This window comes from Triplophysa rosa, linkage group LG5 (genome assembly GCF_024868665.1).
Source record: "Triplophysa rosa linkage group LG5, Trosa_1v2, whole genome shotgun sequence".
In the NCBI taxonomy this organism is placed as follows: Eukaryota; Metazoa; Chordata; class Actinopteri; order Cypriniformes; family Nemacheilidae; genus Triplophysa; species Triplophysa rosa.
The window spans coordinates 22,964,977-23,253,334 of NC_079894.1; the positions used below are offsets into that span (position 1 = coordinate 22,964,977).

The 288,358-nt window shown below is 38.7% G+C and overlaps 12 protein-coding genes, 1 long non-coding RNA gene and 1 other non-coding gene across 28 annotated transcripts in view; 5 read left to right on the top strand and 9 right to left on the bottom strand.

Moving 5' to 3' along the window:
* The window catches only part of pax3a (paired box 3a), a 22,609-nt gene extending 12,931 nt beyond the window's left edge, over window positions 1–9,678 (bottom strand). The window contains exons 1-4 of one of the 2 annotated variants that reach the window (XM_057334899.1): window positions 9,299–9,678; window positions 8,470–8,705; window positions 7,659–7,785; window positions 7,248–7,391 (exon numbers count right to left, since the gene is read on the bottom strand). In XM_057334899.1, the coding sequence (XP_057190882.1) occupies window positions 7,248–7,391; window positions 7,659–7,785; window positions 8,470–8,705; window positions 9,299–9,383 (592 nt within the window). In that variant the 5' untranslated portion in view covers window positions 9,384–9,678. Of the gene's footprint in view, window positions 1–7,247; window positions 7,392–7,658; window positions 7,789–8,469; window positions 8,706–9,298 lie in introns of both variants that reach the window. The other variant, XM_057334898.1, reaches the window with a different exon arrangement.
* A 29,316-nt stretch (window positions 9,679–38,994) lies between these two features.
* trnag-ccc (transfer RNA glycine (anticodon CCC)) lies at window positions 38,995–39,065 on the bottom strand. Its single transcript has one exon. It is a non-coding gene; the product is annotated as a tRNA-Gly (tRNA).
* Window positions 39,066–39,447: 382 nt separating this feature from the next.
* Window positions 39,448–56,191, top strand: acsl3b (acyl-CoA synthetase long chain family member 3b). Its single transcript, XM_057334289.1, has 17 exons — window positions 39,448–39,605; window positions 43,549–43,776; window positions 43,868–44,018; window positions 44,312–44,512; window positions 44,956–45,133; window positions 47,136–47,245; window positions 49,953–50,091; window positions 50,442–50,592; window positions 50,702–50,825; window positions 51,055–51,126; window positions 51,214–51,353; window positions 51,449–51,621; window positions 51,818–51,892; window positions 52,311–52,502; window positions 52,660–52,774; window positions 52,882–53,039; window positions 53,802–56,191. The coding sequence occupies exons 3-17, from the start codon at window positions 43,869–43,871 to the stop codon at window positions 53,957–53,959; spliced, it is 2,136 nt and encodes a 711-aa protein (XP_057190272.1). The 5' UTR covers window positions 39,448–39,605; window positions 43,549–43,776; window position 43,868; the 3' UTR covers window positions 53,960–56,191.
* Window positions 56,192–69,050: 12,859 nt separating this feature from the next.
* Window positions 69,051–72,355, top strand: scg2b (secretogranin II b). Of its 2 annotated transcripts, none has more exons than XM_057333296.1 (2): window positions 69,051–69,183; window positions 70,099–72,355. In XM_057333296.1, exon 2 carries the CDS (start codon window positions 70,104–70,106, stop codon window positions 71,826–71,828), a length of 1,725 nt encoding a protein of 574 aa, XP_057189279.1. In that variant the 5' UTR covers window positions 69,051–69,183; window positions 70,099–70,103; the 3' UTR covers window positions 71,829–72,355. The 2 variants fall into 2 exon arrangements, with proteins under 2 accessions (XP_057189279.1, XP_057189280.1); XM_057333297.1 differs by lacking the exon at window positions 69,051–69,183 and adding an exon at window positions 69,532–69,658.
* A 400-nt stretch (window positions 72,356–72,755) lies between these two features.
* ap1s3b (adaptor related protein complex 1 subunit sigma 3b) lies at window positions 72,756–82,676 on the bottom strand. Of its 2 annotated transcripts, XM_057333301.1 has the most exons (6): window positions 82,556–82,676; window positions 79,805–79,983; window positions 77,485–77,593; window positions 75,009–75,146; window positions 74,396–74,479; window positions 72,756–73,350 (listed from the first exon to the last, which is right to left on the bottom strand). In XM_057333301.1, exons 1-5 carry the CDS (start codon window positions 82,556–82,558, stop codon window positions 74,426–74,428), a joined length of 483 nt encoding a protein of 160 aa, XP_057189284.1. In that variant the 5' UTR covers window positions 82,559–82,676; the 3' UTR covers window positions 72,756–73,350; window positions 74,396–74,425. The 2 variants fall into 2 exon arrangements, with proteins under 2 accessions (XP_057189284.1, XP_057189285.1); XM_057333302.1 differs by lacking the exon at window positions 74,396–74,479.
* Window positions 82,677–83,678: 1,002 nt separating this feature from the next.
* On the top strand, window positions 83,679–89,122 carry dhrs12lb (dehydrogenase/reductase (SDR family) member 12-like b). The gene is made up of 10 exons (XM_057333300.1): window positions 83,679–83,790; window positions 84,307–84,440; window positions 85,458–85,540; window positions 85,708–85,803; window positions 85,887–85,968; window positions 86,221–86,282; window positions 86,557–86,661; window positions 87,539–87,629; window positions 88,409–88,546; window positions 88,815–89,122. The coding sequence occupies exons 1-10, from the start codon at window positions 83,735–83,737 to the stop codon at window positions 88,946–88,948; spliced, it is 981 nt and encodes a 326-aa protein (XP_057189283.1). The 5' UTR covers window positions 83,679–83,734; the 3' UTR covers window positions 88,949–89,122.
* A 1,080-nt stretch (window positions 89,123–90,202) lies between these two features.
* cul3a (cullin 3a) lies at window positions 90,203–105,019 on the bottom strand. The gene is made up of 16 exons (XM_057333295.1): window positions 104,829–105,019; window positions 96,378–96,575; window positions 95,912–96,025; window positions 95,471–95,631; window positions 95,215–95,329; window positions 94,785–95,013; window positions 93,895–94,040; window positions 93,468–93,644; window positions 93,027–93,197; window positions 92,826–92,933; window positions 92,613–92,737; window positions 92,370–92,466; window positions 91,758–91,892; window positions 91,412–91,598; window positions 90,900–91,045; window positions 90,203–90,777 (listed from the first exon to the last, which is right to left on the bottom strand). Exons 1-16 carry the CDS (start codon window positions 104,904–104,906, stop codon window positions 90,646–90,648), a joined length of 2,319 nt encoding a protein of 772 aa, XP_057189278.1. The 5' UTR covers window positions 104,907–105,019; the 3' UTR covers window positions 90,203–90,645.
* A 114-nt stretch (window positions 105,020–105,133) lies between these two features.
* Window positions 105,134–172,063, top strand: mbnl1 (muscleblind-like splicing regulator 1). Of its 11 annotated transcripts, XM_057334447.1 has the most exons (14): window positions 105,134–105,292; window positions 105,379–105,431; window positions 118,308–118,418; window positions 136,645–137,264; window positions 159,739–159,909; window positions 160,728–160,967; window positions 161,994–162,233; window positions 162,834–162,887; window positions 163,714–163,867; window positions 165,821–165,856; window positions 167,427–167,518; window positions 167,892–167,936; window positions 168,549–168,618; window positions 168,997–172,063. In XM_057334447.1, exons 4-13 carry the CDS (start codon window positions 137,094–137,096, stop codon window positions 168,603–168,605), a joined length of 1,260 nt encoding a protein of 419 aa, XP_057190430.1. In that variant the 5' UTR covers window positions 105,134–105,292; window positions 105,379–105,431; window positions 118,308–118,418; window positions 136,645–137,093; the 3' UTR covers window positions 168,606–168,618; window positions 168,997–172,063. The 11 variants fall into 11 exon arrangements, with proteins under 11 accessions (XP_057190430.1, XP_057190432.1, XP_057190429.1 ...); XM_057334449.1 differs by lacking the exons at window positions 105,134–105,292; window positions 105,379–105,431; window positions 118,308–118,418 and adding an exon at window positions 120,664–120,796; XM_057334446.1 differs by lacking the exons at window positions 105,134–105,292; window positions 105,379–105,431; window positions 118,308–118,418 and adding an exon at window positions 130,158–130,429.
* A 467-nt stretch (window positions 172,064–172,530) lies between these two features.
* On the bottom strand, window positions 172,531–176,342 carry LOC130554657 (tripartite motif-containing protein 16-like protein). Its single transcript, XM_057334444.1, has 6 exons — window positions 175,681–176,342; window positions 175,456–175,551; window positions 174,864–175,097; window positions 174,393–174,546; window positions 174,192–174,251; window positions 172,531–173,322 (listed from the first exon to the last, which is right to left on the bottom strand). The coding sequence occupies exons 1-6, from the start codon at window positions 176,269–176,271 to the stop codon at window positions 172,802–172,804; spliced, it is 1,656 nt and encodes a 551-aa protein (XP_057190427.1). The 5' UTR covers window positions 176,272–176,342; the 3' UTR covers window positions 172,531–172,801.
* Window positions 176,343–178,615: 2,273 nt separating this feature from the next.
* Window positions 178,616–183,160, bottom strand: LOC130554739 (tripartite motif-containing protein 16-like). Its single transcript, XM_057334579.1, has 8 exons — window positions 182,897–183,160; window positions 181,596–181,819; window positions 181,375–181,470; window positions 180,966–181,199; window positions 179,780–179,933; window positions 179,596–179,655; window positions 178,931–179,157; window positions 178,616–178,696 (listed from the first exon to the last, which is right to left on the bottom strand). Exons 1-8 carry the CDS (start codon window positions 183,156–183,158, stop codon window positions 178,616–178,618), a joined length of 1,338 nt encoding a protein of 445 aa, XP_057190562.1. The 5' UTR covers window positions 183,159–183,160.
* Window positions 183,161–201,178: 18,018 nt separating this feature from the next.
* LOC130554999 (uncharacterized) lies at window positions 201,179–202,089 on the top strand. Its single transcript, XR_008963049.1, has 3 exons — window positions 201,179–201,284; window positions 201,384–201,512; window positions 201,862–202,089. It is a non-coding gene; the product is annotated as an uncharacterized LOC130554999 (long non-coding RNA).
* Window positions 202,090–204,097: 2,008 nt separating this feature from the next.
* LOC130555096 (uncharacterized) lies at window positions 204,098–207,873 on the bottom strand. Its single transcript, XM_057335153.1, has 6 exons — window positions 207,308–207,873; window positions 206,175–206,308; window positions 205,817–205,964; window positions 204,829–205,077; window positions 204,479–204,741; window positions 204,098–204,396 (listed from the first exon to the last, which is right to left on the bottom strand). Exons 1-5 carry the CDS (start codon window positions 207,805–207,807, stop codon window positions 204,558–204,560), a joined length of 1,215 nt encoding a protein of 404 aa, XP_057191136.1. The 5' UTR covers window positions 207,808–207,873; the 3' UTR covers window positions 204,098–204,396; window positions 204,479–204,557.
* Window positions 207,874–209,953: 2,080 nt separating this feature from the next.
* Window positions 209,954–220,012, bottom strand: LOC130555094 (E3 ubiquitin/ISG15 ligase TRIM25-like). Of its 2 annotated transcripts, none has more exons than XM_057335150.1 (6): window positions 219,322–220,008; window positions 217,181–217,276; window positions 216,825–217,058; window positions 216,149–216,302; window positions 215,996–216,055; window positions 209,954–211,439 (listed from the first exon to the last, which is right to left on the bottom strand). In XM_057335150.1, exons 1-6 carry the CDS (start codon window positions 219,910–219,912, stop codon window positions 210,910–210,912), a joined length of 1,665 nt encoding a protein of 554 aa, XP_057191133.1. In that variant the 5' UTR covers window positions 219,913–220,008; the 3' UTR covers window positions 209,954–210,909. The 2 variants fall into 2 exon arrangements, with proteins under 2 accessions (XP_057191133.1, XP_057191134.1); XM_057335151.1 differs by lacking the exon at window positions 209,954–211,439 and adding an exon at window positions 212,617–212,968 and having other exon boundaries at window positions 219,322–220,012.
* Window positions 220,013–220,031: 19 nt separating this feature from the next.
* LOC130555095 (tripartite motif-containing protein 16-like protein) lies at window positions 220,032–227,043 on the bottom strand. Its single transcript, XM_057335152.1, has 6 exons — window positions 226,400–227,043; window positions 226,180–226,275; window positions 225,832–226,065; window positions 221,973–222,126; window positions 221,787–221,849; window positions 220,032–221,591 (listed from the first exon to the last, which is right to left on the bottom strand). Exons 1-6 carry the CDS (start codon window positions 226,985–226,987, stop codon window positions 221,062–221,064), a joined length of 1,665 nt encoding a protein of 554 aa, XP_057191135.1. The 5' UTR covers window positions 226,988–227,043; the 3' UTR covers window positions 220,032–221,061.
* Between the last annotated feature and the right edge of the window lie 61,315 nt (window positions 227,044–288,358).

Here is a 288,358-nt window from a genome sequence, read left to right on the forward strand (position 1 = left end):
ACAAACCTCCCAAATAGAGAGAGAGAGAGAGAGAGAGAGAGAGATGATCACTCTGCTATAGGAACTTAAAGGGAATGTGCTGAATTCTAACGTTAATCAAAAAGAAACATGAGAGGGTGGAAAAACAGAAGCCAAAATGACGCAAAACAAAAGTCTGCAGAGGAATCGATCCAAAGCAAGTTTGTTGACTTTAAGAATCTAAGAATTTGTTGAATTTGGAAATCAAGAAAGAAAACTACAGTCCAATCCAACCACAGTTATTTTTTTGAATCCTAAGGAAACGTGATATAACTTCCCTCTAAAACGTCTTTTAATCTAAATGCTCTCTAAGAGAAACAACTGAAACTTCTTATATTTTTCTTTTCTACACCAAAGTCAGAAAACACCTGGTAAGTTCAGGCGCTCGGTACTGACACACACGTTGGCACGCTTCGAGAAACACCGACGCAGCCAAACGCAACAAAACACAGAAAGATAAAGTGAAAGTAAACGCAGAGGGATGCTGGAGCGAGAGAGTCACGGTCCACACATGACCATCTGGGCAGTTTATAGCTCCTGGTAGGGAAGACTCTTCTCCTCCTCGGGGGCTGTTAAATGGTCGGGTAATTGAGCTCGTGACATGTGTTCCCCAAACAAAACAAAGGAGAGAAGAGACAAATGAAGCATTTATTTGCAGCGTGGAGGAGTGCTGGCCCTTTCAGTCTGCGCCCCGGCCAGCCACTGGTGAGTGAATTAAGGAGTATATAGAATCCCGGCAGATGCAGCGAGAAGAATGGTTAACGGAACGATGGCGACTCCATCTGGGGTTGGCATTTTGTTAAGAGGGAGGAGCGGGGAGTCACTCAACTCGCTAAAGAGCCACGACCCCAGCAGCTGCCCCGAGAGAACGAGAGGTACAAGGAAAAAGCGAGAGACAAATCATATTTGAGTTTTGTACCTTCTGACCAAAACATGATGTAGCTTAAATTGCTTTGTACAAAAGCGTCGGCCAAATGCGTAACATAAATGACTTCATAGCATCACACGACCAACGCATCTACTGTACAATTTTGGGCAAAAACAAATGCATTTCTACAAGTTGACCCAGAAAAGCATAACCTTAACCATCAATAAAATTACACATCATATATCATACATATCATACAGCATCAGGGTACCGTGGCATTACCATCTGATACGGTCACTTAAAGAAGACGCAATCTGTTGTTCTGTGCATTAGAAAGCTATGCATTAAGATCCGTGATTGGAAAGGGACACGGGGACCAGAAAGGAGGGATGCTGGGGCATTATGGGTTCCCAGCATGCATTGCTTATGATGTCGGAACGGTAAAGAGGTGCCTGTTGCAGCGTGGAATCACTCCCAACAACAGGACAAAGCCAAAACGCAGCACCCACGCAGCGATCGCACCACAGGAACACGCACCACATGCTCTTAAATAGAAGAGCGTGCATTATATTGACATTATATTATATTTATGATTTCCTACCAAAAGCTCTTAGAGGAACACGCAAACATTGAGTAAGTACAGGATGGGTAGATCACATACTACACTTCAACCAGTGACATATTAATTGATAGATTATCACCTTTGATCACATCAGAAGTTTTCTTTTTTATAACCACACGTGACCATTGATGATTGATACACTTTCTGTTAAACTTCACGAAATGGATGTAAGAAAATTACAAAGCGAAAAAAGAATTAGGATTGTTTTATACAGCTTTAAAATATATGTTTCATTTTCAATGTATGTTTTTTTAAAACTAGTCTTAAAATTTTTAAAACCTATTTTTTAATTTATCAAATAAAAATTAAGGGCAATAAAATTTTGCAACTCATTTCCTGTGGCAAAACAGATTGCAAGTTCCTGATTTTCATAAGTAAATGCATAATAACATAACCATTTACAAACATCTCCCCTTTGTCTCCTTCGTTTTACATTTATTGACCTTCATAGAGACCCTGTTACCTGTCACACTGAACAAACAAATTATTTTAACCCGCACTTCCAACAGAGCGAGAGTTTGCACAGCCAATGACCCAGGACTCCCCCTTGACCCTGCCCAGGACAGCTCGCCCTCTTTGGGGTACGAAAGAGGGCTGACAACCCTGACTCTCTTTCTAATAAAATAAGCAGAGACCAAATAACCAAACTGCGGCCAAACTTTAGAGCTTTGCAAAATAGTATAGCTTTGGTTCATTTGCACCACAAAGCCGCGATGAAACCTTAACATAATGTTACAGAACTAGGCATGTTGTGGTATTTCTAAACCTGTATGACTTTCTTTCTTCTGCAGAACACAAAAGAAGATATTTTGAAGAACGCTGAAAACAGACTTCCATTGTTGGACACAAAACCATTGAAACTTTTCTAAAAATATCTTCTTTTGTGATCTGCCAAAGAAAGACATTCTTAAAGGTTTTAAATGACACAAGGGTGAAAAAATGATGACAACATTTTAATTTATGGGTGAACTATCCCTTTAAATCTCGTCATCAAACCCTGTGCACAAGCAGCATACAGGCAACAGTTGGAAGATGTTAAAAAGTTCCAGTCGCTGATGCCAGCAGTCTTATGTAAACCCGCCAAAACTGAACCCAAATTATTTTTGTCTGAAACCAATCAGAAATTGCATATTCGAGCTGGAAAGGATGATTTCTGCCGTACGTGAAAGTTCCTCGTGTGTAGCTTGGATGAAGTCGAAAACGCGAGCTAACAAGGATCTACTGTAGAAGTTGGAGTCACCAAAACAACAGGACAACATTCACAGCACATTTCGACATTTTTCTGCTATAATTTCTTACAGATTCACATTACGTCCCTCTCTCTCTCTGGAATCATTTGGCAGTTGAGAAGTGAAGTTCTTCAAGTTAAGTGATTGACAACGCTGTCTAGCTTTTCTCAATTAACTGCCTCATTGTGCGGCTTTATGGCAAGGCCCCTGAAACCCTCGACCTTTCCTATCCCCTCCTTTTCATACCTCCTTTGCCAGTGTTTCACTCCCTCAAACACTTCCAAGAAAACAGAGCGCTCTATTCTGTGAGGAGCCCCTATTCTCATTGACCTTCTATTGCTCACTTTTCTTTGAGACACTTCAAACCGTCTTTGAGAAGAGAGGACTGGAAGAGGAGAGGACTGGAAGAGGAGTCCATCAGTTGGCAGGGGCCGGACCGGGTTCGACCCCGTACCCCCGACTTCAAAGATGGTTTGCATTCATTAATTGTTCTTTGAATTAATATTTGAGGATCACAATGCTGGTGCCAGCATGGAAAGCAGAGCTAATGAAGCATACAGGCGGCATTCATTTGGAGATAAGCTCGGTGTGACCGTGTGCGTGCGTGTTGTTCTTTTCCAAACAGAATGACGAATCACGCTAAAACGATTTCCTATTATACATTTCTTTATGTGCAAATGCAAAAACAAAAATGCTGCACATAGCCAAAAAAGCAAAATAGGACGTTTGGTTTAATAGTAAGTATAAATGTTTTATACAGTCTGAAGATGTCTAACACAGAAAAAAAGCGACGGAAGCACAATGATTTTTCGTTCTGCTGAACAGAGGGCGGATGACTGCTCATCTCAAATCCCGCAGGGCCCCGGAATGACGACTGAGAAAAATTCCAGCAGGGAGAGAAGCGCCCTTGTTTATTGATCAGAGAGACGTCATTCTCCAGCACACAAAAACATCAAATATGCATTTACACATCAAACTAAATATAGCCATAATCGCCTCTTTGTGGTCTAATTTTGGATGAATATTTTAGACTGTTCAGTGGTTATACAAAAAAAGTAAATAAAAGGCCCTAAAATATCTGTTTATGCTCATGTCACGCAAATGTCTTTTTCTGCTCATCCTCTCTTTTTTTCTCTTCGAACCCCCCTTTTCTATTGAGTATCCTTCCAGTCAGCAAAGCAGGCAAAAGCCCTATTTTATTTACACAAACAAAGTCCTCCTTGCTCTCTTGGACAAAGGCAGCTGATTCTTTCATGCGTTGTCATTGCTTGATTCTCTCTGTCCTCCTGGCTATTGGCCTGCTGGGATACAATGAGGCCAGGAGAAAAGCAGCAGATTGTTGGAATGCTGCTCAATGAAACTAATTATTACATGTTGACTGCGTTCACCATGGCACGTCTCAAAGCACTAAGCTTATTCAATTGGCCTCCACGGGACTCCCTTTCAAAAAAACTTGATCCCTTTGACTGTTTGTATTTCGGAGTTTTCTTTTTCGCCTGCCGTGAATGAGAGTCTGTGAGAGAGGGGCCGTGGCTCTTTGATGACTTTAGTTACTTTTAATTAGCTAAATGAGGCTCGAGGATTGTCAGTTTTCCCAAAGTTAATAGTATAGGGAAAAGGAGGGGAGCCTGGCCTTTAATCGATTCGCTCATCGTGGGCGGATAGAGCGAAAGGTACGCTGGTTGCTGGAACTTCTGAACTGAAGTCATTCTTTCAAAACGAGAGTTTAGGTTTCCAATGCATCAATTGGATTATCATGAATAGTGTGTTATCAATCATGTTAGCCAAAAATAAAAAATTGACACTGTTTTAAAAAACATGCTATTTTATAGTCAACCACTTCTGAAAAATATCTGTAATGAAAAACAAACAAAATAAATAACCAAAAACAAGTGTCCATAAAACATCTTTTTTGCCTCAAATTTTTAAAAGCAACTTTTAAGGTGTATTCCCAATGATCCAGCATTAGTAAGCAATAGTCCTCTACATTGCCTTTTCCCAGACAAATAAATCTCAAGGGGCCCTCGCTTTGATCTCAAGCCTTTAAGGGGCCCAACAATAGGTTTTGAGGGAGCAGGGGCCCGGAGCCAACACACCCCTCTTACCGGACAACTATAGACTCAGCAAACACGTACTTAATCAATATTTGGCTAGAGAACACCCTCTTAATTCTGAAAACACCCTTTTGAGATTTTAACGGAGCAACAAAAAGGAAAAACAACAACTCCCACAAGCAGGGAGGAGAGAGTGAAATACAGCCAGTGCGGAATCAACCCACAGCAAACAAACGGAAGAGAGCGAATGAATGGAGAGAGAAGTTTACAGTGTGTCAATGGAGATCAAGACTCATTGAGTTTTATGATGTAGACACATCTACATGTGAATAAAAGCCAGAGGTGATTGATCCTTTTAGGATAACAAAAACATTAACCCTGCTTTGAAAAGACTGTTTTCCTTTCTGCTTTCTCTCTGTCATTCACTGTTTTGTTCTTTTTCAATGCTGATATAGACACTAGAGTTACTTTGCTCTAGTTGATTTTCCTCAACCTGGACTTGTGACAAAGAAAGCATCTTGTTGTTAAAGTCTTATCTTAATCTGACTTTTTAGCCCCAGAAAGTGGCATGGAAAATATATTTCTGCTAAGTCCACGTGCCAGAGCAAGGCTGCGCGTTTCCAAAGTTCATATCAAACTATCTGCAAACAAAAACATATCGACAGTCGTTTGTTAAACTAATTACCAACTGATCTGTATTCGTGATGGCGGTGCAGGAAAAAGGGGAACGAAAAGGGCAGTGAGAAATGAATGCGCGCCCCGGGCAGAGAGGAAGGGGGCGGGTTTTTGTCCTGAGATGAAAGTGGGGACGAATAAAGGGCTCGATTTAATCTACTAGAAAAGGTTTTCATTGCATTGACTGAGTATAATGTGAGCCAATTGTAGCGCGGCCCATGGCGCGGGGCGATCCGAGCGCGCAGAGTGCAGCGCGTATCCAGAGCGCATTCTCTCCACTTGACATCTAGAACAAACTTTCAGGCTGTTGGGGGTTAGAAAAACGCGCTGCCTGTATCAATTTCCAATTTATTACATACAACTCCTTTTTCCAACATGCATGCCTGAAGGCTATCTGCTGCGTTGTTGTTAAAGATCGTAGTGATATTTTGACACCCTGTTGTAACATTTGAGTGTCTCCAATTAAATTTCGTTAGTGAAATTCGTTATTAAAAGCTTTATTTTCATGACGCTAATGTGTCAGTAAACAGTTTTGGACGCGTCACTAATTGTGGGCAATATACAGTTATAGAATACAAGTTTCGTAATTTGCGTTTGATTATTTTATGGAGGTTTAAAATTAGAAAGCGCTTATGGCATCACTTATAAACAGTAAATAAAAGGAAATCTGAATAACTAATTCATAAACACCCATTTACACAACAATCTACAAGTAGTTCATAACAGTTATTTTCTGCTTTCAACAAGTTGTTCATAACAGTTATTTTCTGCTTTCTACTTTAAGCACCCAATACTGAAATATTGTATCTGAACGTCTTTTTTTTTGTTGGCGAAAGGGAAAATTCCAAGAAATTATCTAGGTAAATGGCCACTTTATTCAGTTCTAGAAGTCTATAAAACACTTCTGAGCCGGGACTACGGTCATTCCTGAATAATTCATTTCTCATTGCCCGTCCATAATGTCCGCTCTGCGTCTTTTGTTGGAACGTTTTTTCTTCCTTTCTTCCCAAATTTTGAAAAGCTTGGAGTCTTTTGTCAGGACCAAGCCACTGCTACGCCGAGCTTTGTCCTGGGGAAACTGAAGCGTGAGTCTCATGGACTCTTTCGCTTTTGTTTCCCAAGTTCATCCTCAAGTGTCCGATTGTGCACCGCAGGAGCGTCTTTTAGCGAACGCTATTCTTGGACAAATGTTTGATTTACTGATTCGGCCAGTTACACTCCGGAACGTCTCGTTTTAAAAGGTTAATCTGTATTGGTCCTTACTTCAGTTCCAATAAGATAAAAAAAAAGATTAACGCAGAAATAATAATAATTATTATTATTATTATTATTAATAATAATAATAATAATACAATTACTGATAATAATAATAATAAAAATAGGCTACTAATAACAATACTACTACTACCACCACCACACCACTAATACTACTACCACTAATACTACTACTAATAATAATAATAATAACATTTTGTTTACGATTTGATTGTAATAAATTTATTCTAAAACTTTGGATGCCACTTTAAATCGGAGTAAACGTGATTATGCTATTGAAATGCGCAGCAATTTAAAATATATATGCCATATATTTAAGACGTATTTTGTCCTAACAATACACATTTTATTTAATTGAACTTTTTCACCTTATGTACTTGTTTGCATGTATTTTACGAAGATGAAAAAGAGAAATTGAATAAACCTGCTCACACAGGCCTGAAAAAAGCGCAAAGAATAACATGCACGTTTTGCTCATCAGGTGCAGAAATAAAGTTAGCACTCACATCTGTCGCCGAGAATGCCGTCGATGCTGTGTTTGGCTCTTCTTTCGTTTTCCTCGATCTCCCTTTTTTCAACTTCATCATCATCCTCATCTTCATCTCCGTTTCCACCAAATTTACAGCGCAGCATGCGGCTGATGGAACTTACTGCGAGGGAAATATTAAACCCTTAATAAAATTATACAAGCCACATCAAGCCATACATCAAGCCATCACAGCATTGCTTGAATATTATTTCAACGCTTGAAATAAGCCACGATGGGGCAAATATACATAAATGTACATCCACCAGCTTTGGAAAACACGTCATCTGTTTTCCCTAAGCACCAGGTGTGGGCAGTAATATTTTAGCACGCAACAGATTAAATTATAAAGCAGACAGATTCACAGATAAATCCATATTTTATTGAGTACCTGAAGGCACGTTGTTTCGGTCGCAGATTCCATCTTTCAGAAGTTTATCCCGAATCTCCCAGCTGAACATCCCTGGATTCTCTCTCTTGTATTCTTCGATTTTCTTGTCTACATCGGGAGTTGTGTTCTGCTATTAAAACCATTTTAACATATTATTTTTCTTCTCACAGATTATTTTCTACGTAGTAGGCTAATGAAGTTCATAGAATTTTCCTCACAAAATTATTTATTTGTTTCTATTTATTCCTTGAAATGCGTTGTACAATTAAATGTATGCTTTCGTTGGATATTGGAATAGAACATGATTATCATATACATAACATTGATCTGTTGTTGACGAATCTATAAAAAGTCCTAATAAAACAACAGTAAATATCCACTGCTATTAAAGTGTCCGAAATACAATCAAAAGTAGTTTTACACCTGATGATATTAAAGAAAGTTTTACAATTTCACAATAACTTTTCATTCTTTAATTCTTTAGGTCGAAATCTATGCACTGTTTTGAAGGCCCTTAAATGAATACGATGAACCTATAATGTAACAGCAATAATCTGACAATTTCGAGACAATTAAAAAATTCTGCTGTCCAAATAGTTGGCTGCTAAATACATATTTGCTGAATTCAAGGTGCTGCGCAGAACCTTCAAAATACTTTAAAATCGCGCACAATCCAGTTTTTCTTTTAATGGACACAATGATAAAATTGTGGTCGTAAATTTTGACTGTTTCTCATACGACTGGTATGAACTTTTCTAAATACAATTAATAATACAAAGAGTATTATAAAATGGGCTCCACGATGTCCTACCTTGGGTTTGCTGCCGCCAATAGCACCGGGCCGAATCGATCCGGTCTCCTGGTACCTGCATAAAATTTTGGACACGCATCCGTGGGAGACGCGCAGTTGTCGGGAGATGACGCACGGCCGTATTCCGTGATGGGCCATCTCTACTATCTTATGGCGGATGTGATTGGGCAGTGGGCGTCCGTTTATGAAGACTCCACCGAGCTGGTTCACGCGGCCCTGACCTAACGGCGTGGAGACTGCAGCAATGAGAGGCAAAAGGTTATGTCACTGAATGACATTTTGTCAGACCGTCTAAAACGATTTCATAATGCTAAAGGTGCATATAAAATGATAAACTTATGACAGCTATCAATACAACATAAACAACAATAAACCACTACAGCTATTATTCATGTAGCCTAATTATCTTGATGATAAATAATAATACATTCTATTAAGTAGGTTAATAATAATTTGTCAAACTGTGATTATAAATGATTAGTGATTATAGGCTAAATTGACAAAGTTACTTGAAGCTTACTTTAATAATAACGTGAACAAAATTAAAAAGAAACAAACGTATTTTATGTTTTAAAAAGTATTCATTATTATTAAATATATAAGAGCATGTCTTATACCCTAACATAAGCGTGTTTAATAAGTTAAACTATAGGCTATTTTGGGACTAAAATTATTTATTTAAATGTTTCAAATAACTTTACGTCTGAAAAGCCATGTATTTCCTTTAAAAAAAAAAGAAGAAACAAACCAATCTGTTTTAAAGGACAAATCGTGAAACTTTTGACACTGCAAGTTCAGGCTGTGTTAACCAGAGATGCTAACGTCTTACCCTCCAAGGAATAGCCTCCTCTCGGGTAGTTCTGGGGTGGCGTGGGGCGCATCATCCTGGAAATGCCACCCGCAAAGGCGGTCATATCTCCGTTATTTCTGCTAGAAAGGGTGCGACGGGTGAAAGGAGCACTTGATGGAAAAGTGGAGTTATCCAAAGTCGACGCGCTTGTGGTCAAGTGTCAGCGAGTTGTTGAAGTATCAACGCTGTAGCAGAGATGATGCGATACCGCGTAAAGTCAACTTCAAAAGTCAAAACGTCGCCGCCAGTATTCTGAAGTTAGTCACAGATATCCAGGTTTGAGGTCGCGGTGTGTTTCTCAAAGCAGTTTTGGAGCTAAATCTCTGAGGTGCGTTCAGCTTTTGTTAACACACTTGTTGTTGTGAATTGAAACGGCGATCAGTGGTGAAACATTTTATCAGTTGTAGAGTTGTTGGCTCCTTCTGCCCATCGAGGATTGTGATTGGTCCGGGAGGGAGGGACTTAAGTTCTGAGACCGCTTGCTGATTGGTCCAGATTCTGAAACTTTCTTCTGTCATGACCTCGGGAGTTCAAGGCGATGTCTGATAACACTCTCAAAAATAAACCGGCGCAAGGAGCAATAAATAATTAAAAAGACGCGTTATTTACAGAGAATATCTGATTTCAGCTAAATTAGAGTTTGCTTCAATGCAATGACTCAGACCTGGGCTTAGAGTTTCTCTAATTTACCTTTACCAAAGCTCTCTTTTCCTATGGGTCAATATATGTAAACCGTAGCTTTATTTAAACCCCAAAAACTGCAAAACGCAGAGGTATTTATTGTATGCATGCAGACAGTATAGTCACTACAGAATGAAAGCAGCAGCTCGCGGGGGTCTCAGCAGGGTATGACGCCGAGAGTGCCGTAAAAGCTGTCTGTAGTGAGGAATACAATTGCGAAGAACCGTTATTTATAACGCAGGGACATTCAATATAGCCATCCCACCCATTCTCTTGCATTACAGCGGATTTCTCTCCCTCTCTCTCTCACTCACTCACAGCATCTTACATTCACATGCCCCTCCTCTGTTCCCTGCAGTTACTGAAGTTCCTTTTCTTTACGGGAGCTCATTGAGAACCTCACGTCAGTCAAATGGCCCCGTTCATTCAGAGAGTGAGAGACCCCTGATCAATCAGACTGGAAAGCTATCACACTTTCAACTGAGCGATTCGCCTTTGCCATTTTTGTCCCTACACCCTGCACAGGAGTAAAAAGTTAATATTTGTTGTTTGCTTAATGGGAAATCGTTGTTCGGCTAGTGAGAATAAACATTTACGCATTCCCCAGACGTTTTTGCTTACAAAGCATTTAAGGCACACGTTTATTTCATTGTTTGTATGAGATCCTCAGGAGTCGAACCCACGACCTTTGCGTTGCTAACACATGCTTTACCAATTGAGCTACAAAAACACACATAAAGACACAAATGAATTTGGCACAGTTCAATCTGTCAAAGAGGCGCATTTAATCACATTCATGAAGATTTTTATTTTATTTCATGTCATTAACATATCATGACATATCACTGATACCGTCTAATTTCCATCAGACTAATGTGACAAACACGCTAGCTGTCATCCCAGAATTATCAGCTGCCCTATGAGACGTCGACAGTTCAATCCAGAAGTAAAGTGCCCCTCTGCTCCTCTGGGTTACGGGCATTATCGCATTGCTGTGTTCAGATGAGCATGTTTCGCGGCTCGCTGAGGGCGCCGCGGATAAGTGCATGTTATTGCCGTCCACGGTCCCAGGTGCTCCATAAACGGATTAACGCAGACTCGTGGTGCGAGGAGCCCGCTCGCCACAGGCCAGGCTGCCCTCAGAACAAGGGAAACAACACAGCCGCCTGTCCTGACTTTAATTGACATCTGAGAGTTTCTGCCGGATTGGCCGGAGGGACAAAACATCAAAAGTGATATTATTGCAATTAATATATATATTTTTCCACATGAGATCGATTTAATCTGTTGGTATGCATATCCACTCAACACCATAACCCATAACAATCTATACCGATTTCACAGATAATAGGCTAATTACTGATGACGTTAATATTGTTGGTCATATGATTATTATTGATAACGATAACTTTTTCATTTTGTTGTTGTAGCCTATATACCCGTAGACGAGTATAGCAACTTACAAAAGTTTAAAATGTAATGCCACAATGTTTTTCAATATTTATTTTAAAAAATCTGTTTTGAATTATTTTTTTACACTTGACCATTTTCTATGACAATTTAGTATGAAAAAACTACAAGATTTTTAAACCCTTCAAAATCTTTTTGAGCTCGACCAATAATTCGAAGAACCTGAAACAGCGGCTAATGCATACGTTTGATCTCGAGCTCTGAAAGAATTGTCTAAACGCAAAAGCTAACTCTTAAAGTCATGCAGATTTAATAATAGTGATTTTCACTATGTGTGTTCTGTCAGCTATATAAGTTAATTTAAATGTGGCCTATAGTTTTGTCTCAGAAAAAAATGCATTAACATTCACTTCAAATGTAGCAAAAAAAGTAGCTGCAGGTATATTTTTCACAATAGGCCTAAAAACCTGAAATATTATTACCCCAATAATAATTGCATAAGTGCGTGACGTAGTCAGGTTGATTAAATCATATTAAAGAGTTTGTGAACATTTTGGATTTATAATTAAGCTTTGCAAGGGTTGTGACCTCAGCATTCACCCATGTAGCCAATAGTATTATTTAAATAAGTCATTCTGATTATTATTTAATTTTCAGTGCCATTGGTAGGCAGGGCACTTTTGGCACAACGGACTGCTAACTAATTGCTTCTCATCTTAATCACTGGCGTTGTATTTTTGGCCTGCATGCTGTATAATGACATTTTACAGACTGCGTGCGTGTGTGAGCGAGAGAGAGAGAGAGAGAGAGAGAGAGAGAGTTATACCTCACACCCAAAGCAGACCTCGTTTTAATTAATTGCATTGCATATCTCAGAGCAGCCTGCTATGAACAAATGTTTGCGAACATGTCCCCCTTTGCCTCGTACGGTGTATTAAATACTGTTAGAATGTTTTCCGATTGAAGAATGTCTATTGCACACAACAGGCTCGTGGTAACTCGATATGGTCATAAAGTGAGTGTGGATATATGCGGAATGAGGAGAGACTCAGTTTGATTATCTTTAAAGGGATATTGGATATCCATGTCAAATCAATTTTAGAGTGAAAAATCCAAGGCAGAAATGTTCTACATCGGTGGAAAAAAAGACATCATAAATAAAGAGGCAAACGCCACACTGGAGAAATGTAAGCGCCCCTGGTTTAGTTTAGACTCTTAAACCAAATAACCCCGGGATGTGTTTCATAGAACTCTGGAAAAATGCCATTATGATTAAACTCAAGAACAATGTTTCAGCTCTGCGGAGTGCCTCAAAAACGCAGTGATAGACTGAAAAGCAGAAGCGATGTGACTGGGGATAAGGTTTGATCTTTACTCTCGGCAGTATGTCATTTCTGATCGTAATTTATCATTTTTAAACTCTCTTTTTCGATTAATCCAACTTTTAAACTTTGGATGATAGCTAGGACCTCTCTAGGGTGAATGCGCGATCAGGATTTAAATTCGAATTTCACAATACAAAAAATATATGCATTGTATTTATTTTATTTTTATGATTTATTTATTTAACATTTTTATTAGGCCTACTAATGTATTGTTATACGTATTACTACATGTAAGTATTTTATCATATGTACTTACATTTGTTTTCTATGATAACCTGCTCTTTATAGTAGCATTTTCCCTTGGAGACAAATATATTTCAGTTCAGTAACAAGCATCAAGTTACTACAACACAATCACACATTGAATGCACTCAGTCATATCACACACTGCTAATGGAACAACAAAGAGCAATGTTGGCAAAATAACTGTTGTGGAACATCCCTCCCTACTGCGGACTGCTTAAGTAAATATTTACCACTCGAGCTGCTGTGGGAAACACGTCGCTCTTACAGTAAAGTGACAAACCACTCGATAATAGTCGTCTTCACAATGGAAGCTCGCTGTTGTGATGACTTTATTTACCCAGGGTCATTAGAATAACTATGAAGGGATAGTTGTTAGCGGTTTCCTTCTCGTGCTAAATGCTTTGCTCTGACATGGCACAGCTCAGTAGCAGGAACTGGCAACAGTGAAAAAAATAACTTTCATTGTATCTTTCATCTTTAATTTACTTATTTTATGTATCACTAAAGTAAATTCACTAAACTAAAAAAACCTGTTTATTAAATAAATGTAGCCAATTAAAAGTTGGTTATTAAATCAAACGTATCCGATGACAATTAAATGCATCCATAAAAATCAAATAAAACATTTGTAAAAATGTTTTTTTTTTTGCTCGAAATGTTATAACGACTATTTCTTATGCTTGCATTGCATATTATGTGTTCTTACACACATTGATTGCATTTGCTTGCAAGTTATCATTGCTCATATTATTATTGATTATAGGCCTGTCGATGTCTTACATATGAAAATGCTGACACCTCACCTTCACCCTTATCAGTCTTTGCTAATGAGTTTAACAGTCTCCACTAATGTTACATTGAGCCGCTGCAAATGGTGAAGTGTTTGATGGTCCTAATTAAACGGTGGTAATGAATGTAAGTATCTCAAGGCAGTAGCCTGCAAAGGAAATTAAGACTTTTGCATGACACAGGGTAAATAAAGTCACCCAGTAAGGGCGAAATGGCCTTTGGAAATGAAGCGTTTGTTCTGAGGGCCTCGGGGCACAGTAATGTCTCTACATGATGGCAGCGGGACAGGGAGTTTATTGCCCCCGTGGTGAACCTTGGCCCCGGGGCCAGTGTTTCGGCATTATCGCTCTCAGGTGATCAGGGCAACCAGTAGCGCACCTCTCAACAGGTGGTAAGCCTCAGAGATACGAGGATTCCTCTTCTGGTTCATGGTTTGAAATACGTACTTACGCGATCTGCTTGGGAAAGCCATCACGTTTTTGCATCTGTCATCAAAATCCCATACGTTTAAAGGGATAGTTCACCCATAGTGAAGTAGTGAGTATAATGATGACAGAATTTTCATTTTGGGGTGAACTATCACTTTAACTTTCTCAAGCTGTGAGGTACCAACAGCTTTAAAGTTTGGTGAAGTATACTTCTGACCACAAGTCGGCGCTTGGAACAAGAAAAATAAATTATAGTGCCGTAATAAGGATTTGGACACGTCAGCCACTATTTGGTGTGATTGCAATAGTCTATAAATATTTTACGACAAAGACTACACAACTTAAGAACTTATAGGGGGAACATAATAGTTCGTCAAAAGAATAAAAAAATGAAACTAAGTATATTCTAAATATTGTAATATTTATTGTATGAAATTGTATTAATCGCTGACTGAAGCGGGCGTCCAGATTGTAAATTTCTCAATTCATCTAACATTTTTTCCTTCTCAACATCAGACCAAGGTGAGAGAAAATCAGTCAAAAGGTAAACACCACAACTCCAGTTTACCATCAGCGTTATGAGCTGTGTTGATGTTTGATGATGTCAATTCAGTCACGCCAATGTTACTGATTATCTCGATGCAGCCTTAGAGAATAACAGTGTCTCCATGTGAGCAAGTTATACCTGAATTATGGTGAAATATTAAAAGCAACTTCTTCGAGCTGATTATAACTAAAGAAAAGAAAACCATACACTTTAATATTCATTTCAATGTGATTGGTACTTACTAAGTAAGTTAGTGTGAAATAAACGCTGTAAATGTGCTCTGTTCAGCATTGTTGGAAAAAGGTAAAAACCTCTTGAGAAAATAAACCATGGTTTTACTACAGTAAACGTAGTTTAAATATCCTAAAGGGGGGTACTAAATCTTTTAGATATTTTTGTATGTATAATTATATTATTAAATTAAAGGACGTTTATATTTTCCATAAATTCAAGTTATTTCAGGACCACCGCGCGCGGACAGCTCCCGCGCTCTCCGTTGACACCTCTTGACTGAACGCCTTTGCATTTTCGGCGGAGTGTCTATTCGCGTTTTTCTGCTGTTTGTTCAGTTAAAAATCATGATATATTTAATACAAATGTATCAACACAACAACATTCTAGAGTCATTGCTTTACTTATTTGCTTTTTAAACGAAGCGACTCACAGCGGAGAGCCTCAAGTCAAACACTAGGTAAAATCTTAACATTTTAGTACGATTATAAGGCCTGCCATTTAATAATAAATACAATAGTTAAATTGGACTTTTGTAAAGCCAATTAAAGAAGTAACATAGTTTTTCAAGAACGTATAGTCTGTCGTATAAACCATGCGTCATTTCTCTGTGTGCAGGACTGAGCGATACAGAAACACTCTGTTTGTGAGCTAATATTTAAACACATATCTGTAGTTCAGCAAAACAGTCGACATAAATTAAATTTGGGTTAACAACGCTCAGCAATGCCATCTAGAGGTGTAATCAGGTAATAACATGTGACTATCTATTCTATGACTGCATATTTTATGGTTAAACTGGTCAATCTATATAAAACAGAATTCCGTACTATTTCCAAGTGAGTAAATATATGACATACATTTATTGGATTAGTTGACAGGAACATGCTGACTATTCTTCTATAGATTTCATTTATTTAAAAAAATAACCCTTCTTTTTCTCAACAGGTGTTGTTCTAGCATTGTGAAACCTGAAACTTGGTATAGCACTTCTCATATTATTGCCTCCCCATGACATATCGCTTCATTGATTCCTCATTCTTCTAAGTTGCTTTGAACAAAAGTGTCTGCGAATTGCCTATATGTAAATGCAGACAAAAATATTACAGTTTTTTATTAACATCCCTTTATCAAGCTTGTGCGCGTAAATGCACAGTTTGTTTTTTTCATATTAGATTCTCAGTCTCTCACTATAGTGAAGCCTGTGTCCTCTGCTTTACCCCTGACGTGCTCATTCTCAGAATGAGAGGCAGATGACGGCGTTGATCTGGAATGATCGGTGTTTTCCAGACAGCCTCGGGCTGAGATAATCTCTCTCTGCTAACATCTTCTAAACAATGCTGTCCTTTAAACATCTATTCCTGAAAAATATCTGTTAATCATGAGCTTTATTGCTGCAGCTGAGCTATAAATCTTAACATGCCATGAGTTAACAGATCATTTTTCAGGCATACAACTATAGCTACAACACAGCCGTAAAACACCAACTATTACACATGCCCTTATAGTATACACACAATGTCAGGCCACTGGTATCATCATATTTGACATGAATATGACAAATACAAAATTGCTTTTAACTTCGAAGACTTTGGTGTAAATTGTGTGAGCCACACCACACACACGCACCACTAAGCTACTGATCCTTCTAAGGTGGTCACGAGGTTAATGTTAAGAGGGCATTCCTGATCAATACCACAAGTCACGGTGTGTTTTTTAACTATGTGTAATGGATTTTATTGATTCTTGCATAACTTAAGCACGAGACGTAACAGCATTTAGACATGAAATCCGTGTCAGTAATAATGCATGTAAGCCATTCCTCATATTAGTCTATTAGTCCCACTCGATAGTGAACATATATATGAAATACTAAAAAAAGTGGTTGTGCTTGTTCTGCTCACCTTAAAAATAACAAACATTTTTTTATACATTTAAAAGACAGCTTTTTTCCCAAAACAATTTATATAGTATCGCTAAGTTAAAGAGTAACTACACAGCAAAATTGCCGGTGTGAAAGGAACACCCACAGTGTCACATTTAACACCGGAAAAGTGTCTATATGTGTCCACACTATGGGGTGTAAATGTTACACTTTTGATAGTGTTAACTTTTTTACACCCAATTAATGTAACTTTAACACCAAGTGTTGTTAAATGTAAAACCACATCAACACTACTCGATGTTATTTTTGCACTACACTGGTGCTAGCATACAAATACAGTGTTAAAAATGAACACTCCTCTTTTTACATCAACACCAGTGTAATGTAAATTCAACAATGGTGAGTGTTCAAAATACTAATTATTGGCAGTACTTTCGTTGTTTTGAATAGTATTTCTGTTAATACTCAAGTCATTGCAAAAAGGACAAATGTTAGCAAGTACTGCAAAACCTCGTTTTGTTGAAGTACACCAGATTTAACATTCACAATCAAATACATAATTTACTGCATATTAAAAAAAACTACAATATCTCAATCTCAATCACAATAATATAAACATTGTCCATCAGGTCTATTATCATACGCTCAAAAAAGAAAATGGTAAAAATAGTAACCACCTCAATACATACTTAAATACACTGCAGTTATGATACTGAATAAAAATGCTTTCTTATTCTTTACAAGAAAACCGATCATCTTACAGAAATCAGACATTTCATTTTCAACAGCAAAGCAAACATTATTCAGGTATTCAGTACCATAGTTTTCAACCCAAGATATAGTAGAAAAAGATGACACACACAAAGTTTTAGTTAAAACTACCTTCACGACTGCAATCTGAGATTTCATTAACAGGTCCAAACTAAAATCTTTTAAAATAAAACTCAAACAATAATCTATACCCTGTTAATACAGTAAAGAATACAATGTTCAGTGAGTATTAGACAAGGCTTAAATAGCATTTAGGCCAAGAATTAAGAACAGGGTCATTGCATCATCATGAGGATGACAAGTTCTTCAATTGCACTAAATATTCTGAAATAAGGTTGAACCTCACTTTTGCAATCTCACTTTAGTTTTCTTGACCCCTTGGACTTCAATTCCATGCAAGGTTGTTTGAATAAATGTGTAGAAACTGAACAAGGCCTCACCATAAGACACAGCAAAGACAAAGAGTGCCTTAAAGAGTTTGTCCAAGGCTGCAGCAGGGGCCTGGATCATGCAGGGGACTCTTTCTGGTCCAGGATGATGTAGAACTTCCGGGTGCTACATTTCCCCAACGTAGAGAAGGAAGGTCTGGGTCAATCCAACTCGCTCAATGAGCATATTACTGCTCATCCCCACCTGTGTGTACATAGCAAAACATTTTAAAGAATGTTTTTATTCAGATATTCTAGGTGTCATTTAACACAAAAGTTTCCCTTCCTTAAACGTAGGTGGGGCACATGTACAAGTCTTAAAGATTGGTAACATTTTACAATGAGCTTCAATATATATTTGAAAACAATTACATGTTTTTACAACATGTGTTAATCTTAAAACAAGTTTCTAAATTACAAAGTGCATTCTTCCTTCATTGTAAATTAACCAATGTTCATTTACACAATATTAGAATATATTACTATATTTCTGTTAAAATCAAGGTATCTAAATATTTATCAACCTGTACATAATGAAGAGAGAGACAATGCAAGAACATACAAACTAACTAACTGCGGACTAACACAAATCTAAAAACAAGTACCTTCATAAACTTCAAAGCATGATCTGGGCAGTTTCACCGTTTACAGTTTGAGGCAAGAGATGAAGGAGCAAGAGAGCTGCCACGTCACTGTTCCATCCTAGCAGAATAAACACATACACAGCCCATGGGTATACAGTTCAACTTCAAACCATTGAAAAATCTATGAATACTTATCATAATCAGACTGCTGCTGACCAAATAAAAGGTTGTTAACATGTGCAACATGTCATAGGTTTTGATGGTCAGCAATTATTTTGGATGTTCCTGTAAAACGTTTCCATTTTTCAAATAATTCTGTCTGAGATGAGATGTCATCTCCAAAGAGAGCCTTATATATTGCCAAAGATTGTCAATCTTTTAAAGAAAAAAATATGTTAACGTTAAATATACACACACTTAGAATATTAAAAACATTGTATTCAAATATTTTATATTCTCAATATTTTAACAGTTCTTACTGAGAAAGTGCATTGATGTACTGCATACTTGTATATCCAGACATGGTGGGATCCTCCTAACACAGCATAACAAAACGAAACGTTACATATAGAACTGAACTGTGATCAAATAACAGTAATGTGCTAGATGCTCTGTATATTTACATAAATAAAATGAACATGAGTATTCTGTCACTTATAACTCACCCTCAGATTGTTCCGAACCTGTATAATTATGTTGGCTTGACAGAGCCAACATACAGATCTTGTATCTAAACTTATTATTATTCTTACGATTCTTCTTCTTCTTCTGATCCCCCAAATTTCTGACTGCTACTCCTCCTAGAGCTTTTAAACTACATCCACCAAACTTTCCACAAACCTTCAGTCTAGTCTGACTTGAGTTGCTATATCTTTTCTAACTGATCCGGGTTCTGGTCTTCGAAAACCGGACTCTCAAAACCACCTAATTTCCCATAGACTTAACATTGCGACAAACTTTGAAGGCTCATAACTCAAAGTGAGGATGTCGTAGAAACTTGCGAGTTATCATGTTTGAAAAAGCTGGCAGGCTCTGTAAGAACTTACCTCACAATGGGGTGTAAGTTGTACCCCTGGGGCGTAAGAGCCCCCGAAAATTCCCCATTGACTTATAATGGGACAGGAAACATGCCCACATAAGGCGTCATAACTGTCCCATGTTGAATAACTTCGCAGTACAACCACTTAGAGGCAAGGGGGTGGGCTCATTTTACTCAGGCAACCAATCAGTGTCCCAGGAACTTCCTTAAGCTACGAAGCCACGCCCATAGCAACCATTTACAGCAACCTAGCAACCGCTCCCATTATAAAAAGTCTAGATGGATATCTTTGCAACACAGTGTGTAGAGACAAAAGGGTGGGCTCATTTGGCTCAGGCAACCAATCAGTATCCCTGAAACTTCAATAAGCTACGAAGCCACGCCCATAGCAACAAAACAGGTTAGCCTACCAACCGTTTATCAAAGCCTATATCTCTGCATAAGAACATCATTGAGACACGGGAGTTAATTCGTTTCACTCATAGCTTAGAGCATCATCAATGGCATATACCAAGCCATGCCCATAGCAACCAAACAAGTTAGCCTAGCAACCGTTTAGCAAAATCTATATCTCTGCATCAGAACATCGTAGAGACGGGAGTTGGTTTGTTTCACTCATAGGTTAGAGTATTATCAATTGCAGATGCCAAGCCACGCCCATAGCAACCAAACAGATTAGCCTAGCAACCATTTAGCTACACCTATATCTCTGCATCAGAACATCATAGAGACACGGGGTTGGTTGGTTTCACTCATAGCTTAGAGTATTATCAAGTGCAGATGCCAAGCCACTCCCATAGCAACCAAACATGTTAGCCTAGCAACCATTTAGCAACACCTATATCTCAGCATCAGAACATCATAGAGACACAGGGGTTGGTTTGTTTCACTCATAGCTTAGAGTATTATCAATTGCAGATGCCAAGCCACGTCCATAGCAACCAAACAGGTTAGCCTAGCAACCGATTAGCAATATGTATATCTCTGCATCAGAACATCATAGAGACACGGGGGTTGGTTCGTTTCACTCATAGCTTAGAGTATTATCAAGTGCAGATGCCAAGCCACGCCCATAGCAACCAAACATGTTAGCCTAGCATCCGTTTAGCAAAACCTATATCTGTGTATTAGGACATCGTAGAGACATGGGGGTTGGTTCGTTTTACTTGTGGCTTGGAGTATTATCAATTGGCAGATGCTAAGCCACGCCCATAGCAACCAAACAGGTTTGCCTAGCAACTATTTAGCAAAACCTATATCTATGCATTAGAACATCTTAGAGAAATGGGGTTTGGTTCATTTCACTTATGGCTTGGAGTATTATCAATTGCCAGCTACCAGGCCACATCCAATAGCAACCAAACACATGACCTTAGCAACCGTTTAGCCAGACCTACAGTATATCTCTGCATCAGAACAATGAGAACAAAGTTTTACAATAACTTTAATCGATAAAACCTTTCAAACTATTTCAAACTCTTCAGGACAGGCTTTGTCAAGCCAACATAAAGTTTGTACTCGAACTTTACTTTCTAGTTTAATTTGTTCTGCTAAACACACAGAAAGATATTTGGAAGAATGTCAGTAACCAAACAGATCTCATCCCCCATTTACTGCCATAGTAGGGAAAATAAATACTATGGGAGTCAATGGGGGATGAGACCTGTTTGGTTACTGACATTCTTCCGAATATCTTCTTTTGTGTTTAGCAGAACAAAGAAATGTATACAGGTTTGGAACAATCTGAGGGTGAGTAAACAATGACAAAAACCTAAAAATAAAATATTCCATCTTTTGACACATTACTGGTGATTATTCTAAAAGCAGTCTTTTGCAAGCATTTGAAGAGTGTACAATTACTGTGAGGTCTGAACTTTGATTCTACCGATGAAAATTATGACTCAGGGCATCCATCATGATCCAGAGAACTCTGCCTCAGCTTGGAGGACATCATCTTTAAATCAAAAACAGGTGGACTCTCAATAAGATAGCATAAGCATTCAACAATATTCAAAATAATAAAAAACTCCTATCCATGCTAACTTTAAGATGCTATTATCAAGTATTCAGCAATAAGACTCAGGGATGATTGGCAGCAAGTCATGTGAGTTTCCATACAAAATATGGAAAAAAATCCTAAATGTTCTCACAAACTCACCAAAAATATCAGCATCCACATCAACTCCTGCACAATCTTTTAGGAGCACATTGGTTTCAGGTGGCAAGTGGAGCTTGTATGAAGCTTAGAAATGAAAGAAACAGAGTTCAATGTCATGTCAACAAATTGAAACAATACATTTTTGTTTACCATTTTCAAATGCTAGTGATACTGTCAAATTTGATTAAAACACACTAAAAAGAATAATGGCTTAACCATTCAGATAAGATAACATAAGAGTGAACTTAAATGGTAGTTAAATACAAAGTAAGAGACGCAAATAAGAAGTTTAATTTTAACATTACCACATAACACATACAGGTAACATACTTTAACATGAAACATGAATTGTAGACATAGGCTCATATAATTTGATAATCAAGTAATTATACCTGTTATAGTACAACGAAAGTAGTGTATGTAATCTTACCTCGAAGAATGAATTTATAGAATTTACAGTCGTTTTTCGTAGAGATTCGGATCCATTTCGGGTGTCCTCTGCACTCCGCCTAAACCAGCATTTTTTTCGGAATTAAACACTCGTTGTTAGGATTTGAATGTAGTAACGTTCATTTAATCTACTTGTAACTAAACTAGCACATGATACCGCCTAAATGCAGAACCATGCGTTTGTCATGCACGTGTTAGCTGTAGCCTATTTGCCATGCTCGTTAGCTAATGGCTACAGGAAGAGCTAAAATAATACATGGATTATACAGTTTATCAATTGACCAAGCCATCAAGTTTTGCTTACAAATATATATGATACTTATAAAGCGTTAGCTTGATATTATTTCTCCTGTCTGTGTTGCAGGTGCTGTAAATCAGCAGTTAGAAAGCCACTAACTTTACCTGCTGCCTCTACACCCATCCAGTGCGGTTGATCCACCAATTATGATTAACAAAACGACAACGTCAATGGTCAAACAAACACAATAAACTGGATGGAGGAGAGTAGATTGTGGCATTTAACGCATATTTTACGATGCATGTAGCACATTAGCCTACGTTACCTCGAACCAACAACATGATGTCTGAATGTGTTTTTCCATACTTTCATAACTGAACAGCTATCAGCTTGTTGTTGTGCATATATAAACGGGCTCATTACCTATTATGTGACAAACATAAAACAAACAAATTATGATAAATATGTCATTCATTTTACCGCCAATTTTAGGCCTATTTTTTAATCGTTCCTATCTCGTGTACATAACTTATAATTATGGCTTAAAACAGTTTTATACTAACAAACTAGTTCGTCCTCTCGTTTAATTAAGTCGTGGCCGTGTTAACGATGGTTTAAAATACGGCAATTAATCAGTTTAGCACAACGTGGCGATTTAACATTAACCAGACTTTAAAACAGTTGCAAAAGAAATTAAAGTGGTCACCATATCTAATTTTTCTGCATTTCGTGCATTCATTTGGTTTAATAATAATTATCATGCAATAACATCTGATTACCTGCTGTCTTCTCGTGCAAAATAAAATGGCGGCCTTCAGACAGGTGGCAGTCATTCAGTGGAGGCGTGGCCTGATTTGAGAATACACTCTTGTTTCACACACATACCGTCTTGCAGAAAACAATGGTAGTGTAGTTTTATTACTATATAGTGTTAAAATAATGTCAACACTGGGAATTCAACACCGTCCCTGAAAATTTGACACCAGCGATTTTGCTGTGTATTACACGGCCTTAAATGCTGTTCCAGAATCAGAATCAGAATCAGAATCAGAAGAGCTTTATTGCCAAGTGTGCTTGCACACACAAGGAATTTTCTTTGGTGTTGGAAGCTTCTAGTACAGACATTTAACACAATGACAATACAATATAATACGATTTACAGTCTAAAAGATTCTAAATTGTGCATATATAAAATAAAGACTATTTTACAGAAAATGGGGGATAATAACATATAAGAGACATTGTACCGGGTAGTATATAGTAGAATAAACATATTAACAGATTGTATGTACACTTGTGCAAATGGATAATTTAGTAAGTAGAGGTAGTGTTATATACATGTATACATAAGATGTAGATATAATAAGGCACAGTAGTGCACACTATAGGAGTAGTGGAAGTGGAATATTGCTCTTAAGGAGCAGTTATCTGTTTAGGAGGGAGATTGCCTGGGGGAAGAAGCTGCTTCTGTGTCTGGAAGTCCTGGTGTTTGGTGCTCTAAAGCGCCGGCCAGAGGGCAGCAGATCAAAGAGTTTGTGTGCTGGGTGTGTGGAGTCAATGATGATTTTTCTTGCCCTGTTTTTCACTCTGGAATCGTACAGGTCCTGAAGTGTGGGCAGAGGAGCACCAATAATTTTCTCAGCACTACGAACTGTCCGTTGTAGTCTTCGTAGGTCTGATTTGGTGGCCGAGCCATACCAAACAGTAATTGAAGTGCACAGAACAGATTCGATGCAGTGTGTAATGTTGCTGTGTGTGAATGTAAACAGTCTGCCAAGCTGTAAAGCCAAAGTGAACGAATAACAAAGTTATTGACTTGGGAAAAAAGGAGTCGACTCTGAAGCAAACGAGTCGTCTATCATACAAATTTCAGATCCGGGTCAGATTTGTGTCACTCCGTGTAATGCCCGCCTACGTTCCATTTGCGACACTGCACGCGGTAGACCAATCACAGCAGACTAGACCATCTGACCAATCAGATCCGAGTAGGCGGACAGAAAGGAGGATTCGCCGAACGAATCATTTGACAGTCAGTCAAGAAGTGAGGTAATAATAACTGCCTATTATTAGAATATACCGTGTATGTAAGTAAACTTGTTGTCGGACACTCCATAAACCAAAGTAGGACCTTAAAAATGACAAAATATTTACTCTTTAAGACCGTTAAGTGTCTTTCTCCAAAGCACAATGCTGATCGTTTGGCTTGAACCAGCAGTCATCCTGTTGCCAGCATTGAGCTTTGACCACAATGCTACACCACACATCATCTTATTGTTTTGCATTGTATTGTATGTACCACAAAATGAAGAGATTACAGGTGAGACCTGTAACGCAAAAAGACTGATGGTAAATCTAGAGCTTTTCTGCATATATATAATGTGATGTAATATCATATGATAATGCTTAAAGTTTGCTAAATCAATTTAACTTTTAAAAATATATATTTAAAAACCGACAAGTATGTAACCAATATACATTCTTTCTGGAAAGAGGGGATCACTACAGCTTCTAACCTTGTAATCATTATAACATTTGCGTGCCTCTGCAAACTAAAACTCTGACTAATTTTTTGAAGTGTTAAAATAATTCAGTTATTGCAAAACTGTACATTTTTTTATAATTCAGTCATTGCACAACTGTAAAATATCACGCCTTGGAATTATAAGGTTATCTGTATTCTGAGCAGTTTTGAGAGAACAACCTTCAAGTTTTTGTATTCTATTTGACTTTGTAGATGAAACCTTTTTATTTTAGAATTAAAAATGTCCCAAAATTTACACAACCTAAAGAACATATATAGTAAGTGTAAATAAGTTGTCACAGAATAAGAACATGTGAACTCAATTTTGACAAAAATGTCAGACAGAACCTTATAATTCCAAGTAGGGCTGTCAAACAATTAATCATGATTAAACGCATCCAGAATAAAAGTTTCTGTTTACATATAAAGAGTTTGTTTCCTAAATGAGTCTTTCAAAAATCATGTTTTTTATTATGTTATCATGTTTTTATTGTATTTTGTTGTATTAGTTAGCTGTATTTTTTTGTTATTATGGCTTAAATCAAAACAAACCAACTGCAGTTTGATTGACATCAATTGGAATGCACAATAAAAATACATGATTTTTGAAAATGTTATCTCATTTTGGAAATAAACTCTTCATATATATATATATATATATGTGTGTGTGTGATTGGTAAATATAAATAAATACATCTTAATATTTACTAAATATGTAAATGTATGTATGTTTTATTCTGGATGCGAGTGTTCCAGTGATTCCAAGGTGACAATATTTTGCAGCCCTACCATTAGCTATAATGTACACCCAGAAAGGTGTACATCTACGGTGGTAAACTTTGTTCTAGAAATAAAAACAAATCTACAATGTACACATAACGTCACTGAATCAAACAAACAGCCTACACATTGTGGATGAACTAAACTAAATAAAACCATAAAACCCTTAGTAATACCTCCAAATGGTTTAAAAAGGCTCAGATCAACAATGCAGGGTTCAAAAGACATTGTCCACTATTTTCTGAGGGGAGTTTAATCAAACAAAGTGGGCTTCTTATGCGTGCACCCTCACAGAAGGTCATCTACATACGCCAACACAAGCCATATCTGTTTTGAGATGGTGTCGCCTGACCACAGCGGCCGGTCTCTCCAGCACTGCCCCTTTTTTGTTAATGGGCTGCCCACTGCAGGCCTGACCAGCTTTTGAAAGAGACCCTGGAACAAAGCAGGTATTTGTTTCAAAAAAGTGTTATTTTAGGAAGAGACTCAGAGGTCTTGAGTTAAAGTCGCCCCCTTTCGAGGTCATTCAAAATCCTCCTCTCTCTCCTCGGCTCGGCCTGACCATGAATACAGCCACTTCAGTGCCCTCGGAACAAAAGGGCAGGAAGAATTCAGGCGACTGGGGGAGCGGCAGGCCCACTGGGAGGGCATGACAACATGCTGGCTCAGACTCGGAGGAGGGAGTCCGTTTCAACCAGTCTGCCAGGCTTAGAGTTAAAGATTACCTTTGAAATGTGCACCCCTCCTGTCTCTCTCTCTCGCCAGCTCTCAGACCTGCGGGCAGGCGTGGAGAGCAGTTAGATGAGTCTCGGGGAAGATCCTCTTTGATGACAGAGAAGGATCTTTTTGTTCTCTAATCCTTCTCTGGTCTTAAACATTTTAAGCCCAACTGGTCCTCAAAGAAAGGCTGTGCTGAATCTCGGGCCACAATGGACACATTCTTCCCCACCCGTGCTTACCCTGGACAGCGAAGAATCCGCCCTCATATCTCTCAAACCGCTCATTCGGTTACAAAGTTCAGAGTCCCTCACAAGCCGGTCTTCAGCACGTTTGACTTTCACAGCAGGTCGTGGCGAGCAATAAGGTGCATATTAAGAGCAAAGTTACAATCAATAATTCTCTATAATTCTGATTCAAATGTAAATGTATTCGAATGTTTCACATTTACATAAAACAACACTAATATGTATTTTCGTGCTGTGTTTGTTGTTCATTCATACTCAAACTGTACTTGTTTTCTAAGGTATTGGGTGGTAAAATTATTGAAAAACTAGGGGACTGTTGATATTAAATATACTAAAAAACATATGTTTTAGATATTATATCAAATATTATATTGTATTGATTGAATTATATTAGATTGTTTACCTAAAAATAAACATTCTGTCATCATTTACTCACCCTCTTGTCATTTCAAACCTTTATGACTGTATGGTCTTACAGTAAAGAGAACAGTAAAGAAGATATTTTGAAGTTGGTAACTGACTTCTATAGTATAGACACAAAACCCCTGCAAGTCAATGGGTACCACCGTTGTTACTTTACCAAAATTCTTCAAAACATCTTCTTTTGTGTTCTGCAGAAGAAATGCAGGTTTGACATGACAAGAGGGCGAGTAAATGATGACAGAACTTTCATTTTTGGGTGAACAATCACTTTAATATACGGTTCAATTCCGTTCCCACAGCCACTTAACTGTTTAGTTGTTAAGTTCTACATACTGTTTCTGCGATTCTTTTTCTTTTTGTCTGTTTTTGTTCTTAAACGTATTTTATGGATAAAAAAATATATATAATGAATGAATGAATAAAAGTGTACTAAAATAATCCTTGAGACACCTTTCCTATACTGACTATACAAGACAGACACTTGGGGTGTGCTCTTTTCACATGGTCAGTAAATAATAACCTAGAAACCACAAAAACATTCTAACATCATGACAGCGAGTTTGACAAGCACTACTCACATTATTTTCAGCAAGCAAACTAATCTAATTTAGTGCAAAAGTCTTAGGTATGATAGGGCTGTGCAATTAATTGAAAATGAATCGTATTCGTCAATTTTGGCCTTCAACAATTACAAAGACAAAATAATCGAGGTAAAACGATTATTGTGCCGCATTCCATTTGGCAAGGATCCTCTCTTTTCTTGTGGTATAAATCCACAGCACACACCCTTCCTTTACAGCGGTTCAGCTGTGCTATTTCTTTACATTTATTTTTCAGTTGAATTCACAGTTTAAAAGCCAAGGTTTTTTTAAGTTAATGAGTAATTGTGTTAAATAATCGGGATCTCAATATTGGCCAAAATAACCGCGATTACGAATTTTGTCATAACAAGGTGTGTTAGTATTTTCAGCCCCCAAAAATGATTTTAAACCAGTTAATTACATCATCTGCTGTTAGTCAGTAGGAAATATGAGTTAACATTTGAAGAGTTCATTTGCAAAAACAGATAACTGCGTTTTTTATTGTGCATTCCAATTAATATCAATAATTGCCTATATTTGTAATAATCCAGTGAGATGCACAGGGAGTCTGACAACAGCCGGTGGTCCACACAGAGATCTGGTCTCACCATCTACAAGTCTGTCTTGTTACATAAAGAATAGGATTTTTAGCGTGAAAATACTAACACGCCTAAGACTTGTGTACAGTATTACAAACACGTGTAGATTAAGTGTTATCAAATTGATGGTTGATTCTCAAAATCTCCAATGCATGACAACAGACACCAGGGACCAATCAGGACAGATTTCTTCTAGAACTGAAAAGAGATCTAAACGCTTCCTGTTAGACCAAATATCTCTCTATGTAGAACAACTACTGTGCACTATAGGCAACGTTTTGGACACATCTATTCAATAATTATTAATAATATTTTCTACATTTTAGAATAGCAGAACTTAATCAAACTTATGACAGACAAATGTAAGCGAGGGAATGACGTAGTGACTAAAACAATTCACAACTATCTTACACAGGAATCCTCTTCAAAATCACGATTCCCCAGACTACACTTCTGCTTATTCTGGACATTCTCTCCAACTTCCGATGATGACACAAGGGTTACTTTTAAAACAACAATGAAGAAAGCTGCTTTTCCTTATCTGCCCCGACAACAGGCTAAACAAACAGTAATAAACTACATTTTTTCATTATAAAGAAATGGGTAACACTTTACATTAAAGGCTGTTAACAGTAAATGTCTAACATGAAATAATAACGAACAATAGGCCTATCTTTTTTCAGAATGTATTAATCTTTGTTAATGTTAGTTAATGCCAATACAACTGTTAAATTTAGTTCATAGTGCATTAAATACTGTTAACAGTTAGAACGTTTGAATTTAAAAATATTTATGTAAATGCTGAAATTAACATGAACTAAGATAAATGCTGTAGAATTATTGTTCATTCATGTTAGCGAATGCTTCAAAGGTGTGTCATTTTTTGGAGGAGCTATTGAAAGAAAAGCAATATAATATACATAACTATGTGTTCATAGGTGTATAAAGAACTTATATAATGAAGCGTTATGTTTTTCTTATCTTAGAATGAGCTATTTTTTATCTACATACACCGCAGTTCCCCATGCATAGAATTCACCATGTTGTTTATACGGTAGCCCTAAACAGACAAACTGCTCTAGTGCATTTCGTAAATTAGTTATCTCTTTTGTTAAAGAAGCAAAAATGAGAGGACATCTTGGTCTTTCTCAGCCTCCGTAGTGCTTCGAAATGGAGGGGGGAGGGGGGGAGTGAGCCGTTAGTTGCAATTTGCAACCTAACCACTAGATGCCGCTAACAATCAGACGATGATCATTTAACTAATGTTAACAAATACAACCTTATTGTATAGGGTTGGCAAGAAATAAATATGTGGACTTTTTATATTTGATTTACAAATCGTGTCATTCAAATCAAGCATTTAACCCAAAGTCTTTAGATGATGAGAAAATAAATCAGTCAAGTGTCCAAGCTGTTGACTGGTATCTGACAATATGATTATGAACAACAATGGACATACCTAGCATGAACAGAACAAATTCACACAGACACAAATATACATATAGCTTCAGGCAACTAACAGAGAACAGAAGGCTTGTTTTCTTGTGTCACCTGGCCAGCAATCATCGCATTTGACACACACATGACAAAAAAAGATGAAGGAGTTTTTAAACCGATTTTATCAGCCCTCCAGCATCTCTCTCTCTGTTTCACACTGAGACCAGTGTTGCCTTGTCTGTTGTAATTGTAATCAAAATGAACCATAACTCAATGATCCGCTTAACTAACTACCAATATTATTCAAATAACAAAAAGTTATTATGAAAAGTAAAGTTAGTATAAGCTCTTTGTCTATCTGTTCTTTTGTGTGTTTTGTGTTTGAGAAAATTTCATTGAGCCATTGAAGGGCTCTATACTGCGACCATTTCATGGAAATTATTCTCTGCGACCGACTGACCCCATATAATCCCATAACCCATTTAAAAACAATCAAATTAAGAAACTACGAATCCCAAATGTGCCTCCTTTTATATTACGTGACATTATGCACTGCGATCGGCTGTATTAGTCAACTAAGCGCCGTTTACCGTTGTGAGAAAGGAAAATACTCTTACGCGCCACGTAGTGCTCCGCTTTTTACTTTCGGTTCTGAGGTGATGTCCTGTGGCTGCGAGTGTGCTTGAGTGTTTCATCAGGTGTCGTTTGGGTGTGTGTCTGGCATAACTGACCTTGCTGGACGCAGGATAAATGTTTCTGTGCGGCGTTTGAGCGATCGAATGCTGAGCCCAACACGCTTTCTCTATATGATGTTGCTTTTGGTGCTAATAAATAAATATTTGATTGCATAGGCGTAATTTGCAGGTGGAACATGCAGCGGCGTAACTACATGGTGACCATGGGTGGCCACGGCTACCTCTGAATGATGGATGGCCACCAATCTGGCCACCTCTGTTGTGCGAAGCAGTTTTAATATGTGTGTCGGAGTTTACGGAGTGCTGGCAGATCATTTAGCGTATGCACTGAAAGTAACGCGAGAACATTACTCTTGCGTTAATATGATGTCATATGCTGACGCACTGACGCAATCAGTCTGAGCGCTATAGCTGAACAGCTGCTAACCGCTTCGTGACAGTGTACTGTCTGTGTACCATGGAAGTTCATCGCGAGCAGAAGGATCAGGTCAGTAAAATCAGTCTTGTTTAACTGGATTTCATTCATTTATTACATTTTCGCAAAAGTTTAAGTTGGGGTACTGCAATGTTTATTTTCTATAAAAAATGCTAACTTACTGCAATTGATAGCTAGCAAATTATTTTAAAATAATGTTAGCACATGAAAGCATTGCAAATAAATTGTTTACTTTACCTTCTTTGTGTATGTTTTTGACCAGCAAATATGTGTAATGAAGAATAGGTGTAAATTACAGTAGAAGTTAAAGAATTTCTGTCTGTAAGGATTTTTTGGTCACCCTAATAAAATCACTGGGCCTTACCTGGCCACCTCTAAAAAAAAGTTCTGGCTACGCCCCTGCGGAACATGTCCCCGCCACTTTTTGGAAGAAATTAGCAAATGCTTGCGTGTGTGTGTATTGTAGGGGCCATTAACATCTAAAACTCGTGGAAAATGCAGGATGCGCCACTTTCTCACCATATCCCGTTGCTCACCCTCGAGGTATATTTGTGGAAGACAGAGAGCCGCGACTCCAGATGCGTGCATCATCCGCGCTCGCGGCGCTTGCTTGTGCGTCCGGTGTCCAAGCACAAAAACGCGTAAACCAATGAAGTGACATTTTTAGTCATAGGAATAAACTGTTTTTAAGTGTAATGCACCGTCCGCAACATCCAAGTAACCTTCCCCAAATTGCAGTTGGGAACCACATACTGTGAGAGCTGGAGTCGAAAAGTGGAGTAGCCAATGGACGGACCGCCCAAAATGACAAATATTCCCAACGAGTTATTACAGAATCAATTTATTAGCTGCGTCTGATCTCCCTCTTTTGTCGCAGTTTGAGAGCTGGCTGTAACCAAGGCAAGACACAAAGTTCACACACTGTAAAAAATGATTTGTTGTTTTTTGTCGTTTCAACTTAAAAAAATAAGTTACCTGGTTGCCTTAAAATTTTAAGTTAGTTCAACTTAAAAATATTAGTTCACTTAATGAATTTGTTGCAAACTCGTTGTGTTGACTAATATTTTTAAGTTGAACTAACTTAAAATTTTAAGGCAACCAGGTAACTTATTTTTTTAAGTTGAAACAACAAAAAACAACAAATCATTTTTTACAGTGCACGAGACTAATGTGCAATTTGATTTCATCATTTGTAAATCTCAAATCAAATGTTATTAATATGCATATTTAATATTTGAATAATTCCCTGCGTGTTTCTGTTTGTCTGTATACTGTGGTGGACAGTAGACTACAATATAATAACGTTATTTATTTAAACTTGGCTCACTGATATGAAACTGTAATGTGGACCACATTATGTGGTTGACAGATCTGGAACTATAGGTTGTGCGCTTCCTGGAAACAATGTTCGCCAGCTAATCACAATGAGTCATGAGTCAACAGCCCCCTTGGTATAATAAATAATAACCAATTAGCTTAGTTTATCATTTTTGTGCATGCTATCCCTAGTAAAAAAATAATTAATTTAAAATGCATTATTTCAAAGTAGCCTATAGTTTAAATGTATTAACAGATTTACTGACATGACTTACTGATATAAAATTATAATTAAACTTTATTTTTGGACTACTACTATTTATACACAATGCACATTAAATCATAATAAGCCTGTGTTTAAATAAAAATGTGTTCTAATGTCACTTTTGATAAGGATTTTATGATTTTTTAATAAAATCAATCTTTCAATGCAAGATATTTAAAGTGTACCTGAAGCATACTTGCAATAGTTCCACTTCAGAAAAATCAAGTACACTTAAATGTATCTTTAGTTGGTCTTCAGCACTATTTCTGTACAATTAAGTGCAAAATTAGTTGTTCCAATTTAGCAGACTTTAAGTATACCAATTTAGTATACCACAAATTCAATCGCAGTGTATTTTCATTAAAGGGGTAGTTCACTTTCAAAATAAACTTTCATGATAATTTACTCACCCCCATGTCATCCAAGATGTTTATGTATTTGTTTCTTTAGTCGAAAAGAAATTAAGGTTTTTGATGAAAATATTCCAGGATTTTTCTCCATATAGTGGACTTCAATGGACTCCAAACAGTTGAAGGTCAAAATTACAATTTCAGTGCAGCTTCAAAGGGCTTTAAACGATACCAGACGATGAATAAGGGTTTTATCTAGCGAAACGATCGATCATTTTCTAAAAAAAATAAAAACGTAGCCTATATGCTTTATAAACACAAATGCTCGCCTTGCTCTGTTCTGCGATGCGTGTTCATGACTTCACGTAATATGTAATTACGTTGAAAACTTGCAGGTTCAACTTGTAAACACTGACTCGGTACTTTCACCTACCTCAAGCGTGACCTTTTCAACTTAATTACGTATTAACTGAAGTCATGAGCGCACATCGCAGAACAGAGCAAGGCAAGCATTTGCGTTTATAAAGCATATACATCGTTTTTTTAAATGACCGATCGTTTCGCTAGATAAGACCCTTATTCATCGTCTGGTATCGTTTAAAGCAGGGGTCTTCAACGTTTTTCGGGGCAAGGACCCCTTAGTTGAGAGATGCGAGCAGGGACCCCCTTATACTAATGTGTAAACGGAGTTATTTAAATAGAAACAACCCTATTGTCACAGCAATATTATGTTAAGACATTAAATTAGCACTATTATGTTATTGTTGCACATAGGCTAAATACTTTTCTGTGTATTATTTTTGTTTTTAATATAGATTGCTTGATTATTTTAAGGGATTTTCAACATCAAACATTTTCATTTTACTGTGAGATGGAAAATTAAACATTTATTTGAACCTTAGTTTTTATTAAGGCTTCAATGAGATGACTGACCCTGGTTAATGGCACAAAGACTATTCTAGTGGAGGTAGGGGTTGTCTCTGTCTGGATGCGAAAGAAATTAGTGCATATTTTATGCATTCTGTTGTAAAATCAGGCCGTTTTATTAAGTGTCATTCTTTTTTTTATTCCGCTTCTCTGTGTGTCTCAGAACACACCGCTATTTATAATTCTGAGCTACGTTGTCTTTCTCGTGGATCAGCATTGTCGCGGCTGTTACACGAAAATTAACACACAGCAAAATCGCCAGTGTTAAAAAGGGTCAAATTAACTCTCACAGTGTTTATATAATCCACACTTTGAGAGTGTGGACACTGTGAGTGTTAATTAGACTTTTTTTAACACTGGCGATTTTACTGTGCACAAATTTTTTTCTGCAGAGCATCATATCAGACTCAGGAGAGCAACATGATGCAACGATATGAAGAGCAACACGTCATTTGCAAGGTACTTTGGCTCTTTATAATACCTTATTTAATGTTATAAATCCTCTAAATTCATAAATGTGGATAGCTCGTGTGTAACCATTCATGTTTTAATCTAATTATGTAACGTTGGCTACTGTACTAGTGATACCTCTGTATAGTTTTTATAGCTAGTAGCTTGATAGCTTAGCCTTAGATAGTAGCTTTAGCTTCTAGAGTCTGTTAAACTAACTTAAGTTGTTTTATGATCTCTGTCTCAGTGCGATAAAGTTAGTTTTGATTGAGATTAGCCTGCGCGCCCTGGTTTTATACAGGCAACAGTCTTACACCGATAGTATTACCATTCTTTCGTTTAATAATATTCACTCAGTGTGTACAGACATTAAACATTTTCTCAAAAATGCCACCTGAGAATGTTCTGACCTGATTTATACATTCTATGGTTCTGACACTTATCAGATTGCAAGGGACAATTTCATTCACTCAATTAAAACATTGACCATACCACTCATTACAATCACTTCAATCTACTACAATCGATTTATATTCTGCCAATACCTGTCATCATTTACCTTGATGTTTGTTTTATTTTTTATTTTTTTAAATAATTATTTTTCATTATTCGCAACTTTTCGACCCGCAAAAAAAAGACAGCAGAAAAGAGAGCAACATTTGTGGTTTCGTGATGAAAAGTTTTTGAAGTGTTCTTCAATACACATTTTATTAATTTTCGTTACATAAATGATTGAACATTACAATTTCCCCAAATTTCCCTAAATGCAGTTCTCCAAGCTGCATTAAATTACAGAATCTTCTCTTTCCCAAACAACTCTTAAATTGAATAACTCTGTGACTGAAAAGAAGTACAAATAATAAAATATAACTAAACATGTCACTTAATTTACCTTTTTCATTTTTGTACTCATCTCACAAAAGTCTAAGATAACAATAAAATACTTCAACTTTATTCTCGTCTGTTTCTGTTTATGAAACTAACATTGTTTTATTTCATTTTTTCTGAAATGTAAAATAAATTGTCTTTATCTTGTGTCTGTAGTATTAAAAGAGGTGGGTTGATTTTTGCTGCAAAAAAAGTTAAAAATCTTATGAGTGAATTCTACTCTAAAGATGTATATGTATTTGCAGTTTTTTGTGTAGTAAAGAACTCAATCAAATATATATCACATATATTGGTTGATTTATTCATGTTTTTGTATTTTGTATTTTTAAAAACAATTAGAAGTCGTGTTGAATGTCATTTTACCTAGGTGAAATGACTAACGTAAGACAAGGAATCAGGTTGAATGGAATTTTCGTTTGTTTAACACCGAGTGAACGACTTCAACATGAGTTTAGCATGTCAGAGTTTAGCATGATGCTAATAGCATCACTGTTAGCATACATACCCCATGTAGACGGAGCAGCGAGAGATGAACTACAGTGCACCCTTTTGTCTGTACAGTACATGATGCGTGTGCACGCGCGTGCAGTCAGCGGATATGAGAGATGCGCGTCAGTCAGCAGAGACTCGGGGTCCGGTGGACCCACATGCGAGTATAAACGAGCCGTGAAATACAGGCTGTGCGCAGACAGGTTTACATGTTTACTTGCGGCTTTGAGTGTACTGACGGCTGTGACGTTCTTGCCCGCATCACGGGCAACAGAAGATCGGATTTGAACCGACGAGACGTGGGACTGGATCATACGAAAACCGGCCGATTCCGATCTCTGTCCGGTCAATCGGTGCACCTCTACAATTTTGTTATCAATTTCGGAGTTTTTTTTTTTTTTTTTTTTTTTTAATTACAAAATAATTCGTTTTACTCTCAAACACAGAATTTTTGATTGAATAAAAAAGACACAAAAGTAATCCCATATAGTTCGGTCAGAGTTTACAATGCAGAAGCGGTGTGCTGTCATTTGGCTGTCAAATTAGCGCTTTATTTGAACAGAAGTTCAGAAACATATGAGAATGCACTTTATTTGCACGCAACTCATTTCATGCGTACTTTTATCGGAGACAGAGATGCGCTTATTCTAATCCTACCGGTTTTTATGATGCAGATGTAACGTTTCTTCCATTGCTTGCTTCCGCTGCCAGAATGGATGTTTTTGTATGCACGCACGCAGGTTAAAATTGCAATGCTTGGGAGATTAAATGCTGCCGGCCACGCACGTGCACATCTTAAAATGAACATTGGTTGTAATATTTCTGTACCCATGCTTTACATTTTTAACAAAAAGTTGCCTGTGAGTAAACAGTATTTAGTGGACCCCTTGCAGTTCCACCGCGGACCCCCAGTTGAAGACCCCTGGTTTAAAGCCCTTTGAAGCTGCAACTGAAACTGTAATTTTGACCTTCAACCGCTTGGAGTCCATTGAAGTCCACTATATGGAGAAAAATCCTGGAATGTTTTCATCAAAAACCTTAATTTCTTTTCGACTAAAGAAAAAAAATACATAAACATCTTGGATGACAACAGGGGTGAGTAAATTATCATGAAAATGTATGTTGAAAGTGGATGATTCCTAAGATGTAAATGGATTTGCAGTATACTTAGCATAAAATAAATGTATTTCAAATACATTTTAGTATATTCATTTTTCACTAGGGATATGGTGCCAAATTAATGTTTTTTTAAATTGACTGTGCTCCTACATTTTTTAATCCTAAAAAAATAAGTTACTGTAGAGCCCTGCATGGTCAGACATGGCTTGCCTTAAAAAGTGCACTTACATGTGCTGGTAATGAGACACCACATGACATGCCGTGAGTGCACTTAAGGTTAAGTGGAGACAAGAGGTGACCTGCAGCATAGAATACACACATGCCAAACACAAAACACACACAGTTAATGGGGCAGAATCTGTCTAGAAAGACACAAGTTAAAAAACTAAAGTAAAAATCTTCTTCTAGAAACTGAAGGACATTTGCTCCCTCTGTGTCCTCTACTAAGCAAGACTCAATGAAAAAAACTTGGCAGGATAAAAGGATAAAAGAACAACCTACTATAAAGACAATACATGATGTTTCATAACATAAGCAGAGTAGCCTGGTTACAAGTCTGACAGACACACCGGGGCTAGTCGTCACATTGAGAAGTTGTCACAATATTTCTCTAACTAAATTATTCCTTTCTGTAGCAATTGTTTTAAATTAGGACAATATCATCCTTTTAATAATACTTGTTGGGTAAATACAAAAACATTAATACAAAAAAGAAAACCCACACTTATTAAGGCAAGATTCAATTACATAGTGAAGGTAGAATTCAATTAAAATGTGTTTTGTAAAGGAGTATTGTCATGAGCAGATGTTTTTATTAAACACTGCTATTTTAAACATTTCATTATTAACATTAAAGGTTGAAACTATGATTTAATGTTTCTGTGTTACTGGTAATCTCTTTTGCTAATTTTGTGCTTTATAATTGTTTTACAAAAATGCCATTACGTAGCCTACAACCAATTTGTAATACTTTTATGGCTTTTAGGATTTTATTTCTCAAATCTGTCAAGAAACAACAGGTTCCCATTGTGACAACTTACCCCATATAGTGTCACAATATGCCTCATTGTTGTCTTCACAAAAGAACCTTGTGTGATTTGTGTTTGTTGCTGTGCAATAATGATAATGAAAATGTACAATAGCTTTTTGTAACCAAGAGTTTAAATTAAACCATGTCCTTACCTCTATAATAATTAACTTCAATCTCACTTAATATGACCATATGATTGTAATGAGCGACCTCTGCTGGCTCGTGCAGCAACTCTTTTTCTTAAGGTTTGTAGAAATGCTTTAGGGATGGTGAAACTTCTCTGAATGAAGAATACTTAGTTCATGGTGTTTTTATAGGGTGTATCTGTTCTAAATACAGTATATGAGTGTAGAGTTTTATTTTGCATCAACCCGAGTAATACACATCGTTGGCTGTTATCATCTTACATACAGTAGGCCTACACACTATACTCTCCAACATAGACATAAGAATTACTTACAAAGTCGATGAGATTCATTTCGCAGTCAATAGGTAGGCCATATACCTGTACCTGGTTGAGGATATCGCCTGTCAGGTACGAGATTATACTGACTTTGGAGAGTGACAAAATCACTACATGCCTTAGTTTTTGTGTAATTAATCTTTGTGTGAAATGCTTCTAAATGATTCTGCAAGAGGCAACAAACAAACGCGCACATTCAGCACCTCAATATTCGAAGAAAGAATGAAAACCACAACAGAGTGCGCTTCTACATTTTCAATGAATATTCGATAATGATATGATAAAATCAAACTTGTTCCTGTCGCAATGCATGTTGGGTAAACCCTGATGCCATAATTTATCTGCAAACTGCATTATTGTGTATGTAATTTACTACTTTACGTTCTGTAAGTTATCTGAGCCTAAAATATTTACTGAAATATTTAAAATATTAGAAACGTATAAAATAGTAGAATGAACGTTGTGAACAAGCACTGCATTTCCTCTGCTGTGGCACATTTGACAAATAAATCTCTCACCTTGTCTCTGCACTGGTGCATTAGCTCTGATTTTACTTGTATTGTCAGTTTTTGCCCTCTAGGTTGAAACGTTTTCTTCACATTTTGGACAAAAGTGTCAACTAATTACATTAACCTACAATAATTGCCATTATTCGGCATCAGAAAAGCAGTGCGCCGCCCGGGAATCGAACCCGGGTCGCAAGAATGGGAATCTTGCATGATACCACTACACCAGCGGCGCTGTATCCTCTTCGTTGTAAATATTGTTTACAAATATATATAATATTGTACAAATTATTTCCCAAAACGCCGAATGGGAATTTTCTGGAAAAATGTGAATCGGAACTGCCATCTGTTCGGGGGGGATGCAGCATCACCACGAGCCACCAAAAGCATTAATGACAGTATTGCCACGTTTACTCGTCTCTATTCTATCTGCAGCTAAAATTCAATGCACAATTTCGATAAATATCCACATTAATATACAAATAAATCAATGAAATCAATAATGACCGCTTGTAACCCCGGCCTGACGTCATAACAGCCTCTAACACGCGCCACCCGGAGCCAGCCAATCGAAGCGCGGAGGAGCCGGCCCCTGCCATGACAACGCTTCCATCACTTCCGGACTGAAGCGACGGCCGGTGCTAGCGAGAGACCGCAATATACAGCGACACAGAAAAGATAACAATCATCGTTTTTATTCATCAAGCTGTATTGGTTGCCTGTGCCGTTTTTAAATGGGATGTTGTGAGTCTGACTGAAGCGGCGGAAGAATAAGGTGAGCGTTTATTGTTTGTACGGAATGTATGGTGCAGATGCGCGCGGAAAGGGTTGGCTTATATATAAAAGCCTCGCATACGCGAAGAGAAAGCGAAGATGGGGGTTTGTATGATGAGAGTTTACATGATATGACAGATCTCAGCAGCTAGAGGAATGTGGGATACGGGTGGCACTGGCATCGCATTCCTGTCATCCTGATCATCACCCGGGCCTCTTCTGTTACCAGACAGCAACGACATGCTGCATGCATACATTAAACACTGGTCTTCATGATCACACCATCATTTCTGTCTTTTACCCACATCTAACACATTTCTCACCCCATCAGCTGGGATGCTTTTATGGCAAATTTAGGACGATGTGCTAAATGAATTAGGATAGAGATTAGTGGCATGGAACTGCAGTTTTTTGTGGTTGATTTATACAATAGTGGGTTGACATGGAAGTCCAGCATTATGTATTTGACAGTATATGTTAAAGATGTTTGAAAGAAGACAATGTACTGGCTATGTTAATTTACAGGATTTGACTTTATTATTCATACGTCTCAGAGATTCATTTTGACAGACTAAGTCCAGTGTTTATAGCATATGAATTTAAGCATTTTGTTGAGTAGGTGACATCATATTTGGTTGTGTTTATGACCATTTAAAGAGCTTTACACACTTCAATTTTGTATGCCTGATCCATTTATTGACATTTTAATTTATTTACACATGTATGTCACCAACCATGTTTTTTTTTAGTTTTTTTCTTAACATGATTCACCACCATCGTAGCTGGTTAAACACTATTCAAGTCTCACGTTTTCTGATAACATAATAATGCATTCCAAGATATTGCCACAGCTGAACTTAATAGTCACCCATATGATTACACAAAACAAAATAAGGTGATATTTTGCAAAATCCTCAATAAGCTTAACAATGACATGATTAAAGGATGAAAATGTGTTTTCGTCTGAACTGTTCCTTTAATACTGTAATTGTCCTATTTCAGTGATATTTTAATAGCTCATTTTCAGGGAGAGAAAATGCATCACGAAAGATTAGAAACTGAAAGCTGTCTGTGATCTTTCACAAATGTTGATTTAACAGTTTTCTAATTTTCTTTTAATTGTACAGCACTTTGGTGCAACACTTAAACTTGACTTTGACTATATAGACTATGCAGTAATCACTTGTGAATTACAATCACCTAGAAAATGATTTACACACACTAGCAGTGTAGTTTGTGACAGAATAATAACAGTTCTTGGTTGTAAATTGACTTGACTTTTCCTTTGACTTGCACCTTTAATTTTCACACCCTAATGAACCAGCCAAACAGGTCTGATCATACATAGGAAGCTTTGGTGGTGCCAGATGGGTGTTGTGGGTAATGAATGATGGGGCTTCGTTTAGTAATCCAGGTGTGTGTGTGTTTGAAAGACCGGCTTTAACTGACATGTATTCCTGTTCCTTTAGTTTGTTACAAGGTGAGCCAAACAACAGTGTGTGCACTCATGTGTTTTTGTGGTGGAGTTTGTTCACAAGAAAAAAGGCAACCAGTCACTTTTCAAACTTTATTTTAGTTTCATTCCCTGGTGTGGTAACATGATTGGTTCCTCCTATACCCACATTATTCAAACTACGGCTTGTTTCCCTTCTATGGTACTCATTCTCAGTAAATAAGTGCCAAAGTATGGGAAATACTGACATCATAAAGCATTAATATGAAAACGCACATGATTATGACAGAGTGGGGTTGTGTGTTGTAAAATGGTGTTAAGCAAAATCAAGTTCAAAACATTCACGAAACTTTCAGTATAGTGACCTTGAGCAAGACTCTTACCTGTTTTTTCCCAGGCAATTACTGTAGTGTACTTCAAATGACTTTTAATAAAAGCATTTTATGCTAAATGACTGTACTAAATGAAGGTATAATTAAAATAGAGTCATGAGACATCTCCCTCTCTCCCTGTCTGTGGTGGTGTGTTGTCGCAGTGCAGGTGAGTTTGTATCGGGTTACTGGGGGTGATAATATGTGATGGCTAAATTTGGTTAATTTGGCTAAAAAAGATATTCACTGCACTGTATCCTGTAAACTAGTGTACTTCCAGTGTACTAGTTCATCACATTCGTGCTTGTTATACCTTCAATGGGCATCAATTAATTAAGTACTGAGGACTGGAGTTGCAGAGAGGGTGTTATAAGTTGGTTGTTTTTCATTTACGAGAATGTGTAGTACATTTGCTTAAAAAATGTCAATGGTAAAGGTGGTTTGATTGCACCTGGTTATGCCCATAAAGCATTTGAATTGTAAATATGGAGTTATCACACTAAGGTAAAAGGAAGGTTTCACGTGATGTTCCACAACATGTTAGCTTTAACACCTCTAGTGTAGACATTTAAAAAAGAGTGAGTTATTGGAAAAGTTCACCCACAAATATTAATTTACTCACCCCCAAATTATTCCAAATCTGTATACATTTCTTTGTTCTGATGAACAAGATATTTGGAAGAACGCTTGTAACCAAACAGTTCTTGGCCACCATTGACTACCATAATAGGAAAAAAATACAATGGTAGTCAAAAACTGTTTGCCTTCCTACATTCTTCCAAATATCTTCTTTTGTGTTCAACAGAACAAAGAAATTTATGAAGCAATTTTTCTTACAATGGTAGTCAATGGTGGCCAGAACTGTTTGGTGACAAGCATTCTTCCAAATATCTTTCTCTGTGTTCATCTAAGAACAAAGAAATTCATACAGATTTGGAACAACTTGCGAGTGAGTAAATGATGACTGATTTTTCTATTTTGGGCTGAACTGTCTCTTTAAGTTGATAAATGCTGTTAATATTTTCATATGGGCTGTTTTTGCTGCTTAAATGTTCTAGGCGGACTGTAAACGGAGCTTGTTGTAAACACAGAATATGTCTACATAGTACACTTCTTTGTAGTCTGTGAAATTCCAGTTGTAGGTGGTCAGTCACATCTAAGTGCTACCTGTCTCTAGTCCAACGTGTCTGAGGATCGCAATGCTGTTTTTGAAATGAAAAAACGGTTGTAATGGAGCATCCAGTTTTCAAAATGCAAAAGCATGCCACAAATGAAGCGCTACCATTTTACATCTGTGAAGTCACGTCTGTGAGAAGTGATTTGTATAAATGTCAATATATGGGTCATTATATGGGTCACTCTGCTCTCTAGATGTAGTACCGGGCGGACACTCAAAAACCCACTCAGGTGGACAACTACCCCGATGCTTAAGCTCACAGAGAGCACACGTCTGCAGTACAGCTGATACTCCAGAACGTCTCTGGTTTGTCTTTTGACCTTCCTCTTGAGTTTTGAAATATGATACACATCAAGCATTGAACAAGTCTGTGGTCTGTGTTTTTCCTATGAGGAGACATTCGGAAAGAGGTTATTTCCTTCTTATTTGTTTCCTTAAATTGTGCAAGAATGTTTTGCGTCTGACAAGAATATTTCTAAAGGGCTTTTTGTCATTGAGAACCAGTCGTCCATTTTTAACATCATGTCGCAATTCTGCAGCGCGTGTGCCCACAATCCTTGTTTCAGTATTGCTCATGCATTGCTGCATTATTGCAGATTTTTATATACCTGTTTGGATTTCATGGATATGTTTATCCACCCCTATCTCTTTCTCCTCAGCACACATGCGTTCATGAACACATCTTTGTCTTAAACAGAAGAGTCTTCGTCCCTTAAGGGCAACAAAGCCTGTCTTGTTTATTTGCTGATTTCACAGTCGTCACTATCTACCAGCTGTCCCCAGTTAAATGGCAACACAATGCCCTATCAGAGCCGTGGCTTGGCAGTTAGCGCAAATGACATGTCAAGCGGTGGCTTTAATGTGGCTGATGCAAGTTTGAGTCTGCATATCTATTCTGGAAAGTGTCAAAATTTTCTGTGCTTCGCTTTTAATTTCCTTACAGGAGAGCTGATCCTGATTCCCGAGAGTCTTTTCACACTGTCAGAGCAGGAATCTGGGAGTGGGACAAAGAAATGGAACAGGAAGTTGCCCAATCAGCCAGCACGCTTGACTAAAAACATCAGAGAGGCGCATCATTTACACCACACAAAACATTAGCAAAGAGGCTAATAAGACCTTTAAAAGAGGAGAAACCCCATCACGTACGGAGAAGCGTAAAGAGCAATACAGAGTAAGTGTTGAAAAACGACTAAATAAAGAAGTTGTACAAAAAGAAACCATGTATAACTAACTCCTATCTCCTGATCTCTCGTTCCTCTCAGGATGAAGTTGAAGGAGGATATGTCTCCTCTGATTCTGCAGGTCTTTCGATCGGTGGTCTGGGTTTATTCAGTCATCACGTTCATACCTTGGTATCTGCTCTCGGGAGCCAGCGAGAGCCAGGCCCGAGCCAAACGGATCAAAGCGCGTTCAGTGAGTACATCTGTGGGATTAAGCAAACCCTGTAATACCTTAAAAGTACGGCGCATGAATAACCGGACGTGATCATAAACTAAAAATAAAACGATTGTCGAGCTTAGCTGAGGGATTTGAATCTCTCTCATTACTTTCTGATGTCACTCAATAAGTGAATTGCTGGTGATGATGATAATAATAAATATGAAAATAATTTATTCGATGCAAAAGGTGGATTTTGGATTTTTAGTTTGGTCCATTTAACTCCAGATCTTTTCCCATGACCTCATTCTGGTCTCTTGTGTTGTCAGGTTAGCGGGAAACCCGCAGGGCCGTACCGGGCGGTGAACAGCTCGCAGCGTCTGGTGTCCCTGCTGCACGAGGGTGTGGACACGTTGGATAAAGTGTTTGAATACGCCGTAGTACATTTCCCTAAAAGAGACTGTCTCGGCACCAGAGAGCTACTGAATGAGGAGGATGAAATTCAGCCTAATGGCAAAGTCTTCAAGAAGGTACAAAAGACCCTCCAAAGTGTTCATCTCGTCAGAATCCACTTTCCATTAAACATATTCTACTGGACTGCAGTGTGCATTTTAGATTTTAGGCTTCAGATTTTTTTAATAGATTTTAGTTGCAAGCTAAACGGATATTAGTTGAATACACTTTGTGAACAATGGCCATTTCATTATTTTGTGTTTCTCGTTCAACATTCAAGTATGGGTCCTTTCTGTCTAAGGTCATGTAGACAGATCCCGAGAGAACTCGCTCGCAAGCTCTCTTGAGTGTGACTGCACTCCAGAGGAAATGCATCAGTGGTCGTCTCTCTCTGTAAACAGTGTTTATCTGCAGCCTGCTATTGTCCAGAACTGTTTATGGTACTGGAGACAAGAAATCACATATTGCGTCTGAAAATGTATGCAACATGGATCCCTTTCTCCATCTTTTCTCTTGCCAGGTGATTTTGGGAGATTATAACTGGTTGTCGTACGAGGACACTTTCTATCAGTCTCAGAGGTTTGGCAGCGGCCTCGCCGCGCTGGGTCAGAAACCCCTGTGTAACATCGCCATTTTCTGCGAGACACGGGCGGAATGGATCATAGCCGCTCAGGCCTGCTTCATGTACAACTTCCCATGTGAGCACACAAGACACACACACACATGCAGATGTCCTTATCCTCACACTGAAATCCGAACTGTTATTCACTCTTGTAAACACACACACACAGACAAACACACATGCATTTGGCAGGCAAATTGATACAGAAAATCTCACTTTTGTTACATCCCAATTTGCATGCAATTCGTCCAAAACAGAATGCAAAATTTATATTCGCGTTAGGGGTCGACCGATTACCGACGTCGATATTAAGCATTTGTATGATTATCGACATCGGTCATTTTCAAAGCCGATTTTCCTATAAAGTCATTTAATTTTGAGATGCGCTATTTGGCTCTAATGCAGGGTTGTTGCTAGAAGGGATACACCACTGGAAGTGGTGCCAAATCTCGCCATATAATTACAATAAATGACATTAGCTAACGCCTTCACCTACCCCAACCCTAAACCTGTCGTTACAATAATAAAAAAAGTGTTTTCAGAGTAACAAAAATGATGTTGTATTGAAGTGCGCATGCCCAGTGGAGGTAGCTGTATCCCTTCCAGTCAAAACCCTAATTGCAGCCTCCAACTTGTATCACGTGGCACGCCACTCTCTGGACTTGAGCAATGCCCGCCCACAGCCCATCTGATTTGCTGGAAGTCATGAGTCCGGCCAATCAACACGGAAGGCTAAAGACACTGAAAGGATTGCACTCTCGCACTGAAAGCAATGGCATTTTCTAGCTCGAGCTGCTTCACGTAAGCACGGCTGGTTGTCTTGAGTAAATGTGAACAGCATCTGTAACAGTTTTTTTCCTTTATGCCTTTTATTTGTGTATTTTACTATTAATATTTTAAACAAATATTCTCTGATTATGTACTATGTATGAAAGTAATGACAGGTACAGTTTCTCCCGCGTCAGCTCATTATTTGATCACATCCTCGCACAGAGCGCTCTATTTCACACGATCTAATGTTACGCAAGCCCCCAAACAATGGCACAACAAAACAGCAAGACTCTGTCAAATATGTTGATTTTACTGCGCGTTTCAAGAGTGGCTGCATCAGGTGGAGCGCATTCTTTCCGACGAGTAGGCCTATTGTTTCTTTCCTTACTGTTTGCCACGGTGTTACTACAGTAAACGTGTAGTAACCATGGTTTTTGTGCAAAGTGTTTGTCAGAGCCCTTGTTATTCTTAATTTTGTACATATTTTTACACCAGATATATATATGTATATCGCTTCAAAATATCGGTAATCAGATCTGTAATAATCAGTATGGACATTGGTCCTGAAAAACACATATCGGTCGACCCCTAATTTGCGAGTCCCAAATCATATGGAATACCATTTTTGATAGATTTGGCATCTTGTAAATATTATTTGCTAATATTATTCACACCCCCTTGCATTGTGGAAAAGAAGGTCACTACTTCTTTTTCAATAGAGGGTATGGACGTGTCGTCACTTTACCATGTGAATACCACGTGAGCACGCCGGAGCGTGCCCTCCTGGATGGCAAAACACTCAGCAAAATGACTGCTTACAATATCAGGAAATGCAATTCTGCGCAACATTTCAGTGTCCAGGAACACCTGATTCCTATGTTAGTCATAGAGACGACGTAAGGATCACCGTCGAGTCCAGCTGCTTGTAATTTCAGCAAATAATTGCGTGTTTTAGTCCCAGTTTCTTTGTTTCTCCTATTCTCCTCAGCCATTTTGCTGGGTGTTTTGCCACGCAGGGGAAAATGTGGGAAAGTGACGTCAATGCATGCCCTCTATTGTAATGACAATTATGCAAAATGGGATTAGGCCTCTCACCTGATCTTTGTCTCATTGGAAGGGAGGTGTGAGTAAGTGTCTCTCTATTTAATTCAATACAAATTGCTTCATTGCCATGATTGTAATAATACAATATTGTCAAAGCATGGAGTATACAGTAGGTACAAACATAACATAGGTAAAACATATCGTAACTTCATAAACATTGTATCAAATGACAACATTTGTGAACATTTCTCTCTGTGTGTTAGTGGTGACTCTGTATTCTACACTGGGAGGAGCATCTATAGCTCATGGTCTGAATGAAACTGAGGTCACTCACATCATAACAAGCAAAGACCTGCTGCAGGGCCGCCTCAGGGTGAGAACATGCTACATGCATCAGAAACACAATACAGACTAAAATGATTTGGGTACACGCCATGGCCTCACAGCTGTCACAACATGATGGAAATTTTGCCCAAAATAGTCATGTCTTTACTTTAAAGTTTCCATGAAATTTCAGTTTTTGAAGGCTTTTATTTTTAATATATAGTCTTAGTGATATCTATAAACTAGTGCTTTACAAAACATGGACAAAATTGGCATTTAGGTGATAAGACATTAAAAACATATTATGTCTGACTTGTGCCAATATGGATAAATGATATTTATCATTCTGCACTTCAGCTTCTCATCAAATTCCAGACTGTGAGGAAAACTAAACGCTATTGGTTATTTTAAAAGGGGGAGGAATCACTTAACTCAGTCTCTCTCTCTTTCTGTATGTCTGGTTGGGTCTGTATTTGGTTAATCTACTGGATCTAAACCCAAAGATAAATAAATATTCATAACAAATGCAAATGAAAGCAAAAACAACCTAACAATGTAAACAGAGATATTTACTATTTATAGGTATCCTATGTGTTTAGGTAAAATTATCAATTTTGTTTTTATTCTGCGACCTACTAACAATATTTATCTTCTAAGGTTGTCTCTATTTCCATTTATTTGCAGAAACTGAAAACTGGGGAAACTGGTCAAAATAACCTATAATATGCTCTGTATTTTTTCAGACATCAAATTATGGAGCGAAATTTGTGCCAAAACTAAACAAACAAATCCAGCGTTTTACAAACAAACGCAACCTTTTTTGCAAAAGAAACTCCACTCTGAAACAAACAGAAAGCGTTTTACAAATGCACAATGCAATTCGAGAAAAAATGCAAAGGTGTGACATATAAATGTACTGTGAACCTGTGAACCTGTAGCCTTGAACATTCCCTTCCGTGCCACCATTGCGAGTGCCAGAAACTGAATTAAGACCAATTTCATTCATCAAGTTTCATTCAGTTAGTCTCATGAAATTTATTGAAACTGTTAATAATAATCAGTTGCTGTTCTTAATAAAAAAAAACAATAAATTATGCATTGGTTTTAATATACAAATTACGTACAACTAACCTGGATGCATTTGCTATGTTGTCACCCTTAGATCCGTCTCATTCTCTCGTTCTTGTTTCCCAACTGTTTACGTTCACAAAACACACTACTTTTACAAGGATATTTTCTAATATGAGAATTTTGACATAGTTTTGCTTTTATTAATTTTTGAGTAAGACGACGTGAAAGAGATTTCAGTTTAGTATTTCGCGCTCTTTCCGAGATGCAACTCTGGTTTTTAGTGATTTTTCTTCATGAAAGTTGCATTGATACATATGTTTGATTTTTATCCATAGCGACTCGCAGCTAAAAAATATTTAACATTATTTTTAACATTTTGTATGCTTTGTAGGATCGTTGAGGAGCTTTATACAGTACTGTAGTACAATGCTTAAAGTTTAAACACCCTGTTGTAAATGTTGTTTTCTTCACACTGCATACAATGGAACACATTTGGTTGTCATTGCTGTTTTTTACCACAGCCGGTGAAATTCTTGCATTCTGGAGTCAAAACATATTTATTTTAGTTGCAAGAGTGAGCGCTTTACTCGTCTGTTCAGTCGATCCTTTAGCAGAGATATTCTCTTCAGAAGTCGATGACCACTTCATCATTAGCATTGAATGCGCCTCTCGCACCCGGCTTTGGTGATGGATAAACGTATGGCAGAGGGAGGGGAGGTGAAAGGGAGTGGCTGGATGCACTGTTTGAACAATATAACATTAATGCACATCAAAGTTTAAATGTATATGAATCATTTTGGCAGATGCAGCAGTGCAACCATTAAGAAAAACTGGTCGCATTGATGGGAAAAATAGTGCAAAATGCAACCATTTGGTCACACTCTAGAGCTCTGGCATTAAAGTGGAGAGTTTTCTAGGCTATTAAAGATGAAAAAGCACATATATCGTCGTGGCAGTTGTATCAGTCAGTCATCTGTATTGTTCGGTTGCCATTAGTCTATTTAGGTTTAAAATGAATGATGCTATTTTTGGCTTTTTCAAGCTAATTGGGCATTTTTTTGCAATAAAATAAACTACATCAAAAACAGGAATGTAAATGTAAGTTAAACAATAGATCTGTCTGCTTTTTTGGGGAGAAGTTGCATAACTGTATTTGTGAGAAAATCGAACATTTGTGAGAAAATCTGCATCATCCCATTTGTGAGAAAATCTAGCGGAGAGAATCTCATAAAAAGGTGTGTCTTAATCACAGTACATTTATATGTTACACCTTTGCATTTTCTCTCAAATTGCATTATGTATTTGTAAAGTGGTTTCTGTTCGTGTCAGAGTTGAGTTTCTTTTGCAAAGAAGGTTGCATTTGTTTGCAAAATGCTGGATTGTTTGTTTAGTTTTGGCACAAATTTTGCTCCATATCAAATACCGTACTCAAGTTCATATTCACTTTTAAACAATACAACAGTTATATTTGTACATATAGTTTGGAAAATACCTCTATTTTTATCACAGTTTCCATGTGTCTTGTCGTGCTGTCAGTCTTTCTCTTTGCTGATGGATGACTTTGTCACTCCTGAGGTTTGATTTTGTTGAAATTTCAACAGACACTGGACTGGAATGGCCACACTACATCTAGAAATGCTGATTAAATGAAAATTGGGAATGGTCTCTCTCTCCCTCTCTGTCAGGCCATTCTGATGGACGTTCCCAGACTGAGGCACATTATAGTGGTTGATAAGAAGCCCAGCCGCTGGCCTGATATGCCCCGTGGCATCATGGTCCACAGCATGTCTGCCGTGCAGGAACTGGGATCCAAACCTGAGAACCGTAAGAGGCCCAACTATCTGTACATCTCTACTAGTGAACAAAAAACGCCATCATTTATCATGTTTTGTGGTTACCAGCACCATGAACAGACGAAAGACCAAATAAGCTGGAAAGCTAGATTTAGTTGGAAAAGAAGAATGAGCTTCATTGGCAGTGTATTCCTGTCAGATGAGGACAGCAGATCAGTGATAAGATCCCACACACTCAACCTTTGTGTCAGATGATAAAACCCTCTTGAGATGTTATCATTGTTAGAGCAGGTTTCTCTGAAGGATTTACATGAAAGGTTTAGACTTTTCACTGGATCATGAATGACTAAAGTGATGTGTGTTTTTTTTGTGTCCGTGCAGTTACGATCTCCCGCAGGCATCCTCAGCCGTCTGATAACGCAGTGATCATGTACACCAGCGGTTCTACAGGCATTCCTAAAGGAGTCATGATATCCCATAGCAACATCATCGCGGGCATCACCGGCATGGCTGAGCGCATCCCTAACCTGGAGTATGTTTCTCTCACCAAAACATGTGATTTGCCAGTTTTCAAATGCAGTTTATTTGTATTTTGTTAAGGATTTTTGTTTAAAAAAAAGCGTTTTATTTTATTCGGGCAGTGAGAATGACACTTATATTGGCTACCTGCCGCTCGCTCATGTCCTGGAGCTCAGCGCTGAGCTGGTGTGTGTGTCGCACGGCTGTCGCATTGGGTACTCATCACCTCAGACTCTTTCTGACCAGGTACAAACAGACGTTTTGATGTGTTATCATGGTATTACATCCTGTCTTGCAACATGTCCCAGACGTGACTTTTTTCCGGAGCCAAAGATCTGGCTGCATCAGAATGTTGTACACCTCTTTAGATTAAAAAAATATGTAGGATAGGAACTGTTGACTATGATAATACTGCAAAGTTAACAAAAAACGTTATAGTGGCATTCCTTATTTTTGCTCTTTCCCCCCCCCACAGTCATCCAAAATTAAAAAAGGCAGTAAAGGAGACACCAGCATACTCCGACCAACCCTGATGGCAGCCGTGCCGGTTAGAGAGTTCACGTGTACATGCGTATTATACCAGCGGTTGAGTCTGACACGTCTGTGAAAGATCTTTCTCTCTCTCTTCTTGTAGGAAATTATGGACCGCATCTACAAGAACGTCATGACTAAAGTTGAGGAGATGAGCAGCGTGCAAAAAACACTCTTCGTACTGGCGTACAACTACAAATTGGAACAGATCTCCAAAGGATACAGCACGCCGCTGTGTGACAGGTAGAACACAACGGCCGAATCCACAACGATTTTTTCCATAACACACAGTAATTCAGTGTGTCCAATCGCTTGTTTCTGTACTTGTGTGTCTGTAGGCTGGTGTTCAACAAAGTCCGCTCGTTGTTGGGCGGTCACATGCGTGTGTTGCTGTCTGGTGGAGCTCCTCTGTCCGCAGCCACTCAACGGTTCATGAACATCTGTTTCTGTTGTCCTGTGGGTCAGGGCTATGGCCTCACCGAGACCTGCGGAGCCGGGACTATCTGCGAGGGTAAGCATGAGAGCCACGAAGCCGGGGAACCAAAGCGACTTATTCCTTTAGCTCGGTGGTAAAGTGTGGTGCTAACAACGCCAAGGTCATCAAAAGTTTTATAACACTTGAGTGGTTCCTACTACTTTAAAAAGGCAGTGAATGTCTTGATTCATGTGTTAAACTGCAGAGGTATAATATGATTGTGTGTGTGTAGTGTGGGATTACAACACTGGACGGGTTGGAGCTCCACTGGTTTGCTCAGAGATCACTCTCAAAGACTGGGAGGAAGGTAAGTTCTGGTTTAATGAAGAACTATTGATTCTTACGTTTCTTAAATGTTTATCAGAGCAACTTAAAGGGACAGTTCACCCAAAAATGAAAATTCTGTCATCATATACTTACCCTCAGAATTTTCCAAACCTCTATAAATGTCTTAGTTGTGAAAAATGTCAGTAACCAAACAGATCTCATCCCCCATTGACTCCCATGGTATTTACTTTCCCTACTATGGCAGTAAATGGGGGATGCGATCTGTTTGGTTACTGACATTATTCCAAATACCTTTGTTTTCATCAGAACAAAGACATTTATACAGGTTTGGAACAACCTGCGGGTGAGTAAATGACAGATTTTTTGTGAGAACTGTCCCTTTAATTCGATTCAAATGATTAGGTACATTTGAGTTATTCCTCTTTCTTTCTGTATAGGCGGCTATTACAGCACAGACAAACCAAACCCACGAGGAGAGATTCTGATCGGCGGGCCCAATGTCACCATGGGTTACTATAAGAACGAGCAGAAGAACCGAGAGGATTTCTTCGTGGATGAGAATGGCCAGCGATGGTTCTGCACTGGAGACATTGGGGAGTTTCACCCAGACGGCTGCCTCAAGATTATCGGTACAGATACACACATGATTTGTAATATTAGAAGACAAATGGTTTATTCAAATGTATAATGCACGTCACTTTGGATTAAAGCATCTGCCAAATGTTTGACTATCCTAGGAGTTTCGTTTTTTTTTTTAGTTTTGGTGTGGTTGTATGTTGTCTATAGATCGTAAGAAGGACCTGGTGAAGTTGCAGGCTGGTGAATATGTGTCTCTCGGGAAAGTGGAGGCCATCCTGAAAAACTGCCCCCTCATCGACAATATCTGTGCTTACGCCAACAGGTCAGAGAAAACACACGTGTGGGATCATTCAGCACGTTTTATAAATGTTGTATATGTGTGTATAGTGTTGTAGCAGTAATGTAAAAATGTTCTCTCTCTTAACACAGTGAAGAATCTTATGTGATTGGCTTCGTGGTGCCCAATCAGAAGCAGTTAACCGCCCTTGCTGAGCAGAGAGGCATCCGAGGATCATGGGAAGAGATCTGTAACCATGAAGAGATGGAGAAAGAGGTTCTGGGTATTATCACTGAAGCGGCTATTACAGGTCAGTCAGCAGCAAACTTTGTTGAAATGTTTCAAAGCAACAACATAAACAAACGTAACTGTTTATGCATGCTTTTGTGGCCCAAACTTAACTTCCAGTACACATCTGCAAAAAATAAAGTACCTGTAGATTATTTCTGAAAACAAGCAAATGAAATAACAAGTAAATTACATTAGCTAGCCAGTTAAAAGTATGTCTAACCAGTATTATTTTGGGTTACCAGTAGTAGAACTGGTTCTTGGCTAAACTTAAATGCGACCCATTCAACAAATTATTTATTTGATAAAATTAAAATACAATCAAATTCAACAAATTGTTTATTTAATACAATGATTATACCATAAAATATGAATATAATTGAATAATAATCTAAATTAAATATAAATAGTTATATTATTAGCCACTAGCCAGACCGATCATCAAACACAGACAGGAAGTTAACTTGCATCCGTTAAAACCATCTTTAGCTATTGAAATGTTTTTTGGGGGGTGAATTGCTGTAATATCAGTGAGTATTGTGGTAGAGAAATTAACTAATAATAATGTTACTGATAATATATTAAGAAAATATGATTAATATTTACATGTTAAATAAAATTAAATAAAGCAATTTAATATCATTTAAAAATATATATATATTGAATCCACTTTATTTAAAAATACGTATGCTAGATATCTCCCACCTAGTTACAAGTTTAAAAGTTACAGTAGTTAAACTGGCCAAAACAACAAACCCTGTTAAATGTGTCTTTTGATTGACAGGTAAGCTGGAGCGCTTCGAAATACCAAAGAAAATCTGTCTGAGCGCCGAACCCTGGACTCCTGAAACAGGCCTGGTTACCGACGCTTTCAAACTCAAACGCAAGGAGCTGAAAACGCACTATCAGGACGATATCGAGAGAATGTACGGGGGAAAGTAAATGAGACGGGGGTCTGCCAGCGGGGTGATGGGGAAGAGATGAGGGGTTCACACCGAACCACAATTCCTATATATACGCAGAAAACACCCCCAATCCTCAGCCTTCCTGCTCGCTGTGATACTCTGCGATCAAAAACACACTTGAATTTTTGTTAAAATATGATTTGACCTAAACATAAACAGATTGACAACATACGTCACCTGCTGGAGCAGGTATTAAGAAATGGAAATCTGACTTTTATTCAATTCTATGGATCAGTTATTGTTACGAAGATGAGCTACAAGAATGACACAAGATTCAACCTACAGACTGTAAACTTTTGGACTGCTTTTCCTTCGTTCCGTCTGGTTCAGTTGGATAGACGTGCTCCGCCCTGCCCTTACATGAGCTCCATCCTTTAGCACAAGCGGTCACACTGAATATGTATTGTCAGTCTATGCAGGAAAACTTTTTGCATATTGGTCATCCGTGTTGTTTTTTTGTTTCTTTTATTTAGACGTTGCTTTATTCAAGGATTGCATTTGAAACATCGTTGTGTGGGCTTGGAAGATCTAAATGTGTATGAGATGCTTCTTATCGTATTTCAATGTTACATTTTCATGAAATGGTCATTTTGATTATTATTTTTTTATTACATGGAACCTCGGCATCTTTTGTTTACCAACATTCAAAACGCGGTTATAATAATAGTAATATAATAATAGTTGTGACGTATGATGTAATTCAGGTGCTGGTGCACATTTATCACTGTGTACAAATAGCTGCAGACCTTTTTCCAGTCCAGAACGGAAGTGAACGTTTTCTCATCCACATACTGTAGATTTCTGATCTTCCGTATAACTCCATACATGCAGCAGATATTCCTTTGAACTCCATTTGTTTGAATTTGTAATGCTTTTTAAAAACTGTCATGTGCTCTTATGATGTCAGCCATTGTGTTGCATGGAGGTTTTCCAAGGGACTCAAGTGTGCCGTAGTTTGGCTACCCTATTAGTTTCCTAACTAGTCATTTTATGGGTTGTTTACGCATTATATTGTGATATTGTCATTGTAGGAACCAGATCTATGAATTTGAATGTGCAATATAAATGTATTCTGAAACATGTCAAATGAAACTCACAGTAAGCACGAATGTCTCCGACCCTCTTTGCTGTAACGGAGGAGACGTGTTTATTCTGCTTCATGCTGTGCAGATCTCTTGTCTTACACGGTTATGATTTTGACAACTTCGTATTTGACTTTGCATGATTCAGGCGATATAAAACAAACAAACAAGCTTAAACTACAAACATTGTATTGCGGACATTGACGAATGTGGGATTTGCAAATACGAGCAAATGTTGTCTAAATCTGTACATTTATTTGTTATTATTTTTATGGAAATGTACTGTAACCGTCTGTATTCAGCTCTTAACATTGTTAAGGCTAGTAGGTCAACATGTTTGGATTTTGTTTCTTGTTTTCTTGATTCGTTTAGACTTCTTAAATTCCCGACATATGACACTCTTTACAGAAATCTTTTTGTTTCGTTTTTTTTCATAAAGGAACTGAGAGCAAATGATGTTTCAGAATTCATGGAGGATGTCGATTGCCTATTTTTACACAGTGGAAATTAAAAGTGGTGTATAGGAATTTGTACTTTTGATAATTTATTTCTGTGTTTTACATCGGGGAGTGTCTCATTCCGTCTGACCATGCTGCTGTACACTCCGCTTACCTTGATTATGCTTGAATAAGTCCTGCAATGTCATTGGTTCCTGCCACGAGCATCTGACCAATCAGACTGTTAGTCCAGAGAGATCTCCATCATCTACTTTGGTCTGATGCATTGGCCGGTCTGGCATTGCTGTATTAACAATGTAGCGTCAAACAGGCTTCAGCTTGTTAGATTTAGATTCCACCAAACTGTTTAAATGTATCTTAAAAATGAGACTTTAGGATTGTGTTGGAGAAACACAAAAACGATATTTCGTGGACGTAATCTTTCCGCTTTTATTATCCACTTTGTAAATATGTCTGAAACACGAACTTTGATGCATAAATCCATTTAGCAGATGTACAGATGTAACGCTTCTTCTGAATATGTTTAGTCTTTGTTATTGAGCAGGTTTGGGATGTGTTTATGGGTAAAGTTCTTCTCTTATGACACTGGGGTTAAGCAAGAAAGTCCTATTTATTTGCAATTTGGCCTTGAAATTATGTTACACAGATTAAATGTTTTGTGACTTCTGAGTGCTATTTCATTGACTGTTTTCTTTCTGTACTATCCTTTGGTTATTTGTAGTTCTTTGGTTATGGTAAATGATCCTTAATGTAAATGTGGATGTTATTATTAGAATGTTGTAATCAGGGACATTGAGATTTTTTGAGAGACTTTTATTTTAAACTGAAATGTGAAATAAAAAACCGGGATGGATTAATGAACTGTATTGCTATTTTAAAAAGCTTCATCCCTACAAGTTTGGAAGGATTTTAATGTAATTAATCTGCGTTGTTTATGAGTTTATGAAAACAGGCTGTCTATTTTAAGATCAATATCCCTCTTGAAACTGTTTTTTTTTCATATATAATCAATCATTTTAACTATACAGTAACCTGAATTAAGTATTAGTTCAAATGAACGACACAAGCGTTATTTGCCAGTAGGTGTCAGCATGAGATAATTTACCCAATAATGCACTAGGCTACATAGCCTATAGCCTGTTAAATAAAAAGCAGGTATTTTAGATAAAACAACTTCGATTAGATTAAAATAATTTATCAAATTATTTTAATTATATATTTCAAAGCCATCCTGAAATGTAGTAAATCTAAAAGCTACTGTAATTAGGCTATAGTAACATTTTTTACTATATTTCATTACAACACATTACATTTTTCCACCTTTACGACTAAACGTAGCCTATACGCTACATATTTAAGAAAGGTTTGCAAAAACAGATGGTTCAAAGCAATCATTTTTATTTTATACCTGATCTTAGCTTCCTGTAATAATTAAGAGGGGTGACGCATTTTGAAAACGTTTTCATACAAATGTAGTCTCTTCACGACCTTGCACGGTTGACGTCAAAGGTTTGAATCGTTTTTTTAATCGATGGGATGCGTTCTCTGATGTCTGCATTCTGTGCAGATGTTGCCTTAAAGCTTTGCCATACACAAGACAAGAAAGTCAGTCCTTAGCGCGAGCTTCGGTGTCCATGGAAACCAAGGCCGCAAGCTGATGTCTTAGAGATCATGAGATAGAAACGGAAAGATACGACAGAACGTTTTTTGGCCCAAACTATTTACTATAAACGAACTATTTACAAAAGCTTTTTGAATCCTTCGTCTCGTATTAATATTGTATAACATTTTTATTTTTACATTCTTTGCTTTTTTAACATTTACATTTATTTTACATTTTACAATTTGGTAATTTAAGATTTGATGACAACATAAAAAGAGCTATTCATATCACTATAATATTCACAGAATTAACTTTGTGCTCCTTTTAGAGAATTCTGTCACAAACTCATCCATGTCCAGTCCATGTAATTGCTTTTTCATGAGCAAAACGTACAAAAAAAGTTTTTTCCTCTCATGAAGCGTTATTCGGCTGAATGGTGTCAGAACCATCACCCGTCGGGTGAACCGCTAATATTTGATGTAACGGTGGAAAAATTAGGCTATTCATGTGTTATTTGCGGTTCATTGCGGATGCGAAGCTGCTTTTACACGTGCCTGCTTATTTGTGTTCAAGCTCTGTCTGAAGAGCTGATTTCCTATTGCAGCGTTGAGCATTGTAGCCAATCGCGTGCAACTGATGGACAGCTATGACTCATTATTATCACAATTTAAATAAACGTTTTAGCTCATCATGCTCCTGCTTTTCTGCATTAAGCTTTATTTAGCCTCGATGGCAGGCTCTAGCGGCTTTGGTATAATTTTACATGAAAAGGGTAAGGGAAACTTGTTAATATCACATGAACAATATTGGCTATTTTTAACAAATTTTGCATGAATCAAAACACATTTCATAAATCACTAATCAAATAGCCTATAGAATAGCTACTACTGTTAGCTAACAATAAAAAAAATGTGGATTCACCCTGGTTGTGTCTCCCGAAACTCTGCCATGTTTACTACATGTTTAAAAATGCATTACCCAGGAATTCCTAATATTTTGTTACTTGTTGCATAGAAAATAAATGGTTTTGTCTACATCGTGGTGATGTAATGCGGGTGCGGTTCGGGTCGCGGCATTTTTGTCAAACTTTTAGGGTCGGGAACAGGAATTGAATTAGTGCTGCTGTCCGATGTCGGGTCGGGTGTTCTGCGGGTGCGGGTTTATCAAACAGGACCCGTGCAGAACTCTGACGCAGAGACGCGCCAAGTCCGTTCACTGCGATGGAACAGTTTTATCACAGCAACGGCGATCCCTCTCTCTCAAGGGCTCCGGGTGGAGGCAGGGTGGGCAAAGCTTCTGATAAGGTGGGCATAGCCCACCCTGCCCCCCAGATGGTTTGTGTTACATTAAACACCACATTTCATGATGGTGCTAACAAAAAACATCTATAGAATAGAATAGAATAGAATAGAATGGCTGTCTGCAACAATCTTTATGTATATGTTTGCATCCAAATATAATTACGGTTCAATAAAACCCCATTAAAAGGGTTCTGTATCAAACACAAAGTGTCAATACCATAAATCATGTCCCGCTCCTCTCGTGTCCATACACACACATTGATCTGCCTAAATGTACACAGCCGCACATGCACATTACAATATCAATTCCCAGAACCAGATGGGCTCTGTACCACATACGCCATACTGGTGTGTGCATGTGGGTGTGCATGTGTGTATATGACAGACAGCCGGCTGACTGTGGGAATGTGTTTGTTTTGCTCCATCTGTGGTTCTGCTTGTGTGAGATGCAGAATGACACATACAAAAAAAGATCAACAAAATCATCATCAGGGAACGACGAGGGGAACCTTCATCCACACCTACACAAAGACAAAAACATACATATAGAAAACACACCTCGACAGAATGAAGTGGGCACATCTGAATATGAGTCAGTGTTGCTTTTCCTCCCTCTTTCTCTATATCAGCTTCAATTTGATGTGTTTTATAGGCATGGCAAACAAACTTTCATTTGGATTTCAAAAGTGTTTGCTGATCAGAGATGATCTGTAACTAGATCACTTGCCCATGCAGAACGCACTGCAATGATTTTAGGATTTCTGGGTATGTAACATGTTCCAAGTGTTTTTTTTTAGCATACTGGTGTTGTTTGGGGTGTTTTTGCCCAGAGTCAAAACAAAGTCTTTCTTAAATCACTTGTTTAATGTATCTATTTCTTTCACTTATTTTGCCATCCACAAGGGAAATAAACACAGTAAAAAGAAAAAGTGCCTCAAATATCCTGTTGTGTACTCAAAGAACCTTAAACTGTATTTTAAGTGCTCCAAAGCTCTTTTTCTCAATAAAAGGGTTATGGTGGAACCATCTATATTCTTTGTTGTTCTTCCAGGAACCTAGAAGTTTCTTGAATAACCCCACATTCAGTTGTGAAGTTCTGGAGTCACCTTTTCACTACACTGGGACCTCAAAGTGCTTTGCGGGTTATTGAAGGAACTCAAAGTCTAAAAAATGGTTCTTGTAAGATCTGTAAACTTGTAAGTGGTTCCTGGAGAATCTCTCTTGTACATGACAGTATCTAGAGGAACCCCAAAAAATTCTGATCTGATCAATTAGTGTCTGATCATTTTGATGTTTTATGAGAATAAGAATAGTCCAAAGTTTGGTTTTTGGCCCCTGCTAAGTGAACACACATTTTAAAATCATGCACATGATTAGAAAAGGCTAAATGTTATTTTGAAAAATTTCAGCAAGCTTTTTGATTATTTTATATTTCTTATTTGTATTATATCATTAATTATATTAATATATTATAAATAAAAAAATTATTCTATAAGTAGATCCTAAGTCACTGAAATCTTTTGAAAATGTAAACGTTGTTGTGCTTTCCATCCAAACGAACTGCAGCTGCTCTGTGTGTTTATTGTGCAGTCTCGCCCTCCCCAGTACTGTGGCGCTGTTGGCCCAATGTCGCAGCGTCAAGGCATGTGTCATGTGGCGCTTTCGTTAGTATGTGTGTTTAACTTTTTCCAGCTCTGCGCAGACCGATCACCTTATGACAAAACGCATTCGGACTTAGAATAACATCTCTAAAGCATACAGAGCAGTCAGTTCACAAATAGCTCTCACTGTGCTTTGATGTCGCCGATCCGTCTGCGATCAAACATCAGTGGCACGAGTGTTCACCGGTGTTGTTCCGCTCGCGCGACAGGCGGGAATTCAAATTAACGGATCGCAACAACCTCTCGCCTGTCCCATTGGATGTAAGTAAAGTCAAAATATATAAATAACTTAAATATACTAACTATATACTATTTATATAAATGTATACTCTGACACGTCTAATTGTATGGCCGCTTTTGGCTGTTTAAACCATTTATTTACACAGTGTAGGCAGCGCATGTTTTAGCCGAGATGCTAACGAATATAAGTTAAGATGAATTTTGTGGGGCTAACGTTAAATGGTTAGTGTTAAATGACAAACAATGACTTTTAGCCACTTTTAGCTATTATGTTCACTTTTAGTGAATGTCTTTTTTAACTTATTGATGTTTGTGTTGAATGGTTTCCCCACCCATGTTACATAAATTGTCTGTAATTAAATATTTTTACCATATTCAGTTGGTTTTTCTCCCTTTTTCTCAGAATTTTCACTATTTTCCAGTTGAGCAGCAAAAAAATTTAAGTATTATATTTATTATGATATTTTCATTATTATGTTATTTGTTATATTTGCACATGTAAAAATACTCATTGACAATGGAAAATCTGAATAAAGTCGATTATTACAGTTGTTGTTATAAATAGCCTATTGTACTCCTTAACCATAGACCAAAACAGTGACTTCCAGGCATTGTAATATTTTGTTTATTGTTACATTTGTAAACCAATTTGTGATGTGCTAAATGATTAAATGTAATGTTTTATGAGACGTTATCTAAATCCCTCTTTTTGGTCTCCATGTCTTATTCCCAGGGACACCCAAGGCCAACAGATCCAGCTCCAGCCCACCCTGATGCTCATCCTTGCACTGCCTGGGACACCTAAGGCCAACAGGCACAGCTCCTGTTTTCTTTTTTGCCATAAATACATATCTACTTTAGCAATGCAAAATTGTGAAATGTACTATAGAAATAATTTCTACTTTGACTACATGGATCCTCACACCACCTGGTAATGGCAGGAAACCCATTTGGAGAGAACAGCATTGTTTTCCTCTAGCTCGCAAGGATTTGCTATTTGGCAAATTACAACTTTACCATGGGTGTAGGCCTTGCTATGAGAGACTACTTTTTTGCTGGACTTTTTTACAATTGTACATTTGTACAAAGTACCTGAAATATTTCTGTATGTACAGTATATTTAAAATTAAGGCAAATTATTTGGTTAGTTTTGTTAAGATAAAGACTTTTCATTTATAACAACATCGCCAACACAATATTAATTATACATGTGATTTCATGAATTTAGAATGGTAATGTTCAATATTGACCATTCTTTAAATATTTATTCAATGTAAATTGTTGTTGTTTATCAATAAACTGTTGTATTTGATTTAGTATTTCTGCTTATTAAAATATTGTGAATAGCAAATATAAACTGAAATGGTGCCTTGAAGCACCCAAGATGGTTCCAGACCATTTTAATAAAAGGGATCCCCAAGAAACCTTGAGGGTTCCTCAGAGAACCGCTGCCCTTCATTAAGCGGTGCTTTGAGTTTCCCCTGAGGGTTCCGCCTGCGTGGCAATGTGAAGAACCCCAAATGGTTCCTCAAAGTACCTTTAATTTTTACAGTGAAAGCTCTGCCTGTTATTTCTTTAGAAAAGTACCAACACCTCAACAAGCCACATGAGATTAGGAATCATTCAGGTCCGCAGCTGAAATTACCGTAATGCAGGTTTGTTCAAATCTCAAATCCAATGTATGAGGAATAGAAATGAATTTTATAAGAATGTAATAAACCAAAATAATTCAGTTAAATGGAAGTAAAAAACTAACTTTATACATTTCTATTTTACATATTCAAACTGCAGTTGGTGTTTGGTGTAAAACAGTGTGTGTCCTGTTAGTATGAATAAGTGTGTGTGTGGTTGGAGATATTGATATGTCTGGTATATGAGTCATCACTGGGATATTTATAGCCCCTCCAACGAGAAAGGAGGAGAGAGGGAGAAGAGTAAGCTCTGTTATCTGTGGGAAAAACAACTTAATGAAAACATGCTGTGTGGTCAACTTATTACTGAATATCACATGTTTTCTCTCTCTCTCTCTCTCTCCTATCTTCTCTCATTCGGTCTCTATACACTCTCTCTCTCTCTCTCTCTCTCTCTCTCTCTCTCTCTCTCTCTCTCTCTCTCTCTCTCTCTCTCTCTCTCTCTCTCTCTCTCTGTTGTGTGTTGTGTGTTGGAGGACTGGTAAAATCAGTCCTCCAACCGCGTTCATCTATGCAAGCAAAGGTCATTTTCCGCTCTTCCGTTGCACTGTTGCCTCTAAAGCTCTCTGTTTTTCTCAGAACTGAGATTCATTAAAAGTGTGAAAACTGGCTGGGCTTCCGTCCACCAAAATAAAACCTCTAGTACACACACAAACACAAATGTATGTGTTTTGCATACATATAATATAATTATAACCATGATATTCTGTAAGGGGAAACAAATTCACACAATCTTCCACACTACCAACAGTGTGCCCATGCTGGTTTGCGTGGGCATGTAGATGTGTCAGTAAACACTTTTGCCAGAGATTCAGAAGCTTCTAGTCAAACTCAGATCAGCGCATTTAATATATCTGATTTATCGGATTCTTACCTGCAGAAAAGAACTGTAAAACTAGTGGATGTTAATGTTGATGCTGGAGACCCTGTATCTGACACCCTCTGTTCATGGATCTCTCTGATAATGAGCTGATGATGTGAATCAGGTGTGTTAAAGGGGTCATATGACACGGCTAAAACAAATATTATCATTTGGTTTAGATGTAATGCAATGTGTACACAGGATTTAAGGTTCAAAAACGCTGTATTTTCCACATACCGTGCATGTTTGTATCTCCTCTTTGCCCCGCCTCTCTGAAACACACAGATTTATAACAAAGCTCTTTGCTCTGAAAAGCGAGGTGTGCTATGATTGGCCAGTTAACCAGTGCGTAGTGATTGGTCGAATACTGAAGCGTGTGACGGAAATGTAACGCCTCTTACCATATTTGGAACATCACGTTCCAAAGCAATTGTACTGACAGGTACGCCCACCTTACTTGCGTATACATTTGGGCGGTCTTAGTCAAATCATACCACCAACTGACGTAGATTTGTGGGGGTGTGGTTACACGAGGCGTTTCAGGCAGGTCTGGGTGAGATAGAATGCATCTTTGGTTCTGATACTTTCATTTTTGCAATTTTACGTGTCTAATACATGCACTGGCAACTTATAACACACCAAAGACACAGAAAAACACGTATTCACGCCGTATGACCCCTTTAAATAAGAGAGACTCATTTGCGGTACTGTGGGTCTCCAAAATTAAGAACCTTAAAGGGGAATCCAAATGTTTTATTTAATATGGTCTATGGTGTAGAAACGTACCATCTGTTTGAAAGATTTAAGAGCTCTGTAATGCTTTAGATCGTCCAGATTGATCTTCCAGAAATGTGACAAAACAGAAGTAAACAGATGGTGTTGAGCTACTCACAGCTGGTGAACGGAGCGGCTACCTCACACGTCTGTCCACCAAACACGATGCTGGCCGTTCAACAAGAACACAAGGTTAAAGTCGCCAGAACATCTGTCTGTTTCAACATTTTAGGGTCAGAGGAACGCCTAAAAGAATTGTAAACTGTGCCGAAAAAGAAAAGAGAGAGACCCCAAGACAAGGAGAAACGGGTTGACGTCGATGTCCATTTCTTCTCATTAGAGATGTATTGTTAGATAGAAAAATGAAAAAGGCCTCCGTTCCACACACACACGCAAGCGAATACGTCATTCAGATCGTGAGTCAGAGAAAGGTGAAGGAGTGGGGGATGAATGAAAAAGTGAGAGAGAGCAAAGCAAACAAGGAAAATCAAACAAAAGAGAGAAAATGGGTAATAAAGAATATGTGTAGTTCAGGGTGACATACAGCTTAAGCTTTAATGACAGTTTTCGTGCCATGCTGTTTATAAACACAGAGAATATCTTTTATTTCATTTATAATTTTGTTTACGCATGCATGGACTCACAATGGAAGTCAACCAACTTTGCAGTGGCTTCAAAAATTCAAATGGCCAAATTTTCATTTCAACTATTCCGTTCTTTAAAGATCTGCCTTATCTTGAATGTGAAGACCCCTAGATCCACATCTCTATGTACTCCGCATGAGCTCATATTTAAAAGTTGTTAAAAGCAAACCCAACACAAAAATGACAGTGTGGGAGAGCAAGAGAGAGAGAGACATATAATGGGTAAATGATTGTCTTCTCATCCTTATTAGATCCCACCAGCCACACGCTGCCTCACTTCTGCACCCACAGAACAAGAGAGATGAGTGAAAGACGTAAAGCCGAGGGTCACCATGGAGACAAGGACTCGAGAGAGAAAGACAGGGAGGAGCAGAGATGAGAGAGCTGATGTGGTAGAACACCAGTTTGTGTTGAAGGCACAGAGATGGAATCGAGGCTTATCTGTCATGAATGAGAGATGTTTAAAGCCAACGTTAAATCAACACCGTTTCGTTTCTAAATACACATACATTTATTTATTGTGAATCATTCATTGGTGAATGTTAGAAAATTTTTTTATCTTTGCTTCTATGGTCCTCCTATTTCTTCTTTTCCTCCTATCTCTCAGTCCCTGCCTTCCAAAGTCATTGGAACAGACATCACTTTTAATGACCCTAAAGTTTCCCAATGAGTAAAATTAAGGATTATATCAACATTTTAAAGTGTGCTTTTGTTACCATTTTTACTTAGGGATGATGAAAACAGAGAAAAAAGTCAAAAGACTGAAGGAGGGAGCCAAGCAATATCTGGGGATTCAGAGTTCAGCATTGTTCACCCAAAAATGAAAATTTCATCATTTACACACCCTGATGCCATTCCAAACCTGTTTGACTTTCTTTTTTCTGCAGAACACAAAAGAAGATATTTTGAAGAACATTGGTCACCAAACAACATTGGCTCTCATTGACATCCCTTGTATGGACTCAAAACCACAGAAAGACATATACAGGTTTTAAACGACATGAGGGTGAATATATGTTTTTCAATTATTGGGTAAGTTTTCTCTTTGAGGTGGGTTTCTTTGACTTGGTTCAGTCAGCAACCATCTATGATACCCTTAGCAACTGCATAGCATCACCCTGGCAACCTTCCACAACAAGGACCAACCATATTTTCTTCAAACAATGAAAATGTTTGCTTATGCTTTTATTTCTCCTATGATTTTTTTCCTATAAAAACATTAGAGACAAAAGTGATACTTCAACAAAAACTGAGTAGGAGAGCTTTCCAAGTACCAACTTCTGATCAGAACAATTTAATGGACACTCCGGCCTATGTTAAAACAACATCTATGACTCATTTCCACACACTTTAGTACCTGTCGTATTGTTTATGACACACACAGGCTACCGTGTGTCGAGGGCCGCTGCACAGCCTAGAGGTTTCTGTTGACTCAGGAATGACAACCATTGATTGAGATTCTGAGAGGCACAAAACAACGCTGTCAATCTCCCTGGCAACCAGAGGGAGAGAGCGATAAGAGAGAAAGAGAGATAGACACATTAGGGAGGGAGCGCATGGCACACAGGAAGTGAATGATGAATTGACTGATAGATTTTATTGCTTGTATCTATGGGATTCGTGTCAGTTGGATGATTCACCACCACTCCCCTTTAATTCTCATTTACATTCCTGCTCTCTTTCTCCCTTCACTGTGACTGTCATCTTATCGCAGCATACTAAACACAAACACAAAAACAAAACAAAAGCTTTCAAAGATCTAGCTGAGATGTTAGTTTAGGATCATCTGTATTGGGGTTATCTTAGTTTAACTAGAGATTTAATGTTTTATTTCAGATAATATATTAGTAACGGTACCAAATAGCAGTGAGCCAATTTCAAAGCAAAAACTGAAGCATACCTGCTAATGCCTGTTATTATTATGATTAGAGATCAAAACACCCCTACAGTAATTATTACACAATTAGGTTGTGTCAAAAGTGCAATTAAAATTATACTTTTAATAACTAAAAAGTGGGCTAAATAGTCCCAAGTGGTGATGAAATATACTAGGCCTGTCATGATCATGTTTTCACTTCACGGTTAACGTGGCCAAAAGAATTTGCGGTATTATCACAATATCTATTTAATTGTTTACATGAACAAATAATGCTATCAGTCAAATTCATCTTTGATTTTGTTTACTTAGTGTTTTCTCCTTTTGTGGCCAACAAATCACAATTTAATCCAGCTTTAAATGGGCATTTAATTATTTACGATATTACTATATGTGTATGGAATTAACACGATATCGATAATCATGTTTTTTTTATATCACAGTTATTGTGCATACAGGTATATTGTTACACCCCTAGCTTGAACTTAACTTAAGCATACTGAATTAAATATCGTTGCATGTCCTTCTGAAACCTTGTATGTCCAAATTTGCTGTTTTTCAGGAAATGGAAAAAACACTGTACTTTGCATACTGTGTTGTCAAAATTGACAAGCACTTTTTAATACTTTTTCTTGGTTAGATATTTGCAAATCCCAGTGACACACATGAAGGGTGACTACTAATAATGATTAAAAATAAGAATCACGAAATATAGAGATACAAAGTTTTAGAAGGACAGCGGCGATTTCTGTTTTGAAAGGATTTAAAATAAGCAAAATATTAAAAATAGAAGAATAATTGAGTGGGGGTGTACCTTTAACTGTAAGCAACCATATTACAGCCATCCACAATACTTTAGCAACTGCATAGCAACACCCTGGCAACCCACTGTGGGGATGTGTGAAATCCAAAGAAATCCAATTTTTGTTTACCAGACTTTAATTTTACACCACATAGCTTGTAGGATCTAAACAGCTCCATTCCAGTCAGACTTTCTTACTTCTCACTTTCAGCTAAAAGCTTGAGGTCATTTGTTTTTTTCATTTCAGGCAATTAATGTACAGAATCTCAGTCATATCAAGAGATGCCGCTGTCAACCCGCCCACACTTTTCTCAGCCTATCCGATCGTCCATCACAGTCCACGCACACATGACTGTAACCTCCTGCTGACACCTCCACAGCGCCTATTTATAGCCAATTCCAGCAAGACATGTTTCAGTGTCATCCTTGTTTTCCGCAAGCAGAGGTTCTGCTAGAATAATCATGCCAACAGTAGGATGCTCTAACATCTTTAAGATGAGAAAACTGGGAAATTCAATGGATTGTAGATTGATATGCTTGTAACCTAAAGTCAGAGAAGTTTAGCAGTACAGCTGTGTTATCACTCCTGATTGCTAATGGAAGTCAGTAGATACAGTATGTATATTTTATGAATCAAGAAGCAGAAATAGAAAGGATTGTTTTGTATTACAGCCATGGACACGTCCCCCAAATGCACACACGCAGGCTCATGACTCATATACGACCATGTGACTGCGCAGCTAACGTCAAGAGGGCTCGTCTCACCCCTCTCCCCAGAGTGCAGTCAATTGCCTGGATAGGATCAGCTTGTGCTAAAAACAGTACAGCGTTGGGCTGCGGAGAACTTTACAAGACATGTGTGGCCAATAGGTTTGCATTTGTTGGGGAATTTACAGTCTGGCGCTTCAGCAAATATGTAAGAATACAACATAAAAATAAAGGCTTTCTTCAATCATGTATGGCCAAAACATAAAAAAGTGAATTCTTTATGAAACATAATATTTTTATATCACACCACTATCTACACATTGTGAAACAGTCTGCTAGAATGGTTCCCCAACTTCCTTACAAGGTAATTTTGCAATACAGAGACTAAAAGGATTCTGCAGCTAAAAATACTTCAAACAACGTGCCTGAAATAAATTCAGAACAAAGCTCTCTCTGCAGAGATTTCTCTGTTTTCCAGGAAAAGTGATCAGGGCACCTAATGCTGCTTCTGACAGTCCACAGCGCAGGGTCTAATGAATGCTCTGCTCAGTTGGAGAGAGCTACAACCAGCATCTGAACATCCATCACAGGCCTTCTTCCATCTCCTTATGAGCCCCGCAGTGTGTGTGTTTGTGTGACTCATCGCCTGCCGATTTAACTCTGTGGTGCCCAGATGTACTAAATGACAATGAACGTTACTACTGCTTCAACTGCGACCATTTTCATTTTGTTTTAATTGCAATCATGAAATGGGAATAAAAATACCCAGATTTTTATGTTCACAACTTGCATTACATAGATGGAGCAGAAATGTTCCATTTTGCAGTCTCTATTTGCAGAACTGTTGTGTTCAGAATGAGAAGTGAATTTACAACTTTGCTACAACCTATAAACTGTCTTCAAGCATACGTTTATGTATTAGTATGTCTCTTTTCTGGTTTCAGACCCTTTACGCTGCTAATGCAATGCTCTGCCCTTTAAGCGACAGGAACACTATAATCATAATAAATTATGATTATATGTCCAAGCATTGTCAAGATATTAGCTAATACCATGCTAAAACAGTAGTTTTATTCTATAAAATTATGATATTTTGGCAACATCAATCTATGCAAAAGTCAGCTATATAGCATATTCTGTCTATTGTCTACAAAATTAGAAAAAAAAACATGCGTAATTTACATTTACGCACATATACATTTTACCAACATGTGCGTTCCCTAGGGTACAGGCTATATTATTAATTAAGAATAAAACGAGGACAAAATCCAATTGGTTGCTATAAAAGGCTTGAGTTTCTCATCACAGATGAACGGCATGAATGGTTATCGAATGCATGCGCAGGTTCGGTGTTGCGTGCGCGCCGGTGACGCACGGGTCAGGTGGCGCCTCATATAGAGCGGGGAGCTGTCCGGTGCTGAAACACAACCCAAGCGCTTTTACATGCACGTCGGACATGCTGTCCAAGCTTTTTCACATCCTCTGAGATCTGCACACAGGTAGGGTGGCTCGATTTTATACATTTATTTACAAACACATTTGCTTTATGAGGGTTAAAAAGATGTGGAGATTTTCTTTTATGCTTTGCTTGGTGAGATACCGTCACACATCTGTGCTATATTTGTTCGATTTCCTTGCAAACTATGTTTGTAAAATTTATTTCACCTGGGTTTTGACCGAGATCTTTTTAAGCAAAATTCGCGTGGAAAATCTCTTCTTGGAGATCGGTAGCCACAAGTGAAAGGTTACCTTGACAACAGGCGGTGACTCATCCGGTGCTGTTGTCGTTTAAAAACATGTTGTGTTCCGACTCTGTTCATTGCTGCTCTGACGCTCGCTGCATCTCTTCTGCTCGATCCAGGAAACATTTTGGGTCAAAAACAATTCTGAAAGCGGCACACACAGGGTGTTTAAACTTAGTGCATTTTAATATTGCACACATTCTGCCTTGAAAAGCATAGCTTGATAAAAAAGGTTGGAATTTTAAATCTCTATAACGTTGCTACATTTCAGGCATTATCATAAACGCTTTAATGCTAATGTACCATTTCATAATTTAATGTCTTTTAATCTTTTTCTTTTGAAATAATTTACCTTATTTCTACACAGTTTTTCTGATGCCTGTATGTGCTAAAATGTATTTTCTGGAAAGTTGCACTACAACCATGCAAAATTGTGAGAGGCCATACAAATGTATTTGAATTTAACTTCAATTTTGTCTTAATTTTCATAACATTGCAATAATACTTGAAGTGAATTGTTTTATTGTTAATGCTGCATTGAATGCATTCTGCCTTGAAAAGCATTTGTTTTTGCCAAAAAAGCAATATCCAATCCACATTATTAATGAGTAAATTTAAGTAAATTGAACACAATAAACGAGTGAACTAATTTTCATATTTATTCATCTCTAGGTGGTATGATGTCATCACTACCGAAACTGTCCGCCAGAGGGGTGGTGGTGCTGCTCGCCTCCCTCCTCCAAACTCTCACCGTGCAAGGCGCCTCTGTGCGTCACCACCGCCTGCGAGGCGGTGACCAGGGTGGCTTCCTGGCTCCTAGCTCTGATATGATCAAAGCTCTGGAGTACATCGAAAGTTTAAAGCAAAGAGCTGACGGACCAGAGAATCCCACCGGAGACTACGACGAGGTGGACAAATTCCGCTTTCTGGTGCAGCTCGCTTCCCAACAGGACGAGAACGCACCCAATCGTGAGGACACCGCGCGCTGGCCTGACAACAAGGTACCCCAATGGGTTCAATCTTTGCTCAGGATGCTGGAAGAGGCTGGAGAGAGCACAGGCACCCAGCCTGCAACCGGTAATGAACGGCGCCCTCACAAAAGCAGGCGCCCGATGACGGAGGCGGAGAGCACTGACTACGGGGGCTTCGTGAAGCCACACAAGAAGTATCCGTTGATGTTTGAGGATGAGGAGAACACCAGAGACAACAAACGAGCGACCGAGGATCTGGACGAGCAGTACACCCCTCAGAGCCTCGCCAACATGAGGTCGATCTTCGAGGAGCTTGGTAAACTGTCAGCACAGAACCAGAAGAGAGAGAACCAGGACGATGACGATGGCGAGGACGACGATGAAAAGGTCAGAAACCTGGCTTACGAGGACGTGGCCGGAGGAGAGGAATGGGTGCCACTAGAGGAGCAGATGGAAACGGAAGAAATGGTTAAAGGTAGCCGCGAGGAATATGAAAGAGCGCTGGCAGATAATGGCGAGCAGAGCGATGCCATAGAAAGACGAGCCGACGAGGAGAATCCAGACGACGACACCAAACTTGTAGATTACTACCTACTGAAAGTCTTGGAGATGACGGACCAGGTTCAAAAACGAGATCTGATGGAGGCGAGGAGGAGGCTTCAATCACGACCCTCTCTAATCGACCCTAGGGCGATCAAACAGCTCATATCCGCTATTTCGACGAAGCTGCAGGTGCCTCCTGAAGATCTGGTTGGAATGCTGTTCATGGAGGAATCCAGAAAACAACAGCGACTTCCCGAGTCTCAGCTGGCTAGGAATCCCAGCCAGCCTCGCTATAAAAGTCGGGTGATCAAATACTACAACGGCCGACAGCCAGAAATTACGGTGAGCAACATCCCTCCTGATGTCAAGACGGAGGATATCCTAAAAATCCTCGGGTTGGGAAACCTGGCCAACAAAAACGCTAAGTTGTCTCTACTAAAGCAAAGACCGTACAAAACAGCCATGGCAAAATACTTCAACCCAAGCGGAAGGCGAGGAAGCTTGTTCGACTTAAACAAACCTCTAAGCAAAAGAAAACAAGATTTCGATGACGATGATGATGTAGACGAAGATGAAGAGTCGACCTTCCTCGCAGCCAAACTATTCGAGTACCCAGACACCGGCAATCGCAAAAGAGCCATCGACTCCGCTGCCAACGGACACCTGCCTTACGAGTTATACGAGGAGGCCATGAAAGATTTCTTTGATCAGGTTGACGCCGGGAAGAGCACGCTTGCCAAAAGAGACACCCAAGGGAAAGAGGAGGTTGAGACGCCCCAAAAGCCGCCCGCTCAAGATTCAGCTCTGGAGCATGGAGAGCAAACACCGGCGGCATCTGGAACAGAAGAGGGTAAAGAGCATCATGGGAAAATGGCCGCAGGAATGTGAGGAGCTACTGTATGTTCATTTTTCCACGCCCATTTTCTGATACGTCCAGCCCTTTTGATATGGTTGCCATGTGAACGACTTCTAAACTGTCCAATTACTGCCTGTAAGAATATCCTACTAGCCCATCTTGCTGCAGGAGGGACCTGTCAGATTATGGGTGGGGGAAAAATAACACGTACCCATGGGACATACCTATATCTCCTCAAAAGTAAACCAATGTTTAAAGTGCTTTAGTTTTCATGGAATTCTATATGATGTAAATATATATATCGTATATCAGTGTGTGGGAGTTCAAGTGCATTTTATCTGTTGTTTATGAATCGGTGGTCCTCGATTTGTTTTCTGGCTCCTTTTGTTGTTATCACGAGAATGATGCCGTATAGTCGTAGGACTCCTGCTGCAATCTTACAAGCTATTTCATGATGAAACCAATAAAGGTGGATGTAATCCTCATTTCTACATCATTTTGTACGTGTTCTGAAGTGTGAGAAGAGAAACATGAATAAAGCATTACCGTATTATTTTTCCTCTCGCTGTATTGTGTTGCCTTATTAAACAGAGCTTTGCATATTCCATTGAGCGTGCAGAAAGTGTGTGACAACTAAGAAACAAAAGCTTACTTGTCTTAGCCTCATTTTACAGTATATTACATATAGAAAGTACTATACCTAAAAAAAAAAAGTAGTTCTTGTCACTTTTATATTGTGTAAAAACATTTTTTAAAGAAGAAAAATACAATAACTGATATGTAAAATACATATTAATAATACACTTTGATATCAAAGAAAAGCCAAGGGTGTCCGATTCAAAATACACCAAAAGGAATGCAATGTACATTCATAATAAGAAATGTCAAAACATGAATTTCTGTGGGAGAGAGCAGCAGTCGCATTTCAATACAGCTACAAACACATGACAGAGACAAAATCATATCAAAAGACATTTTTAATAAGACAACATCAACAAAGTGAGCTTAAAAAAGCAGCGTTACACTTCCTTAAGACGCTTTTTTCTTCATCTCCTAAGACATGCAACATGTTAAATAACATGAAAAGGCACTTCAGATAAACCAAGCTTTAAAGTTATTGCAAATATATGATCATTATACATATTGATCTTGGTATAAAAGTAAAAATTTGTCCGTTTATATCTATGGTTGTGTCAGCGCAGGCACAGTTAAACTATTGAAATTCTGCATTGCAATTATTACATTAAATTACTACTACAAGCTGAAAAACATATTAATTCTATAATTTAATTATTCAAAAATTCAGCTCAAACCCTGATTCATTTTTATTAAAATTGAGTGAAACTGAGAAAGATGCTTCAGCTCTGAAATTTTTTTTATAAATGTGTATGCAGCCCTCATGTGTAAAGTTTGAACAGTAACATCATGCGATGATAAAATTGTGTCCTGGCTGAAGGACACAACCTACAGTGTGTAGTCAGAATGTTCCCTTGTCACCTTGCATCACATCTGCTGTCATCAGAAGGCCGGTTTGTTCATGTATTCTTCCATCGTCTGATAGGGAAAAACACATAAACGATTACTTTTTTACCTAATGTTTCATTAGGTAGTTCTGTACCTAATCCTTCAGCTATCAGCTTTAAAGATTCATTTTCTAAGAAATATACTTTAATAAATAACCCCTTTGCTTATTTAAATAAACTAAATAATTAAAACTACAGTGCTAGTTATTTATGTTTAGTTTTATTGTAGTTTATTGCAGTATTTTATTTTTGTCAATTTTAGTTTATATTTTAGCAATTTATGTGCTTTGGTCATGTTATATATTTTTTGCATTCATAAATGTATTGAATTTACATTAAGTTAATTAAAAATTAAAAAAATGTATTTGTGTATATTATTCATGTTTTTTTTTTCAGCTAAAATATTAGTCTCGACTTTATGTCAGCTTTTTGCTAAGGTAACATTTTCAATTATTTTTGTTTCAGTAAACAATAACAACCCTGGTGGTTGTGGTTTATTGTAGTATTTAATATTTTAAATAAATTCTTGTCAATTTTATTATTTATTTATTTTCATAATTGTATTTATTTTACTTAATTTAAAATTATTTTTATTTCATTTTTAAAAAAAATTGTGCATTTTAGATAAGTTTTTGTTTATTTTTTGTAAAAATTTTAGTGTCTCGAATTTTATTTCAGCTTTCAACATTTCCAATTATTTTTGTTTCTGTTAACAATAACAACCCTGGTATTAATGTTCTCCCCTTTATTTGAGGTATTCTGGAAAACGGGCGTTTATCACAGACCCTCTGTAAAACCCCACTCTCTTACTGTCCATCCCTTTATTTATTTCTCTCTGTATCTTTCTCATCTCTAAATCAATAATGTTTTATGAAGGTGATGGCCAGAGTGGAGCTCTGTAACTGAGAATCATTAAAACAGCTGTAGGTTCATTTCCAGGCAGGATGCTCAGAAATGAGTATTGACCGAAGCCTTGAGTTCTGAAGTCACACAAATGAATGAATGTTTTAAAACAAGATATTCAAGAAAAAAAGCTAATCTTTTAAGCATGGGCATATACTGTACATGTTTTGTACCGTTGAACAAAATGAATTCCATCCATTGATTCATAGAAATGACTTGAACACAGTTTGTCGTCCTCCTTCAAAGGCCATTGACATCTGATGTGATGAGATAAGATCAGATCAGATCAGATCAAATCACCCTCACTAATGCTGCTTGAAAATGAGTTCTGACTTCTTCCATCACACATATTTAGCCAAATCCTTATGAACCATAGAAGTTCCTAGATGGCATATATATTATATACGGTACACACATATGCGTCAATCTATTTACACATCCATTCACTTATGTCTCTCTCAAACCTTCAGAGTTCTTTAGCTATGCCAAGGTCATGATTTCGAATCCCAGCGAATGCATGTGCTCGTAAAAAATGTAAGTCACTTTGTATAACGCGTTAGCCAAATGCATTACTATAAATGTAAATATGAGCTCCAAATTATGGAGTAAATTAGGAGGTATTTAAGAGATTTGACAACAGTACAATTTGAGAACAGAAACCTAAAATGCAACGTAGGTAGCTCACTAGGTTCTGAGTCATCCATGACTTAATTCTATTTGAGATTTTGGCAGAAATCTGGAATGAGTTATTTAAAACATCCTGATAACAGCAGCAGCAAGTCTCACCTCCTGTAGCATATCTGATGCTTCTATAGACTTTACAATAGACTGTTTGGACGTCTCTTGGATCTCTCCACCCATCAGAAACTCATCGAGAATGAAATACGCCTTCTCAAAGTTAAAAATGATGTCAAGCTCACACACCTGTAATGCAGTTAAGACAAAACAATATTTAACAGGCAGAAAGTGAAGAGTGAAGAACAAAATCATTTAGCTTTCAAATGTTTACGGTTGATGGAATGAAATGTTTCTCGTGATCTTATATTGTATGCCTAAATGTTATACATTATTTTGCAGACAAAAATAGAATTAGGCAAACATAGAAGAATTAATATCACAATTTGAAATGCATAATTTGGACTGAATTTATGAAAAACACAACCAATAAAATCCCAGTAGAGATGGGAACTCCTTCAATACGTTTAAATGGATACGCCACCCAAGAATGAGAATTCTGTCATGAATTACTCACCTTCGAGTTGTTCCAAACCTGTATACATTTCTTTGTTCTGTTCAACACAAAGAAAGATATTTGGAAGGATGTTAGCAACTGAGATTTCTGGGGTAGTCAAAAAATGGTATAGTTGCCCCAGAAAAACAGAACGGTTTGTTTTCCTAAATCTTCAAAATATCTTCTTTTGTGTTTAACAGAACAAAAAAATATACATTAATTCTTTCTACTCTGGTAGTCAATGGTGCCCCAGAAATCCCAGTTGCTATCATCCAAATCCAAGCACCCGGCTACCAATCTGAATTGCTACACCAGTAAATCCCCTCAAGAAGTCTAAGATCTGGTGACCAGAACCTTCTCTTAATTCCACATTCCAGACTTAAGTGTAGAGGTGACCGTACCTTCTCGGTAATTGGTCCTCGTCTCTGGAATGACTTGCCAGTGGAAATCCGAATGGCCCCTAGTGTGACCATTTTTAAGTCTCTTTTAAAAAAACCTCTGTTTTCATTGGCCTATTAGATTTATTTTCCTGCCTAATATATTTTCTATTCGTGTTTTATACTGGTTCTTTGTTTTAGTCTGTTTTGTACTTTTATGAAGCTGTGTCTTTTGTGAAGCACTTTGGTCAGTCTTGTGGCTGTTTTAAATGTGCTATATAAATAAAGTAAACTTGAAACTCGAAATATCTTTCATTGTGTTCAACAGAAAAAAAGAAATGTATACAGATTTGGGACAATCGAGGATGATTAATTCATGACAGATTTTTCATTTTTGGGTGAACTTTAAGCATCTTAGGTTGAAACCTCAAGGAAATGGATGATACAATGGCAACATTTCTGCGTATTGTAGGCAATGTGTGACCACACTGAAGACGGTAAAGGCAACAAGACCATCTCCAAACAGCTCGATGTTCCTGTGACAACAGTTGCAAATATTATTAAGAAGCTTAAGGTCCATGGAAATGTAGCAAACCTCCCTGGGCGCGGCCGCAAGAGGAAAATCGACCCCAGATTGAACAGAAGGATAGTGCGAATGGTAGAAAAAGAACCAAGGATAACTGCCAAAGAGATACAAGCTGAACTCCAAGGTGAAGGTACGTCAGTTTCTGATCGCACCATCCGTCGCTTTTTGAGCAAAAGTGGGCTCCATGGAAGAACATAACATAAACATAAAAAAGCCAGACTGGAATTTGCTAAAATTCATATTGACAAGCCACAACCCTTCTGGGAGAATGTCCTTTGGACAGATGAGTCAAAACTGGAGCTTTTTGGCAAGTCACATCAGCTCTATGTTCACAGATGAAAAAATCAAGCTTTCAAAGAAGTGAACACCATACCTACAGTGATACATGGAGGAGGCTCGGTTATGTTTGGGGCTGCTTTGCTGCATCTGGCACAGGGTGCCTTGAATCTGTGCAGGGCACAATGATATCTCAAGACTATCAAGGCATTCTGGAGCAAAACATACTGCCCAGTGTCAGAAAGCTCTGTCTCAGTCACAGGTCATGGGTCCTCCAACAGGATAATGACCCAAAACACACAGCTAAAATCACCCAAGAATGGATAAGAACAAAACATTGGACTATTCTGAAGTGGCCTTCTATGAGTCCTGATCTGAATCCTATCGAACATCTATGGAAAGAGCTGAAACTTGCAGTCTGGAGAAGGCACCCATCAAACCTGAGACAGCTGGAGCAGTTTGCTCAGGAAGAGTGGGCCAAACTACCTGTTAACAGGTGCAGAAGTCTCATTGAGAGCTACAGAAAACGTTTGCTTGCAGTGATTGCATCTAAAGGTTGTGCAACAAAATATTAGGTTAGGGGTCCCATCATTTTTGTCCATGACATCGTTTGTTTAATTGTTTACAATATTATGTTGAATAAAAAAATCAAAAGCAAAGTCTGATTTCTATTAAATATGGAATAAACAATGGTGGATGCCAATTACTTTGGTCAAGTTATTTCAGAGAAAATTGTGCATTCTTCGTTTTTGTGGTACCAACAAATTTGAGCACGTCTGTATATGTACTTACATTGCCAAAGTATTTGTCAAGTAGCTCCACGTAGCGGTGCAGAATCTCTAAAGCCAGAAGTTCATTGTCCTGGTTCTCCAAACCACAGCAGAAATACAAACTGGCATATCTACAGAAACAAATACAACACCAGCATAAGATAATGTCTAAAGGTCACATACTACTATTGTCTCGGCTTACATCCAGCTTAAACTACTTGTATGCGGTCGTAATACAATGCACGCAATGTATTTTAGAATTGCTTAGTACTTGGCATATATACATCTTTCTTTAGTCTGTAAATAGTAGACAACATCCTCACAAATGTCATCTACACATCATTGCCCGGTTTCACAGACAGGCTTAGCCTAAGCCAGGACTATGCCTTAGTTGAATTAATATATTTATGTTGCGTTTATAAAAATGCCTTAGAAGAATACATTACTGGTGTGCATATTGAGACAAAACAATGGCACTGATATATTTTAAGATATTTCTGGGCAAGTTATATTCAGTTAAAACAGGTCAGACATTCATTTTAGTCTGGGACTAGCTTTAAGCCTGGTCTGTGAAACCGGGCCTATATTACGTAACTGCTGGAATAGTGAAATGCATGTGTGTAAAAGTCACGATGGAAAACAACAGGAGTGAGGAGAGCGACAGGTTAAGAGAGCTGTGAACCAGAACTGTGTGAGTAACACGCTCTCAGGAGCACAAGTGTGAAGATTCAAAGGTATGACAAGGTGTCAGGGCAATAAAGAAGAGTCTGCTGCAGCGAACAAATCTCCGCTGACACAGCAAAATAGCCAGTCTTTTAAATGTATAGTTTAAAACAACTTAAATAAAACATCTCTATTTACTTAATGATTCCTGAATGTTTCGAAGAATTCTCCAGAAAATCAAAGCACCCTCTTCTTATCAAAAGTTACAGATTGTGAGATGAATATTCAACATAATCTCACAGGAAAAAGTAACTGTTGCACAAGATGGTGATTTTGCATTAATTTCTGATTGTGAATCGTAAAAAACGTACAATTATTACAACAAGAAAAAAAAAGAATAATGCATCACCTCTAAACCTAGTTGTACTAAAACCTATAAATGAGATTGTATATATTCACAAATTTCGGCTACCTCATAAAAAAGCAAAAAATTGTCATGAGATTTTGTTGTAATATATGGTCTTTGAAAACTATAAAAAAGGTCTTGATAAGGTCTTCAGGTAAGTGTACTGACTTCTGGGTTCTTAAAGGGACAGTTCACCCAAAAATGAAAATTCTGTCATTATTTATTCACCCTCAGGTTGTTCCAAACCTGTTTAAATTTGTTTGTTCTGCTAAACACAAAGGAAGATATTTGGTAGAATGTATTTAGAATATAAAAAGGCATACATTTAGTGACTTTAAATACAATATACTGTATATTTAATTAAATGATTTGCCATTTAATTATTTTGTGAGAATTTAATTCAAATGTATTTTTCAGGCCTTTTCATAATTTTGCAACCTTGCAAAGCAATTTTTCACATTTTAGAGCAAACAGTGAGCAAATAACAACAGTTAGGAAATTATAATAGAAAAGGAAAACAGATGTCACAAATGACCTGAAATACATAGTATTATCAAATATTATAGGTGATGTAATCATCAAAAATGCCTAAAATCTGGAAGAAGATTGTGAAACATAAAAACACCTGACCGTCACACAAAGGAAGATATTTGGAAGAATGTACGTAACCAAACAGATCTCACCCCCCATTGACTCCCATAGTATTTATTTTCCCAACTATGGCTGTAAATGGGGGAGGAGATCTGTTTGGTTACTGACATTCTTCCAAATATCTTCCTCTGTGTTCAGCAGAACAAAGACATTTATACAGGTTTGAGGGTGAGTAAATGATGACAGAATTTTCATGTTTGGGTGAATATCTGAGAAGTTCCACATACATTTGACCAATTATTATCATGTTGCATTCAGGGTGCCTGTTCAGATCCTGTTCTGGGGTAAAAAGGGGGCCATTGTTTATAGAGCCGACACAAGTTTACACTGGAAAACAAGGACAACTCAGTGACAGCTATGACATCAGCTAATGACATCAGTAATGACAGGAAAACCCGACTGAACTGGTTTAGAAACTATGGCACAAGACTGGGCTTTTAAAGACAACGTTACTTTTTATTTAGCTCACACCTTTTGAAGATTAATGACAAAATCTGGGTCCCACCGGCTGTGCTTAAAATAAACACTGTCAAACACAGTTTTTCCAAAAACAGTGAAGAGCCCATATGTAGTCTCATTTCAATGATATAACGTTATCCATCAGTCTGGGTTTAACGCTCACCTCTTATAGACAATCTTTAGGTCCCTCCAGTGCAGGAAGTTACACGTACGCGGTTTCCGTGCCAACACCATAGTGGTCATGTCCTTTATTATCTTCTTCCTCTCTCTCTCCGGGAGGGGCAGGAACCATTTCTGCAGCCGTAACTTCCCCTGGCGACTGAACAGCAACAGGAAATGCATCTGTCCGATAAAAACAGATGACAATTCATGAGAACCGTTTTTCATACTTTTATGTTTTGGGAGGGGTGTGGTTTGACTCAAAACGAACCAGGCTGGTAAACAGAAGGTACTGGGTTCAAATTGTGAGTTATTGTGCCATGGGGCAATAAGCATGGCACCCAGGAGGACAATCCCAGTCACAAAAATGCAAAGCATAACAGAAAATGAGTCATTTTTATTAGCACGTTTTATTAAATACAATCCTCATTAGTGTTGCTTTCATGTGGCTGTTGGACTGTATCAAATGAATGTTTTTCAAAGTTTTACTTTAAGTTTGACATAAGCTCTTTAAGAGTGTGCTTAAGTGTCAAAGCGAGTTCAAATGTACTGTAAATGAATCCACCCAACCATATATTTGTTAAATGATCTCCTTTCGTATTTCAAAAGTCATACGGGTCTGAAACAATATGGGAATGAGTAAATGCAGTTAGCGCACATGTTCAAGACTTTTGCGATTTTACTGTGTACTCACAACTGCCTTGTAATTTCCAGTTTCCTCTCTAATGTGTCCATAATAAAAGAACAAGAACCACATGCACATATTAAATCAAAAATCTAAATTGTGAAATACAGACAAAAGCAGAGACAAAGATAAATCGTTTTCGACGGAGAACCACGAAGACATGAACTATAGCAATACGACTATGAGACTCAATATCGGAGACGAGGAGTCCCTGCCAACCCTCAGGATGAATCTGGATGTGAAAGCTTTTCCAAAGCTCATGGTATGACAGTGAGAACAGAATTTCTCAAAACTCATCCTCATTTTTGTACCTCTCCTCATTTTACAGAGAAAACAGGCAGCTCTTGAAAGAGCCTCGTTCTAATGCAGACACACATCATAGCTGGCGAGAGAAAACAGGATGACTTTTCTGTTGTTGTAAGTCACACAAACTTGCTACAAGAAGCCTCTTTCGCAGTTTTAACATGATATAACAACATGTGGATTAATGAGAATCAACAGCATCCCCTAGAAGCAAAGAGTTCATTTGTTTCCACGTTAAAACCCAAAAGATGAAAACACGAGGGAAAAACAAGGAAACAGAAGTCGTATCGTGTCAGCTCTGCTATTGTGCTCTGGAGGAAATCGCATTTCTGAAGCAGTTTTTCAGCAGAACACATCCCAACACATGACAACAGGAAAAGTGCGCTAGAACTATTCACTTGCACACACACTTTCGAGCTCCTGCTTTGATTTTGTGACTCTCTTTCCTTTTTCAGATTCTCTGATTTCATTTTCCTTCTATTGTTGGAGTCGAGACATGTGAGCGGACAGCCGAACATGCTTACAAAAACAAACACCTCCACGTCTTTAAATAAAACAACATTAATATTTCTGGAATATCCAGAAAATATCAGATAATGCGTTAGAAGTCACAGGAGCTGTATAACACTATGGTGAGATTTTCCAAACATTATCAAATTAAAAGCTATGACAAGCTACAATCATACAGACTATTATTTCTACAGCTACATCTTTTTGCAATACAAATAGCAATAATTACATGTATTTCACAAATTCTATCATTTTCTTAAATCTCTACTATATATTCTACAATGCGTTTTCTGTAAAACGTCTTCTCAACAATGCAAAATATGTTACTACTTTACCAGTAACTATTATTAATATTATACTTTTTTATTATTATTAAAAAAAACTAACCCTCTCTCTTTCTCTCAACAGGTATTGTTCTGGCTTTTGTTGAAACTAGTAACTTTGCATTAGCACCTATTGTATTATTGCTCCCTGAACTCTCTGTAAGTCGCTTTGGATAAAAGCGTCTGCTAAATGACTAAAAGTGAATATAAATGTATTATAATTATGTATTTGATTTGATATGTGAAGTAATGATTTATCAAAACCCTCCCGAATCTTTTAATACACTCATATAAAAGACATTTAAAAGATACATTTTGTAAATAAATATATCATTTGCATTATTTCACATTAATTGTTACAATTGAAACTAGAATACTGAAATATATATGTATATGTATATTTGTATTTGTTAAGTATTGATTGTGTCTTTCGGCATTCCACACTCTTACAAACATTAACCAGAGAAGTTTACAGAGGGACTGGCTTAACACCGTCGCCCACTTCTGGATAAACCAGTTCACCCGGTCTCCCAAACTCCAGACCTCCTTAACCTGGACCAGCTGTCTGATCACAAGAATTACTTTACATTGGCAAAAATGAATCGTCCGACAATCCAAAGTCAAGACAACCGGTTTATCCAGGTTGGCTAAGATGACTTCACGGAAACGAAACCTTAAAACTCCAGCTGCCTTTAATTTGCTTCTCAATACTTTACTTACACAGTGGGAAAAACACTAGTTTACGTGAAATACAGCACCTCTGTTCCCTCAGCTAACGAGAAACAACAGATCAAGGACGACAGTTTTATGAAGTCCGCATGTGCGCGCATGCGCCTCGACAGGTGCACGCACACCTGTTTGTGTTAAATAAACACTGTCATGCTACAAGTATGTGATTTAACTCTGTGACTGATCAATTTACTCTCTAACTTACCATTCTGAAACGGAGACGTGTAAACAGAGGGTTGAAATCCACAAAATTCCTACTTACTTCCCGGCTGGTCAGTAAGGCCAGCCGGAATCACCACTGTCCTTCCCGAACTGCGGGGGGAGGATGTGCGCACACAATGCGCATGCGCAGATGCCTCGCGCTCCCCGTGTCGCCTCTGATTGGTCCAAGAGCTTCACCTGCCCCGAGAAAGGGCGTAGCTAAAGACACCTCAAGTTTTGCCCTTTTCCCTTGTTATAAAAAATAATTCGTCAACACTGCTAACATGAACATCTATGGTGTTAATTAATGAACAAAAATTCTTTATTAAATATATAAAGCGAAAATAATAGTTCATAAATAGTTCATAGTTCAAAAAAAGTGTAATATTAAATAATAGTTTACTTAATTCATAATATTTTCAGTAAAAAATAAATCATTTAGAATATAAAAAGGCATACATTTATTGACTTTAAAGTCCCAGTGAAATTAAAAATGACAATTTTTTTTTTTCATGAAATATTGCAGCGTTTATAGTAAATAGCTTATCAATGTGGGTCATTTTCTTTTAAAATTCATGTGCCCTCATAATCTTTAGTTAAAATCTGAAAATGCACTTCCGCCCTGAAATGACTACCCATCTCAAATGATTTAAATTACAGGAAGGAAGTGCATTTTCAGATTTTAACTAAAGATTATGAGGGCACACGAATTTTTAAAAAGAGAATGACCCACATTGATAAACTATTTACAATAAATGCTGCAATATTTCATTAAAAAATAGGCATTGTAATTTTTAAGTTTTATCTTTAGTATAGTATAGTATTCTATCTCATAATTTTGCAACCTTGCAAAGCAATTTTTCACATTTTAGCGCAAACAGTGAGCAAATAAAAAAACAACAGTTAGGAAATTATAATAGAAAAGTAAAAAAGAAAAGTTACAAATGACCTGAAATACATAGTATTATCAAATATTAAAGGTGACGCAATCATTAAAAATGCCTCAAATGTGTAAGATTGGGAAAAATAAAAACACCTGACGTCACACTTGTTTTTATTACCCAGTTGGTGGTGATTTGTTATTTGTCACTAGGGGGCGCCATGTAGAGCTACAGTAGTCGCATAATGTAACACTCAGCTGTACATTACACTTCAGTCCAGTTGAGAGGAAACAACAGAACAAATGTCTCTCTACAGGAATATAGTGTGGTTTATCAATGGAATGCGGGAGTATACAAGGTAAAGGCCTCTAGCAATATGATGCATTATTAAAAATTAAAATAGTTTTTTATTTTCTGTCAACTTGTGTTTACAAATGACTGTGCAAACTATTATGGCACTGTTTCTAAACTCTGAGATGTTTTTGTTGCTTTGTTCATTTTATTTGTTGTTGTTTGAACAAACATTCGAACAGAATTATGAAAAATCACAGCCTTGAAATGTTCCGTGGCAACTTAAATGCTGATAGATTCAGTGGTCTCTTGAATAAATGTTGCTTTTGTAGTTCACCAAGTCATGTTCTGTGATACGCATTCATCTGAGCTCCGAGTTTAAGGTGAGTCATTAGGCCATTACAATGGGCCCTATTGAGACCCCTGCTGCTCACTCAAGTGCCTTGTCATCCCGCACAGAAGCTCCTTTGGCCCCTGATCAGGGCTCTTGTCTCAGATACATAGAGGTCACCCAACAATTCAGTGTCATTGTGTTAAAACATATCACTCTGAGATAAACGTTGTTGTTGGATGTTTTGAGCAGGTCTGGATTTGAGAATGCCTCCAAGAGCTTTGCAGCGAAGGACCTTGACTTGTCCATGGTGGGACGTTCCTTCATGATCACAGGAGCCAATAGCGGAATAGGGAAGGCGGCAGCCATGGCGATAGCCAAAAAAGGTTTATTCTCCAAAACACTCAGGTTGCCTGTTGCATATTTATAGAATATGCATATTAGAATTAAAGTAAGTTATAGTAATCATTCAGTCATAAAATGGCAATACTCCACTATGGTAAACTAAGATGCTGGGTCAAAGGTCAATATATCTGAATTATTGTGATTGGTAAAAATAATAATACAGTTCTTCTTGAGTTAGGCATATTTAGCCCAGTTTCCATCTTTGGAAACAGGACTGCGTAGAAGGGCATTGTTGAGTAAGCATAGCAGGGCCATTGTGAAGTAGAGCAGTCTGTGTGTCTGTTATTGGCATGTTGGAAAAAGACAGAAATTAATACTATTGAGTGTTGAGTAATAAACAGGGGAGACCGGGGCTAGTTGTCACACTTTTTACACTAATGATTATTTACTGACTTTATTTTCTGTATAGATTGTGGTGGGGTGAACAAAGATAGACGCAGTGGGTGTGGCATCCCATCTCTATGGCACATTTATTTAAAGGCCCAATGTGTCTTTTTTTTGGAGGATCTATTGACAGAAATGCAATATAATATACATAACTATGTGTTCAGAGGTGTATAAAGACCTTACATAATGAAGCGTTATGTTTTATTACCATAGAATGAGCTATTTCTTTCTACATACACCGCGGGTCCACCATGGAATTCACCATGTTGTTTCTACAGTAGCCCTAAATTGACAAACTGCTCTACAGAGCACGTTACGTAAATATGTTATCTCCTTCGGGAAAGAAGCAAAAATGTGACGACATCTAGTCTTCTGTCAGCCTCTGTAGTGCTTCGAAAGGGAGAGTGGAGGGGTGGAGTGAGCCATTGGTTGCAATTCACAACTTCACCACTAGATGTCGCTATATTTTACACACTGGACCTTAGAGCATAAAGTGCCCTTTAAGGAAAACGGAAATATTGTCTAACTATAGTAAACACTAGAAAGCCATAAAAAACAGCAGCCTTTAAACCTTCAAGTTACTGAGATTTGTCCCATTTCTTCTTTTACAGGTGGCACCGTTCACATCATCTGCCGAAACAAAGAGCGAGCCGACAGAGCCAGAGATGAAATCATCTCAGCCAGTGGAAATTCTGTGAGAATCCAGCCAAACTCTGAGCATTGTGTCATTAGTTCTTTGATTAATTTAAATTGGAAAGAAAAACAAAATCAGATCCAAAGTGCTTAATTTAGTGTAAAACAGCTGGAAAATGGTTTACCCTTCTCATATTGCCCTTAGCGTGTAATGTTTATTTGTTGTAGGAGGTTTACGTCCATGTGTTGGACCTCTCAGAGTCAAGAAAGGTTTGGGAGTTTGCAGAGGCCTTTAAGAGGGAACACACTTCTCTCAATGTTCTGGTATGAGCTTCATTCCTCACTATATAAAAAATAGTAATGTTGCAGGACAGATGAAGGAGTCCTCTGTCTCCCACACTACACAGATCAATAATGCCGGATGTATGGTGTATCAGAGGGAAATGAACTCTGACGGAATGGAGAAAAACTTTGCGACCAACACTCTTGGTGAGATGCTAATAGAGAAATATTGTACAAAACCATCATCTTCTAACCATAGAAAACTGTCAAACCGTCAGAAACGTATGAAAAAGCAACAAACATACACAACTTTATAATGTGTCACTATGGCATTAAGTAGACGCTTTTATGCAAACTGCAGTATTAGTTCTCTTGGGGTTCAGTTTCTCTCTCTCTCTCTCTCTCTCTCTCTCTCTCTCTCTCTCTCTGTCCATCTCTCCATCTCTCTCCCCTTTGCAGGTGTTTATATTCTCACTAAATGTCTGATGCCATTGTTGGAGAAAAGCAGGGACCCTCGAGTCGTGAGTGAACACCATTGATCTCAAAAGCCTTTCAATTTGAGGAGTGACTTTCATTCCCACAAACAATATGCCTGCGACTGCTGGAGGTTCTTTCACAGTAAATTTATTGTGTGACATGCAAACAGTTATAGAGATTTGCGACAACCCATGATTTGTTAATATTTTCCATGACAGTAATGTGTATAGTGGCCTCTGTTTCTGTTACTCTAGAATTTAGAGGGTATTTTGAATTGAATGTTTATTTTGGGGAGAGTAATGATTATTTCTCTGGTAGATCACAGTGTCGTCGGGGGGGATGCTGGTTCAACAACTCAACCCTGGCGATTTACAAACAGAGAGAGCTCCCTTTGACAGTACCATGGTATACGCGCAAAACAAGGTATTCGATCAAAAATCTAAATTTTTCAGGAAATCTTAAAGGGATAGTTCACCTTCAAAATGAAAATTCTGTCATTGCTCACATGCCCTCTTGTCATTTCAAACCTGTATGACTTGTTTCTTCTGCAGAGCACAAAAGAAGATATGTTGAAAAGGGAGAACCCTTAGTCCCCATTGACTTGCATTGTTTTTGTGTAAATAGAACCAGCAGTATTCTGTTACGTCATTTGGTTACCAACATTCTTAAAAATATCTTATTTTGTGCTTTGCAATAAAAAGAAAATCAGACAGGTTTAAAATGACAACAGGACGAGTAAATTTCAGAATTTTCATTTTGAAGGTGAACTACTCCTTTAAGGAGATTTTGTACTGTAAAAACCATGGTTTTTCGTGAATTGGTTACCTTTTTTTTACAGGTACCATAGTTTTACAGCAAATACCATGGTTAAACTTTGATTGCTGGTTAAGTTATGGTTACCATGATGTAACTAGCAACCATGTTTCTTTTTGTTTTATTTGTAAAACTATGGTTAATTTTATAAGGGGAAACATATCAGTCCCATCACTTCAAACAGCACCATGGTATTACCATCAGATTCCCTCACTGATGTTCGCAAAGACTTTCACATCAATTCATTTGCAAGTACGATTTACCGAAAGATTATAGAATAAAGATGTTTTATTCATGAAAAGGTACTAAAAGTCATCAGCAGTTTCTATTAAACTGAGATGAGCAGGGTTACCTTTTACTTAGCTGTTGCCAGGCAACAGGTGACACCGTACAGACACTCGCATTTCCATTAAACAATATCTGATGCAGTAATGACCGTGACCTTTTAATAAAGACCTTAATGTGTGTGGGTGTGTTCTCTTCACAGAGGCAGCAGGTAATAATGACAGAGTTTTGGGCAAAAGAAAATCCCAGAATTCATTTCTCTGTAATGCACCCTGGTTGGGCTGATACACCAGGTATGACTCATTTTATAGGAAACCATTCAAACTTTCTGACTCTTAATGTTTAATTGGATTTAGCACAGTGATTATGGCTTCATTTGGTTTAATGAATTTGTTGACAGCATTTCAAGATTAATTGTTTATATCCGTGGTTTCTAAAAGGCGAAGTGTGTCCTTTTTTCAGTGTCATTCGGCTCCGTGGGGCTGGACAGAGAATTGAAATGTTTTTTTAACACTTTTTAACAAAATAATGTAGGAAAGTTCTGGCATTATAAAAACACATCTTAAAGGGATATGTTGCCTAAAAATGAAAATTCTGTCATCATTTCCTCACCTTCCAGTTGTTCCACATCTGTATAAATTACTTTGTTCTAATGAACACAGAGAAAAATATTTGGAAGAACGCTTGTAACCAAACAGATCTTGCCCCCCTTTGACTCTCATAGTAGGAAAAATTACTTTACCATTTTTTTTGCTCTGTTGAAAACAAAAGAAGATATTTTGAAGAATGTAGTACAGCAAACATTTCTGGGGCTCTTTTGACTACCATTGAATGTTTTCCTACTATGGGAGTCAATGGGGGGCGAAATCTGTCTGGTTGTAAGCATTCTTCCAAATATCTTTCTCTGTGTTCATCAGAACAAAGACATTTATACAGATTTGGAACAACTCGAATGTGAGTAAATGATGACAGAATTTTCATTTTTGGGTGAACCTTCCCTTTAAATCTGTCACATTGCATTAGTTTGACAAGCTTGTGTTTTAAACTCATCCCTTCTAATCTCTGCACTTAGCGGTTGCCACGGCGATGCCTCAGTTCTATCAGATGATGCGCGACCGTCTGCGTACGACGGAGCAGGGAGCTGACACGGCCGTCTGGCTTGCTGTGTCACATGCCGCCACAGCGTTTCCCAGTGGTCTTTTCTTCCAAGGTAACTTCTAGTGAATCCAAACTTTTTCAGTTTGCAGTCCAGTTTCTTGCACAGTAAACTAAGACCCAAAAAATCTGTATATGCATTGCCTACATGTGTTGGTAAATAATGGAAAGACAAAGTGACTGAATGCAGTAGTCTTGTTTTTATAAATGCAAACCTTTTGTTAATATGACTTCATTCAGATGACTTCAGTGAACCTGCTTGAATCAAGTATAAAAGTACCCAGTGGATTTCAGAAAGATTTACAACTAATGGTTTGTTTCAGATCGGAAACCGGTGTCAGCCCACCTGCCGCTTGCTTGGACACACAGCTCCCAACATAAAGTCAAAGTGTTCATGAGACGTTTGGAGAATTTGGCAGTAGCTGTCAAACCTTTAGAGATGGCAGTCACATCTTAGACATCCTCTGAAGAAACTTTAGGATGTTTTAACTATTAATAAAGAAGCCGATAAAATGTTTTTTGGCTATCCAGTCACTGTTACAGAAAACTTTCTGTGATATAATCTCTCTGTTGAGTCATTTTAATGTAACTTTTTTATGTTCAAATAAGAAATAAACACCAATAACTAACAGTTTTGCCTTATTGTTGCTCATAAAGCTGCAGATTCATCTCCTACAGTAAATTGATAATATCCAACATCCACCTGCGACACCACTGCGTCGTCATTTCTCCACTGCGTGTCTCCCAGCGGCCTCTGTGCCAGGATGAAACTGGTAAATAATTCATCATGCTCACTGTATGACACACACTATGAGGGTCTCGCATCAACAAACATCAACATGATATATTATTGTATGACAGTATGTTGTGTTGGCACTGTCAGAATGTTCTTTGGCTGTGGTGGCCATACATCTGTCAGGTGCAATAGTAAACACCCAACACCCTCATCAGGATTTTGTTCATCGTTTACAAAAACAAAAATACTAGTGGTTGACCAACATACTTTTATCTTTTCAACAGTCAATATCTAAAGAATACGGTGGTTATATCTTCATTAAAGGCCACTTTGGAAGACAGTGCTGGTCCAGAGGAACTTCCCGTTTCAGGTTTTTAACACTACACAAACGTTTGAATAAAATACAACAACAAAAAATAATTTATAACCAAATCAAAATGTTAAAAGAATATCTTGAAGACTTAATATGTACGTTTTAAAGAAATTAAATAATAAAATGAAACAAAGTACATTTGGACCAAATATTTGACTGCTGTCCAAGGACACATTCAACCCAACATTAAGACGTGTTCAAGCTATTTCTGTTCATTTGTTATTCATGTGTATTATTATTTTTATTTATTACTTATTGTCAATGTGTGTTTTTATTCCATTGAATTTTGTTTTCTATGCAGTTTTTATTTATTTAAATAAAACCCATATTCCCTGATATGCTGTAGCTTGCCAAATAATTCACGTTTGGCAGTAATGGCATTTTAGACATTTAATAGCAGGAAATTGGAGATAGTGATGTAGTCTGTAATTCTGTGAGTCATCTGGCTGCTTTTCATTTCACATACCTCGAGAGCCAAAGCCACCTGGGACAGCGCGGAACATTTGCGTTCCTTTAATAAACCAGGAACGAAATTACGATGACATGTTTGGTTTGTCCTGACGTTACCAAGGAAACCACATCAGCAAGGAAATGGCAAGCAGTTCAATATCAACATTTTTTATTTAATTTTTTTGTCTTATTTGGCAGCCATGTACTGGCCGTTTTGTTAGGGTTTTTAATAATTCCGCCTTTATACAGTTCTGAAAAAACAACAACAACGTGTGCAGTGCATTCACATTTCCCAAGGGATTCTTTTCATTTTATCTCTACGAGGGTAAAACGGTGAAAAGACTGAAGCTGGATCCATTCATAGCTGAGATTCTCGTAAGAGTGAGCTATTTAAAAATAATCTACAACACATAATGGATTTCTTATTTTGCCTCCTGATTATTTTCTGATTGTATGCTTTATGATTCATTGGTTTGCGTATTTAAATGAGATCCGCTACCCAGAGTCCGTCTTTTTTAAAAGGAACTTCCCAGTCCATGCGAAGAGCAGTCCAAAATCTTTTTTCATTCATCTCCTTGTGCGGAGACACCATCCACTACGCGACGTACGTGTACACTTTACGATCCTCTGGCGTCCGAGCCAAATATTCTCTTTCTATGAGTCCTTCAATGCGCTTTTTGATTACCACGGGACTCGGCAGAAACCGCACCTTCATCTGCTGGGTCACCTGACAGGAAACAACCAGAAATCAGAAACATGGATTTTCCAATGCAGCAAGAAGTCATTTTAGAGGTAATGTAAGACGTTTTAATGTCTCTGTGGAGACAAAGATGAAAAAAACGCGCTCACCTCTGCCACCAGAACATTGTGCTGCATCTTCTTTCGGGATTTCATGATGCGTACGATGGCAGCCTCAATTTCATGCTTCCTGTCATCGTCTACTTTTTGTCGCGTCTCCTTCCGCTCCGGGTCTGACTCACCCTGTTTAGCAGCAACTGCAAGTCACAGAACCATATTTTTCAAAACAGAGTTTGTGAACTGCTTCATTTCTAAACATCTAAATTTCACAGTAAATATTTCAATAGCTCAGCATGATTATGAGAAATAAAAAACTGCAACTGTCCTTGATTTGCCAGTTAAAGAAAGGCAGTAAAATTTAAGGGAGCACAATGATTCTTATTATATTATATTATATTATATTAGGAAAAAATGTGTATATACATGCCAGAGTAGCCGTGTTCATCAATGTTTTGAAAAAGTACTTTTGAAAGTTTTGTCAGTTTTAAGTTAACTTTTAGAATGACAAAAAAGGTTTTTCCATTTTTCACAGGCAACAGCGCCCCCTCGTGGTTGCACAATACCTGTTTGTATTTTGACTCTGTGCAGTTTGGAGGAAAACTGATCGTTGACTGTAAACACATGGCCGCTTTCGATCTCTTTGCTCTTGGGCTCTTTCGTGAGAACACGCTGGGTGGGTTTCCCGCAGGCCAGAGACTGCAGTGCCCGCACCAACTCCCGCTCAGGGATGTCTGTCTCCTGCTGGATCTCCTGAAGGTCACACGCCAACCGGAGTAAAGGTTTGACTTTTTATAATGCAGAGGCTGACCAACTTTTATTTCATTTTTAAAGCGAAAATTCAAGTTAAAAATGATAAAAACTACAATGAAAAAGACTGTCCAGACTGGGAACAGTTAAGAGTTGTTGTACCTCAAAGGTACATTTCTCTCTGTTGTTGAAGAGCATGAGAATAGTCATCTGGAAAGTGGAAACCTGCAGAATGTGCTTGCGTGTGTTTGAGCCTGTTAGCAAAGCCCCACCCACACCAACATCTGAGCCATCCTCCTGCACAGAGAGAAAATCATATTAACTTCCATCCATCCAAAAGTTCAAACTAAACAAATCTGGCTTTTAAAACCTGACATGAACCTTGACATTAAAAGTTCAGACAAAAATGTCAAACAAATGTTGACAAACAAAATTAAATTGATAAAGAGATACTTCTGATTTTGCAAAATTGGTCACATTGACAGACATTTTTTCTTACTGAAAGCGAAATGCTACATGAACAGACAAAAAAGTAAACTTTCCATGTTATTGAATACAATTATATGTGGTCCAAGGTTTTAGACCAATGAGATTGAACTGTGGGCAGGGCTATGCAGTATGCATAATTAGCAACCAAGCGACTGACAAAACATTTTGATGTTTAATAGTAATGGCTGAGTAGGACTAAAACCTCAAGCCAAGAGATCTATTTCTTGTTACTCTATCATCTCTGGCAAGAGCAATGTGTTTGTAAGATGGTGTGATTGGCTGTACCTTCTTAATAGCGCCATAGAAGGTGGCGTTGAGGTCAGCAGAGCCCATGTGGTGCTGGAGTGTGAGCTGTCTGCCACTGTGCTTAGCCAAATAAAACCTGCAGAAAATTCAACTCATGTAAAACCAAGCAAGCAAATGTTATGTAATTAATGAAGTTTCAATCCTTCCAATCGTTCAAGTAAACATAAAGGGTTCGAACAAACAAACAGAAAGGTCATATCAGGGTATCCCAATCAGCTGTACCTTCTAAAGACCTCAAAGGCGTGGCGAGGGGAGTTTGGGATGTTGCATTTGGGCGTGGCCGACTGTGTGGGCCAATATCCTGTGGTCAGAACTCTCACTGTGAGGTCAACACCACAGAGAGAAACCTGCAACCCGAACAACAGACTTGATTGAAACAAAGTGTAATAATGCTAAACAAAGTGAAGTCTTAAGTATACGTGTGTGTTTGTGTACCTGTGATGTCTGCAGGTGGTGGCGGAATTCATCCATCGTGGTATTAGAGATGCTCATGTCTCTGAACATGCCCTCCAGTTTAGAGGTGAACTGACAGCCACACTCCGTCTGACACAAAGAGAGAGTGAGAAGGTGCGCAGGTCATTGAGACACATGTTGAGGAATGAAGGCAAAGGTAACGGTGACGAATGTGATGTCCACCTTTAATTTGGAGATCATGTTTTTCTCCGAGTCGTCTGAGACACTCTTGTTGGTAAGGAGTCTTCTAGCCAGGTGCTGTTTGTAGTAGCGCTCAAACACGTCTTTCTCCTGCATGAATCTGAACAACACCATGGCTTTGTCCAGGATAGACTCCACCTCCTGTTCTGTTAGCTAAACCAAACGCAACAAAAGTGTGACTTCACCAACACACTTTCTATTTTGACGTCAGATACGTATGTTACTGGACCAAAAAATAAAAATGACATTTTCTGTTCAGTTAACACGGAGAAAGCAAACATTGTTTATTACATATCGTACAGACATTGTAACAATATAAAGCAACGAAAATCCCTGTTCATATCACTCTACGACTTCCTTCTAGCAAAAAGAAGTACTCCGCTCAGAATCTCGTTCATGTGAATATTTTGTATCATCTCTTACCCCTTTCACCCCTTTCTTCAGTTTGTCGTCAATGAAGAGCGAGAGGTATTCGGGCGACCTGGAGTTGAGATTGAGGAAATACTCAAAGTCTCCGGCTATAGTCTGTTTGAAGAGCCTGTCATCGTTAAAGGACTCCTGCAGGAACCGGTCAAAACGCGATTTCAAGTCCAATAAACCCTGAGAGAGTCACAAAGAAAAGAAAATCCTGTAGATGAATCCTGAAAAGGTTTATGATGCGCATGTTTACAAATATAAACTTGTTTAAATGTAAATCTTCGAATAGTTTTATTAAAATTCTACCCGGTTCATCCCTAATCTGCAGTGGTCCTACTCCTTCAGCTCAACTTTTTTCAGCACTCAAACTCAAGTCAGTTAAAGTTTGCCATTTCAATCAGACAGCATTTATATTTGTTTGGCTTCTGAGTACCTGTATGTAGTCAACAGGATTTTTGCCCTCTCCTTCCTCTGACACCAGCGCTTTGCCTTGTTCTCTCAAGTACCAGCTCATGCACTCGCACATCGTCTTAAGCCCGTTCGGAACCCGACCGAACAGCTTATACATGCATGCCAGGTCTGAAAGTTAAAGCAGAAAAGGAAGGTTTCATTGCATTTCAGTTACTGACATTGTGATCAATCTGTACAAAAAAAGACCTACGACAGATGAAGTACTAGCGCCCCCTTGTGTTAGTTTGAAAATATTGTACGGCATGTATACACAGCCAAGAAAAGATTAAAAATTACTTTTTGAATTGACTATTTATAGGAATGTGTTCAGGTAAAATGATCATTTCTGTTTCATCCTGTGAACTACTAACAATAATCCTCCCAAATCTCAAATTAAAAAGAAACTGGGGAAACAGGTCAAAATAACAGAAAAATGCTCTGTATTTTTTCAGACCTCAAATACTGCAAAGAAAACAAGTTCAGATTCACTTTTAAGCAATACAACAGCAATATCTGTACATGTATTTAGGAAGAGTTCAAAAATATGTTTTTATGTGATAACCTGGATTTTTATCACAGTTTTCATGTGTCTTGTCATGCTGTCAGTCTTTCACAATGGATGACTTTATGTCACTCCTGAGGTTTGATTTTGTTGAAATTCAACAGACACTGGACTGGAATGGCCACAATACATCTAGAAATGCTGATTAAATAAAAATTTGGAATAGTCTCTTAATTTTTCCTGCGCTGTATACACTATTCATACAATGCTCTATAAATCATATATTTCTCTTTCGGTCATTAATGAACAATTCATTGATAAATAATCGGTCCAATTTTTTCATCTTTGTGCACAAACACACAGAATCTCACCTTCTGTTTTGCCGTTCTTGAGCATATGAACCAGCCCCGAGTTCTCCATCTCTACGATGGTCTTCATGTGTTTGGAGATGAGCTCTCTCTCTACCACCTTCACGATGGGCTCCTCTGTGGACTTGTCCAGGCAGTGCATCACTCGCTCGATCTCTTCGTTTATCCGAGCCTCCACTTTCTTTATGTAGACGCTGGCGCTGTTCTCTGCCAGGAACTTCTGACTCTCCATCTACACACACCAAAAAAGAGACTTTAAAAACTAAGACTGGAGCTGAGAAGAAGCACATCAAAATGATTTGACAATACGTTACCTCATTTGTATTTTAAAATAAGACATTTTGACATTTTATTCTCATCAGCTGCAAAAAGCTGTCGGCAATGACAGTGACATGCTTTGTTTGGGAAGTAAAGGCGGTCTGATGTCACCCACCTGGAAGAACTCGGCAGACATGTTTAAGAAGGGGATTTCAAAATCCTCCTCGTAGACCGAGCGACCTTCTAATCCTAAAACCATCAGCATCTGACAGGCATTCCTGATGGCCCCCCTATCACGACACATGACATCACAAAGGTTAGGAAGATTTGTTCTCCGACAACTACGTGTGCACGTCAAGTGTGCAAAAAAAGGGGTGGTGCATGTACACAATTTTATTCATTATTAAACTGCAAGTACATAAAGACAGTACCTGTCAACCACCTCTCCTCTGCGTTCTCGAGCGATCATGTCCAGAACAGTTTGTCTGAGATGATCTCTGATGCAGCCATACCGCACCACCTGATCTCTGAAGATGATCAAGCCCAGATTATAGACGTTCTCCACATTATTCTGCTGAACATACACCCGGTCCTATTAACAGAGAGAGATTATTAAGATCTTACATAAATACTGACACAGATGTCATGTACAGTTATATATTGTGAATAATATATTTCACATTTTCGAAAGGGGGAGGGGGGTGTTGATCTTGATATTTTCTACGGCCATAAAAGCTTTTGGTTTGTTATCAGGGCAACAAATTTGTGTTTAATATTAATGTCCAGGCATTTTCCTCCAGGACCTTGAAATGTTTGTAATGGTACCCAATAATGTTTATAACATTACACTTTCGAACCATTAAATAACCTACCATGTACATCAGGATATCTCTAATCATGACCATGGCCGTCTGGTGATCATTCCATGCCTGATTTAACGTTTGCAGGAAATTGTTGTTTAATGAGTGCAGTACGTCTTCTCTTACCTAAAAACAGTTATAAAAAGAGATATTATTGCACAGAGATCAGTTTGAACCTCCTGCACCTGTGTGACGGTGACATCGCCGTGAGAACATCTCCTCCAGGACCAGCAGGTGCACCTGCGTCATTTACCACAAAGAGATAAATCCCCAGAGACTTCATTAAGACTGTATCTATACATACTGTATATAGGCAGTATCATGCATATCTGAGAGCTGTACTGTGTAAAATATGTACATACACAAGTAAAAGCAGTGCTCTAAGTTTAATATAGCTGTAAAACCACATGTCTTCTCCAGATCAGATCTACCTAAACCACACAGAGCTGTGGATGAAAATCAAGATGTGAGCTCATACTTTGTTGATGAGGTGTTCAGTGACCACCTCCCTCAGGCCTGTGTAGAGCTTCTCCCCATGTTTGTGTAACACCATGGTGTATGCGTTCCTGTAGAGCTCCTCGAAGCTCAGCCCGCTGTTGTTCTTCCTCTGGATCTCCTGTATGGCGTTCTTCAGAAGATCCCAGATGTTATTGACGTACTTCTCATCCATGGTCATCTACAAAACAAATGAATCATACTATCAGCAAAAATCTGAATCTGTCATTTCGGCAATAACAGGTGAGCAGGCACTTTAGGGTCAAATAAAGCAATAAGCTTCAAGACAACATACGATACATGATTTTAATACACAAACTTTTTTTTAGGGAAAAACAAAGCCTTAATCAAAATAAACAATTCCTCCACCGAGCAATGCTGTTCAACCATTAATCGCGATTAATAGCATCCAGTATAAAAGTTTGTGTTTACATAATATATGTCTGTGTACTGTGCATATTTTTTATAGACATACTGTACATGTATATGCAGTGTGTAGGAAATATTTGCATGTATATATCATTTAAATAATATATGAACAATTCATTTTCATATTTGTATAAATATATACATGAATGTGTTTATGTTAAGAACTACAAAATACACAGACATATAACGTAAACGCAAACTTTTTTCTGGATGTTATTAATCGCAATTATTTGTTGAACAGCTCTACCACCAACTAGTATACATTTTTAATGTATACTTATGATACATTCGATTTTAAGAATTTAAGAAGAGATTAAGAATTGAAATGTTATGTCATGAGGTCCCGAAATGAATTGAAATCAGAATTCATCAACAATTCTGCATAAAACAGAAAAAAGCATATGCTAAATAAATTATTAATAATGTATATTAAAAGCATATACATTATGTAATGCAAGTAAATTATAAGGACTAAATTTACAATAAATTGTAAATAAGTTAATTCCTTAACAAAAGAGCAATATTTTCCATCACTTTTTTTTCAAGGGAAAAGTTATTTAATTCCAGTAATTTATTTCCTAATAATGCATCATCACACCCAACACTGCCCATTTAGGGAAGAAGTTTCACACAAGAATGTTCATCTGTCAGAAATTGTGACTCTGTAAGGGATAATGTGCAGGCAGCCGGTTGTTATCGCAGAAATAAGCCCAGACAGTGTGATCAGGAGCCGACGCAAAGCGGAGGGTCTTGCATCACACTGAAGGGGCTTATTTCGCGATACCAGCCAGCTGCTTGTACATTATCCCGCTTATTACACGGCTATTTGCCACATGAGAAAAAAACTGGACATAAAATGTAAATCTGAAATATTGTATTAGCTCATTTTAACCAAATGCAGACCTTCCGTGAGGAAAAGCCATTTACTTTCGGTTTTAAGCTACGAACAGGCATACATTTCGTTTAATCATTTGTAAATATAATGTCAAATATAATGATTTCTATAAAGTAGCTCAAAAAGACTGCAAAACTTCACCATAAACTAGTCAGACTGGCACTTCACAGCTAATTATATTGTGAATTACATTTTTCAACAGCTGTGACCAATTATGCATGTCAAAACATTACACTTCGCCCGAGCTTTGAGTTAGAGCTCGACTTCATTATGATGCTAGCCACGGTGTCGCAAACGCAGCTCCCAACTCCATTCCTGCAGCGTCCCAGACGAATGGGTCAAACGTCGCTCACCTGTATGACTTTTTCTTTCAAGCCGATCTTGAAAACAACAGACCGGTGCGGACTAGCCTTTGTCGGATCAGAGACAAAGAGAAAACGGGCTGAGCCATTAACAAGGGAAGAACTGTTCACAAAGATCTGCTAATGTGCTGTAATCGAGTATTCTAGAATTATAATCGAATTCTGATTCTGCGCCAACTAGTCAACTACTTGATAGGGTGTTCCAGGGTGACTGCAAAGGCATTATGGGATTGGATGCCTAATTCTTTAGATCTAAAAGTTATAAAAAATATTCCAAAGCACCGCAAAATATGTTCTGTTTGGTTGTGATTTGTGGCTGCATGAAGGGTTGTTCCGATTGACGATACTATCGTGTATCGACGATAGCTGATTCCCTAGACGATAGTTGGCTGTTTGCCAATATATGTTGCAAATCAATATTAAAAACGCGCAAGAGAGCTTGCACGAGAGAGCTTGTGATGTGCCTTTTCCTCGCAGGAATTGCTAAGCGCGTGAGGGTTTAAAACCAGTGCACGAGGTGTTCCCGTTTGGCAATCAAGTAATAACAGTGCACGCGGGCGTCAATGACGCAGTTGGCTGTTTGCCAATATATGTTGTAGTGTTGTCACGGTACCAAAATTTCAGTAGTCGGTACCAATACCAGTAAAATTCCACGGTTCTCGGTACCAATTTCGGTACCAAAGCAAAACACAAGTACATGCTAATTGAAACACAATTTTATGAATAAAGCTCATTGTTAATATAAATGTATAGAAAGCAATGCCATTTTGTATACATGAAGTATAAGTTAATTGTTGCTGAAACTGTTGTGTGCTCTCTGGGGTCTTTCATGCTGATGAACATCCTCCTCAGTCTGCTGCTGTATAAGACAAATAGAATAAACTTCAGTAACTCAACTGACTGAACAAACATGCATTAAATGCAATATTAAAACAAACATCAGTTTTTATACTGCATTTACACAAGATTACTTGCATTAAGGTAACTGTATATTAAAATAATAAATGCAACAGATATATTTTTCTTTAGTTTAAATGTGGCTTTTTAAACCTAATAGAGTTATCTATCCAAGACATACACATTGCTAGTCATACAGTTAGTATGCTAGTTTTCTAGCACATAGATTGCAGATAGGCCTAAATAAAATACTAGGTACTGTAAACCCCATCCTGTCCTCCCATAAATTTTACTCCATTACAGTTATAAAAGCATTAAATGGTTAATAAGGACACTAGCATTGGCGCTAACAAATTAACACGCAAACAGGGATGTTTATTTTGACGTAACCTTTAACTTAACATATGCTACAACATTCATAATGCAAACGCGAACATAATTTGAAACTTACCGCTTGAACTTGTTAACTTAAATCTGGATGCTTCCTCGTTTCACCACAAAACTCTGTTCGTTTTCTTCGTGATATGACTTTAATCTGAAGTATTTCTGTGCGCATCTCTTGTGGATCGGAGCCGCGCTTATCCGCTCATCACGTCTTATTGCGTCTATAAAACGTTTCCGACTGACAACCTGTCAGACAGAGCATCAGTACCCGGTTGACCCGGTACGTCGGTACTACCAGGTCTTGTGAAAATTAGGTACCGACAACTTTTTTATTTTTAGGTACCGACTTGGACCCGAAGTACCGGTACTTTTGACAACACTAATATGTTGCAAATCAATATTAAACTTACACGACATTCGACTTACACATAACGTGCACCACATAACCCTTGGCAGTAGCACACAGCACAACTCCCACTGTCAGCGCACACCTTACATAGGCTCTAAGACGATTGGATACCACATTCTGCTACAGGATCCAATCAAAACACTCAGAACTCTGGGGGATACCATACCACCATAGTTTGCAGGAATGCTATGCCACTACACTGAGCAGGGTAGCAATACACATAGCAGAATAACAAGTATAAAAACTGCAAGTGCCTGGGCCGAGCAAGGTAGAAACAAACCCTGTATATTAAGCGCTGGCATGCAGCCAGCGATATAGAATAAATAACACAGGGCCGAGGCAACCGGTGTACATAGTGAGGACGGAAACAGGCGCAACCTGGTATGTTTGCATCCCCAAGCAGTAAAGACAGACCAGAGGAAGAGCCAGTACTCTCAAAGCAAAATCTTAGGCCGGAGAGGACAGAGGGAGAAGTGTCTCTGCCGTTCTGTTACCCTCACAGATCTGAATGCCAGATCGCGCTTCCTACTGAAAGTTAAAAGTGCATGCATAAAAAGCAGCAATAGGCGCGACAGCATCCATATTAGAAACGGTATGCTGTAGCACTCTCGCCACCGCAGTCATAAGGGCTAACGTTAAAATGTCCGACACGGGACAGTGCACCGGGTCGTAGCCATTCATAACATACCATACACGCACTCAAGAGCACAAATTAAGAGCATGAAACACCTCCTAGAGGGGTTAACGCTCCATCGTGTATACAACACGCGTCGCGACAATGCGACCAGTCCTCGTTCCCACACATGCCAGTGTACAACTCGGAGTTGGGGTGTTCATTCGAGTCTATCGACTCAATAGGAATGGCTAAGAGAAGCGGTGAACTTTATCAGATGGGGGAACCATTTGTATAAACAGAAACGGCTAGCTGGCACTCGGCTAGAGTACTATTAGCACCTGCCCTACAGGTGGCCTTGTGACAGGGAGAAAAATAAACGCAGTGCGCAATCTCCTCCGTCGCGAACCGAGACCGAGTCTGGAGAACGTGATCATACAGTATGTTTACACCCTTGTGAACAAACATGCTTTATGCTCCCCACAACAAGACGCTGCACTTGGGGCTGTTCGACACATTGCACTAATGGGCCAATCGACAGCACAGAGAGCTCAAAATCAAGCGAACGGCGCTCGACCAGTGCTATAATGGCGCACATGATAAGGGCAGTAAACCGGGCACACAAAGAAGACAGAGACAAATGTCCACAAGCGGTAGAAACACAACACGACCGCTCGCACAAGGCAGACACCTTACACAAGGGGTAAGCTCGTATGTGGAAAACATACCAAGTTGTTGAAGCATACCAAGCCAGCGGCTCTCAGCCACAGCGCTAAGGGCAGAAACCGGCACGGCTAGCTCTGTATCTAGCTGTCCTACAAGCATTACACAGAGCAACGGCAAACATGCGGTACCAGCTGTGTAGCAAATGCGAACAAGCAAACGCGAAGACAGCAAAAAGCAAGGACCTATTAGTAGTGAGGAGGCGCATAATAAGCACGCAATGATGGGCAAGGTCCAGGACAGGATGGTGACTACCATTCGACTTGGGGCGAGAGAACATTGTGAAGCCGTAACTCTGGACGGCGGAGCCACGTCCGGCTCTCGTGAATGCCCACTCCCAGCACCGGCACTTTCTACCAACTGCAACCGAGATCACACCGCTGAAGCGGGGTGATCTGCAACAAAACTGGATTGCATAACAGCCATCGCCATTTTGAATGGCACCCATGTGAAAGAATAATCACAACATGTGGTGACACGGCATGCCGCCATTACAATAGGGGCCCACTCACGTGTGAAAATTAAGCACGGGGTCTGCTCGTGTACGAGAAGCGGCTCACGCATCTGAACTACACGGCATACGGATGCTGCCTAACAAAATCTCCGAGGTCGGCGACTCTTTGAGCCTTCGACACCCACACCGGAAGGTACTCGCGGTGCGGGCAGTAGAATCGGAGAGAGCTGCCTCCGCATGGGCCAGACCCGGGCAGAGTACGCAGCATGCGTGTCCTGTGGGTAGATGGGCCCGGAACACAAGGCACACACGGGCATGCTGGAACACACAAGTAGAAGGATCCTAGTTCTTCCTCTTCTCCTGGGTGTATCCTTAACAGCACACGAAGGTAAGTGAAGGAGAACGATTCTGAGGTTATGTGGTCCAGACGGTGTAATATATAGGGGTGGCGACCACCCCCCTAAGCGCCGTCTTGGACCACATTGGCCAGTTACATTTTCATTTCCACTGGCGTTATTCAATAAGGTTTCAGTAAGGTTTAGAGAAGGGGGAGTCCCCATAGCATTTCACGCAATGTTGAGAGTCCTCTCTCGAAATGGAACTTATGGTTGCAACAGTACATAGCTTACCGCCCATTATATGTAATCACATACCATGAGAGCATTTAGCACACAGCATCATTTTTAATGCTTGGTAAGTTCCATCACAAAATTGATGTCATGAATCCGGTCCAATCAGGTGGTGACCTTATGCATAGGTTCGGTATTTTTAGATTTTGACAGCAGTCAAAACAACATAACATGTCTTGCATTAAACAAACAATAACAATACAAAAGTATGAACCGGACCTATAAGTAAATACGATCTAAAAGAATTGTGGGAAGGTGTTCAAGTGGCTTCGTGAGTTTCATGTACTTTCCATCGTGACATTAGATGAACCTGTATGAATAGCATGTCTAAACATTTGGTTTACTTTGTGGTATATCAAGCCAGGGTGTGACCTTATGAGTCAAGGCAAACAAATGTGTTACAGTTTATGTTTAAATAATTCAACAATTATTAAGCAGGAATGTAAACCAATGAGAGATAAAAGAGGTGAGCGGTGCAGAGTTTTCCCACAAATGTTTTAAAAGATTATGATAATATTATTTATTACGGTAATGATTGATTTGTACAGAAAAGCAAGAATTTTACATTCCTGTTTATGACCGGGGGATAATAATGCAAAGTAGATTTTGTAAAACGTTAAACTGACCAAAAAAAGAACCAGCTTTTCAATAAACAGAAACCCCTGCAGCAAAATGTATGCGAAGGAAAATATGCACATACACACTGTAACAGGTTTCTTATCAGGGATAGCTCACCCAAAAAATATATAAATTCATCATTTATACAGCCATTCATGTCGCTTAAAACCTGTATACAACTCTTTCTTCCATTGAACACAAAAAATTGAGAAATGTCCCATACAATTGAACTCAATGGGAGGCAATGCTGTTACAGACAATGAAGTGCCACAACCAACACTAATGCATTAATACATTAGTCTGTGAGAGTCAGACTTAAGTAGAAAAAAAAACCTATACTGAAGAATCCAGTTTTGAAGCAAGTCAGGCAATCTGAATCATGGGAAGATAGAGGGTGGACCGGATCAGGCCACCGCACAGGCCAGATTCAAACCTGCATCTCCCACTTGAGCATCACCACTTGCATACACTAAATGCTAAGCTACAATCCTAGCATCATTCTAAAAATACAAATAATCAAAATGATGAGATGATCTAGCACCTAAATGCAACCGAGTAAAAAAAAGCAATTAATGCAGTGACACTATAGAGCTGCACTGTAAAACTACTGAGAACAGGTGGGGTCCATCAGCACAGACCACATGGAGGGTGTTAGGAGGAGGGTGATACCACAAAAAAGATCCTAATGCAGAGGTGAGATGTTTAATTAATTCCTCTGACATGGTGAGACACGTCCCATCAGAACAAGAACAACATCTTTTTCAGCTTATCTGATAATGAATGACACTTGTCAAGTCATGTTGATTTTCTGGGATGGGAAAGGGGTTTTCCAGACCCTCAACATAAAACTCAGTCAGACAACCGAAAATAACTACAACACATCTGAAAACCGTTTAGTTTCTGAGAACACAAAACCATAAATAAAACAAAACAAAACACTAAGCTAAACATCACAATCATCAGTGTGGTAACAAATACACAAACCAACATCACAGAAAAACTAAATAATAGCCATTGGGCTAAAACTACTAATACTACACCCTCACCTAAAAACACCAAAACACCAATCATCAGAGAGTGACAACAGTATGGGTCAGGCCAGATTTTGACTTACCCTGACAACAGTTACATGGCACTACCAGAGAAAAAGATATTAATTTTATCCATAAAAACGCACACAGAAATAACCACACCCACACAAAGAAAATGTCTCAAGAGGGGTCAGAATCCAAAACATAATCCAATTTAGATTCAATAAAAAATGAGACAAACATTTTTAAAAGAAATGAACAGGATTTTAATAGCGATGTTTCATGAACTTCTTGAGGAAGAGCTATACACCTGAAATAACCTAAAATGTTTTAGCACAAGCACAGGTACACGATCAACAAATGTAAGTTAAATGTAAGTTATATTTACAATGCAAAACTGGTTATATGTGGCAGGTGACAGTTTCATTATCTAAACCAAAACTTTCTTATTCTGACCATGCTTTTGTCAGATAACAGCCCTTTGGACTACACAAGTAGACTACACAAGTTCTACCATCAGTGTCACAATGAACCACACAACATCCACAACAGCCATCGGTGTAACAAAACAATAGTAGACCCAACAACATCTCAACACACTGCAAGAGAACAAGATCAAAAGACAAGATATTTTCCGCAAGACCTGGGTTGCTATAGTTAAATGACCAACATATACAGTTTGTGTATACACACTATACTAACTATTTCTACTAACGTTACACTTCATAGACTGAATGTTTCTGTGTTCAACACTTTTCTATTACAGCTCAAACCACCCCCTCTTTTTACGAATCCATGTATATACATGCTTACAATCTAGACACGATAGCTATTATAATTATCATTTGATATACTCCAGAACTTCTGCAAATCTGTTTGAACTCGTTTTCAAAACATCTAAATCCGACGCGGCCTGCTTTTCTGCCCGACCCCGGCCCTCGAGTGATCCCCGCTGCCGCTCGAGGCGCTCTCATTCCGGCCTATACTCACGGGAAAGGCGCGGATCCGCATCTTGGTGTCTTTCTTGGGTTTGATGTTGGACATGTTTGGGTTAGGGAGCGATGCCATCAACAGATGTTAGGACGGGTTTGCTGAGGGCAAACGCGGACAGATTTCGCCCTCTTTCCCCCCCAGGTTTGAGTCCCTCTATCTCACTCACGGGCTCTACAGCGATGGCGGATGGCGAGTTCTCGCGAGAAAGCAGCATGCGCGTACTGTATCGTACCCACTATCGCGAGAACGGAGGTCAGCTGGCGTTGACATGTGGTAAACAGCAGAGCGGAGGTGAGGAAGTGTTTATGGATTGAAGGAAATCTTCATATAAACTTTATGACTTGAAGTTTAAACGTCACATTATGATACTTTAGAATTGCATGGGAGTATTTTGTTTTGTTTGGAGCTGTTTGTTTTTTTCTTTATTACTTTTATTAAAGGAATGATGTTCGTTTTGACAGGTAAATTCCTCTGTGAATGTTGCTTGTTTAAATGCAACATGGTTGTTGACAGCCGAAATGCAAGTAAATAAACTCGATTTGTTTAGCCTGCAGGTCACTTGTATCTGCTTTGAAATGGATGCTGGAGGCTGGATTGTTTGTAAGTACTGCACCCAATGTTCCACATGTTTCAAAACACAATAATGTGGTCTGACAATTTTGAGTCAGGTCTGTGGTAGAACATTGCTGGCTCAACCATGCTCATTTCATTCAATTGTCGCATCACAAGGGCAGAGCAACCGATTTGATACGTGTATAAAAGTGCTGAAACTAGTATTTAAGTGTTGACAGGACCATTTAACCATTTTTTTATTTAGAGGTTATGTTCTGGTTTTGGATTGGCTGCAGGTTTGGGAATTATTTAGCTCCCATCATCTCCGTTGTGGTGTCCTTTATCAGAGATATATGTGACTTGGCTCATAGGAGTCTTTGATTATTTGATATTTTTTCATATGTAGACGAGTGCTGATTCATTTTCATAAAAAATGAAAATTCTCACCCACCTGCTATTCAAAAACCCATACGACTTTCTTTTCTTTTGCACATTGAAGGAAGATTTTAGGATTTCATTTTTATTATATTTTATCGTATTGCATTCTTGGGTTCCAGAGTAAAGACTGTCATAAGTATTTTGAATAAAAAATGGAATTGCTGAGTGAACTAACCTTTTCAACCTCAAGCTGCTTTTTTATTCACTATACAATAAACATTTGAGTCATGCAGTGCTTAAAACATGTATTTCTGCACTATGCTTGCTGGTCTATAAATATGCAAATCTGAAACATTTGAATAGTCGTTGATGCTAGACTTGTTTGCAGGGCAGAGATCATCAGACTAAAGTTTGTTTAATCGTTGAATTTAGTTTCCTCAAATTACACATTAAACCTTTTACAGCTCGTCTTTTGATACATTCACTCTAAAGTGGCCTAAATTGAGATTGCTTTATTATGATTGCTATCTTAATTTGCATATTGATATAAAACAACAAAGCCTTTACTACCTAAATGTATATTAATGGACTTGTAAGTACCCACAACGAGCACCAGTATAAATAGTTATATTTATCAAAATATATAATACTTTAGATTTTAGAAAGGTGCATTGCAGGTTAAGAAATGGCATTCTGATGCCAATGTCAAACAGCAGGTGGCAGTGTAGTAGTTTAATGGCTATTGGTGTGACAAGTATGCAAACGTTGCCAAGCAGTTGAAGGGACATCTTAAATACTAGGCTGCTATTTGATATAATTAAATATATGTTACATCTTTGGTATGTGTTGGCGTAAAACTAGTTTTTCCACTAACACATGCATAAGCAGTTTATTTGATTTACTCTGGTGAATCTGAGCTTCTGCTTGAACACCTCTATGCACAACCTAACACATAGTAAGCATTTTACCTGCCGCTGCATTACTAAAACGGCGTGAAGCTAAATTAAATAATTAAAACTAACCCTAATTAAAGAACCCAGTGGCTGTATTGTACTGTAAGCCCTGAACTGTATCATTACGCATCATTTCATAACTTCTAGATTTTAAGTGCATTTTATTTTTAATTGCTTTCTTTTATAAGTATAATATCAAATAAATGTTGAGCTGTGTAAATGTGATGCGGTTACATGAATTTGACATTTACAATTTAGCATATGCTGTAGATAGACCTACAATATTGTTCCCAACATGCATTGCGATGAATAAATTATATGAACTGCTGTTTATTGGTTGCTGGTTTTACTTGTGCGGTTGTTGTTTCTTGTTACTCTCAGCAATCTTACATGTGGACATTATTTAGTGCTTGCCTTTTTTACACCATTACTGGGATATATATGTTAGGTGTTGGCTTTTGTGTGTCTATTATTTTACTTTATTTGTCTAACGATCAGATGATAGTCTGTCAGGGCTCTCGTAGTTTTGAGTTTTAAAGATTGTTTAAGTTGCTGTTTGTACAATCTGCCATGTAAAACATTAAGGGAGCATGCGATGTTAGTCCATTTATAGGGTAATACCTCTGTAGTCAGTAAATTGTTTTTGTAATTTAATGTGCATGTTCATTTAACTAGAAATATGTTGAAATAACAAAGCAGGGCAAGCAAATAATGTCTGAATAGTCATTTGCTATTTGATAAGTATGTTAGTCATTTGTTGTTCAACACACATTGCTAAGTTAAAAGAGCAAATAATGTTTTGAGCAACACAGAAACAATGCAAAATCTGCTTTATAATATGAGATTGACGCAACATTTTAAGAAAGACAGCGACTTAGTTTTTGGGAAAGTGGGTGAAACGGATACACCTGCTTGCTGTTCTAGCTAATAATGAACTTCAACATATTTTGCGCAGCACTTTGTGCATTGGTGTGATCTTTCGGAAACCTCACGTTCAGGTGTGAAATTGTTGTTGCTCAAGACACAAATGAGACAAGACAAGACAAAGCGGCAATCGGGGTGTGGCTGCATGGGCGTCTGTACTGTCTGATACACGTGTCAGCAGAAGGGGATTTTCATGCGGTCATTGCTAGATATACAAACGCACATTGGTCAGCTACATGTATTTTTGGAGTTGGTCGTGGCGCTTGGCCTGCTGCGTAACCAGCCGTCTTACTTTTCTGTTTGTGGAAGATTAGATCTGTTTTCTTTAGAAAATGCTCAGTAGACACACAATTATGTACAGTTATGAACAATTCATCAGTTTAGAAACAGTTTAAAGACCTCGTGGGTTTACGCAGGGTTTACAGGAGGAAAAAAGATCAACCTGATGATATCTCTCAAAGAAATATCTTTGATCTCTTGACAGTCCCCTCGGGCTGACAAATCTGTTATTGTTTCACTTTAGCACTATGAGGAAAAAGTACATTCTCTTAGTTTTCGTTGTCGAAAGATGTTTTCCATTTCTGTATCTAAAAGTGCATTTATGAAACAAATCATCACCAAAATGGATAAAGTCTGGACACACAGATTAAATGCACTCAGTTATTCATTATAACTCATTCATAATTTATATTTCATAAGGATTTCTGTCCTGTTTTAAATGATCACGTCCCTAATTATGGTCTGCCTTTGGAGAAATGAGTGTTTCCAAGATTATTTATGTGTTTTATGCACATCACGATGACGCTAATAGTGACTATGAACTATTTTCAGACGTTACGTTGAAAGCAACTGGGATGGAATTTAATATTGGTTATAAATTCTAAATATAGTCATTTGAGTGTATCAGCGTTTCTATGCAGGGGTCAGCAGCAAACAACATTGGACGCTAATGAAGGAATGCACCAGCACATTGCTGTTTATTTGGTCTTTCGCAACCTAAGTGCTTTAATGCTAGGGATGCACCGAATCTAACATTCTTGGCCGAAGCCGAACATGATGTGAAACACTTGGCCGAAGGCCGAATAATACCGAACACCGAATATGGTTTTTGCATTTCTTCTATTTATTAAGCTATTTTTTCACTATTGCACAAACTGAATAGTCAAAATTTGCTTTTAAAAATTTGTCTTGCTTTTCAATAAAATACAATACAACTTAATATAAAATTGAGCAAAACAAAATACATTAAAACAAAACATTTAATAGCCTATATTAATTAGGCCTATAACTGACTGGTAAAAGAATGTAATGTAAGTTACTCTGTACCCCTACAACAAAACAGTTCATTAAAAAGTGTCATTCCACATTAGGCCTATAAACTAAAAATACGAATAAACTAAAACTGTTGGATTATTATAGGCTACGTTGCAAAATGATTTTAAGAAAAAAAACATCGAACGCAAGCAATTCTGACTGATGCTGACTGACAACCATATCAGTCACGTCTCTCCTCCAAACTCCGCCCACAGAAGCTGACTGTTCTCTGGTGCACTCGTGGCCGGGATGCACAGAACATACTTTGACAAGTTGTTTAGTACAGGGAACTGTGTGCGCGCGACCACTGTATGACGTCAAAGGATGTCGCGAGCGGCGGGGCTACTGTCAGACAGCCCGCTCCCGTCTGAAGTACACAAGTTACCGACCGGTAAAGACGCTTTCATTCGGAAATTTACTTCCGTGCGGCAAGTCCCGTGCTGTGTCTTTTTCTGACACCTTAAAATGCTCCACACACACACTGCCAAAATGTTTGCGGCATTAATAAAGCGCACGTCTCTCTCTCTCTCTCTCTGCGCTGGTTGCTAGTTGATCGTTTCTCGAGTCATGTTCGGTCAAGTTTATTCGGCCATTTCACATATTCGGCCGAATACCGAACATGCGTTTTTTGCTATTTTCGGCCGAATATATTCGGTGGCCGAACATTCGGTGCATCCCTATTTAATGCCATTTAAAAAAATATCATTTGACGTTGTTTTTCACATTTACATTTACATTTACATCTCAGTATGCAAGGACCCAGACAATTGCCTTAGAATAATGTATGGTGATGTATCCTGCAAGGAAAGATTAGGATAGGAACACATATAAAGCCATAAATCTGCACGCATGTTGTCAATACAAAGACACAGTGGTTTTATTGTGCCTATGAATTAACCACTTTGACAAAAAGGGCATCTTACCAAAATATAAAGTGAACAAACTTAATTTATTGTTTGTGATATTGTAAAATTTGCTGTGGTAGATTTTAGCAAGCAGTTTTAGATCTTCATGCAACACAATAGCTTAGATCTTTGTGCCGTTGCTTAAAATAGATGATATATCATGTTACATAAAAGAAAAAGAAAAAGCATTGTTGCATTAAACTACTTAAGCTTGGAGAAAGCAAATGAGAGAGACACAAGATTATTTGAATTTCACTTTATTTGGTCGTAGCAACAGTAAGTTTTATGGCCCTGGAATAAGAAACGGGTGCAATGTGGGATCCAGGCGGCTGTTCCAGCTTGCTTGAACTCTAAGACCATCTGTGAATTTAAACAACACTTTCCACAAATAATCAATCATGTTTGAGGCAGAATCAAAGAGAGAGCAGTCACGAACCAGACTGCATGGTTCCTCGCACCTCATCTCTCTCTCCCTCAGATCCTCTTCTGCTGAGCCCACGGCCTTCGATCCATGTAAAATTGTGCTCTTTGCAGAACAGGGAAGCCTGATTTTATTTTTGTGAGGCTTGTTCATTCGTCAGCGTTATCAGTCGTCAGGTTGTCTCGTCTGATTGACGGCCTGCTCGCTGCATCACTCCACTTGATTCTGCAAATGAGCAATAATATCAGACAGAACTCGGACCTAAAACCCACCTCAGCATTCAGTTTGAGTCAACCGAATCTAACACGCTTTTCTTAGTGTAATGAGAATGAACTTCATTTGATTTTACTGGGTAACTACTTGACAAAGCTTTAGCATAATTTAGAATCATCTCATGCTGCATGAAAGCTAACCAGTAAAACTACAGTGAAAATAAAAAAGATATGCATCTAGTATTACAGTACATGAAAATGATTATGATCAGTATAGATGGTTGATGCCATTAGGTTGCAGAAGCTGTTTGAGATCCCAGACAAAAAAAGAGGCCTCAAAAGCTGTGCTTAAAATGGATAAATGTCATTAGTTAACGCAAAATTTTAAAGACAGATGAAAGCATACTTTCAAGCCAAACAATAGATTTGCTGCTCTGAGTCTAAAGGATACCTTTAAAGCAACACTCTGTAGTTTTTCTACCTTAAAATAATGTCTCTAAATACAGTCGCTTATAGTGTCGCTTTAAGACTAAAGGTACTTTTTTTAGACATCACTGGAACATGTTCTTAATTCATTTAATTTCATTCCTTTGCTAGGACACGTGTGGGAAACTAATTCATGAATCCATTTAAATGAGCTTCAGATAACTTGTGTTAAAGTCATTTTTAAGATTTAAGGAAGCAAAGTTTTCAAACATCATTTGTTTTGCAGAGGCCACTAGGTTTGATGATATTTTGTTTGCTAATGCATGCGTGCCAACATACTCGTATACCAGTCATTCTGGATAAACAACATGTTATGAGGTAGGCATATTATAAAAACTCCCCACACACCCACAGTTCATACATTCACGTAAGATGAACACATCTGGCAGTATATAAATACTTTGTGTTGAAAAATAAAATGACATTTTTATATAATCCAGACAGAACCCGAGGGTGATTTTACACTTACTGTATAAATAAAGATTCTTCAGGGTTTTTATAGCATCTTAAGTTTAGGGTAGAACCCTATTTTTATCAAGAACCACCCACAGGAGTGACAAATGATAAATGAGATCTCTTTAAATTCTCAGTTGTTTCTCTAGACAGCATTGAGATTAAATGCAGACAAATGAGACTTAATGAAGTCATCTGTTTTACAGATTTTTAACAGACCCTAGTATCACATGTGTCTTGAATTTATCGAACAACTCGCAAATGCTCAGGTTTGCTCAGACCTGCGAACTCATTTCTCATCAGAATCAGTCAAGATTAAATTATATTTATAGCTCCATTCTCTTGCAGTGACACCTCATTTATGTCTTCTTTTTCCCTAGAGAGTTTTATAAAAAACAGATGCAGCAAAGTTGATGTCAATGTGAAACAAAAGACTCATTGGCCATGACAAGAGACCTCTGTGCATTCAAATTTTCCTTTGGGATTTTTTACTGTATGAAGTGAGCCTATGAGTTTGTTGACGTTATACTAGGGCTTCTTCAAATAAAAAAAATGCAAGTACATATTTAAAAGTTCAACTTAAAACTAAAGTAGAACATGATACGGTTCTGGTTTTAAATCCTTGTAAACGGTGTAATTGGAACCTTTATTCGCAAGAGTGCTAAAACTAGACCTTACATGGGTCTTTTATGTGGGTTGACCTCATGGCCCTGGGGCGTGGATGATAACAGCAGAAATTTCACACGTTGCATCATCTGATCACACAGGTGATGTCACTGCGTTATTAAACCCATGGTGCATTTGGACACCGAGTGATGAAGCCTGTGTGTGGGTTGCGCAAATGACTGTCTTTAACTCAGCTATTTTGTGGGCTGTTGTTTTTGCTTCTCTTCCTCTCGTCCCTCGTGCACCGAGACCGAGAGGCGCGACAACCAGATTGCTCACGTTATGATCAACAACATTGTTTATACCCAAGCCGGAAACTCTTTTGAGTTTATCAATGTGAAATAGTGAGGCGTACGCCGTCTTGCGTTTTACGGTCTGTGTAGGATGCTGAAGCTGAACAGTACGTCAAATTTCATGAATATTTAATAAGTCAAGCTTTGTTTATTGCAAAGCGGTTTATTGGTTGTCGGTAAACAACTTGCTGTTACTAAGTATGAATAATGGTGCTAAATTGTTCTTATATGTATAGCATGAAACTTTGAAAATCTGAAATTGAATATATAATTTAAGCCAAATACATTAAGAAATGCATTGTAAATATATTAAGTGTGTGGATTGTAAAAGTCATGCTAAATTCATCTTTTTTTTTTTCTCGAAGTCTTTCTGTCTCTCCTTTGGTCTTTGAGTTACTCTTTCTACTTCCTCCAATGAGTCAGGTCTCTAGAGTTTGTTTTTCCTCTTTTCCTCACCCTTTCCCTCTCGTCTTTTAGTGCACGAATCCTATAAGCAGATAATGACATCCCAATAGAAGGCGTCTGTTGGTTTAGCCTGGGCGTGGCCCTTTGCTATTTTCAGATGCTGTCATGTGATTGGCTCAAAGAGGGTATAATTATGTTCAATGCCTGAGAGAATTCTCTCTCTCTTCATCTCTCTCTCTCTTTTCCTCTTGTTTTTTGCTCATGGTGATGTTGTATCTTACGGTTGCCAGGCTACAAAGTGGCAAGTCCTTTGGCGTATGAGTGAATAATGTAATGGCCTTGTAACGGTTTGTTTTGATCAATACATGAAATATGCTCCATGTTCCTATGTTTCAAACGATCTACAAATCCAGCGTTATATCCAGCGTTTATATAACATTCATCACCCAAATGCAGTGAACAAACAAACACCTGAACTTCACGAACGTATGCTCTCTCTCTCTCTCTCTCCTGCACACAAGTGAAAGTGACGTCTGCGCATGCTCCTTCTCCTGCTCTCCTTGCTGCCGCGTGGGCGTGCCACTTGCTTTTCCGGGAGAATTGTCCAATAAGGGACTAAGAAAAATTGTTACGAAACAGTTTTATATGTTCGAAAAAAACTTTCCGAAACCTGTACGATCGCTGGGGGAGTGTATCGAGCACAGAAATACTACGTAATACGCCCAACTCGTTTTTTGACAAGTTGACCATGTTAAGCATGAGAAGACAGCACGTTTAACATTGTAAAGAAGTCAGAATGCATGACACACCGTTGCACCACTTAATTTTAAACGGAGATTAAAGGGGTGGTGCAACGGTGTGTCATGCATTCTGACTTCTTTACAATGTTAAACGTGCTGTGTTCTCGCAATTTGAATTAAAATAAAACTAGAATCAACAAACCCTAGATTAGCTCTAAACTCTGTTTACTTTAATCCTTGTTGGTGCAACCCACCCTACAAGTTGTAAATATTTCTCTTAAACAAACGCATCGATTCGGTGCCTTTATTAACCCCATGGAGCCGTGTGGAGCAGTTTTGGATTGATGGTTACACTTTTTGGAGCATTCAATTTCATAATAAGGCTTTGAAGAGCCAAGATAAATGGTATCATAACTCAGAGTCTCTGACTGCATTCAGAGGTCATATACACCTAGGATGCCTTGAGGGTGAGTTGGCTGAACTATCCCTTTAATATTAGTTTATACTCATATTTCATTGTATATTCATTGTATTAAATTTAACTACTCAACAGTTTGCGGCGGTCTACCGGAAGTTAAGTTTGGACCCCATAACATTTGTTTGTTGCTGCTGAAACCGTCTATATGCTTCTGTATTAGATATTGTTGATGTTCAATTCATTTCAATTTTATTTATATAGCGCTTTTCACAATGTGCATTGTTCCAAAGCAGCTTTACAGGAGAAAATAAGAAAAACATAAAAACACAGAAAAGGTCAAACACAGCACAGTGCATGGTGTTTATAGAACAAGCAAGATCATTCTAGTAAATAATATCTAATAAAAGCAGTCTTGCGGTGAGCAAGTCAACACGGCCCTGTGGCGAGGAACCCAAACTCCAACGATAAATAAATGGAGAAAAAACCTCGGGAGAAACCAGACTCAGCCGGGAGGGCCAGGTCTCCTCTGACGTGTCACAGCTGCACTCACTGACTTTGATTAAAAGTTACTCAGTAAATGTTTACGAAAAATAGGGAGATCTTATTAGTTGTGATTTAGGAAATTTCATTTGTTGAAACTGTTTAGGTCTAATTTGGTCTTATTTTGTGATCGATATCAGACAACAGAGGAATGTTATAAGCAGGGAAAATATTAATGGCATAATGTAACTGAGTGCAGCTAATAACTTCAAACTGCTGTCATGTGATGTAAGTTTAGCATTAAATATTAAGTATTATAAATTTAACATTAATGTGACAAGTAGTCCGTCTTTGCTCTTAGTTGGGGGTGGAATTCATTCCTGGTATGGTCAGATGGTCACTTTGCTCTTCGGTGGTGATGGAATTGCCTGAGATGGAGCTGGGATGGTCAGTCAGTCCGCAGGCTCTCGCAGGAGGATGACACGGGATGTTCAGATGGAGCTGGCGTAATCTCTAGTTAGGGATGAGCATATGATGTTCATCTGGGCCTGGCGTAATCTCTCCCTACCTCGGGATGGGAATAGTGTGTGTTGGGGTCTGTATATAGTGATTCCTCCACTACTATCTTTTGATTTACTGGTATATGTCATTCCTTACCAATAGAGTCCAAAGAGTTATAGTGAACAAAACCAAGTCTTCCGATATAATAACAAATGTAGGAGTAACTCAGGGTTGTGTCAGTTCCGCCATACTTTTCACCTTGCAGATGATTTTTGAACTGAAACTGAACATCAATATGTTTTGAAATATTCTGATGACACGGTGTTTATATCTGTGTGGAATGATTCAGACATTAATGGGTTACATCAACAAGGCGTGTCTAAACTGGTAGACTGGTGTGAAAGAAATTAACCTTTCATCAACACCAGTAAAACTGAAGAGATCATTTTTGGCTCTATGTCCGATATTCACCCATCACAAATTGTTATTCAGAAGGAAAGAATTAAACAGGTTAAAACAGTACTTAGGGGTAATGATTGATTATCAACTATCCTGGAAAGATCATATTGAGACTCTCTGCAACAGAACAAGGCAAAGAATCTACTTCCTTCGACATCTTAAGTCCTTTGGAGTAAGAAGACAGATTCTCTTGCTATTCTTTAGATCTGTGATTATGAGCATGCTGCAATACTGTAATTCTACCAGGGCTGTGCAAAATTCAGAATTTCAGAATTTAATTCAATTAAATGAATGAATTTGAATTTGAATTGACTCCACCCTACAGGATGTTGAATTGAATTGGAATTACAGGAAGTGGAATTGAATTCATTGCAGTTCAGAGAAATTCATTCTATCACATATCAGTGAGAATGTGATACTTTTAACATACATTTTTCTTCCTAATGGAAGTACAGACACTAACATTAAGCATACATTCCCTTAATGTTGAATAATTAGCATTATCTTCATTTCAAAGTAATCAAATGAAACAATGTTTTGGTAAATGCAATTATCATTTATTAAAGTACTTTACAGGGTAATGTTGTTACATCTAATGGTCAACAGTTCCTCATTGCAGATTGCTCTGTGGTTTCCATGTGTTGTGGGAATTGGCTCACCAAAATGAACGAGCACAGATGTCCTTTTACGTGTGTTATCATTTTGCATATTGCTGTAATTACAAAAAACTAAAGTACAAAACAGCTCTGTCCCTCAATTAGCTTATTTCACTAGAGTGAACTCGAAACAAAATGTCCTAAATGTTTGGTCAACCATTTTGAAGACTTGGATACAGCAAGGTATTCTGGGAAATGAAGTGCTATCCTATCATTTTTCCACAATTTGAAAGTTATTACAATTTTAATGATCTGTTTTATAGAGTATGTTTTTAATGTTAATGTGTGGTAAAAAAATAGGCCTATTTACTATAAAAAAGTATTGTGTACATAAAGTCCATACAATAATATCTGTATGAAATTCATGTTGTAATCATATGTAATATATGCTGTAAAGCTTCATAGTTAAATACACCTTAATTATGTATCATGAATTTCTTTGAATTTTATGGAATTCCATAATTCTACTTCCTGCAATTTGAATTTGAATTGCAATTCAGCTTCATGTTTGCAATCTCAATTCAAATTCAAGAATTGAATTCAATTCAGTTCTGAATTTTGTACAACCCTGAATTCTACATGGTATAAAAGTTTATCTGTGATGTTACGAACCAAGTTGTTCACTCAAATTAAGATCTGTTCAAAAAGTGTTGCTCAGCCCTTAGAAAAGTTATATCATTCAGCTTATCATAACAACTTGGTAAGACTAGCAAACAACGTAGTCTCTAATTCTAATCATGTCCTACATAGGGAATTTGAACTATTACCATCAAATAGGAGATACAGAGTGCCCAGGTTTAACAGACTGAGGTTTAAACACTCATTTGTACACCAAGCAATATTAGAGTTGAACAAGATATCAAGTAAAAAATCGAGGGTTTAGGATGGAACTGTAATGGAAATATATGTGATGACGTGAAGACGCTGGTACATGGCGTAGACTTGTCTGACAATAAAGTATAATATCATATCATCCTCTATTTATCATTTTAACACTATCACAAAGGAAGACAAGATCCACATTCATTCACACATTTGAATACAAAACGTTCTCACTGACCAGACTTGTCAATTTGCATAACGTCTCATCCTACACAACAGTGTATTTATGCTTTCGTAAATGTAGACCGCTGAGAACAGAAATGATAGTGTACAGTATATTTATCATTCAGTCTGACTGCCCCTAATCTGATTGCCTGAGCACAAATTGCATTATTTCCTAATTGCATAGTTAAGACAATCATCATTTTAAGAAGAAAGAGGGGTGGTCGTGTGAAAACAGTGGAGCATGAAGAATATGATTATGTTTGAATGAAAAGAAAGGGGGAAAAGCATATCCTCAAGACAGCTTAGTGTTGTCTGAAATCACTTCTCACTGACTCTCTTTCTCCCGTCTAATCCATTTTTATATTTACACGGGATTATATTCATAATCAAATGCATCCTAACAGCTGAGATGCGTCAGTCGGCCATCTGGAGCTCTGAGGATTTTGTTTTATGATAATTCAACATTCAATCAGCTCTGGAAACTATTTAGAAAGAAGCACATTGTGATTTTATGCAGTAATGTGTTTTTGTTTATCAACATAAAACATATTGCAATGGTTAATAAAGACTTTTGCAAACACAAACACTTGTTATTGCTAGCCAACTTATCTTATTGTAGGTGTTTATAAATATTGGGGAGGTGCTATACTTTCATTCTGGAGAATTTTTATTAGACAGAAACATGTATACTTTGACACAAACAAGATGATGATCGCAGTATTTTAGTGCATTTTCCTGGAGGATAAAGACACATTTGAATACGTTTTTGTCAACTTTTCTTAGTCATTCGATAGCCTCAAAGCTCCACGAAATTCCACGTAGGATCTTTAATTGTATTTGAGTGATAACTTGAAGACATTAAGAGAAGAAAATTGACTTTTTATTACTGCTTAGGTGTCACCACCAAGACCTAAATATCTGCTGATGTATCATAATGCTTCTGTTAATGTAGATTACCGACAAACAATGAAATAATAACAAACATTATGCGATTACCTTGTGCTTTTATAGATCGAGACTCTGATTGGCTGATCAGGATCTGCTGACCCCACGTTCACTATAATAGATGATTTGTACAGTATGTTCTTACCCTGTGGTCTCTCTCTCTCTCTCTCTCTCTCTCTCTCTTTCTACCTCTTTCTTCGTTCTCCTTAACTGTCTCTCATCTCCTCTCCTTTCCTCTTTTCTCCTCTATCTCTCCTCTCTCGATCAGCTGAGGCAGGAATGCACCAGCTGTGAGTCGTGCTGCAGTGCCAGGGGACTGTAAATAGGGACGCACCGAACGAGCTTCCTGCCGGCAGACAGCAGAGAGGACTGAAGTCAGGTAAGACCGCAGACTTTGCTTGTGCGTTATGCGTTATTGCTCGGAGGGCTCGACGCCGACTTCCTTTTGGTGACTCGAGAGAGTGATTGGATTGGGTATTTCACAGGCTGAGGATATTTGGCATCCTGACATTCGATGTGCCAAGTTAGAAGTGAGCAGGCAGAGGTTCGAAATCAGGTCTCGAACCATTGTATGTTGGACAGTCTCTTTCTCTCTGTTGCATTTTTCTTTAAGTGTAGTTTTCCATTCCATGCCACATTTTCCATTTCTCTCTGTGCCTCTTTGTTACTCTAAAAATGGAAGGTTCTTCAAAAGGTCCACAAATGAAGAACCTTTTTATAAGGAACCTTTCCAGTTGGCTTTCCTGATTTCTTGATGTTACATTTTTATGAGGTGTAAAATGCTTCTCTTACGGCCTCACGAGAACTTTTATACGTTTTTTTGTGGCTTCACAGGAACTGTTTCTTTCAAACTGATATCAAAATTGATTTACTTTCTGAAAACTTATTCTTGGTCGTATTCTTCTGTGCATGTCATTCCAAAGAAAGAAATATTTGTTTTTGTTATCTTAACTCGAATGACACCGAATTGCCCAGCATCTAAAATACCTTTCCTTTTGGCTGATGTGACCAAGTCCGTTAATGGTTAATGTTTACCAGGAGCCAAATAGCTGTTTGTACTTTGTTTTAGACTACTGTAGGATGTACAGTAATGCAGCCTGGCCAGCATGGTGACACGCAAAAAAAATCCTTAAATTAGATACCGGAGATATTTCATAAGTTCATACCTCTTGTAAACGACTGCAAGCTTATATTTACATTCTCAGGTAAAAAGTAGCCACATTGCACGACCTAATTGATTTCAGATGTATAAAATATGAATGTCTCTTTTTTTTCATTGAAGAACCTGTTTGACTTAGAAAGTGTCATATTATGGAACTTAAATGGTTTTAAAACCCCATTTTAAATCTTTACCTTGACATGTGTTTCTCTCAGAGGTGTAAAAACTCACGAGGGGTTAAGTAAGTGAGATAGATGTGTGTGTTTTTGTAGCAGGTGAGTGATTCTAGAAGACAAATTCTAAGATCAACTCAGTCATGTGGAAAGTCTGAGCTAACACACCTGGCATGACTAAACTGCAGACCTCAAGTAACCTCTGACACACATATGCACACACACACGCACGCACGCACGCACGCACGCACGCACGCACGCACGCACACACACACACACACACACACACACACACACACAAGTGCATGCACACTTATTCAAATGCAAACGCAGTTTCATTCCCTGCTTGAAAATTCTGGCAACCAACTATGTTGTTTTGTTGGTATACAATCTTGGACCAGTGACAAACTACCTATAAGTCGAGGTTTTGTTTATTTATTTTTTGAATGTGGAAGCTTATGAGATTTCTTTTTGGTTGAAGACGGAGCCGTTGAGAGGGAGAGTTGCGACAACGGATGTTACATTTTTTCCCGTGTTACGTGATGAATGGAGCCTTCAGAAAGTTCCAGGATTCAAGTAACGTTTTCTCTTTTAATTCTTTATTTCTTTCATTTTTTTATTCATTAAATGACTTGTCTTTAAATGGGTTAAAAGTTCACCTCTCGGTCTGTTTTGCAGCAGCTCAATGCGTTGCTAGTAATTTCCGGGAAGTATTGAAAGGCTCCATGAACCGCCATTGCTGTGAAAAAAACGGTTCCGTTGGCGTCTACGGAGTTGGCGCGACTCTCTCTCAATGGCTCTGGTCGAAGACAGCTACCATTTTAAGATGAATTTTCCAGCAGGTCTCACACACATACAGCAAACAAAACCGTCTTCTGTTGCAAGAAGCTATGCTATGTTATCTTAACAGTGTATGACAGCTGTTTCCTCTTTTTGGTGCTTTTACATAAGTGCAGTATATTAGTATGAGTTTCTGATCAGTTTGGAGATTACGCAATGTTTTCGCCATGGGAAACGTGTGTGAATCAAGTGTGCATGTGGTGCCAGACTTCAGAAGTCTCTGACAGGGGCATTTTATGGGGTGAAAATGACACAGCTCTCTGCGGCTCATACACCCAGATGCAAATAAGATAAAAACAGGTTTCCATGGTGATAGAGAGAATGATCGCCGAACACACTCACACAGTTGCATGTCTGGGCTTTATCATGTGATCACACATTGAAACCATAAACACACGCGCACGTAAGCCTCTTAATGCAGTTTTGCATCTTTCTGTTCTATGTTTGGTCATGCACTGCAACACAGTTTGGGCGTATGGTAACATCTGACCCAGAGTGCATTGCGGTGAGCCACATTGCCTGGTGACCCATGTGTGAGTTCCTGTCTCGCTCTCAGTGGAGATACAGCTCTTGCACCACGCGCGGGTAAGAACGAACTTAACGCAAACAGGCTAAAATGCACACGTTTACCAAATATATTCTGCTTAGTACGTCCTTGCTCTTAAATAAATGACTCGGGGGAAATTTCTTGACTGGTATTGTGTATGTCATGTAATTAAGTATTTACTAATTCTTTAGATTGTATTAGAAAAGCTAAAAGTTGCACTGCGTGATGCGGACTTGTTGATTTGGTTATTTTTATTTGTGGGTTGTTTGCCGTTTGTTAACCAAATTTAGATGTTTTTTTACTTTTCATGTGCAGGAAATTTGGATGTTGTGAAGAAATAAACATTTCACTGACTTTGTAGAGAATCAAAAATCTTTAAATTAGTTGGATATATAATCTTGCATACATACTAAAAATATATTTTAAATTTATGGATGAAAACTGATGATGTACCTGTGGTTGCATACACTTACAGTGTCAATGAAAATAATACAGGGGGCAATTTTAAAGATTGTTGATTTTATGGTTTATAACCGCAGATATGTTGTACATTTTAATAGTACCTACTACCATTAGTAATACAGTTAAATCTTATTTTTGTTGAATACTGTTTACTATTGCAAAATAACATTTTTATAGCACGTATTCTGAGATGCATAAGTTTCAGTCTCTTTGTCTCTTTGTGAACATGTAGTTTCCGGTACACAAACCATTTACATGCTTTTTACATACATGTTTTTGCCACTTTGTTCATTTTATTTTATGAGGTGTTTGTCTGTGTAGAGTCTTAACAGCTATGGATCGTTCTCTGTTTCACCACAACTTATTTGTTTGTATTCAAAGCCAAGCTGAAGAATCAGTGATGTGAATCGGCTGCCAAACGCCATTGGCCTTGTGAACCGCAGCAGGGCATCGAAAGACTATTTATTTCTTTATAACAGCATTATAATAACAATAAATTCCTTTCTTCCTGATACCTGGGAGAGGAATTGTGATGTCGAACTGCTTCTTTGAATTGTGGTTTTGTTTACTGCGATACATCTGTAGCTGGTGATAATATTTGGCGGGAGGGTGCGAAGTAGTCGTCCTGTTAAGTCATATTGAGCTGAACTTAGTTTTCCTGTTTCTCTCAATGTGAAGTGAAATGCTTCTTGCCTAACACACATTAGGTCAAACGGCATTCGAATTTGTTAGGTTTTGCAAGGCTGTTTTGCAAATGGAGAACTTCTCACTCGTTGTTGCTCATAAGCTTCCTGTTTTTTTGCGCTGTTTAAAAAAAGTTTAAATTAGCAACTGTATAGGTGAAGCAGAAATTGTGAAGTGTTTTTAACATGCTTAATTGGATGAAATGTAAAATATTATTTAGCGTAGCTGGTAATGGCACGTTTGCAAAAATACTTTGGAAGGAAGCTGGTAATACATTTTTCTTATAAACAACTGTCTGCTAAAGATGGTAATAAGTGTCTAAGACCTTGCTACAGACTAAATATGTGTTGATATCAAATACGAATTATTAACAGCTAACCTAAAATAAGCACCACTGTTATTATTGTACATAGTTCAGAGTTTTAAACAAAGGTATTCAACTGAAAATAATTCTTCCCACAGGAATGAGTGATATTTCAAACTGTGCATCTTATTGAGGGTTTTTTTCTTTTCTCGAGGCGTTGGAGTTCATTTTATACATATGATGCTAATCATACCTAGAGAACAGAGACTTTTTAATTTTGCAGAACGTAGATTTTTACAGAGATTTGGCTAGTAAATAATCATCTACTGTACAACACCTTAGTCACCACCTAGCAACCACATAGTGATACACTTGAAACCACCCAGCATCATTGCGGTACATTTTTCACAAGCAGACATTTGCTTCAGAAATGTATTTTGCTAATAAACCTGTTTGAAACCATAACACCCCTTCAAAGGAATAGTTCATTCAAAAATGAAAATTCTCATAATTTATTCTGATTGATCATTCTGAACAATTTATTCGCCCTCATGCCATTCCAGATGTACTGTATATGTACATTTATTCATTCAGCAGACGTTTTAATGCAACTTGAGACAAATGAGAGAGCATATCATACACAGTATATGGCTTTCTTTCTTCAGTCAAACCAATTGTTTTCATAAAAATATCTAAGCCAAATAGCATCCATCATGAAAGTAGTCCAAATGACTCCTGTGGGTTATGAAATGCCTTCAAAATAGATGTGTGAGGGAAAATGCTACATTTTATGAACTCATTTAGCAACTAAATCCAAAAGCGCTAATTCAAATATGGCGAGATATCTTGAAAGTGCCAAACATTTTTACAAAAAAAAGTATGTTCATCTGAAGAAAGTAAGTTGTATATTGTGATGGCATAAGGGTGATGAAATGATTAAAGCCTTTTCATTTTTTTCGTGAACTTTAAGTAACAAATGTACGATTAAATAGGAAAAAGTGTAAAAAGGGGATTTGTAGTGGATTTTTTAGACCGTTCTTTAGTAAATAGAAAGGCTTTTCCTAAACTCCTACCATCAGGATTCAATCGTTCTGAATAAAAGATGAGTGGAAGTTCACTGGGTGATGAAGACATCAAAGTTTCTAGAGCTGGCTGGTAGATTTCGTGTGTTGGGAAACAACCGCCACACTGCCCCAAAACACACCAAGAGGGTTAAACACACTAATCCAACAAAACTGTTGAAATTTGATCTTTGGCATTCAACTTCCCTTACAATTGGTTATGTATTGCTTAATTACATGCCCACAAATCTTAAAGAACTGTTCTGACATTCGTGTACAGACAGATTTGAGTATTTTCAGACTGAGTTCTGTTAGAATGGCGGTTCTTGACTCAGCTCTGAACATTGATGTAGGGCAGCGCTGGAAACTGCGAATGTGGTAACTCAAGGCCTACTGCTCTGAATGCCTCCCATAAATCAGCAAAAGTAGGGCAGCACAATGCTGCTTCTATCAAGGCCGTTCGAAACGTCACCAGTGACTTTCAGCCCAACAGTTTGGTGGCTTTGTCCAGTCCTGAACCCTGAGCCTCATTACAGGTCCTTACAGATTCTCATTTCAGGTCCTGATAGGTCACATATTGAATCTTTCGGGTTATACTAAAGTGTTTTTTTACCTTTACTCGAATGTTCTGAGAAACCGCAAAATATTCACAAAAACAGAAATGTTATGAATAATTGAACAGATTGTTTTGCTTCGAGTAGCTCTGTCCAGGTAATGTCATAAAATATAAAATATAACAGGGACAGTGAGAAGCTGTGGTTTGAAGTTGTTGTTTTTTTGAGGCTATGCCGAGTCGAGTGATGTGCAGACTAGCAAAAATCTAGCGAGTTCACACACAGCAGCCAGCGCAATTTACAGCATCCTGACACATACTGATGCTCAGCCGAGAGAGAGAGAGATGTTAAACACTAAGATGTTTTTGCATGGAAAAATTCACCCAGTCTCATTCTGTATGTCCTTACTCTTGTTAACAGAGATTCGAGAGCTATGTAAGGAACCAAACAGGGCCATTGTGTAATAATCCACACTGAAAAAGTCGATAAAGCTGCTAACAGGGGTCTTTGTCAGCGCATGCTTTTCATTTCCTGTTTAAAAAGCAAACTTCCTGTCTGCGCTCTATGTTCAGGTGTGACTTTCCTATTTTGCATGACTCCAAATAACCCCATATTTTTTCTTTAGCTCTTGGTTCACAAAAGCCGCATGAGTAATACAAAGATCTCCAGTGGTTTTTTTAAGCCCTTTAGGGGAATTTATCTTAATGTACACTTTCACTTCACACATTTCCAATCACTGTTATTAAAAGTTAAGGTCTGAGAGGCAGCCCACATGAAAAAAACCCTAGTGTTCTTTAGAATTTAATATAGTAAACTGTGGTAACTGTATGGTGTTTTTAACCTAACCATGATAGTGTTAAAGTGTTAAAATACACTACAGTATTTGTTCATGTTTGAGTTTGTTAAAAAAAATGTCATACATGAATAGCTTTTGAGTATTTATGTCTGCTTTTTATGGCTGCAGACAGATCATCATACTAAAATACTCTAACAGGGTTTCCTGCCCCACAGGAAATGACAACGTGTCGTGTAGTTGAAGTTGCGCTTTGAGAAAAATATTTCCTTTAAAAGTATTTTAATATGACAACAAAGCTGCAGTTTTTGTCAGCATGTGAAGATGTGCGGTCGAGTAAGAGAGAGAGAGGCACATTGCTCTGTTTGCAGCAGAGAGTGGAAAGAAAATTCTTTCTGCGTGTGTGTGTTTGACATTCATGTGCGCGTCTAGATGTCTGTTCGGTGAGTCAGTGTATTTGGTGGAGAGGCTGAAAAAACGGTGAAAAAATCACCAGCTACATAAATCATTTCAGTCCAGTTAGTTCTGGCTTCAACGGACGTCTCTATTTTTCATAATATATTAATAGCGTACATAGACATACACACGGTGTAGGCTACTGCAAAATAACCTCCTGTTCAATCTAGAGGAAAAAAGGATAAATAATGATGTTCCAGCTGTTACAGAACCGAATTTGATTTCCGTGCATGCTCGCACGTGTCTGCTTGTTTGCATACTCACGCATACACACCCATTTGAGAGAAACATGTGTACAACAATGAGGATGCAAAACTCGCCCATTTTCAAAACCTCAGTGAGCGTGGTCGGCCATTTTAACAATCTGCTAATAGATTTTCATTTTACACACAGACAGAGAAAGAGAGAGTGAGAGAGAGAGAGAGAGAGAGAGAGAGAGAGAGAGAGAGAGAGAGAGAGAATAGTGTTTCTGTGGAAAGTATGAACATTTGCTGTGTGACTAAACTCTTTCTGCCACTATCGTCACACTTAATATTAAAAACAACCTTTCAGAAATATGAGGCTATAAAAAAGCGGAAAGGAAAAGGACAGAAATCATTTGAAGATGGCTGAGACATATTTTCCCCATGTGTGAATGAGTTGGTCAGTTTAAAGAAAAGTGTGTGTGTGTGTGTGTGTGTGTGTGTGTGTGTGTGTGTGTGTGTGTGTGTGTGTGTGTGTGTGTGTGTGCAGTATGTGTGTGTGCATGCTTGTTAATATAAACCAGAGTTGAACTGCATCGGATCCATAAATTATCATACACTTATCACCACAGCGATGCCAACTGAAGAGTACCTAAAAAAAGGCTAACCGACTGGATACCTGCCATGCTGTAGTTCATATTGATATACTATAATTTTTGGAATCCGTACGTTTGTAGTAATTGGTAGTAGAATATAAACTGTACTTTTTTGTTGTTTAATGGGCCATTACCACCACTCTGCTGTCTAGACAGAAATCATTATTCCAGTTGTGCTGATCATTAATACTACAGTGGTTGGCTTTTTATTTTTGTTTTGGGCGTAAAGCTAAAGCAACGGTAGATGATAAGGATATGCATAATAGTTGTAGTATTGTGATATTTTTGTTGCAATAAATGTACATTACCCTTAGGAAAAATAAGCCATGGTTCATCATAGTAAAAGTGAGCTTGTTTTTTGGTGGATTGCTTACAATTCCAGTGTGTAAATATTTGGAGGATCTATTGACAGAAATGCAATATAATATACATAACTATGTCTTCAGAGGTGTATAAAGACCTTACATAATGAACCGTTATGCTTTTATTACTTTACAATGAGCTATTTCTATCTACATACACCGCGGGTCCCCTTGCATGGAATTCACCATTGTTGTTTAGCCCTAAAAGGACAAACTGCTCAGAGCGTGTTTCGTAAATACGTTATTTTCTTCGGCAAAGAAGCAAAAACGTGACGACATCTTAGTCCTGTGTCAGCCACCGTAGTGCTTTGAAAGGGCAGGGTGGATTGGAGTGAGCCGTTGGTTGCAATTCGCAACCTCACTGCTAGATGCCACTAAATTTCATACACCGGACCTTTAAAGAGTAACTATTCCAATGTCCTTAAAATTATATTTCATGCAGTGTGTAATGTTGCTGTGTGTGAATGTAAGCAGTCTTCCAAGTTGTAAAGCCGAAAGTGAACGAATAACAAAGTTATTGGCTTGAGAAAAAAGGAGTCGACTCTGAATCACGCAAACGAGTCGTCTGCCATTCTAATTTCAGATCCGGGTCAGATTTGCGTCACTCAGTGTAATGCCTACGTTCCATTTGTGACACTGCACGCGGTAGACCAATCACAGCAGACTAGACCATCTGACCAATCAGATCAGAGTGGGCGGACAGAAAGGAGGGGGTTAGACAGATGAATCGCCAAACGAATCATTTGAGAGTCAGTCAAGAAGTATGGTTTCAATAACTGCCTGTTATGAGAAAATGAAAGCGGTTTTACACCGTGTATGTACGTAACCTTGTTGTTGGACACTCCATAAACTAAAGGAGGACCTTAAAAATCACAAAACATATTTACTCTTTAACATTTGTATAACCACAGGTAAACTATAGTTACTGTAGTAAAACATAATGTGTTACTATGGTTTTAAAACAAAGAACAACTATGGCTATGGCTACAATAGTTAAACCATGGTTAATTTTTATAAGGGTAAAGCTGCAATCCATTACGTTTGCCTCTATATCGCCCTCTCAGTTTAAAATGTGAAAATGCAGGTTAGGTTTTATACTTAACTTGTCAATATGAGCTTTTCTTGTATCAGACAGCTCAAATAATAAATCATTATCATAAACATACAGTTGCCATTCAGGGTAAGGTAACTTTTGTTTATTTTTAACCCCCCAAAAAAGTTATAGATTCTGTCATTTACAGAAGCAAAAGTACAAATCTTACAGCAAAGATGTTGAAGGCACGGCATAGTGGTTAGCATGTGTATAAACTGAAGTTTAAATCTAACTGGCAAAATTTCTCAGTAATGTTCCCTTCTGTTCTCCGTGATATTTCTTGGTTTCTTCTTAATAAATGGCAGGAGATTAACTGTGGATGTAGTCTAGCTGTGTGAACTACATTTAGCAAAAAACAACCCATTTGGAACATCTGTCAACCACATACATAAATCGTTTTTTAAACAGTTCTGCTGAGCAACAGACAGATTGCTATTATCTCGTTCTTTGCACTTCAGCACAAAATCTCCAACGATCTTTTTTTTATTTTTATTACAATTATAATTATTCCATTGTGAGGAGTGAGAAACTGAATCGTTTTTCCAGCAGTCGGATAGTCATAACCGCAGTCGTTGCTGGGAGAACCTCAAACATGCAATAATGCAGCAAAGTATTTCTCACCGGGTAATGAATTGATATTGCCAATTCCTCATTTTATTGCCCTACAGGAAAATGTTGTGTATAGTTTAGAGGAAATCTGAATTCCTGCTCATGTGGGAGTTTGTTAGTACTAATATTGATGAAATTAAGTGTGCACAACCTTGTTAAAGCGATATTTGGCAGGCAAAACTAAATTTCCCCATGTTTTACTCACCCTCAAGGCAGCCTAACTGAATATGACTGTCTTCTTGAAGAATAATGCAGTCGGAGTTATAATACCACGTATCATTTTACTTCCAAGCGGTAGAATTGGAGTGAATGGGCGTCGACTTTTTGAAGCTCCAAAAAGTGGATCCATCGATGTCATTATAGCGCTGTCAATATGGATATTTTTCTTAAGCAAACACATCGTTTCGCTTTAGAAGACCTTTGTTAAGACCACAGAGCCAGGTTGAGCAGTTCTTTCATCGATGGATGCACTTTTTGGAGCTTCAAAAAGTCGATGCCCATTCACTCCAATTCTACCGCTTGGAAGTAAAATGATACGTGGTATTATAACTCCGACTGCATTATTCTTCAAGAAGAAAGTCACAGTTAGGATGCCTTGAGGGTGAGTAAAACATGGGGACATTTAGTTTTGCTTGTAAAATATCCCTTTAATGTTATATTCTGCTCTGTTCTGGTATGGGGTGAATGTTTCACTTTATTTCAAAGTTTAAATTCGTAAAATTGCCATTAAGGCAGTTGTATGACATAATACTTGGGGCAGTCGTGGCCTAATGGTTAGAGAGTCGGACTCGTGACCAGAAGGTTGCCGGTTCGATTCACAGGGCCGGCGGGTAACGACTGAGGTGCCCTTGAGCAAGGCACCTTACCCCTACTTGCTCCCCGGGCGCTGCAGTGATAGCTGCCCACTGCTCCGGGTGTACGTGTGTTCACCACTTGCTGTGCGTGTGTTCACTACTCTCTGGATGGGTTAAATGCAGAGGTCACATTTCAGGTATGGGTCACCATATCTGACTGATAGGTCACTTTCACTTTTAATGTATGAAAGCTTAAAAAACTAAACTGATCAGATATCTAACTTATTCTAGCATACTTGCTGTATATAACACTTTTCAATAAGGTTGTATTTGTTAATATTGTTAGTTCGTGCTAGCTAATGCATTAACCAATGAGCAATATTTTAACCCAATCTTTTTTTTGTATTTATCTTACCAGTTGGCCATTTCGTATAATTTCATACTTTGTGAAGACCCACCCCTAACCCCGCCAATAAACCTAACGTCGCTGGTGTGAAAGCAAATCGTACTAAAATGTACGAATGAGATCTTGCGAATTAGCCAAAATTAGCCACCTTGTAAAATAATCACGGAGTTTGTTGAATATATCTGTAGGATTTATTATAATCTTCATGTTAATTTTAGCATTTAGTAATGAGCAATTGTTTTGACATGAACTAACATTACACAATGAAAAACGATATTGCTTCAAGTTCAAGTTCACTTCTTCAAGTTCGTGTTAGTTAGTGCATTTACTAATGTTAACAAATACAACCTTATTGTAAAGTATTTACCATTTTTGTTGCAGTGTAAGTTGCTGTGGATAAAAAGAAAATGCATACATGCACAGTACAGTAGAGTAAATGTAAACATTCCTACTGAAGTATTTTGTCCCATAAAGTGGATGCATTTAGTGAAGATGTACATGTAACTACAGTGTCATTTGCGTAAAACAATTTGTAAAATGTTAGCTATGCCCCTGCTGTTTCTTTAAATGGATTATGGAGTGTCATTGAGAGCCTCTTCAATGATCCATTTCACTCCTCTAAATGTCGTAACTCAGATAGTGTGACGATTGAGAGTTGAAGACTAAATCCTTCCTTTCTAGCTGCAGATAATGTTGCCGCACAATGCACCAGGTGAGCAGAAATACCCAGCTGTGTGTGTGTGTGTGTGTCCCACTGCAGTCTGGTGTTAAATGCAGACTGCCTCGTGGGAAAAGCACGATGTAATCTCACAGGCACACTCGTTTTCTTTTTCTTTACCTCCTTTTCCTTCCTTTTCTTCCCTCCCCTTCTCCTTTCCTTAATTTCCACCCCCTCTCTCTCTCTCCGAGTGAGGAACTCAAAGCAGCAGCACTTCCTGGTTGTGCTGGTGGGCGGTGCCAGCGAGCGTGATTGGCGCTTGAGTTCCGTACTCTGCGCAGTGCTGCTGTTTCTGCTTGCACACTCTTTTGCAGACACACACACACACACACACCTCACACACAGTGGCACAACCAGAAGCCACACACGCAGCTCTGTCTTTCTTCCTCTCTCTCTCTCTCTCTCTCGCTCTCTCTTCTCTGAGAATGGTCCACCCGGTGCCTGGGGCTCTGCTGTCGCGGCCTGCCGCCTGCATCTGATCTCACACACAGACAGACACACAGTGAGACGGACTCATTATTAATCATGATGTGAGAGGTAAGACTTGCCTTTGCGTCTAAAGTAACACCAGCTGTACATTGTCCTGCCGAGCTGGAAGCAATGCAGAACTTTGTTTGCTTTCCGTATATCTCTGCGTGAGCTGCGGGGGTTTGTTAAGTGCGTGTGTGTTGTCTTGATTTTATAGGGTGCCTTTGCGGTGAACTGCAGTTTGTTATGTCTAGGCGGTCCCCAGTCACGCGGCACGGCGGGAAAACTCTGCATGTTGTTTTTTCTCTCATCTGCATCATTGTGAAAAGTTGTGCCCTTGTATGCGCCGGTGCGTGGTTGCATCTGTGTGTGCGCGTGTGTTTGAGCGTCTGGCAGGAAACTGCCTCACACAGGTACCCCCCCTCCTCGCCCCTCCTCAACCGGCTACTTGTTTAGACAGTGGCGGCGTGCAATTGGTTAACTGTTGAACCCAAGAGCAATTCTCCCTTTTTAAGTCCCCTCATGGTCTCACTTCCTGTTTGTTTTATACACGCACCAGTGTGTGTGCGCATGGTTTTTTGCATATGTGGTTAGATCTCTGCCGTGCTCTCCACCCCCCGCATGTAAATTACGTGTGACATGCTTTACTGCCGTTTCCTAATATGGCTCGTGCTAGATTTCAGAGCGGTAGGACCCAGTCAGGCACCCTGGGACTGCACAGGGGCGTGTGTGAGAGAGCGTAACTGTCTGCCAGAGAGAAAAAACACAGGAGAGGGAGAGAGATGTTGACGCAGGTTTTCACTTCTGTCCGAGTGCGTCACTCTTCCATTTAGTCATGTAAGTAAACGTTGAAGGCGCTTTCACTGCAGCGAGAAACATATGGATTCAACCTCTTGTGGGTTGCTCTTCGGCTGCGCAGGGGACTGCGTTCAGGGTTTCCTGCTTTTGGACAGAGCAGAAACATGTAAGAAACTAGATTGTTAACCTGGTTTTACTCAGTTTTAGGACACTTACTGGTTATTGTTTAACCAGCTCTGACAGGCTGCAGATTGTTGGGAACTGTGCGTTATCAGTTGAGATAAAAGTATGTCGTCGCATGTTATGTGTCTTTAAAAGTTGGCGTGTGATGCAATTCGTTTTTTTTCTATGGTTGTTTGGACGTACTTTGTTTTCCTGGAAGTTTAAGTGTATAGGTTTGTTAGAGTGGTCTGGCGCGAAGACTTTGGGTTTTGTCGCTGGCGTGCTGTAGGTGAGAAAGTGAAAGTAGTGTATAGCAACGTAGAGGAAATAAGCACATGGAAGCTTTAATAGGGAAGCGCAGTTCAATCCACTTCACTTTAGTTCTTTCTAATTCACATATGATTCATTTCTGTTCACTTTTGCACTGCGTTGTAGACTTTGTGCATAAACAATGTTATTAGCAAAAGATTGTCTTACGTTTAACATGTACGTTAACATCTACATCAACAGCGAAGTCAGCATGGCTTATAACTGATAACGTAAAAATGAATATTCACCGTTGGATATAACCTCATATGTTAGCTGTAAAGCAACTCTTATGATGATAAATGTGTTGCACCTGTGTTACGTATCGCAGTAGCACATCTGGTTGTTTGCACCATCTTAAATCTCCTCTCGATCGTGTCCATGCGCTCTTTAATGTTGTATCCCTCTGTCTCACCACTTTGCTGCATTTCTGTCCACACATCCTAGTGCGCTGTTTGTCAAAGGATGTGTTTGAATATTTGGTTTTGCATATGACTGATACCTGCCGTCTTCAGTGTCAATAATTAAACATGTCTGATGAAGTCCCAATCTTGCAGCCTGAACATGTCGAGATAGTTTTGCGTTTAACCTCTAGAGGGCGCAGTAGAGGAAATACGCAAAACATTTGCATTATGCTTTTGGAAAGGGGCTGTTATCCAAAGTGACTCACAGTACATTCAAGCTATATGATTTATGAACATACTTTATGTATGTGTTCTGATTTTATTCAATACCTGTATATGACTCTCTTTTGTGGAAAACATTTACGTTTTACATTTACATTGATTCATTTGGCGGACGCTTTTATGCAAAGCGACTTACAAGTAGGAGAGCATATAAACATTTTGTCAACACGCTAAACAGTACCGTTAGTTTACAAGGCCATGCTACTAGGAGGATTAAAGCTGGAGTAAGCAAAGGAGAGAATGAACAACAAGTTTTTTTTTGAGAGGATAAGAAGTTCAAATTCTTATGCATTGATCCCTAAAATCATTTGACTATATAATATAGAAATCACTGACCTTTGATATTAGGACAGATCTGCAAACAGCGATTGTAGACTGATAAAGCTTCTTTTCTGAGTTACTGGGTAGAAGGGCTTCAGCTTCAAGCTTTGTACTGTGTAACCATGGTGATGATACTATTTTCAACCCTTTCCAACATGGCAATCATCACCTACACACATCTGAGTCAAACCATGTAATGCTGGGGTTTAGATAACCATCGCTGCTGCCCGCACACCTTTCTGATAGAGCACTCCACCCATACTGAGTCCACTTACTTTGTGTATTTAAACTTAAACCGCTGATCTGGGTTCAGCCAACTCACTGCAGCTACTATCTATATTATAGTGTTCACATGGTGACCAGATTCCAGATCAGAAGCATTTTGGTTATGAATTATAGAGTTATAGCGCGATTTGTTCCTTACATATTTACATGTTTTATGCATTTGGCAGACGCTTTTATCCAAAGTGCATACAATGCGTCAAGATTTTTTAAAGAGGTTTTTCAGATAAGTTATTCTTTAAAGATTAAAATCATTTTTGATGACAGTACCTTGAACATTTTTCAAATTAGCAAGTTGGTTTCTGAGCACCACATGTACCTGTATATGTATGTGAAAAACTACAGAATATTTGCAAAAGTGGTGCAGGTCATACATACACACATTGTTAAACATCCTCAATCATGTTGTTCCTGTAGTTGTGTTATTTCTTGTTTGTTTATTAATACAATATGATTTCTATGCTCAAATGTATGAATGCACACCATATTTCGGGTCAAAGAACCGTGAAAGCTTAGTTTCAGTTGTGTAGTTCCTGTCATGGATCCAAAAACGTGATTTTTTTTTCAAAAAGTATCCTGCCAATTTTTCCCTTTTATTAATGTGAATGAAGTCATAAAATGACTCAAAGTACCATAAAAGTGTTACAAATATGATAGCAAAGTACATTTCAGTTGTTTGTCATGAAGCTACTGCACAGCTTTACAAAAAATCACCTTTTATGTTTCACGATACAAATTCAAGAGGGATTAAACACCATTACAGTTGAGTAAATAATGCCTGAATTTTCATTTTTGAGTGAGCTATCTCTTTAATATCCCATTCATGTGCATCATCGAAATAGTTTCCATTTCTTAAAAGAGAACATAACATCCAGTTCTCCACCCAGTGGCAAAAATGCTTGACTTTTTAATGGGCTTTGATGGGCATGCTTCCAGATCATTCCCATTCTCTTTCTCCCTCCCTCGCTCGGTCGCTATCGTTCTTATTTTCTCTCCTTCTTTGACCTTGCTGGAACTTCTAAGAATGTTGTTGTTGTGCTGCAAGGCATTGTGGGACATATGCAGTGATCGAATAGCCACATCATTAAAGGAAAAGAACCTAAAGAAATGCCAATATTATGACCAAGTGAAGACAAATATCTTGGAGAAGCCAAGTCTGAGCATGAATTTTATTCAATAGTCTTGGAGATGGGTTTGTTTTTTCTTTGGATAGACAGATAACGCAGGCATGAGCCTGTTTAATGTCGAATCAAAATCATGCTCTAAGGCTCATGGGCTCAGGTCACCTGGTGTTATCCTTTCACCTCCCAAAACCTTTTATTGTTTTTGTTTTAGGATCCAGTGTACCTACGGTCTAAAAGTCACGTATGCTGTTTCGTAAACAGGACTGTTTGGTGTGTGGGTTTCTTGTTTGTATTTGTGTATGTGTTGAAACCGTGTGGGACTTTTGTTGATTGTAAGGGTGGCTATTTTGGTTTGATTGAATTTGGGTGTTTTTAAAGTGTACATGTGGCCCTACATTTCCCATGGTAACCATATTTCTTCCAGAAGTTATTGCTGTTACTACTACTGTAAAATATTAAAATGGACAGTTTCTGAGGAAAATATTTCTGAGGTTTATAACTGTGCTTAAAGAAGAGCTGTCGCAATCAGAATAAAAAAATGTTTTTTACATGATAATATATGTCTGTGCACTGTGCATATTAATTTCGGATTTATAATACATATATTTAAGAAAGATATATATATTAAGAATAATATATATATATTAATATATGCATGTAAATTTTCCTAAATATATATACACAGGCAGGCAGGAAGTACAGTATGTGTATGTGTATTTAAATACAAAATGAATATGCACATTGCACAGAGACATATATTATTATGTAAACACAAACTTTTATTCTGGATGTGATTAATCACGACTAATTGTTGAACAGCCCTAGTTTAAAGCAGTTTTTATATGTAAAGCCAAATTTGTCAAACCCATAACAGTTCATATTCCTCATAAATGGATAACTAAATATTTTAGTTTCTGGTTTTAGCTTTTTAATCCACAGAATTTTACAAAGTGTGTTGTCTCTCAAAACTTTTTGTTGTTGTTAAATCCGTATTGCATGTACAGTAGGCCTGTATTTCCCGACCGTATCTTAAGTTCTTACACTATGATTGGATATTGGGTTATGCGTTACTTAAATAAAATGGGGAAATGACCTCGCTGTTCACTTCCTGCCTTTTCTCGCTTTGTTAAATGATACCTCACAGGGATTAGCTTTAGCCCTCGTGTGCAATTTCATTCTTAACTCGGACCGAAATGGTTAAAGTTGTGAAGGGTTGCTTTGTATGTGTTTTGTATGTGTGTGTTTGTTTGCACAAGAAAGAGCTCAGTGTGTGTGTTTCAGCGAGAAGGATGTGTGCGTGTTTGTCCAGGAATGTGTGTGACAATGTTTTATTTGCTCAGACTGACAGTATTTTGCAGACTGCAGTGCATTTCTGGCATTTTTAAGGGGTGTGAAGGATTTATACAGCTGGTGAGAGTCTAATGGAGAAGTAGTGAGAAATACAGGGTGAGGGATGTGAGAAAGAGAGGTAGAGAGATAATGTTAGGTGGAAGATAGTCTCACGATCCGTTGGCTGAACGTCTGCTATAAGAATTCATCACGATCTACTAAACGCTCAATTCTTAAAAGTATGCGAAGTTCACGGCATAAACTTTTAATCATTGTTGTTGCTGTTAACTTTTGACACGTTCGTGAATGTGCATCGGTCTGTTACTGCGGGGACATTTCTACGCCTCTAAACGAAACGTGATTGGTTGCTTTACCTGTCAGTCATATGCACTCTTGGGCAGGCCTGTCCAAAGAAAGCAGCGATAAGTTCGCGAGACTAGGCGGAAGATGAGCTGTGAACCAAACTGCATACTATCTGTATCTATATTATTATGAAATATCGCAGTACAATATACTGTATCTAAGATGTGTATCATAGTTGCATCAGAGTTATGATGATTGTTTCATGATATGACTTCTGTTAATCCTAGTTGAGCTGCCAAGATGTTAAATGCGTCAACATATACGGTATACTGTATTTGTTGGTTTTATTTTTTTGCGTTTTCTGTGTTTAGTAGTTCTCTTTTTAGCTTTTTTGAATTCCTTACTTAATTTTAAATTGATGTTCAAATTTAGTTTTATTTTTTAGTGACGAACCTGTATTCAGTTTTTATTCATTTACATACAAGCTTCAGTTAAACCTTAAATGTCGTCAGTTCTTTAATGAAGTAACAATCAAATATTATTTTTTATTTTAATTATTACTTTTAAAATTTTTATTTTATTTTATAATTTTATTTATTTTATTTTGCATGACTTTTGTCCAGGGGTTCCCAAACATTTTTACTCTAGGACCCACCTAGACAGGTATAATGTCCCTCCAAAATATGTTAAAATGAAAATGAAGCATCAATACACATAAATTCTCTGTTAGTAGAGCATAGTTTGTATTTGTTGGCATAAGCATCATTTCTGTCCCTTACAGAAGATATCAAAAAACATTGTCACTATGATTAATTGAACTTGAACATTCACCGCAACAGCCAAATGACTTGACCCACCTTGCCCACTGTACGACCCACTATGCATAAAAACTGAAATATACTTTGGGCTTAATCTGTTCTCTCTCTCTCTCTCTCTCTCTCTCTCTCTCTCTCTCTCTCTCTTTCTGTTACAGGTGGGTACTGAGTATTTCGCCCTCTCTCGCGTCTGCCGCTGCTTGGACCTGCTTATAGTACCAGCCACAGCTTCCTGCCTGCTTGCTGCCCCACAAAAGACTACCCGCACAACCCTACAGTCCTGCTGGTGACCCTATACGACCCTTACCGCTCGCTCACACACAGACAGACAGAGCTGAAGTGTGCACCGTTGAATCTGTCAACCACAGCCTCAGGATTTTTGCTTTTGGATCCATTACAGCAATTCTCCTTTTTTCCTCACAACATTCTTTTTGCTCTGGCCTGGCGTGCATCTTAAAGGAAAGGGAAGCTTAATGATCTAAGTACGAGAGGAACGCTCCTAGAAGGACAAACGGGAAGTCTGTTTCTGACAGACGCAAACACACCCAGAGTAGGTAGGGATTTTAGCTAAAGATCAGACGCCGCTAAAGCGCGCTTCGACGTGGCGATGATGAACATGGCTCACATGAGGGACACGAAATGGCTGACGCTGGAGGTGTGTCGCGAGTTTCAGAGGGGCACGTGCTCTCGCTCCGACGCCGAGTGCAAATTCGCTCATCCCGCCAAGAGCTGCCAGGTGGAGAACGGGCGAGTCATCGCTTGCTTTGATTCGCTGAAGGTAAGAAGCACACGCCTGACTCTGCCTTTTACTGTTGTGTGCACAGGCACAGATGCACACGCAAAACCTCCAACTCAACCGGGGTAAAGAACCGCCTTATGAGCAAAACAAAGCCAAAGCGAAGACGAAAAACTCTCCCTGTTGTGAAAGAGATTTCACTGAGGAGCTCTATTCAGAGCTTGCTGGCCGAATTCTGACTGTAGGTCATAGTTCATCGGCCGTTAAGCAAATCGACAGGCTGTTTCAAAACCTGCCTAGGGTCATTCCAAGCAGTTGACTTTGCATATAAGGCAGAGACAGCTTTCTTTTGTAGTTTGAAGAAGCGAAAAATGTGGTTTAGTTCATTTGAGAATAACTTCAAATGAGTGATGCCCAAAATGGCGTTTAGGCAGACAGTTGACTAGGTTTTAGTTCAAGCCTTTGCTTGATGCAATCTAAGAGCTGTCTGTTTTGGCAAGATATTTAAAACACAACCACATTCTTTCTACACAACTGCAAAATAATGATAACACTTACATATAAGTAGTAATTTTGGAGTTTATTTTTACAAAAGTAATGCTCATATTTAAAGATAAAGGGCGTCTGGTTGGTATTAGCCACGGTTTAGATAGTTGCATCTGTTTTGGTTATTATGGCAGACAATCGATTTCTTTCATCCAAGTTTATTTTAGATTCAGATGTGATTCTTCTATTCAGACAACAAGACAAACCATGGTCACATGACTTTTCTTTCTTTATGTTTTTGTCATTGTGCTTCACACCCTGCGACGATATTTTGCAAACATTAATTTCAAAGAACAATTAGAACTGAATTTTATTACACCAAAGTTGAGTCATTTTGCTAGTCAAATAGTACTTTTACAAGCCTAAAAAGAAGCCTGGTTTGTTTGCATATTATCTGCCTTTATAAATGGGCCAGTCTTCTACCTCAGAATCACACGACTGAGTCTGGTGCCATAAATTCCTGCTTTGGATGCTAGCACGTGCATTCCAAGCAACATATTAAACCAACGGATGTAAATAAACTGCACTGTAAAGTAGGGCTGTACTCAAAACATCGATATGGCGATACATCGTCATGAGCTCCTGACGATGCGCGATCTGATCGGAGTTTATCCGTGATCCGTACAGATTGCCCCTCATGATTCTATATTCATGAATAATGCATGAAATAATACATGAAAAGTAAGACGTGGAAGAGCGACAGTAAATGTGCGTGTAATAGAAAGTGAAGAGCAAAGACCTGCTTAAATCTTACAGCACCCATACATTAATAATATTATATCTGGAAATCTGACATTTAGAAAGAAATACGCCATCTATTTCAATTCAACACTTTCTTATTTAATTAAATCTATTTACTCTGACTGCAATGCATATATTCATATTTATATTTATATTTTTTAGTCTATTTGTAAAACACATGCACACACTTATGATGTAGCCTAGAAACCCTGTTTTAGAAACAAGGGTCTCTGTATAAGGAACTTTATACTCATTCTCAAAGCTACTTTATGCATTGATTTGTCAGATTAACTGATACTGTAAGTATGAATGGCAGTTTTCTGCAAGTATATTTTGCTTTAAATCTGTCGTATGATAAATGTAATAAAAAATTGACGCGTATCGGGATGTGTATATCGCATCGTGGCCTTGTATCGTATCATAAAGTTGTTGGCGATACACAGCCCTACTGTAAAGCAAGACTTTTTATATGGCAGCTGTAGTCGACGTCTAGACCTCATGACCACTATTGGGAGGACTTCATCGCCATAACAACACACTAATGCTTTTGGTGTGCTTGTTATTGAAGCTGTGATGATGGCCTGTCCAAAGTCATTGGCAACTGCAAATATAATTTTATTTCATCAGTGATTGTTTGAGGTGATTTTGAGATCTTTAAAAAGCGATCATTGTGCTTACATCTATATATATATATATATATGTGAAGTCAGTATCACTCACTTATATACTGCAATACTTTTTGGATTACACGTGCCATTAAAGAAATCAGATTATTAATGATATTTGTCTGAAATATTGAGTTTGTTACACTTTTAATGTACATTTTTAAAACATACTTTATCTTGAGATATAAAACTTTCTTTGGTGCTTCAAGTATCAGAAGTAGTATTAGTATTCCAGTACTGAAACCATTTGATTTAATACTTTATATTGCACTATTGTAAGAGAAATTGACAAGAATGCTTAAAAAATTGCAATAATATAATAAAAAAACATCTTATTATATAATTGCAAAAATGTTCATGTATTCTTTTTTTTCACTTTTAATTCAGTTTTAATTATTTAATGCATTGTTACAAAGCAGCTTTACGCACATTTACACCAGACATGCCAAAGCCGGTGTGGACAAAATTTAAAATTATAATGGGTTCTAGTGCATTCTATTGTCGCATCGTGCTGCATCCGGTGTAGACACGGTGTTAGGCATTCGTTACTAGGTTTTATATATGACTTTTCTTTTTTCTCTATTATTTTTTGCAATTTCTTTGGTCCTGTCCATACATAACCCTGAACTACCCCTTACAATTCCTCAACAAGATTCCTTTTTGCATTTTTTAGAATTTGCCGATTTTATACCCAAATACAACAACAAGCTGACAAAACATTTGATGTTCACAATAATGGCTTTCCTTTTATTTGACAGTTTTGGTAACTTTATGCTATGATGTTTTTTTGAACCCTTTGATTGGATGTGGCAGAAACTTGCAGCTAAGAGTTTGAGTTTAGCAAAAAACTGTATTGTATGCACGCATTGTTTTGCAATGTGTTGTGACAAGATATTCTACACACTCAATTTATCAACGGCAAACAAATTTACATTTACATTTAGACATTTAGTCATTTAGCAGACGCTTTTATCCAAAGCGACTTACAAAGAGTTTAAGGAGCAATAAGTGATATGTCATACAGGAGCAATAATACAATAGGTGCTAATACAAAGTTACTAGTTTCAACAAAAGCTAGACCAATACCTGTTGAGAGAAAGAGAGAGGGTTAGTGTTTTTTTTTTTTGTCTGTCAAGTATTCACAGAAGAGATGGTTTTAAGTAGTTTTTTGAATGTTGTGAGAGATGTGGTTGACCGGACCGAATTAGGAAGAATGTTCCACCAGGAAGGAGTTGTGAAGGAGAATGAGCGGGAAAAGCGATTTACTGCCCTTATGGGAAGGCAGTACAAGACGCCGCTGGTTTGCTGAACGTAGGGATCTTGATGGGGTGTAGGTGTGTAGGAGGGTGTGAAAGTATGTCGGTGCAGATCCAGTGATAGTCCTGTAGGCAAGCATTAGTGACTTGAATCTGATACGGCTTCAACCGGTAGCCAGTGGAGGGAGATGAAAAGGGGCGTCACATGAGCCCTTTTGGGCTGTTGGAAGACGAGGCGTGCTGCTGCGTTCTGGACCAGCTGGAGCGGTTTGATAGCCTTTGCAGGAAGACCAGCAAGGAGAGCATTGCAGTAGTCCAACGTTGAGATTACCAGGGCCTGGACAAGGAGTTGTGCCGCATGCTCAGTGAGATAGGGTCTAACCTTTCTAATGTTGAATAAGGCATATCGGCATGACCGCGTTGTCTTTGCAATGTGATCATTGAAGGACAGCTGTTCATCAAATATGACTCAGAGGTTCCTGGCTGTTTTGGAAGGAGTGATTGTGGTGTTGCTAAGTTGGATGGTGAGATCATGTTGCACCGTGGGGTGTGCCGGAAACACAAGTAGTTCTGTCTTGGCAGGGTTCAGCTGGAGGTGATGATCTTTCATCCAAGCTGAGATGTCTTCTAGGGCAGGCTGTAATGCGAGCTGCTACAGTGGTATCGTCTGGGTGAAACGAGATGTAGATCTGGGTGTCGTCAGCATAACAGTGATACGAGAAGCCATGTGCCCGTATGATGGGTCCCAAGGATGTCGTCTGGATGGAAAATAGCAGTGGTCCAAGCACCGATCCCTGAGGGACCCCAGTGATCATGTGGACAGCGAGCCCCTCCATGACACCCTGAAGGATCTGCCGGAGAGGTAGGATTTGAACCAGCGGAGAGGAGAGCCTGAGATTCCTAGAGATGATAGGGTTGTTAGCAGTATCTGGTGATTGACAGTGTCAAACGCTGCAGATAGGTCTAGCAGAATCAGGACCGAGGATTTAGATTCCGCCTTGGCTAGCCGCAGTGCTTCTGTGACCGATAGCAGTGCAGTCTTAGTGGAGTGGTTTGTTTTGAAGCCAGACTGCTTGTCATCCAGTAGTTTGTTCTGGGATCGGTAGGACGACACCTGGTTGAAAGCTGCCCAAATGAGTTGTTTTGACTTCAGTAATTATTTACAGTATGGCCTAGAAGTACAGTAGTAGAATCGAGCCATGATCCTCTGGCTCTGACTCGTGGAGTTTCCATGCATACAGCGTGCAACATAAAGGATTGTGAAAGTGACCAGAAATGTCATTTGGAGGGCATACTGTCACCAAGAAAAGCTTAAAATATGTAAAGAACGGTCTATCTTAGAAGTTTATGACACTTTTTTTCAGTAAGGTTTTGGCCTTAAGCTTTGATAAATGAATTATGGCATATGTTACAAACTGCGCTACTAAAAATGTTTAACCAAACCGTGAAACTGGTTTGTGTGTTTAGTGTAGAGCTTATAAATTATTAAAACAAGCACATATACACTACAATATTAAAAATGAAAAAGTAAATGTACTGAATTATTAATACTGTAAATGTGCTGAAATATTAAAAGCATCAGTTTTGAGATGCGTGTGTGTGTGACCACTTCCTCTCAGAGCAGTAGGGAACTCCACTTTGTCATTTTTCAACTATTTTTAAACGGCAGGAGAAATACACATACACACATAGACTCTCATTGGCAGGGGGGTTCAGCCTAAATCCCAGGTCTGCTGGGGGACCCTTGGCAACGTTTCAGTTGTTCCCTTTGGAAAATACCCAAAACACAGCTATATAAATGACAACATTGTTTCCATGCAAGTTAATTGGAATGACTGTATATTAACTCTGAACTCCCCCTTACACTTCCTCGACAACAGTACTTTTTGCATTTTCTTTAGAATTTGCTGATTTTATACCCAAATGGTCGTCTGTGGCTTTTTTATGTTGGGTGGTTTTGTGTTGTTCCGGCCTGGGTCAGTATCATATACAGTTAAAATAATGCACCCCTTCCCCCATCCCACATCTGACTCGCTTCTTAGTTACCACAACCCAATTCATACTAAAATCCAGTTACTTGTTGTGGTTTGGACCCTCTTTAGGAATCATTTCTTAGTGCAGCAAAATTGGTGCATTTCTTTGGTAAAATAAAGTTTTTTACATGGTTTTGTTTCTTGCATTTTGATGAAATAGCGATAACGGGTTTGAATTAAAGGGATATGAAAATTCTGTCATCATTTACTCACCCTCGAGTTTCCAAAATCCGAATCTGTATACATTTCTTTGTTCTGTTCTGAACACCAAGAAAGATATTTGGAAGAATGTTAGCAACTGACATTTCTGGGACATCATTGACTACCATAGTAGGAAAAAATCATTTCAATCATTTTTTTTCTTTTTGTTCCGTTGAACACAAAATTAGATATTTTGAAGAGTTTAGGGAGCAAACAGTTCTGGGTCACCTTTGACTACCATTTTTATTTTTCCTACTATGGTAGTAATGATGTCCCGGAAATGTCAGTTGTTAACATTTTTCCAAATATCATTCTTTGTATTCAACAGAACCAAGAAATGTATAAAGGTTTGGAACAATTTAGGGTGGACCTTCGCTTTAAAAGTATCAATCTTGCCCATGGACAGGTTCAGGGAATAGATGGGTGGACTATCTACAGTTGTGGCCAAAAGAGATGTCCAACTTTGAATAATTGACATATTTGGGCTTTAAAGATGTATTAAAAATACAAAATATTGAAAAATACATTAATTGTGTTTGAAACAACAACTGTGCAAAGCTTACTGAGATCAAGACCCAGTAGGATGATTACTTGCATCAAAAATAGGATAAAATCAACAATATATTAATAATAACTGATAAAAAAAGATACAATTGTTGTCAATCTTAGCTTTTTTCCCTGTGTTCTTTTTGTTTTTCCATGTATTCTATTTATATTTTATATATATATAGTTTATGTGATTATTTGAATAAAACCCATATGTGCTGTAGTTTGCCTTTTTGCCAGATATGTTCCTTAAAAGTTGATTCTGTCCATTTTGTACAGTACTCTATATTTTATGGTTTAATCTAACCCGAGGGGGGAAGAAAAGTAGATGTTATACAAATATGCCCTCTGGACATCACGTTTGGCCACTGCTGTATCTTTTACTAACATGTATTCCAAATTTCCCCGATACGATTTCTTAAAACTGTTAAATGATTTTGAATGTACTTCATGTATATATTAGAGCTGTATAATGTGTCATTTTTTAGCGTGCATGGTATATGAATATGGTAATCACAACATATTACTGTTATTTGTTATTATTTATTGACCATGAAACATTTATGTATTTAATAACCACTTGGCATATCGCTCTTTATACACTGTCATACCATACGGCCCTGGTACATTCACAGTCCTTATTTTAGGAAGGGATGAAGAGTGAAAACAGATGAAACTATAAACAAGTGCTTCGTGTCAGACTGCTTCAGATGACTTTCATTTCATTTCTGTGAGCAAAGATCCACTGCATGTGATAAATCCAGAGAGTCGTGAATATAGCGTCGGCCTTGTGTGTTCGTGTTTACTGTATATGAGGGAGCGAGCAGAAGGATTTGAATGGTTTCTGTGCAGATGTGAACAGAGGAACATTGTCTGAAGTGGATTGACGCACACATAGCGTGTTTGTGAATGTGTGACGGCTCTCTTGGCCTGAAGAAAAGCACACTGTGAGGCTGCTGACGCTGTCTGCCGTAGGCCAAAGTCCAGACACACACTCGCGCAGCTTTTTCTATCATCCATCCATCCATCTGACAGTATGATAGATCTGTTATCTGTGACTATATATAAATAACACCCGACTGAGAGAGAGAAAGAGGGGGAGGAAAACGAGACAACAAACGAAGTAAATAAAACCGACAGAAAAGGAGAACTTTGATACGGAGGGAAAATAAGCCATGAAAAATAACCGAGATTTTGCGGGAGCGGCTATGAATTCGGTGTTGTTTTACACTTTCGCTCCGGGCGTAATGGAAGACCATAGAGTGGAAAAGTGGCTTGCGAGGGAAGCTGACGTGGGTGAGAGATGTTTCAGCCGACTGGCCAGTTTCCTCGTCTCTAATGAGAAACAGACCAACCGTACGGGTCACAGAGCCAAGATGGCCACTTTGATAGTTTTGGTAGGAACGCAGAAAAAGGAAGATCAAGTATGGGTCACAACAGACCAAATAGCTGCAAGGATGTTTTAACAAGTCATCCTTTAAGAAAACACACCTCTTCAAATGGGCCAGTTGAAAAATAGTAAATGTTAAAAGCAACATGACATCAACATTTTTCGCTTTTTATTGACTGATTCATCCTCACCGTGAATATGAGCAATAATGAAGCATTGTTTCCTGCTGAATATTCACTCACGATACATATACACGATACACAACATATTTTTGCTTCATAGTCGATGTATGATATAGGGTTTTTATGTATGTCACCGCTTTCTGAGAGCACCTCCCTGCTTAATGATTCGAGCAGGCAGACGACGGTCTTCTTTCAGTCTATATTATTAGAACAGGTATCACATGACCAGGCATCTGAGCACACACACATGCACATACAGCCACACAACCACTACACAACTACAAAGACATGGCGTCCTTTCTGTATTGTATGTTGTGTATATTTGCATATTATGGAAAGCCATTGACTTTGGTCACCAACGGTTGATTCTGCTTTGTCTTCTATTGGATCTTAACTTGTTCCAGGCAAACAGTTGAATTGGGTGTTGTGTGTCATATATGTTTACGTTTACATCCATTTGGCAGACACTTTTATCCAAATCCATGGTCTTTGTGTTGCTAATGCAATGCTCCACCAATATTTGTTATTGGCTATTTTGTGTATAATTGTGTATGCTACTTTTTTTTTTTTTAACACGCTTCATTCTTCACACTGGACCAAATTCTGGGTCATCTTTATTTTAAACCTTGCTCTCGGCCCCACGTATAGCTGCATTTAACTCTCTTTAACATATTTTTGGAATGGGGTTGGTTTTGGACCTCATTACTATGCAAATAAGAATGATAAGACAGTGTTTATCACTATGTCAGGGAACACGAATATCCAGGATTATATATTAACCCAGTATCAACATTGTAAAACATGAAAAAAAAGGGTCCTACAGAAGGCTCTTCACAGCAATGCCATAGAATTTTTTTTGGTTCGCCAAAGAACCGTTCAGTCAAAGGTTAATAAAAGAATGAATTCTATTTTTACCTTTTAATAGCCTAAATAACTTTTTTTTTCACTACAAATAACCTTTTGAAAAGACAAAGGATCTTAATGGCTTTTTTGTGGAACCATATAGCCAAAATTGTTCTTCTATGGCATCGTGTACCTTTATTTTTAAGAGTAAGTTTAAGAATGGCCCTGGTATCAGCTCTTAATATATTTAAACAATAAAAAATTACTTAAGCAACTTCATTTTTTTACATTTCAAATTTTTTACATTTTTAAATTAGCTTTTTGACCGCCTTAATATGCAAGTAAAAACAGTAACGTCCAGGGTTTACAAATATACAGTGTTAAATTATAGAATGTAAATAATTGGGATGAATTATTAACCCAAGAACATTACCAAACATTACCAAGATAACCCAGAGTTGTGTTTTTACAGGGTTAAGAATGATTTTATACATTTAAAAAGCCCTTTTTGTGCTTTAGAGAAAAAATGGCACGGCCAGTACACATGTCCTGTAAAGAAAAACTGATCATATAGGCTCAACACAAAGATATCTAAAGAATGATAATTCTGAGTTTGGAGATATTGAAAACAGTTTGTATCTTCGCCTAGTGCTACTGCGCTACTTTAGTGTCACAGCTTGACATTAACACAGATGCTTAATTCATTATCCAGGCCGGTCATCCGCTCTGATTAGTGTGACTATGACATTACAGCTATTTTTGACAAGAACCTGATATTAATTCCCTCTTAAGTACAAATAGAGCACTACATTGTTATGTATGACTTTACCAGCTTTAGAATTGCCATCTGGAAATCCATTAGCAATGACGTCTCACAGCTCATGAACTTAATCTGGGCAGAAAATGTTTTTATCTGGATTCTCCTGAATAAAGATGCCAAGTTACCACAATAAAAAGTCATTTTCCACTCCTCTTTTGATTGACAGGATATATCGGCCCTGATCTTCAGCTGTTTTTTAAATTGCTTTTATCGACAGATACCGATTATTGGCCGATATATCGGTGCATCTCCAGTTCAAACGTTTTCTTAGATTGTCCTTGGTTGATTATTATAAGCTTTTATAATATGGTGTAGACATATCATTTGAACACAAAAATATATCATTTACCCAGTCCTCGCACTTTATACGAAAATTGTATCACTCGCACCTCACATTATATTTGATATATTTATATAGATATATTGAAATATAATATAATGTATGTATATTTTAAAATGTTTCTTATGTATTAGCAGAAATGTATGATTTTAGGACCTAGTGGAAAACAAAAAATGGAAGCCCCAGTCATGAACTGAATGAACAACACTTAGTTAGGTAAAATATGGACAAACCCAACCGTTGGTTTGACCCAACCATTGAGTAAATGAACAGCATGTACAGGCAAATCCAAAACATTGGCTTACTGTACTTTGAATTTGTTTTTTGCAAATTCAATAATGCAGGATAGGATATTTCCAATAGTCCTATGCTTCTAAATATTACAATACACCATTCGTTTGACACTTTCCCTCTCCAGTTTGCTGCACATCAACATTCACAAACAGCGTATTGTTTTGTTTTGGGCTGTTTAGGTAGACGCAAGGGAGTCCGCAGCCTCAGATCCAAATACCAGTATCCTCTTGTTTCTATCAGTTGATCTTCTCAATACAGCCCTCGGCTCTCCAGTGAACCTAGCCAGCTTCTACAGAAGCCATGACAGTGGCCCGGCCACTCATGTTGCACACACTCGCGGTTTTTACAGCTCACGTCATCTCTGAGTGTACTCGCTTTCTCTCTATATGGCTGTTTCGGAGACAAAGCTGACATTCCAACGTCGCAGAGCCTGATTGTGTGTGTGTGTGTGGGTGTCCTTGCTGTATTTACATTTTGTTAGGTAATGACATAAAAACTCAGAACTCTTCAATGTCTAGATTTAGAATAAATAAATGAATACCAATGAAACATTGTTCTGGATCTCAAGTCTACTATGTGACCTGATAATTCCTATATATTTCCAGTTGTTAGATCATTTATTAGGTGAAAACATTGTCTTGCATATTTCAGTTGTTTCCTGAAACTAGTGAGAAATGCAGATGTTTTCTTACTGCTTTTTGTAGTTGTCTCCTGAGAGAAAGGCCCCAGTAATCTCACATTTGTGTGAAATCCAAGCTAAAGTCTCATATTTAAATCGCGAGGTTTTGAGCATCAATGCACCCTTACGAAACCAAAATATATAGGAATATACTAGAAAACATCATGTAATATGTTAAATAATACATTTTCATATAATGAAACCAATTTATATATAATTGGTTCCTATATGAAAAGCAACAATTTCTTATGTATTATCAAAGATATTAATATTAACAAGATGCGGCGAGGAATGCAATTAGTATGGCCGCTCTAGCGAAGGAAGTCCCGCCTTCCGGTAAAACGAGCCAATTGTCAATCAATAAAGACTGACGATTCTCTGGGGCGGGGCTCTCGTGAGGCGCTTGCCAGCCTGTGCGCAGGCGTAGTACACGAGGCGACATCAAAAAAAGGTGATTTTTTGTGCAATTTAAGCTTAGTAAACCAAAGTTATGATACAGTTCATGTCATGTTTAATTATTGATGGGAAATATGCTGTTTAATTGTGATTTTTGCCAGCGATTTTAGAAATATCTGCCTTCCCCCATTCAAGTAGATAGGGCTGTGGACTTGCTATGACGTAAATAGCTGCCCAGAGGCGTTGCAAACATGGCTGCCGAGCGGCACGACTTTGGTATCATTCAATATATTGTAATATATTATGATGTATTATATCTTTTTCAAATATATGTCAAATGATGGAATATACTGACAGGTAATATAGGAAAATAGTTTTTTGTGTAAAATTAGTAGTCATAGCCAAAAAAATGTAGGTTGTGTTTATCGCTGTAAATTATAGATTATATGATAGATTTTGATGCCCCAAATGTTCATTTATAATACTGAAATTAATTATTTTATTGACACTATGTATTACTTAGCATTAAAAATAGTTTTTCATAAATCACTGGTGTCAATCTCTGACATGGCTTTATTCAGTTAATATTAAAGATGTCAAGGTGTTTTTTACTATGTGGAGTGATTTTATAAAAAAAATCACAAAAGGTGACTTTAGCTGGGTTTTCACAGCCAGGGTCACATTTGTCTGATCTATCTTAGAGGAGATTAGAACAATAACTCATTATGATTAGTGTGAACAGCATTGATTGTAAAAAAAAAAAAACATTTTATTATAAATTTCATCCAAGACCAAATGTAGATTATCTACATTAATTGTTTAGATTTTTATTTCTTCCCAAGACATTAGGACAAGTCTAGTGAAAGAGTGACAGACAGATGGAGTTTCAGATATAGTCTCATATTCGTCTCATGCTCGGCGGACTGCTGGAAAAGTTACAATAATATACAGCGAGAGTTCCATCTGAACAAGCTCAGCAGGCGCTGGAGTGAAGAACTGAACCAGTCTCACCATGTATGGAGACGGGACACAGAATGCCCTACTGGTGCTGATGCTCTGTTAGCAGCACAGTCATGGAATGTATATATACACACACACACACACGCACGCACACACTGGACATTCATTAGAAAATAAATGACTGTTTGAAAGCACAAACATGAGCACAGTAAATCCACAGAGGACGTCATCATTCCTCAATCACGCCATCGAGACAAACACAAACACACACACACACACACACACGCACACACACAGAGCGTGAACTCAACTGAGAAAAACTGTTTATCTGACACACTGTCCCAGTATTTGATAACAAAATGATCTAATTGATCTCTTTCTTTCTTATATATTATTTACTGTATGAATTAAAAATGAAGTCACTTACAACTTGGAACCAGAATGCAAAACTAAAACACGTGTTTTAAGAACATACTGTAGTGCGAATTATAATAAAATTGTCACAAATATAATTATTTTAACATTTACATTCAGTCATTTAGCAGACGCTTTTATCCAAAGCGACTTACAGATGAGGGAAACAATGGAAGCAATTGGAACAACACAAGGACAACAAAAAGCATAAGTGCAATAAAAGAAAATTGGTCTTATATAGCCTACCACAGTATACAGAGCTAAGTTTTGTTTTTGTTTTTTTTGAAAGAGTAGAAAAGAGTAGAATTTTTTTTTTTTTTTTTTAAAGAGTAGAAAAAATATATATATAATATATTTTTTTGAAAGAGTAGAAAAGAGATAGAAGTCAGAACTGATGAGTTAGGTGTTGACGGAAGAGATGTGTTTTCAGACGGTTTTAAAAGATGGCTACAGAATCTGCTGATCTTGTAGCAGCGGGCAGATCATTCCATAAATGTGGAACCGATCCCGAGAAGGTACAGGATTTTTAATTCCATGATATTTATATTGGAAAGTTTGTGATGGTAAATGGTCACACATTTATTCATCTTTACTTTGGTTTGTTAAAATGTTAAATGCATTTCACCACAGGACTTTATTTTAGGAGGAAGAAAAGTTAAGAATGTCCTGTAGGGTTTCCTCTTTGAAATGTTGGATTCATAACAAAATTACTTTTTGCATATCATACACTGCAATATCCTATCTCATGGGGAGAAATCATGTTTTTTCTACTGTATTCCACTCTTGGACTGTAGTGTGCACGTAAATATCAGTTTTGAGAAGTTAAAACCTGAAGGACACAGATACTGTAGACTTTATCAGTAACACCCTGACCCTTGCCTATTTCAAAAACGCACACACACATGCACACTGAGTGGGTGTGCGTGTACCGGTGACCGCGGCTTCTGTGTCTCTGCGAGAGAGAGATTTCAGCGCTGCGTGACTCAGCTTCCACAGAACTCTGGGAGTAAACCCTGCACTTCTTGTAGAGCCGCATAAACTGAGCCATCAACCCTCTGACTGACAGGAAGTACATCATCAATCTAGATGTGTCAGTACAGAAGGGAGGGGTCACCCGACTGCATTATTTATAAGAGAATAATTAGCACCCAGTATGCACTTATATTGCATGCGTGCATGCGTGCGTTTATGAGTGTGTTTGGTGTGCATGGGTTCATTTGTAAGTTGTCATATCATACATGAAATGCATGTAACTGCACCTTTTTGCGGTTGTTTGTTGATCTCGTTCTTCGCACAAAACACACACCTGCATTAAATGATACAGATGTGACTGGCCCTTCACAGACTGTGGTCATGGTATCCTAGCAACAAAGCCCTCCGTCTAAGCCGAGCTCATTCTGATGTGCATTTATAAAGAAGGTTCGAAAGACTCTGAATTCAATTATCAAAGGAATCAAAGTAAAGGAAAAAGGCACATTTTTACCCTTTAATGAATTATTTTAAGAAAAATAGTTTGTATTCTGAAATTATTTATGATTATATTGTAACATATGTTTGGAAGTTAGATCTACATCACACATATTACACATTACTCAACTCAACTTTATTTACAGAGCGCTTTTTACAATTTTCATTGTTACAAAGCAGCTGTACATGAGACATATAAGCGAAACAATTAAAGTTATACCTGTAAAAACAAGAAAAAGGTGAAAACACAGAAGACAGACATACCCACATACAAAACACTCCACACACACAATATGCACACGTACTAACACACACACACGGGCACGCACACACACACAGACACGCACGCACGCACGCACGCACAGTGAAAGCACACATTTAAGGTAAAGGAGAGAGAAACACAGGTCAAATATTAAACAGACATAAATTCCTATATGCAATATTAATTATGTAAAACTTAAAAATTCTAAAGCAGCCCCCACAGGCATTACACGTCTTGCACAGGACCTGAAAGAGATCTCCTGCACTCTGCGGGTAAGTGAGAACAGAAAGTTAATTCAATGGAGAGTATAGGAATAATCCAGGGATTATAATCCAAATCCGGTGTCACACTGGGCAGCTAATATCCCTGTTAATCGGGTGCAGTGCCCTAAAGCCAAAATGAGCACTGCTAATCTTGTTACTTACATCCACATAATCTTACTCTGATAAAATAATCACACATAGAGAGTAGTGCGTGCGTGCGTGTTTGTGAACCATTGGTTTCATTGATAAAAATGACTAAAATCAAAATCTGAAGTATAGCAAAGTTTGTATTAAAGTTAGATTTAGCTCATTGTAAAAGTTATTGTTAGTTTGTGTGTAAAAAAAGTACACATTTCTGAATGACATACATTACTACAGACAGCTATGTGACCTTTGACCCCAACTTTTCGGTCCTGATGAGGCAGGCATGTGATCATGTGACATGTGTAAGTAAACCTTGACAGGCGTGAAACAACGACACCAAACGTGTACGGAAAAGGCCCTCGGTGAATGGGGGGCGGGTAGCACAGCTAGAGAAGTAAAGCAACTGTTAATGAGAAAAGATTTGGCAGAGAGACTGGCAGGCAGCACGACAGCTGACCCAACTCTGACTCTTATTTAATTCTCGCTCTTTCTCTCCTTGCCAAACAGCAAAACAGTAGTATAAGGGGACTGATGGATAGACAGCTAGCACACACAAAAAATGCATTTTTACATTCGATAAAGCTAGAGTGAGGGGTATGTGCTCCTGCAATGATGCTGTGGCTGGTTGCCAGGGTTGTGCTGCGTGGTTGCTAAGGCATTCTTAATGGTTTTTAGTGTGTTGCTATGTGGTTGCACATGCACGTTTATGATGTACTCGTACCTAATGTGGTTCATGTTGTTGGTTGAAAATCTCATCTCTGGGCTCTTGCTTTCAAGTTTAACACCCAATTCAAATCATTAACCCTCATTATGAATAACTGTAATAGTGATACTTGCCTTTGAAAGCACCAATAGCACAAAGAATAGATGAAAGAAGGGTGGCTTGTAAATGAAGAGCGCGACTCATTTGACTAATGATACATGAAGATGATGAAGAAAAAATCAGTGTTAAGCACAGACACACACACACACACTTGAAAATGTGTGTAACTCGGGCACCACAAGTACAAAGAGACTCTGTTCCAAAGGGACATCAGTGGCTGACACTATAGACAAACATGTGACCTTCTAATCTCTTAAACTCACACGCACATCATCGTTGAAACATTTAATCTATTCTAATCATTTTATCCACAACATTTCAGAAATGTTGCAGTGATACGGAACGTTGGACATTGTATGTGTACAAAGGAAAAAATGTAGCCAAAATTGGACGGTACCCTTAAAAAATGTAGAAAAATATGTACAGATATGTATACAATTGGTACTAATGTGTACCTTTTGAGGTACTAAAATTCCTTACATTTTTTTTACCATTTTTTCTGTGAGTGTTTACACTTGAAACAATGCAAAAAAAATTCAAGATTGAAACTCAAGAATGTCTCTAAAAATGCTGGGTTGTTTCATCCAATGGTTGGGTACAGCATGGACAAACCGAACAGATGGTTCAAAAGTCCAGTGCATAATTTTATAGAGGATCTACTGACAGAAATGCGATATAATATACATAACTATGTCTTCAAAGGTGTATAAAAACCTTACATAAGGAAGTGTATGTTTTTATTATCTTAGAATGAGCTATTTCTGTCTACTGTACATACACAGCGGGTCCTCTTACATGGAATTCTCCATGTTGTTTCTACAGTAGCCCTAAATGGACAAACTGCTCTACATAGAGCGTTTCATAAATACGTCATCTCCTTCGGCAAAGTGCTTGTCAACTTTTACAATAGTATTTAATAATTTAAAAAGTACAGTGTTTTTGAAAGGTTATGTGAATTTCAACTCAATGGATGGGTTTGTCCTTATTTTACCCAACCATGAGTTGAAAGTCAGCATTTTTAAAGTGAATCAACAAATCTGTCTGAAAGCGTGTGTGGACAGCTTGATGAAGTGTTCTAGTTTTGTCATGTGTCATCATCGCTTGCTTTCAGTGTAAATGGGCTTCAGTGTAGCCATTTTTTCAAACCCTTAAGACTTGTGGAATTCTCTCACAGATAAATGTTGTATTAATAGTATTATTAATAATATTATATTAATAGTATTCCGTCATATACAACTAGGCCTCAAACAGAACATAAATGTTGCCATATGCAAGTCATGACCAAAATTACCTGTCATATTAATGCTGGAGAGGGCACATCTCTCTCTCTCTCTCTCTCTCTCTCTCTCTCTCTCTCTCCGGGGATCGATATCTTTCGTCTCTCCTCACTCTCTCTCTCTCTCTCTCTCTCTCTCTCTCTCTCTCTCTCTCTCTCTCTCTCTCTCTCTCACTCAGCTGTTAGGAGGCAGAGTGACGGTCAGGCATGACTTTCCCTGTAGCCTCTCTGATTTCACTGACTGGGCTGTCTGTAGTGCACTTCTTCTGAGGATCCTGTTTCGAATTAATTTCCTGCCATGCGCAGCTGAAAGTTTTTCACCCCTGTGAAAAAAAAACTAAAAAACATCACAAGCAAAAACCAAGAGGTTCACTTTACCATTAGTGGTAGGTGGCCACAACGGGCTAGACAGCAATAGATTTACAACTGAACGCAAAATTGAATTATATGCAAAATTCTATTATTTTAGGGCTTTTACATTTTTCACAAAACGTCCCAATATAGAACAGACGAGGTATCAGACAGAACATATATTATAGCTGAGCAGCAACTAACAGCAACAACAAAATATATGAAATTAAATACAATAAATGATACATTAATACATATTTCCCAATCATTTCAATAACGTGCCATTCTTACTCATTTTAATTGTCAAATTGTTTATTTTTCCATGTATTAATAAAAAAATGACTTCTTGATTTGGGCATGAAAATAGACCGAACATGCAAATAGATCTAAGACAGAAGACCATTTACATTAGGTATGCAAATACTGTGCAAATATTACAATGACACCATTTCAGTCGGTTACTTTGAATGCTTTTTTTAGGTCAGAAGAAGATTTTTCTAATTTGAATCATAAATTACTTGAGGGCGAAAGTATAGCACTTACAAAAATGTAAGCCCTAAGCGGACTGTTTAAGGGAAATTCTTAATGTTAAAAGTTAACTTAGAATATCATACATCATACAGTTAACCTATATGTTCTATCTATAATTCTACTGTAGGTTAGCTTTAATTGTTGGTAAACAAAATATCAGGTCGCAAATGCATTTAGAAGCTGTAGGTTTGAAAAAAAAATGTTTAACCCAGTAAACCATTTCTACACAGTTAGGCAGATTATCTTTAAAGGCACATCACATTCTGCATGTTCTTACACGTTTGTGTCATGTGACCTCGCCCCTGTGCTGCTTCACCGCAGAGGTTTACAGGAAGGGGCGAGCGGGGTTAGTTGGGGTGAGTGCAATTTGACTCCTTCACCCCAAACACACGGCTCACCCCGTATCACCCACCTCTCATAAACACTTCTCTCTTTCATCCCTGATTCTCGCCTCATTTTTTCCCTTCCACCCTGCCGCTTCTCTCTCCCATGCTCGGTGGAACCCGCAGGCCGTCACACCTTCATGAATTGTTCTCACCCCACACACCCTTCTGCATGCACAGACCTGCTTAAACACACAACCATTCACTGTGTGCTTTCAGTACTCATGTCTTACGTTTAACGCCAAGATTATCTTATCTTAAAATTCATATGAATTCATGAGGGAATTTATAGATTTTAGATGCAGTTAACCCATTTTGAAAACTCTCCAAATAATGTAAGGTCATTAAACTGCATGTAAATGAAGAAGAAGTTTAAATAAAGTGTAGTATGCTATAGTTTGTTTTAGGGATTTGAATTGTAATATTGATTCTTGCACAAATCAGTGTCTCCTCATAGAGGCAAGCGTTCCTAACGCCTTTAACAGATGGTAGAAACTTTAGCTTACAAAATGCCAACTGAAGACTCTAATAGGAGTGTGTGTGCGTGCGTGCGTGCGTGCGTGCGTGCGTGCGTGCGTGCGTGCGTGCGTGCGTGTGTGTGTATGCGTGCGTGCTTGCTTGCGTGCGTGCATGTTTTTTATCTAGAATATTCTGTTTGCCCTGCTCTTCATAAACACTAATATTTGTTCATATTAGACAAAAAAAATCAAAAAGATTTTCATAAACACAGTCACGGAAAAGATTAAGAGACCATTCCAAATGTTCATATATATATAGATTTATTGTGGCCAGTCTAGTCCAGGATAAAAAAATCAAACCTCAGGAGTGACATAAAGTCCTCCAACAGCAATGTGAAAGACTGACAGCATGACAAGACACATGAAAACTCTGATAAAAATTGAGGTTATCACAACATTTTTTTTTTTGAACTTTTCCGGACAACACGAACAAACTTTACTGTTGTATTTCTTAAAAGTGAATATGAACTTGTTTTCTTTGCAGTATTTGAGGTCTGAAAAAATACAGAGCATTTTTCTGTTATTTTGACCTGTTTTTCCAGCGTTCTTTTTCTGTAAATAAATGTAAATAGAAACAATGTTTTTGTTTAAAATTTTGGAGAAATAATGTTAGGAGTTCACAGAATGAAACAAAAATGATGATTTACCTAAACACACACCTATAAATAGTAAACTCAGAAAATAGTCTTTAAAATGGTCTTCCGCGGCTGTATTTTGTCAATGCACAGCATTTTACACTTGTGAAAATAAAGGTGCTACAATATACAGCAATGGCATAGAAGAACCATTTTTGGTTCCCCGAAGGACCTTTTTCCACTACAAAGAATCTTTCTGTAGATATCAAAAATTACCATACAACCAAAAAATTGTATTTAATGGTATTGTTTAGCACCGTTATTTTTAATAGTGTATAGCATAAATATTAACCAATAATATGTTGGACAAGGATTTTGAGGTTGCATCGTTGCAGGTTAATAGACTGCAGAATTTTCTGCCTGTTTTGCAGCATTGTGTCAATAAATACTCAGGGTGCCTATGCGGGGAGCTTCCTGTTTTGAAGACAAATAGTATAGCAAGACAAATATAATTTTCCATGCTATGACGACTTTGAGTTGCTAAGAATATTGAGTAAGAGTTTAAATCCTCGCGGAGAATGTTTGGATCGCTTTACGCCGATACATCACACAAACTTTTAGTCGAATCCAGGCCTAAAAAGGACATGTGAAGGAAAAATTCTTGGTTTATTTGTGTCGGGAAACCTCAGCGTGTTACAATTTGGAAGCCAGTGGAAGTTTGGATGCAGCTTGTGCGTGCCCACATGTTGACTTGTGACGTCATCACTGACCAGGATGAATCGATCACACCTGTGAAGAAATGATAGCGGGAGATGACAAACCCCAAGAGGGTTCAAATCAGTGACATCCGCGGAGGAACTTGACCCTCTGCTATTTTCTCTGCACTCAGCTGCTTGACCCCTCGCTCACAATGTTTATCTAACATGTTTCACTCTGAATATGCCCTCCAAATACACACACATACCAGGGCAAACCCTTCAGTACTTCACGGGCTATATATTAGAATGCTATGATCCTGTTTTTGGAGGATACTTACAGAAATGTGTCATACCTATGAAGCAGCTAGTAAGCTTACAAGTCCATAGTTGAATTAAATATGGGCAGTTTCAACTTCATACAAAAGGGATTGTTCACGGAAAAAGGAAAAATCTTTCATCATTTACTCAGCCTCATGTCATTTCAAACCTGTATGACTTTCTTTCTTCTGCTGAACACAAATGAAGATATTTTAAAGAATGTTGGTAACCAAACAGTATTCGCCCCCATTCACTTCTACGGTTGGACACAAAACATCTGAGACATTTCTCGAAATATCTTCTTTTGATACATGAATTAATCGTGCATGGTTGATGGCTTTGTCATTGTAAACTATATGTGTGTGTGCGCGTGTTGCTGACAAATTCCCTGTCCACTTTTGTGGTCTACTGATTCCAAACCACTTCCTGTTTTTCCACTTTTAAGAAATACATTTTTTATGATTTCTCTCTAAAAAGCAACATTTCAAAATATGGGATTTAAGTGGTATGTTTTACAGTACAATTCAGAAAAGAATATTGTGGGATGCCACAGATAATATCGTGTATTTTAATTATTTAAAAGATCTTTTGTGTATTTTATAGAATACATATCATTTTAAAATCATTGAATCATGTCTGAGCAAAGCTTGGGGACATAGGACATGTCGTGTTCTGTTTAGTGTTGCTGTTGGTTTGTTTGAAGTCATCGCTATGGTGATTAGGTTGCTCACGTCTCTTTAAGCAAACGCAAATGTGTTGCAAAACGTCAACATGTGTGGCAATGGAAGCACTGGGCAGAATAGCAAGTTGTTTAAAAAAAAAAAAGTACAAATATAACTATAATAGAAAATGAATGTTTGAGATTTTAGACAGTTCCGTATCTCTCCAACAAAGCAAGTTTCTTTACATGTTTTATTTCCTGGGAGTCAGATCAATACGGCCAATTTACAGGGCCACACAGAAGAAAACCCTTCCTAAAAAGATAGTTGCTGTCATGAAAATAGTTCTTGCAGCTAAGAGGGGGTTTGTTTTGAGGCACAGCAGACAGACAGACAGACAGACAGACAGACAGGGCAGATGAAGTGCACTGACGACAGGCGTCAGATGAGAGCAGGTTAATGACCGGTTGCTTTGGTAAGGACAGTGTGCTGATATACTCTCGCCAACACAGCCCAAATAAAGACACTCGTCGTCTCAGTGTGTGAGGCCGGCCGGGGTCATGCGGGGTTACTGTAGATCCATTAACTCATCAGTAGAATTTCTCCCGCATCGTCGTGCTTCATGAATCAATACTCCACTGATCAATAGTGTGACGGTCTGTCAGTCCGGATTCCACACGGGCTGAAAGCAGCTGCCGAGGCCGGGCGCAGTCAGACGCATTAGAGCAGAGGGCTTTCCTGTACGCTCAATACCGTCAGATGGACGGGGAGCAGGATGTTCATTTCTGATGCTAAATCTGTCATTTCTGTGCCTCTTTCATAACCAGACAGAATTGCAAAAGAAATGATTATTTTTATACAGGTTTCTTGTAAGCTCTGCCTGTCTGCCGTTGGTCGGCCGCCACAAACTTCACGCCATTGTTCGAGCCATTGTTGCAATGTTGCAGGTTTTTAATGCAAAAAAAGCTATGCTTTCATATCACCACAGAGGCACTGTGTTTACTCTTTTTGGGAAATCAACCCACAAATGGTCTACTTATAGCTGTGGTAATATGTTAAACGTCCAAGGTGTCATTTTTTGGAGGATCTATTGCAATATAATTTACATCACTATGTGTTCAGAGGTGTATAAAGACCTTACATAATGAAGCGTTACGTTTTTATTACTTTAGAATGAGCTATTTCTATCTACATACAGCGCGGGTGCTCTTACATGGATTTCGCCATGTTGTTTCTACAGTAGCCCTAAACGGACAAACTGCTCTACAGAGCGCGTTTCGTTAAAACATTATCTCCTTCGGCAAAGAAGCGAAAACACGAAGCGACATTATGTCCTGTAAGAGCCGACGTAGTGCTTCGAAAGGGAGGGGTGCAGTGAGCCGTTGGTTGCGATTCACAGCCTCACCGCTAAATGTCTTACACTGGACCTTTAAGTCAGTAGAAAGTAGAGTAACATAATTTACACATTCAGACAGCCCTTACAAAAAAGTCCATTTTTATTAAGCATACTTAAATTATGTAAATAATTAAATTCAAAATATATTTATACATATTGTATACTTGATCAGTATTCTAATATCAACATATTGGTTGTATACTTGTAAGTGTACTGTTTCAATACTACTTTTGACTAAACTTTTAGGTTTAAGAAAGTATACTTTAAAGTTTACTTTTATGTGTAACATTAGTAAACTTAAAGTACACAGCTAGTTTACAACCATGTTTTTTGTTTGTATTGTAACTATACATGTTAACTTATACTGTAGGTACAATGATAATTCAATACTTACAGCACGGATTTAAGTTGATAAATGTACACCAAGTATACTCAGAATAAACACAACTACAAGCCAAGTGTACTTAGAATACTTAGTTATAGTTTTAAGTATTACTCGATCATATATTGTCACAGGGTAATAATGTATTTTCTTTTGTCTTTAAGGGCCGCTGTTCCAGAGAGAACTGTAAGTACTTGCACCCTCCTCCTCACCTGAAGACACAGCTGGAGATAAACGGCCGTAACAATCTGATCCAGCAGAAGAACATGGCAATGCTCGCTCAGCAGATGCAGCTAGCCCATGCCATCATGCCTGGAAGTCAGCTTCAGCCAATGGTGAGGCTTTGTTCTTGTTCAAATCAAAACAGTACCCAAAATTCCTGAACATATAGATAGACAGCTTCTAGCTGTGGGATGCGCAAAACGCGACTGCGGTCCTGTCCGGTGTATACGGTCACGGGCTAAAGGCTGCGTTAGTGAATCTGTGTCAGAATCTGTATGAAGTTCTCTTTAGTGCTTGAATGAACAAAACCACACAAGCTTATGCCAGAAAGCCTGTTTTGTCTACCATTTTTGTAAGCACAGACTTCTTAAATGAATGCAAAGTGTTGTGAGAATAGGAGAGGGGGTCTTAAAGGGGCCGCATTCTTAAACCTGCTGCTGTGACTCCTGTCACTAATGTTAATCAAAGAACAAAAGAAAAGAGGAATTCAGTGGTTTGTAGCTTTAATGAGAATTCTTCTGTATTTAATTTAGCATTTAGCATTAAATACTGTTAAGTGTTTTGAGAACTTCATTCAATTTCTGTATATTTCCTACTTGTTAGACATGAGAGCTCTCAATTATACTGTTGATATATAATAATGTAAAAAAAATCAATTGAATAGAGACATCAGTACAAGTACTAATGTCAAAATGTTGGCTTTCATTCGTAAAATGATGCTGTTAAATAAATCTGTTGTTTCTACATTAATTTGGAGATTAAATGTGAAATTAGAAAGTAGAGATATATTTAAAAACATTAATGTTATGTGCGATTAGTCGCGATTAATCACAGAAAAAATGTGTGATTAATCAGATTAATTTTTTTCTTGGCTGTTTTTAAGTAAAGACAGACAAATAAAGCCAAAAGTTTAATTTCCCTTTTTTTACAGCCTATGTTTTCGGTCCAGCCAAGCCTTGCAAACAACGCCAGTGCGGCCGCAGCAGCCGCCGCTGCGGCCGCGTTTAATCCTTACCTGGGCCCGGTGTCACCCGGCCTGATGCCCACAGAGATCCTTCCCAGCGCGCCTGTGTTGATGGCGGGCAACCCGGGGGTCGCATCCGTGTCCTCCAACGCTGCTGCGGCATCAGCTGTGGCAAACCAGAAACTCCTCAGAACAGACCGCCTGGAGGTATGAGGTCATCGGAGAGCCATGACTTCACACATACTGAGACACCGAGAACACTGTTTTGTGGTCTTTTAAGAGCTTATAAAGTATAGAAAGTGTCTTATGTTGTGCACATGTGATAAATCTATATGAATCTTTCACTTTCTTTTTTCCTATATACACACATGTACTGAGCTATCTTAGCATGAGTTCACCTCAAAAAAGAAGTGTATTTTATTATTTACTCACGCTCGTGTTATTCCAAACATGAATGACTATCTTTCTTCTGCAGAACACAACAGAAGATATTTTGAAGAATGGTAGTAAACAAACAACACTGGTCCTCATTGACTTCCATCGCATGAACACAAAACCACTGAGACATTTCTCCAAAAACCTTCTTTTGTCTTCCACAGAAGAAAGAGTTGGCTTTGACCAACGTGAGGGTTAATAAATAATGACAGGACTTTTATTTTTGAGTGAATGCCCCCCTTTAAATGTTCTACATACAGGGTTAGCGTTTCCGTGGGTAGCTGTTGCCCCCTGGTGTCCCACCAAATAAAAACATCTCACATGGATACAAGCACTCCTGTATATCATTAGCTGTTTAAATTTCAAATGTAATCAAACTCACTGGAGCTACCTGTGCGTTATAGGATTTTAATGCACACCTTCCAGCCAATCAGAATCCAGTATTCAAAAAGACCATGGTATAATGAGTCATAAAAGGAGTTGTGACATTTACTATCGCTTCTGTTTAATTTATTCATCTGGAAATAAAAATCTTCTGGCTATAAAAGTGCACTCCAGGCATACAGCAAATTTGCTTAATGTATGCTTTGTTTCGAAAACATTTCTGAACATACTAAATTACATAAAACAACAAGCTTTATTATTTAATAGTTGCCAGTATTGCAACAAACACCAGTTTTTTCTTGTACAAACACCAAATATATTTTGTTGTACCCATGAAAAAACACAAGTATACTGTACGTCCATCACGAACTCTACATCCGTGAATGTGACACCTCATTTTGTGTGTGCTCTCAGGTGTGTCGTGAGTACCAGCGCGGCAACTGCTCTCGCGGAGAGACGGACTGCAGGTTTGCCCACCCTGCCGACAGCACAATGATCGACCCCAGCGATAACACAGTGACCGTGTGCATGGATTACATAAAGGGCCGCTGCTCCAGAGACAAGTGCAAATACTTTCACCCTCCTACACACCTGCAGGCCAAGATCAAAGCGGCCCAGCACCAGGTGAATCAAGCCACGGCCGCGGCAGCCATGGTGAGTAAATTCTCTACGACACGCACTGTTCTTATGCATCACTTGTATTAATGCATATATATATTTCATATCTATAGTGTACTTTTAGGGCAATTTGAAACAATTAATGGAATTTATTGTCAAGCAGTGTTTCATCACATTTACAAGCATTTATGAGCATTAATATATATGTTATCACTGTTTGCTATGTTTCTTATTTCTGTAAAAATGTGTCGTTTCATAATTCTGTCCAGCAGAGGGCAGAGTTTATTTAATGCAGTAGACTAGATGATAATGTATTAATGCACATTACCCACTGCTGATAAAGATAAATGAATGTTGACATAATCAGAAAGAAATGTTTATGATCAATGAAACCCTTTTAATGTTACAGTAACGTACTTCTTAAAAACTTTTCTAGAAACAGAATGGATTCTGCATGCATTAGTCCTGATATCCCCCTGTATACTGCATTCCAATGATTTGTTTTTATTTGTTTTTTTTCTCACCTACCCAAAATGCACTGCTGCCCCCATGATGCACCTCTGCTTGCTGTTTATGTTAATGCGCTTGAACCCCATTGGCCCATTGCCATCATGTGCTCGCTGCCTGCTAATTAAGACTCAGTCGGCTGTCAAATCACTGAAGCGACCCCTCGAAGCCACCTTTGACCTGGTACTATGACCTTTCACCTTTTTGCTTGGCATGTTGCTTTGTTGTAGTGTCTTAACAGCAAGATAATTTGCAAGCATAGTCCTTTTGTTATCTGTTTATTGAAGTGCTTTATGTTGTTGATGTTGTTAGTGTTTTCCTGATGCTGCGTTATCATGTTGTGTGATCGGCTGACTGTGGCGACCATATAAGCGAAAATAAAAGTATATGAGCTCGCCACAATCAGATCATCATGCGCGTCTTATTCCAGGGTGTAAAGACAGGACTTAACTTTTTAGTGACATGGCTTCTGTGTGTCTGCACAGCATTTGTGTTCAATGTCTTAGTAGGGTGCATGTATAGTAGCTCTGTAGTGCATGTCGTCTCTATGGTGGGGGGGGGGTAATAATGCAAAAGCACACTAGAGCTCCACCAGCAAAACAACAGAAAGTACTAGTGTCTTCTCACACTTATCATGGAGTGAGCAGTGCAGTTTATTATTTTGATTTTCACTTTTCTTTTTGGTCACGAAACACTGTAGTAGTGCGACGCTTGCTTCATTCGCATCGAGTTAGCATTATGGGTGTCGTACTGTAACGTAATGAATCCTCTCCTGTTATACACGACTAATTCTATTTTAAGTGTAGCGAGGAAACTGGCTTCTGCTTGTGGCGTAGACGTGTGTTAGCTGCCGCTTGCTTGCTTGTTTGTCAGAATCAAGCCCTGCCATGTTTTTGCCCTCTGATGATAATTCTGTCTTTTTCTTGTTCTGTTCCCGTTGTACTCTCTTCCACACATCCCACCCCGTTTCCCCCGTTCCTCCCCTCCTCCTGTTTTTATATCGGAGCAGGGAATTCCTCATAGCATCATGGCGCCTTTACCAAAGCGACCTGCGCTTGAGAAAGCCAACGGCGCCACAAGCATGTTCAGTGCTGGCATGCTCCAGTACCAACAGGCTCTGGCCAACATGCAGTTTCAGCAGCAGGCTGCCTTTTTTCCGTCAGGTAGGGATTCTCATCGACCCCGATCGGTGCTTGATCTCACCTTTGACCTTTCTTAACCGCAAAGGATGCATAAAAAACATGAGAGGGCTTTTTGTTTTTACAGACACAGGGTTCCCGAAAGTTTTTTGTACCCAGGAAAGGGATTTGTGGAACTTTTGGGGTGAATCGTTTAAAGAACAGTGAAATGAGATTTTTACGTAGTATTTTGTCTTGTTTTCCACTACAAACATTGAAATATATATATATATATATACAGCCACAGATTTTCATTAAATCAGCATTTCTAGATGTATTGTGGCCATTCCAGTCCAGTGTCTGTTGAATTTCAACAAAATCAAACCTCAGGAGTGACATAAAGACACATGAAAACTGTGTTAAATATCGAGGTTATCACATATGTTTTTTTTACTTTTCCTAAATACATGCACAAATATTACTTTTGTACTGCTTAAAAGGGAAAATGAACTTTGCAGTATTTGAGGTCTGAAAAAATACAGAGCATCTTTTCTGTTATTTTGACCTGTTTCTCCAGTTTTCATTCTCTGCAAATAAATGCAAATAGAATCTGTTTTTATTGGGGATAAATATTGTTAGTGGTTCACAGAATGAAACAAAAATACAAATATTATCATTTATTCAAACACATAACTATGGAAGCCCGTTTCCGCCAGGGTTGGGAATTTGTTTTAGATTTAAAAGTCATTATTATGTGAAAGTTTCTCATTATTATGAGTTACTAAGTATTACTTAGTATCTCAAAATAATGAGAAACTAAGTCGAAATTCATAATAATGAAAAAAATTCCCAACCCTGGCGGAAACGGGCTTCCATACGTAACTATAAATGGTCAATTCACTTTAACTTAATGTAATAAATATATTCAATAATTATTTTGCTTACCACGTTGGCAAATATATGTTTTAAGCATAAACTCACTTCATTTTGATTTAGGAATGTTTAGATATTTGCACCGGAAAACAAGACAAAAATACTAAGTAAGACATTTTTACACACATGCAATAAATAATCAATCCAAAAAGGATTTTCAAAAATTTACCACCAAAATTGGTTCTGCTTCTGTTCCATGAAATCTTAAAGGGCTAGAAAAAAATGAAAATTCTATCATAATTTACTCACCCTTATGTCATTTCAAACCTGTCTGACTTTCTTTCTTCTGCAAAAGAAGATATTTTAAAGATTGTTGGTAACCGAGCAACATTGGACTCAATTGACTTTCATTGTACACTTTCATGGACACAAAACCACTGAGACATTTCTCAAAATATCTTGTGTTGTGTTTCACAGGAGAAAGTGTCAGATACAGGTTTTGAATGACATGAGAGTGAATAAAAGACAGAAATTTTGTTTTTGAGTGAGCTATCCCATGAAAGGATGAGGTGTGCCAAAGGTAATATATCCTATTTTAGAACGCAAACTATAAATCATTCATAGGATGTATAAAACACCTTTAAAAGTGGAAATTTCTCTAGTGATCCGGTAATCCTGAATGGGAATTTGGAAATTCATTGGTCAGAGGTGTGGGAACCCTGCAGACGTGTGTACACGCTGATATGAGAAATGGCTGTCTCTCCTGTCAGTTTTCCTGTGTCATCTCATCATTATATCACATTAACTCTGGTGCACAGTAGGACACATTTCTTACACTTTGAAATAAAGTTTCCAGTAACCCTGAGATGCCCCTCAGTCATACTAACTGCTATGTTAACGGTCACATGAACACACAAGTTATACACACACACACACACACACACACACGTTCCCTTATTTCTTCCTCAGTTCAGTTTGATCTAATACGAGACATCATGCTGTATCACTGTAATGATTATTGTCTTCATTTAACTATGATTTCTTCACTCTAACCAACCTTTTGATGGGCTGTTGTGATTCTTCTCCCTTTCCAATCCACTTCCTGTTGCAATGCATGATGGGCAGGCTCAATATTGTGCATGACCCCTGCAGCGGGCTTGGGTAGGTTTCTAGACTTCCTCCTCCTAGTTGTTCTTTCGCTTTCAAAATCCACACAGTCAACAATCTGACACAGAAAACTGGGCAGCTTCGGAAATTAAGCTTTTATGTATTACGTTTATATCTATTTTAAGTTAGTCAACGTGAAACGACCTTTGTAACCCATTTTACTTCCATTATGTGACAAATTGCAGGATGAAACCGGATATAAAAAGAATAAATGTAGGGTAGGACCTGAAATGAAAGGGGTTGAAATGAAGATAGACTTTTTTCATTTAAGATTTACATGTCTGCGTTTGGCCGATGCATTGATCTAAAGCAGTGGTTCTCAAACTGTGCTACTTGAAGAGAGCCCTGAGGGTTCGTGACACGACAGAAAATTAAAAACGATATATTCATTTACATTTGTTTTGTTTTTAAAATGCAATTTCAATGGTTTAATACATGATCGATAAACACGGAATACATCTCAGCCTATGTGCAATTTTAATATAGTTGTAATCCCCCTTAAAAGTCATTTACAGCTGTTTACAGTGCACTACAGACAACTTGTTTTGGGTCCTCTATTACTTCAGACTAACTTGAAAAACATGGAAAAAACATGTTCTTTAGTTTGAAAACAGCTGGTAAATAAAAGTGTTTGTATTATTAATAATTTACAGTTTTAGAATTGGAAGACGGGTTGTAAAGATATAGATTCACAGCTATTAACTCTTTCCCCGCCAGCCCTTTTTTTTAAAGTTGCCAGCCAGTGTTTTTTACATTTTCACTAAACTTTGATGGCTCACAGTACATTTTCTGTAAGGAATATATGAACAAACCATATACCAAAGATAATGATAATTAGCATTTTTTTGTCAAAGACTCCGCCCAGATTAGATGATTAAAAACAGATAAAATATTTACCCAAAAACAGATCAAATGTTTACGTTCTAGATTAAGAGATTCTGTACTTTTTCCAAAGGTGTGTAACAACGCCACCTGCTGTACAACAGTACAAACACCGATTGCCGTACTAACTGTTGCATCAACTCGTCAATGAAGAGTTAATTTGAGTGTTTATTCATATGATTTTCTATGGCGGTACTTGGAACAACTAATTTTACTTAAGGTGGAACTTGATCTGAAAAGTTTGAGAACCACTGATCTAAAGTATAATTTTGTCGATGTGTGTGTTCCCAGTGTAATAATGTGTGTTATGGAAGTGTATTGGGTCAATTTGGTTTTCATGTTGACTTCAATGTGATTTTGTGAGATGCTTCCTCACACTTACTTTAAGGCTACAGATCACGTAACAGAAAATATGACAAGGGTGAAATGTGTTAACAGTACATGGAAGCTGAACATTTATAAAACGCCATGCCTTTTCTCCTCCTTGATGTTTTGGCTCGTATGACACTCCTCCCACCCTTGTCTCCTTTAGAAAAATCTCTCGCCACAACATTTTGTTTGCCGTTTGTCACTCTCAAAGCTCACTTTTCTTTCCGTACCCCCGTGTGTTCACTCACTCATCATGTGCACCTGTTGGCCACACTGCCTGTATGTGTGCTTATACCATTTTCCCTCTGAAAAGTTCCCATGATGCACGGCGCTTCCCCGGCCGCTGTGTCCGCAGCCACCACATCTGCCACAAGTGTTCCCTTCGCATCTGCATCAGCCAATCAGGTTTGCTCTTTTATGGCTTTACTCTCTCACACACACTTTCTGTGTCTAAATAAGGGATGAGTGCTGGGGGGCTTTGGAAGTGACCTCTCCCCCTTGTTGGCCTACACAGGTTTTTGGATAAATCTCAAAATTTTGATCTGGTACTTCAAACAACAAACTGTACTCCATGTCATTGCACCGGCTTGACAGGGATGTTTTGATATTGGCTGAGCAAAGGCAAATGGAGAACTAAATGAGTTGTTTGAAGTATCTGTTGTTGTAGAAATGAAATATTCAAGACTTAAATATAAAATAATTCAAACAATTAAACATTAATCGTTGACAGTTATAAATAGCATTTTAATATCCTTTTTTTGTCCTTTTGTATTTTGAGGACTCTTCTCTATCAAAGCTGACTGCCAACGAATACATGCATTTGGTATGTATGAGGTAGTTTTATGACTTAGTTTTAATTGCAGGTACATTTTTGTCAGCTTTTAGAATATTAAATGTCTTTTGAAATGATTTTACTTTTTTTTATATTACGCTTTATTTTATTTCATTCTTTGCTGCTCAAGAGCTTGTATTTGATGAAAAGCAAAGGCTTTTGTTGTTGGCTTACAGTCTAAAATTATAATTTTATAAACACAAATGCTATCATTTTTCTTTGTAATCAATACAAAGCACCAATAATGGCTGCCAGTTTCAAACATTGTGAAGGAATACTTTGTTCTCAATCATGTTTTGCAAATATGACAGAAAACAAAATTTGTGCCCCATTTTGGCAAAGTTCAAGTGTGGTGCAGAATTTACCTTAAATATTTGATATGGTGAAGGTCAACAAGCTGGAAATATGGAATGTGCATGGGAAATGATTGACTTCTCCCTGCCTCACTTGAGCAAGTTTTATACTAATAAGCGTTTGTTTCCTTAATTGCATTTCTTAATTTGTGTTTTCGTTTGATTCACTCGTTTGATTGCTCGTGACTTTAGTATGAATGAATGTTACTGTAAATCTTGTTTCATGAAATGTTCTGTGTTGTATCTTTAGATTCCAATAATATCTGCAGAGCATCTGACTAGCCACAAGTACTTGACGCAGATGTAGTTCCAGTTCAACAGTGAGTTCATCTCAGTTTACTTTGTTTCTAGAGATTGTTGGCTGCCTGAAATTCAAATGATCTGCCAAATGATTTTAAATGGTTTAAAGGGATTGTTCAGCCAAAAAACTCATTTATTCCCCCTCATGTCATTTAAAACTATATATGAAAGAAGATATTTTGAAAAATGTCTTAGTGGTTTTGTGTCCATACAATAGAAGTCAATAGTGTTGTTTGGTTACCAACGTTCTTCAAAATATCTTCTGCAGATGAAAGTTTGGAATAACATGAGTATACAGTAGTAAATATAGAAAGAATTGTCATCTTTGGATGAACTATCCCTTTTTATATCGACGCTCAATTATACTAAAACTTTTCTTTTTTATACTTGTTTTCCAGATCAAAGGAATGTGCTGTTGTCCCAGTCAAAAGGCAAACAGGAGAAATTGTACATTTTAAAGTCAAGAACACACCTCGGATACGATAAACCATGAAGATTAGAATTTGATCACATCAGGTTGATGTAGGCTTGTACAACACGGGGTGAAACTGTGTCCTTCTGCATGATATGTAGATTAACTACATAACTATGTTCGACGGGGCAAAACCTTTCAAAATATAACCCAGAATTCGTCGTTTTCATCCTGTCTGACCTAACACAGTTTTGGCATGTTTGTAGACCAAGAGATTTCTTTTTTTTTTATTCACTTTTCTTTCTCCAAATTTGTCTGATGGTTTACAAAGGGTTACCTTTTAAAAACAGAATGGAAAGTATATGGCACAAATCATCCAGTGAAATTCAATGTATGCGCGTTTTCTTAAGTTTCTAGTCAAACTAGATTGTAAACGCGAGATCGGACGTGATGGATGAATGTTTCTGGCGGAAACGCATCACCCGAGACCTTTGAAAAGCACATTCTCGCGAGCTTTCCGTACCATAACCACAAGCCGAATACCATACACCAACCTAGAGTGTTATATCAACAGTGTTATTATGTTTACTAGAGATTCATGTTTTTTACAGCGCTTGTTTTTATACATAATTTCACAAGTGTGTGGGTTTTTTATGAGACGTGCCATTTTTATTGAGTTAGCCGATCATCCGTTAGGCCTTGTAGAACTATGAAGCCTTTTTGACTCCTACGAGAACAGGGTCGCCTTGTTCCTAATGCCCTGTTTCTTTATATTGCCTTGATCGATAGAATGTCCTGATAAACGGCGAAATCAAAACGATAGTGTCTTTAGGAGGTTGTTGTGGAGGTAGCTTGGAACGGAGCAATGTCGCTCAAGTCTTCACGTGAGGACTCTAAAACTGATGCTGGAGAAAGCACTGCGAGCTTTAAGACTTGTCTAGGTACATGATGGGTTAGCGATGGGTCAGGGTTTATCTTCACTTCTCACGTTTGTCGATTTTGATTTGTTTTTGGACTTCATTTAAAACCCGCTGTATAACAGAAAATTAGACGTTTTTACCATTATTTCGTGTGCCAAAGTCTTTGTTTTTTTATTTAAATGTGTTTTAACTGGGTATGTTGATTACGAAAGGTGAATAATTTGTATAGCCTGATTTTACATACAAAGCTGCTTGTGTACGCCGGCCAAAGGCAGATGCAGTAAACCAGGAAACAGATCATTCACATTAGGGTTCACTTTTGCGGACTTCCTGTTACCGCACCGTAAACAGGAAGTGACCTTCAAGGGTTTAGCTCCACAGTCCTGGTTTAGGTGCGCAGATTCAAAAGGACACACGCCATCGCAGTTTCTCACTAAAGCCTTATATTTCAGTGTTTGAACCCACACAAACATTCTTTCATCTGATATTTTAGCCTTCACTCTTGTTTTGTCTTTTTGTAATCATGTTACACTTAACGTTCACTTTTTTGTTTCAAAACCTTTGTTAGAAATATATTGTGTTATTGTTTGCATATAAAGTTCTGAAATCCTCTTTTGTATTTGACAATATCCTCATAGAGCTGTTTTAGAATGTAGGAAATGAGATGTTTTTTTCTTTTACATCATGTTCAGTTCATGTTTAGCTACAGTAGTGTTGTATACTTAATTCTTCATGTTATATTTCATGGTAGAATGTTTGACATTTTGATTTCCAATATGTTGAACAAAATGTTCTGTTTCATGTTGTCTTAAAAAACGAGTGAATGGAAAGAAAAAAGGTTTATTTGTAGGTAGCGCAACGAATAAGAACGACGATTGATATTTTAACCCTTCGTGTCAAATCAAGACCACATTCGCAATTGTTTCGTTAAAGTATCAATTGTATGTCCTAAAGGATGTTATTTTCTACTGTATTCATTTCAGAATTTAAAATCGTGTTGTGATATTTCAAAAAAAAGAAAGAAAACGAGAAAAAAAACATCCCTCAATATATCAGGCCAAACAAGAGCAGCAACATTTCTGAATATTTAAATATATATATAACATGATGGAGGTCACGTGGCCTCCGGCTGCAAATGAAAGAGAGAGAGAGCCATAACTTAAGGGACGAAGGTTGACTTTTTGCACTTCCTGTACATAGTCAATATAAAGAAAAGAAAAGGAACATGTATAATATTGAGATCTTATTTTGAATAATAAAAGATTCTATAACTATGAGAAATTTTCTTAGGATAATTTAAGAATTAGAGTAATAGTCCAGCTAACAGATGACGCTTGCAGAAATGGCACAGCTATTTTATTATCATTTCCGGCCAGAATCACGTTCAGATCAAGCTCAGCATTGCCTGCACGGTACACACACACAATGAGATTCAACAGAATTGGCAGTACACTCCATCTCAACTTAAGTTTTTACTGTGGGAAATTTGGTTTTATTTACAAATAGATCTTCAGAAACACAGGATTTGTCATATGATGGACATAAGTAACTGCATGAAGAATACAAATGAACAGTACATTTTTCATAATAGATAATTAGTTAGATAAGTTCATTTCTCACAGTATCGTTACTCTCATTGCCACAGCATATCGTGTAGATCAAGTACACAAACAGTAAATATCTGAGGCGCACTGACTTCAAATCCACTCTAGACGCAAAACACTTCCACATAACTCACAAGAGAAAGTTGCTTTGTGTCTTGAAGACGTGCCTTCAGCAGGGAAAGGACACCGACCACAGAGTAAAAAAACAAACAAACAAAATGAATGTAAGTGTCAAATCCTCCACTGAGGTCTGTGTTTTACTCACTCGAGGTTGCTGCACAAGAGCTATGAAACCAAAGCATCACTTTCCCTCTAAAAACTGCTCATCACAGGTGATCCTACCTGCTGAAAGCACCTGCTTGGATGCTTAACGCCCTCCATCAAATCTTACACCTGCCCTTTGCTTATAGTTGCTGTAAGATATTGTGCTGCATTCTAAAAGACTTGTTTTATGCACATTTATTATTGTTAGAATTGACTCTTACTGTTATGATTAAAAACCTTAATAAACAAAAATGGATTTGCTCAAGAGGTGTCACTGTGTGAAATGTTTCCAGTTAGTTTCCCTGCTAGTGGTTATGTGTATTGAAAGTATGATCTTTCAAAGGTTAAGATAATAAAAGCCAAATTCCCTCATTCATATTTTAGGTCGGGCATATAGAAGATTTTTAATTGACTAAATGTGTAATTTTCTGTCGGTAATACTAACACTTTTGGTGTATAAGACGATCAAAACCCATGCGTATGCAAAAATGTCTTTTTAAATCGCTTTTGTAAACAAATGGTAAATTAGTATATTGATCTGCATATTGACTTTTAAGAAGTTGGTTTCATTCTGACCAATTTTAAATTAAACTGATAAATTAAATGAATGTTATTGCTTGTAACCAAGCCTCAAGATAACCCAGTTAAATATAAAGCACACTTTGTTGACATGTTTTGAGAAAGACATCTGGTCCAGTACATCTGTGCTATAGAAAGTGGTCAGAAAAAAGTGAAATATAGTCTTAAGTGAACACTCAGAATAGTAGAGAAAATATCTGTAGGTTTAATTGTACTTTATTTGTCCTTAACTGTCTTTCTTAACATACTGTAACATTCAACAATGTTGATGACAGACTGTACACATGAAACTTTTTCTTCTTCTTGAAAGGTACAATCTATGTTTAACATATATGTATTTTAATGTAGCTTTCGATTTGTCAAACTATATTAATATTTTAGATCACACTTGTGTATTTAAATCAAAATGTAAACCTTTATTTTGTTAGATGAGTTTCACTGTTGAGCTCTTACGTAACACAAACCCAGGATAGAGAGGTTGAGTGAATGTGGTGTGGACTCTGTGGATGAGGGTCATTGTGTCAGAGACGCTGTAGAAGGACAGAATTCCTGCACTGTGATCCACATACACTCCTAATATAGATGAGCTGGACACTACTGGGAGTTTAGTCTCTATGTTATTGTGCCATAATGAACATTTAGAGGAAGAGCAGACCAAACTCCAGGACTGATCATTACATCCAAATAAACATTTACTTGATTCTCCCTTTCTGCTGATGCTCTTATATGACACTACAATTTCAGTGTTATCTCCACTCCACTCGACCTCCCAGTAACAGCGTCCACACACACTCTCTCTACACAACACCTGCTCCCAGTTATCAAATCTGTCTGGATGATCAGGATACGGCTGCTCTGTGTCAGTGCCAGTAGCCGCTCTGTTTCCTTCAGACAGACAGAGATTCTTGTGTGCTGTGTTTGGATCCAGAGAGAACATACTGGAATCTGAATAATATAAAATACATCATATTTTAAAGTTTTTATGTATGTGTATATTCATGTCAAGTGTGAGTTTGTTTATTTGGGGGAAGGGCGGACAACTCTGTAGGCCTATATACTGTAGCTATATGTGAAAAAGTTATCTCATATAAACAATATGAGATCATTTATTAATTTAAAGCTGTTAAATAATTCATGCAACTAACATTTACCTCATATGACTTTACAAATATGTTTTGCTGTTCTGTGTGATTTCTAAAGACAAAGTTAATCACACAGAACAATAAATCAACTCTTGTGGTCTCGCTCTTAATTATAGATTTTCATAAATTAATATCCCACTTAAAAATCTTTACTGAATATGTTGTCTCAGATTAACAAGGCAACTTTATTAATTTTAAGATGAATTACATTAGGCAAGGCAGAATAATTCATATAATAATTGATTATTTAATCATTGATATACTTTGTAGTTAAAAAGCAAAAATGATATTTAAAACCAAACTCTACTTTATTTATACCAAACCTTTACTCATAGCATGCTATGGATTTGTTTGCTGAAAAATTTTAAGCATCTTTCAAATGGTTATTTTGAAATAACATGTTTTATGCCCGGTTTCACAGACAAGGTCCCAGACTAAAATGCAAATTGGAGCTGTCTTAACAGAAAATAGTTTGCAAAAGACATGTTAATATTTGTCAGTGCCATTGATTTGTCTCAAGATGCCCACCAGTATTGTTTTTACTACTATTTTTAAAAAAGCACCTTAAATATATTAATCTAAGGCCTAAAGTCCTGGCTTAAGATAAGTCCTGTCTGTGAAACCGGGCCATAATGTATTATATGTTGATATGTAATTGAGAAAGTGTCTTACATTGTATGAACTCCATCCTGGTACTTGGTTCATTGGTGGGAATAATGATAATGTACGAAACTAGAGAAATAAAGTAACATAAAATTACAATTCTCATGTAAAAACAATAAATAAGTTTGATTCTTTTGTATACTAATTTATAATGCTGTGCATTTCCTGTTTTAAATTCTGTATAAGGTCGAAGTTGTTGTTGTTCTTTACCTTTGCCAGATATATTTTCAGTCTCTTCTTTACAGAAATCCTCCACCTTTTCTTTTAGTATGGAGACAGATTTCCCCACTTCATCAAACAAGAGAAGAGAACTGACAGTGATGTTGTCTGTACATCCAGAGGATGATGAGAGAGACTGGAAACTCTACATACAGAATAAAATTGAATGTCATGGACATTGACTGGTTTCCAGGGCAGATTATGACTCTTCTATTGAGGCTGATAGTTCATTATCTAATCCTGTAACATACTGGGGAATGAAGGGAATAATAATCCAATAGGCAATTATTTTTCAGAACATAATACAATAGAAATACAAAAAAAAGTTAAGGAATAAATAAAAATAGAGAAGAACTAGTACACCAGTACCAAAGCCTCTAAAAATTAATAAAACATTAAAGGGTTTGAAGGAGTTCATAGTTGCACTTTTCATAGATAAAATACAGGACAGTGTTGTGTTACCTGAAGGAAACTGATGTGATGTTCTGTGTGTGAGAGCTGCTCCATCTCATCATGTCTCCTCCTCAGATCATCAATCTCCTGCTCCAGTTCCTCCAAGAGTCCTTCAGCTCGACTCACTGCAGTCTTTTCCTGATCTCTGATCAGCTGTGTCACCTCAGAGCGTCTTCTTTCAATGGAGCGGATCAGTTCAGTAAAGATCCTCTCAGTGTCCTCCACTGCTGTGTGTGCAGAGCTCTGTTACCACACACACGCACACGCGCACACACGCACACACACACACAGGCTTTGGTTGACTATCCCCGTGGGGACAGTCCATAGGCGTAATGTTTTTATACTGTACAAACTGTATATTCTATCCCCTATCCCTAAACCTAAAGATCATAGAACACTTTTTGCATTTTTAGATTTGTAAAAAATATTGTTCTGTACAATTTATAAGCTTTTTTTGCCCGTGGGGACCAAAATTGAGGTCCCCACGGGCAAAAAAGCTTATACATATTTTTTAATATTTAGACCAACTGTATCATTATCGGACCGAAACCGAGTGTGAAACAGCAGCAGTATTTATGTTTCTCTGTTACTCAAAACTCACCTTGTGTGTCTTCACAGCCTCTCTGAGATCCTGAAGCTTCTTCTCTTTCTCCTGGATTCTCTGCTGGTGTTTTCTCTGGTTGTCCTCCAATAGTTTCTGTTGAACAGATTAATATCAGATAATTCTGCTGTTCGGGTTATCATATCAATACTCTACATAAGTACTATACAATTTTATTTTCTCAATAAAGTCTTAAATTCTCTGTTTTTTATTTTATTTGTTCACCTCTTTCTCTGTTCTCTCTGCTGCAGCTGATACAGTGTCATGATTTTTATGTTCATCCATCAAACACAGATAACAAACACATAACTGATCAGTACGACAGAAAACCTCCAGCAGTCTGTCATGTTGAGAGCAGATCATCTCCTGAAGTCTTCCAGTGGCTTCAGTGACTTTGTGTCGTTTTCCTGATTGAAGTTCCTCATGTCGCTCAAAGTGAGTTTGACAGTAAGAGTTCAGACACACCAGACATGACTTGACAGCTTTGTGTTTTCTCCCAGTACAGACGTCACACTTCACATCTTCAGGTCCAGCATAACTGGGAGCAGCTCGATCAGTCTGAAGTTTAGTTTTCTTCAGTTTCTCCACCATCTCAGCAAGAATCACATTCTTTCCTAAAGCAGGTCTTGGAGTGAAGGTCTGTCTGCACTGAGGGCAGCTATAAACTCTCTTCTGATCCTCCTGATTCCAGCAGTCTGTAATACAGCTCACACAGTAACTGTGTCCACAGTTAATAGTCACTGGATCCTTCAGTAGATCCAGACAGATTGAACATGTGAACTGATCATGAAACACTGAAATACTGGCTTCTGCCATTTCACCGACTGCACACAGTGACAGATACAAATACAGTTTTGTTTTCTCTTTTCACGTTCATGTTTCCTGGTTCTGTTTGAGAAAGGTCACGTGTGAAAAATTCACATACTTACTGAATGTCCACTAGGTGTCAGTCTCACAAACAGAAAATTACTGTTTTAAAATAAATGACATCTATAACGCTTGCAGAAACGACACAGCTGTTTCATTAACTGCATGAAAAATAAAAATGAACAGAATAAATGTCTCATTATGTGCAAGTAGTTAGACAAGTTCATTTCTCACAGTATCGTAACTCTCATTGCCACAGCATGTAGTGTAGATCAAGTACACAAACAGTAAACATCTGAGGTGCACTGACTCATAATCCATTTTAGTGTAACGATTATAAAAGGCCTTCAAATCCACTCTAGACGCAAAACACGTCCACATAACTCACAGCACACAAGAAAGTTGTTTTGTGTCTTGAAGACGTGCCTTCAGAAGAAAAGACACTGACCACAGAGTAAAAAAACAAAATGAATGTAAGTGTCAAATCCTCCACTGAGGTCAGTGTTTTACTCACTCGAGGCTTCTGCACAAGAGCTATGAAACCAAGGCATCACTTTCCCTCACAAAACACAACACCTGAAAACTGCTCAGCTGTGTCAAGTATTTGATTGAATTCTGACCAATCGTGTTATTTTACATGATGTTCACATAAATATATTACAAAAAATACTCAAAATAATGATGAGCTGAATGAGATGTGTGGGGCCAAATCATGAAAACAGGCATTTAGTGTGTGAAAGTTGTAGTGGAATTTTTAGGGGATGAGGTAGAAGGGAAGGAAAAGAGAAAAATATGGGAGCACTTCTGGGTCTCTTTGGGGACGTTTTGTTTTTTTAGATAAAAACATACCAATGATGGATAAAGGCCAGGTAAAATAGCAAAATAGCATCAAGAGAGCTGTCCTTGAGGTCTGTACACTCGACCTGATGGCCTGAACCTTGGATAACCACGGTGACTGATATAAAAAAAATTATGGTATGAATCATACAGAAATACACCCAAATGCAAAGATTTACTTAAAAAACAAAGACAAGACTAACATTAAAATGTGTAATCAAAGTCTTAGTTATAACAAAAAAAGAATATCCACAACTTATACAATAATTAGTCAAATTATGATGTTTGAAAGTACATGTAATATTACAGTATTTGTACTGTACTGTGTATAACCTTCCTAACAGTGCTTCTCATACAGACAACATTCATCATGAAATAAATCACAAGAACATGACGATGATTCTAAGATGATTTAACATTGATGATTTAAATGTTTTTGTTTGATAACTTGTCAAACAACAAAGTGGTATAGGTAAGGAATAATTGACGACGGGCCGTTCAATTATCGAAAGTTAATGCACACCCCGAGGTGGTAATGCGCGTCGTGGCCGTTACACCTCGGGTGTGCATTAACTTTCGATAATTGAACGGACCGGAGTCAATTATTCCGCTTATACCACGGTCACAACACCACAAGACGTTGTTCTGATACCACAAGACGTTGTTACGATGTTTTATCTCAAGACATTTGTATGGTATTTGTCTCGGAATGCACTTGCTGGTAGGACTAATTTCTTACGCATCTCATCTGAAAGCGTTGCTTGAGCCTGCATGCAGTTTTCCGAGATTGAGAGGAAGACAGACAGTGCACATGCACACGCGTTTGCTTCACTGAGAGTGAAAAGACAAGTATTTACAGTATATTTGATTTGTTTTCGTCGTATTTAACACCCCTGTCGTATAAGAAGAGTATTAAGAGAAAAAAGTGACATGGAGGTTTCTGCGCCAGCTGCGGTTCTCGCAGTGGCATAGAAAGCTTCCTGCGTGTTTTAAGTCCCGTTTACCCATTCCACAGACGAATTTAACATGTTGTTGTTATTTTTGTGCTTCGTGTTTTATCTTTAACCCGCTGATTGTGTCATGTAGTTTGCCGTTACCTTTGATACATGCTTTAGTTTTTCGTCTGAACAGTCCTGTACAGTGCTCTCGCCATTGTTGTTCAAATGTTCATGCTGTCCATAAATATTAATAGTTATTTCTTCTCAGACAATGAATTTGCCTGTCACTGTGTCTGTTGTTAAATACATATTCACTGGTGGACAGTAGGCTAAACTTGGCGAAGTGATATGGAACTGTAATGCGGTCAGCAGACCTGGAACACCTTCATAGGTGTGCGTTTAACTGAAAAATAATGCACACCCGTCGAACGTTCGTCAGCCAATCAGAATGAAGCATTCAACAGCCCCGTGGTATAAATGGCACTTGTGCATGAATCAATATCAGAAGTGTCTATCTTTTACATTGCTAAATCACGCAGTTTCACTGTTGAGCTCTTATTTAACACAAACCCAGGATAGATAGGTTGAGTGAATGTGGTGTGGACTCTGTGGATGAGGGTCATTGTGTCAGAGACGCTGTAGAAGGACAGAATTCCTGCACTGTGATCCACGTACACTCCTATACAAGAACTGGACACTACTGGGAGTTCAGTGTATATGTTATTGTGCCATAATGAACATTCAGAGGGAGAACACTCCAAACTCCAGGACTGAACATCATCTCCAAATCCACACTCATCAGTATCAACAACATCAACACACTTCCTTCTGATGCTCTTATATGACACTGATATTTCCACTGAATCTCCACTCCACTCGACCTCCCAGTAACAGCGTCCACACACACTCTCTCTACACAACACCTGATGATAATGATCAAATCTGTCTGGATGATCAGGATACGGCTGAACTGTTTTAGTGCCAGTAGCCGCTCTGTTCCCTTCGGAAAGATAGATATTTGTATGTGCTGTGTTTGGATCCAGAGATAACTGGCAGAAATCTGAGGAAGATCAAATTTAAAGTTTTTAAGTTTTATTTAAAGCGGATTGCCGTTTTGTATACAATCATAATAGTATAGGGGTACCAAAGTTTACATGGTAACTTATTAAACTTTATATAGAAAATAAACATGAAGTTTATTAAATATGTTTAATGCAAATAACATTTAGCTAATATGACATTCCTACGAGACAAGAACACTGAATATTTCACTCCTGCACTTCTATTGGCAAAATAATAAATAATGAATATCTTTCTTTTACGAGGTTTAATGGCAGACATGGTATGTAAGACCAGATCTTCTTAAACCTCTTCGCTCAACCTGTTAAGGTTTTGTTTGATAAAAACAATATACAGTGTCTATTTAAAATGATTATTTTGACATAACGTTAGACTGTATTAAATGATCCTAATATGTTTTTGAGATGATGTGTCTTACACTGTTGGAACTCCACTCTGGTCTTGGGTACCTTGGTGGGAATAATTTCAATGTATGAAACTAAAGAAATAAAGAGTCATAATTAGTTTGTGAATATAATGTAAAATCATACTCGCGTTAAATGCACAAATTTCTTCTGTTATATTTTATGCTAATGCAGGTAAAGTTTCATTCAGATTTGTACCTTTGTCAGATATCTTTTCAATCTCTTCTTTACAGACATCCTCCACCTTTTCTTTCAGTTGAGTGACAGATTTCCCCACATCATCAAACAAGAGAAGAGAACTGACAGTGATGCTGTCTGTAGATCCAGGAGATTCAGAGAGGGACTGAAAACTCTAAACAGAACAGAACAGAATTTCATCCACTTCACAGCACCCACTACTTCTTCCACCACAAACATACACAACACTAGAGTACAATCTGATGTGTGTTTGTTTATTTTAGCACTAACAGACCTTTGGAAGTCTGCGTTTTTAATCATGCATATTAATTAACTGCACTAAAGTCTTTTTGATGCAACAAAATCAAGCATTTCAGTTAAAAAACGTAACATTTACAGTGAATTTTCTTTTACAGAGATCTGTTAAGTGTTTTGACTTCACAGACTTTGGTTGGTTTTCAGATCACAGGATGAGGAGGACTGAGAAGGAGCTGATGTTGTGTGTATCATTGGTATCCCCCCAGAAAATCATCAACAACAGACTTTCTTTGCTAGAGCGGCCATGTTGAGTGTCGCAAGGATGACGTATTTTTCTAGGCCAATCTGGAAGTTAGCGCCGCACTGGTTCTCTCAACCAAAAGCTTCTGGATTTTTCCCATAGACTTTTGGAAGATTGTAGTAAATAAGCTCTGTGATAAACATACATTTGTGACACTTACACGTTTTGAACACAACATTTATTATTTTTAAATCCTAAATAGTATCGCCAGAAGTAAGAACCTACCACGAGGCTATAAACAGACTACACCCCAGTTGCTCAAAAACCAAGCCTCTGAAAACTCTTTCAAACCATTAAAAACATTTGAACATCTGATGATAAGAATTTAAAATGAAAAAAGACAAAAATTATATTCGTTTTAAGCAAGTTGTAAAGGAACAGTTGTTTTTAAGACACATAAAAGCTTTTAAAAATCACGAGCAGGTTATAACTGGTGTGTTTTAGGTTGTAGAACAAAACGTGAAACTATTTAGAGGTTTTGTTAACCACAGACCTTATTTCAGACTTTCCCCCAAAAACCCATTCAAAAGACAACTGGGCAATGGAACCAGAGGGGCTAACTCATGTTTTATCAGTTTTATAATTTTATAAAGTATGTCAGTGTTTTTTTATTATACCATACTGTATATAAGTCAAGTGTTGTGTTACCTGTAGGAAACTGATGTGATGTTCTGTGTGTGAGAGCTGCTCCATCTCATCATGTCCCCTCCTCAGATCATCAATCTCCTGCTCCAGTTCCTTCAAGAGTCCTTCAGCTCGACTCACTGCAGTCTTTTCCTGATCTCTGATCAGCTGTATCACCTCAGAGCGTCTTCTCTCAATGGAGCGGATCAGTTCAGTAAAGATCCTCTCAGTGTCCTCCACTGCTGTCTGTGCAGAGCTCTGTTACCACACACATGCACGCAACACACACACACACGCACGCACACGCACGCACGCACGCACACACACACGCACACACACACGCACACACACACACACACAATCGTTAGAATCGGACCGAAACCGAGTGTGAAACAGCAGCAGTATTTATGTTTCTCTGTTACTCAAAACTCACCTTGTGTGTCTTCACAGCCTCTCTGAGATCCTGAAGCTTCTTCTCTTTCTCCTGGATTCTCTGCTGGTGTTTTCTCTGGTTGTCCTCCAATAGTTTCTGTTGAACAGACAAATAAATCTGCTGTTCGGGTTATCATATCAATACTCTACATAAGTACTATACAATTTTATTTTCTCTTTACTTTCTCATATATTCTATATATTTGTATTTCATTTGTTCACCTGTTTCTCTGTTCTCTCTGCTGCAGCTGATACAGTGTCATGATTTTTATGCTCATCCATCGTACACAGCAAACAAACACATCTCTGATCAGTGCGACAGAAAACCTCCAGCAGTCTGTCATGTTGAGAGCAGATCATCTCCTGAAGTCTTCCAGTGGCTTCAGTTACTTTGTGTCTCTCTCCTGATTGAAGTTCCTCATGTCGCTCAAAGTGAGTTTGACAATTCAATTTTATTTATATAGCGCTTTTCACAATGTGCATTGTTCCAAAGCAGCTTTACAGGAGCAAATAAGAAAAACACAGAAAGGTAAAACACAGCACAGTGCATGGTGTTTATAGACCAAGCAAGATCATTATAATAAATAATATCTAATAAATAAATGAATAAATACATAAATGCAGTCTCCCGGTGAGCAAGCCAACACTGCACTGCTCTGCTGTGGCGAGGAACCCAAACTCCAATGCTGAATAATGGAGAAAAAAAAACCTCGGGAGAAACCAGGCTCAGCCGGGAGGGCCAGATCTCCTCTGACGTGTCATAGCTGCAATCAGTGACCCCGACCAAAGCCACCGAGCAACGTCCACGAAGAACAGGGAGAGCCCACGAGCCGCGACCCAGGAAGCCCCACCCGCCGAAACCGTGCAGGTCCAACCCGGTCCCATTCCGCGATCAACAACAGACAACAGAGGAACAACCAGGGAAAAGTAGTAATGGCATAATTAACTTTATTCCTCTGTTGTCCGACATCGACCACAAAACAAGACCAACCAGACCAGACCCACACAGTCCCAACAAATGAAACGCCCCGAACCACAACCAACAAGCCCCCCCACTCCCCACAACACCCACCCAGCTACCTCCAATCAAAGTCACTGAGTGCAGCCATAACTTCAAACTGCTGTCGTGTGATGTAAGTTTAGCATTAAATACCAAGTATTGTAAATTTAGCATTTATGTGACAGGTAGTCCGTCTTTGCTCTCGGTTGGGGATGGAATTGTCTGAGCTGGGCCGGCCAGATGGTCGCCTTTTTCTTGGGTGGTGATGGAATTGCCTTGGATGGAGCTGGATGGTCAGTCAGTCCGCAGGCTCTCGCAGGAGGATGGCACGGGATTTTCCGATGTAGCTGGCGTAATCTCTAGTTGTGGATGGGCATATGACGTTCATCTGGGCCTGGCGGAATCTCTCCCTACCTCGGGCAGAAACAGAAAGAGAATAATTAGCGTAGCTGCTGTTCATTAGCTATGTATTAGTGAATGTCTTTAATCTAGATTTAAATTGGGAGAGTGTGTCTGACCCAGTAAGAGTTCAGACACACCAGACATGACTTGCTAGCTTTGTGTTTTCTCCCAGTACAGACGTCACACTTCACATCTTCAGGTCCAGCATAACTGGGAGCAGCTCGATCAGTCTGAAGTTTAGTTTTCTTCAGTTTCTCCACCATCTCAGCAAGAATCACATTCTTTCCTAAAGCAGGTCTTGGAGTGAAGGTCTGTCTGCACTGAGGGCAGCTATAAACTCTCTTCTGATCCTCCTGATTCCAGCAGTCTGTAATACAGCTCATACAAAAACTGTGTCCAGCTGAACTGATCACGAACCCATGAAATACTGGCTTCTGCCATGCTCCTTTCAGATTCAAATGTTTCCCGCTTCTGTGTTTGAGTAGTCTCGTAGCCAGACCTTGAATTTATCGCGACTGACAGGTAATGAAACCAATCATGTTCTGTTTTGTGCCGCGTCATGTTTAGAGGCGTGGAAATGTCCCAGCAGTATCAGACCGCATTTATATGGCAAGCCGATGGTGTCACAATTACGCCATAAATTAAACGCGTTTATAACCCGCGCGTAAAGTCGTCCATAACGCCGTATTTAACGGCGTTTTAAGGCACTTGAAAAGCGCCGCCTTTTGCGTCTCTGTCTTGCCATATGACAGCGTAAAAACGCCGTTTTGGTTGCACAAGAGAGCGCGTTATTTACAGCGTTTTGTCTGTTGTATAATGAGCCCCTCCTGCTGATTTCCACAGCCAGTAAATTTGAACTGTTCTCACCCAATCACTGATGAACTGAACCAGACCAGAACAATTTACCACTGATAATTTTACAGGATTTTATTATGTGCGCAGTGTTACCTTTGCTAACATTAAACAAATCATTGCTTGCTTTCCGAAGAAGCGACTTCTCTTTGGAAATGTAAAGTTACACAACGTGGTCAGCAATTGTATAAAGGCCAACCAATCCCACCTGCTTATTACATATAGCACGTATTGCCTACGTGAAAAGCAAAAAAGCAATCGGTTGAAATATTGTATTAGCTCATTTCCAACATGTCCTACAGACAAACTTCATGTTCATCTTCATGTGTGTGTGCGTGCGTGCTTGTGTGTGTGTTCATGTTTGTATATCCCGGTGGGGACCTAAACCTGAATGCACACCAACACATGGGGACTCCTGTCACCGTGGGGACCAAAATTGAGGTCCCCATGGGCAAAAAAGCTTATAAATTGTACAGAACAATGTTTTTTTTAAATCTAAAAATGCAAAAAGTTTTCTATGATCTTTAGGTTTAGGAGTTGGGTTAGGGGATAGAATATACAGTTTGTACAGTATAAAAGACATTACGCCTATGGACTGTCCCCACGGAGATAGTGTGTGTGTGTGTGTGTGTGTGTGTGTGTGTGTGTGTGTGCGTGCGTGCGTGCGTGCGTGCGTGCGTGCGTGCGTGCGTGTGTGTGCACCTCTCTGTCGCGGAGGTCTGAGGGAGTGTGTGAGTGATTGATGCATGCTTTGCAGATTTAGAAACAATGCCGCATTTTGGCCTACTTAATGTAAACTGATGCGCGTCAGAGGGGCTGTGATTAGATGACAGGTGTCAGTATCATTCGCAAGTGTATTGATCCCCACCACTGCTGCTGCTGCTTCAATCCGCGGAGCAGTCAATAAACGGGACATGGGAAGTCACGTACGGGACCAATCAGGCAGGCTCGGTTGGCAACCCTTGAACAATAAACTACAAAAGAAATAGACATCCAAAGACAGGATTTACAGAAAAAAAAATGTGGTCAAGTTATAACAGCAAAGCATATAACTAACTCAAGAACTAGTCAAATGAGGTTTCAAAGTATGTCATAAATAATATTACAATATCTGTACTGTACTGCCTCTAATCCTCATTAATAGTGCTGGCACTTTATCAGATATTCATACAGATATTTCTGACAATATTCACGATATTCATGAAATATCACATCTAAGGATTTTAAAGTTTTATTTTCAAATGATCTGTGTAAAAAAAGAGAGAGAGAGAATCTGGACAGAAATACCTCTTAGACAAAGATTAAATATATCATCTAGCAAATATAGCTTTTAATTTAGTTTTAGAGTTAAATGGCATAACAGGAACAATGTGTTAATAATCAGCTCATCCATTTTGAGAGTGTATGTGTTTTTCTCCCACCACTAGTGTTGTTTTTGGCGGCCTGTTTTAATTTTAGTTTTAGTCTAGTCTTTGTGTCAAGCTGTCATTTTAGTTTTTATTAGTTTTAGTCACGTTCATACTCTTTTTAGTCTAGTCAAGTTTCAGTCGACTAAAAGGCTTAGCATTTTAGTCAGAATTATCCATGACTGTTTTCGTCTAGTTTTAGTCAACGAAAACTGATGACATTTACTCTAGTTTTAGTCAATGAAAATTGTATTTTAGTCTGTTTTTAGTAATGCAATTCTATTTAACCCAGTCAATACAGTATAAGTACCTAGTAGTATAGAAGAAACCACAATTTTCTTTTAGCCAAACCCATTTCAAACAAGGTTATCTTATTATATTATTGTTACCTTAATGACTCAAGAATACATCCATTCCAGACACGGAAGATGCTCTGATTTTAATTTTAAGCCATCGTTAGGGGTGGGAATCTCTAGGCACGTCACGATGCGATTACGATTCAGAGGGCTGCGATGCAATGATAAAACGATTCTCGATGCAGCTTTTTCCTATACAAATTTTATTTTTCTTGCTGTGTGATTATTAAAATCAAAGTACGTGAACGTACCCATAACAATTTTACTTCCAATATCCTTTATTAATAAAACAAATGGAAGTGATTTGGCAAGTCAACTGTAAGGTTACATTTGCCAGCATTGCAAAGAACCAACAGGAAAAGAGTGACTGCCCTCAGTGCCGTGTAGTAGCATACAGAATGCAGTAAATTAATGCAGACTTTTTTGCACATAGCACTGGAGCTAAAGAGGTTTAAAGTTTGGTAGCACAGGCCAAACAGTAGGAGCACAAGTATAAATTGTCAGTTGTCATCATTATAAAAAATTATGCAAGTGCAGTTCATCATGAAAAGGCAGGTAACTGACAAAAGACATTCATGTTACATACAGATGGATAAATTAGGGCCATGTAATTTTTACACTACCTAAATTTATTTTATTTTTTCTAATTTGTGTGTTTTTCCTTTTTTACTATACAGTAGTGGTATATTTGTCCACATAAATTACTGTAGTATACTATTGTATTTACTATAGTAAACTACAGTAAAATTCTTAGATACTATCGTGTTTTTGAACTTTACTATAGTATACAGTGTTTATCAATTTACTACAAGGGCACTACAATTTTCAATAGCAAATACTATAGTTCACTAAAGTATTTTTTGTCTGAGTGTTCAATTTAACGGGACTTTTATTTTGACGGGTCTTTGGGGAGACGCTTGTTTGCCGATAGCTTCACTCAAACAGTAAACGCTCGTAAAATAAACTCTCAGAGCAACTCTGACTGGAGATGAAGTTCATTTGTTCATATCCTCATACAGTGCAGACGCAGATAAATCCTGGACCATCACTCCTGTTGTATTTTAAACTGTGCAGACACGCAGAACAGCCAGATGACATTTAAATAACAGGATTCCGCTCCGCATCTAGGTTAAAGCATAAGGCGAAATAACGTTATAACATTTCGTCTCGTCTCGTTTTGGTCAACGAAAATGAAGAGACATTTTAGAATAGTTTTTATTTTGTAAACCACGTTTAGTCTCGTTTTTATTCGTCAACAATATTGCATTATACATTTAATTATAGTCATCGTCACATGACCAGCATTTACACGTTGCGTCTCGTTTTCGTCACGTGATAAAGGTTCGTTGACGATATTTAGTCATAATTTTCGTTGACGAAAGCAACACCCACCACCCGTGAAAAATCCTCAGCCGGAAGACCGACTGTTTTTACTAAACACCAAATGGTAATTAAACCACCATCTGTATCCATATCTCTGAGTGTATTAATTCAAAAGTCATTTTGTAAAAATCATTTTGTATCAGTAAAAAACATCAGACACTGACTGTTACATTGTGAATCAGTGCATCAGAGAAGCATTTTTTAAAATGGATATAACTTCATAACTATAATGATCGAGAACATGTGAGGGACAATCTTTCATCACCCCTCCACTACACCAAGTGAAAGTTCATAAGAAAAAAACAAAGAAAGAGAAAAACACTAGACCATTATAACAACAGAAAGCATGCATTACAATTATTTGACCACGTGAGAAGTGTGACATTTCTAGGTGTGTAGTTATACAATAATCATTCATCTATCTTCAACCAAAGACATGAGTGTTATCACTGCTGAACCATGTAGATGTATTTTTTTCAGACGTTCTCATGAGAAACAATTACCAACAGAAAAGGGCTCAAGTGTGTATCATTTATATTGTTAAATCATGCAGTTTCACTGTTGAGGTCTCATTTAACCAGAACCCAGGATATATAGGTTGAGTGAATGTGGTGTGGACTCTGTGGATGAGGGTCATTGTGTCAGAGACGCTGTAGAAGGACAGAATTCCTGCACTGTGATCCACATACACTCCTAGATGAACTGGGCCCATATTCATGAAAAATCTTAGCGCAAAGAGTTGCACCTAGTGACAAAATTCTAAGAAAATTCTGAGAAATGTGGGTGTTTCCCCTTAGAATTACAGAAAAGATCCTAGTAAAGAAAAAAGTAATTCATAAAGCATCTTAACCCTTAAAAGAGCTCTTAAGGTCAAAAATTGTAGGAGCAGCGAGGAGGACTTTTAAGAGACTTAAGAGTTTCTTTAGCAGAAGAGAAAATGGACGAAACACGAAAAGTGAGAAGAAATGTGTTGCAATGCATGACAATTTCCATATTACTTTTAAGGTTTATCAGATTTTTTATTGTTTTGTGTATGTGTTCAACTTTTGTTTATCTTGGTTTTGGTTTTCTTGTATAGCTGCTTTGATGCAATGCAAATTGTAAAAGTAATAAAATAAAAAATAAAATTACATTGAATTGAATGACAGTGAGTTAATAAGACACAACACATTAGATCGTGCAGGGTTCATGTTTGTGACCGATCCTATTAGAGACACGCTAACATCTCCAAGACAGCGCAGAAATGCCATAGCGCCAGAGATAGAAGAAATCACCACATTAACATATTTAGCAACTGCAGAAATGCAGCTCTGCAGCAGAGATGATTTGGTTCTGTGACAATCTTCTATAGTGATCACACAAACAATTACAGCACTTACAGAAACTTATTGTGTCACTGTTCGTTTTCTATCAAATACGTTGACATTAAAAGCATGGTAAATAAAAAAATAAAGAAAGAACATTTATATACAGTTACAGTATATTTATATATATAGTGAGTGCGTGTGTGTGCGCGTGTGTGAGTATGGTAACAGGAAAAAAGACATGTGCAATTTCAAACTAATGACCCTATACTTAAAAGCGCTCTTTTTTCCTTCTTGGTCAACAAACCAATCAGTCTTTTAAAGACTGTGTCATACATAGCAACGGGGTCAGCCCCGCCTCCTCACTAAGATAAAAGTTTTTGTCTTTTCCTTGCTCAGAGTTTCTCTCAGATTGATCCTGAATCACTTTTAAGTCAAGACTCCCACGTTAAGCTAAATTAAGAGCTTTCTTAGAGGATTCTAAGAAGCTTTAAGAATATGGGCCCAGGACACTACTGGGACTTTAGTCTTTATTTTATTGTGCCAGAATGAACATTCGGTGGGAGAGCAGTCCAAACTCCAGGACTGATCATTACATCCAATTGTTAGATCATTGTGCTAGCAACGCAAATGTTGTGGGTTTGATCCCAGGGAACACATACTGATAGAAGACATGTATGGACTGAATGCACTGCAAGTCGCTTTGGAATAAAGTGTCTGCAAAATGCAATGTTATCAATTGGAGTGGTTTGATTGCCTGTGCAAGGAGAGAATTACACCTCCTAGACATTACAAGGCCCTGGACAAAGAGCTGTGCAGCATGATCAGTTTAGACGGTTTCAGCAGCAACAACAAACAAATGCGTTTGGTTATATTACAATCAAACGCAGACCGGAAGTTAACTGCGGGCCTGGCATGTGCGTCTGATGTCCATAGGGCCTGATCTTCCGGATGCTATGGGATACAAATCGGCATGGCCTTGTTATCTTTGCAATGTGACCAGTGAAGGACAGCTGGTCATTAAAGATTACTCTGAGGTTTCTGGCTGTTTTGCTAAGGATTTGATTTGAATTATTCTGACCAATAGTTACCAAATCAATTGTATGTTTAATTAATGATATTGCTTGTCATTTTGTGTACTAACAACAGCCAGTTAGGACAAAACATACTTCATGCTGTCACGGTTTGGTTATGAGGTTTATGTTTACCCATACGGAAATGTAATATATGACATATTAGGGATGGGCACTCGATTAGTCGAGTACTCGAACGCGACAGCGACGATCGATAGTGAAAACGATGATCGATTGGGGGTTTAAATACAGTTTTTAATTATTTTCTTTCTTTCTGATTGGTTATGCTGGCATTTCGGGTTGTGGCCAGAAATTTGATTGTTGCGTTGCGAGAGTTTGCGGTCCAGAGTCAAGTCCGGAGCACAGAAGGGCATATTGAAAGCGCACAGCGATGCTTGGTTTCACTTTGATAAACCTGACGAAAATACAGTCTAGTGCAAAATGTACGGCGCCAAGCAGCATACAAAACATACAAATCTACTACAAGTTTGATCCGTTATCATCTTACACTCTGTCTAACGTTACACCGCACGCGAGCGGCGCGATGCAACATGGCGAATCCATTCCCATGGAAGCTGAGCTCGCGTTGCGCTCGCGGAGCAAAGCGAGTATTCCTCTTCTCCGCGAGCGCCACGTGAACGTGCGCTGAAGTTCATAAGAAATTGAATGGATTAAAAACGCTCACCCTGCTCCGCACCAGTATATTTGGAGACAAAATGTCAGGTGAGACCACTACTATCAGACAGACTTGTCAGACGAGCATAAGAGACTTTACCGTCAGACACTGACAGACAGAAATGTGACAGGGCAGAGATGACGTTTCATCTCACGCTGATATTTCTTTTAAATGTTTACTTTGTTTTCAAAAACATTGATTGTTAGACTATTAAAAATTCACTGTGTCGATTTAATTATTTACTCAATCTTATAGTTTTATTAACATAAATTTTCGTATCAGTGTTGTAATTAAAATATTTTCATTCACGCCCCGCCCCCTCTAATGCCCCGCCCCCAATTAATCGAGTACTCGTTTTTCAAACCTGTCCAGTACTCGAAATGAAATATGATCAGAAATGCCCATCCCTATGACATATATGTCCCTATATCAGTAGTGATCTTGCCATATATGTTACATATAAGAAAATATATTATTGCCACATATATACATCTTTTGGATATATGTAGATATATGTTTATAACATATTTGAAATGCCCATATTAAATTCATATATGAACATATATTTAAAGTATGTATAGGATTAATTTTTATATGGTATTGCATGTTGTGACCATATATGTTAATAATATATATGCAAATGTTATATTGTATTATGACATAACCATATATGTTAACAATATATATCAAAGTTTTATATGGTATTATATGTTTTCACCATTTGTTAACAATATATATTGAATTTATATACGCAAGTTTATTAGCCATATATGCCTAAAATATATTGTTTATTGTAAATGATTAAATGATAAAAATTACTTTTTGCTTATTTTTTTCATGTTTCAATTCAGTTTTCCCGGGGTAAAACTATAGATGAATAAATAACATGTTCAAAAAAAATGTTAATATGCCAGGACTACATGTCAATTATTGGATAAGTAACTTGTTGTAGAATAATGTATTGTAGAGTTGTATGGGGAAAAAAACACTTGAATTAAATTTCTGTCCATATGCGCTCTCATCATTGCAACTAACGTAACATTATATGCTAGTACAGTACTGGCGCGATTGTGCTTGAACTTCACAATACCGCTTTGCGCATGCGCCAAATTCAAACACAAACGCGCGCGAATGGCGGAGGGCAATGGCTGCGGCTCAACAGTAATCTGCGTTAAGAAGTTTTTCTCAGCAAGTGGAGAGATAACAAATGTGCCAGCACCTTCACATTACGACGATGATTTTACAGACGGGCTCGAAGACAGACCAGTGGAGCACTGGATGAAACGCTCTCGTATGAGATGTGCAGGTAATTTACTCTTTATCATACGCTAATATTAGAAAGTTAGTGACATATTCAATTGTTTTGCACAAAAGCGTCTGTTCCTATTTATATCAGCGAATGTTTCGAATATTCCCTGTCAGTGTTTTATGATTACAGCTGCATTGATTTTTTCTTTGGAATGATTTTGCGGACTAAATTAAAAAGGAATTGCAAACTGCATTTGCAAATGCGTTTTCTATTTGTTCCTGTAAAAATTGTGACATAATTCAAACGCAAATGCAAACCATTTGCATTTGCGCTAACGCACAATGTCCGGCAAATTTCAAAAGGATAAGCAAAGTCTATTTGCAATTGAATAACCTCTGTCTTACGAGTTACGACTCTTCCATATTTAAATCGAAATGGCAATTCCCCATATGCTATTTGACTTCCTCTTGCGTCGCGTAGTAAGCCTGCCAAAACCCAAATGAAATCGCAATCCCTTTGCATTTTCTTTTCCTCGACTTGTCCAGAAACCTGTCAATCAATGGCGGGGGTAGGGTTTATGCAGCGGGGCGTGTTTGTATCTGGATGTGACGTCATTCACTAGCAATTCAGCGCGTTTTCTATGGAAGTATTTCAATGCCATTAGTCTTTGAAGCAAAAAAGCATGTTGAATTACCACTAATCAAAAATAAAGCTGTTGCATTACCAGTCCTTGCATTTTTAGAGTCTGCAATTCAATATGGTTGTATATTTAAGCTGTGAATATTTCAAATTGAAACATTTCATGCACAATTTCACCGTTAAAAAGTTCAATAATCAAAATTCGCCTTTTAAATTTCACTTAAAAAATTCAACTTGTTATAAAATACAACCTTTAATTTTCGACAGACAATTTTCAGTCCATATTATTTCGGTTTAAAAATTCGCTTCCACAAATTCAGTGGTTCAAATTCGACTTGAAATTCAAAGTTTCACATCCGGGAATCCCAGGAGAAGCAATAGAGCGCCGATTCCGCCAATGCATGATCTCTACCTGCTGCCTGACCGCTTCACCAGCAGGTGGTGCAAGTCGCTTCTGACGAAGACCAAAGCAAGAAATGCAGATACTTTTTATATGTTTGCAGCACAGTCCACTCATCTGCTCGATTAAGTGAATTTATTTGATCTCATAGATCTCTTATGCATCATCAAGAAAAAAATAATTGTTTCTTGTACTGGCAGCTTAGCTCACCACTATCAGCCCTGGAACGGACATGGAGCACGGGGACAATTCCAGGTGGCCTGGAATCAGTGGACTATTCATACATTTATAATATTAATTTAATTATTTAAATATCCTACCCGATCTACTAGTACTGCCTATCTATAGTAAGAGTTTATGTTTGTATTTGGCTTGCTATTTATACGCATTCATTACTTTTTACGTGCATATGATTACCCCCTGGTATGGTGTGGGTTAAGTCGGTATGTACATAAAAAGTGCACGCAAAACACATGCGTATCATATGCACGCAAAATATAATTTCTGTAGCTCGCCAAATGCAAACATAAAATCGTGCTTTTGATAAGCACGATCTTAAGTCATCAAATAATGGTTTGAGTTTCGAGGATGAGAAAATTGTATGTTACAGTCAATTACTGAATCATACTGTGTTTGAATAAAATAAGCTAATTGCATGAAGCTATTTGAATGACACATGCAATGGTATCTGATTAAATGTGCCAGAAAACAAGACAACAAGTTTTTAAATCATTACATTAGTTACATAACACCATCACAATAAACTTAACATTTAAATTCAAATAAAACATTTTATTTCGGTTTAAAACTAAATAGGAAAAATAGCAATAATTATACATTTTAAACAGACAATAGTAGTAGGCTAACTGAAATAGTAATGAAAACAGATGTAAGAACAAGCCATGAACAATTTTTCATCAGAACGTAAAATAATCTACAATATAAATAACAGTCTTTTCTTAAAAACGTAATTGTAAAATATTTAGTAAATGTAGGATATAAATGTAACTTAAACAAAGGAATAACTACACCACTTAAAAGAGAAATATCAATGGAAATAATTATGCCTATACTTTTCATCTGAAATCTGAGAACGCAAACAAAATAAAGCCAATTATAACCTATTGTATGAACGAATGAATAAAAAAACAAACTGAAATACTGCAACAATAAAGACACCTATACCTAGTTCTGGTATTATGTGAGAAATACGGGGGGACATGCTAAAATTCTCATTGTGTCATTTTGTGCTTTTTGCATTCATATTTAGGGCTCTTCCGCATTTCTGTAGCCTACGGTTATTAAAAAGGTATAGGCTATACTAATCATCTGGTCTGAAGATTAAGCAACATTAAGCGTTTTAGCACGGTACACCGGCCGTGATGGCGTGGTCCGTGGACGCTAAAGGGGCATAGTAGGCCCTTAGCAAATCTTGCAAGCTTATAACGTTTTTGTTCCACCATGCCACCATACATGTTGTGGATATTCAGCTAAATGTTTAGCGTAAGTTTAAAGAGGGTAAATTTGATAATTTAACTGAACTGTACACATACATTTTAGACACGTACATTACGTGTTTCTCCAACGTGGTTTCAGTGTATTTCTGTCATTTAAAATGCATAAATTTAACAATATGTTGACTTATTATGTGAGCATATAGATTAAAAATTATTATAACATCTGTAGATGTTGCCAAACAGCAACATCTACAGATAGTTGTGTATATTGCCATGGAGCACTCATATTGTTTTCTGACCAGTAATTAAATATATTTTTCACTGCTCGGCCATGCAAACTGACTTGCGTTGAGGTGTATGTTAGAGAGGTCCTCGTGTGTCCCAGTGGCTTCGGGTCTAAAACATTGACAAAATATGCCTTGGGCACAGGTCGTGTCCGATATGGCATCGGGTCTCTGGTAATTTATAATGAATGTGCTTTTACCAATCGCCCCGAAAGACACAAATTAATTACATTTTATGGTTAGGTAAACAACAAATATGTGTTACGCCAAACTTTACAAGACATAATTAGGTTAATATACCGTGAGTGATTGACATTTTAGCATTTAATGAACAGACAGCAACTCAAGCAATTAGCGTGTAGTCATACTCGCATGTTCGTGTGTGGCACATTATTGGGAAACGCACACAGCATGCAACAAAAGTTTTTATCTTTGCGCGTATAGATCCATAACGCCGTGAGGTATCTTGCTTGGCTGCAGGCTGCACAAGACGTTTCGGGTCTAGTCGGGTTCTAAAGAAAGTGCTGACTATTTTTATCTGGTCTATTTTATCTGGCCTGCTCAAGAAGTTCGCTTGGCTAAAATATCAGTTTTTCTGTCTCGTATTAACAAACGAACGTTTCCACAATTCCACAACATCCAGCATGTTCTGAGAGTCTCAAATTAAAACAAGATCATGCGAGGAAAATAAAAAGAATGTTTATTGAGATTGCAGCTACTTCATATAAACAGAAGCACATGGGAGAGTACGCGTCAATAAGCTCCTAGTTGAGATCTCAGTTATTTGACCGCTTCAAACACAATACATGTCCTGTAAATGCTGATGATGCATAGTATTTATGTGAACACGATGTGCTGAAGTAAAAAATAACTTAATTCCTTCGAGCCAGAGCAGGAAACCTAAAATTTCTGATGTTGATGATGCATAAGAAGAGATCTATGAGATCAAATAAATTCACTTAATCGAGCAGATGAGTGGACTGTGCTGCAAACATATAAAAAGTATCTGCATTTCTTGCTTTGGTCTTCGTCAGAAGCGACTTGCACCACCTGCTGGTGAAGCGGTCAGGCAGCAGGTAGAGATCATGCATTGGCGGAATCGGCGCTCTATTGCTTCTCCTGGGATTCCCGGATGTGAAACTTTGAATTTCAAGTCGAATTTGAACCACTGAATTTGTGGAAGCGAATTTTTAAACCGAAATAATATGGACTGAAAATTGTCTGTCGAAAATTAAAGGTTGTATTTTATAACAAGTTGAATTTTTTAAGTGAAATTTAAAAGGCGAATTTTGATTATTGAACTTTTTAACGGTGAAATTGTGCGTGAAATGTTTCAATTTGAAATATTCACAGCTTAAATATACAACCATATTGAATTGCAGACTCTAAAAATGCAAGGACTGGTAATGCAACAGCTTTATTTTTGATTAGTGGTAATTCAACATGCTTTTTTGCTTCAAAGACTAATGGCATTGAAATACTTCCATAGTTTTCGCGGTTAGCGGCTAGGACGGAAGACGTGCGATTGGGCCGGTTTCTATTTACACTTATAATTTAACAGTGAATTAATAAAGTGATTGGGATGGCAAAGTCAATTTCCCAGCTGCTGCGAGAGGTGGCTGCAGCTCTGGAGCAGACGTCTCCATCGACCGATCCTTCTTCCACGTCCACTTCGATGCAAGGCACAAGAGGAGGTAATGGTGAGTACTTATTATTCGCAGAAACATTAAGCAGTAACTTTCAAATGGATAAAGCGTTTATGTGTTCACATGGATTAAAGTTCTCCATCGCTACGATGGATTTCCGTTAATTGCAGCGAGTCTGCGATGGATTTCCGTCAATTGCAAAGTTCCAGCCTGTCCTTAATGTCTTAAATTCGCTTTTCATAATGTTGTTAACCCTCTGACGCGTACGATCACACCGGTGTGATTAGAACATTATGCACTTTGGCTGGCACTGAGCCAGAGACAGACTCAGTCACATATCACAACTGCGCAGTGCTTTCAACCACATAATGTTTAATTTAGGCTTCAGACATATACACGTGCCTACACGCACAAAATACATTTAGAGAGTGTCTATATAGCGGAAATAACAATCTACTCAAATGTAAATTGACGGATATGTTTTATTCACATCAGACACAGTATCTGCAATGTAAGCAATTGTTAAGATCACTCCCCAGATAGCACAATCCATCTGGTTTACGTCTATTTGACGTCTGCATTTACATCTGCAAGACATCTTAAATACATAGTTTGCTCATCTGCAATACGTGTCGGAGACGCGATATCTGTAATACGTCTGCTAAAGATCCGGAGATCTGCTGCTTAAAAACATCTGCTAAACATCTTAGAAAGAGCTGTTGTACATCCATTCTAAATCATAAACATCTTACAATGTGACGTCTGACAGCAGACATCTCCGAGACGTATTGCAGATGAGCAAACGATGTATTGTAGATGTCTTGCAGATGTAAATGCAGACGTCAAATAGACGTAAACCAGATGTATGTGTGCTATCAGGGTCAATTCTTCTACCAGTTCACCAAGCACTGACGTTTGTGTTTTTAAGAGAAGTGGATGAATTCACGTGATGTAAATCCGACAGATCTCAGACCACGGCAGAATCAAACACGGCGGCGCCCGCTTATAGCTCAACTAACGCGATCATTATAAAAGTGTTTAAACAACAAAACACATTCACATGCACATATTTGACAATCGGAATGTCAGATATTTCATGACATAGTTAACAGTTTGTGATTTTTTTTGAGTAAAAGAATGTAAAAGCAATGCATCAGTCATACAGCTGCTGTGGCTCTGCGGTGTGTCACATGATAAACAGTGCCGCGTCGCCATGGAAATGTTAAAGTGACAGGCTACCTTCTTAACGGTCGCCTTGGACAAGCTAGTCAAACACTCTAACTAGTCACTGTAGCTTGTCAAACACTGAAACGGGTGTCAGGTGTAGCCAAGCTTCAGGAATATGGTTTATGAAGGCAGAAAAAGTGAAAACCACTCTGGAGACAAATACAAACAAAATGTTTGGTCTTAAGTGGTGCTTTTATTTTGTTCTTTTACCTGTTAATTATTAAGAGGTTCAGAAAACATTGTTTGGTCTTATAAGATACATTTAAAAAAATGCACTGAAAAGTTATAGATGGTTGATTATTTGTCTAGGTAAGTATACTTTTTTCATAGATTAAAATAGATTTTAAAATACGCAAACTGGCAATACTACGTAACGGGGTTCAAAACATCTCCCTTTAACACGCTATTGGTTTCGACTATTTAGATAAAGTGTCTGTTAAAGGAATATGACTTGTCCTGAAAAAAAATCAGTCAGAAGAATTTTTTCACTTTAATCCATGTGTTCATAGAGGTCTGTGGTTTGAGCGAAAACCATATGGGGTGTCATATGCGATCTGACAATTCTAAATCGTGATTGACCTTGAAGACGTCCACGGTTTACTTTTAAGCGAATCGTAAAAATCGTGATCTCTTATGGAGTTCAGAACAAGTGCATTTTACCTCACGCGAAAGATTTTATGAATTTTAAAAACATGAACAGTTATAACTGATAGGCGCATTATATCATTCAAAAATCACAATAAAACAAATGATGGAAACAGCAGACTGACGCCGTCACTGTTAAGATTCAATTTGAAGATGTGTAAAGTTACAGCGCAGTAGCATGTATATTGATGCCCACTTTACAGTGCATGCATATATGATCAGCATTAGAAAAACTACAACTGGGTTGACAACTGCGACATTTTAAATATAGGACTAATGCAAAATATTTACTGTGTTCAAATAATAAAGTCCTTTTCTTGCTTTAATATTATTTCAAGGTGCACATATTGTGGAGGTGGGAAGGTTGTTCGCCCCCTACGCACCAGTGGGTTTACGGAGGAGGTTCATGAATTCAGCTCCACCAGCAAAGAAATCAAGGACTGTAACTTGCACACACAGGTTTTTTTGCTTGTCTAAAAGAAGAGATTGTGAGGTTCCTTGCCCAACTGAGAAGTTGAAGCTAGAGAGAGCTGACCTGGGGCAGAAAAAAATAGTTTTCCCAGGTAACTTTAAGTTGCATTGATTTAAGTTTCAATTCACAAACTTTTAAATCATACTTGTAAAAGATAGTGATGCATATATTATATTTCATGTTTATAAATATAGTAAATGTTGTATGTATTTTGCTTGCCTTACAGATAAATATGGCCAGCCAGAGGATTTTACAGATTACCTCTATAAACAGTTTTCGAAGCTTAAAGATGCGTGAGGATATGAACTTCTTAAGGCCCGAGGTGCTACCCGCTCAAAGTCACTGGAGTTAATCCCTTGTCCTAATAAAGGATACTCTGCAGAGTACTTGAGCAGCAGTATACTTGGCATAGGAGTTGGCATGATTTACATCAGACCTCTTCAAAAAGATCTAAGCTTGGAGGTATTTGAACTAACATGGAGATGTATGGACTGTTGATTGTGTATAATGCTTGTTAACATTTGCTGTCTCTAAGTGTGTTTGTTTTTATACTTTTAATACAAAGTTTTTAGAGGAAACACCAGGACAGGGACCACAAGTACCTTGTTTGTATTGCCAAGAAAAGATTTATGTTGCCGAAATGCAAAACCACGTCGACCAATGTGAAATGTAAGTAGTACATGTGAGCCAGTAAGTAATACTCAGAAAACTTTGGCTCAGAGCCAAACAATTAAAAGCGTAATAAGTATAATGTGATTTAAGTGGACAAGTCCTACCTTTCTGGTGCTTATATTTATTGTCATTTACTTGTCATTTGATTTGTGTTTTTTATTTATTTAACAAAGCAGGTTGAAGGAAGGGGCATGCCAACAGCAAAGGGTTCGAGAGAGTGCCAGGCAGGAATCAAGTAGTGCTGAAAACACACAGAATATAAGTAGAAGCAGCATCAATGATGAAATTAATAACAGCAGTGAGGAACTCCCCAGAAGCAGCAGTAGGCAGCAGCAAATGCTTAGAAGCAGGACCAGCAGTGAGGAACTCCCTGGGAGCAGCAATAGCCAGCAAATGCACAGAAGCAGCAATGAAGAACTCCACAGAACCAGCAGCAGCCTCGAAATGTCTAGAGACAGCACCAACAGACAGGAAATTAATAAAAGTAGAGAGGGAAGGGACAGGGACAATGAAGGTACACATTTAACACATTGAGTTCAAAAATCCGTACATAAATGGGCCTTTTGACTCAGTCTAAATATTTCAGCATAGCTAGCAAAAACCTCCCAAACATTACCATATAAGTAATCATATTTTGAAGAAATTACAGATTTGAAGAGATGTATAAGACCATTTCAAAGAAATTTGTATTGTATTAATTAGATTTTCTTCTTGTTTAGAGTGGAATGTTGAGCCAGACTTGTGTCGAGCTGCACTTCAATACCGAAGGGAACTTTTGGCGATGGCAGAAAGTCTTCCTGATCTGAATGCAGGAATGAACCTTTGCGGCAGTCCACAGGAAAGGGAAAGAGAAATGTTGACTTTCTATAAATCACAACCTGGCAACTGGGCTCGTCCATTTTCTGTCATACTCAGAGGTAGAGTTAATCATTCTATTTAGACATAAACACATTTTTTTTATGGAGTCAGTAATCTGCCTCACTATGTTTTATTTTGTGCATACACTAGGTGTATACTAATATTCTTTGCCAGGGTGGCCGAGGGTGCTTAAAATTGTCTTTTTCCTAATCTAAAGCTCTAAAAGGCATCAGATTCGATAAGCCCTAAATATTTTTGTTCACATTACCACAAACATTTCTCCAATCTGACGGTCAGACCCAACACATAATCTTTGCCAACACACTGTAAATTCAATATTGATGCAATACATATGTATGTATGTAAAACATGTGTTTTCCATCATTTCATTTTTGGTACATTTCATAAAAGGTGATACTGAAAATGTCTTAAAATGTCTACAATTTTACTTTTATATCTGTAGACACAGACACGCATCACATTTAAGGGCATATCTATATTCATTCTGTGTATTTAACATGTTTCTCATTTATATACTTGACACCCTGTTTACATTACCTTAGGTGATGCAGCAATTGGAGATGGCGTTAAATGGTACTTTCTGTCTCAAGTTATTTCACGTGTGCAGTTTGGGTTTGCCCTAGATTTTGTTAAGTAATTGCAATAAACTATATGTTAAAACGGTACATAATTATGAAAGATATATTACAACGAAGAAAGTGAATTCTTTCATAACTTCATATTTGGTGAAGTATCTCTTTTAAAGCCATTTATTTTTCAAGATGAACATTTCGCAAAACCCGGAAAATAAATTGTTACCTTTAAATTTGTGTTGAGTCAAGTAAGGGATAATGCAAAGTGCATTATCCCGCTTATACCATGAGCATTGAATTGTAGCATTTATTTAACTAAATTATTGAGAGAGAGAACTGCACTGCAAAAAATAACATTGTTTTTGTCTTGTTTTGTAGTACAAATATCTAAACATTCTTAAACCAAGATGCACTTTCTTGACAAGAAAAGTGACCCAAGATATTTAGTCTCTTTTTAAGAAGAAAAATATAAGAATTAAGTTTGTTTATGGTAAAAACAAACAAAAAAATCTGCCAATGGGGTGAGAAAAATAAACTTAAATTAGGTACTTGAGAAATAGGTCAAACTTAATTCAAGTTTATTTTTCTCACCCCATTGGCAGCTTTTTTTTTTGCTTGTTTTTACCATAAACTTACTTAATTCTTATATTCTTTTTCATGAAACAAGACTAAATATCTTAGGTCACTTTTCTTGTCAAGTAATTGTATATTGATTTAAGAAGTTATATGTTTAAGAAGATATTTTTACTAAAAACCAGACAAAAATGCTTAGTACGAATGTCATTTTTTTGCAGTGTGTGATCAAACTGACTGGAACTCCTGAACTGAATGATTCTGATTGGCTGGAGGGTGTGCATTAAAATAGTTTCTAAAACGGTCAGTTCTGGTCCTTGATTCTGATTGGCTGAGCGGAGTTCTAAGCCGTTATAAAATACCCCAGTAACCCACTGCTTCTTGGGCCTTATTGCTTTATTAATGCACACCCTCCAGCCAATCAGAATATTCAGACAAACCGTGGTGTAATAAAAATAATTCACAAATCTGTTTTCTTTCCGTTTTCTTTCTGTAGACAACTGTGGCAAAACCTTATTTTTCACGGGTAAAGAAGATCATTTGGTGCCATCAACCTCTCGGACTCTTCTGGATAGCGATCTTTTTCGCACCGTTGGACGAATTATTGGCCATTCATTCATTAATGGTGGTCCCCTATTGACTGGACTTAGCCCTGCAATGTTTGAGATAATAACTGGACAAATGAATGGCATACTTGAGCTGGAAGATTGCCCTGACACAGATGTCATTGACATTATACATCTAGTATGTACAATACTAAACTTTCCTATGATTATTGTTTTGTGTAAGCAATAAATGACAGAATTATTCTAATAGATTTTTTGTTAACTTTTTTAACCACAGCTCCAAAGACCAAATGAACTTAATGATGATGAGTGTGAGAGAATAAATGACCTGGCTGTCAGTTGGGATCTGCCTACACTCACTGCTGAAAACAGACTGTGGCTAGTCCAAAGCATTCTTCAACATGCTGTAAGTTTTTTGCGATAGTTGACGGAAAAATGAAATTTGAAAAAATGACATTTCAAACCTGTACGACTTTCTTCTGCAGAACACAGAATAAAATAATTTTAAGAAAGTTGCTAAGCGAACAGTACTGGCCCCCATTCACTTCTATTGTATGGACACAAAACCAATGCAAGTGAATTGGGTCAAGTTAACAACATTCTTCAAAATATCTTCTTTTGTGTTCTGTGGAAGAAAGTCATACAGGTTAGAAATGACAAGAGGGTGAGTAAATTATGACATTTTGGGGTGAACTATCACTTTAAACAATGTTTGTCACTTGTCACTGAAAGATTGCACAAATTAAATACTTAAGGTCATTGGCCGGCGAGAGAAGCAGATGCAGCAGGTTGAAGAAAGGACTGAAGGATACTGGGGTGTTGCGCATGGTCAAGGAGCGACCTCCTCTCATTGATGTCCTATTTCCACGATCATCATCCCAGACATGTGATGCACATGTAATGTACCATTATGAGTACTGACCTTTTCTGTTTACTGTAGAATAAATAATCATTCTATCCAATGATCATATATAACAGTTTAATTAACAAACGTGTTTTATACAGACATGTATATCTGCAAGGGGTTGGATAATGTAAAAATGTGAACACTGGGTAAAAAGTGTCATTTCCATTTGTAGCAAGGTGTTGAACCACGGTTTACCTTTAATACAGCTTAAAACCCTCTTGCAATAGATAGATACAACAATAATGTGTGTTGTAGTTGCTTTAGAGAGTTAAGAGCAGGGAACCTTTTTACTTGTACTATACCACTACTAAACCCAACTTGTTCTGGCAATAACTTCCACAAAACATCATTTTGGCATGCAACCTAGAGAGTATAGTAACAAGGATGACAGCAACGTTTTTTTTTTTTACAGTAAGCTACACCATTAACATTAACCCCAATAACAATAGGTGTTTATAAAATTTTGTCCAGCCCCTGTACACGCATACAGAATATCCTCTACTTGGGATAGTTAACCACCAAATAATTTATTGTCAATTTATGTAACTGCACTTATGCCATCCCAAGTGTGTATGAATTTATTACTTGCTCAATGCAAGTAATTATAGTTCAGTTCTGTAGGTTCTCATAATGCAAGTGAAAGAGAGACAAACTTCTGAAGTTTCAAATTTTAAATCCTTTTCATTCTAAATGTTCCTCCCTATCCACAAAGGTGGTAAACATAGCAAAGGGAATTCAGTATTTATCTCAACCACAGTTGACATGTTTTGGAACTTATTTTTTGCTTCTTATTCACTTGGATTATATAGACCTAAAACGCTGTTAAATTCAACTTCATTTTGTCTTCAGCTTCTGACAGTCATACACATCGGAGAAAGCATGAGGGAGAGTAAATTATAATTTGCATTTTTGGTTGTTGTATTCCTTCTAGTATATTTCAATGTAAGATTCAGTGTTATGCTGTATAATTTTGTAACTCCCATGGCTAGGTGAAAACTTAAGGTACTATCAAGCTACTGTATACAAACTATCTTTGTTATACTAGATGATCCTGGAAAGAGTAATATGGCCATACCCTGACAGTGATGATGAAGAGTCCTTCAGCCTGGAAGCATGCTGCAAAATCACATCATTTCTTCGGCAGCACATTGAACACTCTAAGATTTGTTTAATATTGCATTTTTTGAAGATGCAGTTTGTGCTCCTTGTGTTGTAAGACTTAAATATGTACTTGCATTTCATTTAAATGAACAGGTACACCACAAGACCTAAAAAACCTTGTTGAGTTTTGGGTTGGATGGAAAAGCCTACCACAAGAACTGTACGTGGAAGTGTCATCTGACGTCAGAATGCCAACGGCTTTAACATGCAGGGAGACTATTAAACTCCCCTTACATTACAATGATTATGCTGAAATCAGCTCTGATCTGAAAGCAGCTGTGTCCAGCAACACTTTTGGATTTGGTTTAGTTTGAAGTCCTTTTTAAATTGTTGTAGAATTGACGACTGTTACTGTTAATCAAAAATACACCCAATTCTTTCAGAAAACATTGTTTTATTTTTCTGAATGTACATGAAAGTAATCCAGTAATTACAGATAATGTTAAAGTTAAAACAACGAAACAAAATCAGTCAATCCAGCAACTACAGATGTTAGTTCCTACACTGCAAACATTCTTACTAAGTGTTTTTGTCTTGTTTTGTAGTACAAATATCTAAAACTTCTTAAATCAATACACAATTACTTGACAAGAAAAGTGACCTAAGATATTTAGTCTTGTTTCATGAAAAAGAATTAAGTTTGTTAAAAACTTGCCAATGGGGCGAGAAAAATAAACTTGAATTAAGTTTGACCTATTTCTCAAGTACCTATTTCAAGGTTATTTTTCTCTCCCCATTGGCAGATTTTTTTGTTTTGTTTTTATCATAAACTTACTTAATTCTTATATTTTCACTTTAAAAAGAGACTAAATATCTTAGGTCAATTTTCTTGTCAAGAAAGTGCATCTTGGTTTAAGAATGTTTAGATATTTGTACTACAAAACAAGACAAACACTTTTTTGTCATTTTGTCAACATGTCATTTTTTGCAGTGTAGAAGAATGTATGAGTTCTATGAATAATGTTGTGTGTTAGTCCATTACATTATTCATTGTGAATGTTTATTTTGGGGAGAAGTTTGTCTATACCAATAAATGAGATAGCTGTTGTAGTGTTTCACAATAAGTGTCTACTGTTTCTGTAAAAACAACCCCTGGATTGGGCAAAGTGTCAATCTCTGCAGCAGTCCGTTCTCTCTGTAGTTGTGCCTGTGGGACTGCTACGCCTTCTATTTTAACACTGCATGATGGTCCATCCCAGTCTATTCCAAATTCTCCATCCACCTTAAAACATTGGAGAAATAACAAATGTTTTAAATATAACAAATACAACATCGGATTGTTTTCTAACAAATAGTGGGTCTACCTTATCTGGATCATCATCATTCTGGAAGGTTGTCCACAACTGTAGAGGGGATTGGCTGCCTGTGGTTCTTAATTTGTGGTTATTCCATGCATTCCTGGAACAGTGTTAGATGTCTTTGCAGCTGAGGTAGGAAAATCCAGTGTAGTGCATACAGGTGGACCTCATTATCTGGATCCAGTAAACTCTCAGACTCCATTCCATAGAACAAGCAGTAAAACTTGTCTAGGACCTGTTCATAGACGTCCCTCCATAACCTTTCGATCCTACAGAAACAACATTACAACAATTCCAAAGATTAGTGAATAAATCAAATTGGCACTCTCTCATTAAAAGCAATTACATATATCCACCTTTGGTTGTGGACGCTTCTTCCAGTTATGTGGGAATTGCGGTTCTCTCCACTACGTGCTACCATAAAGTGTGCCACTTCAATGTTCTCCAAGCCCTTGTCTGAGCGTACTCGAGATGGGATTCCAAATCTCTCAGCTGCTCCAATAAAACTGTCAAGAACCGTTGAAGCCCGGTTGTTTGTAGCAGCACTAAGGTAAACAATTAAGCGGCTAAAGCCGTCCACACCTCCATGGATAACAAACCTCCACCTAAACAAAAGAGAAAATGCAAACAGTAAACCTATTTCATACCCTCCCACCAACATCTATACTTCCAGTGAATTATTTCTGCATTCAGAACAAAATTACTTGTTTGAAAATATAACTAAAACATCACAAATGTTTATTGGTGTCTAGTTAGAATTTAATGCAGTTTCACTCTAAAAAGTTGTTTCATATAAAACTTACAAGGGTGGTTGCTCAAAAAGATTTGATCACACGGATTGAATTGCAAAACATTATGCTATAAAATTTAAAGTTTGCACAACTTACCTATACGGAAGTAAATATTTACATTACATTGCACATCTACTTACTACATTAAAATATTCTGACTGACAACTTGACACAGTTGGGAATTTTTGTAATAGAAATGTGACTGTGCCTGTGAAAACTTAATTATTGTGATTTATTGTTCTTTTACATAAAATCATGTCAAAAATTTAAATCAGTGAAATTATTGGCTGAAATCAAGCTTCAATGCTTATTATCAAGTAGATTTTTAAGACTTAGTTTGGTTTTTAAAGGCAGGGCCGCAAATATTAATTCCTCAGCCTTAACTGGCTGTTTTCTTGTTTACTTCACAATTTATATCTAGGTTTCTTTTGAAAAGTATTAAGGCAAAGACAGGACAGATGTGGATGACCTACGACTCAAAACCATATGCATCTTAAGAAAAACCATGGGCAAAAATTATCATTGCAAAATTAGTACATTTAGTTTTTTACACCTTATTAACTTGTGGTTTCCATCAATATGCCACATTGCATTTGGTCCTGGGACTGAGTATTGACGGCGATGACGTGTGGATATTGATAGGGCTCTCATTTGAGTTCCAACTGGATCAACTCTTTGTACTGACTCGCGCACCCTTAAAGCTTAAAAGAAAAAAAACATAAATTTGTTTTTTAATGTAAACTACACAATATTTTAACTTCTCTTCAATGACCATCTTGCATGTTTTAATACTGTAATTAACAAACATAGGTAAAAAACTGTTATGTGACCAGACTAGACAACAAAACTCAATTTACACACACACATTTTGGACATGTACAGAAAAAGATTTTAAAAGAAATAACTCTCACTCTGAATACGGAGTCCTTGAGTTCGAAGATGACCATGTATTATCCTGTACCCAGCGTTTGGGCAATTTCTTTGTATTTCTGCAACAATGTTGTCCAATTCTTCATCACTGACATCAGTGTACAAGTCTTTAGCCCTGTGGGGAAAAAGTGAAAGATTCAGGGTGATAGAAATCCCATGAAGAATTTTAACAAGCAGCATAACCTTTATTCTTTAAAAATGAGAGATTTTGCCAACAGGTGATGACTCTTATTGAGGGGGTTAAAAAGCTAAATATGTCTAATATGAGTAAATGGGAGTTTACGTTTAAGGTAAAACAAGTAGCAATAATCAAAAAACACATGAAACATAAACAAAAGGAACTGATTAGTGAAATAAACTCCTTGGCGTTTAATACAAAATCATCACAGGAAAATAACAGGCCCTACAATCTCAATTAGATGAGATATACTCAGGAAAAGCGAATACTGAAGAGAGAATTAGCAGCATGAAATAATCTCTAAATCATTGGCTTGTAAGAGATCTGTATAATGGGCAGAATCCTGTTGACCAATGCAGAAGGCATATCTAAATTAATTTACCCATGTAATTCTCTTTATGTTTCTCCTCAATTTATGAAAAAGGTGAACTCTGAATTATTTAATTTCATTTAGAAAATAAAACTCATTATATGAAAAAAATCACAGATGATTAAAGATTATAAAAATGGAGGCCTGAAAGCCATGGAATTTTAATCAATGGTTGGAGAATTTAAAATAAACTGGATTAAAATGTATTTAGCACAGCCGAAATCAATGTGGTTCAATACACCATATTGTATTTTTAAGAGTTGGTGGATTAGATTTTTTGCTGAAATGTGATTTTGAGATATCTAAACTGCCTATAATGCGGTCTTATTTCCACACACAAACTGACATGTGGTTAAAAAGCCTTAAGTTGTTGTTCTCTACAGTTAAGAACACTTTGGGTATTGTTAGATATAATAAATAAGCTTGACCACACTTTGGTGTCAAGTGTCTCCTGCTCCCAGAGCTCTGCTGAAGACATCACTCACAAAATCCAACCGTAATTGGCTGCTAAATATTGAAGGATAATCCGAACACAGAAAGAAACAAAGGCAAAATCTTACAGGTACCTTATTCCATAATGTTCCAGTCTTCTACGGATGGTTCGCTCAGATACTCCAAGCAAGCGCGCTATTTGCACACAGGAGTATCCACATACTAGGTAAAATTCAATCATGTCGAGTGGTATGTCTTTCAAAGGGCCCCCTGGCTCTATAGTAGTTCGGTCCTTCACAAGAAGCCTTTCACTCACTTCACCGAGGTTGGCGAAAACAACATTATTAATGTTGGTATTCGTTATGGCCATAAACTCACATAACCTGTCTAAAATTAAATGGTTATTCAGTAAGAGAAAGTCAGTAGAGAAGGAACTATCATCAGCTTGCTGTGCGAGGATCATAATGTCCTCCACAATTTCACTGACCGCAGCCATCGCAAATAGAAACCAGCCCAATCGCACGTCTTCCGTCCTAGCCACTAACCACGAAAACGCGCTGAATTGCGGTCGACTGTGAATGACGTCACATCCAGATACAAACACGCCCCACTGCATAAACCCTACCCCCGCCATTGATTGACAGGTTTCTGGACAAGTCGAGGAAAATCAAATGCAAAGGGATTGCGATTTCATTTGAGCTTTGGCACGTTTACTACGCGACGCAAGAGGAAGTCAAATAGCATATGGGGAATTGCCATTTCGATTTAAATATGGAAGAGTTGTAACTCGTAAGACAGAGGTTATTCAATTGCAAATAGACTTTGCTTATCCTTTTGAAATTTGCCGGACATTGTGTGTTCGCGCAAATGCAAATGGTTTGCATTTGCGTTTGAATTATGTCACAACTTTTACAGGAACAAATAGAAAACGCATTTGCAAATGCAGTTTGCAATTCTTTTTTAATTTAGTCCGCAAAATCATTCCATAGTTTTCGTAGCTCGAGTATGTTAGTTAATATATTTGGGTACATTAATATAGAGATACTATAAGGTCATTTTCACTGGATAAGCAATGCAACTAAGTTAAGTCACATTTGAAAATGAATTGAAGCAGTCTGAAAAAAGTAATGGAGGACTTCTCTGAGATATAACATTAGTCTGGTCTAGACTAGAACTATCAAGCAGCACAACATGGAATGACTCAAATACAAGCACCTTAAACTAATACAGTAACGTTACAGTAACTGTTACTTGGTTATGTTGCACCAAGTACATTGACATGTCAGTGACACGCCTATGGTGGGTGCATAAGCACATACACACATGTGCATATTGCATAAACGTACAGACTTACAGTAAGTACACTAAAGTAGTGTACTTAGGACTGTAGGGTTTAGAAAATATGTTTAAGCTTTGGTAGTCAATTTTGTTCATATCTTTGCTGATAATTGTGCCAATACTGTTTGTGTCCCACAGTTACTCCATGAAAAGGTTGAAACAAGTCCAGAAATTCTCAAAAAATAGAAATGGAGACTGAACCTGCAGATTGTGAATGACAGTGATGTGAATGATGGTGCATCTATACCCAGAAAAGGTAACATATAGCATCTGCAATATACATGTGAACAAATCAACTTCCTTTTTTAATAGTTTTCTCCAGGCCGAAACAGTAACATCATTAGTTATGAATGTCAACCATTTACTTAATTGATGCTAAATAGCAAATTAAATTAACCTCAGTTGTGAACTCTGTCACTCAGCACTTGGATCACTAAAGTATAATTCTTTGTGTCTGTAGAAGCATATTATTTGCATGGTCATGTAGGTTAGCTTGTTGTTCTGCCTTGTCCTTAGGAAGGTGAAGCTCAGATAGTGGTACGTGGGAACATTTTACGACATAATTAATATTCCACTTTTAAAAAATAATCTTTATCTTTACTAACTCAATATATTTACCTCATAAAGGTAGTTACATCTTAAATGTAGTTTTAAGCTTTAGGCACATGTCCAACTTAAAAGCAAAATTAAAATTTGGTACAGTGTTGGATTGCAAGACTTAAGCAGATTAAATTTATTTTAACACCAGATCAAGTTTAGTTTGCTGTCCCACCCAACACTATCAAAGTTAAAAAGTTTCTTTAAAATGTTAGACACTTTCTGAAATATAGGTTTTCAGACAATTTGATTTGATTTAAACATAACTCTAGACCAGTAAATCAATATATTTTAATTATGTTATAATAACCTAACTTTTACTGATTTCTTACAGATGCAGTGATCCAGAAGTTTCTTCACCAGGGGCCTATTGGGGATGGCAATAAACCAAAAACTTACCAAGATGTGGGAATACAAAACTGCTAACCCACTAAAATTGGTTAATGTTCTTTTTCCTATGTCTGTTTAGTGTTTTGATTGATTGTGCTGCTTAATAAGATTTTTTTCTATTTAAATAAAGACTTTTTGTACAGTTTATTGTACAGTTAATGTTTAAGGTATGGAATGTGCATTACACTGCAACTTTGTAGAAACTTGTCTACATCCTGTATTAAAAGATATTTTTGAAGTTAATAGATCCCGTATTAATAGATCAAATATATGAAACCATACATTTCATAATTCAAGGATTGCATATACAGTAGAAGTGAGCATGTCACATATGTCTAATTTATAAATAACACTTAATTAACAATACATATATCTCATATATTAATAATTATATACATTCCATATATGACAATACATGTATTATACATACATAAACATATATTTTTGTATGGGGTGGACATATATATCAATATATGAAATTGTTCCATTTTCTAATAGGTTTTATATATGGATTGGGCATAAAGCGTATTTCATATATGGATATTCAATATGTGCACATATATTACATTTCCGTATGGGTACGCAACGGCAAGTTTATTATGTATCTGCTCTCTTTTGGCTTTTTGTAATGAAACTGCACATGGGTTCAACCTTAAACTTTCCTACAGTGGACTTTGTTACACATGCATCCCATTTTATAACACACTTTACTTGTTAAAAGACCTACGCTACTCCAAGAAGAAAATATTTGTATTTGTAAGAGTTATCTTCTCTCAGAGAAGCTTGTCATAAGAAAAAATGTTTATTTAGAATACACAGAATTTCTGAATGTTAAAATGGCATGTGAGCACACTGGGTATATCACTCATCACAGAGCGACCCCTGTCATCCACTCATCAGGGGTCTCGCATCAGGCTTTTTTGCAAGTCAATACACTATAAAGGACATTTTCTACCTCTACCCCGAGACTACCTCATTATACTACATCTGATTTGAAAAAGAAAAGGGTTTATTAACATTACTGCTTTATAATGTTACAGAAGATTAGATATAACTAAATGGTGTAATTGAAATAGAAAAATGAAAGAAAACGTTGCTTTGGAAAAGTACTTGGAATAAGACAGTGAAGTCACTGAGATCTTAAATCCCAGCATGATGGCCTGAACCTCAGCTGCCCGTAAATGTGACTGATATGAATATTCCCCAAATGCATTTACTTCAATACAAAACAGACAGAAATCCAAAGACACGTTTGGCAAAATGATAAAAGAATCACTAACTTAAGATCTAGTCAAAGGATGTGTGTAAAGAATAGAATAACATATGGATTTTAATTGATTTATTTACTTACTTTCTGAATTTGTCAAGCTATAATGATACTTGTATATCTAAACCAATTTATGTGTACCTTTTATATTGTTGGATGGCACAGTTTTACTGTAGAGCTTGTACCTAACCCAAACCCAGGATAGAGAGGTTGAGTGAATGTGGTGTGGACTCTGTGGATGAGGGTCATTGTGTCAGAGACGCTGTAGAAGGACAGAATTCCTGCACTGTGATCCACATACACTCCTATTCTACAAGAACTGGACACTACTGGGAGTTCAGTCTCTGTGTTATTGTGCCAGAATGAACATTTGGTGGGAGAACACTCCAAACACCAGGACTGATCATTATATCCAAATGCAGACTTCACTGTATTTCCATTCCTGCTGATGCTCTTATATGACACTGATATATACACCCAACCACTCCACTCGACCTCCCAGTAACAGCGTCCACACACACTCTCTCTACACAACACTTGAGGTCTATCATCAAATCTGTCTGGATGATCAGGATACGGCTGCACTGTGTCAGTGTAAGTAGCCACACTGTTCCCTTCAGACAGACAGATGTTTTCATTAACAGTGTTTGGATCCAGAGAGAACTGATGGGAATCTGAGGAAAGATAAAATGTATAATACAGTATTTTAATTTAAAGTAGCATATGATCATGTTACTATGAGGACTTTTTAGTTTGGGGGAAATTGCAGCCCACTAGTACAGTACTATAAATATTTATATCTATATCAAGGGTATATAGTATGTACAGTCATAGCCAACAGAGATGCCTAACTTTGGAAAATGAACATCTTCACTCATAGCCGCGGGAAGTGGGGGTGCTGCGGGGGCTGCAGCATCCCCTGGCGTCGAGCGAAAAGAAATACTGAAACAGTGTGAAAGATAAATAAATAAAGGCAGAGACTATTTGCACCGGGTCCGCCCACCAATATGTGATTGGAATAGAGAATATGTAAGAACGACTTCATTTGGAACAATGACTCCAGTTGGCGTGAGGTGTAAAGTCTGTGTAGTGTGACACAGGAGAGGAGGCCAGGGTTCCAATCAAACTCTCGCATTTGTTTTCAATAAAAATGTTATTCATAAAGTTTAGGGTAAAGTAACGTTATCTGCCACTATTTATAAGTATCAATAGCATCTATTCTACTTAATCCAAAGAAAATAGCTATTTTCGGTTAGAGTAAAAAGCATTGCTACCTTAAGGGCTGTTTGTAACATTACTATGTGTAAATAGACACTCCGTAAATGAAATGTTTTATCAAAAATAAATATAATACATTTTATTAATATGTCTATTCACTAATATCAATTGAAAACATTAATAACGTCACTGTTTTTGCTTTAATAACGTTACTGTTACAATGACAACGCAAGTGTCTTATGACGTCACGGCGTTAGTGTATGGAGGACTAAACCTGCAAAAATGATAAATAAATGAATGTATAAATAAATAAATATATAAACGAATAAATGTAATAATATGAAAATAAATACAGGAATGAATGGTTTGATAAAACAAAATAATTCGTTTTAGCTATTATTGATCTTAGCTTTAACTTTTCTTTTCATTTTTTAAATTGATTTATTATTTTTTGTTTTTAGATTATTTTATTTATCATTTCCTTTTATTTTTACATTTATTTATTTATACGTTTATTTATTTTTATATTTATTTATTATCGCATGTATTTATTTCCACTTTTATTTATTTATTCTTGTATTTATTCTTACTTTTCTGTGTCTTGTATGATAATTAGATGGGTTGGTCTTGCCTACTATTGGTTCAGCGTAGATTGAAGCGTTTGATCGATTACTCTTGACTTGTTTTGGACTAACGTCACGTCACTCACTGATCGTTTGCTTCGTGTATAACGTTTATGGCGTGCGCACAATTAGCTAGAGAGTTACAGCATTTAGCCAATGAAGTCGATAACCATGCATCAAATGACTATGTGTCATTCAGATTAGATGCATTTATTGAGGATTTATTACAGATTGACGGAGAGATAAATGACAAAGTTCTTCAAAATCTGTGCGAGTCAGGGGGTGCTAAGGTGGTGACCAAGTTCCGGTTACAGGTCCTCTGCCAAAGAGGTGCATGAACGACCTCAGCAGATTCGTCGATTCTGAAAGCACAAGACGACTTGATATTAAGATGTCTAATAAACACAGACTTTCTTGTTACATGATTTTGACATTCTTGTTAAGATTGCAAATTATTGGTATGATCGCCCGTAACGGCTGAAGCGAGGTGAAAAAATAAATAAAGCGATTTGACACGGGATTCGTACCCATACAATAAAGCGAGGCAGCGTGTCACTACGGTAACAATCACACTAAGCTATTTCGCAATGCTAGCTGCTGCGGATCTTTGCAATAATATCAAGATGTCACACAACAATATGCAGCTGGATGAATCAAGGGAATATGCCCGTTTTAACTTGTGACCTCTGTGTTATTTATCTCTTATGGAATGTAGTTTACGAGTACCGTTTAGTAACCACGTCTTTTTAGAAGGAATGGTTTCCATTTGATGGCCCCTGTAGTGAAAGAACGATGCTCATTACTACCGTGTTAACTTGTGACTTAAGTTCACTATGTCTCAATTCATTTACATTATGTTACATCATGTTACATTAAATCTTTACGCTTTTTCTAACCGAAAGGCTGCTTATAACTATCACTTTGACAAAGCGTTAGCTTGCGACTTCGGTTTACAAGCTCATCTGTGTAGTTAAACCTTATTACATTTTGTGCTTTATGATTTTCACCAGTTGAACTGTAACACCACCATAGCACCCTCTGACTCGCACAGACTTTGAATGTGCTGCAAAGAGGCTAACAACCGAGGGAGAACTTTGTCATTTATCTCGCCGTCAATCTGTAATAAATCATCAATAAATGCATCTAATCTGAATGACACATAGTCATTTGATGCATGGTTATCGACTTCATTGGCTAAATGCTGTAACTCTCTAGCTAATTGTGCGCCCGCCATAGTTACTTAACGTTATACACGAAGCAAACGATCAGTGAGTGACGTGACGTTAGTCCAAAACAAGTCAAGAGTAATCGATCAAACGCTTCAATCTACGCTGAACCAATAGTAGGCAAGACCAACCCATCTAATTATCATACAAGACACAGAAAAGTAAGAATAAATACAAGAATAAATAAATAAAAGTGGAAATAAATACATGCGATAATAAATAAATATAAAAATAAATAAACGTATAAATAAATAAATGTAAAAATAAAAGGAAATGATAAATAAAATAATCTAAAAATAAAAAATAATAATAATTAAAAATAATTAAAAATGGACACAAAAAATAATAAATTAATTTAAAAAATGAAAAGAAAAGTTAAAGCTAAGATCAATAATAGCTAAAACGAATTATTTTGTTTTATCAAACCATTCATTCCTGTATTTATTTTCATATTATTACATTTATTCGTTTATATATTTATTTATTTATACATTTATTTATTTATAATTTTTGCAGGTTTAGTCCTCCATATTAGTGAAGGTCAAGTGTCATGAGCGGTCTTTTCCAAATGTCGCAAAAACGAATTTCAGACTTTTTTACCTTATGTAATGATAGTGGTTTTGTTTAGTAGTGGCAACCCTGTCGAGTATATATCTGCGCATGTGCAGAGGTACTGGGAAGTCTAATAGTGTGGCGTGGTGGCAGAACGCCACTGGGAACACTGTTAATAAACAAATCGACTTTAGGATTCAATTGATTTGCAGTGTTGTGTTTATTGGCACCTCGACTACAACACTCATGCAGGACTTCAGCAGCGTCAACCCAGAAAGAAATGCCACTGTCGGAGTTTTGCATGCAGGCCAGCAGAAATGTAAGACAGTTATTTCTTGATTTGAGATTGTGGCTAGGTCTACAGGCAGAATATGTAACGTTACGGGTTGATTTCTGTGCTGTTGCCGTGCAGCACTCAGTTGTGTTTAATCGCGTGACCGGTTTGCCCATGGTTTTTGTTTGGGTTGTTAAGCTGCCGCCACGCAGCTAGTTTTCGTGCAACAGATTTCGCTTTGGCTATAGGCATACATATAACATACATGCGTTTATATGTTTGTTTTTATGCTGCATCCTATAATCACACTGGGATCTTCTTTATTCTCGGCAGCAACTAATTTTTGCCTCCGTTATTTCTTAACATTAAACTTAAGCGGCTCGCCCATGGCACAGTCATAAAAAAAATCACAGCACCCCCTGCTCAAAATACGTTCCCGCGGCTATGTCTTCACTTCTAATTCAAATATCCTCCTGAGACCCCGAATACATGATTTGACATTTACATTTTTTACATCAATTAAGGATTGTAGAAACATGTTACAGTAAATAATAATGATGATTTCATATTTATTTTTTTCATTGTCATTTGTTCTGGACATCTGATCTTGATAATCACAAAATGTAATGATATCATATACAGGTATAAAAAGAAAGGAATTAGTAAGTCCCAATGTCCACTACAACGGACATCAAATACAAGTAATGTAGTTGCCATTTGGAAAACAAAATCTGTGTGCTCTGTCAGCCCAAACCCCAGAAATGTGTCATCACCAGAAACTCCAGGGCGTTCTACAGTATTACGCAAACAGATTGTGTAAATTGTGCTTGATGATGTAGAGGTCTCAGACTCATGTCCACTACAGGGGACAAAATGAATAGCTAGGTCTCAGGAGGATAGATGATTCAAGATTAAAAACTTTTTTAATGTTGCATGTTTTAATGTCACTGTTTCTTAGGTGTAAACTCAAATTCAGCTTTTGGAAAAATTGAAGGAAGTTACCCACAACACATATATAAAGCTCACGAGTCAATGCCCAGGAGAATGGCTAAAGAAATATTTAATAACAGATAGTGTGCCTTATTTCCTCTGAGCGTTTTGCCGTTCTTTTGTATGTTCTAACTAAATCTATATTTCCTGATGTCCTGTGAATTTTGTCCAATAAAGATTAAATGACAAACATGATATTTAAGACCAAACTTTCTTAAACCACTACTCACAGCCTGTTAAGGTTTTGATTTCTCTCAAACAATATACAGCGACTATTTCAAATACTAAAGATTTTGTGTTATAATCTATTGCATTATCAGATGATGTTTATAAATGATGTGTTTTACCTTGTTGGAACTCCACTCTTGTCTTGGGTTCATTGGTGGGAATAATTTCAATGTATGTAACTAAATAAATAAATGGACATAATTAGTATATTAGGCTATATGTTACTGTATAGCTCAGAATAAATCAAGGTTGAAGTCATAGATGTTCTTTACCTTTGCAATACATCTTTTCAATCTCTTCTTTACAGACATCCTCCACCTTTTCTTTCAGTTGAGTGACAGATTTCCCCACATCATCAAACAAGAGAAGAGAACTGACAGTGATGTTGTCTGTAGATCCAGGAGATGCAGAGAGAGACTGAAAACTCTACACGAACACAAAACAATAAAATAAAGAATCTATTATGTGCTTATTTTAGCAAGTCTGCATTTTAGTCCTGCGTATTAAATAACTTGACTGTGCTTTTTCAAAAATTAGATATCTTCCCCTTCACATCAGAACTGTTCGGAACTGACCGGCTATTGTGGTTTAAATAAAAGAACTCAAACCATACAGTGCATCTTATTTACTTAGATTTGTTAAAAATGCTCCAATATCAAAGGCTTTGGTTGATTTACAGCTCACAAGCTGAGGAGAACTGAGAAAACTTCAATCTGAGGATTGAGAAGCAGCTGATGTTCACTCGGGTTGTGAATTACTGGAGACCTATTTGACCATCTACATTTGTGAATCGTTTTTAAGAACATTATAAATGTTCAAAATTTTCCTACAAATTGATGTCACACCAGAATAATTTAGTAGAAACACAAAGTCAAATCAATATATTTTTTAAATCTTTGTGTGACTGGCTTTAAACACAAGGAAATGTACTGTGCTGTACAGTATTACCTGAAGGAAACTGATGTGATGTTCTGTGTGTGAGAGCTGCTCCATCTCATCATGTCTCCTCCTCAGATCATCAATCTCCTGCTCCAGTTCCTTCAAGAGTCCTTCAGCTCGACTCACTGCAGTCTTTTCCTGATCTCTGATCAGCTGTATCACCTCAGAGCGTCTTCTTTCAATGGAGCGGATCAGTTCAGTAAAGATCCTCTCAGTGTCCTCCACTGCTGTCTGTGCAGAGCACTGTTACACACACACACGCACACACACGCGCACACACACGCACGCGCACGCACACACACGCACAATCATAAACTGAGTGTGAAACAGCAGCAGTATTTGTTTCTCTATTACTCAAAACTCACCTTGTGTGTCTTCACAGCCTCTCTGAGATCCTGAAGCTTCTTCTCTTTCTCCTGGATTCTCTGCTGGTGTTTTCTCTGGTTGTCCTCCAATAGTTTCTGTTAAACAGAGAAATAACAGATAATTCTGCTGTTCGGGTTATCATATCAATACTCTACATGAGTACGATACAATTTTATTTTCTCAATAAAGTAGAGATGTAACGATACTTCGTATTACGATATTTCGCGATGCAAAAATGTTACGATGCGCATCGTAGAGAGATGGGGATATTTTATGATATATTTCATTCTATTCATTCAGAGGTCAAGACGCTACCTACTCTGCGCCAGTGCGTGACGTGTCCTTATCTCACGTATGCGGTAGAGAGAGAAGTCTCTGTGAGAAGGGGAAGCACAAGACACAATCTGTGTCTCTAAGTGGTTTACAAAGCGTCATATTTTCCTTCACAATCCCCGTTAAAACACAGCAAACTTGAAGCGTGACTGCAGGCGAGTCACCCCGAAACTCATTACAAAGGCAGCACAAACGTTTTTAATGCCAATGTTAATTTATCCGCTAACGTGAGCTGCTACACAACGTGATATGCAACAAAGTAAGCCAAAAGAAACATATGGAATGATTTTGCGGACTAAATTAAAAAGGTATTGCAAACTGCATTTTCAAATGCGTTTTCTATTTGTTCGTGTCAAAATTGTGACACAATGCCGATTGTGAGTGCAGTTGTTCACTCATGTGTTTAGCTGTATCACATGCATCTACTTAAGTTCCAGTCAACGGTGAATGACGTCACTTCCCGATACAAACACTTGAATCGGGAAGTTGAATAAGCCCACCCCCGCCATTGATTGACAGGTTTCTGTACAAGTCAGAGGAAACGCAAATGCAAAGGGTTTTGCGATTTCATTTGAGTTTTGGCAGGCTTAATACGCGACACCAGAGGAAGTGAAATGGCATATGGGGAATTGCTATTGCGATTTAAATATGGCAGGGTCGTAACTCGTATTACAGAGGTAATTCATTTGCAAATAGACTTTGCTTTTCCTTTTGAAATTTGGCAGACATTGTACGTTCGCGTAAATGCAAATGAAAACGGTTTGCATTTGCGTTTGAATTATGTCACAATTTTGACACGAACAAATAGAAAACGCATTTGCAAATGCAGTTTGCAATACCTTTTTAATTTAGTCTGCAGAATCACTCCATAGGAAACCAGCGCTGTTCCGATCAGAGAAGCGATGAAGTGAGGTGTACTGTATATTAAAAGATCGAATGACATGCTAAAAAACAAGTATGTGATTTGCACGATTGAAGAAATGTAATGCAGTTTACGTAATATGTCTTTTTGAAAGATTTTTCTCATTCATTACAGTCTCAAGCAAAGATTCAAAGTAGTGCAGATTCAAAGAGACACAAGCCAATAGCGCTTGAGTGTGAGCTCTGTCAGAGCATTTCATTGGTTTAATGTACTGAATGAACACGCCCTTCACTGAACGAACGAGTCAATTGAGTCAAAATGAGACTGAATGAACTGCTACATGTCGTTCATGGTCTAATATTCTCTGTGTTACAACAATGCATATCCAGTAGTTACTCAACTTTTCTGAAAAATAAAGGTAATGACCTGGTTTAATTTAATTCCAAGGTAAAGTCAATTACGTAGAAACAGTTAAATCTTTGTATGGAACATTTAATTACACCAATTAAATGAGTTAATCCAGATAGATTTTAGTAAGACTAATATAATGTAGATCTCGTCGACTACAAATAGACTAAAACTAGGATAAATTGGGATGACTAAAACTACATTGCATTTTAGTGAAAAGACTATGACTAAAACTAAATCAAATTTTGCTGTCAAAATTGACACTGATCTTAATTCTAATTTCAGTTAAGCCTTAAAATGTTAAAATTCTTTATTAAGTTGTGTGTGCAAAAAAATAAGTTACTGAAATTGTTAATATTTTGAAAATAAATGTTATTTGAATTTCAGTTTCATTTTTGAATTTTGTTCAAAATATCGAGATGTGTATGGTATTGTGAACCCAGCATCGAGATATGTACCGAATCGTGAGCTGAGTGTATCGTTACACCCCTACAATAAAGTCTTAAATTCTCTGTTTTTTATTTTATCTGTTCACACCTGTTTCTCTGTTCTCTCTGCTGCAGCTGATACTGTGTCGTGATTTTTATGCTCATCCATCGTACACAGATAACAAATACATTTCTGATCAGTACGACAGAAAACCTCCAGCAGTCTGTCATGTTGAGAGCAGATCATCTCCTGAAGTCTTCCAGTGGCTTCAGTTACTTTGTGTCTCTTTCCTGATTGAAGTTCCTCATGTCGTTCAAAGTGAGTTTGACAGTAAGAGTTCAGACACACCAGACATGACTTGACAGCTTTGTGTTTTCTCCCAGTACAGACGTCACACTCCACATCTTCAGGTCCAGCATAACTGGGAGCAGCTCGATCAGTCTGAAGTTTAGTTTTCTTCAGTTTCTCCACCATCTCAGCAAGAATCACATTCTTTGCTAAAGCAGGTCTTGGAGTGAAGGTCTGTCTGCACTGAGGGCAGCTATAAACTCTCTTCTGATCCTCCTGATTCCAGCAGGCTGTAATACAGCTCATACAAAAACTGTGTCCACAGTTAATAGTCACTGGATCCTTCAGTAGATCCAGACAGATTGAACAGCTGAACTGATCCTGAAACACTGAAATACTGGCTTCTGCCATTTCACCGACTGCACAACTGCAAAGAAAAACACTTTACTTTCTGTTTCCAATTTGAAACGTTTCCTGGTTTTGTGTTTGAGAAACGTCACGTGTGCAAAACACGTTTAGTGCCCGTTCACACACTGAATGTCCACTAGGTGTCAGTATTACAAAGAGAACTTTTATTTTTATACATAATTTTTTTGCTTTTAGAGTAAAAAAAACAAAATGAATGTAAGTGTCAAATCCTCCACTGAGGTCAGCGTTTTACTCATTCGAGGCTTCTGCACAAGAGCTATGAAACCAAAGCATCACTTTCCCTCACTAAACACAACGCCTGAAAACTGGTCATCACAGGTGATCCTACCTGCTGAAAGCACCTGCTTGCTTAACGCCCTCCATCAAATCTTACACCTTTCATTTTAACCTTACATTTTCCTTATTGTTACTGTTTTGTGTGTTTCAAAAGTAAAGATAATAAAAAACCAAAAGTCCCTGATTCATATTTGAGATCTTTTTAATTTTGTATGAACATCATGACCATTTCTAATTGACTGAATTTGTACGTTTCTCATTCTTTGCCTTAGCAATGCCAAAATCCCTTAAGAAATGTAGTTAAAGTACAAAAAACACTGTTAGAATGTGACCATCAGCATTTCACTGTTTGAAAATTAACATTGTTTTAAAGACAATGGGGTTTATTATCATCACTGATTTATTATATTTTTTTACACAGTGCTCTGGAATGGTTGATTCTGGTTGGCCAGTTAAAACATCCATGGTACATTATTCACAGATAACAACCACCTAAAATCAGGGTGAAAAGTCAAATGGAAAAAGTTATGTCACTGAGGACTGGAAGCTCTGGATAGCGTTATTGAGATACAAACTTGTACAGCAATTTTAAACAAATGAAGTGATTTATTTAAACAAAGAAATATAAAGAAACGTTTTACAAAACTTATCAAATATATGATGATAAGTTTGGTATGGTTATAAATGAATAACAGTAATAGCACTTCAAACATCAACTAACTCAAGAACTAAAGCATCACACATGAAAGAACATTGCAGTGTGTGACAAAAATCTCCTTCTCAAATTTGATAAGAATAATTTATTTATCAAACTAGATTGTTTTAGATAAGACTAAGCATCTAAGGATGTATCTTTTACATTCCTAAATCACAAAGTTTCACGGTTGAAGCCTCAGCTAACCAAAACCCAGGATAGAGAAGTTGAGTGAATGTGGTGTGGACTCTGTGGATGAGGGTCATTGTGTCAGAGACGCTGTAGAAGGACAGAATTCCTGCACTGTGATCCACATACACTCCTATTCTAGAAGAACTGGACACTACTGGGAGTTCAGTCTCTATGTTATTGTGCCAGAATGAGCATTCGGAGAGAGAGCAGTCCAAACTCCAGGACAGATCTTTATATCCAAATCCACACTCATCACCTCTTCCCTTCCTACTGACGCTCTGATACGACACTGATATATACACCCAACCACTCCACTCGACCTCCCAGTAACAGCGTCCACACACACTCTCTCTACACAACACCTGTTTCCAATATTCAAATCTGTCATGATGGTCAGGATACGGCTGGACTCTGTAAGTGTAAGTAGCCGCTCTGTTCCCTTCAGACAGACAGATATTTTTATGTACTGTATTTGGATCCAGAGAGAGCTGACGGAAATCTGAGGAAGATGAATGCATAATATTTTAAACTAGTTTGCTCCTTTATGTGGATAATCATGTTTCTGTGAATTGTGTGTTTATTTAGGGGAAAAGGCAAACAACTTTGTACAGAAATAGTATCTATAAAATATTAAAGTCAACATGATTTAATTAACTTTATATTATCCTCATATGTGTTTGAGATAATGTCTTACATTGTATGAACTGCATCTTGGTTTTGGGTTCAGTGGTGGACATTTCAATGTAACTGTCTGAAACTAAAGAAATAAAGTGACATAATTAGTTTGAATCTCATATGCTCATTTTAAAATACTGTGTATTTATTATTTTATATTCTATTCTATTTCTGGGAGTAAATCTAAGTTGTTGACGTTCTTTACCTCTGTCAGAAATATGTTCCATCTCTTTTTTAAAGACATCCTCCACCTCTTCTTTTAGTTGGGAGACAGATTTCCCCACATCATCAAAAGAGAGGAGAGAACAAAAGACGATGTTGTCCGTAGGTCCATGTGATGCTGAGAGAGACTGAAAACTCTACACACACATAGAACAGAATAGTATAGATTTCATGGATTTTAATTGTTTTTTCAGTGCCATATTTTGACTCCCTATCAGATTATGACTCCTCTATTGAGACTGATATTTCATTATCTAATCCTGTAACATACTGGGGAATGTGGGGTATAATAATAATAATAATATGCAGTTATTTTTTAGCACAAAACCCTGGGAGGAAAGATGTTTTCCCTCATCACACATTATGAACTTTGGTTGGTCTTAAGAGTCACAGTGTTACGATCACCAGATGGAGTGCCCTGCAGATCCACAAGAGGAAACTCTAACCATCACCGGGCTGCCATTACACCATACATACTACACTTCCCATAATCCATTGCTGGACTCATTGGGCCTCATTTATCAATCTAAGGAAGAAATGAGCACAGATCCGTAGCGTGTGCAGAAATCATCTTACGACAGGGTTGAAGTGCGATTCAGCAAACATTCATATGCCGCCAATCTAATCGTACGAATGATCATATCTTGATAAATGCGGCAGCTGAAATCAATCGTAATTTACATATACCGCCCATATAAATTCAGGGTGCAGACGCGTCGGCCCTAGATTTTGCGACATCGAGAAACGTAATCCAACCAAAAAGAGGACGATAAGATACTGTAGAGATGATAAAATGAAGATAAGATGATAAGATTAGATAAAATAAGATTTATTGCCTGTCTTGACCTTTGCCTGTGACCTCGTCTGTGATTGTTTGCTCCCTGCTCTGGATTTGTTACATTTTTTGTATCAGTCAAGATGCCTTTAGATCCTCAACCCTTCAAGTTTCTGAGTATTTTCGCAACACAAACAAATGCGTGCAAACGTATGGGATTCCTTTTGTGCCAATAAGAATGAACTCAAACTTTTAAAAAACGAACAAAAATATACAATGAGAAAGAAAATAAACACTTTGATAATGAAAACAATAAACTCAATTGCAAGAAAGTGACATGATTTTCAAATAAACTGCTATTTTTCTTAACAATTTTCTAAGTTTCGTTTTTGCAAATAATAGTTTTGAATTCGCTGCTAGATTTTTCATTTGCGCTTTCCGAGTTTTCGTTTACGCTTCTCAATTTTTCGTTCGCCTTTCTGGCACAAATGTCACGTGTAGGCAGACTTATGGCCGCTTTACACTGATTGGCTAGTGAGTTTTTGATTGACAGCTCCCTATCGATACTGAAGACAGTACAGTGCAACGAATCTTAGAGAACGATCTGCATGCTGTTATTATTATTGTTTGTACTTAAAACTACTTTCTTATTTAGTTAGTATATTAGTAATTGGTATTTGAAGTTGGTAAATCGGTGTGGATCCAAGCGTCCTCCTCCTCATCATCATCATCCTCCTCACCCTCAGGTAAATGAATGTAATTCAGATAATAAAGAAAATCGCTAAAAGTTGTATTCCTGCACAGTAGCAATTCTGTCTTTACTTAGCTCGTTCATTGTGTGCTTTATACTTTCTGTCACGTATTATTTTATGGACTGTAAGATTATTTTCTTAAAAAGGAACAAACAACTTACATTATAACATCCAATAAAGACATGTTACAGATTATTGGGTTGTGAGAAATTAACGTGCTAAATGAAAACATTGCTGCATAGTTCCTGTACAGAGATTAAAACTTTTAGCAATTTTATTATCTCGGTTACATAAATGTACCTGAGGGTGACTTGTGTCCAGCTGAGGAGGAGGATGACGATGTCGCTCTTGCATACAGTTTCCTTTTAAAGAATTAAGTCCACTTACAAGTCAAGTACTGTATCTTTCTTTTTAAACTCATGGTGAATGTACAGTATTATACCCCTTTCTTTACATTCACAGAAAGTACACGTCATAAAACACTACCAATACATTCAAATGACATTTATGTTTTTTAAACGCTACAACAAAACACATTCATAAGGTGACACAATTGGAGGCCTTTAGAATGTTTTATTAATTTAGTCTGCCTCTTGCAAACAACAATTTCATTATGTATTTACACACCTACATAAAACAGGTTAAGGAAAAGCAGAAGAGAGACTTCTTTAACTATAAACAAACATTTAAAGATAGAAACAATGCATAAAATGCCACCACATTATAATGTATAAATTAGAAATATGAACTGGAAGCATAACATTTTATTGTATATCTCCTCAAAACTCACTAGGCATCTCGTTTTCCTGATATCATTGTAATTATAAATTATAGACTGCTGTCTTGACGGCCTCTAAATCCACGTAAAGTTGCATGTGAATATGGCAGTCTATCTATCCTGTCTTTACTCGACGTTGGCTTGTTGTTACGGCGTGATAGAGCCTGGAAGCGTGTCCTACTTTTAAGTGCGTGAAAGTTGGCAACCCTGCTAATATACTAACAAAATAAGAAAGTAATTCAAGTACAAACACTAAAACAATGCTATACAGAAAACCGCAAGCAGATTGCTCTCTAATCCGCTGCACTGTCTTCAGTTTCGACTTCCTGGTCAGGGAGCTGTCAATCCAAATCTCACTAACCAATGAGAGTAAAGTGGCCATAAATCCCCCCACACGTGAGATTTGTGCCAGAAAGGCGAACGAAAAATTGAGAAGCGTAAACGAAAACTCGGAAAGTGCAAATGAAAAATCTAGCAGCGAATTCAAAACTATTATTTGCAAAAACGAAACTTAGAAAATTGTTAAGAAACATAGCAGTTTATTTGAAAATCATGTCACATTCTTGCAATTGAGTTCATTGTTTTCATTATCAAAGTGTTTATTTTCTTTCTCATTGTATATTTTTGTTCGTTTTTTAAAAGTTTGCGTTCATTTTTATTGGCACAAAAGGAATCCCATACAAACGAACGTCACCTTGTGGTGCCATCCCAAAAAGGTAAAAAAAAATCGCTCTCATGAACATTCTCTAGATCGCTTCCACATTTGTGGAATGATCTGCCTGCTGCTACAAGATCAGCAGATTCTGTGGCCATCTTTAAGAATCGCCTGAAAGCACATCTCTTCCGTCAGCACCTGACCGATCATTTTTGACTTCTATCTCTTCTAAGTTACTCCATCTATAAAAAAAACTTAGCTCTGTATACTGTGGTAGGCTTTGTGAGACCAGTTTTATTGCACTTACGCTTTTTGTTGTCCTGATGTTGACCCAATTGCTTACATTGTTTACCCAACTTGTAAGTTGCTTTGGATAAAAGCGTCTGCTGAATGACTAAATGTAAATGTGAATGTAAATACAGAAAAAAAAACAAAATAAAACTTCTCTGTTTTTTATTACAAATTTACAGCAGTCCAAAGTAAACTACATAGAATATGCTTTTGAACAAGCAAGCAAAGAATATAATTTTCTTCTCTATAGTTTGTCATAATAATAAAAAAAATGTATCTTCCAAAATAATGTCATGAGTGCTCCTCATAAAGAACAACCAGTACAATTACAATCAAAGTCAAATCAAAATCGTTCTTAAATCTCTTGTGACCTGATTTATTGAATAAATACAAAGTATATTTTTAAAGAAACCTCTCAAAACATTTAGTTTAAGTATCCTAAATGACTGTGACAAAAATGAAAATGTCCTTCTAAACGTATTGTTGCACTTTTCATTAATAAAATACTTCTTCCTATCTAATTTTTAACTGAATTCAAGATATTTATTGTAATGCATGCTGTATGTACTGTACTGTACAGTGTTGTGTTACCTGTAGGAAACTGATGTGATGTTCTGTGTGTGAGAGCTGCTCCATCTCATCATGTCTCCTCCTCAGATCATCAATGTCCTGCTCCAGTTCCTTCAAGAGTCCTTCAGCTCGACTCACTGCAGTCTTTTCCTGATCTCTGATCAGCTGTATCACCTCAGAGCGTCTTCTCTTAATGGAGCGTATCAGTTCAGTAAAGATCCTCTCAGTGTCCTCCACTGCTGTGTGTGCAGAGCGCTGTTACCACGCGCACGCGCACGCGCACGCGCACACACAGAATCATTAGAATCAAACTGAAACTGAGTGTGAAACAGCAGCAGTATTTATGTTTCTCTATTACTCAAAACTCACCTTGTGTGTCTTCACAGCCTCTCTGAGATCCTGAAGCTTCTTCTCTTTCTTCTGGATTCTCTGCTGGTGTTTTCTCTGGTTGTCCTCCAATAGTTTCTGTTCAACAGATAAATAACAGATTAACTCGCTGTTCTAATATAGTTAACATAACAATTGTGTAAAATTAAGGAATATTGTTCCTTATACATTCTCATAATCTCTTTATTTTATTTGTTCACACCTGTTTCTCTGCTGCAGCTGATACAGTGTCGTGATTTTTATGCTCATCAATCGTACACAGATAACAAACACATCTCTGGTCAGTACGACAGAAAACCTCCAGCAGTCTGTCATGTTGAGAGCAGATCATCTCCTGAAGTCTTCCAGTGGCTTCAGTGACTTTGTGTCTCTTTCCAGTGTGAAAGCCTTCATGTCGCTCAAAGTGAGTTTGACAGTAAGATTCAAGACACATTAGACATGACATGCTAGCTTTGCGTTTTCTCCCAGTACAGACGTCACACTCCACATCTTCAGGTCCAGCATAACTGGGAGCAGCTCGATCAGTCTGAAGTTTAGTTTTCTTCAGTTTCTCCACCATCTCAGCAAGAATCACATTCTTTCCTAAAGCAGGTCTTGGAGTGAAGGTCTGTCTGCACTGAGGGCAGCTATAAACTCTCTTCTGATCCTCCTGATTCCAGCAGGCTGTAATACAGCTCATACAAAAACTGTGTCCACAGTTAATAGTCACTGGATCCTTCAGTAGATCCAGACAGATTGAACAGCTGAACTGATCCTGAACCCATGAAATGCTGGCTTCTGCCATGTCCATGTCAATGTCCAAAATGCAGAGACGCCTCAAACACGCATACGTTTCGGTTTGCAACTTCAAATGTTTCCGGATTCTGTGTTTGAAAAAAAGGCGTTAGTGCTCGTTGACACACTGAATGTCCACTAGGTGTCAGTATGACAAAACAAAAGAGGTTGGCAATTTCCCTCACTAAACACAGTTATACTACCTGCTTGGATCTTTGCTTACATATATTTGCTGCAAGTTATTGTGATCAGAGGCGTATTAAGACCTCATGGTGCCCCTGGGCAACAGCCCCAGAGGTGCCCCCCCCATCACCCATCAACCCACACGCAAGAATCCACTCATTAAAATATTTATTAAAAGATTTTATAAGAATGAAACTCAGCAATTTACAATATACTATTTTACAAGAATTATACATTAACATGACACTTTTGTAGAATAGAACACAAAAACAACTCTTTTTCATTAAGTATTTTTAACAATTAGGCCTACTGTAGTTAAGGGGCACCTGCTTTCTGTTGTAATGTTACATTTCAGGTTTTGATGTAGTTTAAAAAAATCACTAACATTTTTTTAACAAGTGTAAATGTTGTGCGTGCCACAAAATGGGGGTACAGGGACACACACACACTATAGTTTGCATGTATGTATTCACATTAGGGGGACAATGGAACAATGTACAGATTTTCAGGACATTGGGACTTTAATTCACCAAAGTGGCATTCACCAGATTACAATGTATAGCAAGGTTATTCATACAAATAACATGAAACGTTATTGTTACTATTTTAACTGCTATACAGCTATTCAAACGCTCTATTTAAGCACAGTATGTGTATATTCTTCTTACTAAAAGATCACATAAGTACTAAGATAAAAGTGTACTCCACTAAACAGGACACATATGAATTGATTGCTATAGTGATGACACCGACCGTTCTTCACTTTCACTTTAAAACCCAGGTTTGGATCTTCAATAGTGGCCTTTACCTCCACGTACTATTATTAGCATACATTATCGGCACTATAACATCTTATTTCTGACGCATGCCATGTATATATACCTTTATTAATCAGTGCTAATCCCCGCATTTTTAGTCTCCGCTACAACAATGCGCTCTGCATCGTTCCCGCTTCCATCTGTTTGAAGATTAAAGTGTAGGCTACACGAAAGACGACTCGCCTCATAGCAGTCGCTTGTGATTGGCTGAATGTTAATTCACTCAAATCTATGTAACCAGATAACATGGGCGGGAATATTGGCGGAGGTGTGTCGAAAAAGTGCGGAGGACAGAACCATTTTTATCTGAAAGTGGGGGTATTCCCGCACATGGTGCCACCCCTATTTAGCGCAGATACGTGACTTAAGTCTTAAAAAACAAGTGCTTATGTACATTTATAAAAAATATATATTTTGTATTGCGGGTTTATTTGGTGCCCCTAAAGTCTTGGTGCCCCTGGGCACTTGCCCAATTGCCCATATGGTTAATCCGCCTCTGCATCTAGCTGTCAAAAAAAAAAACTTTAACTTTAACACGCAAATGTGGTATGTTTTTACTAACCAAATGAGTGATTAACAAAAACAAAACATGATAATATAGTTTACTCAAGAAAGCTAAGCATGGGAAAACACATCAATAATTCTCTAAATGTGATGACACTAAAATTACATATTATCATGGGCAAACGAAATACAGTGGATTGCAGTGATGTGCATTATAACTGAGACTCAAATGAACACTGTACAGTTGGTTTTGTAAGTTATTCCCTGTAAATGCCATGTAGCTTTAAATAATGGTATATTTTGTGTATGAACCCATACAGTAGTGAAATACATGACAATATTTACATATATTTGACAGTTTATTGTAATAAATATCTAATAAATATCTTAAAGGTGTGCATTATAGCCGACACCCACATGAACACTGTACAGTTGTACAACAGTCAAGTCATCCCGTTTAAATGCTATTGAAGTCAGAAACGTGTATATTAATGTGTAGCTATGTAACTTTGGAGACGGTCCCTAAATTCAGACTATCGAACGTCCAACGTCAAACCAACTTTATGCCAGTGGATAAATACTGAATTAAACTAAATAAGACCTTGAAAATAGTACAAAAACACATGCCGTCTTGTTCTTTTGCTTTGCGTTGTTGGCTTTTTTTTACGCTACAGCTCTGTTTTAAAGCCATGGCCATATGTAAAGACGAATCATCACATCACGCATATGGAAGCATATTGGTAGCAATCATCAAATTGAAATGCAATTTGCAAAATGGCAATGCAGTATGTAAAATGACAATGCATTCATGTCTTTAAATATACATTTAAAATAACATATGTACAACATTAGGTGCAAAGTGAAAATGAAAATTCAATAATGTAATTTACATTTGTCAGTTCCTACACTCCTTTTAAGATGTATTTTAAAAGCATATTTTAACGCTCTTTAAGTTGCAAAATTAAAATGAAAATGCATTCCCCGGATTGATTATATACTGTATGTTTAAGATAGCCAAGCAAAACTGTAGCAAAATGATCATTCAAATGTCATTTTCCATAAATGCATTAACATTCACACGTTGAACATTTGGGATTGCATTTTCATTTACACAGCGCGCTGAGTGTTGCAAAATTCAATGTGGACTTGGAAATGCATTTCGAGCTGGCCACGCCGCCTCCCGAGACAGAGTCCTTGCGTGATGGAGGAGCCAGCATCGCTCAATTACGAGCGCTGTTTTGAAGTGTTGGAAACACGTACAGCTGCAGAGCTGTGGCCTGTATCACGAAGCCGGTTTGGGTTTTTACCCAGGTAAGTTCGCGTTTAGTTTAAGCATACTCTTGAGTTTTCGGGCTCAAGAAGGTGGATTGGTTTTGAGCGGGTTTCGTCGCCATGGTAATTTACATGGCTAACCTGCTCCGGAGCAGGTTTTATTCTGGGTTTGGTTTGAACCAGTTTTGGTCGTTATAGTTATCTGACAGCCATTGTAGTTGTCTTTAGTTATCATTCTTTGTGTAAATGGGCCTTGATGCTGATAACAGAGTGATGCTTTACTTGCATATAATTTTCATGGTCACAATCACACTATATATGTAAAAGTGACCACTCCAAAAATGACCACTGTATGAGACCACTTCAAAGGTGCCTTTCTTGTGGTCATGAATTTCAACAAAAGCAAAACCTCAGTGGCATAAAGTAACCCAACTGCAATGTGGAGGACTGAGAGAAGGCCAAGAAAGCTATATTAGTAGTATATATGCGGGACATAGTGTCAAAATGATTGACAGGTATGATTGATGGGGTCATTGACCTTTTCGGGGGGGGTTGAATTACTTCCGGACCACCCACGTTGTGAGGGCCCCTCCCCTTTGCGTTGCCCTTTGACCATAACCGCCCCTTTGTTTGGGACTGCCCCCCTTTGCGTTGAACTTTTGGCCTTGGACAGTATCTGTCCACGTTACGTCGCAATCCAATCTATCGATCTCTCTAAAAGGCAGTTGCTCGAATGCTCTTAATCGTGTTTTTGATAAAATCAACCAAACATTGCAAATTTCCTACTTTTCAGGGAAATAAACACTGCGCTGCTTTTCTAATCTGTCCTCTATTTCTCGCTCTTTTTTACGCTGTAAGCTGGCAATGGGTGGAGCTACTCGTATGCTGCTATCATTGGATAATTTGAAAGTCTATCACAGCGGCATGACTAATGATTGGGCAGACATCTTTTCTCTTGCTTAACCCTTTACTGGTAACCTAGGTTATGCGGGTTACATTAGCATCTCTCATAAAACGTCATTAATGAGTGCCTGGAAGACGGCTGGGGCATTGTCAAGCCCGAAGGGCATTACCTGGTATCCGTAATGGCCTGTTGGAGTATCGAAGGCCATCTTCCACTTAAGGCCATCTTCCACTTATCCCCAGTGCAGATCCTAACCAGGTGGTAGGCATTCCGCAGGTCCAGCTTTGTGAATATGGTTGCACCCTGTAGGAGCTCAAAAGCTGTGGTCATCAGTGGCAGCGGGTAGCGGTTTTTCACAGTGATACAATTTAGGCCCCGGTAGTCGATGCAGGGCCGAAGACTGCCTTCTTTCTTACCCACTAAGAAAAAAACAGCTCCTGCCGGTGAGGTTGAACAAATCCACTCTCGAGGGCCTTGTTAATATATTCCTCCATGGAGGCTCTTTCGGGGGCCGATTGTGAGAACAGCCTTCCTCCAGGAGGACAAGAGCCTGAGAGCAGATCTCTTTGGGTGCCGCAGGAGCACTGAGAGCCATTTGTTTCAGTCCATAAATCGCAAGCATCTCCGTGGACGGGACTGGTGTTACGGGCCGACTTGGGAGGGTTTTCCTGTGACTCGAGAGGATGATGGAGATACAAGCCAGATACACAGCAGTTAGGTCCCCACTTACCTATCTGGTTGGTAGGCCAATTAATTTGAGGATTGTGGTGAGCTGGCCAAGGGTACCCAAGTATCAAAGGTAATTCAGGGGAATTAATTAAGAAAAACTGTATCTCTTCTCTGTGAGGGCACACTTGCAAATGAAGGAATATAGTGCACTGGCTTACCTGGCCAGAACCGAGAGGCCTTCCATCTAATGCTGTGATGGACAGCGGGTCATGGAGAGTGATGGGTTGTATCTTTAGCTACGTGGCCAACGTAAAGTCCATACATTTTCCAGCAGCACCAGAGTCTATAAAGGCCATGAGCTCATGAATCTCATTTCACCAAGAGAGTGAGGTGGCAATCACAAGACCAGAAGCTGCTGGTTGGGGTACAGTGATTACTCTCGTCCCATGCCCCCGCTTCTCGGACGAGAGNTCAGTGGCAGCGGGTAGCGGTTTTTCACAGTGATACAATTTAGGCCCCGGTAGTCGATGCAGGGCCGAAGACTGCCTTCTTTCTTACCCACTAAGAAAAAAACAGCTCCTGCCGGTGAGGTTGAACAAATCCACTCTCGAGGGCCTTGTTAATATATTCCTCCATGGAGGCTCTTTCGGGGGCCGATTGTGAGAACAGCCTTCCTCCAGGAGGACAAGAGCCTGAGAGCAGATCTCTTTGGGTGCCGCAGGAGCACTGAGAGCCATTTGTTTCAGTCCATAAATCGCAAGCATCTCCGTGGACGGGACTGGTGTTACGGGCCGACTTGGGAGGGTTTTCCTGTGACTCGAGAGGATGATGGAGATACAAGCCAGATACACAGCAGTTAGGTCCCCACTTACCTATCTGGTTGGTAGGCCAATTAATTTGAGGATTGTGGTGAGCTGGCCAAGGGTACCCAAGTATCAAAGGTAATTCAGGGGAATTAATTAAGAAAAACTGTATCTCTTCTCTGTGAGGGCACACTTGCAAATGAAGGAATATAGTGCACTGGCTTACCTGGCCAGAACCGAGAGGCCTTCCATCTAATGCTGTGATGGACAGCGGGTCATGGAGAGTGATGGGTTGTATCTTTAGCTACGTGGCCAACGTAAAGTCCATACATTTTCCAGCAGCACCAGAGTCTATAAAGGCCATGAGCTCATGAATCTCATTTCACCAAGAGAGTGAGGTGGCAATCACAAGACCAGAAGCTGCTGGTTGGGGTACAGTGATTACTCTCGTCCCATGCCCCCGCTTCTCGGACGAGAGTTGCCTTTTCCCACCAGTTGCGGACAGTTGACTCAGAAGTGTCCCTACTCTCTACAATACAAGCAGCACTTATCGCTCATGCTTCTGTCCCTCTCTGCCTGTGATAAGCGGGTGCTCCCCAGCTGCATTGGCTCTTCAGCACCCCCCACCGTGGCGAGATTGTAAGTGTGAAATGAGTGGGGGTGTAGATGTCGGGCAGTCAGGTCTCCACAGCGTTCACCTTGACGATCTCGGATGCGATTGTCCAGTCTAATAGCAACGCCTATCAGAGAGTCCAAATCTGGGGCTGGCTCTCTATAGGCCAGCTCATCCTTCAGCTCAGGTGACAGAGCTTGATGGAAAACTGCCTTTAGGGCTCGTGAATCCCACTGACTCTCTTCAGCTAAGGTGCGGAACTCTATAGCAAACTCTGCCATACTGCTTGTTCCTTGAGTAAGTTGAAGAAAACAATGATCAATGTCCTTTCCACAAACAAGGTGGTGAAAAATCTTCCTCATCTCTGCAATGAAGAGCTTGCTGATGGTGGTAAGAGGAGACTCCTTCTCCCAGAGGACTGTAGCCCAATCCAGCGCCTTTCCAACAAGAAGAGTTGTTGCCCAATAAAAGGAATAGTATCCCTGTTACAAAACAGGGATCCACACTTATAAAAAACTTTCGGAAACAAGTTGGAGTGCTGGGGGAGTATTTCAAGCACAGAAATACTATGTCATTCGTCCAACTTGTTTTTTTTAATAAGTTGACCATGTTAAGAACGTTCAACAGTGTAAAGAAGTCAGAATGCATGGCATAGCATGGTATCCTGCCTTTAAATGTAAGATTGAGCGAGTATGTACGTATGTTCAGATATTTTGCAGTTTTGGCCTTGTGTTTGTCCTTTATGGTAATATTGACTTTTCAGTTTTTTCACTTTTCAATTTATTTTTTCTTGTCCAACATGTTTGTGAAAGCACAGAGTTGTTGTAACCCCCCGGTTAAAGCTGCCTGTCTTCATTACCTAGCACTGTACCGACTTGAACAAGACACTCTGCCCCAGTTGACATCTAAGTTACTGCTGTGAAAAAGTGACTCAATGCTCCCTCTGTTCTCTCATTCTGCAAGTTTACATTCTCCCAGACCATTACTGTTTGTATTTGCATATCGCGCGATGAATTATACTTTGTCATTATTGTTTTCTCTTTGAAGACCACTCATTAAGGAGCACTCTTTGAAAAAAGTTGACCAAATATTTGTCCATATTAGGATATTTGATAATAAAACATTATTTTAATCTGATGCATGCTTATTCAAGTTCTTAGCATTCCCTTGTGTAGCAATTCAGTTCAATTCAGTACTAAAAGATGTCTTTCATTAACAAATTTGGTGAGGTATTTTGTGCAGGCAAACTGTGGATATCTCTTGGGATATTTAATCCCTGATTTATAGTCTGGCAAAACACCAAGGCCATCTAATATGGTTTATTCGCAAATATCCATCGTAGCGATTTGAGGAGCACTGCTCCAGTTTGATATAAAATAAGTTATTCTTGGCACGAGTGGAAAAGACAGCACATTACATCCTGTTTCATGTAGCTGTTTTTTATGTTAATGCATAAATCAGCAGTTGTTTTGTCTTCACAAAAACTTTGATAATTTAAGAAATCAAGTATTAGATGCCAGACAATACTTCAAACATGTACACGTCACTTTTTTATTCTTAGTCATTTATATTTAGTCATTTATTATTTTTAAACAAAAAGTGGGTCAAATTGGAAATAGTGTTGCTTTCTGTATCAATCAGGTTTATGAAGACATTTTAAATAAATGTGAATTCTGAATGTGCATATTTAAATTTGCAGTGTGTAAGTATTTGGAAGATCTATTGACAGAAATGCAGTATCATATACATAACTGTTCATTCTTCATTATGTAAGGTCTTAAATGTAAGGTCTTCATTATGTAAGGTCTTAATACACCTCACCTTATCTTTGAACAACCTATTGCCAGTAAATTACATACATTTAAATCTAAACTAAGTTACTTGCAGCCTGCTGCCAGTAAGACTAATTTCTACATTTTTTTTAAACTATACTTTAGCTAGCCATTTAAGGTTTTTGTAGCTGTTCTATAGTGGCAGTTCCCCTGGACCCACTAAAAAAGTCTGGATTCAGTACATGATGGTTACAAATCCTCCAAACAAATTAGGCTACCACCTCTGCTACAATAACTATTGTTCTGCCAAAACATTTTTCACACCTGTCTTTTTTCTAAAACCTACAGACCCTTTGGTCATGCAGCTACACATTCTGCTTAAAACAAGCCGAAATAGTTTTTTTCTTTTTAGGCACACAGAATAAACGTTTTTTTTAATGCTACAGAAACAAAATACAGGTCAAACAAAGCCTCTGTATCGAGAGCAAGAAAAGTCACTGGTATGAGNCGCTTCAAAAAAATTCAACTGAGCCACTATGCACGGGTGGACCAATTTAACGATGTCTTTAGTACTTTTCTGGACCTTGACAAAAACTGACACCATGATGTCTTTGAGGAGGCCTGGAAGTCTCTCGGATGTCACCTAAATATCTTCACTTGTGCTCCGAAGACGCCGGAAGTTCTCTAAACATGTTTAACGTCATGTGTGTGAGTAAAAATCACGTCAAGTTCAAAAAATCAAGTTGATTTTTGGGTGAACTTCCCCTTTAATTACAATACCATTGTCTTTTTGTCGTTCCAGTATTCTCTGAAGCTTAGGTCCACTCCGATGTCCCGGTGATTGAAGCTGACATGGAGTCACAGTGACATCCTTAAAAACAGTTGTCATGTATAATATATCTCTGTATCTCTGAATATTTTTTATTTAGTTTTTGTTTATGTTTTAGATTTAAGTGTTTACGCGGTTTTCATAACAATATTGCCATATGTACATTTTTCATGAATGTTCTAAATATTTAGAATAATTTCAAGTCCATTTAAAAATCTTAAAGTTCTGAATTGTTTCTGATTGTTTTGTTTTTCATGTTTTATATTGATGTGAACTGGAAATACTGTTTGAAGTTAATTATAATGTAAACTGAATATAACTACAATGTAATATAAAGTATACATTTAATTGATTCTTTGTGCATGTCATTGATTTTATATCCATACTATCTATAAATTTGACCCATACAATGTATTGTTGGCTAGAACTGGAATAGTATTTTTAATTTCAAAATAACTTGCAAATAATAGTAAAGCTTTCCATTTTATAATTTCTAGATTATATTTTTATAGAACAATATAATTTGCATACAAAAACATTGAGAATGTTTAAGTGAAAGGAACGTTGTTTTTAGAAATGTTAGAAAAATATTGTTTATATGAGTGAAGTGAATGTAGTCTATGTAGCACGCACATGGCTTACAAAACTTCACTCATAACTCAATCTCAAGGACCGCAACATGTCCTTTCCACAACGTTTAATGAATGTTTGAAAATTACACTCACCAAAGTGAAATTCAATCGTATATTCACGGGATAATATTAATCACGGTCTCGACACCAAATTGGTTCTACGTCGCAATCCAATCTATCGATCTCTCTAAAAGGCAGTTGCTCGAATGCTCTTAATCGTGTTTTTGATAAAATCAACCAAACATTGCAAATTTCCTACTTTTCAGGGGAAAAAAACACTGCGTTCCTTTTCTAATCTGTCCTCTATTTCTCGCTCTTTTTTACGCTGTAAGCTGGCAATGGGTGGAGCTACTCGTATGCTGCTATCATTGGATAATTTGAAAGTCTATCACAGCGGCATGACTAATGATTGGGCAGACATCTTTTCTCTTGCTTAACCCTTTACTGGTAACCTAGGTTATGCGGGTTACATTAGCATCTCTCATAAAACGTCATTAATGAGTGCCTGGAAGACGGCTGGGGCATTGTCAAGCCCGAAGGGCATTACCTGGTATCCGTAATGGCCTGTTGGAGTATCGAAGGCCATCTTCCACTTAAGGCCATCTTCCACTTATCCCCAGTGCAGATCCTAACCAGGTGGTAGGCATTCCGCAGGTCCAGCTTTGTGAATATGGTTGCACCCTGTAGGAGCTCAAAAGCTGTGGTCATCAGTGGCAGCGGGTAGCGGTTTTTCACAGTGATACAATTTAGGCCCCGGTAGTCGATGCAGGGCCGAAGACTGCCTTCTTTCTTACCCACTAAGAAAAAAACAGCTCCTGCCGGTGAGGTTGAACAAATCCACTCTCGAGGGCCTTGTTAATATATTCCTCCATGGAGGCTCTTTCGGGGGCCGATTGTGAGAACAGCCTTCCTCCAGGAGGACAAGAGCCTGAGAGCAGATCTCTTTGGGTGCCGCAGGAGCACTGAGAGCCATTTGTTTCAGTCCATAAATCGCAAGCATCTCCGTGGACGGGACTGGTGTTACGGGCCGACTTGGGAGGGTTTTCCTGTGACTCGAGAGGATGATGGAGATACAAGCCAGATACACAGCAGTTAGGTCCCCACTTACCTATCTGGTTGGTAGGCCAATTAATTTGAGGATTGTGGTGAGCTGGCCAAGGGTACCCAAGTATCAAAGGTAATTCAGGGGAATTAATTAAGAAAAACTGTATCTCTTCTCTGTGAGGGCACACTTGCAAATGAAGGAATATAGTGCACTGGCTTACCTGGCCAGAACCGAGAGGCCTTCCATCTAATGCTGTGATGGACAGCGGGTCATGGAGAGTGATGGGTTGTATCTTTAGCTACGTGGCCAACGTAAAGTCCATACATTTTCCAGCAGCACCAGAGTCTATAAAGGCCATGAGCTCATGAATCTCATTTCACCAAGAGAGTGAGGTGGCAATCACAAGACCAGAAGCTGCTGGTTGGGGTACAGTGATTACTCTCGTCCCATGCCCCCGCTTCTCGGACGAGAGTTGCCTTTTCCCACCAGTTGCGGACAGTTGACTCAGAAGTGTCCCAACTCTCCACAATACAAGCAGCACTTATCGCTCATGCGTCTGTCCCTCTCTGCCTGTGATAAGCGGGTCCTCCCAGCTGCATTGGCTCTTCAGCACCCCCCACCGTGGCGAGATTGTAAGTGTGAAATGAGTGGGGGTGTAGATGTCGGGCAGTCAGGTCTCCACAGCGTTCACCTTGACGATCTCGGATGCGATTGTCCAGTCTAATAGCAACGCCTATCAGAGAGTCCAAATCTGGGGCTGGCCCTCTATAGGCCAGCTCAACCTTCAGCACAGGTGACAGAGCTTGATGGAAAACTGCCTTTAGGGCTCGTGAATCCCACTGACTCTCTGCAGCTAAGGTGCGGAACTCTATAGCAAACTCTGCCAAACTGCTTGTTCCTTGAGTAAGTTGAAGAAAACAATGATCAATGTCCTTTCCACAAACAAGGTGGTGAAAAATCTTCCTCATCTCTGCAATGAAGAGCTTGCTGATGGTGGTAAGAGGAGACTCCTGCTCCCAGAGGACAGTAGCCCAATCCAGCGCCTTTCCAACAAGAAGAGTTGTTGCCCAATAAAAGGAATAGTATCCCTGTTACAAAACAGGGATCCACACTTATAAAAAACTTTCGGAAACAAGTTGGAGTGCTGGGGGAGTATATCAAGCACAGAAATACTATGTCATACGTCCAACTTGTTTTTTTTAATAAGTTGACCATGTTAAGAACGTTCAACAGTGTAAAGAAGTCAGAATGCATGGCATAGCATGGTATCCTGCCTTTAAATGTAAGATTGAGCGAGTATGTACGTATGTTCAGATATTTTGCAGTTTTGGCCTTGTGTTTGACCTTTATGGTAATATTGACTTTTCAGTTTTTTCACTTTTCAATTTATTTTTTCTTGTCCAACATGTTTGTGAAAGCACAGAGTTGTTGTAACCCCCCGGTTAAAGCTGCCTGTCTTCATTACCTAGCACTGTACCGACTTGAACAAGACACACTGCCCCAGTTGACATCTAAGTTACTGCTGTGAAAAAGTGACTCAATGCTCCCTCTGTTCTCTCATTCTGCAAGTTTACATTCTCCCAGACCATTACTGCATGTATTTGCATATCGCGCGATGAATTATACTTTGTCATTATTGTTTTCTCTTTGAAGACCACTCATTAAGGAGCACTCTTTGAAAAAAGTTGACCAAATATTTGTCCATATTAGGATATGTGATAATAAAACATTATTATAATCTGATGCATGCTTATTCAAGTTCTTAGCATTCCCTTGTGTAGCAATTCAGTTCAATTCAGTACTAAAAGATGTCTTTCATTAACAAATTTGGTGAGGTATTTTGTGCAGGCAAACTGTGGATATCTCTTGGGTTTAATCCCTGATTTATAGTCTGGCAAAACACCAAGGCCATCTAATATGGTTTATTCGCAAATATCCATCGTAGCGATTTGAGGAGCACTGCTCCAGTTTGATATAAAATAAGTTATTCTTGGCACGAGTGGAAAAGACAGCACATTACATCCTGTTTCATGTAGCTGTTTTTTATGTAAATGCATAAATCAGCAGTTGTTTTGTCTTCACAAAAACTTTGATAATTTAAGAAATCAAGTATTAGATGCCAGACAATACTTCAAACATGTACACGTCACTTTTTTATTCTTAGTCATTTATATTTAGTCATTTATTATTTTTAAACAAAAAGTGGGTCAAATTGGAAATAGTGTTGCTTGCTGTATCAATCAGGTTTATGAAGACATTTTAAATAAATGTGAATTCTGAATGTGCATATTTAAATTTGCAGTGTGTAAGTATTTGGAAGATCTATTGACAGAAATGCAGTATCATATACATAACTGTTCATTCTTCATTATGTAAGGTCTTAAATGTAAGGTCTTCATTATGTAAGGTCTTAATACACCTCACCTTATCTTTGAACAACCTATTGCCAGTAAATTACATACATTTAAATCTAAACTAAGTTACTTGCAGCCTGCTGCCAGTAAGACTAATTTCTACATTTTTTTTAAACTATACTTTAGCTAGCCATTTAAGGTTTTTGTAGCTGTTCTATAGTGGCAGTTCCCCTGGACCCACTAAAAAAGTCTGGATTCAGTACATGATGGTTACAAATCCTCCAAACAAATTAGGCTACCACCTCTGCTACAATAACTATTGTTCTGCCAAAACATTTTTCACACCTGTCTTTTTTCTAAAACCTACAGACCCTTTGGTCATGCAGCTACACATTCTGCTTAAAACAAGCCGAAATAGTTTTTTTCTTTTTAGGCACACAGAATAAACGTTTTTTTTAATGCTACAGAAACAAAATACAGGTCAAACAAAGCCTCTGTATCGAGAGCAAGAAAAGTCACTGGTATGAGGGGCCGTACCACCCAAAAATCATGCTAGCACTCTCACACACTCACATTCTCCTTTCGCACACATACATTTTCCTCTCACACACTCACATTCTCCTTTCGCACACATACATTTTTCCTCTCACACACTTACATTCTCCTTTCGCACACATACATTTTTCCTCTCACACACTCACATTTTCCTTTCGCGCACATACATATCTATTCACACATTTTAACGCTCACATTTATACATTTTTTCCTCTCACACACTCACATTTTCCTTTCGCGCACATACATATCTATTGGCACATTCACACATTTTAACGCTCACATTTATACATTTTTTCCTCTCACACACTCACATTTTCCTTTCGCGCACATACATATCTACTCTCACACTCACACATTTTAACGCTCACATTCATACATTTTTCCTCTTGTGCTCACATATTAACGCACACATTCTAACGTTTTTCTCCTATATTCATATATTTTTACGCACACATTTATATATTTTGCTCTTATGTAAACGTATTCAAAGTATACATTTAGTATTAAAAATTATAAATGTATGTAAGAAGAAAATATATGTTTGTAAGAGAAGAATGTATGTATGTGTGAGAGAGTATAGTGAAAACGGAAGGTGTATGATGGAAACGAAAGGCAGGTCATGCAGACGGCGCTTCCGTGTATCAAAGACGCCGTAAAATGCGGCGTTTTCTATAATATTAAAATCAGCAGCGCCTTTTCTACACAGTCCAGCCCCTCCAATGAACAGAAAGACCTGTGTAGTAGAATGTCGATCTGAATAACGTTTCCTGTTTTTAACTTTATTGCGAATCATGTTTAGACTCTCATTGTGTGATATTTTTCCATTGGGCAAGTTTTTCCTCCTTTTCGTTTATCATAGGTGCACAAACGGCATCTTTTTGAGAGTGTGTACGTTCATGACTCTGTGTACGTTCATGCTTACAAGTTGTCAGCCTCGGTAGCGCAGTGGACCGCGTGCGCAGCAGCAGCACAGTCTCGCTTTAAACGACTGGAGTTCGACTCCGCGGTCCGACCGTATTCTTCGTTCCTTTTGAATTGTTTTATTGGGTCATGTTTTTAAATGTCGGAACACTACCCTCTTGCTGACAACTGATTAAATGACAAGAAACGCTTATTAACAAGCCAACCGGTGTAAGGCCTTAATGCATGTAACAGCTGCGGGCTAAATAAATGTCTTTACGAACTGATGTGTGATGGGGAAAAAGAGGCAAAGGGGAGGTTCGGACTCACTTACAATTAAACAAAATCACTTACATAATGCTGTTATGCATAAGTCCTAAACTAAAACTGAGATAAGTGAATGCGGCCTTGCCTGCCTCGTCAAAATAACCATCCCAAAATACAAAACGTTTTTAACAAACATGATCGCTTAGCAACCTCTAAAAAAAGAAGGCAGTATTTGGTATAGGCTATTGAAGCAGCGCACCTTGGAGGAGAGTGTTTCTCCTCAGCCGGCCTCAACAGACTGAGAAACAAACTTCATTTCGATATGATTTATTTTACTCGACAAAGCATGTGTTTTTTCTATAAAGAAACTCAGCTCTATGTGGATGGAGCGTATTATAACCTAAATATCCAGTGCTTTGTGTTGCATATAATGTATATGTTCTGCACAGTTAGCCGACTGTGTGAACAATGTTTTTATTTCATTTCGAGTTTCGTTGTAATTGAGAATCCGTAAATGTGCATTAAACAGCCTAATCAATTACCTTTTATTTTCGTTTGACAATTTAGCTTAAGATGGCTATACTAGGCTATAGGCTATCCTTTTATCATGAAGGGGAAAACATTTCGTTGTAATTGCACCTTTGCTGCTTGTTGTTCTGTGTCACGAACTGGCAGAAAGAACCCAAGCACAGGCAGGCAGTGAAGGGGTTAACAGATATTTATTTATAAACAAAACACAAAACCGAACAAAAAACACCCACAATGGGGGAAAACAGAACTAAGGAATAAATATAAAACAAAAGACTTCCCACGAGGGGGCAAAATGAAAACAAGACAAATAACTAAACTCAAGGACACGACCAAACGTCTTAAATAATATCAGGCACAAAACATGAACAGGAACACGGGTAAACGCACGAACATGAACACACCACCATCCAACACAACGCAGTACACGCACACGCACACGCAATACAAGAGCACAGGACAAAGAAACAAGAGGGTATATATAGGGAAGACAAACGAGGGACAACGACATGGGGCAGGTGTGGGACATTAAACACTCAGGGAAAGATAACGAGGAAACGAGAGGAATGGGGCCAATGACAAGACACTGGAGAGAACGTATATTATTGTCAAACGGACAATAATATGTTTCTCTCCACACATAACCAAAGACTTTGCCATGGCTCTGCTACAGGACCAAGAAAAACATGACTAAGGAAGCAGAGCCATGACAGAAGCCCCCCCTTTAATGAGCACCTCCAGGTGCTCACCAAGGGGTAGACGGACAAGACAAGGCAGACCGAGACAAAGACAAAAACCAGACAAAAATGGTGAACATGACAAGGGGTAGACAGGACAACAAGACTACAGGATTGGGGTGGGATAACAAGAACAATAAACTGGGAGGGGGTGGGGTGGGCAAAACAAGAGTTCACGGGAAAACCAAAAGGGTTGGGGGGAACAGTCCCAGTCCCCGGCACGCCTCGAGGGCGCTGAGTCCTGGGGGACTTAGGGGAGTCCCGGGGGGAACAGTCTTGTCCCTGGGAGTCTCCCACCGGACTGGACGCCGGCTGGATCCCCGGACTGGACGCCGGCTGGATCCCCGGACTGGACGCCGGCTGGATCCCCGGACTGGACGCCGGCTGGATCCCCGGACTGGACGCCGGCTGGATCCCCGGACTGGACGCCGGCTGGATCCCCGGACTGGACGCCGGCTGGATCGCCGGCTGGATCACCGGACTGGACACATGACTGGACACAAGACTGGACACATGACTGGACACAAGACTGGACACCGGACTGGACGCCGGCTGCACCGGACTGGATGCCGGCTGCACCGGACTGGACTCAAGACTGGACATCGGGCTGGACACAAGACTGGCCACCGGTTGCACTGGACTGGACGCCGGCTGCACCGGACTGGACGCCGGCTGCACCGGACTGGATGCCGGCTGCACCGGACTGGACGCCGGCTGCACCGGACTGGACGCCGGCTGCACCGGACTGGACGCAAGACTGGACACCGGACTGGTCACAAGACTGGACACCGGACTGGAAGGAGCCCGCGCTGCCCGCCGCTGCCTCTTCTTCTTCAGCCGAGCCACCCGCCTGGAGGTCGGCTGCAGGAAGGATGTAGAAGGCATGGCTGGTTCCGGCTGGGAGTCCTCGGAGGTGGACTCCCAGGATGCTCGCCTCCCCCGCTTGCCAACGAGGCTGGTGGATGGTGGAGAGGCTGCCGAGAGTGGGAGGGATGGAGTGGTGGTGCCCACAACCCCGATCTGCAAGGGACCATCCTCGGGGATAGCCGCCAGTCCCGTGAGAGGCTCCGCCATGGACATTCCCCTGGGCTCCTCACGATTCATCGCGAGTTCGACCTGGTCCGCGAAGCCCAGGTGTCTCAACCGGCGCATCTCAACTGGCTCGAAGGGTTCATCGAGGCAGCTGTTGAAGATTACCTTCAACTCTGCCTCGGTGAACCCCGAGTAGCTTGCGGTGGACAGGAAGTCCATGGCGAAGTCCTTCACAGGGGTCCCCCTCTGGCGGAAGCCGAACAGGACGCGAGCCTGGCGGCTCCTGTACGCTTCGTCCGACTCCATGCCTGGTGGGTTCGGTGGTGGCTCTTGTATTCTGTCACGAACTGGCAGAAAGAACCCAAGCGCAGGCAGGCAGTGAAGGGGTTAACAGATATTTATTTATAAACAAAACACAAAACCGAACAAAAAACACCCACAATGGGGAAAACAGAACTAAGGAATAAATATAAAACAAAAGACTTCCCACGAGGGGGCAAAATGAAAACAAGACAAATAACTAAACTCAAGGACACGACCAAACGTCTTAAATAATATCAGGCACAAAACATGAACAGGAACACGGGTAAACGCACGAACATGAACACACCACCATCCAACACAACGCAGTACACGCAATACAAGAGCACAGGACAAAGAAACAAGAGGGTATATATAGGGAAGACAAACGAGGGATAACGACATGGGGCAGGTGTGGGACATTAAACACTCAGGGAAAGATAACGAGGAAACGAGAGGAATGGGGCCAATGACAAGACACTGGAGAGAACGTATATTATTGTCAAACGGACAATAATATGTTTCTCTCCACACATAACCAAAGACTTTGTCATGGCTCTGCTACAGGACCAAGAAAAACATGACTAAGGAAGCAGAGCCATGACAGTTCTGTATTTACCAATAAATAAGTTATAAAAACAGGCCTATATTTTCCTTTAATATGCTGTTTTTGTCATCAAAAAAATCTATATAATAATAACGTAAAAATAGTTTTTTTGTCAGCATTTCCCTTATTGTTTCTGTATGTGAACAGTCTCCATAATTTTTAGATTTTTGATCGTCAAACGCTTATAGCGTTTTATACTGAATGCAGGCAGCATGTACAGTCTATATGTAAATAGAAAAACAAACACGTTCATATTGGAAATCATTTTTAATCAATAAAAACATACTCACAACAGCCACTGTACAGTAAGCAGACTTAGCCCGCAGCTGTTACATGCATTAAGGCCTTACACCGGTTGGCTTGTTAATAAGCGTTTCTTGTCATTTAATCAGTTGTTAGCAAGAGGGTAGTGTTCCGACATTTAAAAACTTGACCCAATAAAACAATTCAAAAGGAACGAAGAATACGGTCGGACCGCAGAGTCGAACTCCTGTCGTTAAAAGCAAGACTGTGCTGCTGCCGCACGCGGTCCACTGCGCTACCGAGGCTGACAACTTGCAAGCATGAACGTACACAGAGTCATGAACGTACAGACTCTCAAAAAGATGCTGTTTGTGCACCTATGATAAACGAAAAGGAGGAAAAATGTGCCCAATGGAAAAATATCACACAATGAAAGTCTAAACATGATTCGCAATAAAGTTAAAAACAGGAAACGTTATTCAGATCGACATTCTACTACACAGGTCTTTCTGTTCATTGGAGGGGCTGGACTGTGTAGAAAAGGCGCTGCTGATTTTAATATTATAGAAAACGCCACATTTTACGGCATCTTTGATACATGGAAGCGCCGTCTGCATGACCTGCCTTTCGTTTCCATCATACACCTTCTGTTTTCACTATACTCTCTCACACATACATACATTCTTCTCTTACATACATATATTTTCTTCTTACATACATTTATAATTTTTAATACTAAATGTATACTTTGAATACGTTTACATAAGAGCAAAATATATAAATGTGGGCGTAAAAATATATGAATATAAGAGAAAAACGTTAGAATGTGAGCGTAAAAATGTGTGAGTGTGATAGTAGATATGTATGTGCGCGAAAGGAAAATGTGAGTGTGTGAGAGGAAAAAATGTATAAATGTGAGCGTTAAAATGTGTGAATGTTAGAATAGATATGTATGTGCGCGAAAGGAAAATGTGAGTGTGTGAGAGGAAAAATGTATGCGTGCGAATGGAGAATGTAAGTGTGTGAGAGGAAAAATGTATGTGTGCGAAAGGAGAATGCGAGTGTGTGAAAGGAGAATGTGAGTGTGTGAGAGGAAAAATGTATGTGTGCGAAAGGAGAATGTGAGTTTGTGAGAGGAAAAATGTATGTGTGTGAAAGGAGAATGTGAGTGTGTGAGAGTGCTAGAATGAATTTTGGCTTGTGAGGCCCCTCATACACTGGCATAGGCTTTTATGTACTTTTAAATATCAATTTGTCTCTGATAGCAAGGCATATCAAGAGAAGATAACAACTTTGTCTCATCAGTGTGAGTTTCAATCACAAAACTACATGAATGGCGCAAACAAAACACGTTCAGTCTAGCTAGTTGTTTGTTGGTTGCTTGTGAACTTGGGTTATGGGAGTGACTGCTATTTGGAGTTTTCCTGTGTGCATACAGTATAGTTGACTATATCAAACATACTTGAAGCTTAGAAGTAATTCATAGACATTTTGCAGTTGTAACGTCAAATCCACAACACAAGGAAGACAAAAGTCTTGAAATCCACTTTAATTATAGAAAACAGGAAACAGACTGAATTAATTTAACTGTATTTAATTACCATCTATGCTCAGTAAAATTAAGTAAGAAATATAAATCAAACCATCTATATTACAATTTACCACTAATTTGCTTTTGACACATTTTCTGTGTGTCCCACAGAATGTAGTAAAACTATTGTAATGTTGTCATGTTCATTACTGTTGTACAGTTAACGGCGACCTGACAAGAGCTGAGATGATAGAGCTGGATAAAGAAGGCGCCGGTCACCTGACACGTCTTCACCACAAAATTTCAAACACTATTAGATTATGAATGATAATCTTAAACTATAATTTACCTTATTAGTAAGTTTATTTATTTTATTTAGCCTATTTGTGCAAGCTCTCTGGAGCTTGTGCAGAGGCAGCAGCTTTTGCCAGAGAGGAACTGGAATCCCCTGGTTGGGCCTGGGTTCTCCGTAGGTTTTTTTCTTGATTAGAGTTTTGGGTTTCTCGCCACCGTTTGCATACTGTTTTTTGCACTATTTGCCTGGCTGGGGGGGCTGCTTTAGAATTTTAAAGTTTTATTTAATTAATATTGCATATAGGAATTTATAGTCTGTTATATTTGACCTGTGCTTCTCTCTCCTTTATCTTAAATGTGTGCTCTCACTGAGCATGTGTGTGTGTGTATGCGTGCGTGCGTGTCTGTGTGTGTGCGTACTTGTCTGTGTACGTGTGTGTGTGTGCGCATCCGTGTGTGTGTGTCTATGTCTATGTCTATGTGTGTTAGTACGTATGCATATTGTGTGTGTGTGGAGTGTTTTGTATGTGGGTATGTCTGTCTTCTGTGTTTTCAACTTTTTCTTGTTTTTGCAGGTAGAACTTTAATTGTTTTGCTTATAGTCAGTATGTCTTATGTACAATGAAATTGTAAAAAGCGCTACATAAATAAATAAAAATAAATAAATAAATAAATAAATAAAATAAAAATAATAAATGTTATGAAACAAATTTGGTTTAATGAAGATTTGTTCTTTTTCATTTTAGACTCTATATGTTGAATACTCCTGAATGTAAAATAAATTTTCACTTAATAATTTCAAATTGTTTATTTAAAAACATTACTTGTATTTAATAAACATGTTATTTCTGTTATGATATAGAGTCAAATCAAACACTGTTTTGAACCTTAGCTTCTCAACTTCGGAGTAGTTTATTGACGTGGATAAATATTTATGGAATGCTACTCGACTTTATTTATTTCTATTTTTCTACGGATAAAGGTCCCTTTGTCTAACCTGATTCTATCTCAGAAGAACATGAGCTCTCATTAGAGGAACAAGAAGACATCTGCCTCCTGAATATTTTTGGGTTTCTATTTGTGTTTGACCTTGAGTGGCTAGATCAGATACAGTCTGGAGCAATAGAAAAAGAGTCTCTGGCTATTCTCTGTGCTGTAAGCGATTGCAGTAATTTAATATTTAATGTGGCATCTAGTTATTTACTTCAGAGCTGTATGCATATTCAGTATCAGTGATTTAATGCAAGTATTAAGATCAGTAACAATACCGTTGTCCTCTGGGATTTTCTCTGTAGTTAGCGGATATGAGATTGTGTGTGTATGTTTGTGTAGCTCTGTCAAAGTGTACGAGGTAGATACCTGCAGAGCATAGACCTATGGGGTTGAATGATTTGGTAAACAAAAATGTTGAACTGCCATTCAGACTCAAGAGAGATTGTGACAGTTGTGCTCAAATGTGGGGCATCAGTATTCACTTCCTTACTGTTTCTGACAGTTAGGTGGTTTTATTATTTTTGTTTCTGAGTTTATCCCCTGTCCATAGCTAAACAAATATTAAACACTCTGAAATTTGATCTAAATGCCAAATTGATAAATCGTAAATATTAAATATACAAATAATAAGGCTTATCAAGAAGATACTAAAAATGACTAAAATAATATTCTATTCTTATAGACATTGAAGGCTTTCACAACTGAGGCCAATATATTGACTGAATGTAAAATATATGGTTTACAAAGTTTTCTAACACCATAAATCCAAGGAGGTAACTGATCCCAGGACTAATTTGTTATACCATAAACTGCAATGAGTAGTACAGTGTGGCTTTTCCCATAGGTTTCAGCTAACATAGATGTTTCCTTTCCTATGACACTGCTTCAAAACTTATTTTTTTCTGTCCAAGTAACACCAACCTTTCTGAACCACAAACACAATAAATTCTCAAGTGTCTTTCCTCAATCTGTCTTAGCCAGCCGAAGGCTAAATTCGCTGCTATACAATGCTAATTAATCATATGTTAGCCGAAAACAAAGCTGGGCTTTGAAACTAGCTGCTTAGTGAAGGCTAAGCGAATAAATTATACCCTCAAGGAAGCTTTGTAAGCAGGGCAGGCGAGAAAAATAAAGGTGAACTAGATTCTGAGGCACGAACAGATGTGACAGCCCTCAAAGACATGCATTTGAAGCTATTAAGAGACAAAGTAGAAAGTTGAGCGCGTTAACAAGGACAAGGCGTTCTGTTCTCATGTTGAGAGGAAGACTGCTTGTATGGATTTTCGGGGCAAATAAACACTTACAATACGTACTTCATTCCAAGTTAAATATGCTTTGTATTTGTGTGTTGAAGTGTATTTAAAACTTCTGTTCACTGATCATAGTGAGTTATGTTTTATTTACTAAATAATGCTTATTTTTTTAAAGCCTTAATTGCATAAAACATTTTTACAAAGATATAATGTAGGGAACCATATTTTGGAGGCTTTCAGGTCAATTCTGTCTTTCTATTCCATGTCATCCAAATGCTAGTGTTATGGATTTTCTATTAGCCATGACTAAGGCCACATCCACAAGAAGCCAGAGCTTTCTCTATCCAATTTTTTTCTCTTTTTCACGGCGTCGTCTCAAGAAATATCTGCGTACACACGAAACCACGAAACTGACTCAGAACGATGTAATATACAGTACATTCCAAATAAGAATGTGGCGCTGTAATTCTGCCACAAAGATACCCTAAAAATGGAGAAGAAGAATTGGAGCATGCGCATAAACTTTGCGTGCTGGGGTGATAACATCATCGCTTTTAGAAAATATTCTGATAGGCTGTCCACACGTAAACGCATTGGTGACATTTTCAGATTTATCCACTCTGGGACCCGGTTTAAAAAAATATACGAAACTAAATCTTTATGTATACAGCTAAATGTGTGGATTGCCTCTAATACTGTAAATCTCTCTCCATCTCTCTCCTAGTGGTGCATGTATAGAAAGTATGAATGTGTTTTAATAAATTATCATTTACAGTTTTGACATGCTAAGCACACTTGGTACAGAGCTTTTAAACTTACCATATTTTTACTCAATTGCTTACATACATACGTACTGTATACATACTGTACATTTACATGTCTATATATTTTTTATGTGACCTTTCAGTCCTTGGTCTTGACCCAGCTTTGAAATAAAATTGGCCTGTATTGTCCCAGTACTCAAAACTCATTGCGAACATACAGAAAAAAGGCAACTAAAAAAGCAAAACATCCTGATTCCATCTGTCTCAGCCATACTCTTTTAAAGCCCTCTTTCCCTGTGCAGTGTGGGGAAAACTGACACTCCTATTACCTGCTGGCTCTGTTCAGGACAGCCCTCTCCCAGCTCCTGTCCTTGGGTTGTGACATTTTTCCTTTCAGGTCCCCGCAGATTTACAGACGGCAATGGTTGCTGAGCAGGCCACTCTATAAATACATATAATTACTGCGCCCACCCGCCAGCTCGAGCTTTCAGTTGTCTTCATCCCATGTGTCTTGCCGCTGTAGATCAGGGACCCAGACCTGCGACAGTAAACCTGTTATCAATCTCTGTTATCACCTCCCAATGGCGGCCCACGACTGACATTTTCGTTCACCTGATTTGTGGAATGGTGATTACTGAAGAATTTCAAAACACAGGGAATGGTGTTCTCACATGTTTTATGTGTGTCTGATGGGTGTGTGCTTCCATTTTCTTGTGGCAAAATATCAGAATAAGGTGATCAGCAAAGGTGATGTGTCAACTTGTTAGAGCTTGTTTCTCAGTGGAAAGTCTCTGAATGTGGACACAAGGCGACCCAATGAAAGTGAAATGCTGTAGGCCTGATATTCAGAAAATCAGAGTTTGGTGTTTATGTCAAAACCTTTCTTTTTTCTGACAATGTGTGATTGTACGGTTTTAGTTAACCAGAAATTGTAGCCTGTCCTCACATAGAGCTGAAAGGTGGAAACAATTCTGGGGGCCCACGGGGACACAGGAGCCCACAACATTTTTACATCGTATTGATGTAGGGCCCTGAACAATTTACAGTAATGGGGCCCAGAATTCCTATTTACAGTCCACCCACACATCCAATTAAAACTAAAGGATGACCATTACAATAAAACAGGATGCATGATTTTGAAAATGACACTAAAGGTTTTGCACAAGGATGGCAGAACACTTAGCTGTTATATTTCAGTATATATTTGCTTCATTTTCAAAAGTCGTTACTTAACTCTATGTTGTGGGATTCTAGACTATCCAAACCCATGGATGCCAGATTCATCACACCTCCAGTAATTGCTCTTCATTTCTCAGTGGATGAGATAAGCTTTTACATCGATAGCAAACATAGGCTTTCTGCCTAAATAAAACCAGACTTACAAACAGAGCCAATTAAAGGATTTACTTTGGCTTTTTCAATTGTACCCCTCTGCAAATAAGATTAGCCACAACCCCATGAAATCACCTGTCACTAGGGATGTACATAATTGCTGCCAGCGGGCTGTAAGAAGCTCTCTTTCAATCTTATTAAAATTTAAATTTTATTATGTAGCATTTTGGAGGAATATTTGATGTAATATTTATTTTTGATAGATATGTGCCCAAGTTTAATTCTCCAATTTTCCATGCATACTCATGAAGGCCCTTAATTCAGCCTTAAGAAGGATGATTCTTCAAATTCTTAATGCTGTTGTTAGTTTTAGCATATCATTCAAAAATACCGATAAAATATTTTATGGTCTTTTGTTGACCATGACCAGAGTTACTGTTGTTCTCTACTATCATTTGCATTTAGGAATATGAAAACGTAAGCTGCACCAATAGCTTTTACTGACTGACTGGTGTGTCAAAATAGCTTGATTTAAAAAAATATTCAAAGCTTGTTTCAAAAAGCTCAGCACTGTCCGCAACAATGTAAAAAATAAATACCTAAAATAGCCTATTAAATTACCCACCGTGTTTGATTTTGCAACATACTCTCCAAAAGCATGAAGCATGAAATGGAAGCAGGGTCTTAATGCAAGTTTGAATAACAATGAAACCAGGAAAATTATCCAAGAAACAATATATTGCATAAAAAAAGAAAGAGCAAAAGAAATATTAGGGTACATTTACACACAAGTACTAATCAAAGGTAACAAGACACACCTGGGCACAATAGAATGGGGTAACATTAGAAAAGAATACATGAGAACATGCAGGATGCAAGATCTCTGTAGAACGCATATTGAGAAACAGCCAAAGACTATGAACTTAACTATCTTAACTAACTAACAGGATGTCGGAACAGGGAAAATACAAGAATACACTGCCTTTAATGTCACAGCAAAAACAGTCAACAAAAACAGCTGTGTCCATGTTACAGCAAAAATAACATCACCAATAGTTTAAAATATAAGGATCCATTAATATCTTTCTGCTTTTATGTCATGATGTCATGACATTCATCAGACTGCAGCTATTTGCCCTAAACTAAAAAACTGTACATAGAACATTACACTCTCAGACCACATTAATCATTATTTGATGGACAACCTGACGTTTTTTAATAAAGCATCATGCCGAGTCTACTCTAGGAAGAGACTTACCTGCGTCAGCGCATGGAATGTTCATGGACAGTTGTTCTGTGATAGAATAGACAATTTCACCCATGTGTGAACTGTCGATTGCATTTTTTACACTTACAAATGAATAGGAAATCAATTGGAAAGAAAATAAAGAAAAGTATCAGCAAATAAATAAAACTACAGGTGCCATTGTAACATATGGCAGGCGAGGCAGTGGATCTACATGCAGTAAAGATTTATTAAGACAAATCAAAACAAAAATGAAACAAGGTAATCCAAAATATGTGACCAGGAACAAGGGGCAACATGCAACAACGACTGACAACCAACAACTGAAACACAAGGGCTTGAATACACTGGGAAAACGAGATGACTAGAGACACCTTTTATGCTTAGTTAGCATTAACATTAGTTGTGTCAATACGTATGTTTGCAACAAAGCCTGCACTTTAAACTTTAGTCTTTAGGCTCTAGATCCACCGAGGCACTTTTACACGGCTGAAAACGGCAGTTGCGGGCGCTTGCATGGCGGAGTTGCGTTGGTTACTATGATACGATGAGCGTGAAAAAAATGCTAAGTGCCGGCGCTGAGACTGCGGAATAGAATGCCAAACACTGCATTTCGGTTGAAAACATTTGAAAAAACACGCCGTACGCCAGCGAAAACGCCTTGTTGGACATAGCCCCTTAGTGCTAGAGGTCTTACATGTAAATCTTCATCAGACCTTTAAACAAACTGTCCTTTGCAGTCCATTTGGTTACACACAGGAAAAATGTTCCCTAAGTATGGGGAATGCCTCAGCGTGATTGATTGTGCCCCAGGTGAAAAAAAAGTTTGTTGTACTTGAAGTAAACTTGAACACACACTGTTAGACTTTTCATTGTATTTTTGCGGTAAGTCACTGGCATCACTATTGCCAATGACTTACTGTAAGTTCCCCTTATAGCAGCTTAACTGTATATGTATCTTACAGTAATATGACTGTTCTGCAACTTCTTTTTACAGTATAATATCCATACTGTAATGTCATTGTACAATATAAAACCCTTACCACAATTTGGCTTCACAGTATTATAACTCTACTGTAACTTTACTGCAATTGTAACTTGCTAAATAGTATTGTAAAATGCATTCCTTTATAATAATTTTACAATAATTGTATTTCATATTATTTTACAATATGTGCCACTAGCAGTACAAAATCTCTATGATTAGTTTACATGAATACTGTTAAATTTTATAAATTCAAAATAAGTGACATAAGTCCATGTACAACAATATTTTTATTCAGTACACTATTATTTGTTACATCCATTAATAATGGCTTTTTGAACAATGTGATACAACAATGCCTGATGACAACTGATGCAATCATAACAATATAACAGTATCTTTAAGAATAATTTAACAATAAGTTGAACACTGTAAATGCAGTCAATATATTGGTTCAAAATCTATTACAACAAAACACACCAGGATGATGTTAATGAGCCTACAGGCACAAAGCTTACAAGATCCATTCTAGGCTTGTCTCTGTTCTGGCGTTGAACTGGCACCGGTTCATTGCTAGACAGATGATCTAAACAGAAACAAAAAAAAAAAAATGTCTGAAATGGTCATGGATTTTCTCTCATTTAAACTGTGATGAACAGACAGGCTAACAATTTATGAAACAGCATAAAATACAACAATCAAAATATTATTTTCTTCAAACCTTTATACAGTTTATGCAATTAGTTGGAACATGAACCAAACTTGTGTTATTCTTTAAATGAGACAAAACATAGCACTTTTTCTTTCTATTAATATTTTTTTACCATTTCACACAAATAACCTAATAACAATAATTATGAGTGAAAAATAGAGTCTCACATGGATGATGTTTTTTTAGTTAGTGCCGCAATGGTTGCCTTGACTGACATTTTTACATAGACATTTGAAAGATTGCAAAAAATTAGATCGTGAAAAACAAAGGTTTGACACTTACATGCTTTGTCTATCAGAGTAATCTTTACAAATGAACACCACATGTATGAAAGATGTGTAGAACATGTATAACACCACATATATGAAGCCTATACAATCAGCAGAAATAAAAAGCTAATATCAAGATATACGGGTACAGTAGTTTGCATATTAATTTGCCAACTACCCATAAACAGACTATACCATGGTTGCTCAACATCAATGTCACCACCACCTAGCGTTCAAAAACTTCAAACCTAACGTCAAAAATAACGTGTTCCCTAATAAGTAAGTATAGTAAAGCTTTAAACAATTGCGAGCTGGTGTGTTGTATGCTGTATAATAAGATGTGAAAATATTTACAGGTGTTGTTAACCACATACCTTATTTCATTTACCCCATTAAAAAAAACTTTGAATTTGAGGCAATGGAACCAGAAGTGCTAAAATGTTAACTGCAGGTTTTGCATGTGACACTTGATATGGACGCCATAGGAGACTTGTGCAATACACTTTACTCTGAATGTTGTCTCATTATTAGTCAATGTATGTATCGCTCATATATACAGTATATATTTTATATGTACCATTACATATAACATAGCTTATGCATTGAATTACTCACCTCTGTACCATCACCTGCATAGTGCATGCTGATACTCCAGATTAACACAAACAGAGACAAAAAGACAGCAAAAGCACTTATGAAGACATACAGATGGATAGCTTCATAGAAGACCTAGCCTTCAATGCTGACCATCCAGGTTGCAGACATCAAAATACACCATGAAAATGAACATACTATCACATTACCAGTAGTCACTAACTTTTTTTCATAACTAGCATGATAACTTGGTCTGTGTTGTCACTTCAGGCATCTTGGTGGATGTTGGCTACAAACCCAAAAAGTAAAGCCTATCAGATATTGCAAGTAATTTCTATTTAGGAGAAACAGTTAAAAGGGGCTATTACAGCTGTCAAAATCAAGATTTGTACCTCTTCTTGAAGTAGGCTACCTCATCAACAGAAGAATGGCAATGATTGCATCCTAGTAGTTGTACTGTATATTCCTCTGCTTTCACAGTCCATGTCACAGAGCAGGCTTACTGTAAATGTCTTTGTTCCATTTATGGCTCCTGTTTTTGAAAACAAAAAATTGGGTACAAAATCACGTGGTTATACTTATAATGTGATCAGATGATTCTTTGCCTTTATTATGCAGCATAAGACCACATACACTTGTGAGCATCTGATGTAGTTTCTGGAAACAATACAACAATGTACAAATGAATAAACAGTTTGAACACCACTAGTATAGTACAAATATGTAACGTCATATAAATGTATAAATACAGCAGCATAAGAAATCACATTGGGTTAGTGATATGGACCTGTAATAATCACAAACAATATCTTATTTTATTATATGTAGCAGCAGATTACCGAAATAAAGTGCATAAACATTAGCCGCTATGCCAGCAGATTTAAACCGATCATGAAAACATGATTAAAGCACTCATTTGGAGCATCTAAAATCGCGAAACTTAGACACACAAACCCTGATATTACGTGTAGCAATGTCTGAATGCTTTGGTGGTTGTCATATAAGCATGATTAATTATCTCATTCATTTATCTCTTACAGAGATATCAGAGCCAGCTTTGAATAAAGAAGCACTTGCTGTGGTGAGGCTGCGTTGGGCGGGGTACATGATGAGCTCTGAGCGCCCGGTGACTGCCTGGAGCTCATATCTCCGAATTCGTCCAAACAATTTTTTTTTAAAAGACGCTATCTTTATTAACCGACTGCAGATTTGAACTTTAAAAACATACATTCTTGCCTAAAATGTCTTAAAACTGCATTTTGTGACAAAATAACAGTAATGTCAAACTTTTGGCAGTTTTACCCCACCCAGCACCAGACGTCATTTGGACGTCTTTTTTGAGCTAAACACTTTACACTTTTCTTTTAGCCCAAAAATCAACGTTGAAAATTGGTCTTTTTTTGGTCCATCTAAATCTGTTCCAAATTTGTCCCAAAAAACGACGTTGAAAAAAAACTCTTATGATTTCTGACTGATTGAACATAAAAAACAGTTCTAATTGTCTTAGTTGTGTCAGGGGGAAGACCTGGAAGCAGTGTTGATCCAGTACACAGCCAACAATGAGGCATGGAGGGCCATCTCCAGTCCCGAAGCTGTTCTGAACAACCACTTTATCAGAGTGTTCTGGCGCAGAGAACCCACGTCCAACACACAGGACTTTCATATTAATTGAGCACTTTCATATTAATTGAGTAGTGTAACAAATGTAGACTCAAAACGATTGCTGCCTTCTGCTTCAGCACTGCTCCTGTGACACAAGCATGAGCTGCTCACATGTGCTGTGTAAATGCTCTATGTCTGTTAAAGGTACAGTGCGGGATGTTTTGTATGATCTATTAACAGAAATGCAATATAACATACAAAACTGTGTCTTTAGATGTGTATAAAAACCTTACGTAATGAAAAGTTATGTTTTTATTACCTTAGAATAAACCAGTTGTATCTACATAGGGAGCGGGCCTATCTACATCGAATTTGTTATTTTGCGCAGCCATGTTTTGTACAGTAAGCTCTAATGGACAAACAGCTCTACAGAGCGCGTTTCGTATATGTTGGTCTTCGTGTGTGTTTTTAGACGCAGCTTGCGTCATCACTGAGTTGAAGACGCACAAAGTAGTAAGTCATAGTACGGCGAGGAGGAGGAGTAGTCGTCATGTAGCTGAAGCAATTGATTGTTCTGTCTTAGAAGTTTTGATAAAATGGAGGACCATGCGTATTGTGCACAAGTGCCGACAGAGCGTGAATCTCCATCGTCAAAGAAGCGCAAACGTGACGCTGCCAGACGAATTAGAGACAAACGGCGGCAGACATCCAGGATAAACATCGGTGTATCTATTACCAGATGGAAGGCACTGTTGAAAGTTTTCAAGGCGACGCCGAAGTTGCCTGTTTTCTGCTAGACTGGTAAGATAATTCAACATTTTCAATGTTTCCACTTTTACAATGTTTACCAAACAACTGTTTTGTTGAAACGGTAACGTTAGCATTTTATAAAAATGGCCATATAACCTCCAAATAATAATGTTTTTCCGTCCCTGCGGTACGTACTCCGGTTGTTCCTGACTTTACAAAGGGGAGACAAACGTCTACTAACTTACACCTAACTGCCTATGTCGCTGTCAGATCAAATGCTTTGAACAGTGTTGCTATTTATGATTAGCTAACTTTAGTTACTTCACTACTCTCAGCGTGTACTAGATAGCACGCAAGAAATATATCTAATTATAGAATTGTAACAGTAACTTTCGCAATAGAATACATGTTAAATGATTAATTACGTTAATATATTGCCTTACCTGCTTGTATCACTACTATCCACTGTCTCAGTAGACGACATCTTTTTTTACTGTTGCGGCCACCGTCGTAATTCGAAAGGGAGGGGTGGGCAAATGACTCAGAGATTCATTGCAAAACTATAATACAAAGCTAGTGGCCGCTGATTTTCAAGAACTGCGCCTTTAACATGGCCACTGAAAAAAAAATGTCACTATTGGAATTCAAACTATTAGAAGCTTTTGTATGTCACCAGATGTTCCATGTGTGTACGATGATGTCATCAACAACTACTTAAGTTTGGTTCCATACACTGATTAGATTTGTTTCTTTAGGTGGTTGTTACATAGAATTTTTGCGTTGTTACAGTTATGTGAATACTCTTGTGACGGTTAAAAGACTGAATGGATTTGTAATGGGTATGAATTGTTAGATTTTTCTTGCAGGTCTTTTGTTTTTCTGTGTGACCCAGCCAAAGACATCAAAAGATCAGATGTTGGCCTGGACAGATGTTGGCTTACAGTACTCCACACTGACTTCTTTGCAGTTCCCTGAATGACTGACTACCCTGTTATAAAGTAAAACTGAGCACCTGTCAGTTTGTGGAGTTTGTGTTTTAAAGTCACACATGTATATCAGTACATTGAAGGTTCTGTTATGAGCTGCTGTTTTCTATTTTTCTCTCTCACAACACAATAGTTTTACCTTTTAAAAGTCTTCACTGGAGGTGCACAAATATACTAAAAATAGACTAAAATATTTTCTACATATTCCCCACATACTTGCCTTTTATTTAGGTGTGCATTATTGCTATGCAGGTTGTCTTTAACAGGAAGATAGATAGGTTGAGAGTGACTCTAGGGATCAGCACCACTTCCACTTATAACACTGTTTAAAAAATGTATCTTAAAGAATCTGACATAAAGTTTTGGTATTTTAATTTCATCTCCAACTCTGACAGGACTTGAATTAGTGCTGGTCCCTCAAAGTCACACAAAGTGTGTTTCCGCGTGTTATCCATTTTCCTGCTGAGAAACTCTGATAAAACACATGTACAAGCTAAGCAGCGTCTTTAGGAACAGACACGTTCAAATGCAGCAGGGCTGCGCAAATTGCATGGTGTATCGCATTAAAGTACCGCGAGAGCGATTCAGATCCTTACGTAGCATGTTTAGGTGTGATTCATCAAAGTTGGGACTAAATTCTGCAGGAAAAGGGATCTCGCGGGACAGAGTTGAGAACCACTGACAATGGCACGCTCTGCCCTTCGGAGGTAGTAAGGCATAATGATCACTTCATTTGGAATGTTCGGTGCGAATACAAGTACTGTTACACCCCTAATGTATTTGTGAATGTATTTCGTAAAAATAATAAATCAATGTAACATGATGTTTAATACATTATTACATTCTATTTTATATATTAGTTTTAAGTATTTTGAGATTGTTAGTTTTTAATGTTTATTATGTAAAAATTGTCAAGTAATTTCACCAAGCTGAAATCAACATCGAATCAATGTTAGGTAAGGGAACTATTTCATCAATTTTTAATGACAATAAATGTTTTATATTTTTGTCAGTTGTCTTATTTTGAGAGTAATAATATATAATATTGAATATGACATTATATAATATTGAATACGACATAATATAATTAAACAGACGTTTTTTTACAGATGTCTTTTCAACGACCTGAAAAGGACGTCTTTTCACCTTTCACTTTTCAACCAAATTTGGACGTTGTTTGGACATCTTGCAGTGACGTCATTTCGACGACTTTTTGCTGGGTGGGACTGCTCCACTGTTAAATTGTTAAAATGTTAAATTTGGGAAATATTTCCCATCAGCAGCAACATTAATATTTAATTGAAATTTTAGCAAAGCGAAACTAAACGTACACCGGACTTATTAACGTTTCGCTAGGTATTTTACAGAAAAGTTTTTTGCAGTTCTTACCTTCTGTCAGCCGCTCATTCCCACAGGTGTCATGCTCAGGCCAGGATTGCCAGCTCTGCAGTTCCCTTTCTGTCGGTCTCTCGACGTTGTGTCGACAGAATGGGGTTTGACTTGAGAACCTATCATCTCCCCGTTACCAACCGCCGCGGAAGAAGAAGCGACCCTGACGGGACGAGCCTAGGGAGATCGAGACAACCATCGGGCCCGACCCCAGCCATACCATCACTGGCCGTTCGGACTGGGACAGCCCCGTCCCACCACCTTCTGGGCCCCTTTGGGGGCCTAGCGCCCGCATCCTCATTAAAAGAGCTTCCTCTCTCTCTGGGTTTTTCTTGCAGCCGCTCTCCCCTCCATACGGCGGTATTCGGCAACTCGATATTGCATCACGTCGAGACGCGCTGTCGGGCATACTTTCCAGCAGCCCTCAGCACTCTCAATTCGATGGTGTGCTGAGCTGCAATATCGCCGGGCAGGTAAGTCAGCAGAGCTGTGAAGCGGTGAAGCAGATTGAACCCCTAGTCCCGAGCCTGGTTAGCACTTCCCAGACCGTCATGGTGGCTAGGGAGGACGATCCATCTCGGCTATGCGATCCAATTTGCCAGACGCCCGCCCAAGTTTCGGGGCGTCCTCTTTACCTCTGTTCGAGGCAAGGATGCTCCCGTGCTTCGGGCCGAGGTCGCTACTCTTCTGGCGAAGGAAGCGATCAAGCTCCTCCCTCTAGCCGAGATGTCCTGCGGGTTTGGGAAAAGGCGAGGGTATGCGCCCCATTCTAGATCTGCATACCCTGAACAGGCACCTACACAAGCTGCCGTTCAGGATGCTGATGCAGAAGCGCATCCTGACGTCTATCAGATGTCAGGACTGGTTCATGGCGATCGACTTGAAGGATGCGTACTTTCATGTCTCGATTCTCCCTCATCATCGACCTTTCCTACGATTCGCTTTCGAGAGGCAGGCATATCAGCACAGGGTCCTCCCCTTCGGTCTGTCCCTGTCTCCACGAGTCTTCACGAAGGTCGTGGAAGCTGCCGTCACTCCCCTCAGGGAGAAGGGCATGCACATACTCAACTATCTCGACGACTGGCTCATCTTGGCACACTCGCGAGATCTGTAGCTTCGGCACCTAGATCGTTTGGGTTTACAGGTCAACCGGGAAAAGAGCAAGCTCTCCCCTGTGCAGAGCATCTTTTTTCTCGGTATGGAACTCGACTCTGTCTCCATGACAGCGTGGCTTACCACCGAGCGCGCACAGTCAGTGTTAAACTGCTTGAACCTTTTCAAGCGGCAGCCAGCGGTCCCCCTGAAACTGTTTCAGAGGCTCCTGGGGCACATGGCATCCTCGGTGGAAGTGATCCCCCTCGGGTTGATGCACATGAGACCGCTCCAGTACTGGCTACAGAGTCGGGTTCCCTGGAGAGCGTGGCACACCGGCAGCAGGCGTATTGGCATCAATACGTTAAAAGTATGTTAAGAAGTACCTGGAACCTCCATGTCTGGCTCCTGAATGCAGGGGCGTCGCACCAGTGGGGGATGTGGGTGTTTTAACACCCACACTTTTCCTGGTGAGAGGGTTCAACACCCGCACTCTTTCTGCAGTTTTTCTGCAGTTTTGCACAAATGCCTTACAGCAGTTGCTCCTCCGTTTCTCTGGCTGCTCTGTGTCTGGGCTCGCTGCGGCTGCCTCCTCTCCCCTCCCTCTCAAACATGACACCGGCTTTGAGTGTGACCGGCTGATGATTGGCTGTTCTGCCTTAAGTCCCGCCTCTCTTGGTGTGTTAGATTTATCGGTCAGCTTGTGCTGAGGAGGCCGGAAATTATGGTCATGGTTATTTACATCTCCCTTTTCCAGGTACTTTGAATGAGTGTTTATGCTTTCGAGGTTTTTAAATAAGCTTGATATGTGTTTGGGAAGATGTTCTGTTTATGTTGACATGTCGAGTGTTTTCTGTATTATATTTCGTTTTTTAGACTAATGCTAATTGCTAATTGGGATATTAGCAATGACAAATTGCTAATATTGCAAATTGTCATTGTTAAGCAGTGTATTTGTGGGTTTATTGCCAGTGCAATTGATTTAGATATTTTGAGCATTGTTTGTTGATTAGCTGAATACTTTTGTGGATACTTACCTGTTGTGTTTGACTTTACCTGTTGAGGAGAAAAAAGTGTGTCATTGTTTGCATACCCGGTGAAGAACTATCAAAGAAAAGCGTATATTATTTTAATGTTTAAAAACAGTAAATTGTTACATTATTTATACCACCAGAGAAAAAGCTTTGTGTGGGCGTTTTTTTTAAAATATATATCCCCTTTTCAAGGCGCAAGTAAGCAAAATTTAGCAGTCTCAGTCACAGTCCTGTCAGACCCATGTCACTATCAAGCTTACCACTGTTACGTGTAGACGTATGTATATTTTGTGGTGTTGTTGTTTCCTTGTTCTTTCTCATGTTGTTCCTGTCAGGCTGGAGAGAGAGAGCTTGGAGAGTGTTGGCGAGAGAGAGAGAGCACTGATTGATGACACCACCTGTAGCTCGTTAGCAGACTCAACCTGTTATAAGTCCACGTGGAGCTGCAGACCGGGAGAGGGGGGGCTGTGCTTGTGCTAAGCGTGGTTGTTGCATGTAAAAGATTTATTATTGATTGCAGATTTCTTTAATATCTCAGTTGCTAGAACTTCTCCAAAACCTGTAATCAAGGAAGAATTATATAGCAAATTAGCTGAAAGAGGCATCCTACCTGCTGATTCGGAGGGGAAGTGATGGAAGAAGAGGAGGCTGCCATTGAAGCCAGCTCGGTAGCTTATGCTCCTATCACTGAAGCTGCTATGGATCCGTCGCTAGCTGTTAAATTGAAAGAACTTGAGGTGGCTATTAAGCGACACGAGCATGACACTAGAATTTTGCAACTACGTACTATTGAGATAGAGGCTGAGCGGGATATTAAATTGAGAAGTTTAGAACTTCAGTCAGAGTCTCTACGGTAGTGGTCACCAACCCTGTTCCTGGAGATCGACAGTCCTGCAGACTGCAGCTCCAACCCTGCTTCAGCACACCTGTCTGTAATTATCAAGCAAACCTGAACACCTTGATTAGATAGTTCAGGTGTGTTTGATTGGGGTTAGAGCTGAAATCTTCAGGACGGTCGATCTCCAGGAGCAGGGTTGGTGACCACTGCTCTACGGCATAAGCCTTTACCAGCCCCACGATCCAGACTTTCCTCTTCAGTTGTGTCTAACACTCCAGGGCAGAATGGGACTGCTAATTTTGGAGTGCTAGCTGAAGATCGGGTAAACTTTGATGTGGCAAAGTATATTAAACTGGTTCCTTCGTTTAGGGAAACTGCAGAAGATACCTACTTATGGCCTTTGAGCGAATTGCTACAAAGCTTGGTTGGCCAAAAGAGATGTGGGGACTGTTACTTCAGTGCAACTTTGTAGGGAAGGCCCAGGAGGCATGTTCTGCATTACCTATTGAACAATCGTTAGATTATGATGTTGTGAAAGTGGCTGTGCTACGTGCATATGAACTGGTACCTGAGGCATATCGTCAGCGTTTTCGAGGTACGATGAAAACAGCCAAGCAGACTTTTGTAGAGTTTGCAAGAGAGAAGAAAGTGCTTTTTGAAAAATGGTGTCTGGCTAGTAAAGTTACTAATTTTGAGCAACTACAAGAACTGATTCTGCTTGAAGAATTTTAAGATTGCATAGCAGAAAGTGTTGTTGTTCATTTAAATGAGCAGAAGGTTAATTCTCTTTCAGAGGCAGCAGTGGTAGCTGATGAGTTTGCACTTATCCACAGGCCACTGTTCTCTGCTATATGTCTGTCTAAACTCAGAAGTTTTAATAACGGGCAGGAAGGGAAAATGATGCCTCTGACAAAACAGAGATAAGCCAACGAAACCAGTCAGATCGTAAACGTGTCTGTTTCTACTGTTTAGATCCAGGTCATATGATAAACAATTGTAAGGCTTGAAAACAGAAATCTGTTTTGGAAAAATCGAAGAGTGTAGCTTTTGTTACCCCTGCTAAATCTGCTCCTGGAAACTCTCTTTCACAGCTTGAAAGTTCCAGTTACAAACCATTCTTGTTACTGTTGTGGAAAAATTTCAGTCTTGTAGTTCAAAAAATCTCTCAGAGAAGGTCCGGATGTTGAGGAGTTAACTTTATTTGCTCGAGCCAAACAAAGTGAGATGTTCTAAGTCATCTAAAAACCAAGTGTTTTCAGTCTACAGTTATAGTAAAACTTCTGAAAGGTGGTCCTCTCTAAAACCAATCAGGTATTTTCCCGTTATCTCTTATTTTTATTAACCAATTGTTTATTGTCTGCCACCAATAAGTCCCTGGTAACAAGGTACGTATCTAATGGTGGTACGCTGGTTATTACATCTTTTTTTAAATAATTTGCATACAATGGTTACTACACGAGACCACCAAACAAGCCATGGTCTCCATTCGAGACGGCGTGGCTTTCGTGCGTATTCATGGTTACTTTTAAACAGTGGAAAATCCCTAGGTTTTAGAGAGAACACAACAGGCTTCAAACTCCAGGCCTCTAAAAACATCACTGGATTTTACCTTGTTACATTGTGCTCAAATGTGCTTTAAACATGCATAAAGTGACATTAAGTGCATTTATATGAACAATCATTGGTTACAAGTACAGATTGTGTCATTAAATCATCAATTCTTCTTCAAATAATCAAATTATCATCATAAACCTACTTGCATGTAATTATTCTTATTGAGTATGATTTCAGATCAACCCATCTATGTACTAATGTTCCTATGAATACTTCTCAATACTTTTTAGGTATTTTATCAAGTGCATTTATAACTGTGGTGAAAAACAGTGCTCAATACATGTAAAAAACATCTATATGTGCCTAGAAATTACACAATATTACCTGGTTTGGTGTCTTTTTCAGATGATTCAGCTGGCTGAATCAATATTGAGAGATACAGGGGCAGCACAATCATTTATTGCAGCTGATGCCTTGCCTTTCTCATCAGAGTCATACTCCGGTCAGGATGTCCTAGTCCGTGGAATCGAATTGGGATGTGTTAAGGTACCATTGCATAACGTTTATCTGAAATGTAATCTGATCACAGGTCCAGCTCAGCTTGGAGTCAGGACTAAACTTCCTGTGGAAGGCATAAGTGTAATTCTTTGCAACGATTTGGCTGGAGGTAAAGTGTTCTCTTGTCCTATTGTTATAGATAAACCTGATGCATCAAAGCAGACTGATGTTTCTGCCTGTTTTCCTGCAGTTTTCCCTGCCTGCGCTGTTACTCGGGCACAAGCTCAAAAGTTGGGTGATGTTGTAAATCTCGCAGACTCTTTCATGAACCCTGAGCTAGACTCTGTGGAGTGCTCTTTGTCTATTAAACCTGAGTTGTGTCCCTCTGAAGCAGTTTCCCTCAATACGGAAGAGGCAATGTTACAAGTTGGAAGAACTGGCCTAGTTGCTGCTCAAAAAGCTGATTTGTCTCTGTCAGCCTGTCGAGGTACTGCTACTAGTTTAGAACAAGCTCCTAAAGGACAGGTGACATATTACTGGGATGATGGGATACTTATGCGCCGCTGGCAGCCACAAATAGGTGAGGAGATGTTAGTAGTACATCAGATTGTGTTACCTTCTGCCTATCGTCCACAGGTCCTTAAGTTGGCACATGAACACCCACTCTCCGGTCATCTGGGTATTACCAAGACATATAAGCAAATTTTGAGTTTTTTTTTATTGGCCTGGCTTGAGAAGCGGTGTAGTCAAGTACTGCCGAGAATGTCATGAGTGTCAAGTTGCAGGGAAGCCAAACCAGACTGTTCCCTCTGCTCCCCTCCATCCCATACAGGTATTGGGTGAACCTTTTGAACGTTTGGTTATGGACTGTGTTGGGTCTTAGCCTAAGGCTAAATCTGGACACCAATACATTTTGACCTTAATGTGTGCAGCTACTCGCTTTCCAGAAGCTATTCCACTTTGTTCCTTAAAACCTAACATTGTAGTTAAGGAGGTCATAAAGTTCCCTTTCTGTCGGTCTCTCGACGTTGTGTCGAGCCGACAGATGGGGTTCGCTCTTGAGAACCTATCAACTTCTGACTAGTTTAGAAAAGGCCAATGAAATTGGCGAATGCAATTTGCATGCCGGACTCCGCCCCCGGATATCCGAGTATAAAAGGGAGACAGTGTGCTGCATTCAATCACCTTTTGTTCTTCGGAGGCTTCACACTGATCGACTTCGACTTACGACGTGGTGCAGCAGATGGTCCCTTCCTGCAGCGACTTCCCCTGGGCGTCTCGGCAGTGCCAGGAGTGTTCGAGTGTTTTTTTCTGAAAGAGCAAATTTCTCCAGCGTGGCATGTCCCGCTGTTCTCATGGGTGCAACACACTCATCGAGGAGGGGGACGGACACGGTGTCTGCTTCCAGTATGCTGGGGCAGACGTTGTGGATACGTCCTAACCGCACTGTGGGCGGTTGACGATTCAGACGTTGCGTCACAAGTGGCTGTGTTCCAACGGGACTCAGACACCACCTCATTTGCTCCCCATTCCGTGACGGCAGGACTACGGCCCTGCCGCCCACTACGGCAAGCAGCGAGGGTGATATGAGGATTACTGTGAGCGTTAATCCGCCAGCCACTGGCTCACGGACCGTTCGCACCTCGTCTAGCTCGTCTGACCGTTCCCCAGGAGATGGTACCACCGTCTTGTTCCTCAACCATGTATTCGGACACGATGCGTGGTGATGAGATGTCTCTTGCAGCATCGGGGGGTGACGTACTGCCATCCGACTCCTATGATTCCTCGGGCTCCCTCCCTCGGGGGGTCGAGACCAGGAAGAGGCGAAAGTCGAAATGTCAGCCATGCTTTCCCGGACCGCCGTGAGCATTGGGTTGCGCTCGCAGCTGGTTACATGGTGCCTCGGGTTTGAGCGCGGCTCCAGGCCACGCCCGCCCCCAGTGCCGTGTTTACCGGAAGTGCATGAAGAACTTAGTAAGACCTGGAACGCCCCCTTCCGGCACGTTCACGTCAAACAAGTTCTGTCACCCTCTCTTCCCTCGAGGGTGAGGCAGCTAGAGGATACGTCGATGTCCCCCAGGTGGAGCATGCCGCCGCGGTGCACTCGTGCCCGCAGGCGGCGGCTACCTGGGGGGCTCGACCTAGACTCCCGTCCAAAGCATGGAGGGTCTCGACATCTCCGGTGTCGAGAGCTTACATTGCTGCGGGCCAAGCTGCCTCCTCTCTCCACGCTATGGCTCCTGTCAGGCCAAGGCGTTGAGAGAGCTCCACGAGGGTAAGACCGACCCAGCGCTTATGCAGGAACTCCGCGCCGCCACTGACCTCGCTCTATGGGCGACCGAAGGTGACCATGCGAGCCCTGGGTCGGGCGATGTCCACACTTGTGGTCCATGAGAGACACCTCTGGCCGAACCTTGCACAGATGAGTAACGCCGAGAATGTCCGCCTTCTCGACGCACCCATCTCGCAAGGGGGGGGGCTGTTTGGTGATACTGTTGAGCCGCAGACAGAGGAAATCAAGCATATCCTCCCTCGCCGCGACTCGGCCGCCTTTGCCGTCGAGTCCCGCGCACCATCTGCTTCCCAGCAGCCTTGGTCCTCTTCGACGCCCTCCGGCTCTGGTGCCCCTCACTCAGGCGGCCCCCCGGAAGGGACATTGAAGAGGAGACCATCACCCCATCAGCAGCTGCGGCGAAAGCAGAAGCGGCCCTCATGGGAAGACCCCAGGGAGATCGAGAATACCATCGGGCCCGACACCAGCCATTCCATCGCTGAATGGTCGATCCGGGACGGTTCCTGCCCCGTCCCAACAGCCCACTCTCTTAAGAGTTTCTTCTCTCTCTGGGTGTTTATCACAGCCGCTCTCACCTTCTACACGACGGTGCTTGGCAACTCGACGTTGTGTCACGGCGAGACCCAATGTCGAGGATAATCAGTAGCCCTCAGCACTCTCAAACGACAGTGCGTTGTGCTACATAATCACCAGGCAGGTAAGCAGCAGAGCCGATCTCCTCCCCGGGGGCCTCCCCACGGCAAGGGATCCGCAATGCTCGCCATCGAACCACCCCCTGGGAGGTCGATGAAGCAGATTATACCCCTAGCCCCTGTCTCGGTCCCTGGGAGCCTGACTGGAGCCCCCAAACCATCACGGTGGCTACGGGATACGATCCGTCTCGGCTACGCGATACAACTTACCAGATGCCCGCTCAAGATCAGGACATCCTTTCAACCTCAGTCAGAGGTTAGGATGCTCCTGTGCTTCGGGCCAGGGTCACCACCCCTCTGGCAAGCAATCGTGCTCATCCCTCTAGCCGGGATGTTCAACAGGTTTTGCAGCCCGTACATCATCGTCCCCAAAAAGGAGGTTGCTAGATCTGCGTACCCTGAACAGGCACCTACTCAAGCTGCCGTTCAGGATGCTTACGCAGAAGCACATCCTGGCGTCTACCAGATGCCAAGATTGGTTCATGGCAATCGACCTGAAGGACGCTAACTTTTATGTCTCGCTTTCGAGGGCGGGCATATCAGTACAGAGTCCTCCCTTTCGGTCTGTCCCTGTCCCCACGAGTCTTCACGAAGATCGAGGGAGCCGCCCTCACTCCCCTCGGAAAGAGAGGTGTGCGGGTACTAACTATCTCGACGACTGGCTCATCTGGGCACACTCACGAGATCTGTTGTGTACACACAGGGACCTAGTGCTCCGGCACCTAGATTGGTTGGGACCACAGGTCATCTGAGAAAAGAGCAAGCTCTCCCCTGTGCAGAGCATCCTCTTTCTCAGTATGGAACTCGACTCCGTCCCCATGACAGCGTGACTGACTCAGAGCGCGGTCAGTCAGTGTTGAACTTCCTGAAGCACTTCAGGCAGTCAGCGGTCCCCCTGAAACAATTCAGAGGCTCCTGGGCACATGGCATCCTCGGTGGGGGTGGTCTCCCTCGGGTTGATGCACATGCGATCGCCCCAACACTGGCTACAGAGTCGGGTTCCCTGGAGAGCGTGGCACACCGGCAGCAGGCGTATGGTCATCACGCCTCTCTGCTGACGCACCCCAACCCCCTGGTCTTCAATGACCTTTTTGGTGGACAGGATCCCCCTAGGGCAGCAAGGCACATCGTGTAACGACGGTTGCCTCCCTGCAGGGGTGGGGTGTTGTGTGCAACGGGCACGCAGTGTCGGGGCGGAGCCCCTGCCTGTGTTGGCATATCAACTGCCTAGAGTTGTTGGCTGTGCTACTTGCACTGAAGAGGCTACAGCCTCTCGTGCAGGGCGAGCGCGTGCTGGTCCGGTCAGACAGCACAACTGCCATGGCGTATATCAATCAACAGGGTGACATTCGCTCACGGCAGCTAACACAACTCGCCCGACGCCTCCTCCTGCGGAGTCAGCAGGTGATCAGTTCCCTGCAAGCCACACATATCCCAGGCAACCTGAACCAGACAGTCGACGCGCTCTCTCGTCAGTCGACACCTCGCGGAGAGTGGCGACTCCATCCCTGCGCAGTCCGGCTCATATGGGAGCAGTTCGGCCAGGCACAGGGGGACCTGTTGCCTCCCCGGACTCCTCCCATTGCCTGCTTTGGTACTCCCTGACCGAGGGATCCCTCGGCACGGATACCTTAGCGCACAGCTGGCCGCGGGGTAAGCGGAAGCATGCCTTCTTCCCCAGTGAGCCTCATTGCACAGGTCTTGTGCAAGGCCAGGGAAGAGGAGCATCAAGTGGTACTAGTTGCGCCCTATTGGCTCAACCGGACTTGGTTCTCGGAGCTAAGGCTCTTGACAACAACTCCCCCCTGGCCGATGCCCCTGGAGAAGGACCCCCTTTCCCAGGGGAAGGGGCACGTTACGGCATACCAGGCAGACCCCTGGAACTTCCATGTCTGGATGGGATGAGGAGATCCTGAGTGGCCCACCCCCGGATGTTGGGACACCACTCAGACTAGGGCCTCGGCCACTAGGCGGCTATACGCCCATAAGCGGCGTCCTCTTCTCGTCCTGGTGCTCTTCTCAAAGAGAAGACCCACGGAGTTGCTCGATCGGGAACATGCTGTCCCTTCCTCAAGAGAGACTGGAGAGTAACCTCTCCCCCCTCCACACTGGGAGTGTATGTAGCCGATACAGCTGCTCATCACAACCCAGTTGCTGGGAAGCCTCTGGGACAGCACAACCTGGTCATTAGGTTCCTAACGGGGCGCGAGAAGGCTACCGCCTCATCCGCGCTCCATACCCTCTTGCGACCTAGGTGGCGGGCCTCAAGAGGCCCCCCCCTTCGAGACCCTTGGAGCTGCCGCTCTTTCTCACCTCATGTGCTCGTGAGAGGGCTCTCCTGATGGCGCTCACCTCCAAGAGGGTAGGGGACCTACAAGCACCCTCCGTGTTTACAGATTGCTTAGAACTCTGGCCCGGTGATTCTCACATTATCCTGAGACCCCGGCCCGGCTACGTGCCCAAAGTTCCCACCACTCCACCTAGAGACCAGGTGGTAAACCTGCAGGCGCTCCCCACCGGGGAGGAAGACCCAACCCCATCCGTGTTGTGTCCAGTACGCACGTTGCGCCTCTACTTGCACCGCACGCAGAGCTTCAAAAGCTCTGAGCGGCTCTTGTCTGTTCTGGAGGTCAGCAGAAGGGGAGGGCTGTCTCCAAACAGAGGTGACGCACTGGATCGTGGATGCCGGCGCTACGGCATACCGATCTCAAGATCACCCCTGCCCATTAGGAGTGAGGCACACTCCTCATGGGCACTGGCTCAGGGCGCCTCTCTGGCAGACATCTGCAGAGCTGCGGGTTGGGCTACGCCCAACACCTTCACGAGGTTCTAATACCTACACGTGGAACCGGTGTCAGCCCGCGTCCTGCAGGGCAACGTGTAGGACCGGCAGCCAGTAGGGCATACGCCTGCAAAAGCCCTTCCCCCTTCCTCTAGTGGGATCAGCGGCTATTACGCCTCCCTTCTTTCCCCACTCGGTAAAGAACAGGCATTACATCCATAACTAAGCACCCTCTTGGGGGCAGGCTGGGCAGAGCAGCCCTGCCTCCTTAGGCCGGGGAACAGTTGAGTTATCTACCACATAGCTCTAACCGGACCTAGTGCTCCAGCACGCCGTCTCCCTTTTATACCCGGATATCCAAGGGCGGAGTCCGGCATGCAAATTGCATTAGCCAATTTCATTGGCCTTTTCTAAACTAGTCAGAAGTTGATAGGTTCTCAAGAGCGAACCCCATCTGTCGGCTCGACACAACGTCTCGTTCCCTCCATCAGGGAACTGAGGTTACATATTTGGGTTGCCGAGGGTAATCCAAACTGATCGAGGCTCCAACTTCACCTCAAAACTCTTTGCACAGGTCACAAAGGAGTTAGGAGTAACCCATCAAATGTCAAGTGCATATCACCCAGAATCGCAGGGGGTACTAGAGCGGTTTCACCAAACGTTAAAATCTATGCTCCATACATATTGTGTGAGCACAGGCAAAGACTGGGTGGTGGGATTACCTTTACTGCTTTTTTCAGTGCGTGAAACTGTTCAAGAATCTTTAGGCTTCAGTCCAACAGAGTTAGTGTTCGGACACGCAGTTCGTGGTCCCCTGAAACTGTTGTGTGAACAATTAACCTCTAACACTCCTGTGGCTGTAAATGTTTTGGATTATGTCAGTAATTTTCGTGAGAGGTTGCACCATGCTTGTGAGGTGGCAAAGGCCCACCTTTTCTGTGCCCAATCTAAAATGAAGGCACGGTTTGATAAGAAGAGCACTAAACGTAGTTTTCAGGCTGGTGATGATGTACTAGTACTACTCCCTGTGCCTACATCAGCATTGCATGTAAGGTTTTCTGGCCCATACGTGGTGGAAAAGAAGATAAGTGAAACTGATTATGTAATTTCTACACCAGACCATAGAAAGAAGAGCAGAGTTTGTCACATTAATATGATAAAGTCTTATGTGGTAAAGAGTAAGACTGGGCGTTCTGACCCTGTGACCTTGGGTGTAACTACCAAACCCGTTCCGCTGATGCCAGCTGCTGTTTACTCCCCTTTGGGAGATGATCTAAATGTAGGTGAAATGCCTGGCAACCATTTAAAAAATTTGATTGTATTGAATAATCTTGATGCTTATCTTGCATACCTGCCGAAATGTCAGATCGAGGCCCTAACTCTACTAATAAATAACTATCCCATGTTATTTGCTGATGTCCCTGGCAGAACCTCAGTAATCACTCATGACATACACTCACCTAAAGGATTATTAGGAACACCATACTAATACGGTGTTTGACCCCCTTTCGCCTTCAGAACTGCCTTAATTCTACGTGGCATTGATTCAACAAGGTGCTGAAAGCATTCTTTAGAAATGTTGGCCCATATTGATAGGATAGCATCTTGCAGTTGATGGAGATTTGTGGGATGCACATCCAGGGCACGAAGCTCCCGTTCCACCACATCCCAAAGATGTTCTATCGGGTTGAGATCTGGTGACTGTGGGGGCCATTCTAGTACAGTGAACTCATTGTCATGTTCAAGAAACCAATTTGAAATGATTCGAGCTTTGTGACATGGTGCATTATCCTGCTGGAAGTAGCCATTAGAGGATGGGTACATGGTGGTCATAAAGGGATGGACATGGTCAGAAACAATGCTCAGGTAGGCCGTGGCATTTAAACGATGCCCAATTGGCACTAAGGGGCCTAAAGTGTGCCAAGAAAACATCCCCCACACCATTACACCACCACCACCAGCCTGCACAGTGGTAACAAGGCATGATGGATCCATGTTCTCATTCTGTTTACGCCAAATTCTGACTCTACCATTTGAATGTCTCAACAGAAATCGAGACTCATCAGACCAGGCAACATTTTTCCAGTCTTCAACTGTCCAATTTTGGTGAGCTCGTGCAAATTGTAGCCTCTTTTTCCTATTTGTAGTGGAGATGAGTGGTACCCGGTGGGGTCTTCTGCTGTTGTAGCCCATCTGCCTCAAGGTTGTGCGTGTTGTGGCTTCACAAATGCTTTGCTGCATACCTCGGTTGTAACGAGTGGTTATTTCAGTCAAAGTTGCTCTTCTATCAGCTTGAATCAGTCGGCCCATTCTCCTCTGACCTCTAGCATCAACAAGGCATTTTCGCCCACAGGACTGCCGCATACTGGATGTTTTTCCCTTTTCACACCATTCTTTGTAAACCCTAGAAATGGTTGTGCGTGAAAATCCCAGTAACTGAGCAGATTGTGAAATACTCAGACCGGCCCGTCTGGCACCAACAACCATGCCACGCTCAAAATTGCTTAAATCACCTTTCTTTCCCATTCTGACATTCAGTTTGGAGTTCAGGAGATTGTCTTGACCAGGACCACACCCCTAAATGCATTGAAGCAACTGCCATGTGATTGGTTGATTAGATAATTGCATTAATGAGAAATTGAACAGGTGTTCCTAATAATCCTTTAGGTGAGTGTAGATGTTGATGAATGTCTTCCCATAAAGCAACATCCATACCGTGTTAATCCCCAGAAGCGTGAAGTGATGCAAAAGGAAGTGGAGTACCTTTTAAAACATGGTCTAGCTGTGCTCAGTCATAGCCCTTGGAGCTTCCCCTGTCTATTGGTGCCAAAACAGGACTCCTCCTTCCGCTTTTGTACAGATTATCGTAAAGTCAACAGTATTATTAAACCTGACTCCTTCCCTCTGCCTCGCATGGAAGATTGCGTAGATCGAGTTGGCTCGGCCAGTTATGTAACCAAACTAGACCTGTTAAAAGGTTATTGGCAAGTGCCATTAACTCAGCGAGCATCAGAGATTTCTGCCTTTGTGACCCCCAATAACTTTTTGCAATATACCTTCATGCCCTTCGGTATGCGTAATGCACCGGCAACCTGAAAATACTGTTGCTGATGCTCTTTCTAGAGTGCACTATGTGGAGGAATAAAGGTATTGTGTTTTTTCCCCTTTTCTCCCTCCTCATTTTTTTTTTAGAACATTGGTGATGTTTAAAAACTTACAGGTGGGTGTGTTACGTGTAGACGTATGTATATTTTGTGGTGCTGTTGTTTCCTTGTTCTTTCTCATGTTGTTCCTGTCAGGCTGGAGAGAGAGACAGAGAGAGAGAGAGAGAGAGAGAGAGAGAGAGAGAGCACTGATTGATGACACCACCTGTAGCTCGTTAGCAGACACAACCTGCTATAAGTCCACGTGGAGCTGCAGACCGGGAGGGGGGGTCTGTGCTTGTGCTAAGCGTGGTTGTTGCGCACTACTCTGTTGTTGTAGAGTTGTGTATTAGAACCTGTTGAAATTGAACATTGTAAAGACTGGTTGTAGCCTATTGTGACCTGGATGTCTTATTTCCTAAATAACTTCTTTACAGAGGAAAGCCATAGGGAGGTGGGTGCCCGTTTGTTTCTTTGTGTAAACCTGTTTTCTCCTGTTTATCAATAGTTAGGGAGCGTATATATTTGTGTTTTATTTGGGCTATTTCCTTTGTTAGCTTAGCAGACTAACTAGTTAGTTGCTCCATTTTGATTATTATTTTTGGGCCTAATCCCCCTCCTGAAGTTCTGTTTGCTTCCTCATTGTTTGAATATTTTTCTTTTGGTTTTTTTTGCCACTCATAACGGAGATGGGGAGCGTGTTGTCCTTCCTGCAAGAGCGACTCGAGAGCAATCTCTCCCCCTTCTACACTGAAAGTGTATGTAGCCGCCATTGCCGCTCATCACGAACCAGTCGTTGGTAAGTCTCTGGGACAGCACAACCTGATAATTAGGTTCCTAAGAGGCACGAGAAGGCTGAATCCGCCTCATCTGCGCTCCTTACCCTCTTGGGACCTCGATGTGGTCCTGGCGGGGCCCCCTTTCGAGCCCCTGAGAGATGCCGCTCTTTCTCATCTCACGATGAAGACGGGTCTCCTGGTGACGATCGCCTCCATCAAGAGGGTAGGGGGCCTACAAGCATTCTCCGTGTCCACTGATTGCCTAGAGTTCGGGCCTGGAGACTCTCACATTATCCTGAGACCCCGGCCCAGCTACGTGCCCAAAGTTCCCACCACTCCCTTTCGGGACCAGGTGGTGATCTTGCAGGAGCTCCCCACCGGGGAGGAAGACCCAACCTCATCCGTGTTGTGCCCAGTATGCGTGCTGCACCTCTACTTGGACCCCACGCAGAGCTTTGGGAGCTCTGAGCAGCTCTTTGTCTGCTTTAGAGGTCAGCAAAAGGGGAGAACTGTCTCCAAACAGAGACTGGCGCACTGGATCGTGGACGCCATTGCAACAGCTCACGGAGCCTCTCTGGCAGAAATATGCAGAGCTGCGGGTTGGGCTACACCCGATACCTTCGCGAGGTTCTACAACCTCTGCGTGGAACCTGTGTCAGCCCGAGTCTTGCAAGGCAACTGGTGAGACCAGCGGCCGGTGGGGCATACGCCTGCGAAAGCGCCTTCCCCCTCCTTAGGTGGGTCAGTGTGCTATTCCGCCTCCCTTCTTTCCCCACTGGGCGAAGAATAGGCATTCCATCCATCACTAAGCACTTCCTGGTGCTGGGCTGGGCGGAGCAGCCCTGCCCCTTAGGCCGGGTATCAGCTGAGCTATCTACCTAGCTCTGACAGGACCTAGTGCGCCACACGTAGTAACCCCCCATCAGGGTGGTTCCGTCTGATGTATCCTCATGGTCTGGTTCCCATGTTGGTAACCCTTGACTTCCCGTAGGTGGGCTTCCACCTCTCGCGGTACTCCCTTGCAGTCTGCACATTCCTCCCATGCGTTCTCCCCTGCTGGCGAGACCATTTTGGTGTCTCCACTAAGCTCCTCCCTGCGGTAGGAAGTGTCTCCATAGCGCGTTTCCTCAGTAAGGAAATAGCGCTTCCCCAGTGGCCCTTACGGTGCCGGGCGGAAGTAGGCCTCCGCCTGTGATGGCCAGTGGCAGGGGCTCCCACCTTTTTCAAGCTCTGGGACCCCCTACCTCTCCACTGGATGGTTACAATTTTGTGCTAGCGCTCACATCTGACATGCTCTCAAACGCTGTGGTGTTTTCCAGAGGAACCCCATCTGTCGGTTAGACACAACATCGAGAGACTGACAGAAAGGGAACGAGACGTTGTGTCCTTCATGCCACAACACTGGCCGCCCACCGCAGTGGTTGAGGGATGCTCTCAGGCTCCTCAGCCCAAAAGGTGAACGAATGAGCACGCCGTCTTCCTTTTATACCCGGATATCCGGGGCGGAGTCCGGCATGCAATTTCATTCGCCAATTTTATTGGCCTTTTCCAAATAGTCAGAAGATGAAAGTTTCTCAAGACAAACCCCATCTGTCGGTTGACACATCGTCTCTTTCCCTCCATCAGGGAACTGAGGTTGCATACGTAACCAAGACGTTTTCCTGTTTCTTATACAGTTTCCAATTACACTTTTAAAATGTTTCTATATGCAAAATTTTAAGTGACATATTTTTTCTATTTTCACTGATAAATGTCTTCAAATACAGTAGCACTACTGCTGTTGTGTCAACAGTAGAGTACTGTAAATTCCCAAAATGCAGTATGTCACTGTAGGTTACAATGTTTCATCATAAAAATACCCATAATGCAATGCATATTACAGTAATTAACAGTAAAAAAGATTATAGTATTTTACTGGGCATTTTGTAGTAAGTAACTGTAAAAATTATAGCAAAGTCTAACAGTGCACGATTATATGAAAGATTGGGTTCAAGTGGTAACTGAATACATTTTTAAATATAGAGATAGTATGTTAAAAGTATATTTTAGTTCATTTTCACGGTGTCTCAAAAGAGCACAGTTGAGTACACTTAGGTGGATTTAAGATTATCTTAAGAAGTACTAAAGATTATTTTTTAGTATATTAAGGACCACTTTAGTGTGTGAAAATAGAGCACTTTAAGCACTTTAACATTATGGAAGTGCACTTTTTTTCACCTGGGTAGTCAAATTCTGATTGGTATTGGTGTTATGTCACCATGTGACAGTGGATGTATTAGGCTATAAAACAGACGCGGAACAAAGTAGCATTTTCTTCTGCTCAAGTGCTTTCTCTTCCTTTCTTTGTCTGGTAAGGTTACCTGCCTTTGAGAGGCAAAGGCGTTCCCCATCGAGAAGTGGAATCCAGACGCTCTTGTGATGGGCCCTCAGGAAATCAATCTGTTATCCTTTGTTTTATTAGCGCTTCAGGTCATGTTGATTTCGAATGAACAGCTTAGTATCCACCCAAAAACGTTTTTAGCTGTTGCAGAACCCGTTTTAAATAGGAAATGTTCTCAGAGGTTGAAATGAATCTCAGTGGACAGCTAAGGTCAGTCTCAAGAGACTGATCCCTCTAGCACAGTTTATAAATGCATAAAAAGCAATAATGTTTCTCTATGGGTTTTTTGGACCATAAAAGAGAGGTACAAAATCCAGTTCAGTTATTGACTCCCCAGGTTCAATGGGGTGTTTATTATTGAAGTAGATCCTGTGCAGAGTCTGGTGTTTGACACAATAGATCTGAAGGGCAGGTATTTTCATATTTACATCCTTCCATCAACATTGGATGTTCATGAGGTTCGCTTTCTGGACTGAAGCGTTCCAATATTATTTTCTTCTATTTAGCCATTCTTTATCTTCCTGTACCTTCACAAATGCAGCATTGGCTCCTCTGAGTCTTCAAGGCATTTATGTTGTGAATTATATTGATGCTTGGCTAATTCTAGCTCAATCGCACAATGTGACATTACTGAGATGTCATCCTTGGCCATTTAAGGAGTTTAGGGCTAAGGATCTATGTGAAGCAGCACAACCAAACTCCTCTTCAAATAACCATGTTTTTGGGGGTGGTTTGGGACTTTACAACAATGTGGGCGTGTCTATCTCATAGTGAATAAATCGTGACAACTGTATCCATCAAGCTAGGCCAAGCTATCACTCTCAAACACTTTCAGTAAGTTTAGGTATTTTTTCAGTTCGGCCTATTGTAAATGAGACCCCTGCAGTATTGGCTCAGTGCCAAGGGGTTGAATTCGTACCTTATGTGCAGATGCCTCCGTTCCCTATATGGAATAATCCTTGGTTTCCTCTTCAGTCTCCAACCCCTGTCCACGAAGGCACGTCCGAAGAGAGGAAATTATTAAATAAAGACATTGTCTTTACTGACTTTCTGCACATTACTGGAAGTGTTGTGCTGCTGGGGAGGTCAGAAAGCTCCCAGACCTCTTCAAAACTATCTTAATTTTTGCTCTGTACATAAATAAATGTTTGTGGAATGACTTCGGTGTAAGTAATTAACGACAGAATTTTCATTCTTTGGTGAACTATCGCTTTAAGGTAATTCTTCACCCTAGGCTGGATTATGTGCCTACTAATGTAGCTCGGCCATTAGTGCTCCAGGCTTTTCACCCTCCTACTTTTGCTTCAGCGGACCTTGAGACACTACAATACATCTTATTTGCCCTGTCTGGGCATTGGAAACTTATGGAGGTCCATGGCTTGTATAAAGTCGGACCAGCTGTTAGTTTGCTTTGGGTCTCCTAGAAGGGCCTTCCTGCTTCTAAGCAAAGGATAAGTAAATGGATTACTGATTCTATCTCATCAGTTTATGGGGTGTGGGGTGTGCCTTCATCTGCCGGTTTGGGCTCACTCTACCAGGGGTATTGATTCTTTTAAAGACCTTATATCTGGGAATCTCTTCAGGATGTTTGTGATGTGATGCCTAGGTCTTCCCTGCACACAGGTTCTACAGTTTGGACCTTCTATCTACCCTGGCTCTCAGGTACTCTTGTCTTGAGTTGAGCTGATAATTTTAACATCAAGCGCCTGTCCTGTCAGTATGGTGCAGTGGGCATTTTATTCCCCTTAGTGTCGTCAAAACACAGTGTTGAGTTTTCTCTAAAACGAATGTCTCCGTTTATGACTCTACCCCTGGTTCCCTGAGAAAGGGAATGAGACACTTTGTCTTTTTGCTATACATACATAACTGAAGCTACTTGCTTCAGCCTATTCGAAACTAACATTCCTCTGTTCCGCTTTCGCTTTATAGATTCCAGCATCCGCCGTTATTTTGTGACGGTGCCAATCAGAATTGGACTAATTGCACAAGTTCTTCAGACACAATCACGCAGAGGTGTTTGCCATAGTGGCATCATATGACACAGCATCTTGTTCCCTTCTCAGGGAACAAGGGTTACAGCTGTAACCTCAGATTAAAGTGAAAATTGTGAGAACAACTCAATACAAGAGCACCTAAGATCCAGGATTAGGTGTAATGTCCAAACTGTAGAACCTGTGGGTGGGGAAGACCAATGCATCGCATCACAAACATCTTGAAGAGATGCCCCCAAAAACAGGGCTCTTAACGTGGCCTTCATAATTTTCTATCTTAAGTGAGTGATGATATAAGAGTTTCCTCAAATGCCATGTAAAATCTGATCATTGCTGGTTCACAAAAGTTGAATTTAGTTTACTATGTGCAGACTCCAAAAGACACTATTTCATTCTTATTCTTTCTCTCCCTCGATTTGTCTCTGTCTGCTTTTGCGTGCATTGTTGACTCGTCATAGAGGTACATTTTGTGATTTTATGTAAATCTATCTTTCAAGCTGTAAACTGTTTCATAAGAGAAATAACATGTTCACCCACAGAGCTAATAACAGCATAGATCAATCTGGTCATGCTTACCTAAGTTTAACCCTTGTATGGTGTTCGGGTCTGTGGGACCATTTTCATTTTTTTTTCAAAAGAAAAATTATACAATTATTTTGTTCAAATTCAAACTCATTGGCCTTGGCTTATTTTCTGTGAAGAACATATATCAGGACCGCACTCTGTACACCCCCCTACTCATTTATATTACATACAGGATGTTCCGGTCCACTGGACCCAGGGCTTATAAAATTGTGGAAACTGTAGGTTCTGTGTACATTCATTGTGTCCTCTTCATGTCTGGGCCTCCTTTTAGTATGTTTGTGTGTTTCTGTGTGCGTGAGTGTTTGAGAGTGTGTGTAAGTGTAAGTTTTCTGTTTCTGCCCCTGCTGTTCCTGCAAAAAAATGTGGAGCACTTCAATTCATAAATGTGATCTAACAAAGGTACAGGGCAAATATTAACCATATATGGTGTTTTGATTGCTTGAAATTGTGATGAAGTAAACATATTTTAATAATTTTAACATAAAGTGATTGTGTTGAATTAGAAAGCCAAAACTGCAGCGGGTCTACTACACCCACCAACACTGGCTGAGTAACAAAAATATGAACACCACACAAGGGTTAACTGACTTGCCTTACAATGGCATTACATACTACAGGAGGAAAAACAGCTCACTGTCCCTGGTACATTCATGGTGTCCTTCTTTGTACTTTGCTCCGGTTGTTCAAGTAATCAAGAGCACACAAAAAAATATTGATTTTTGCACAAAGCAGACCCAGATCTACCCAAAAAATGCTATGTGAAATGTCCTTCATGTGCTGATTATCAATTACAATACCTACCGAAGCGTTGTGAGGCAACAGGTTAAGAGTAAAGCAAACAGTAAAGAGAGCCAATGGTGAATAAGTCATGTACAAGCTTTTGTTTCTCATAGCCATGCCAAATGCAATTTGACATTAATTATCAGCGATAATACAGATGGGCTGTGCAGTGCATTCACATTATTGATAACAAATAGATACATTACATTATTGCAGTGCATGCAAGTAATGATCTGTTAGGAATTTAGAGGCTAGGAAGATATTACTCTGGCTCTTTCTGGCTACCCTGTTGAGAAAGTCTGTCACACCAGAGGGTGCTTACTGGGAAGATGCAGCACTTTCATCCAAAAAGAGTGCCTCATTTCCTTTTGACTTTGAAAAATCCACAGGATGATTATAGAATTCCATTATTAGTAGCACTCTATTTTACAGTCCTGTTTCCAATGTACATACTGTGTACTTATTATAGTAAATATAATAACTGGGTTAATAACTAGGTACTAAGCCTGAACCTACCCCTAAACCTAAACTACCATGTAGTTACCTTATACTACCCATTACTTTCTTAGGTAAGTACACTGTAAGTACACTAGGTACACGTACTGTAAAAAAAAGTGGGAGGTGGGAGGTAACGCGCTACATTTACTTCGTTACATTTACTTAAGTAACATTTTGGAAATTATTTTGGAATTTTCTTTGTTCCTTCATTTTAAAATATGAATTTTAAAATGCATTGTTAATTTCATGGTTGTCATCTCTTTTTACTGGGGCATTCCCGAGTGATTGATTCTTTTGAAGGCATTAATTGGACAATGGGCAAAACCGTCTGAATAGGTTCACGAATCAGTTCAAATTATTTGTTCAGTTCGCAGAACGATCTGAATCATCTGAAGCAGTGGGTTACTCACTCCTCGTAGCGGGAAACTTAAGAACACACAGAACACAAAGAGTGTTGGATGAAGTGGATATGAATCTATATCTATCAAACCAAAACTGCAAATGCGTCGTATTGTTTGCCAGCAATGATAAATGCCCGCGCGACCTGTTCTTCAGACACAGCAACATGTGCACTACAGAGACGTGGGCTTGCAGATATACATTTGTAGAACAGAAGGAAGAAAACTTGTTGATGGACGTGTGGTTCACTGTTTACTGCATGTTTACAAGAGATTTTCACAACACACACACATGTAATACAATATGAGAAAACATGAGTTTTGTCAGTTTGTATTTTATTTACGAGAGCACTGCAGATGTTATAGATCATCTTAGGAAATGCCCTGAGTTTAGTTAAGTGCATTGTAAACGCAAAACTCTGCAGGTTCACTTTAGTTTGACATGGTCTATTATTCTAAAGAAGTTGTGTACACTGTAAAAAATTGTTGTTAAAAACAGCCAAATTCTGACAGTAACATACTGTTTTTGTTAAAACAGTAATATACTGTAGAAAACAATGCATCTTGGGCAATATTTTGCAGTTTAAGAAACTACTCTTAATTTACAGCCATCTGTCAACAGTAATCTACTTTTGTACTGTATGCAATGCATTGTGGGCTGTGTTATCCCCTTCAGACCCTGCTTCAATAAGAATGGACATTACGTCTTTTTTGGTTTAGACCAATAAAACTGCATGTTTCTATCATTTTAAGAATACCTCACAGATTGTTTATCAAGTTAATGGTAACCTCATTGTCTTGCCCCTGTAGTAGTATATATGGGGGACATAGTGTCAAAATGATTGACAGGTATGATTGATGGGGTCATTGACCTTTGCAGAGGAGGGGGAGGGGTGAATTACTTCCGGACCACCCACGTTGCGAGGGACCGCCCACTTGCTTTGACCTTTGACCGTATCCGCCCCTTAGTGTGGTACGCCCACGTCGCGTTGAACTTTTGACCGTGCCCTCACGTCCCATTTTTCCGGGGTATGTTTTAGGGCATGTTTTAGGATGTATTGCTACATATCTTTAGCATGAATGAAAATATGTAATTTAAAGGAGATGATGAGATCATTATTAATACGCAATCATTGGTTATTTAAGCAGCGTTTAAAAATAATAATGAATAAGACAACAACTACACAAACACTGTTTGAATAAACAAACAGGTTTAAATGAATAATTCAAGTTCTTTTTTAAACTTTCTTCTTCACTGCTGTGTTTTCCTGCATTATACCACTTAACCTTGTCTTTCTCTTCAACATGTCTACGTAACTTATTATGGGCTTTCTTTTCCATCTCTCTAACTTTTGGCGCAAGAGGAGTACAATTTTTTCCTCTCTGCCCCACCCTTGATCATCACACAACGCTATCCAACATTTATCAATCTCTTTCTGTCTTTTCTTTCCGTCTTCTGGCTCAGTCTGTGCTAAAACATATCTTGTAACTTTTGCCACTTGCACCATTACTGGCTGACATCCCGTATCCCATCACATTCTTTCTTGAAATTCAGCCATTCTACTCACAATTATTATTCGCAGTTTTCAACAATTACACAGTATTTTCCCGCACAGTTAAATCACTTTCACACTAATTTTCACCTCAACAATTGCATTCACTTTAAAACATTCAAACGTATAACAGACAATTTTATACACTTTTATATTTCTTTCACAGTATTACAGTTATTCAGTTTCAATCGGTGCTTTATGAGAATACCGTCTCAAAGGATTCCAACCAATCTGGTGCTTTGTGAGAATACCGTCTCACGGGACTCCAACCCAATCTGGTTTTTTATGAGAATACCGTCTCAATGGGTTCCAAACCAATCTGGTACTTTGTGAGAATACCGTCTCACGGGACTCCAACCCAACAATTCTACGACGCAACGTCTCAAAATCCAATGTTTTCTATGACGCAACGTCTTTTCACATCTGATTTATTTAAAACCTGTGTTTTACGTATTTTACCAGTAACTTCTTTCTTACAGAATGTTCATCTAATTCAACACAACAATTTGAGTATATTCAAAAGCAGAATTTCGATTAAACAGGCTTCTGCTTACCTCTGTTTGTTTAAGGTCGACCTGTGTGTTGAACCGGATTCCGTTCTGTTCCCTCACTTGCAAATGTGCTGATGTCTGTTCAAAAATCACGTCACGGGTCACCAATTGTTGGACTTTTAAGGCAGTCCTGCATGTTCAGAAATTTGAAGAGACAATTTGCTCAAAAGTAATATAAGGTTTTATTTATCAGATGTGAAAAGTACTGAACAAAGCTTTGGGTTGTCAGACGACCTCCAAAAACCAACAACCCAGATCATTTCCTGACATGCATATTTATACAGTATGTGACGTCGTTCTATCTTCAGAGCTTCTCCTTTAAGGTCTAGCTCATCTCTTCCACATACACCGTGTCCGTACTGACTCCGTTCTCTCCTTCAGCCAGTTTCTGTAAAACATGTTTCTGCAACACTTCTCTTCGCTAATTTGAGGAAGTGCCCTCTCGANGACAGTTTCATATCGCAAGACAACATGTAAAAATACTTTCAGTAAAAAACACTCAATCATCTAATACTTTGATTATGCAGCGTTGCTTCTTAATCCTATGGTTCAATAAAACACATCAAAACTCATGATTATACTTAAAACATATGCAATGGATTAATTCATAACTCTGTGTGTGTGTTAGTTGGTTAGACTCGTCAAAACGAGCTGTGATGATTCTGCACGTACACACAGTTAGTTCCTCTTCCGCGGTTAAGCTAGTTTCCTGTTTTTCTGTTACAAACAGTCTAATATTTGACAGAAATTTTCACTGAGCAACACAGCAAACACATTTAAACAAACACAATGCAATGATTATTAATGAAATTCACTTATTGATTATATAGTAATTACTTCATTCTTCTAACTGAATAATATTCCCACATTATATAAGTGATTAAATACTGTAAATAATGAATAAGTAAATAAACAAAGCAAGGAATGAATAAGTAAGTAAATAAACGAATGAATAAGTAAAGCATTAAATATATATACTGTATATATATATATATATATATATAGTGGATGTGATAAAATTTACGTTGGTGGAAAGACAGCATTCCTAGCATTATATAGAGAAACCTCTGTTTCAGACAGCTCTGTCCCCACATGACAGCTGTAAATCACATTAAGCAATACGTGATGAATCGAGCTGTGGGGCTCCTGTGTGTTGCTAGAGTGTCCAATGCAATCTATATAGGGTTAATGACAAACTATAATCTCGCTATATCTCTAACTAATCAGAAAACAACTTTCCACTAGCATTCTAAACATATCCGCTTTATTCATCATTATCTGTTTTTCTAACTGCATGGAGCGGTGTCTTTAAATGGTGTCCATGATGTTGCCCCTATCCTGACTGTTTTCCTTCTATCTGAGAAGAAGCCAGTGCGTCCACCAACCAAGGGTGAAGAAAAAAACATCTTTATTGCTAGTGTTCATAGCATCACAGCAGGCAGTTGGGTGATACCTTAAAACACATGAAGCAGATTTTGATTGAACAGCAAGAATCCTTAAATTGAATGTACGACATGTTAATTTCATGAATGTTTTTTATATCATGCCTCCGGGTTGTATCATAAAATAAGTCTGCATAAGGTTTTCAAAATAAAAATGTTTACATTAAAAATCAGAATCAGAAAGAGCTTTATTGCCAAGTATGTTTGCACATACAAGGAATTTGTTTTGGTGACAGGAGCATGCAGTAGGCCTACACAGAAACAGCAACAACAGTACACAGAGACCATAACATAATAAAATACAGTACACGGATGATTTAAATAAGGGCCTATGGGTATAAAAAATTAAGAAATACAATACAATAAAAATAAAAGTGATTCTATCAAAGGTATGCCTTTTAACATAATTGTTTATATGATTCTAAACTGATATTCTTTAAAACATTTAGAATAGTCAAATCACACACATCCTGTTATTAAGAGTTGTCTTTGCACATCTGTTTTAATGGTTAGTGTTAAAGTGTGGCAACCCCTTAACACCTAGACACTATTCTAAGATTTACTGAGATAGAGCAGACTCTGAGTTCTTTTCAGCATCAAACCTCTTTATTATTTTGTGTTGGACATCTGATTGTGTAGCAAGGAAACTCAAGAAGTAGACATTCCATCCTACAGTAAGTGTTTCTGTTTACTTTTAGTTTAAACAAGGTTTTAATTGTTGTTGTTGTTAAACAGTTTGCTTTAGATCCAAACTTTACACGCACAAAGTATACGTTGAATCACCTTTTCTTCATTTTATCCTCACCATTTTCTTATGTTTTGTTTTTGAGTGTCTATTGAATATACTAGGCTATATTTTCTTACACAAAGCAACTGAGCAATAGAGGTCTTCTCTGCAAGGATATGAAGTAGCTTGATTTTTTGTATATGTAAATAGCTTTATTATATATATATATATATATTCATACACAGATTGGACAGGTTACGTGCTGGATTGTGTACTACAGGTAAGTGGTAAAATGTAGTTAAATTTAGGAAACTTTCGACATGTGAAAATATATCCTTAAAATAAACTTAAAAAGTGGCTAAAGCATGCAAGAAAAATGGTCAACTTCATCCGAACATCTGAAGCGCTGTGAATTGACATCAAATGAGCAAAACATACTGTATAGTGCTCTCAAGATAGAGATGCTCTGGTTTCAGTTCTTAGAGTGTTCCTGATTTAAAGGATTGGATGGTCTTTTTTTACTTAGTTTATTTATCATATTCAGCCAAATGCTCGTGTTTTCATCTTTTCTTGACTGCTCTATAAGTACTTTCAAACATACATTGCATTTTAATTTGCCTTCACCTTGTCTTTCAGTGATGTAGACTTGCATTGACATATGAAGGTAAGCACACATGCATTACCCATTCCAAATCTCACATGTCAGCAAATGACAGACATAAAGATACACTTCTTAAACTGCATGTCCGCTATAGACCAGTGCTTCGGAAGTCGTAATTTAGTTCACACTTCTCTAATAACCTGATGTGTGAATATAATTACTATGATACCCTATTTGTCTTAATGAACTGATTTACCTTAAGAGCAAATGATTAAATCCTAATACCAAACTACGATATACAACGTGGATGCAACATCTACTTTGCGCTTACAACAATTTTGCTCAAGACTTTTTGACTTGGATATCCAAAAAACATTTTTACACATCTTAAATTGTTTTTCTTTGGTAAACATTTTTATAATTTTAACATATGCGTTTTAGTCGGTACGAAGTTGTCAGGCTTTACACTTATGTTTTATATAAGGTTTTGAAACGTTTTTCTAATATTTATGGCTTTCTGCTAATTCACGGCTTTGAGTCATCCACACATGTTGGTTTCATACATGTCTCACTAAAGCTTACCAGCGAGATGTTGTTCCGTCCTCAACACCAGGAGCATCTCAAAAGCGAAGCGGCTGAATTCGTGAGACCACGTGATTTGCTAGTCCGACGTTGTTTTTCTGAATTTTTCGTGTTTTAGGGGTTATACCATGGGAAAGTAAGAAAAAAAAAATGGTTAGGTTTGTGCAGTTTTTGTAGTGCTTATTGCTATGTCATTCTTTGTTCCCTTATGTTTTGCTCCACTCAAAAAACAATTATTTTACCACAAAATAACCTAACAAAATAAGGTTTTGTTTGAGGATAAACCTCTCGTCTTGCATTTCAGGTCTCCTTCCAAGGATGCAATGTGAAATATGTATGGAAGTCTGCACAAGGACATTTATTTTGACATAGAACTGTGCGGCTTGGACATGGCATCCGTCAAAAATAGGCTAGCTGCGCATTAAAGATCGGACAACACACTCAGTTTCTGCCAATCTCATATTAATCTTGAGTGCCTATACAGTAGTATTGCAAACGTCGTATCTTCGAAGAGTATTTAGTTTGATCAAATTTACAAAAGACAGATACAGTTGTGCGATTATTTCCAGAAAAACACGTGCTGCTATAGATGGGTCTAGTGGGGAGAGTGGGATGGAACTACAGCACGAGCACACAACACATCATCACTAGGGCTGAAACGATTCCTCGAGTAATTCGAATACAAAAAATCATCAAGGCAATTTTTTTTGCCTCGAAGCTTTGTTTAATCCATTAAACTACAGTACACATGGAGCGTTGCGTTTCCCCACGGACCGTTATTACTGACGCACAGCCCGCTAAACTCTGTTCATGTTACAGGGCTCTCAAGTCTCACGCATTCACCGTGAGACACACGCATTTTAGTCTGTTCACACGCTCACACATATGGCTCATGCTGATGAAAGTGATCGCTTATTGAAATGGTGAACTGCTATTTTACTTAGTTGTAGTCTATTTTGCGAGCGAAACTTGTTTTCCGGCTGCATCGAGTCCATCAAACTAGATGCGGACTAGTGGATGCCGAATCCTGTTATTTACACATGTCATCTGGCTGTTCTGAACTAAATCAACTACACAGTTTAACGTGCTACACACGTGATGCTCATAAATTTGTCTGCGTCTGCGCTGAATGAGGACATGAACTTCACCTCCAGAGTTGCTCTGAGAGTTTATTTCACGAACATGTTATTGTTTGAGTGAAGAAACAGACTTACTAAAAAATAATTGTCTTCCGACAACCTGCCAAAATAAAAGTCATAGGCTATACATTACTATTTAATAGTTAAAAAAAGAAACTAAAACTAATTTATATAAACTAAATGCATGATGCATAAGCTGAAGTTAGTTGTTTACCTTTGAAATTATTCTTTCTTTCTTTTTTATACATGTTTCTTATATATATATTTGTATTATATTGCATTTTTTAATTTAATATGGCAATGGAATGTACTCAATGGGTTTAGTTTTCACAGATATTAATGTATGCAATTTCAGCAGTAAAAACTTTAATTGTTCTAAAAAGGAAACAAATTAGTTGTTTTACTCATTTTAAGAGACCTGTCTTATTTTCTCTTGTATATTTAGTATTACTTTTTAATAAAGAAAAAGTACTTATTATCCGAATACACGATTAATCGGTGGAATAATCAGTAGAATACTCGATTAGTAAAAGAATCGATAGCTGCAGCCCTAATCATCACATTAATCCCTTCGTGTTCCTACATTATGCACGTACGCGCCGATTGTCAAGAAAACACAGATTTATGACTTAAACCCTATTCGCACGGGATTAGAATTATTTGGAGACCTCTGGTCATTTGTAATAATTGCAGAGATTGTCTGTGATCATGTTACGCATTCGCACTGGATAAGTGAACTCTGTGATTTTACTCGAATTTACTGACTTATCTGCCGGAAATGACGTGAAGGCGCTTCCATCTTTCTAAACATAAACTCACGAAAGAGAGCTTAACACGGATGTGCTGTCTGACAAGAGATTCACCGAGGCAGCCTTTAGCCCATTACTGTACACACAGTTTAGAAGCTATCTGTCTTCATTGAACATGTCAAAGCAACTGTTTCAAATCGCGCTTAAGTGGTTTAAAAGCCTGTACACGAATAAGAGCGTGATTACATAATGTAACGCTAGACAAAGGATGTCAAAACAAATGGATGCTGCGTTAATTGCGTTAAATATTTTTCACGCGTTAATTTGAAATAATTAATCGCATGTGTTAACGTGTTACCGTTGACAGCCCTACGTGAAAGTCTTGTCGTTGTAGGTGTAGTTGTATGTAAACCTAAGAATGTTCCTTACCGCATGC

Coding starts and splice junctions, on each gene's coding strand:
- LOC130555095 (XM_057335152.1), bottom strand. CDS start 226,987: ATGGACATGGCAGAAGCCAGCATTTCATGGGTTCAGGATCAGTTCAGC. Junction 226,066..226,179: donor AGGCTGTGAAGACACACAAG/GTGAGTTTTGAG, acceptor GCGTGGTAACAG/CGCTCTGCACACACAGCAGT. Junction 221,850..221,972: donor GGAACATATTTCTGACAGAG/GTAAAGAACGTC, acceptor TTATTTCTTTAG/TTTCAGACAGTTACATTGAA.
- scg2b (XM_057333296.1), top strand. CDS start 70,104: ATGATGTCATCACTACCGAAACTGTCCGCCAGAGGGGTGGTGGTGCTG.
- acsl3b (XM_057334289.1), top strand. CDS start 43,869: ATGAAGTTGAAGGAGGATATGTCTCCTCTGATTCTGCAGGTCTTTCGA. Junction 47,246..49,952: donor TGCTGCAGGGCCGCCTCAGG/GTGAGAACATGC, acceptor CCTCTCTGTCAG/GCCATTCTGATGGACGTTCC. Junction 50,092..50,441: donor GGGATCCAAACCTGAGAACC/GTAAGAGGCCCA, acceptor GTGTCCGTGCAG/TTACGATCTCCCGCAGGCAT.
- dhrs12lb (XM_057333300.1), top strand. CDS start 83,735: ATGTCTCTCTACAGGAATATAGTGTGGTTTATCAATGGAATGCGGGAG. Junction 85,969..86,220: donor CTTTGCGACCAACACTCTTG/GTGAGATGCTAA, acceptor TCCCCTTTGCAG/GTGTTTATATTCTCACTAAA. Junction 86,283..86,556: donor AAAGCAGGGACCCTCGAGTC/GTGAGTGAACAC, acceptor TTTCTCTGGTAG/ATCACAGTGTCGTCGGGGGG.
- ap1s3b (XM_057333301.1), bottom strand. Junction 77,594..79,804: donor CTAAAGATTGTCTATAAGAG/GTGAGCGTTAAA, acceptor TTGTTTCTGTAG/ATATGCCAGTTTGTATTTCT. Junction 74,480..75,008: donor CATCAGATATGCTACAGGAG/GTGAGACTTGCT, acceptor TCATCACATCAG/ATGTCAATGGCCTTTGAAGG.
- LOC130554657 (XM_057334444.1), bottom strand. CDS start 176,271: ATGGCAGAAGCCAGTATTTCAGTGTTTCATGATCAGTTCACATGTTCA. Junction 174,547..174,863: donor ATCACATCAGTTTCCTTCAG/GTAACACAACAC, acceptor TTCTGTATGTAG/AGTTTCCAGTCTCTCTCATC. Junction 174,252..174,392: donor TGAAAATATATCTGGCAAAG/GTAAAGAACAAC, acceptor TTATTTCTCTAG/TTTCGTACATTATCATTATT.
- cul3a (XM_057333295.1), bottom strand. CDS start 104,906: ATGGCATCGCTCCCTAACCCAAACATGTCCAACATCAAACCCAAGAAA. Junction 91,046..91,411: donor CAGAGTCAAAATACAAACAG/GTATTGTGCAAC, acceptor TGTGACTTGCAG/TTGCTGCTAAACAGGGTGAG. Junction 90,778..90,899: donor ACAATGTTCTGGTGGCAGAG/GTGAGCGCGTTT, acceptor GTTTCCTGTCAG/GTGACCCAGCAGATGAAGGT.
- mbnl1 (XM_057334447.1), top strand. CDS start 137,094: ATGATGAACATGGCTCACATGAGGGACACGAAATGGCTGACGCTGGAG. Junction 159,910..160,727: donor GAAGTCAGCTTCAGCCAATG/GTGAGGCTTTGT, acceptor CTTTTTTTACAG/CCTATGTTTTCGGTCCAGCC. Junction 160,968..161,993: donor TCAGAACAGACCGCCTGGAG/GTATGAGGTCAT, acceptor GTGTGCTCTCAG/GTGTGTCGTGAGTACCAGCG.
- LOC130555096 (XM_057335153.1), bottom strand. CDS start 207,807: ATGGCGGGGGTAGGGTTTATGCAGTGGGGCGTGTTTGTATCTGGATGT. Junction 206,309..207,307: donor CTGGAACATTATGGAATAAG/GTACCTGTAAGA, acceptor TTTTCCCCACAG/GGCTAAAGACTTGTACACTG. Junction 205,078..205,816: donor GGAAACCACAAGTTAATAAG/GTGTAAAAAACT, acceptor TCTTTTGTTTAG/GTGGAGGTTTGTTATCCATG.
- LOC130555094 (XM_057335150.1), bottom strand. CDS start 219,912: ATGGCAGAAGCCAGTATTTCAGTGTTTCAGGATCAGTTCAGCTGTTCA. Junction 217,277..219,321: donor CAGAGAGAACAGAGAAACAG/GTGTGAACAGAT, acceptor TCTGTTTAACAG/AAACTATTGGAGGACAACCA. Junction 211,440..215,995: donor AAGAGTGGAGTTCCAACAAG/GTAAAACACATC, acceptor ATCTTTCCTCAG/ATTCCCATCAGTTCTCTCTG.
- LOC130554739 (XM_057334579.1), bottom strand. CDS start 183,158: ATGAGCTGTATTACAGACTGCTGGAATCAGGAGGATCAGAAGAGAGTT. Junction 179,656..179,779: donor TGAAAAGATATCTGACAAAG/GTACAAATCTGA, acceptor TTATTTCTTTAG/TTTCATACATTGAAATTATT. Junction 178,697..178,930: donor TATCAGTGTCATATAAGAGC/ATCAGAAGGAAG, acceptor CACAGAGTCCAC/ACCACATTCACTCAACCTAT.